General features: G+C 42.4%; 1 protein-coding gene across 1 annotated transcript; it reads left to right on the forward strand.

Annotated features, from left to right (window-relative positions):
• The first annotated feature begins 7672 nt into the window (after positions 1-7672).
• On the forward strand, positions 7673-182838 carry EXT1 (exostosin glycosyltransferase 1). Its single transcript, XM_005516946.3, has 11 exons — positions 7673-8797; positions 157219-157312; positions 160034-160141; positions 163806-163925; positions 169447-169579; positions 170919-171037; positions 171761-171856; positions 174789-174878; positions 178477-178637; positions 179636-179807; positions 182380-182838. Exons 1-11 carry the CDS (start codon positions 7851-7853, stop codon positions 182563-182565), a joined length of 2226 nt encoding a protein of 741 aa, XP_005517003.2. The 5' UTR covers positions 7673-7850; the 3' UTR covers positions 182566-182838.
• The last annotated feature ends 63427 nt before the right edge of the window (positions 182839-246265 follow it).

Raw genomic sequence — 246265 nt, forward strand, 5'->3', positions numbered from 1 at the left:
TTTGGGAAGTTGTCTGACCTGGTGCAAAGGGCATATGGAGCCACTGCTGCAACCTCTCAGGCTGGGTCAACTGTACTGGTAAGTGATGGGCACAGGACAGGTGACCAAAGGAGCAGTGCCTGGCCTGCTCATGTGACAGTAGCAGAGGAAGCTCAAGTCACCAGCCTCAATCTACCATGGCCGCTTGTGCAGGCTTTCCCTCTGCTCTCCTGAGGTCTGACAGCCAAACTGCCTGGAGCAGCCTTTCCTCACCCTGCTCTGGCATGATACTCCAGATCAGCGGTGACTCCTTGAAGGGGAGGGTTTGCTCACCTGGTTCCTGCTGTTAGGGCTGGGGGAGAAGATGTATTTCTGTGTGGCAGAGCTGGGGAAAGGATGGGCTTTGGCAAGAACCGGTGCCAAGCAGTAGGGTCTGGAAACCAGGCTCTCCCAGAACAGCATGTCTGATCATGGCATTAGTTGAATAGAAACAGCTCAAAGTAAACTTGTTTCTTCTTAAATGCTCACATAGAGTTTTGCAGCATGTTGACTTGGTTTGAAAAGCATTTTCATTAATTTATTACAACTTCTGCCTCTGGACAAAACTTAAAGAGTTTCCAGAGCTCATTTACTAAAGGGGTTGGAAAAGTTATTTCAAGTTAACAGCCTACATTACAGTAGCAGTTATTTGAACAGGTGGGGACTGGGGGAAGTAGGGACATTAGCCAAATCATGAATCATAAGCTAATCAGATTGCCACCCATGTTTGCACCAAAAGAAAAGCCATGCACGAAAATACACACATTACCAGCTACAGAACTGACTCAGCAAGAACCCAAACTTTTGTTGGGGTTTATTGGGGTAAATGGCTACACTTGACTTGGTAGGGGCAGGAGCTCTCTCTGGAAGTCACCAGGGAGCCTGGCCCCCCTCTGACAACTCTGAGGATGTGGGACTTGTTTTTACTGTTTGCTCCCCACTGTATTTATCCTCCATCCAAGCAAGGAGAAGTTTGGGGCCTTGCACTCTTTGTCTTTAACAAGGTCTTTTCTGCCTGCCCTGGGATTTGAGGCTCTTTCCACAGGTGAGCAGGAAAAGCATAGGACCCAACTTCAGATATCCCAGGAGGACATCTCAGGACATCCATAGCCTCTACCTCCTGCAGGGAAGCTCCTCTCTCTGGTGCAGTAGATGTTTTTGACTGTCCAGAAAGAAGTGCGTCACAGAGCTGTTCCTTGACCCATCCAAAACCCAGACAAAGAGCTGTGCAGAACCATGCCATGGCCCAGCTATGCTGGGAAGCAAGGATTGCACTGGCTCTTCACTGGGGTGGGGGCTTATCTCCTCCTGGAGCACAGTCACTGAGAAGTTCCTAGAGTGAAAAAAATATGGAGATTTAACTGGATTTAGAATAAAGTAAAATAAAACTACACTATTGAAACTCTGTTGATGTTAGTGAAATTCCTTGTGCCTTACACCATTGGGCAAAAATTCAGATCTAAGTGCTGAGGCTGCTGGCAGGTACTTTCCTGTTTGTTTGTGCAGTGGAGAAAAGTGCTTGTTTGCTGCTGATTGCAGACTATGGAATAAGAGCAATTTCTCATCCCACCTCCACAGAAGCTATTTAAATAGTTCTACACCCACTTTGAAAGATGCTCAGTTAGAAAGGAGTAAATCTGGAAGTTATTACTCCTCAAAGAAAGAAGCACCAATAAATAGGCTCTGCTAAGGCTGCCGGTGCTCTCGGGGATAGCAGCCGCCCAGGAGCTTTCCCTTCGCCAGCCTGCCTTTGCAGTGGAACAGTTATTATTAGGCAGCCTGCAGAGCAAACACACGCTGCGGGAGAGAGCCCTGCGGCTCGTGTCTGAGGAGCTCTTGGAGCCGACCCTTTGTCCCACTGAGGCTCGGGGCCAAAGCCCAGCTGGCTACATGCAGGCTCCTCGCAGGCTGCACGAGCCCCCACGTGCTCTCCATCCAGCACAGAAGCAGAGGGAGCAACCAGCAAAACTCAAGGATGAGCCAGGAGAAGCAGTAGGCAGAGTGCTAATTAAAAAAGCCCTTATGAAATACTGGGGACAGAATGGTGTCACGTGCGGTCATTTAATGCCTCCTTTTCCTCTCCTTGGGGATCGCTGGCCACAGACTCACAAAGTGAAAGTGTTTGCCAGCTCTTTCCCAAAATTGAAGGTGAAGGTTTAATCCACAGCACCTCTGCAGGGCTTCTGGCAGGCTGCTGCCCAACACCCAGCCGCTCTCCCCACTGCCCATCTCCCACTCTGCTAGACCTCCTGCCCGGCAGGACAATAAAGGGGGAGGCCCTTGTCCAGAGCAGTTGCTGACAAGTCTCTTCTTGGGGGATATGAAGGGAAAAGTTAAGCTCAGGTGGGGAACTGGGCCAGCTCTGTGCAGGGAGAGCCAGGTGGGACCCAGGAACCTTGCTGCTGGTCACCCCAGGTCACCTCCAATCCTGATCACACCTGAGAGCAGGCATTCAGGCAGTCCAGGAGCTTTTTTACCCCCACCACATTAGATGTACATGGATTTGTTTTCAGATTAGGTTGGACCCAAAGAGAGACTTTTATGAATTGATGCACTCAAAATAGCCACAGAGCAGTCCTCAAATGAATCTCATACAATGCTACTGTCAGAGCCAGCTGCTTGTATTCAGACCCTCAGCATTGCCATCCTGCTCCATAACCAGCACACCAGGGCCCCAGCCCTACAGCAAGTTTCAGGCGATGCCTTGTATGTCTCTGGCTTTCGCCCAGGAGAGCTCTGCTTTGAGCTAAGATCTTAATATTTATAAGCCTCTGGTTTTACTATATGTTTAATATCGTGGTAAATCAGGTGCCTACACTGCTATCCCTCCAACCTACCTGAAAATCTCACCTTCTTAACAAACAGCAGTTACATTTTTCCTTAAAAATAAACTAGTTTTAAAATCACTGATTTTTCTCACATTTAAACAGCCAATTATTTCTGAGGACATAAGAAACAGCTGTTGCAATGTTGAAGCTCAAACAGCTACATCTCTGCTATTTTAATGGGCAAGAGTCGATATTTTTATTCCCATGTGATATTACCAAGACATAAGCAACCATAGCACTAGTATTAGTTTGTGGAGCAAAGATCACTTCAATTTGCCCCAATGAGGAATAATTTTAATAGAAAATTAGCATTCCACAAACAACTCTTTGAAAACCTGTTGTTTTTTCCCTCTTTGTTTTATGATAAAGCACCACAGCCCTGGGTAAGCACAATTTGAAGACAGAGACAGTTTTCAATGCAGCCTTAACTCTTTCCAGACAGGAGAGTGGACTTCAAAAAGTGCTTTCCAAAGTTTACCTGGCATTGTCGACCACTGGATAAAGGGAGAGCACTGACTCTGCCTTGCAGCAGAAGTTGAACAAATTATCAAATAGGAGTCAGTTCCTCTCCCACAGCCTTCAGGTCAGGACTTCTGCTAAAAGCTTCGCTCTTCAGTCTATGTATGATCACCCAAACCAAACGGACATCTGCAGGTACTTGGCATCTGTGGAAACCAAAATACAGAGCCAAGCCTGGAGCTCCAGGCTGCTGGTTCTGCAAGGCTTTGTTTTACTTTTGGAAATCCTTGTTGTACTTAGCCAGGGAAAAGCATGCACGTGGCACAAAGAATGGTGATTTGAGCATTGAACAGAGTAACAATTTTTAACTGCACATGTGTCTGTCAACAAGGCCTTTGCAACGTCTTAGCTCCATTGTATTTTTATCCTTTTTCCCCTAGGATCATGACACGCTTGACAGTGGTGATAAATCAGCTCTCATGCTGTCCTATTAGCCAGGAAAATATTATCAATCCCATTTAGCTGGAAATGTGAGACCCACAGGTAGCCTAATAGAGTGATTACCCAGGTTGTTACCTATAACAAGCCAGTCTCAGCAGGACAGTCCCATTTCACCCCCTCAGAGAGGATGCTCTCCTGGAAATTGTAGGTGTGATTTTAGGTCTCCTACTTGGCAAACACTTTAAGTAGAGAGTTACCAGTTTTAAAAAAAACAGGGGATAGGGACAGGTGAGAGAGTGAGAGCATTTTTCTCTTATGCTTTGAGTGGATTTCAGTGCAAGAAGCACTATGTTAAGGTTTGAACTCTGTAGATGGAGAAACATCTAATGCCCAGTGAATCAGTTAAGGACATTACTCAACATCATCAAAACTAACATGCATCCAAGTGTGTGAAGCAGTAGGAAATTTTTCACATTAAAAAAGTGGAAGGTACCTCCAGATTTAAATGACAGCTGAGCCAGGAACCCTGAGGAATTAAATTTTGAAGGCATCTAAAGCTACAACTGGACACTGAGAGAGACCTAAAAATGAGGAGCCCACACTAATCTACCTATCTAAGAATTTGGCCCCAAGTGACTTGCCACAGGTTGGGCAGGTGTTAAGTTACAAAGTCAGAAATAGAAAACCAATTCCCTCTCCTGGCCTTTCATTTAAAGGCTGGACAGATTCCCAGACAACTGTCAGCTGCATGAAGATATAAAATTATTTGGAAGAGTGCAAAGGGTAATGAACCAGGGTCAAAAGCCATCTGCAAATTTGCAGACCCTTAGCAGTCAGCAGTGGCCAGAGCAAACCTGGGGTTGGTGACTTTTGTTCTTACCAGGTGGTTACCCTTTCACCACTGATTCTTCCTCATCTTCAGGCAGAATTTATATTATACACTGGTTTCTGCTCCATCATCTACCTGCCAGGTGGCAGATGCAGGCAGAGAAAGGTAGGCTTCCTTTTTTAGAGTGCTCAGCCTCCAGAGCCTGTGCAGGCTGTGGATAACTCTCCAGCCAAAGAGCTGAAGGCTGGCTGTGTGATTCCTGCCACACTGCCAACAGGGCCTGAGAAGCAGCAAGGAACTGGTCTGGGCACAGGCTGATTTTGCTCTGTGACATAGGAAAACTATAAACAGTGTGTGATGGCTGGTTTGAAAGGTCATCAAAAAGGCAACTGATCACCATAGCCACTCTCTCCGTGGTTACAGGCATACACACATCTCCTGGAATAGGTTTTGCCCGGCACAACAGGATCCAGATCTCTCTGGAGCAATCAGACAGTAACCCAGGAATCCTACAGATAAAACCTGCTAGCAGTGACCTATAAAGGTTTATTTCTCTGTGGAATAAAATGACAACCTCATTGCCTTTTTCCAGATGCAAATACTTCAAACCTGAAGTATTCACTGGTGCTGTGAAGTTGGCAACAGTGTGAGTACCTCATGTGCACGGCAGTTCAGCTGGAAACACGTCAACTTTCATTCCTATGCTTCCCTGTTGCAGGGAGCAGCACCATGGTACCACAGGCTCATCAGCACCACATCCTCAAAATCTATTTGCAACAGCTACCATCCTTGGCACAGGCAGCAAAGCTCACAGGCTTCCTTTTCTGTTTGAAACTGGTCCCCAGAGGCTTAATTTGCAGAGCAAATTTGCAGTAATGGGATTCCACCTTCCTGTGCCTGACAGAAGGTGCCTCTGCGAGCTGCCTTGGTTCACCTTTCAAGAAGCTGACCTCTTTTTTCCTGAACAGCATCTCAGTTCTGGAATGTGGGCTGTGACAAATGTTTCAGAGAAAGACTACAGGGCTAATGAATAAATTAATACTTAATTACACTTCCCCACTATTGGGGCATTGTCCAAAATTTCTGACCCCTGTACCTAAATCTACACCAGCCACAAATAATACTTTGTTCTCAGAATCTTTACATTTTCTTATTATTCCAAACTTCTTCCTGCACCAGTCCTCCTCACAGTCAAATTATTTTTGAAGGGAACTGTCTTCTCTTGGCTCCAACTACAGGATTGACATGCATTTTCTATCAGTAATACACCCTTCCATAGTAAACGCTCACCACATTTCCTGAAGAAACTATCTAACTTCACACACATTATGGTGCATTTCTCCACCTCAACTCAGCATCAGTGCAGGGAGAAGAGGAAAGGACACAACAGCAGCCTCAGCTCATTCCTGGGACATGCATGGAAGAGCACTGGGCTAGGGAAGCTTTTGGCTGATGTGAGGTTTCTGTCCCTCAGGTGGTGTAAGACCCCTCTGTATCTTGCAGGTGGAGAGGGGACAGCAACCCAGGAAGGCCAATCTATTACACTTTTAATGTAGGATAGGAGCTACAAAGAAAACACTTTGGGACAGGCTTCAGTATTAGGTAGTTACTTGACATCCAGGGTCTTGTGCAAGCGCCTCAAAGCCACCCCAGGTAATTGCTCTACTATAATTTGCTGAACTAGCAGGGCTGAAATAGATACATTCATTGTCACTGTAATCATCCCTTCCAGCACTTCCAGTGGTGCCAAAGCTAGATGGGGCCCCCATCTGTGTTCCTGCCATCCTGTCCAGCCTGGGCCCACCGTACAGGCCATCCTGCCTGGGTGATGAGGGCTCTCCCCAGAGCACAGGCTACTGGCGATAGAATTGAATGCCACGGAGCAGATGAGGTTAAGCTCAAATACGTAGCTGCAGGGATGGCTGGGCGCTTAGACAGCTCCCTACAGACCACTCATTTATCAGCATCGTTTTACTGTCTGGCAGCCCCGAGGAGCCGCCTCAGCGGTGCGGAGGGCCTGCTCCCAGGGGCGCGGACCACACCGCATCCCGGCCGGCGATGGCGCCGGCTGCAGCCCCAGCGCTGTCAGCGGAGCCACGTCCCCGCCTCTCCCCGCACCACGCAGAACGCTTGTTACCAGGCGCCTCGTAACTGGGTTTTTGGGTCTCAGCCCCGGTTTTGGGTCTGTTCCCTCGGGGCCGCTCCAGCATAGAGGCGCCGCACTCGGCAGGGGGCGGCAGCGGCGGCGCCGGCACCGCCAGCGGAGAGCCGGGTCACTCTTGGCCGAGGGCTGCACTGGCAGGGGGGGTGGAGCGGGCAAAGCAGCCCCCGAGGCGGGTCTCAGCGGACGCCACCCCCCGGCGCCTTCCCGAACGCGCCGCCCGGGAGCCCCAACACTGCCCCAACAGCAGCGGCCCCCGCCCGCCGGGTTATGAATGGGCGCGGCGGAAGCCCCGCCCCCCCGGACGTGACGCCCGCCAATGGGGGCGCGGGGTGAGCGGCGGGGTGAGGTCAGCGCGCGGGGCCGGGGCGGGGGCGGCGCGGGCCGGGTGCGGCGGGCGGGGGTCGCGGCCCCGGGCGGGCGGGGCGGGCGAGCGGGGCGCGGGGTTCGGAGGCCGCTGCTGCAGCGGCCCGGGGGAGGCGGGAAAGGAGGGAGGGGCGAGCAGGAGAGGGAGGAGGAGAAAGAGAGGGAGGAGGAGAAGAGGAGGGAGGAGGATCTTCGCCGCCGCGACTCCGTCCTGGGGGCCATTCAGCGGGAGCGAGGCGAGGAACGAGCGACGCCGGGGCCAGGCGTGGGGCGCCGGGCGATGCGGGGCTTCGTCAGGCTGCGGCGCGGCGGCCGCGGGCTGTGAGCCGGCGGGGCCGGGCCGGGCTGGGCTGGGCTGGGCTGGGCTGGGCTGGGCTGGCGGGGCGGAGAGGGGTGGGCGGGAGCGTGGCGGAGCCGAGCGCCGGCAGCGGCGGGAAGGCGGGAGCGGCGCTGCCCGGTGCCCGCCCCGCGCGGGGGGCCGGCCCTGAGTGCATGCGGGGCGCCCCGCCGGGCCCCCGCCGGGCCGCCGCCCGCCGCCCCTGAGACACCGGCGGCGAGAAAGTTGCGGCGGTCGCCCACATGCGCGGCCGCGGCCGGCGGCTTGGGGAACGGCGCCGAGCGGAGGTGGGCGAAGAGAGTTTGAAGCGCTCGCCGGCGGGAAGATGGCGGAGCGGAGCTGAGAGCGGCGCCCGGCGAGCTCGGGCTGCCCCCGCCTTCCTCCGCAGCCCCCCGGACCCCCGCCGGACACATGCAGGCCAAAAAACGCTACCTGACGCTGCTCTCTGCCGGCACCTGTCTTGCCCTGCTGCTCTACCTGGGAGGCGTGCGGCTGCGGGCGGCCCGGCACCCGCCGCCCGGTAGCCGGCATGGCCCGCGCCCCGGCGGCGCCGAGCGGCCCTGGCCCCGCTTCCCCGCCGCCCTGCGGCCCTTCGCGCCCGCCGAGCGCCCGGGCCCCGAGGGCGGCGGGCGCGTCTCCCCCCGTCAGCGGCGGGACGCCAGCGCTGGCCTCTACCGCGGGCGCCGCTGCCGCATGGAGTCCTGCTTCGACTTCGCCCAGTGCCGGAAAAACGGCTTCAAGGTCTACGTGTACCCGCAGCAGAAGGGGGAGAAGATCGCTGAGAGCTACCAAAACGTCCTGGCCGCTATCGAGGGCTCCCGGTTCTACACCTCGGACCCCGGGCAGGCCTGCCTCTTCGTCCTCAGCCTGGACACACTGGACCGAGACCAGCTCTCGCCCCAGTATGTGCACAACCTCCGCTCCAAGGTGCAGAGCCTCCACCTGTGGAACAACGGCAGAAACCACCTAATTTTTAATTTATACTCTGGTACCTGGCCCGACTACACTGAGGATGTGGGATTCGACATTGGCCAGGCTATGCTGGCCAAAGCCAGCATCAGTACTGAAAACTTCAGACCCAACTTTGACGTTTCTATCCCACTCTTTTCTAAGGATCATCCTAGGACAGGAGGGGAGAAGGGATTTTTGAGGTTTAACACCATCCCTCCTCTCAGGAAGTACATGTTGGTATTCAAGGGGAAAAGGTACCTGACGGGGATAGGGTCAGACACCAGGAATGCCTTATATCACGTCCATAACGGAGAGGATGTTGTCCTCCTGACAACCTGCAAGCATGGCAAAGACTGGCAAAAGCACAAGGATTCGCGCTGCGATCGAGACAACGCCGAATACGAAAAGTAAGTGAGCGGTGCCCCTTTCCCCGTGCTTGTATCCCCAGGGCATGCCGGCATGCCCTCCGCTGCAGGCGGCCCGGGCCGCCCGGCAGATGTGAGCAGATGTGTGCCAATGCGCTGGCAGTGGCCAGAGGGAAGCATTTATCACTCCTTTGGGCGAGTCGGTGACTTCTCCCGTCACCCGTGAGGCTTCCGGCTGGCTCCGTGCTGCCTTGGCCGGGGGAGCTGGGGGAGGCATTGAAGGGCGATGCAGTGTCCTGCTGCGGTGGCGTTGCTTGCCCAGGGACTGATGACCTGCATCCGCAGCCCGGTGGCTTTCCGAACGTTGCCAACGCAGAGGTGCTGTTGGAGGATGCGCTGACATTTGACACTGCTTTTTGTCCCCCCAGCACTTCTTAAACCAGACGCCCTGTGCTTTCCCTGCCCTGAGACTAAGTTTGAAGGAGTCCTCAGCTCTCTCCAGGTCGCTTGTGAGCCAGGCTTCCGAAGTGGGTTGGTTGCTGAGGGCGATGGCTGGGATGCGCTCTCCAAAAAGCACTGCCCGGTGTGTGACCTGTGTCTGTGTATTCACAGACAAGCTAGTAGCTTGCCTTGCCGTGTTTCTCCTCTCAGTCCAAACCAGCACAGTATCAGTAAAGAAAGAAGAAGTGTTGGCTGTGTTTGTGTCTTGTGTCTGAGTTTCTGATTTTTACGTGTGAGAGGATACACCAGTGATGCAAGCTCAGCGTATGCTTTCTGTATGCTTTCTGTGAACGCCTGGTTGCTTGCCTTTCCTCGACTTTTATTTTTATTTGTTGGTAATGTCAGTATGAAGCCAAATTTTCTCTCGCCGTACTACTGCCCTTGTCTTCCAGTCTGCTTTTCAGGTTTGTATATATAGCAGCCGGGAAAATCGCTTCTGGGAATTACCTCCAGGACTGCGATGCTGACTAAGCCATTTGCAGCTGATTAGTTCATTTAAATGCCGACCACCGCTATGTTTGCTGCAGAATAGGTGCCTATATGTGAAGTTTTTCATACGAGAGTATTTCCTGGGTAGCATGAATTACACATTGAATTAAAACAGACCAGCCGTAAAGCACTGGGTGATGTGCGGTGGAGGGAGCTGCACCCAGAGCTGCCAACTGCTGGAGGGTTTTGTGGTGCACAGAGGAATGTGGGTGGAAAAATACTTCTGGAAAGCATTTGGGAAGAAACTACGCTGGCATTAATACTGGTGAAAATTTCCGACTGGCTGGCTGTTTCTCCACTGAAACTATCCCCAGGGGTTGGGAAGAGAGCGGGAAGGTCGGCATTGCAAAGTCGGGAAGCCTGCATGAACTGATTGGGTGAACTCTTCTTACCTTTTGGTTACTGTAATTCTGCTGCAGGGAGGGAGGAAAGAGCAGTGCAAATACTCAGTGGACTTTTAATCACATTCATTTTCAGAAAACTGGTGGACGAGTGGTGAAATAATGCACACATGGAAGCAATACAGCATCAGTGCTGGGTGATATTATAGAGATAGTAGAGATATTAAGCTAAGCATTTGTCACCCAAGGGCCCCTTTGGCTTGTGACCTCCTTCAGGGAATATATGTTTTGGGAAAAAGGGGAGACCTGACAATTGCAGCCTTTCAGGGTGTATTGTTTTTTTGTTTCTAGATATGAGCAATTGGAGCTAATTTACAGATGGGAAATATATAACCCCGGTTATTTGGGGTATACTACAGTGTGTGTGCTGTTATGTTGTCATAAAACCAAACATACCTGCCTGTGGTTTCATGCGAGTCAAATTTTTTACAGCTATGCCATTGGATCTAATAAAAGATAGATCTCTGCCTCTGAGTTCTGCTCCCCCTAAAGTGTCTTTGCCACTTACTGTGGTGAGATTTGTACATAGCAACCCTCAGGGGGTACAATAGCATGAACCCAACTGGTATGCTATGCTATTCATACAAAAAACATACTTGCCGCTAGGATGTGGCCGTATCTGGAGTGAGGGGCTTCAACATTTGTTGCAATGCTGCTGTTAAAAGACAGGAACTGAAAACAGATGCTGACAAGAAAATAAGATTACTCCAAGAATTGAGGCAGGCTCAGTCTGTGGTCAGGCTGCTGAGGTGAAGAGGTTTGCTCTAGCGAACAACGAGGGCACCTGGCAGAGTGTGCTGCTGCCCCTTCTCACTTGTGCCTCGGTGCAGATGCACAGCAGAGTGTGCCATCTGCTGCTCTCCCAGCACCGCATCCTGCCAGAGCCTGCATCCTGCCTCCATGCCCGTAGGGACCATGCCTGCTCCTCTGCTCCCTTTATAAAATCTGCCAGGGTCACATCTCCGAGGCAGCACAACACAGCCGTCCAGTTGAAATGCTGCTGTGCTGATGTGTAACTCAGGTGTGTAAGCTATAGAAGGAGCTCCATTTTTCATGCCACGTGTAGCAGCATCCAGCCATCAATGAGGCTGTAGTGCTTGGAAAGAAGTATCTATACATCTGGGCCTTGAAAACTGCACACAGAGTGGCTCTTATGAGGTGTTTGGGGCTTGGATTTAACAATGCATCCTCAAGGTTTTAATCAAAAAGGAGGAGAAACATACTCTCCAAGATACATCTATTGGCATATCCATAAACAATTGGGAGTTGCATATTGTGCTTTTCTGTGCTGATTTTCCTATCCTCTGCTGTGATACTTACACCACTTCATGTGAAAGGCAGTAGTGTAGGTGTCCTGGCCATGGAGAGCTGGCCTTGAGATACCAGTGCTTGCTAGGGTGATAAATGAATGATTTGGTCTAGGTTAGAGGCCTTGCAAAGCCAGGTAAATGAGGTGACCAGATTTTAAAATGTGCTAGCCTTTTGTTAACAGGGTGGTGGTGTTATGGTGTGCTGGGCTCAGGGCTGCACAGATCACAAGTTACTTGTGATGGGGTTTCATCTAGGATGTAACATTTGGTGTTGGGTTCACGTGAGGTCCAACTGTCTGCTGGATGTGGTGTTTCCTCTCTAAGAGATTCAAAAAGCCGAGAAAGGTGACTTTCTGACCTCTGGAAAAATGTGTGGAGTGTCTTTGTTTGGGAAAAGGAGGGATGGGCATGTGTGTATTTGACTGTCTGTGTGAATTGTATTGAAAGATCCATCCGTATGTCACAGCTAATTAATATGCATCCTAGTTATGCATCTCAGCAGATAAAGCTGAGGCAAACTAAAATGAATTACATTATCATGATTAGATTGCTAGCAAACAGGATATAAAAGAAAAACAAAGAAAACCTGGTTTTCTTTAGGGTGCCCTTGGTTGCCAGAGTTGGCCTTTGTCACCCAGCACTAGGGCAGCTGGGCTTTCTGAATTCCTCCACAATAAGATTTCAGCCTCGAGCTTTCCATTTCACAAAGGGTTAAGAGAATAAAAGCTGCTGCTGCTGAAGTTTGAAGACAGCCTCTTAAATATTTAATGACAGTCTAAATATATACATATGTACAATGTGTTTTAAACAAAGGCAGAATTCATATACAGGCTTAACTGGTTCCAAATAATTACTTTTTGGAAGGTAATATAAATGACTCTGGATACCGAAAGAAATGGAGGAATATGATGTTCTAGTAAAGCCAGATGCAGAGAAGAGGTTTGCAACAAAATGAGGATCTTTCCAGGAAAGTAAAATAATATCTGTGGCATATCCCCTGACCTGCAGCAACCCTGCCCTTGGAAGATGGAGGTGACAGTATCAGAAAACATATGGTCTCACCAGAAGCTCATTCAAGGAGACTTTATCATCCACGCTTGATATCTGAAATGATGAGAATGAAGCAAAAGGGGTAAAAAAGAGAAAGTAGAATGGAGGAGGAAAAGTGAAAAAACCCCATATTTTTGGAGAAAAGTGAGTTATGGTGGAGGACAAATAGCATAATGAGGTGTTTTTTATAGACTAGGAGGTTTTTTCACTAGTCCGTGACCAAAAAGCCTGTGTGATCATGACGGAACTGAGAAAGGGAAGTAAAACATGCAGGACCTCATGAGAAGAGGTTGGAGGCAAGTGGTAGTGGAGGAGGAGCCTATGGAAGGAGCTAGCTGCTCGCAGATCTACCTGCGGCTGCTGGGTGCTGGCAGAAGAGGGAGAGAGCAGCAGCACCTTGCCTGCTTATACCAGTGAGACATCTCTGCAGGGCACACAGTAGCACTAGACAGGGTTGGATGTGTACCTCTGCAGGAGAATATATTCAGCTGAACGTTCTCATTGCTGCCTGGTAGCCAGTAGGTTTACCTGGTGTGCACTCTACTGGTGGAACATATGCCAGTCACAGCTGAACCTCCCACCTTTGAAAGTCATGAGTAAAGGTCACAGTCGTGCAATAGTCACAGAATGGGAAGAAGAGCAAGTTTTAATTTTGCTTCCTTCCCACTAGGAAAAAAAATATACATACTGAAAAAAAGAGGTAGAAGTACACACGAGGGCTGACTTTGCCACTCAGCAGACTGGCATGAGAATGTGAAGTATGGCTTAGGCTTGCCCGTCCAACATGTGATGATAATGTGAACAGTCCATACGCATGTATGTGCATGTTTCAAACAAAGATGAAATTCTTGCATTTTTAATATACTGAGCTTCCGTGTATTGTACTAAAATACAAATGAAAATGCCACACTTAATCACTCACTGGATTATTGTTTGAATAATCTAAAAGCCTTCACAAGTCAGCTCATTTGCAGCTATTTAGGACAGATCTGAAAAATCACTCAGGTTCAGGTTGGCTGTTGTTCAGGACATCTGAAATGAGATGGGAACCAGTCAATGCATCTTGTATATCACCAGGCTGTTTTGGGAGCTTGGATAAAACTCAAAAACTACTGAGAGCGCTTGGGCATTTTCCCAGAGTATCTTGGCTCCTACAGAGACCTGTCCCCACCAGACTACTTTTTAATATTGACTTCTGAGAAACTGGAAATTTGCCTGGTTTACAATACATTTATCCAAAATGCAGTAAGCAGGTAAATAGCAAAGCTTTAATGGGTGTCTGAGAATACAGGACTTGCTCTATTGTGTTCTTCCTCTTGCTCTCTGTATGTATTGCATAGAGTCCTTATTGTGCCTGTTGATCCTGATTTAATGCAAGTAGGGCCCTGAAGGGTCAGAGCTTCCAGAGGCTCCAGGCTGATGCCCTGGCAGGAGATGGGAGCAGGGGCAACAGGAGCATACCTAAGCTCCCAGCCAGCTGTGCAATCCTCAGCCTGGCCGTTTGCACCAGGCTCTTCCCTCTCAGTGGAGGTGTGGGAGCGGGTGGATCCATGTGCCATGAGTGTGTTCCCTGTGCGAGCAGCACTGGGCACTGCCGCAGGTGTGGCCGGGTGTGCAGGGTCAGGCACTGACAGGAGCCCACCCTGCCCATGGGCCTTAAACCAGGCACCCTCCTAACCTCAAGTAATTAAGTTTTCTTGTGGGGTGAGTTATTATTATAATTGGTTGCCTCAGGCCTTTCTGTGGCTTTCTATGAAGCTTCTCATACGAGGCTGTGTGGTGACAAAGCATTAGAGTAGATGGGTGATCTGGTCTGCAGCAGGTGTTTTCTGCACGCAGAATGTATATGAACACAGCTTTTGCAGCTAGAGGGGCTCTACTTTTATTTTTCCTGCCTAGGAAAATTGATCTAGGGTAGTTTATCAATAAGTACTCATCATTGAAGAGACACTTGATGATGAACAAAATTAAAAGAAAAAAAAAAATCTGAGTCATCATTTTAAGTAGAATTAATTTGGAAACAAGTAGTTTTCAGGGCTTGTTGAACCCAGATCAGAACTGAGCTAAGAGTAGTAAAAGTTCCAGCTACCTATTTTGGCAAGAGGAAGTCCTCTTGTGTCCCCAGCGAGGTGGGCTCAGGAAGAAGGTGCTGCAGAGCATCCCTTGGGGCTCTTGCCTTCTAACCCTCCCTGGCTGGGTGTTTCAAAGAGCTAAGTCTGACTTCTGCAGGACATTTTATAGTGGCCTAAAGTAGGCTTCACTGAAAGTGCTCCTAAGGAAGAGAGGTGGCTGATTTTGGGGTTCTCTTGCGGGTCGCATGCAGCTGACTGCTGCTCCCTGCTGCACTGAGGGTATTCTCAGCTGTGGGCCTGTTTAGGCCTGTTTAGTAGTGCATCTTGCTGGGAGAATGGGATTGAACAAGAGGAGTTCCAGCTTGAGACAAACCCAAGCAAAAAAGACTACTGGTCTGAGTGCTGGAGATAATCCTTTTGCCCCACATACAGTCCCGGAACAGCCTACTGGAAAGTAAACCAGCAGCCGCTCGCGGGAGAGGGAAGTAAATGAAACTGGTCGGCACGAAGCACTTATTTACTCAACAGATGTGAGTCAAGAGAATGTGCTGTAATCTGATGATTTCTGGAGTATTATCTGTGATTGTTTTGCTTTTCTCTCTGAAGGGTTTCTTTCAGAAAATCCACAGAGTTTTGTGGTCTTGGGTAAACAAACTGTTTTGCTAAACAGAGAAGAGTAATTGGTGGGTACGTGGACTGTCTGGCCTGTGAATGGAGTTAAATGCCGTGTTCCAAGCTGCTGAGGTGACTGACTCCTCATGGACTTGGCTATATCTAGACAATGATGCAAGATTTATACTCTTCTCTCATGTCATATGGATATTAGTTTAGCCTGTGGGAATGTGTGAGTATAACTTCAGGTTATATTTAAGGTTCTGCACCTTTCCACATTGCCAAGTATTTGGGATGTTTAGGTTTCAAAACCTTCTCATGGTTTACAGTGAGCAATAGATTTGTTCCTCTTCCTCTGTTCATCCAGCTTGCTTTTATGGAGGCTTTGTGTTGCTCTTTTTTCAATCCAGATTTCAGGAGGAAACAGGACATGTGTCATCACTGGTTTGTCCTTAATTTAGGAACTTCCTCAGTCAACTGCAGGGAGCATTGATGTAATTCTGATACAACTCATCCCCACATCTCTGGAGAAGGCAGGGAGGGAGGGAGCTCTGGCAGGAGGTGCCTGCAACAGCAGGTGTGCACAGGAGCCATTAAAGATTCCAGCCAGAGAATTTCTTCCACTTACATAACAAATTATAACAACTGACATCTGTGCATGGGAAGAAGCTATCCTGGTACTGTGCCCACAGGTACCACATAGCCTGTTTGAAGGCCAAGAGGCAGGAGATCAGCATACTTCTGTGGTGCAGGAGAAACTAGTTTAAGAAATTAATTCGAAATGAGGATGAAAGAGAGATTTGTTTCACAAGAGAAGGGGGAAGTAGTATTTTAAGAAATACAGGCCCTGTCTCTGCAAAATGTTGTGTCTTAACTGCTTTTCTGTGAAAAAACTGGTATAAGTGCTGCCAGTCTGATGGCTTTCCAGGTGCAGTCTAATTTCCTAAAATGTTGTAATTTCTTAGAATAAGAAAACATTATTGTAAGCCAGTCAGGAGAGTTAGGCCTGCTCAATAATAGGAGAAAGAGGAGACCATTTTCTTTAAACTTCTTGTGTTTCTGCACTTGTCTCTTCCACCAGCTCTTGCTGACAATTTAGCTTCTGTTTTTTGGGTGGTTTAGTGCTGTGTTCCTTGGCCAGGTGTCAAGTGGGTGTTCCCTGAAAGGTGGTAGAGATAGGAGGTTTGTGTCTGCTAAATCAGGCTCCCATTTCATACTCCAGTAGCACAGACTGCTCAACCTTCGTGCAGTCCCTGGGAGAAGTAAGGTGCTGGCAGGGCTGTTGCAGGAGCTCCTGCCTTCTTCTGCCTGGATGTGGTCTTTAGACTGCAGTCTGACAGCCAGGATTGCCGCTGGCAACCATGGTTACGTTTCCATATGCTTTTGAAATGGAAAGAAGTATTTGCTTTTCCTAAGCATTTTGGGGGTTCACTTTAGTGCTTTATAATGTTTAGAGCCTGTATAAAACTGAAATATTACTCATTTATGTTTTCTGTATCCCCTTCTCAGGAAGCATCAGTGAGCATAGGTCTAAAATGATTTTCCAATAAAAGGTGACAGTTGTCAGAAGCAGTATGAAACAGCTCTTCTCCGTGTGTCTGGCAAGGGCAAATATCCTCTAAAGCTTTTTTGGGGTTTGACTTGGCCTGGGTCAGGATTTGTTTGATATATGAACCTTTTAACTCTCCTTGCTTCACTCAGCCACTGCCAAAGACCATTGCTTTTCCAGGCACTGAAGTGCTGTCATTCTGATCACTCCTCCAAGGGCTCCTACAGTGCAGTTAGCAAATTCAGTAAAGCTTCTATAAGTTGACTTACTTCTCCATGGTGGTTTCTAGTCCAGAAATACATGAAAACAAAATTCCTGGGTTCCTTAGTGAATTTCCCGTTTATTCACTTTTTTCCCCTCTAATATCCTCTTTGTGTTTATGAATGAAACAGAATTAGGGCTAATTTAGTTGATTGGCTGCAAAACAAAAGTATTCAATTCTAAGAATGGGAAATGAGAAGGCCTTTCTGAAATGTTACTTCTTTGCATAATTGTAATAGATTATAATTATACATTTGGGTGTTTAGCAGTAGATTTGCTGTAAATACGGTCGTGGGAAATCTCGTCACTCACTTGTGTCGGTTTGAGTCCTGATGCGGTCCTATCGATGGCTGTACCAGCATCTCTAACATAATTTTCTCTTTGGGTAGGATGATGTGCCACAGAGAATGCAATCTCCAGTTCCCTTCCCAGCTCCTCCTACAAAATTACAGCTGGTCGATACGGCCATGTCAGACTGTTGACACAAATCAATAAGATCAATCATTCTTCAGCTCCTAAACAAAATTGAGAGCGCGATGCTGACGGCCTGCGTGTAGCAGTAAATTCCTAAAGGAAAATCACATACCTCAGTGTTTGCTGAGTGTATCCGTGGGAGATCCTGTCCCGTTAATAATTAGTTCTCTGAGGCTGTAAAAAGGAACATGGTATAAATAGTTGGCTAGAGCTGCAATGTGTGTTATGACCCCTGCAGCCTTCAGGCTGATGGAGAACATCACCTGACCAACAGCAGTGTGAGAGACAGGGGAGCGTGTTTGGGTAGGAATCCTGTTTTTCTTCATTCTCCTAGAAGATCTTGACTTCTGATACTGGTTTTTGCCTGGTGAATAACTGCAGACATTTCATCACAATACTGGAACTCCTGGTGTGGTCAGGTAGTTCAGTGTGTTACTACCAGAAAACACATCAGGATTGTAGTTTTTGTAGTAGTCAAGAATAAATTCAGAGGCTGCTTCTAAAAATAACAATATTTGTCTGAAGGACAAATTTTTGTTATGTCTGAGTTTATATCTCTGAAGGTTTGTTTTGGTGTGTCTACTCATAGACTCAATCAGCTGCTTCAGGAAGATAAACACATGAATGCTTAATCTTATGAGTTTTCCACCAACCATTGTGCTGGGTGCTACCAGATTTTTCTTTTAATTAAATGTAATTTATCTAATCCTAATAGAAAACATAATTATAGGATTTATTTTTTAATACTGTATTTTCAGAATTATTTAATGAAGAAGAGTAACACTTCCCCCTTAAGGGTGGTTTAAAAATCAGCAAACAAAATACAAAAAACTAAAGTACACTTTGCTAAAAGTAATAAATCTAAGACAAGGTGCAAAAAAAAAAAAAAACCCACAGCTGAAATGTTGGAGCTGCAATAAAGCTGAAAATTAATGATCAGTAGGTTGCTGCTGCAAAAGAGAGTGAATGCATTATGGATTTGAGGAGACGCCTATAGCTTATTAAATGCCAGCAAATTTTTGCATAAGCAGTAGAAAACCCTGATCAGAAATTGTAAAACAGTGTGAACTGCAGCTGGAAGATCCAGTGCCACAAAGGATGTGTGCACCATGTGTATGGCTGAAACATAAGAAAGTGCTTTGCAGGATCATAGTCTAAAGTTGCACGCTAAGCTCCTTTAGTTTCCGATCTGAGGGATTTAAATGTTTCAGTAAAGCATGACTGGTCGCAGGAAGGGATTTATCATACTTTATATAAGGAGGTGTGTATGACTGTTTAAAATAATTTAAAACAAATAACATCCCTTCACCCTTCCACACACCCTTACACTTTTTTTCCTCTAAACCCAAAAGCTAAGACTACTACTTGAATTGTAATGGAATAATATATCAAGTGAGTGATCACATCAGGCATGGACACTTACCAAATCACAGTGAGATAACTGTGAATAACTCTCTAGTTTCAACAATTTGCATGGCCATTAACAATTGATGGGTTTCCCTTAGAACCGCATTATCTATGGCAGCAGGATCTATTCCTGTGCACCTCTCCTGCATACTAAGTGCCAGACAAATTCTCAAAACTGAAGATAACAAAAAATCTGATAGTGGCAAGGTGAATGAAGCAGGTAGGAATTTCAGGGCGACATTTTTTGAAGATAGGAAAATATTTCAGGCAGTCATGCATTTTCATAACTGTTCTTCATCCCCTTTCTCTGCCTATTTCTTTTACTACAGTTCTGCAAGTTTTAATTCAAGCTGGTGTTAGATTTCTCTTCACTGCTTGGCATCACTTCAGGCTTGATGGTCAGTCTGGCCTGTGAATCAGTTAAAGTAAGATTTTAAAATACCTTTTGTTACAGTTTTGTGTTGGACAGTTGTCTTCAGAACAACATCTTTTATGTGTATTTGACAAAAAGATTAAAATGATGCTGAATTTAGCCATCCTAGATTGTTGGTTGGCTCTTTCATGGGAGTGATTTCAAGCAGGTGCCAAAGATGTGCTTTCCTTATTAGAATCATGCCACCATTTTAATAAGTGTGCAACACATCCCTTATTTCTAGTGCTTTCATCTCTGCCTGACAGCATGTCATTTCTTTCCAGATTCCTCTACGAAGCTGACTTTCCCAGCCCCAAATCTTTCTTTTTATTTCTCTTTCTCACCCACTTCCCTCTCCCCCTTTCTTCTCACGGCGCTGTTGTTGTGGCAAGATGAAAGCGGCTGAGTGAAGTGGTGGCAGGGAAGGCTCGGGTAATCAAAGCGCACAAGCGGCTTGGAGCTGTCTGAAGGCAGGTGGGTGACACATCAAAGTCAGGGGTACGTGTGCTTGCTGCTCTCACCTCTCCTTGTGAATGACCCCTCCTGCCATAAACAGAGTTCCTGGGGTTAATTTGTGAGTTCACACGCACACAAATGCAATTACTTTTCTATGGCCCTCCCAAAATTTACTTGCTGAGACCAGTAATAAAATCTTAGCTTTGTTCCTTGGAATATGGCATTTGCAGACGTGGTGTGTGAGGAGACAGGTACCTGAGCTGTTGTTTGCCTTCAGCCGAGGGTAGCCCATCACCTTATCATCACTTGAAAGTGTTGTTTCAGGGTTGCTGTAGCAGGATGAGGGCTGGAAGGTCTAAGCAGCATCCCATTGTCCCCAGCTGGGCCTTGCATGGTCAGAGACGCTGAGAAGGTGTTGTCAAGCCCCCCTTGGCTGGGGCAGGCAGCACCCCTCGTTCGGCCAAATGTGGGTGCTGCTTCTTGAGCTCTGCACCCAGTGTGAAGGCTTCAGGTCCCCAAATTCCCACTCACCCCCAAACTCCGTGCATATCTCTTGACGTGGAGCTAACTGGGGCTGGCTATTTTCTCAGCTGTTGCTTCTCCTCAGATCCTCCTTTTTCTTTGCTGTGGAACTCAGCAGCTGAGCACCACAAGGTCTGGGTCGACTCTTGCTCTGTGTTTCTGCAGGAGGACTTGGTCCTTGTCTTAATTGTTTGTGCTGAAGGTGTCAAATCATTGCACTCTACTCCTGCCATTTTTGACAGGACTCTTCCTCACTGCCTGCTGATGCCGGTTTCAGTTCCTGAGTACCAAAATAAGCAGGGCATTTGTCTCTTGATTTTCTGTATCACAACATTAGTGAATCACAGTGAAAACGGGTTTTCATCTTTTGTTTTATTAGCTATTTCTGATGGTTCTGTAATAATAACCCTTTTCTAGAAAGGTTTTTTTACTCTTTCATTTTTAATGAAAGTTCTTTATGACACAGGTCATAGTAAAATAATTTACAGTGAAATTGTGTGTGTTGTTAGGGTCTAAAACTGGTGATTTAAGAATTTAGAGATTCTGTGATCCCTGGGTACCCTGTTGGTGTAGTTACTGGTTATAGCAATAGTTCTTACTTTAACTTTGGTCTCAGGGTAACCATGTTTCACAATAATCAATGCACTGATTACTGTAATTGCAGCTTGTGGTACTATGGTCTTACAATTAACTGACTGCGCCAATAAAGTATGGAATTTAATGAATATTTGTGAGCAAACTTGATTAGGAAGTAGGTTGAGGATATGCACTGATAGAGGATAATAGAAGAGACCCGTCCTCAGCTTTGATAAATAGAACAGATGGAAATCTGAAAATGAGCAGCAAAGCATGGAAACCATCCCACTGCTGTTTACCTTGCATTTATTGCCACACCATGTCTTTAAAAATCTCTCCTTAAAAAAAAAAAGGAAGTTGACTCCCTACTGCAATGAGATGCTGTGTACACAATTTCAATCTTTTCTGCAGAACTTTAAAGTATTTTCAGACTTGATGTTGAAAACTGAGTTTACAACGTAGCACTGGTATCAACCTTGAGTAAAGAACTGTCTATTGTCACCCCATGACTGAATCATAATGCAGTTAAAGTGAAAAAGGAAACCACCATTCAAAATGAGAAATAGATTTCATAGTGGTCCCTCTGGGGAGGTGGAGGGCTGACATCTGGTAGTTGCTGGAAAGTTAGCTGTGTTTTACTGTCCTTGAGGAACTGTGTCCCATTTTTGCTTGTTATTGGTCATGCTTTGTGTGCCTCCCTCTGGTTGTGTCCACATATTTCAGATGCATGTCCTTCATTTCAGGTATAGAGGCCTGTCCTGCACCCTCTGTCAGGCCATTTGGGTGTGTTTTGTATGAGTCTGGCAAGTTAACAATCAAAGGGTACATCAGGTTTTGGATGGTTGCTTTAAGTTTGCCAGAAATCCCTTTACACCTCCTTACCTTCTCTCCTCTCTTTTTCCATCTTTATTCTATCTTTAAGAACTTGACTTTTATTTGCAGGTTTTCCTGGCTAAGTACATGGATGTCTCTTAAGCAAAAGTAGCATTAAGTCCTGCTTACCTTATCTTTCTCCCTCTCTTTTTTTTTTTTTTTTTTTTTCCCAGCTTTTGGTTATCTGAAAAGTTTGGCATTAATAGAAATGCATAAGGAAGCTCAGACAGCTCCTGCCCTGAGCGGTAGGCTGGTGAGTGGCTGCTCCTGCTGCAGGATCTTGGAGGGGAGGGGGTCTTCAAGCAGCTGCAGTTCATCCATTTGCTTCCTACCTGCTGGTTTCCAATAGTGTTAATTTTTATGCATTTATTGTATTTAATTAAAAGCAGGACTGCTTACAGCAGTGCTTGTGGAGATTCCGCCTCTCCCCCAAATGCAACAAATAGGCATCTGGTATTTGTTTTGTTTAACACAATCCTCATAAAATGAAAAGTAATAAAACATAATTATCTGTAAAGACTTGTTTTGTAAGCCTAGGAATGAGCTTGTTCCTGCCTTATTTTTGTCTAGTTGTAAGATGGTTTTAGTCCCTCTCCAGATTAACAGAGAATCAGTTATTACAGTATTTTAAACCCTGGTGTGTAGAGGTAGAAGGTTGTGTGAATGCATGCACAGGGTAGCAGTACTGGATCTCTAGAGGTGAGAATAGTCTTTCTCTTCCTTTTAGATGTTTTTCCCTTAAAAACAACAAGTTTTGTTTGAAAACTTTGGTAAAGAAAGAGGAAAGAAAATCGGTGGGCTATATGAACAATTCAGTATTTCTGAGCTGTAGGCCTTAAAGTTGGGTTTGAGCCCTTTCTGCATGCCAGTCATCCTTGGCAGTGTGAAGCACAAGTGTCATGGGTCCACACTCATGCTTGGATGTGTGTAGGATTCCTTGATTTGGCCCTCACTGCATTACTGAACAGACTTTAACTGCTATGCATCTTCATTTCTCAGAGCATTGCTGGCTTGATCCACCTCCAGCAGTTGTAAGGACTCCCAGCAGAGGATTTGGCAGAGCTAATTACACTAATTTCACCTTAGATTTGCTGCTTGTTATTTGTTTGTAGGCAACTGTGCCATTTTGCTTGCCTTTGGCTTGCTGTAACCCTGCAAAGCCCTGCCTGCCACATGCTAGTGGTAGATTTTTCTGGGAAAAAGTAAAACCAGATCATTTAAACCAATTAGATAGAAAAGTGAGACATGCAAGTGGCTTATGGCTGTCTAAAGATGAAGTGTGAAAACCAAATCCTTTTGGAAAACTCACAGTCCAAACTTCCTACTTTTTTTTTTTTTTTTAAATAGTAGTAAGCAAGAATCAACTTTTTTGTAATGAAAGCTGAAAGCTGTGGGGCTGCAGTGCACCTTCAAGTTCAGCATGCTTTGGAATATGTTTGCTTCAATCCTGTTCTTCTGGACACAATTAATAAAAGTAATAGAAGAGAACTTCGCTCAGCTTTTATGTGAATTGTAGCCTTCTTAAAACCAGATATGACTTAGGTATTGCTTTCTCTCTGCAAGACAAGCCTTGTTATTTTGAATCTTGATGAGTGGCTACTTTTGTTCTTTGAGTCTCAGAAACAATGGGGTTGGGAGCACATAACGAATTGCCAAGTGATAACACTTTGGAGAGAAGAATCTTCTTCAAGTGCCTCACTCCCTACATCTTTTGTTCTGCAGAGGCTGCCTTGGTGCAGCCCCAGGTGTAGAGACCCACTGCTGGGGGAAGGAGATGCTCCACCTACAAGTCCTGCTTTCTCAGCAGCAGCAGTGCCTGGGCACGGCCATGTGCTGAGCTGCTTCTGCCCTGTATTGAAGTAATTTCCTTGTAATACATTTTCCTTGAAATACGCTTGTTATTCATCATATATGGGGAATACTGGTGTAATCTGCTCATTGCTGACTTCACTTGTTTAACAGCACTGTTGTGGCTCTGAGTCCTCAGCCAGGGCACAGCCAGCAGCAGCAGGGGAGGTGTTAGGAGGCACCCGACTGCCTTATGTGATGTTGCTTTCTATGGCCAGAAGTCTTTGATCTATTCAAACAGAAGCTGAGAAGTGGGGGATGGATGCCACATTGCAGGCTGATGTGTAAATGCATCTTTTTGCACAAAGTCATTTAAAAGCTAAATGGGCCATGTATGTCAGAGACTGCAGAGTCCAGCTACAAGTCAAATGGCTGAGATGTTTGTCATTCCCACACAGTATATAATGTCCCATTTACTTTTTCATGCAAAGTCTGGAGTTCAACTGTTATATATTTTATCTGGGGTATTGCTTCATTTAGGTGTAAAGTAGGGAGATATCTCCCTGCAAAGTTTACTGGTCCTTAATTTATTAACATCTCCAGCATGTTCTGAGACCAGTGTTGCTTTGCATTCACAGCAATAGAATTGAATTTAAAAGTTTGGGTGGCTTCTGATTCAGACTTCTTACTTTCAGGAATAATTGGGTTTTGCTTTACCAGTGCAAACGAAGTAAAGCCCTCAGCTTCAGTCCTGCTATCAGTGTGGCATGGACTTACTATTTGTTCTCTTACTTACTGTGTGCAGAGTGATTGCTTTTGGCACATTTTCTTTTAAATGCAATGTAAAACGAAATCCTGTTATTTGCACACATCCTGTGACATGCATCTTCAAAGTATCTAGGCAACCTTTATGTAGATGACACTTTTAACTCAAAGTTTTCCATCGTTATGAGTGTGGTCCTCTGAAAAGAAGCAGGATGAAAAAGGGAGGGAAGAAAGGGCTTGAACTCACTGGGCAGCTTGAGTCACTTGTAAGACTCTTTGTAGGAAGTATGACACACGCTGAAGATCTCCGCTCCCTTACACTTAAAACATCAACTTCAAACTATTCTGTGTTTTTCCTTTGAGCTTGGGCAGGTAGGGAATCTCCTGGCTCTGCTGGAGCTGATAGCAGATCCATCAGGAAAGGGAGATTTCAGAGCTTCTGCAATCCTGCACCAAGCAGTGGACTTCCTTGTGTGGTTCTTGGCTCCAGGCTCAGGAGAATGAATGGTCCAGAATGTTTGCAGGTGTAACCCTGGGAGGTATGTGTGTTCTGACAGCTTTTGAGTTCAGCTGTGTTTCTCAGAAAAGAGCTAAATGGAAGACTTTAAAGACTTAAGGAGAAGCCACCATTGCAACCCCTGCAAGGAAGAAGTAAAGCTTACTTAAAGGAGATTTGTTTAATAAAAGCATGTCTGTGGGGTTAGGTGTGACTGTGACCAATCAGTGGTGCAGATGGAGCAGGCATCACTACTGCAGCAATATGATCTCCAGTTGGGAATTGGTCTCCAAAGCCAAGTTCACTGAGATATGCTGCACAAGGAATGTTGTGGCCTCAGACTTCATATCAGGATGGATGTAATCTCTTAGAACTGTTCTGGTTTAGCTAGATTGAGCAAGCATCCTTCAGGCAGGAAGCAGGGCTGGTGCAAGCATCACACTATGTGCTGTGGTTCCTTTGGCAGAAATGGGATTGGTGTCCTTGCGCTTGATACTTACTGAATTGGGGCTGTAGGTGATCAGCATGGTGCATGTTGGTATTAAGGAATGTGTCGGTGGTGTAGGTTAGTGTACACAACAAAGCAATCACAATTCCCCCCTCCCCATCAGCAAGCAGCATACACAAATCTCTCTTTGCCACCCTGGGCTGGTGCTGGGGAACATGATATGTTCCCTATCCAACTCTTAAGAGGATGAGTGTGTTTGGGGTGTTTGGAGGACTGCCAGAAGCCTGGGACTGTGTTTTGGGGAGATAAAAGGTTGTGTGTCTGTGATTTACATTTACTGGGAGGTGATTCCTTTGGGCTCTCATTGCATTCAGGGTGTCAGCCCAAAAAGAAACGAGTGACCTGATGGCATCTTCCCACATGTAGTTGAGTTGGTGCAGAGGAGGAGGCTGGAGGGAAGGGTGGAAGGGATGGGAGGCACTGTATGCTATTGTTGCCCCAGGTGCTGGGTTATGGGAGATGACAGTCCCAAGCAGCTCACTGAGATTTCCCTGGAAGCTGATGTAGAACAGAAAATGAAGCTCAGGTTTCTCAAGACTCCTGTTACCAGATCCCCTTCTGCATACTCATGTGGTCCACTCACCCCTGTGGTCTTTATCCATAGCTGAGCCTGAGTGTCTACCATTATTAGGACAGTGAACGTAGCTGTTTCTTAGGGAATACTAAAAGGCAAAAGTTGGAAATGGCCTGGACAAATACTTAAAGTGTGGGGAGGAAGCATCCAGATTTTTGTGTTTGAATGCTTAGGACAGTAAGTGAAAGCTTCCTGTTGCAAGGTAAGGAAACTAGGTTCATAGCCACAGGTTGGGTTTGAGGGGTTTTTAAAAAATTATTGTTATTATTTTTAAAGGCCAGCTGTTTATATAATCTTGACTAAATTTCTATGCTACAAAAGGCTAAAATCATTATCTAGGAGTTCATGATTAATGTCCAGTTTGCCTGTGTACCAGGGTACTGCTGATAAGTATCCCACGCAGTGATTTCTTTATTTGACCTTATGTCCATGGATTGGTCATGAAAGCTTAGATGGATATTGACTACTCTCATCTTGACTATTTTTAATTACAGGGCAGTAAGAGTCAAGCGGGATAGCATTTTGAGGGGTTGGTGTGGGAATAAAGTGACATGGTAAACTGAACCCTGGTAGCTCAGTCGGGACAGTGGCGAGTTGTTACTGTGTTATGGTGGGAGAAGCTGCCAAGGGAATACTACAGTACAGTTAAGTGGGACTGTTAGTGACATGACTGAGTGAATTCATTAGTGGCAGTGGTGTATTCTTGTATCTGCTTTTCCTTACAACTGCTGGGGGAAGATACTCTGGTGAAACAAGACTGGTGGGAAGAAGGGAGGAGGAAAACAGACTCCAAAGATCTGGTGCTGAAACACAGCTGTTTCCTGGATGGATTTTACTGAATACTGGAAGTTTGCTGTCAGAGTGGTGTACTCCTGATGAAATATCTTCATGTAGGTGCTGTCTCTGTGCATCTGCTTGTTGGGTAGGTTGGAAACACGTGGAGGAAAGGACAGACGTACTTCTGTCAGGTGGAGGCTTCTGTGCAAAAGGACTGAATTAAGGCAACATCTGCCTTTAGCAGAAGATATATTCTCAGTTACTGGTGTTTTCACAGGCAAACAGCAATAAACTTGTGGGGGTGTTTGAGATAGAAAAATGCATAGACAAAGGTGTCATCCAAAGGAAAGCCAAAGTGAAGAGCCTGGAGGCTGTCAACAGTGCAGTATGTTCTTCAGTATAGACAGAGCTGTTGTCTGACCTTTTTCTGTTTATCAGCATCTTTGTTAGCAATTAGTCTGCTGAGGGACCTTGCAATTTTTTAGATAGGGGAAGATAATAAAGATGACCCTAAAGTAGGAGTGGCTTAGAAGAAAAACAATGCACACTTAGCTTTAAACAGTAAGATATGTTCCTGTAGCAGAGAGTATACTCATGATCAAGGATGTGGAGGTTTATGCTTGCTTCCATAGAAAAACAGGGTCTCTGAGCTGTGTCAGGGTGTGAGATGACCTCCATCCTGCTGGGGTGGCCCAGTGCGAGGGCTGATGTGTAATGGGTGAGACATTTTCTGGGGATTGAGAGAAGCAGGGTGAGCATTAAGGAGCTCTCAAGGAGATAAATATTGTGTGTGAAAACACAAGGATGGAAGGAGGGGGAGAATTAAGAATTAGGAAAGCAGTGCTACATCTTTTATTATAACAGCTTTTTCTTCCCTCTCAGCTCTGTTTCCTCTCATGTTTGTTAGAAGTAGGGTTGCAGTGTTTGGGTACTGAGGAGGTGAGAAGGTTAGTCTCTCAATTTTTAATGTGATATAGTTGAAACAAATATGCCTGCTACAGAAATGCTCATCATGGCTTGAAACACTTCCATGTTGACCTGGAGAACTTCTGGTGTGAGGACATTTGTGTCTGGCATCTTGATTCACAAACAAAGCAAATCTGAGAGCTGTCAGTGCTGAATGGTGCACTGCGAGCATGTGATTTCAAAGCACAAATCTCATGCGAGCTTGCACCACTGCTCCAAATTTTGTTAGAAACCAAATCAAAACACCAAAGTGTGATCATCTGAGGTAAATCTGGTGCTGAGACAGCTGTACACTGAGGCATCCAACTCTGTTCAGGTGCCATCTCACCTGAAACTGGTGTGAAGCCAGTAAGGAGGCAGAAGGGGGACAGCCTTCAGGGAGACGCCATCTGCACCACAGGCTTCCTGGATGTTGCAGCCAGGCCCCTGGTTTAGAGTATGATTTTCTTTTAAACATGGTAAAAATGATGTGCAAGATGTATTTTTGAAACAGAGCATGTTTGTTTTGTATCCCTTTGGCAGAGAGTTTGTGTAATCACTGTAGCTAAATTGTCTTTTCTGTCTCACACCCATTATGCAAATTTTATATTACGTCCTTATGTGTTTTAGTTTTGATTTTTATTTTGTACAGAGAATCAGGCATGGTTGCATTGGGAAGCAGGTGTTGCAGTGGTATTTGAGACAATTTGCTGCTACATGGGAAAGGGTTTGGAGGAGTAGGCAGGAAGATGCAGAAGATTAGGCACTTGGTATCTGAGTGGTTAAGCAGCCACCTGAGCCTCAGCTTCTGGCGATGGAAACATCCAAAGGATGTCATTGTCTACGGTGTTAAAATGCAATGCTTGAAAGTGTGTCACAACATAAAGGTTTATTAACCATTGCATTTGGAGAACACTGGGAAATGTTAAAATGGCCCTGGGTGTGTGTTTGGATAATGGGAGCACAAACCAGATTATTTGTACAGGATTTTTCTCCCCCTGCTTTCGTGTTTGGGACCAATATGTGTGTCTGAAAAGTGGTTAATGAAATAAACTCTGTAGCCTGTTTGGATGCTGTATCTGACAAAAGCCAACTTTTTTCCTTCCTTATTACAAATGCTGCCTGTGGTTTTGCTCCATTTTTTTGTAATATCAGAAAAGCTGATCCAACATGCCTTGCACGTTTTTCGTGTTATATTATGCCCTGGAAGTTTTGACCTCTAGCTTTTCATAGCAGTTTGTAAATTATGTATGAAAATATTCTGTATTGTTACTGTATGAACTCCATGGAGATAGGGTGTCTTGAGTTGCTTGGTTTGGTACTGAGCTTGGAAATGTTTCCATGTGCATCCCCAAACTCACAGCAGTATGCTATTTTACACTCACTTGTATTGAAGATAACTTTTGTCTGTGCATGCAGAAAATCTGGAGTTGCTCTTAGCCAGTTTAAGATAATGTATCACTGGAAAGAATATCACCTGGTATTTATTGCTGCTCACTAGAGGATAATTTCAATGAGAGTTTATCATATTTATTCAGCAGCAGACTAATAAATTCAGATTTGTTTAAACAAAGACTTGAGGAAGAACCTGCTAAACGCTTACAGTTATATTCATGGCAGGCATAAGCTACTCCATTTCACTCAATGTACTTGTACCTGCTTATGTCACCAATTAATTTGGCTCTTAATAATCTTATTTTCAGCCCTTTTTTTTCTTCTGGGTCCTGCAGTTGTATTCATCCCTGATGTAAGTCTATTGTGGATAATGCCATCTCTGATGTTGTTTGTCTGTGGAGGGGTTTGATTTGTTGTTGTGGCAAAGTCTAGATAAAGAAAAATGCTGTCGCAGGAAGGAATGATCTAATATGCTGAACTCAAATCCAGGAAGGTCTTGAATATGAATTCTCCTGTGCTGCACTTGTGGCTTTGAACAGTTCACTCAATCTGTCTTTCCCCCCATATTTAAATACAATAAAATATGGTGGTTGTGTATGGAAAATGTCTGTGAGTACATCTGTAGTTTGGGATTTTTGCTAGGAGTCAGTCTAAAAATTATGAAACCAGGAGTGAAATGAGTGGTCAAACAATGCCTGGGAGCATACATGAATGGGTGAAAAGTACATTTTGACATAATACAAGCTTAAAGCTATATCTTAATCTTGTATAACTTGCTCTTTGGATGCCAAATGGGTATTATTAAAAACAAAAGCTTTCACCCAAACTGAAACTAATTGCATCAATGTTAAGTTTACAGAGCCATATCCTTTGTGGGAAGGGAAATAGTCTGAGTAGGTGGAGTATATTATGTCTGGTGGTGTCCAAATTTTTCTCTGCTGTGGGGTGTGTGTGATTTAAGTGCCTCTGCATGTTCAGAACTGATGTATGGATCATAGTTTTCATTTACACGCCTGCATACACACACATCTTAAATAGAACTCAATACACCATAACTTCCTCTGTTTTGCTGGCTGTCATCCCACCAACTTGCCCTTTCTTTGCTTTCAATCATCTTTACTATTAGTGCAAACTCTGAAATAAGGTGCACTATATATGTTAGCTGTGAACACAAAACAAACCCTCGGAGGTTAAAGAGTTGGTCTTACAGAGCACAAGTGCCACAGCTACTCAGACACATGAAACAACTCAGCACATGAAACATGCTCTGTTTTGCAGGCTTTATTCTTGACTCTGGTAAATCCATTTCAGACCTAGCCAGAGCAGTGGCAAGAGCAGCACAACCTGACCCAAGAGTCCTTGCAGTTCTTTTTGTGCTGGGTGGTTTAGCCAGTGCTTGTGCTCCACCAGAGATTTTTGGCATTCACAGAAGAAGGTGGTGTCTTAGAAAGTTCTGCCTCAATGAAAGTCTGGTGTTTGGACCTGCGGAATATGGAGGGTTTGTTAGGAAAATGGTGTCCTGTGTAAAATTAAGCAAAGGAATGCTATGGTTATTAACCTGAAATGGCCTACTAACAGTTGTTGGCTTTCTAGGAAATGTTTGCATGTGTTGGTGGTTTCTGTTCCATCACAAATGGATTTTTCTGTGTCCTGGGAGTGAATCACAGCTTTTTTTTCCACTTTGTTTTTAGTTAAAAAGTGAAAGAGAGAAAACCTTTTTATACTAGTGGTTGGAAAGCTGAGCAAACCATAGAAGATAAATAAACTGGTAAAAATTATTGAACCGAGCAATGGAAGTGACAGATTTTTGTGCCTTCAAATCCTTGACAAAAAAAAAAATGTATTAATATGACTGATATTCTGGTTTCTTAATGTGATCTACTCTAGCTCTGTAAATAATTTTATGTGGGCACTATGCTTTCTGAAATATAGAGTAAAACAAAGCAACTGGTGTATATATATTTGCCATTAGTAGTAGTGTTTGAAGTCCAGTGCTGATGCAAGTTTAAAATTACTTGCCACCAGGGAGTAAGAGAAATCTGGACAATATTTATGCTTTAAGGTCTTCCAATATACATTTATAACACCTGGGCATGTGTATCTGTACAGTTTCTGGGCTGCAAGTGGTTATGTGCCTGATGACCTTCTGCAGGAAGCACTTACCTGGCAGCCTCGAAAATACACTTGCAGTTAGTATTTGATGCACAGATGTTACAGGGTTTTAATTGCTTTTGTGTCTGGACTGGTGGCAGGGCTCTGAGATTATTTGCCAGGAATTAATGCTAGAAGGTAGATATCAGAACTGAAATGGTGGTGTGCTGGGGCTCACGGATGTGTAGATAGTAAAGGTGCGGCTCCTAACAGAAAGCTGCTGTTGGCTGCATCTGCCCTTCTCCTGGAAAGAAGAGGCGAGAGTCAGCATGTGGTGTTCAAAACTGGCACATTTTATTCCACCTGATGTGATCTTGCAGAACCTCTCTGTTAAAACAGCCTGAGGTGGTTTTAAATGGTGCTCTCCTGTGTTATCAACAGGGAGTGTACCACACCACCAAGTTGGAAATACCCACTGCCTCTGTCTGCACTGCTGGGGGACAGGTGGGTGTGTGATGGCAGAAGCTGGAATTTGGCTGGCACTGCTTCAGCTGCTGCTCTGCCCAGGAAACACCAGTGTTCCCCTGCATGGCCTGGAATGGGGTTGGAGGTCAACCTTCGTTGCTGTTTAGAGCAAAACAGTGATGGAAACTGCAAAATTCAGTTTGCAACTATCAGTTTGGGGTAACTGATTCATTTTGAGGATAAGGGTGAGGAAGAGAACTGGGTGCTTTGGCAAATTGTATTTATGCTGGTATGGCCTTAGAGTATCAGATACCTGGCACTCCTAAAAGCACAGGGATGTTGAGATTTGCATGTGGCTTTGTTACTAAGTGGAGTTAGCAAAAATAAATGGCCTGAATGGTGTTCCTGTAGTGTTTTTGTGTACTAGCCTTGTCAGTCTCACTGCTGGGTGGAGATTGCTGGACTAGGTGGGTTTTGGCCCTTACCACTTAGCATGGGATTGGGGAAGGTGACATTGAAATTGCAGAGCACTGTCCTTGGGCCTGGGAGCCTCCTCTCAGCTAGTGACTGAAATCTGGTGTCAGGATTGTAAGGGGAGATTTTAATGGCTCTGCAGCTGGGCAGCAGCTACCAGGAATACTGCTAATGAGTGTTTATGACCCTTCCTGGTGCCTTCAGTGGTTTTGGTGCAATAAATGGACACCTTTTTAGTGCTAGTTTGAAAAGGGACAAACTATTTTTATTCGATTGATCCTGATTTGCACCAAGTGTGCCGTGACCTCTGCCAGTCTCTGTGCACTAACAAACTTCTTAAAGGTTTTATGAACATTTTCCATTAGCTGCACTATAGCTGTTGCCATGAATATTTAATGTCAAGAGCTGTACTTTTTGTTACTTTTATTCATTTTTCCTTGCTCTGCTTTGACAAAAGTGGGTATTTGCCCTCACTGACCAGGTGGCGGCCGCATGCTCTGCACACCCCACTTGCACCTTCCTGTTCAGTTTTTATCTGCAGTTTCTCAAGACCCTAAACTTCTCCTCCTCCTGGCCCTCCTCTGTAGCCCTCGTGGAGTGGTGCCTTTTCCGACAGGATTTGCAATTGAACTTGATGAGCACAGTGGCTGTCCCATGCCTCGCCTGGGTGCTGGGGGATGAATTCCCCACGCTTTATGGGCTGCTGGGCCTTCTTTATCTGTGGCAGAAACAGAGGAATGCCTACAACACAGGGCACAAATTGATCTGCAGTGTCTGGGACACCCTCCGACTATTTCTTTACTGAAGGAACCACGTTCTTCTGACTTGTTGCCCAAGTCCTCTCTGGTGGTAATTTGTTCAATTAATACCTTTTCCCTTGACATCTTTCTGTGTCTGTGTTGGCTTCTGTTCCCCACTTCTTATGCACATCCACAGGCTATGTTTTGTTCTCAAGGAAGGCTGTCTTACATTTTCCAGGAGAAAGAATAATGCATGCCCAGAGTACCCAGCTGCATGGGGCAAAGGTAGAGGTGTTGCAACATTAGGGTAAGTTTTGCTAAGTGAGTGAGGTGTTTGCTTACCTACATTTGAACATTTCCTAAATGCTAAGATGGAGCAGCCCTTCAATTCCTGTAGGGTAGAGAGGTTTGTGTCCCCAGTTGGCCCAGTGGAGTTGCAGGATGAGTATTGGAATTGGTGTGTGGCAACTCCATGACAGAACTGGGGGCAGGACATGGGGCCCTTCTATGGCCATCTACAAATTTGGGGGTGAAGCTCTTGAGTTTGTATTATGTGAACTTCAGTCACTGTTGAATTGATATCCGTACGTGCATGTGCTGGTGCTGGTTAATGTGTAAATGGCATGTGTAAATGGCCATATCTATTGGAAAGCTCCAGCAAGCCCTTTGTGCAGAAGCAAGTTTCCACCCCTGCTGTGTTATGGTGGTGTGCTTTAGTAGCCTGTGTCACAGATTTGGGTTTCTGAGGCTTCAGAGACACTGACTTCAGGGTACACTGCTGTAACCATTGAGTGGTTCTGCAGTTACCTCAACCATGGTCCATGCTGGCGAGAGCAGGGGTGGAATGCTGCATGTGTTGTTTGTTCAAAGAAGCTTTGTGCTGGTTGAAGACATCTTCCTGCTGGGGATTGCATCAGTAGGTCTTTTTCTAATTGTTAATTTAGATGTAACTTGTTACAGCCAAGTTAAAACCACACATCCTGGATTAGTTTGTATGCCAGCTCTTAGTGTGAGGCTGGACTGAGGGTTTGAAAAATATTTGATGGTACAAGAAAAGCTTGGGAGCAAGAGGCTTTTCCTTCACCATCATCTTTTTGACTAGAGCAGCCACAATGCTTCATTCCCCAAAGCTTCCTGCAAACTGTTTGCTCTCTGTACTTCTGACATCGAGCTAAACCTGATCAATGGAGAGTTTGAAACCTCCTGCTTTGCAAATTAGTTCCTGAAGCTTATGGCTGCAGTCGTGACATTATGGATATTGTAACTGCAGGGGCCCCATGTGCCCAGCATCTCTTCTGGGTTTGCTTTTTCAGGATGTGAAAACTGAAGTGTTCAGTTCTGGAGGCAGGTGCTGAGGAGTACATGGGAATGGAGGACTGGGGCTTGAGAGGCCAAAACTCTTCTCATTGCAGCATCCCTGGAGTGATGCTGGATTGTGATGACAGTGAGATTGGGCTTTACAAAACCTACTTAAAATTTTGCAATTGCTCCACAGGTAGGTAATAGCTTTGAGGCAGCAAATGCATTTGTTCTGTCTTGCAGACCTACCACTCTACGAGCCACAGCTGCTCATCACAGCAGTCACAGCCATGTAGAAGTGAGGGAGAGGGGTTGCTTGGTGCCACTCTGCCTGGCCCCCTGTGCCTTTAGCTGAGGAGGGAGGGAGAGATGATGTCAACAAGACCTTTTCAGGTGGGAAAGGAAATGCTCCTGGTGTCCTGCAGGCATGGAGAAGTGCACAGAAGGCAGGAGTACTATCAGTGAATATTTAATGGCTTCAGTGGCTTCAGGTTTTACTTTCTAAGAATAGATAAGAAAAAGTTTCTTGGGTGAACAGTTGTGAAGAAGTGTAAAGCATTACTGGAAAGCAAGTGGTGGCTGTACTGAACTTGCTTTCTTTCCCATGCAAAAAAGGCTTTTGCATCCTTGCAGGTACTCCCCCATCACCTATAGTATGCTTCCATGTCAGATTAAACTGATGTAAGTAATATTACTTCTTTTGGATTTAGGGAGTGAGAACCTGTGCTTGATCTCTCTGCCTTTCTCTCTGCACTGAGAAAGGAACTGGGGCTGGGGTATAGTATTTTTGGAGGCAAGCCTACCTGCTGTCTTGTCAGCAAAGGACTGCTAACCTGCAGTGTCTGAATTGGACATGCATAACAAAAACATTACTAACCAGTTCCTCTCTTTTTATAAAAAATCACCTTGATAAGACATGCACTGGAAACATCCAGGCTTCCCCACTCTTCCATGTCCTGTCCCTGGGGGGAAAATGTCTCTGATTGGTTAAACTTGGATTTCCCTAAAGGAGAGTTTACAAGCAATTGGGACACTTCGATCATTGCTCTAGCCTTTTATTCAAGATAATATTAAGAGACATCATAACATCACAGTGTCAGAACAAACAAAGCACTATGTAATTTTATCCTGTATTAATGTGGAGTGTCGCAGATGGTGCTATCATTAGACAGCAATCTATAAAAATGGCCCACGAGACAAAGCTCTGGCACAATTATTTATTCTTCAATTATTTATTCAGCCCTTTAGGATGTGTAATACTGACAGACAGCACAGAATGTACTGCCTACCAATTTGCAGATCTTGACTGACTGAGTCCTCCGTCATCAATGGAATAAAACATGTATGGGGGCAGGGTGATGTTGCATGGCTTTGAATTTTATTTTTTGTTTGTTTTCCTGTTTATTACATGACTTTAAAGGTACCATTTTGAAGCAAACTCACCCACCCTGTTGTTCATCTCTTTATTTCAGTTAATTGCAAGGAAGATACAGTGTTCTGAACCTGAGGTTTTTAATCTCTTGTGTGCTTGAAGCCAGGGGTTGATTTCTCTGCAGACCTAACATCAGCTGGCCAGCCTTGCAGGGCAGACTAATTGGGTGGGTGCAGGCTTTCCTGCCAGCCCTGTCAATCCAGGGAGCTCTGCTTTCAGCAGTTGACAGCGCAGTGTGTTCTGCACAGACCCACTGGTTTCCAGTTGGATTAATGGGTGAAGATGCAGGTTTGTTTGGTTAAGACTCTCTGGCCCAAGACGTGGCCTGGTCCTGACAGCTATTACTATTGCAGTGGCATTTGCAGAGAGGAATTTAACCCATTGATGAACTTTTACTGTTGCTTTACCATCAAAATGATGTCACTTCCATCAAAAGGAACACATCTGCCTCTAAATGTTCCTCTGTAAGACAATCTGATAAGACAAGTATTTCTGTGGTTGCCCAGTGAACCAGAACTAGAAAGTGATCTGGTTTAAAGTGAAGGACTGATTTAGGTTTAGGCTCTAAGTGACAGTGAAATTGCTTAAGTGTCATTGTCCAAAATGGCTCATATTAATTAGAAAAATCCTAAGCAGCTATATTATATTAACAGTAACATCAATTCTGTAGGATTTTAAAATCCAAATAAAATTCAAATTTATCTGTCATTAGTGTCTTCTTTCTCTTTTTGGTGTGTTAATTAGGTTCATCTCTTTAACATCTGTATTATCAAAGACCCTGTCTTTGTACTAAAGCATACCTTAAACTATTGCACGAAGATGCCCTTCTCTATTGTTGGGGGTTTTTTTTAATAAAATAAATCTATAACGTTCCTTTGGAAAATGTCCCCTCCTTCACCACAGCACTTGTCTTCATATCCGTGATAAAAATGAACAATGGCCATTTTACTCAGAAACACTATTTCAGTTATTTATAGATTATATTAACTACGTGTCTTTAAAACTCTAAAATCCAACCCTGCTCTTTTATTTGATGTTGAGTCATTCTGGCAAGTCCTTTGTATTAAGCTGGTAAATTTTGGACTGGTGTAAGTAACCTCCTAATTTTTTAATTTAGTGCTAAATCTAAAACAAGTGCCTTGTAACCAACAAGATAAAGTCTCTAATTAGATTAGTTTGCAATTTCTTGGTGTCTGTTTAGAGGGCCAAGTTAGCTAGTTTTTTTCTTGATGAAATGGGATGTCTTGGTCATTTGCTTCATTTAAGTAATTTCTTAAATTTGACTTAAATATTATTCTGGATTTTAAAAGTAGATGGAGAAAGTGTATGTATTCTGTAGCTCAGCTCTGCAGGCAGCTGGAGCTGCCATTGCTTGGCAGAACATTTAAATTGTGTGAAAAGGAGTTGGGGGCTGCTGTGCTGTCAGTTGTTTAACCCCAGCAGCCTCCTCTGGCTTCTCACTTCTACCTGGGTCCCCTTCCCTTTTCCAGCCTACATGACTGAGGCTTTGCCTGCTTCAGCATTCCTGAGGCAGCAGGTCCTGATCCAGGCCATGCATGTGTGGGGCTGGTCCCATGTCCTGTGTGCGTGGGATATTTGTGTGTGCTGGGCCCCGGGACTCAGCTGGCTGTGCTGGGCACACTCTGGCTGTGCTGGGCACACTCTGGCTGTGCTGGGCACACTCTGGCTGTGCTGGGCACACTCTGGCTGTGCTGGGCACACTCTGGCTGTGCTGGGCACACTCTGGCTGTGCTGGGCACACTCTGGCTGTGCTGGGCACACTCTGGCTGTGCTGGGCACATTCTGGCTGTGGTGTGCACATGCTGGCTGTGCTGGGCACACTCTGGCTGTGCTGGGCACACGCTGGCTGTGGTGTGCACACTCTGGCTGTGCTGGGCACACGCTGGCTGTGCTGGGCACATGCCGGCTGTGGTGGTGGGGGACCTGCACAGGCAGTGTGGGAGGGGAGCAGACTGACACTCTTCCATGTGGAAGCCACAAGCCAGCAGCTTGTGTCCAGGTGTGCTCTCCTGCAGAAGTGGGCTTACCTGCTGGGATAGTTTAACAATTTCATCCATTTTCAACCATCCCCCATTTTGTAGCTCATAGTCACAGATGCAGAAATGGGAAAAACCTCACCTTCTTGCTTTTGGCTGTTTTTTCTCCTGTGGTATTTTCAGATTTGAGAAGCCCCTGGAGGGGCTGGGCAGGCAGTGGCCATTGCTGTGCCCACCTGCAGCCAGCCCAGGCCCACTTCTGCCATTGGAATGGAGAATATCCCCTTTCTGGGTGGTTACTTCCCAGTAAAGGCCTATAAAGCTTCCTATCCTCACTCTCCTGTTAAAAGAGCGACTAAATTAATTCAGTGAGGGTGACTAAAAGAGCCAAGAGCAGTTCCCCAAGCACAGTTTTTGGCTTCTCTGCCCCTTAGGAGAGCTATGCCATGGCTAATCCCCAGGGTCCTCCTCCCACCCACCTTCCCGGGTTTGGGAGGGGAGCCAAAGCCGGATCCTTGGGATGTGACACTACTCTGAAATACGAATTGCTACGGTTGCCCAGGTCTGTTTGTCAGCACTATTCAGTGCTGCTTAATCCCCTTTTGTGACCACTCTGGAAGGACAGCTGGGATTTTGCAAGTTGGTTCATGCTGTATTCACAGCCCTGGGGAGAAGGAAGGCGAAACCACAAATGGAAAGGTGTTGGGTGCAGGGATGTGTGTGCATATGTGCTTGGCCTTCATGAGGTGTTCATATAAAGTTAAGAAGAATATATCTGACTGATGCTAGAAACTTAAGTAAAGAAAACAAATTAGCAGCAAAGTCTGAAAAATCTATGCTGACACACAGGCTTTAACCCAGGCAGTTGTGCCAAAAGATCCAGAAAAGGCTTAATGGCAGGAGATAATGCTGCTGTGTCAGCACACATTTTCAGCCCTGGCTGTGAATTTCCTGGCTTTTGTGTACTTGAGTTAAACCCTGATGTTAGTAGCCCATCACCCCCTCCAAATAAGTATCCTCAAACAAAGAGAGAATCAAATCCCAGCAGTTTGCTACTTAGTGGGGGAGACTGGTGGGTAATAACATGTTCAAAGGCATGAACCTGATGAACACTGAGAGCGATGTTACAGTCCGTGAGTGACCTATTACACCTGCAGTAGTTTAGGTCAGTATGGACATTCCTGGCCAGAAATTCCCAGAAAAATATATTTAGTTCATGGATCAATAGCTAGAGATAACAAGTCCTTGGGAGGCAGAGGTGCAGACGCCAGTAATCTTTGCTCTGTTGCTGATAGTGAAATGTGTGTGCTAAAAAAAATAAATCTTTCTTAAGGAATCGTTTTATTATACTTTTAATGAATGCAGGCTGCAACCAAACACTTTCATGATGACTGTATAATCTAATTACTGTAGCAATTTATCTACGGCTTTTTTTATATTTTGCTGTTTAGTCATTGCATCCTGCAAGTTCCCAGGCAGAGGCATGTGCTGCAGTAATCCCTGTGTATGTCCTGGGTGCTGGAAATACCACATGAACTCCTGGAGCATGGTAACAGTAGCACCCAGAGCATTCTTCATCTAAGGAAACAGGATCCTTTAGATAGCACCAAAACAAGTGGATATATGTATCCATACTTTCAAATACTGGAAAGGATAACAAAGATACCTAGCAACATTTCAGTGACAGCAGCATTTGATTTTGAGTCTCTGCTGGAATCCATTAGGTACTGATCCCCAGGTGTCCTACTCCCTCAATCTCCTCTAACAAGAAACATTCAAGAGAAAGGAAAGGGAAATCTCTCTCTTAAACTTGAAGCTGTAACTGGTGTGTCAGTGAATGTATCTAATCCAGCGAAGCAGGGACAGGGTTTATCTTCTGCCTCAGCCAAGCCCTTCTCAGTGTCTCCAGTGAGGAAATGTACAAAAGTGTAATGTTCTTGGTAATCCATGCTACGTGTGGGCCTTGGAGTACTGCTGGGACAGTCGTGCATTGAGTGTTCGTGCTGTTGGCAGCGTGTCTGTGCTCAGCCATCCTGCCAGCCTCTTCTGAGCACTGGGACTGCTCTGTCTGCCCCAGGTGACTGTTAAGGTTTAGCATGGTTGGAAGCAGTACCATCAGATCTGCTCACCAGATAAACTGGAAACATGAAATGTTAGAGATGTTTAGGGCAAAGTGGGTTGTCTGGATTTGTGTGATCATTGCTAGAGAGAAATGTGCTCTCCAGGGTGCAATTCTTCCCCTCCTGATGTGGCATTAAGAATAGGTCAGATGACTCAGGCCCCTTCATCATGAGCTCTGCAGAGATGAGATGCCTAGTTCAGATTGTAGTTCCTTGAAGAGAATATGACTTGTACTTGGCTTAGATGAATATGGGTTTGGACTAGTGCTTAAAACAAGTCTTAGCAGAGGTGGTGCTTTCATGGAAGAAAAAAAGTTATTTCCACAACCTGTGGAAAAAGGTGCATACTGAGTTTGTCTGGAAAATTAACAGCTGCTTTTTCCTTCCCCCCCCCCCAGTTTTGGATGTTGTACTGTGGCAAAGTTCAGAGGTACTATTCTGCATTCTTTTGGCATTGGAAATTTCCACAGGCATATTTATCTTTGTCCTACCCTTGCATCAAGCATGCCTGTGGGCATGTACAACCACCCATTTGCCCTCTCCCTCGGAACTGTTGTGGTGCCCTTGCTACTAAATGCTTTTATGGCAGATGGTCTGTCGAGTTAAGAGTGGGGTCATCTATCTGTTTTAAGTCACGGGCTTTGTGAGTGTGTTTGATTTGCAGAGCTGATTTCGAAAAAGACCTGGTTACTCTGGTTGCGTTTACCATTATGAGTGATGCTTGCAGTCCACTGTGAGCAGTGCAGGGCCCATGAAATTACAGCTTACCTAGCTTCTGCCTTGGTTTAGTAGGGTTTGAATGGTGTGGTTAATATCTATACTATGGTGCTTGGAGACAGGAGGAGGAGATCTGTCCACAAGGCAATTCTTCTTTCAAATCACCTTTGTTCCCTGTATCCAGATTGCTGAACAGAACCTTTGGTCCTACTTCCCTCCTCCATCTTTAGTGAAGAATTTTGCCTTACACCATTGAACCCAACATGGGTTCAGGTAAAACCAGTTGTGCACCAGACCTAGTGAAGATAAAGCACCTGCCACACTTTGACACTGAAAATGCTTCTGATAAGCTCCTTTTCTATCAAAGATAGCTTTTTGTGTACACAGCTGACTTTGGAAGCTGGTGTTTTACAAGTGTCCTGTGCTCCTCATTCAGATGGGTAGTTTCAAGAGACTGACCCTGATGTTCAGAGTCTGGTGCAGCTGCTGCAAGGTTTTGGTCTGGAAGCATCCAGCTGCATTTCATCCAAGGAGTTGAAAAGTCCTTAAACAACCAGTGCTGTCAAGTGGTAAAAAAGAAATGGAGCATCTTCCTCACTTCTTTTTTTTTTTTGTGGAACTGATACAACCCCAAGCCTCTGTGAGTCAAATAATCACCTTCTACTTACTTTTCCCCAGTGGGCCTCCAACTTCTGCATCATATGGACAGTATAAATACTGCACATAGCTGGCATGTAAACATACAGATCATGTTTTCAATAAAAGCAGAATACACTAAATGAGAATGTGAAGTTTATTCCACATTACTCTGATATGCTGGTTTATGCTGGAAACATAATTTGGCCCATTTTTCCTTTGAGTTTTTAAAGAAGTGGAATGCCTACTGCTTTTACCTCTGTGGTACTTCAAATATTGCAAGTAAGTATAACAGCTAAAATAAGGGCTATGCTTTGTCTGTGGTTTGTTGGCATACAAGAGTTGTTTTTTACACAAAAGAAAGAAAAGTTGGGTAAAGTTCTATCTTCAAAGATTTCTCACAGAGTTGTGGTTTTCACTCTTAGCTTTGGTATTGCTGATTTTTCTACTCAGGGTGGTGGACATAAGTTTTTCTGATTGCTCCAAGCTATGGCTGGTAGCCTGCCTGTGAGCCAGCTCTGAGCTCTGCAGAGCAGGATTGCAGCATCTAAATATGCAAGTAAATAAAAAGGATTTTTAAAAAGGGACAGCAAAATAAAATGAAATTTTATAAAGGACATGGGAGGAGGCAGGAATGAGGATGCTCTTTTCTCAGTTTCTCCTTCTCCACAAGGTTCTTTTGGATTGTGAAACTTGATGGAAAGCATGATACAAAAATGTTGTAATGGTCCACAGTGCTGCACTTCTGCATTGCGCCACAGGTACTGGAATGCATCTCACTGACAGACATGGAGAAAATTGTAGCTTCTCATAACTCCATAGGCTGCTTCGAAAAAATGTACTATATAATGGTTATAATATCACAGAGCCTTAAGGGTGAGCTATGGTATATTGTTCAATAGCTGAATTCTGACATATACAAGTCTTCACTTTGGAGAGCAATGTTTTCAGGCCACACAGAGAAACATCCAATAAAGGTTTTAATCTGTGGGAAGCTGAATTTCCTCTGTGTTGTGTGAGACCTAGGTGCCACTTAAATCTCATGTATCTGTCAAAATACTTCATAGGTGAATTGAAGTAGCATCTTGGCTTCATGATGACCCCCCTGTTTTGGTGACGGTTACCTCCCTGGGAACATCACAAGGAGCAGAGGTGTCAAGTGTCTTTGTTTCACTTGGTCAGCCACTTTCCTTTCGGTAACCTCTTTTTTCCCAGGCCTCTATGCTAAATCAAGAAAAACAAATCCATCTTCAGCTGGCATCCTACAGGCTGGCCTCGTGCACCCCATGCAGAGCCTGCGCTATAGGAATCATAGAGTAGAAGTTGGAAGGGACCTCAAGGGTCATCTGGTCCAGCCTTTCTTGGCAAGTATGTGGTCTAAACAATATTCCCCGCACTCTCGCCAGCCAAATCCTAAACAAACCCAATGCTGGAGAATCTGCCACTTCCCCGGGGAGATTATTCCAATGACTGATTGTTCTCATTGCAAAAATTTTTTGTCTTGTTATCAGTTGAAATCTCCCCACAAGTAACTTACACCCATCCATTGCCCTTCATTTTCCTGTGTGACAGAAGCAGAGCGCCCTGGAGTGGGAAGGTCTCCTGTAGCTGGGGCAGCAAGGTGATGGATGTGGTGTTAGAGCAGTTGGTGTTGAACTGGGGTTTGCTCAGCAGAGGTGGCTTGGAGCCAGCAGCTCGCTGTGTGCACAGGGATGGGATGGCTCTCCGGGGCCCGGCGCCATACGTGGCCTGTGGATGTCACAGCCGCTCCAGGCATGTGTCTGCTCTAGCCTCTGTGTTGGGACAAAGGCTCTAGCTCCTTGTCTGCTTTAAAAGGGTCTGCAGGATGCATTGAAGCTTGTCATTGAGAGTTTAATTTTGGGGAAAACTAGGATATGAGAGAGTAGATGGCTGTGAACAGAGGCAATGGGAGGGGGAGCAGGCCAGCCTGTCTGCATGGCCCCGGTTGGGGTTTGAATGGGCTGAGTGGCGTGATGCTTGTGGGAGGATTAGAGCAATAAGGGCTTCAGTATCTCTGAAACAAGAAAAGAGTCTGGTGTATTGTGCTCACGTTCCTGAATAAAACTGTTTTACAGTAGTTCTGGTAGAAGGTTTTAGAGCCAAAGAGAAAACAGGAATGTTTTGATTCTCTTTATAAGGATAGTCTATTGCATTAATTCCTTTGTGTTACATTGAAGCGGATGTCCTGGCAAAATGTCACTTGAAAGGATTATTTTAGAGTTTAAATGCATTTTGCCAATCCCTTCTTTCTTTGCTTCACCTCCAAGAGGAGCAGAGAAGTGTATGCTAAAATAAATTTTGGCTTCCTAGCTATTCAGGGGCATAAGAGTAAAAATAATTTTGAAAGAACTTAAAGCTTACAGAATGGAAAACATTTGTTTCTGCAGTTCATTGCAACTGAAGAAATTTGTTATACTTACTTACTGCTTTTCAGTTTTGGTGCGAAGTGCACAGGTTTACAGCCTGAAAAAGGGTAGAAGCTCAACTTGCATGGCAATTCTTATTACATAGTCTTGTCCAGCTCTCAGTTCTCTCCTTGTTTACAGCCCTTGTGAAGTTGTTTTTATTGAGATTTGATGTATGTAAATTCTGCAAAACAGTGATGAATTGAAAGTGAGTAATAATTTTGCACTTGATTTTGAGTAGTACTCTTGACACAGTAAAATTAGACTTTTATTGCGTTCTAATTTTAATATATTTTAAAAAGAAAGAATTGACTGTTTCTCACTGAATTTTATAAATGAATTTGTAACTCTTAGTGGTTCCAAAAAGAAGTAAACTTGAATCATGCATGAGAGGATGTGATCTATGACTTCTGGCACAAAATAAGCAATGCTTCAAGATGTACTTTGCACAGATATTGCAGTGTGAACAAAACTTTGCCATAGGCCATTCCTAATTTCTCATCCGTTTGTTAACGTACTGTGTTCCTGTTGTGATTGCTTATGAAGAGGTAGAACAATCAAGAGTATTAGTATTTTCTGCTGTTTCTTAGCAGATAAGCTTGGTGGGGATTGAATACCACCTGTCCTGCTCTGTAAACCTAAAACTATATTTTGGGAGCAGGATATTCACAGGCAACTGGCTTTTCATTTTGTCTGGGTAGTGATCTTGCAAAGTTGATTGTTGGTTTTGCTATGGTCCTCTTTTGCAATATGTGGTAATTACAGACTGAGGCCTTGCTTGTATAACACATTCGGTTCTTAAAAATACTTTAAGCTTGTTTTTTCTTGATAGTCACGTCTGATACGTTTTGACCTTACAGTGGAGATGCATCAGGGGCCAGCAGCAGTTCTGATGAGAGAAGGGATAGCAGAAAACCCTTGCAGCAGTAGCAGTGATAGCACAGAGCTCTGACAGTGGTGATAGCAGAGAACTTTTGCAGCAGTGAAAGCACTGAACTCTTGCACTATTAAGATCACTGCATTGTTCAGAGGTGAAGCTTCTGTGCTACCAAAAAAGGTCTCCTGGCAGGTAAGCATAAGTATGCTGCTCTGAGTCAAACAAAATGCATACTCTCCTCTGTGTGGCCATGTTCATAAAAGGTTTTTTTTCCTTGTGGGAAACTGCCTGAGATTTTATGTCTGGTTCTGTCGTTCAGATAAGGTGTCTCGTGCAGCATGACCAGATCTTTCCATTGCCCAGATAGATAATTTTGTTACTGTAAGCCAGTTGACAGAATGGTTACTTTTGGTAATTTCTTTCCTGAAAAGTGCTTTCCTCTGATGCAGTACATCATCATTTTCTCCCCAAAATATGGACATCAGCACAAACATAAATGTACTCTTTACCAAAAGAGACATGAGAATACTGACTGATATCCAAGAGATAGCATGCAGTTCATTCACTTGAGAAGTTTAGGAAATAATCCCTCAGCAGGAGAAAAAAAGTAGTTTGGAAAGCCTGAAAACCACACTGACATGTTTCTTGTTCAGCAGCCACCTTGCCTAACCACAAGGCCAAGATTTCTCGGCTCCTCAGTCAGATTTGTGCAGGGTGGTGCTGGGATCCATAAATCATGGTTATTCAGTATCATGGTTGTTAAACTCCATTTGCTTTTCATTCTGTATTTATCAGAGATACCCACATAAAATGAAGTAAATAAGCAAACAAAAATTCTTTAATTTTAGGAGAGATTATTCTCAAAAAAAAAAAATAGAATTCAGAGGAAACTGCAAAGTACATGTTTGTTTTCAAGGAAAACAGTAATGAGAAAAAGTTAGTTCATTGTGGAAAAACCCCCACATAAAAGATCTTTTTTAGCAAGGACATGGAAACAGAGCTTATCTTCTTGGACAGCTTTGCCTAACAGAGATAAGGGCCCTGGATTGGAAGCGGGTTCAAATCCCAGCTGTGCTGGAGAATTTTTGTCAACTTAGACCTCTCAGTTTGTGCCCTTGTAATTTCTTTTTGGAAAGAGAAAACAGTACAGCTTGTCCTCTGAAAACTGTTGAGAGTAGAGATAAGGCCTTGGGTGGCTCCCTGGTGTGATGCAGGTGCAGGTCCCTGCCTGTGCAGGATCTTGGGGCTCAAGGGTTGGGTGTGACAAGTGGTCCTGCTCACTTGTATGTCCTTACTGAGATACTTTCACCCTCCCTTGGCAGACAAGGTGTTACCAATCAACAGCAGTGCTCTCAGAGACCTTACACAGTCTAAAATGCCTCCCTTTTCCCCCCCCACAGCTTCAGAGGAATTGAGTAACTACATTGATCACTTCAGTATGTTTAAGCCAAGGCCTAAATGCTGGTTAATTAAGCCTTGTAGCAGGCTTTTGGAGTGTCTAAGCATTATCCCAGCTTTGCAGGTGGTGAATGAAGCATGGGAAGGTTAACTTTTGTGCTTAGGATTATACAGCCCTGTGAACCATGCCAAACCAACTCTCTTTGTATGCCTTCCTCTGTCTGAGGGTGAGGATTAATGCATTTCATACTATCAAACCCAACCTATAAGGGCTAGGTCAGTGTTAGAAAAAGGAAGAACTGGAAGAGGTACAGAGATCTTACTTTTTGAATTGTGAGTCATCAAGATCACAGAAAATGAAGTCCTGTGTTGCTTGGTATTACAAGCCCTAGACTTGCTAACCCAGTGCTGAGCCAAACCTTAAGTAAAGGGTAGCAGTGATTGCTTGTTTCTCAGTTCTCAGGATAATGTTACAATCTTTGTTTCCACTTTTTGTGGTATGTGGAGTTTTCTGTAAGCTGTAGAATTGCTATGATATTGTTGACAGTGTCATGAGATGTAGTGGGGAACATGTTAGAAACAGGCAGGCACACACTGGTGGGCTGAACTTATTACCACTGTTGTAAACTGTGAGAGGATGAAAACAATTGAATGGTGGGAGTGTCTTAAATCTTTATAAAGCAGATTTAAATTCAGCATCTAATGAATTTTCACAAGGAGCGAGCCCAAATGGAACACCTCAAAAACCTTCAGTGAAAAAAAAATTTAGGACTGGGGAAAAACAGATTCTGTGTGTTTTCTGTAATGTAAAAATTAGCTGCAAATCCCAGTTCTGCTTCCCTACCCCCAATCTTCCAGGCCTACTTTAAATCTCAAAAAAAAAGCAGCGAACTGCAGTGAGTCTGTTGGGAAAAAAACTACAAACCCACACCACCAAACAATTGCTAGAAAAATAATTTTCTGTTCTAGGTATCTTTAAGGTAGTCATTAGGTCCAACAGTACTTGTAGCATCAGAAGCACCTGCCACAGGGTTATCCTTGACCTTACTGCCTCACATTCCCTTCATGCATCTCTGCTTAACGAGCTGGAAACCTTTAAAGGGTGTCCAGGTACCTCCTGGAATTTTAGCTGCTGATAAATCAAAGTCAGAGGCTTTGTGAAACTTCTATTTAAGTATGTTTTAATTTTCAAGTGGTGGTGCTAGATTGTTGATAGTTATTTTTTGTTCATACGTTTTTTTTAAAGTGTAAACATTATTTAATTGGTTTCTAAGTTAGAGAAGTAGTGGAAATCTGCTTCTGAAAAGAAGAAAGAAAATATTGTGGGTCAGTGAAAACTGGCAAAAATAATGTAGCTCCATTTAAGAGTCTGTTAATTTCCTTGGTTAACCAGCATGGTCCCAAACAAAACATGACCACAACCTGTGTGTTCATATTGGCCAAAGCTTTTGATATCACCATACTATGGGAAAAAAAATTTCATGTTGAGCGTTGTTCAGAAGTCAGTGGTTAAGTTATAGGCGACTCCAAAGTGCAGTTACTCCCTACATAAAAAAATGTACAGTAGAAAATAGCAGCTTAACCATGTGGAGAAATAAAGCCAGAAGAGAGAATATGTTTTCAGTAGCAATTTAGTGCATGATTGATCTTACTGATAGCAGTAGTGTAGTGTTCATAGCTGAGTAAGCCCACCAGCAGCAACTTGCTTGTAATGTGTGTGTGTTGGAAAAATGCAAAGAAAATAAAACAAATTTCAAGTAAAATTTAAATTTGTATTAGAATATCAACATGTTAGAGTTAATTCCCTTTCCAAAACTCCTCCTTTTATGTATTTATTTTGCCATTTCCTCGGACTCTCTTCTGTGTCTCTTTGTCTTGATATGTCTAATACATCTGGGTTTTTTTTAATTACCTGAAAGGCAAACCAATGTTGCCAGAGGCAGTTGACTTTGCCGGTGTGTTTATTTTCTTATTAAATTCCCTGCAATGCTTCCTACCCTCTCACCCCTCCATCTCTCTGATAAGACAGTTGATAAAGTCATGCAGCATTTTTGCTGGTGAGTGTCCCAGAGGAACTGTCCTCTGCCTGAGTTATACCCATGAGAAACCATTCAGAGGGCAAAGCATGGAGTGGCATGAAAGACTGGTTCCCCCCTCCGAGGACCTGGTGGCTCTGCAGCTGGGCCAGCTCTGAAGGGCAGCATTGATTTGAGATTGTGCACTTGTGTGATGTTGGCTACATGCTCAGGGCATGGTTTTGCTCTAGCCATACTTTGTGGTTGAGTTATGACTTGGTTGTTAGTGAACAAAAGCTTGTTTTTACTGATGATGTGAAGGGAAGCTTGTAAGCTGAATACTTCTACCGTGTGGAAATTTGCATATGAAAGTTGTGAAAACCGCCTGGCAGTGTGTGAGAAAGATGTCCCTTTTCGCCCCGACCACTCTTTAGCAGTTTTGCATGCGTGTCTGAGCAGCCAGGGTGATGGTAAGGATGTGTCCAGAAAGGCTCTGGCATGGGTGGGGAATCTGTATGTGTATCATTTCTTCTGCAGCTCTCCCTCCACTGTTCCCCTTTGTAATGAAGGTGCTCGGAATAATAGGCGCACTTCAGCATTGTAAAATTAGCATATTTATATTGGTTTATCCTTTTTCCAGTGCACAGCTTATTTTCCTGTCCAAAACAAAGCAGTGTCTCTTACCTTCCTTTCCATTCCTTGCAAAAAGTCAATTTGAAAACCGCTCTGGCAATAGCATGAAGGCCTGCATTGAGGCAGCAGTGATCCACTGTTGTGGCCAGCAGCAACCCTTTCCTTCAAGCTCCTTGTGCTGCTCTGGCAGTTCTGTGCTCCTCTTCTACTGACCTTCAGAAATAAGACCACTGAACTAAATTTCAGGTCCTATCTGCTGTCACCTGTGTTCACAAAGCTTAACATGGTCTGGCAGGTTGATGTCTGCAAAACCCGTCTTCCTAAGAATGGAAAGTGTTCACGTTTTAGGATGGAATATATTCTCGAGCCTGTTCCTTACTTGTAGGTCCAAAAATTAAAATGCTGGAATACTAATGACATCTTGGAATACAGAATAGACCCAGTGTTTTCTAGACCTGCGTAGCCTTAACTTAGAAACAGCCTTCTGAATTTGGTTGTATTTATATATTGTTTTTCTTCTAAACTTTAGTTTTGATCTGTTTTGTGCCAGGGCTGGGTTGTTGTTGTTTGTTGTTTTGGGTTTTTTGAATGACTGCAGTAGTTATGCCAGGATTTCTGGATTAATAATACTGCTTCAGTGTTTCTATAAGGGCCTAATATATTTCAGTTCCATTTGGGAGAATGCTGGTATCCAGCTTTTGAGCGTAAATTAAACCATCATTGTGGATCATAAATTGTTGTTGTAGTCTGTTTGCAAAGTGCCGTGAGATCTGCATGCTCTAAACTGATAAAAAAAAGGAGTGATTGTGTTCTGAGCAAATTCAGGCTGTCATAGCGCTGTTCTGTTGAGGACTGGATGTTGCATGTTGGATTTCGCATGCATGGTGTGTGAAGCTAACCTTGTTTCATAGGAACTCACTGGACAGCCATTTATTGGGAGGTGTAACCTTGTGGCCTGGGAACAGCAGGTTGTTTCAGCTTAGTTAGCTCAGTGGCAGCACTTCACCAAGACTCTCAGGTCGAAAGTCCATGGTTTGCACAATGGGCTTTAGACTGTTTTCAGTTCCTTTTGTGTTGTTTCCTCCCTTTTTTACACATTCATGACTGCCACATCATTTTTGTGCTGGGAAGAAGAAAGTGAGTTATTTCCTTTGGGAAGTATCTCTCTGCCTGTAAAGAAGCAGCTTTCAGGATTTGTTTCCTGCTGCTATACTTCTATCACTAGATCAGCTTCTGTTTTGCTTCTACAGTCTCTGCTTTCAGGTGTGCTAAACAGCGCAGTGAGCTATACAGACTATTATAGGACGTGCTCATCTATGCCTGTTCTGGTATATAAAGTAAGCTGAAAGCTGCAGCATCTGACTGATGGTCTGGGTGAGTAGTGATTGTATGCCACTGGTATGTCACAACAGTAAGGTGCTCTGGTGAACCTTACTTCCATCAGTAATTTCTTCCAGTAGCCGTTTCCAAGATATGCTGAGTGAGATCTGTATATAAAAGTGTATAACCTCTCTGAGATATATAAAGTACTTGCTGTTAAAGAGGAGTTTGTAGTGCTCTGAATTAGTCTTCTGAAACCTTAATACCTCATCCAGGATGGGTGACCAACCTCCAGTTCTACACAGTGGCTCCAGTGGCTTGTGTTGACCTCGTCAGGTTGATATCTACGTGGTTTACATCCATGCCACTGCGGACATGGGCAGATGGAATACACTGGGTTTTGAGGAAACCCATTGCTTTTTCTTGATGCAGGGAGTCTGTAGAGGTGACTTACAGTGCCTGGCTTTCAGATGTCTGAAGTTAGGTGTCAGGAGACCCACCCTAAATGTTTCACTCCAGTGCTGGATGAATGAAAGTCAAGAAATTAACACCTTTCTTTCTCATCAGATTATTTTAATGTATAAGCTCTGGCTATTGTGGCTGTAATTGTGCCTTATTTTGAGGCAATTTTAAGTACCTTCCTCTTGCTTAGGCTAGTTATGTCTGTGTGTGTTTACCCTGTTCAGTAGAGCTTTTCTTAGAGATGCACAGCTAGAATGTGTGGAGCTTCTCAGAAAACAAACAGGAGGAAATTTCTGAAATGGCTGTTGTGAAGGAAAAGGAGCATTTTCTGTGAAGAATGTAGCAAGAATTAACAGACATAAAGCAAATTACCATCTGAAATGTTGAGCTTTTGGGAAGTTTCAAAAGACCAAAGGAGATCATGGAAAACATATTCTGCTAATGTAGGACACAACTTAGTCCATGAAAGTTACTAATTTTTGGAAACTTCTTGTAATCATGTCAAACTCCTTACTAAACCATCTGGACTTGTTTCCATTCTTGGCTCAGTTAGTATGTGTACCTTCTTTTATTTGGCATGAATAGTTTGGGGGCTGAAACAAAAGACTCCAGAGAAGGCTAAGGAGACCTTCTCAAAGATCAATTTTATTAAGAGATCATGTGAGACAGAGTTTTACCCCACATCGGGATTTTGCAGAATCTCAAGAAGCTGATGTGGCAAGTAGTGAAGGAGGAGGGAGCGGTCATGCTGAATTGGGTGCAGGTGTAAGGAGATAGCTGAACTTTGCCCAGAGTCATTCAGTGAGTCAATGTGTATGTGCCTGCCTCCTAGCAGCACAAAATAACTTTAGAAACTCGATTATCTAATCAAGATAACAAGGTGTTTGAGGAAGGATCTTTCCCATCTGGATCATTTTATTGGATCAGCTAAATTGTATGACTTTGTTAGGCATAATCTGCCTCGATTGAAAGCTACAGCTTGTGGAAGAAGATGGAGAAGGTGGCCTGGGGGTGAGCCACACCAAATTGCAAAATTCAGATCTGGATCTTGTGCTCCCCTGAAATTACAGTAGTCTGAGCACATGTCTGATCAAGCTCTTTGGCTTATTTGGAAGTGTATATTTCTTTTTCCTCCAGTGTTGTTCACTTGTTCGAGATTCATCTCTATTTGAAATGGCTGGTCTTCCTCCTGCAGGTCAAACGTCAGGGTAAAAATATTGGAGGGGAGTTGTGTCTTGAGCTTAGATGAATCAAAGATGTGTATGTATGTGAGTGTATGTGGAGATTTCACATCACATGGTACAGGAGGAGGTTCCACTTGGGGATGAGACAGGCAGCAGGTATCAACATGCCCAAATATATGTTGACAAATGCATTTGGTGTGTCTGGCAGAATAGAGCTTGCTTCCTGAGATAGAGGGCAGCTCTCTGCTGCTGACTAAAGAGGTGTTTTCGAGCAAGTAATTCTTTGTCGTCTTTCCATCTGCTAATGTGGATGTGCTAAATTGGTGGAAGGAAGTAGGAGGGATGTGCAGGAGCCTACCTGCCAGTTGACAGTGTTTTGCCCACTTACTTTTCTCTTCAAAAAGGTGCCATCAGAACTGGTTTTCTTACAGATTCTAAAAAGTTATTTATGTACTCAGAAAGAGAAGAGTTATATTCCTAGTAACTGAGTCAAAATATGTTCTATGTAGAACGTTTTTCTAATAATAAACCTAGTGTGGTCCTAGGCACCAGTGGAAAGGCAGACAGACTTCCCAAGGAAGCTTTCCCTTGTTTCCTGTAGTTTGTGGTCTGGTAATTAGGTCAGTTGCTTTACTTGAGCTATAAAAAGATTTGTTGAAGTGTCTGCTTACAAAAGAAGACATGGTCATCTCCATGCAAAAAGATGGCAGTTCTGAACAAAAATATTGTTCTTTCTTGATCCCTAGTTTTATTTTTACCAGATGACGTGATGCCCACTAATTCTCTTTGTAGAAACTGGTGTTACTTTTAATAAATGCCAGAAATCTGGTGTAGAAAACTGGAAATTAAGATATTCACAAGTTTGCAACTGTTTGTGATTGGAATGTGTCTCTGTCAGAGAGAGTCTGGATATTTAATTAATGAGGATGATTCAAATTAAAATGCTTATTGTTTTGCTTTCCCTTTCATATGGGAAAATGCAGACCCTGTTCTGTAAAAGTTCCCCATGGCTACTTTAACATAAATATATGGTTTTTCTTTCTTCATAACTCTCCACTACTTAAAAATCACTGGATCACCAGTATCTGACTCTACCTGCAGTTAAGAATTTATCTGCATTATTCTGGAACTTCCTCTCTTTCCTCGAGGTTTAAACTGGCCATGGCTTTATCAGATTAGATGACAAAGAAAACTTAGACTCGTTACTTAGGTCTAAGTTGAGGACCAGGGGTATGATCTGGCTACATTCTCTCATTCATTTTTTTACCCCACAAATAGTGACGTATTCTTGCCGACAGGCAAATTTAATTCCTTGGCAGTCCACAAAGTTCTTCCTCCCACTGCCAGCTGTTCAAAAAGTAACCTGCTATTAATGTTCGTGCTATTAAAGATGTTCATGAAATATGGTCCTTCACTGTGTTCCTTATTTTCCAGGATTTCTAAGGACCAGTATTGTCTCATTTGGGATCCATTGCTTAAAATAGCCATTCCTTCCTGCTGCAAAAGAGAAGTACTGTGCCCAGTGGTTGGGGTTTATAGGGTTAGTACTTCTTGTCAGTGCAAATGTGTGGAAGTTCCTCTTGTGCATATCTTGCTATTCAGATCTATCTTTTATTCTCAAAAACACATAAAGAAATTTTCTTATGCTAATTAAAAGCATATTATGTGGTTTTAGACCAAGACAATTGATGCAAGGTTTTTAAAATCAAATATTTTAGAAATTATTTTAAGCTGTTTTAGGAAAAAAAATGGGCAAAAGGAAACTATTCTTTTTTTGTTTCATTTTTTTCCCCATCTCATGATTTTGACTATACATACTTTAGAGGCTTTTTAAAGAAAAAAATCTGGTTCTGTCTTGTTGCAAAAGATAAGTCTGTTGTAATCACTAAGCAGACATTTGTACAGTAAAGGTGTTAAACCATGAGATAATCGGTTTGGAGATGCTGGGAAGCAATTTGTCTTGTTCTACATCTTGTAGAAAGCAAACACAGTAGTAAAGGTTGTTTCATGCCTCTTAGTTTGTTTTTGTGGTCATTAATTTGACCTTAATTCTTTATTTTCTGTTGTTATCTTGAAGATGGATTTTGATGATTATCACATTTTGTAATATTGACAGTAGATTACAGGTAGACTGTTAAGTAGAAATGTATAATGATTTCTTTGCTTTTTGGCTCATCTGGTTGTCTGATTCCAGTGGTGCCAAATGTCGGAGTTTAGAGTTCTTGTCGCTCCGTTGCCTTTGGTGAATTTGAATTTATACTTAAACTGTGCCGTGTATATTGTTTCAATTTAATTTCTGGTACACACATTTTTTTAGGCCATCCATTTAAGTCTCTTCAGGCTTTCTGAGGGTTCAGCCCTGAGTGAAGTGACCGTGACAAAATCCATCCTCTGGGATTGGGGGTGGGAAGGAGTTGGACTCCTTTGCAATGAAAGGGAGTTCGGTGAGAGGTTCTGATTTCTCTCCAAAGAGTTCGTTACATTTCCTAGCAAAGGCCAGATACTTGTTACTAAAAACTGTTAATTGGATTGAATATGCTTGCAAACAATCGTGGGGGTAGTAACAAAGAGCTGTTGGGAGTGGATGGACAATGCCTTGTTCTGAGCTTCAGGATAAATGACAGTCCCGTGCTCATTATGAACTTGATGGAGTGTTTCTCTGTGGTTAAGGTTGCAACTACTTTCACATTGTATTTTGTTTCATCAGGTTATTTGTTTTGTTGTATGAGAAAACTAGGATTCAAAAAATGTCTTTTGTCAGTTAACTTCATTTTTAACAAAGCTTTTTTGTTTGTTTCCAATGCTAATTAAAGTCCATCAGTGGCTATATGATTTAATGGCCTTAATAGGAATCTATGAGCACGAACAAAACAAAGCGCTATAAATCACAGCATGTGCAGAGAAATGTAATTCCTTTCTGTGGAGAGGTAAAGAGCAAAATTACTGAGCTGTATTATATTGCATACCCTGCAGGTCATCTGAAGAACTGAGATTTCAGGGTTACTCACTTTTGTAGAATAATGTCACATAAACAGAGTAAAGTACAAATATCAGTGACTTCTTTGTTTCCTTTGTGTGGCCATAAGCAAGCGCTGCTGTTGTTGAAGAGTTTTAGCAGTTTACTGTGCTTCCACATACTCACAGGTACACGGACAGTAATTCAGCTTAGCATATTTGGTGGCAAGTACTGTTGTAAAATAATTGAAGATAAGTTGTTTTTCAAATATCCACTTCCCTGTGGTTCTGGTAACCAAGGTAATTTGTCCATGATATTATATGGATATACCTTATTCTGTTGGGATAATGTAATTTTATTTCATTTTTAAGTAGTTGGCAACTGTGCAGAAATTTTTGCATGAAGGTGTGGAGAACTGCTGTGCAATTGCTGGTTCGTGTGGAATATTGTTCTAGCATCTGTTTTTCAGTGTAGTATGTTTTAGTGCACGGATTATAAAATCAATCTTTTTATCCTTTTGCTAGAAAGATAAGTTTTAAATTCAAAAAAGAAATACAGCAAACACTGACAGACATATGCCAGTAAAGATAGCAGTTGAATAGATGTGATTTCCCATCCTTTCTCTCTTGACCTTGTTAGCTAGAAAATCTAGGATGTCATCTCAGACTAATTGTGCTGCTAGAGTGTATGCATTTTACTGAGCTGAGTGATATCTTTTGATATACATAGAGATTTAATTATCAATATACCCCTTGACAGCATTTCAAGAATGGTAGAGAAGAAAACAAGTGGGCTATATTTTAAGCTTTCATTCACATCTTCAAACTCTATAGGCTGTTGACAATGCATTATGTTATATAAAATTCCATGGTGGGATATTGAGAGCTACTGTCGAGACTCAGAATTAAAACAAAGAAGAAAATTGCCGAAGGAAGAAAATAAGCTGTGGATAGCAGGTTATTTCTTCTTGAAATAATGTGTCAAGAAATACGTATTTTATTGCTGCTCTTTGCATCCTTCTGCTACCTTATATCCAGAACTACCTACTGTATATTTTGTGTTACCCGTTCCCAAAGGGAAAGCAGTGGTGCAAAGATGAATTGCCGTAGCTGGTAAGCTGTGTTAGTCCATGTGCTGTTTCCTGCTCTGCGCTAGGATTTATGGAAAAGGAAGTCAGTTAGTTGCTCTAATGGGAACCATGCAGAGAGTCCCAGTGTGGGGTGGATGCAACCAAACCTCTGAAGAGCACAGCAGTTCTGGCTTTTGACTGGGATCAGCTCTGAAGAGCAGGAGGTTCACAGGAGGTGAACTGCGTTTCCTTTAATGAAAAAACAAACAGCACTTTAAGTAGATAGCAAGTCCTTAACTTGGGTTTGTATTTCTAGTAAGAAGTGAAATTTTATATTAATGACATTAATGGGGATACAATTTAACATCATAATCAACCCAGGACACCAATTTATATTTGGAATAGTTGGGACTGGGGGGCAAGAAACAAGCCTGAAAAACAACTGCAAAATAAAATAGGACATTTCTAGTTATACATGCAAAACTAGAAGGTAAGATTTGAAAACAAAAGAATTACATTTGCACGCACTGAAGTGCTCTTACCTTTTCATATGGTATAATGCCACATGTAGGTCCTTGAAACAAAATGCAATAAACCTTCTGCCTTGTTTCTTTTGTTTCAGTAATGTTGTAAACCACTTAGGATTAACATTTGTAATCTGGTGCTACTTCCTGGACCGAAGCGTCACTTTGTAAAGTGTTCCTGTGTGTTTGCTGTCATTCCTTGTTACTCACATGTAAGTGGCAGTCAGCATTGATGGCATGTGGCTTTGCCTTGCTCATGCTGCCTTGGTTGGATAGGAAGGTCCTCTGCCTCACTTGCAAATATTTGAGTTTTAGACCACAAAAGCATAACCCTTTTTACTTTTTTATTTTTTTCCACAGAAATGCTTTGATATGGTAATGATCAAAATATGGTGTGATTCCAAAAGAGGTATACAAACTTTCTTGTTCTTGGCATAAAAATATTGCTCTCTGGAAACACCTTCTGTGTCAAATGATGGATGTGTTCCTGTGATTTATGTAAGTGATTGTCAGGAGGTTTTGTGGCGCATCCAGTTTTAGCAGTCAAGTACTCTTTCCTTGTCACTTATGACATACTTGATGAATTTTCATGATTAGCTAACGTGCTTCATAATTGTCAAAACTTTGAAATGGTATTCCTTGGAAATATTGAGAAGGAGGAAGTCACCTCTACCTCCCACTTTTCTGTACAACCACACTTTTCAGTTCTCTTTTGTTTACCTTGTCCAGTAGGCTTTTGGAAACCTCTGTTAGCTTTGGGTAACTCTTTCTCACATTAATGCTTTGTTTGTCTGCTCTTCAGCAAACAGCAGCATTATTCTTAGCTTGGGCACAGGAATACCTCAGTACAGCATAATGTTAATTGTATTTAACAGGATGGTTTTGGTAGTAAGACACAGTGCTGCTGAGAATGTGACATTGATACTTTCCATCTCATCTTTTATCACTTGTGTTTTCTTTTGAAATACTGATAAAACTGTGGCGTTTTTTGCCCTACACATAACCTTTTCAGATGCCTTTGGTCTCTCTTTCAAGTCAGTGTGCACCACGTTGCCTTGCTGTCCCCATCGTTAGTTCAGACACTCCAGTGACCTGTCAAGTACATCCTTCCTGTCACCAGAGAGATGGAGTTGTTTATGGTGTCTTTTATAAATGTTTAAGTCTGTGATTCTGTGATTTCTGGCTTAGTGACAGGTGAGGCCCCTAATGGCCAACCTCTGTGCCACCAGGGAAGGACCCCACCATTACAGGCTGTGAGGCCAGCACTTCCCTGCTGCTCTCACTGCCCCTGTCACTTATCTGTCTAACATGGCTGGCAATAATTACAGTGCAGGGAACTGGGAAGTAAGGGAAAATGCAAAGGAGCCTTGTCATCCTACTTTGAGTCTCCTGTACTCTGAGGAAAGGCAGAGGGCACTGCAGGGTTTGGCTGGCCATTCCAGGGTCAGCTCTGGGCGATGGGCAAGTGGCCATGCCTGTGCTTGATGGGCAGCTGTGGTTTCACCCCTCTGGGCAGAGCTGGGTCCCTGCTCATACAGGCGGTGCGAAGAGCGCTCCTGGCTCTGCTCTGGGGACCGTGTGCCTGTTCTTTAAGCTGTCCTCTTACTCTCAGAGAGTGCAGGATTACTCCCTGAAAGTTAGAGGGATCAGGTGTACCTGCTGTGTCTGTGGGGCTGGCTAGGGTGCCCCTGATATCCCAACACTGGGTGTATGGAGTCAAGCTTAGTTGGCTGCTGTGCATGTACCTTGTACTGGACTGTCTCCCAGAGCTCCTGAGGGCAGGTGTTTAGAGATCCCTGTCTGATGTACAACATCTTTGAGGGGAGAGTATGTACACTGTACCCTGCAAGGCTCTGAGGGTGTATTTTATCAGTCGTTTTCCCTCCTACCTTCCATTTCAAACTTTTCTGTGAACTTCAATTTGCCTGAAGGAAACACAAGTCTACTATTCTTGAATCTCATTATTGACTCCTTGTTGCAGCAGGAATTTATCTCTGGAGGCAGGGGCTCTGGGTGCCCAGAAGAGGATCCCATGCTGCACCAGCAACACAGCATCCATCAGGAATGCTGTGGAAGTGGGGCCAAGTGACCTGGGCCCTGCTTTGTCCCAGGGACACGAAGAAGTTACCAATAGTAGCAATTGGTGCAGCATTGCTTGTTGCTAAACTAGTGTGATGGGGGTTTCATGTTATTTTTTTCTTTTCCTTGGTTAAGTTTTGAAATTGAATCCTTTGTCCTTGAAAAGTCCCCATGAAAATAAAATCTCTCTGAGAAGAGAAACTGGTGGATGTGCTTTCTGAATTGCTTACATAAATAACTAGGAAACTCATTTTCTTGTCTCTTCAATGTATTGCAGCCCAGTATATCTGATGGGGTGCAGTGTTCCAGGCTTGCCCCCTGGGTCATGCAGAGGGCCGGTGTGTAATTATGCCAGTCTATTCGTAGGAAAGTTGCGATGGTGAGACCTATTAAAAGCTTTAGTGAATGTAAGAAAATATTCTGCTGGGCTCTCTATTGCTTCTCTATTTCCACAATGTTTAGCCTGCCTCTGTCTTCTTCACCAAAACCCAGCTGATTTTCTCTCTGAAATCTGGCCTCATCACTCCTCATGAATCTTGTGGTGAAGCTGCTTGCTTCGTGGAAAAGAGGCATTCAAATGTTTTTAAAACTTTAAAAATGGAACATCAGAATGATATTTGAAAATAAGTGTTTGTAGTAGAAGCTCCCCAGCTGTTACTAGGTAATGGCTGTTCAAAAGTTTTGACATTTTTACTGTTGGTTTAAGTGGGGGTGAATCTATGCAAGAGTTTGCTCCTTCTGACAATCCAACTCATATGACATTATAGGAAGACATAATGTAAAAGCAAAGGGGAGTGGGGAGTATTTTAAAGCAAGTAGCAGTGAACAATAACTGAAAGCTTTCTAAAATTCCATGAACTGAACTTCAGTTTTGATGCATCTTACTGCAGATCCCATTTTAAAAGCTGTCATTTCAGCAAAGAAAGGAGCAAGGTCCCCTCTCTACATCTGTTCAGCATCAGTTTGAGAAGAACTTGGAATGAAAATGTAAAAATTAATATTGTAGAGATTTTCTGATTTTTCTATTTAGAAGATTGGCTACATTAACAAAGTATTCTGATGGCTGTGTAGCAGTCAGTAGATACCCAGTGACATGTACATCCATCCCTGCCCATGAGTCCTGCCAAGGCTGGGGGGTGAGGACAGGATGCCTGATACAGGAATCTCACCCTGGAGTTTGGGCAAATCACTTACTACAATGAGACTTCAGAGGGAGCTTTCTGATTGCCTCTGCATTCCTGGATAATTCCTGAAAAGGCTACCCCAGCAATTGATCACAGAGCTGCTATAAAGCAAATTCCTGGATGACACCAGGGTGTCAGGTTCCAGTTTGTGTTTCCTCTTTCTGCCCCTGCACAAAGGAGTCCAGGGCTGTGCCTGTGCAGGCATGCTGAGCTCCATCTGCAGCCAGTCCCTCCTGGCCAGGGGGAATGGGTGACCCTGGCTGTCATGTGGTTTGTTGCTAACACAGAGCTGACAGCAATATTGATGAGTGGTGGTTGTATTGTGCTGGAATAGCTGAGACTGGTAATATTTATGGCTGCATTAAACCTCACAGCCTGAATGCTCTCCATCCTGCATTTCTACCTGCTTTAGATGTATTTCCAACAGTGAATTTCCAGTGTGTTTGTGTGTGTGTATACCTGTATGTATGTGCACAGATTAATCTCCAAAGTGGTCATTTCCAGTGGAGTCTTAATCTCCAGTTTCCTTTGTAAGGAGCTGTCTGTCTGGAGAGTAGATTTGAGTCTTTATACCAGTGGGTCATATGCAGGGCAGTCAGCCAGCATGGATTTTCCTAGTTCTGCTGTGCAGGAGACCTAAATCTTTTTACCTGACTGGGTTTTCCTTCTCAGTGGTGACACATCTGTGATCCTGCCCTGCTCAAGCCCAGATTTCTCTCTTGAACAGACATTACCCAATTTGTCTGTATAGCTTATGCTTTTTTCTGCCAGTACCTTTCTGAGGCTTGGACCTTACAGCTACTCAAGGACTGAGCTGAGCTCAGCAGTTCTGCCTTTATTTATTGTCCCCACTCCAGCAAAGCAGTGTGGATGGTTTAATCTACAGTGGTTCCTCTACTTGGCTGCCCCTGTTCTTCTCACATTCCTTACTGAGTCTGATCTTGTATTACATGAATAGCAGCATATAATAAAATATCTAAGTGCTTTATGCTGGCAAACACTCTGTTACGGACTGTGACCATACAGGAAGTTGGAAGTTTCCCTGGATGTTTGTAATGGTGAAATTGCCCTGGAGCATGGTTTTTCCAGTTGTGACCATCACAGCAGCTGACAGAGCTCTCATGCAAAATTTCATGAAGATGATAATATTACGAAGAGTATGACTGTTGCAGAATATTCTTTTTCTCAATTACATGATACAAAGTGAGATAAAAGCTAAGTGAAGTCTCTGGCCAGTACAGGAAGAATGTTGCTCACAAAAGTCAGTGACCAGCTTTTAAAAGACCAGTCTTCATTGCTGGAAAATCTGGATAAGCAAAGCCACTTTTTACTCACAAAAGAAAGCAATTAGATTTTTGTAGTATAGATTAAATCAATTTGATTTTTCTAATGCTTACAAATTCAGCTTCCTAAACAACATTAATCAACATGGCATAGGAGAATCAGTCAATTTTTACAGTAACTAGAGCAGCTGTGCTCTGGGCTATGGCCCCAGCCTCTCCAGTTAAGGGATATTGTATGAGATATGATGTGAAGAAAGCTAAGAGCAGTGCTGTGCTCTTCTGGGTGAGAGTGTTTGGTTCTTTGTTGGGAGCTGAGATTGAAAGGGCGAGGTAACTTCTGAGAACACTTGTAAATAGTATTAGTTTTATTGATAACTATAGCTTCTCTTCCTTCACCTTCTGTTACCTCTTGAGTTATTTACCTGTGGGAAGGTGCAGAGGTCTGATGTGAAAGCTGTGATGCACACAACTCGGTGTCCATATTTTGAACAATTGTTGGGTTCAGAAAGGAGTACTTATCTCTCCATTTTATTGTTCAGCTATCTTGAAGGAATCTTTTGTATTTCTTTTCCACTAAAGATTTTTATTTTTCCTGGGTATGTTGATCCTGTCTCTTACCTTCAGAAGTTTTGAATTCCATCTTATCATGTGGTTTTCAACATCTCTGTCTTTCAACTCTCACTTGCAAATTCTTGGCAAACTGGATAGTGTCACCTGGATTCGGCCTGGGGGCCCTTGAATATGAAAGGATCCTTGCTGGGTCCCTTGCTGGGTCCCTTGCTGGGTGGTGTCAATGTCCATTAGGACTTCTCCAGGTGGAGCATCCAGGAAAGGAAAAGCAAATCAGCGTCCCCTTGTGAAGTCAAAGCACTTATATTAAAATGTGAATGGTTTCATCCAGGCGTAAAATGGCCTTTAGAAGTAGTGGCATGGAAGGAAGTGGTGGGATTTGGTTTCAACATAGCAGTGTCAGCTTGTGCCTTCTTGAAGTCTCTTAGATCTTGTTTTGCACAAAGACAGTTGAAATGTTGACAGTTGTTAACTTCCATAATTTTAATAAATGTCTATTTACATCACCAAGGTAGACATATGATCTGAAGAAGATGCACTAGAGAAAAATCTTCATAATGGTGAAAGAGATCTTGGGTCTCTCTCTGCTAATATATATTTGGTGGCTCAGTTCATAGTCACCAGGTACTGAAATGCTGAATTTCAGGCTGGGAGCCACAGGGATGGGCTGGTCCCCTGGGTGATGCAGGTGTTCTCTGCTGCTGCATCAACTGCACAGGGCTTGAGCTGGCTGGGGGATCTCGGACCCACCAGTGTGGTTGCTGAGGCTGGTACAGCAGAGCTGGATGACTTGGGCAGTGTGAGTCTGAATCCTGCCGCAAGTTAATGACTGTCCACTACAAGAAAGGTGCAAAAGGTGGTATCCAACGTGACAATTTACATTCAGGAAGTTCTCAGCAATTAAGCACTTTATTTTTTAATGAAAGTTGGCTTTTGCACAGTGAATGATTTATGACAGGGTTTTAAAATCTATTGCTTTGACTATGCCTAAACACTTTGAACACTCTAAATAAAAATCAGAAACCTTTGAAACAAACTTGTAAATATTCAGAATATAATGCTTTCTGAAGAATGTGTAATGTCGTTGTCACCAGTCAGCTACAGGAAGATATTTACACAATGTAGACATTGTTACTTAAACTCCTAGTAATACAATTATTCCATTAATTACCACATCCTGAAATAACCTCAAGCCCTTGAGATCTGAGGTAGTTAATGCCGGGGGAATATGTTGTATTTTAAACAAAGCAAGCTATTTTAAACAAGGATTAGTTACTTTTGTCTAATGCTTTGCAGTTGTATATTTGAAAAGAAGATTCACATTTTCTGTCTGCTCAGATAACAGTGAACTTTTCTTACTGGATTTTGGAACCATAGTGTTTCCCAACGAAACACAGATAAGGAAAAGCTCTCCCCTCCCCCCAAGTAATTTGAACTCCTCAGCCCATTTGTCACAGAGAGATATGTCACCCTAAAACAAATCTGGTATGCAGAAGAGCACTCAGCCACTGCTCTCTGGGGTAGAAAACCAGCGTTGGTCACCTCACTGGTGATAGCAAGTCATAAGGACTGTCCACACAAACCAGATTTACGTACATAAAACAGATTAAAACTGGGCTGGAGGATGTGTGCCCTGCAAAGGTGTGGTTTTGGGATGTTGAGGTAATTTATATTTGTTTTGAACAGATGGGGAAGGTGGGTAATTATTGGTGTAGAGGAGCGGGTGGATACTCTGTTACTGTAACTGCCAGTGAGTGTTTATTCTCAGCCTTCGGAAATACTTCCCAGGTGCTTTGTGCCAAGCAGGGGTCCATAGCTGGGGAGCCTGAGCAGCTTTTTCTGTTCACAGCATCAATACCCCTGCACTATTAGGTAGTGTGACATCCACAGATAGGATATCCATGTGGTTCCCCCTATAGTTTTAATTATCAGGCATTTAGGTCCTTAAATCCTTGTTCATGGCCCTGGGAAAGTTTGGGTGCATAGTTGCTGATGTGCTTTGGCCCCAGGATGGTTGTGTGATCCCCAGATGATTTTTGGAGCTGTTTGACTGTGTCTATACATGCTGCAGAATTGGGCCTTCTAGACTTGCCTTCTTCACTTTGGCTATGCAGAGGCCTGTGATTGGGTCAGAAACAGGCTGGAAACAATAGCCAGGTAATTTCCTTAGCTCCCCTTTGACCTGATTCCTCCGATTCTGTGGTGGTAATTTTTAAAATTTTTTAAGCCATGCCGCAGCAGTGAGGGTATAAATTATGTTATAGGGTTGATCAAAAGCTTGTGGCTGAGCTAATTTCAGACTTGCATTTAATTATACACTCTCTATATTGGGTAATGACAAAATGGTATCCTTCATGGGAATCCTTCCATTGTTTTGTCCTCTAGCCCAAATTAATTGTTGATGTTAAAGGAGGGGCAAGAATAAGACAGGGCTTATTTAATACAGGAGTCATCATCTTAAATATTCTTATTGTAGACTGTAATTTTCTTTTACCTTGAGCATTGTCTAAGTAAGTTTATATCAAGCATTGATCCTATTTTATTGAAATATTTGCATGGTTCATGCTTTTGATTTGTTAAATAGCGCATTTGTAGTCACACCCATTCAGGAAAACTGTGCCAGCCAGCCATAATTTTACTTGATATTACATTGTACATGATGGCTTTGAAAGCAAGCAGCTTGTAGGATTGTGTTCTGTTTCTTTTGAGCCTCTTCCAGAACTACAGTTTAAGTGTATTTCTGGTTCTACCTGAAATTTTGACTCTGGCATTTGTTTTCTAAAGACTTCTGGTGAAGAAAGGGTCCATGTGCTACCATACAACCTGAAACTAAATAATTAATATTAAAGGTCTGTTTCCCTGTAAATTTAGGTATCTTTGGGTATTTGGATACATTTTCTAAATCAATTCTGACAAGAGATTCAAAACTTCCTAGTAGGCTAGAAGTTTGCTTCAGTAGTTAAAATTTCTGTGTGAATAACTAAACTTTTTTTTTTTTTTATTTTACTTTTAAGGGGAAACAATCTGATAAGCAGAATACAAGCAAGTGCTCAGGTGGAAGACAGCTATTTTCTTGTGTTCTTGCATTCATGTTGGGAATTGAGAACAAAATCCAGATGCCTCCAATGTCAGGTATTAGAACATCTATGTGCAAAGTACTGTTCAAGGAGACAAACCAAATCAAAACTGGAAACTGTTGCATTGCCAATTAATTCTTCCTTTGATTCTTTGCTGTAGACTGAGACATTACTGAATTAAGATTTTGGAGATAAATATTTCTTTGGCAAGTCTAGCAAAATTAATTTTAAACTCACAGCAGACATATTCTTATTATACAAATTTCTCTTTATTCTTATTCCTTGCTGTGGTCTGTGCCTATCTTTTGAGCAGAGTGATTTTTGTTTTGAGGTTATTTTTATTTGCAGGTAGTGCAGCTACTGCAGCTGTGTAATACTCAGTTTTGCACTGAGCCAGAATCTGTTGTCAGTTAGGAAGCTCTTCACACTTGGTGGTGATAATTTCCTGTCTACCAGCACAAACTCTCTAAGTGCACAGTTGCCATATTTTCTGTGCAATTGGAAAGCTTTTCTAGAGTAAGTACATGTGGGCACAGGGTATGTTTTATCCTGGGCATGTCTGGAGCTGTGGACTTGCGAAACATACTTACTTCCTTTAGGTGTAGAGGACTAAACCATGACAGAAGCACGGTCCTATAGGAATGAACAGGTCTTTTCTCAAAGTGCTTTTTGTTTTAGTATTGAGATTTAAAGCCTTTTTTTGGTGAGAGGAATCTTTCCTGCCTCCTCCACATTGCTCTGGTCACTGCCTTTTTTTATTTTTTGTTTGCTTACCTTAGTAACTGTAATTACAAGATACTCTCCTGTCCTTAATGCAGTTTTTCCTTCTTTCTGTGAAATATTTCTGCCTCTTGTAATGAAACCCATTTTTGTTTGATTTTCTTTTTTTGTTTGTTTTTAAGATGAGATAGAAATTCTGATTTCAAGGCTCAGAGCATCTGCCTTTATAAGGGGTTGAGCACTGTATTGCGTGATTTTCCAGGGCCCAACATTTTATGTGTGAACAATTAAGTACTTCACGAATTTCTGCTTTTGGGATTCTGGCTACCTGTATTGCTTTCCCTGTTGTGTTGCAATACTCAGCACATAGTCATAATCCCTGATTCGAGAGGTAGTAATTATTGAGCAGATGCAGCATACTATGATAGTGAGGCTTTCAAGCGGCTTACTGATAGAGCAATTTAAAGAATGTTTACCAGCTATAGTAACATTACTTCTGGTTGCCTGTCTTAATTCATTTCAGATTAATCTGTCTTAGAGTCGGAAGGAAAATGAAATGAGTCAGTAACTTAAAGAGTTATGTAAAATCTGTATAGTGCTAAATAATTGTGCAGTTTTTTATGTACGCTTCCGAAATTGGAATGTCAATTTGACACAAATTTGCCAAGACAGAATGCTAGATCATCTTACCTCTTCCTCAAATAAAAGCCTTGAAACTTCTCTTTATGTACTGCTTGGGAGTTTACCAATCTTGCCTTCTTTCACAGGATGTCTTAGGCATACTTGTTTTTCTGTATGGCAGTTAACTAAATCTGTCCATGTTCGTGCGTGGGAGTGTGGGGCTGTGTTTCAGAGAATGATGGTCAGAGGTGTATGTAAGTATGCACACAAACAGTATGCCCCATTCCCAGCCACTCATGTTGAATAAATAAGCAGCTGAATCAGATAAGGATATGACAAACCAGAAACATCTAATTGTATCCAGAGCAAACAGACCAAAAGTGACTAAATATTTTGGCATAGGGCCCTACTGAGGAAACTAGATTAAGTGTTTCTGTTACATTATGTGGGAAGGAAGAGAGGGTCTGAATTCTCCCCTCCTCCAAAACTCTTTAGCCCAAAATATGATTCTCTTTGATGGTTTAGAGCTGTTGAAAAATTGCAAAAGGCAAGCTTGGGGCATGCCAGTGCCAGCAATTAAAACTCATGTGAAACGCATGGCTAAATCCTTTTGCTTATTGAGCTTTCTGTAGTTTGTGACTGTTAGGTAATAGTTTTTCCTATTTATTTTAGAAAAGGGCCAGTGGGAAAAGTCTGAGCTCCCCACCCTAAACAAAATAAGTTGTGATTTCATAATTTGTTTTGGCCTTATCTCTGTTGTTCTTTATTTCATTGCAGGCATTCAAATCTGCCCTGATTGTTGGTTCTGCCCTTTTACTGCATCCAACTCAAGCTTTGCCAACGTAGCTTAGAGTTTATTCCAATGTATATTTTCAGCTGCTCTGTGTCAGCTGCTCTGTATCAAGGTTCATCCAATTTCCTTAGTTGCTTAGTTCCTATTAAACTTCAAGCTCTGAAGGTTACTCTAGATAAGAACCTCCCTTTTTTGCATTTGAATTTTTTTTTTCTGCCTTCATAGTTAGTGTAAGGTGCTAGGAACAGTGAATACAAACTGAATTCAAGGACATGGCAGTCTTTTACATCCATTACAAACATTTTGTGTCCATCACCTCACTGCTCACCACGGACAAATGTTTGTGCCTGATTGTTGAATGCAAGACAAGTTACTTGATGAATTTGTTTAGGTTTCAGTGTGTGCAGTATTGTGTTGCACATAATTATGTCCTCCTTCTTATAACAGTAGTTTCTTGGATTCTTTTCTGGGAGAGTGTGCATTTGAAGTCTATATATCTATTAGTTTTCTTCATTTCCATTTAGATTCAGCTAAAAGGCAAGCTTCAGTGCAGTGTATATAACCTGGTGTGTTTTGGAGTATCATCAACAAAGACTGCATGACCACTTTTTCATTTTTCTATATATCAGTGACAGTTCATGAGAAAAATTCCTTTACCTTGAAGGCCAAATGTGTGACTTCATTCTGTGTGCCTTGGGACAACTTTCCTTGTGTGGTAACTGGATACACAGGCACTGTTTCGGTCTCGAGAGCTGAATTGTTTGGTAAATAAAGCTTATAATTGTTTTACTCCTTTTTCTTGTGTGTGGCTTACTTCCTTGACCTGGGTTTGTAAATGAGACGAATGGCACAAAACATGTTGTATCTCAATCTCTAGATAAGAGTCCTGCCTCCACAGAGCCAGAGTCCCAAGCTGCTTTGAGCCTGGCAGTGTAGCAAACAGATGTGGAATGCCAGCCATCAGGTTTAGGGGTACTCAGAGAGCTGCAGTGGGGAGAGGAAGGAGCTGTCTGATTTTCATATCTGTCTTGCGATAGAGGAGGTGAGAGAGCATGAAGAGGAAACCTGCTCCTTTGGGAATCCTGGCTCATTGCAAATGGCAATTTCAGCATGAACCTGCCTCAAGACCTGGCTCTGTCCTCTCCCTTGGTTTCTGACAAAACATGCTAAGTTCACACAGCTCCTTCTTACGTGACCTTGACCTCTGAAAGGATCTCTGCAGAATGAATGCTGATTTTTGCCAAAGCTGGATGTTTGCTTGCTTGCAAAAGTGTTGAATTACATGTGCCACCAGGAAAGGAGGAGATAGTTTTTTTTCTCATGTGCTTGTGAACACAAATGACATGTATTACGATAACAATACCTCACCCAGAAAGCAACACTTTAGTGTTTCTCTGTATATGCTAGGATGTGAGTTAAAGTGAAACAACAAAGATTGGGGGAGCATCCTGTTGGAGGAAAACACAGTGCTTTCTGCTTTTTCACAGAATTGAGATTTACATTTGAAAACATTTGGTTCATTAGCTTTTGTGTCTTGTTTTTGCCATTGAAAAAGTAGGTGAAATAGGATAGGTTTGCTGTGGAAAAGCAGAGCTACAGAAACTGAGTACAGCCAGCATTTGTTCCTGGCTTGTTAAGACAGACCATGCAGATGTCTAGTAAGAATGCCAAGACTCACTCTCGGCAAAGTTGAAGATTTTCAAACTTTTTTACAAACGCTCACACTGATTAGGTACTTTATGAGGGAATATTCACTTTAATGAAATACTGGTACTGTTTCCTGTATGACCTTGTAACTTCTGTAAAAGCCTTCTCAGTCTGAAGGCTTGGCCTGTCCTGAACCTGTGGAGCATGAGAGACCTAATGAGAATGGATACACATGGAATGTTTGAGGGTGGGAATGATCAGAGAAGCGTGGATAGGGACTATGGGTGTGAGATTGGAGCTGCTTAAAAATACAGTTTTTCGTGTTTCTTGGGGATTGGATCATGAAACCACCATTAGTGCTAATAGGAATTTGTATGGCTTAATCTTCATAAACAGCATTAACATGCACCACACAATACTTAATGTGTTAATGTACATGAAAACTGGCTTTCAGCTAGCATATTTGAATGAGGCAAGATGGGGTTTTGGAGGTCATTATTACCACACATTAAAGTAAAATTTATGTTGCACAACTCAAAACTCCCAAACAGATGGAGCTGGAATTGCTCCCAGCATCTGGCTAGAACGCCAGAGCTTCCTCAGGAAGGGGGAGAAGCAATGTAAGAATTCAAACCATCCCTCCACTCCTTTTAAGTAAACCCTAACCATGCAAAGTGAGGAAGCTGTGGCACATAAAGCTTTCTTTGCTACCCGACACATCCTATTTTGTCTTTCCTTGGGGGTTTAAAATGAACAGGATGGTCTCCAGGCCATTGCTGCCGGGGTGCGGGTTTGCAGGAAAGCCGGTGTGTGGTCTGCCCTTGTGGGAGGGGGAGACAAACCCTCCAGCCTTGCACTTGCTGTCTGCTGGCATCTCCTGCCTGCCAGAGGAGCAGTCCTGAAGTGTACAAAATGCAAGGCTTGAGGTCTTTATTGCATAGCAGGAAAGCAGTATCTTGGGCTGAGTAAAAGGTGGAGAGGCATGAGAAGAATGTAGTTGCAGGAAGATGGCTTTAAGGCAAGGCACTTGCACAGGTGTTCTCCAGGCTTTTTTCCCTGACTTGAAAGAGGTGCTGAGTACTATGGGATGTGTAAACTGCCACTAATCCGGGAAGCTGGGAGTTTCTGCCATGCTTGATATTGAAGGAGTCAGGCTGATTTTTCTTCCGGCAAAGCATGACAGGTCACCTTCCTGTGAAAACTCTTGCTTCTGTACTGTCTCCCTTTTCATATCCATATGTAGCTTTCATTTGATAACTGTGTGAAAATAAAAACACTGGGAAAATTAGGCCTGTGCCAGTTTTTAACTTTGAAGTGAGATTACCTTAGCTTTTGCCACATATTCTTTAAAATATTGCTCTTTGTGTCTTTTTAATGGCCTTATATTTCCATGCTTGCAGACAGGATCCTCATGAGGAAGGGCCAGAAACATTACCTATTAAACCAGGAATTCTTGTAGTCTGTAAACTACACCATAAATTTTAACCTGACCATTTAGATAGAAAAAGGCTTGCTACCCGTAATTAGCACTGTATTCGAAGACTCCGCTGCTTGCATATTGTTTAAAAAATGTAAGAGAAATGAATTTCATATGTGAGACTTTCTTTGTAAGCAAAGGGTAAACCAAAAGGAATTTCCTGGGATTGTTGCATGTTTTAGATCTGTAGAGCTTTTGGGGCGGTGGTGTATTTAAAATATTGTGAAAAGTGAACCTTAAGCACAGAAGTTGAGGTCATTAGGATTTCTTTGTACTGAGAAATGCTTGCATATGGACCAAAGCAAGGAGTTTATCTGGCTACCTGCCACTGCCTCCTACCTCACTCTCGATGGAATGCATTTTCTTCCAAACACAGCAGAATGGGAACTTGTAGCTTAAAAGAGCCTTGTGGTTTAGATGCCTTTACAATCACTATGCAGCCAGGGGAAAAAATGTTTGACTGAGATCCTGTTACGTAATTTGGGGCTCCTACATGCAGAAAATGTGAAACTGAATTTAAAAAATAATCTCCCAATGGCTGTGTTGTAGTTCAGTCAGGAATGGTACTCTATTCAAAAGAGTGAAGGCTATGGAAAAAGCTTCTGGGTTAACGCAGATTTTTAGATTTGTGATTTTTAGCTTTTGATAAAGTAATTCTCTCAGACAAGTAGAAGAGCCTGAACTAAGGCTACACTGCTCCTCACAACAAGATGCAGGACTTACTCTAACAACAGAAATGATGGCTCTTTTTGTTGCTCTTGTGCAGTTTTAATGGCATGGGAGGAACTGTGTGTACTAGTAGCTTTGGGCTTTTGTTAATTCTGATCTTTGGTGTACTATAAAATATACGTCCATGGGTTATAATTAGTGGAAGCCCCCCAATAATTAAACGACATCTGCTTTTCATCAGAATCGTGGCTTAGTTAACCCCAGGGCCATCGTCTTTCACTGGCTTTCCACAGCCTCCCAGGATGCTTGGACACGACTGTTTAAATTGCTTGCTGCAGCCTGTCATTGTGCAGGAAGATTAACGGAAATGGAGTCCTGGGTTGTCCGGTTTGGCAGTCAAGATGGGGAAAGTGCCATCTGCATAGCAGCTGCTGTTCCACTGGGTCTCGACTAATTTATCTCATATTGCATAATAGCCAACATTTTTTTTCCCTTTGTGCAATGTTTGACCTCCTGGGACCATCATTTTCCCCTGGCATGTGTTGGGTGGGTTTTTTCCCTACCTCTTCTATGACAAGCCTCATTTCAGGCCATGCTTTCAGGTCCTTTTGTAACATTCTGCCACCTCGATCTGGTTTTGCTCTACTTGGGTGAGTGTGGACCCTTGGGGAGATGAGGTTCATGCAGCTCCTGCCTGTGTGTGCAGTCCTTAGTGTCCTGCTCCTCTTTTCTCACCTCCATCCCCAGGAGCTTGTTAGACCTCAACCCACTCATGGATTAAGAGAGAAGACCTGCCTGAGGCTACTTTTGAGACACATACTAGGGAGGAAAATAGAAAGCTGCTGTTGAGGAATTTATCTTGAAAGTACAAGTGGTAAGTCTTGTTGCTTTCAGGCAATCTCACAAGTTTTTTAATTGAAACTCATACAAATTTCATGTAAGCCCCAGTGGTTTTGCTATTACCTGTTTTGTTCTCTAATCAAACAGAAAACCCCAAATCAGCTCATTTGGACATAATTACAGTGCAACATCTGTTTGAAAAGCAGACAGTGTTTGTGAATAGTTATGGTTATGAAATGGTTGCTCCGAAACAATAACCAAACACAAAATGAAACAAAACTCCCAGCTTCTACAGTTCTGCTCCATGAATTTACTGCATTTGGGCAAGAGGAGAAGGGAGTAAATACAGAAGAAGGGAATGCAGCTTGAAAGTAACCCATTTCTTCAGTTACAGTTTTTCTTATTATTGTTGTCTAGTTGTAAGTAGCTTTGAGGATTACATTCATATGGTCCACACCAGGTTCATTCATTCAAACTATTTCTAACCAGGTATTTATTTTACCTGGAAATGAAGTTTATCTTGCTGCTTTCTTGCAGAATGTGGCCATTTCACAAGGAGAATGTTTGATTGGAAATAAATTAAGATTGCTTTTGGTTTGGCTTTCTTTCTTCCAGGTGCAAATGTGGGTCTGTCTCACCCCCACTCCTTTGTTTTTTTCTTTCTTTGGGGGAAATTATTTAAATGACTCAAATTTTTATTGTACTATGACAGAATATCATGCATGGAGTACTAGAAGCAGAGGGCAGATAAAAGGTTAAATTTTTGTATTATTCTATATTTGTTAAAGAATTCTTACAATTTTTACCAGATTTGAAAACCTGCTCCAGCTCTAGAGCCCTCTGTCAGTCCTGATCTGTTGCATGAAAAAAAAGAGTATATAGATAGATTTTACTTATATTTCCAAGGGGGTTTTGCATTCATAGGTTATAGGTATTTGTAGCTGGCTTTGAGATGTAAAAATCCTACCTTTTTACTTTGGATCAGAAGAAAGATACGCATCCTGTCATTTTAAATGCACTAGGGAAATTACATTAAAGTAACATTTCCACACAGAAGAAAATAATCCATTAGGTTGTTGATGGATTCTTCAAATGTGCTGAATACTTCTAGATGCTGCTGCTGCTGACTTTAGTAGCACACCAGTGCTGTTTAGGTTTGGCAATTAAACCCTTCTTTTGTACCTTACCTTTAGCACTGGTTTTAATGCTTTTTGGCTCATTGTGTAATTTCAGTGAATTGCCCTGTTCTCCTGTGAGGCACACATGGAGACCAAAGGAAGATGGCCCCATGTTTGAGAGAGCTTGGGCAGATGAAGCTCCTTTGAGCAGTTGCTTTGGGTTTGGGGGTGCTCTTGCTGTGTGAGCCAGCACCAGGGTGCTCCAGGGAGCCTTTGGCAGGAGTGGGGCTTTAAGGGCCAGGGAATCCTCCTGGAAAGAGGGTGGGAGACGCGCACTGAAAACACTCTGTGATTTGATGTGAAGTTCCCATGCGATGCATCTCATTGGAGCAGGCTGACTGGGAACCTCCTTTTGTTAAGCTCTGGAATGAAGCACAGCACCAGGTTTGCCTGCTTTGTCTTTCCCCAGAGATTTTTGGACAGGGTTATGCTGTTCCAATCACCAAGTGCAAGAGCCTTATAGCTGTCTTCCCCAAGAGAGGTGGAAGAGGAGGTCAGGATGTTTTCATCATTAGACAGTCTATTCCTTTTGGCATGAAAAAACACGATTTGGAAAGATGATTTTGTGCTCTGTGTGCTGCTGGACAAGTGCGGGACAAAAACTGAGGCCAAGCCTCTCTTAGTCTTCCCTTGATCGCAACTGGTGGTGATCCCCATTGGGCTGCCTGGCCCCAGAGGCACAAGTGGATGAGCCATGGGGAATTCCTGTGCCCCTCTGGCAGCCCTAGGGTGGGATGCCCTGGTGTCTTCACACTTACTGCCTGCCTCTGCTTTCAGCTGCTGCCTGACACCAGGTGGAAATGACTGGAGGAAGCAGACAGGGCTCCTAGGATGCCAGCTGCAGTGTAGCAGGAGAAAAAAATGCTACGTCCAAAATGTCTTTCTCATCCCCCAGCTGATAGCAAAGCAATGGGGAGTGGGTAGGATTAAACCCCCAGTAAAAACCGAAAGTGCTCCCATCTGCAGCCTTCAGCTTAATTTTGGTATTTTAAATCAAACTTTTGCTCAGTGGTTTTGAGTCTAGACTTTTTGATAAGAAAGCAAGGGAATAAAAATATCTTTGTGTGCAGGTTGTGTTTGCAAAATGAAACACTTCCTCCCCCATGTTCTCTTAAACCAAACAGATCCCTCCCACAAGAAAACTGGTGAATCTCAGAGCTGATCCCAACCCTGTGAAAAGTGTCAGAGCAAAATAAAGACTCCCAAAGCAAGTGATAGTATGAAAAAGAGAGGGAACAAGAAAACCCTCAACTTCCATGAAGCTCAGTTTGTCTGGAGGGTGGTAGATGACAGCTTTCACTGCACACCCAGTATATTGTCCCTGCCCTGGAGATCATCACCTCCTCTTTCCGTTTGATCAGCAAGGAAAATGGAGACAATTTCTCAAAGTGAATATAAAATCTAATGCAATTGCTACTGCATGACTTTTTCACAAGGTTTTGTATTTGGAGGTCAGGGAAGGATCAGATCAAAGGAGAGAGGAAAAAATTAAGGATGCAAGAGGAGCAAATAGGAATGAGTCAGAAATTAAGTGTGATTGCTGGGAGTTTGGGATTTCCATATTAGCGACCAATGCCTCTGTTCTGCTGGGAGAACAAGTCAGTTTTGGACCTATCTCAAATGCTGGTTAGTCATGTTTTCCACCAGCAGAGGAAAATTTTCCCAGTCTGCTCCCCATGACTATATGCAACTGTGTGGATAGTTTTCCATCCTGGAAAACTTGAAATCAGAGTGGAGGGTGTGTGTATGGAGGGAGGAGTGGGGGAAGGTAGATGCTTCATTATCTTGTATGTAGCATTGGCATGTAGGAAGATGATGCTTCCTTCTGATAACAGAGCTAGAAGGAAATAGCATGTTTACAAAATGCTACACAAATACATAACAAATATTGTGGATTTGATATAATGTATATCAGAAGGCTTAAGTATGTTTTAGATGGGAAAACTATTGAACTTCATTATTTCTACTGGGCAGCTGTCAAAAAAACCCAGCCCAAACCCTTGTTGAATTTTCAAAGAATAATTCAGCTTTTGGAGTATTTCCATGGATGGGGAAAAGCCTGATTTGCAAGATGAAGCAATTTTCTTTGCCATGCTACTGGCACAGGCTTGCATTTAGTGTAGGTGCTTCTATTTTTTTTTTTTGCTTTATGTATCTTCTGTCACATAGCATATTTCTAGACAACCTCTCTCTCTGGGCTCTGCACAAAAACATTTAATTGAAAATGAATGTAGAAACATCTGATGTTCAATGGTGTTCAAATTTTGGATTCAGCTCGTCTGCTGAGCTCTGTGTTACGCCAGTGGAAAAATGCTGGCTGTGTTTCATCACATCTGACTGTTGACTAAGTTAGATGCATTTTAGCTGTTGCCAGATGTACAAGATACAGTAAAATGAACATTTCCTGTAGCAAATTAAGACTTTTTGGCTTTGTGACGATATTGGCAGAAGCTGCTTGTTTGCACTGGGGATTTGGCCAGATTGTGCTGGTCAATACAGACAATAAACTGAGTTAGCAGAGGAGATCTCCTGATCTAGCTGAATTTGTCTTATTCTTCTAATTAGCTAAGTTTGAGGACTGTAGCCTTCTATTGTCATTCCTGACTATTATACCAGTTCTAGATACACCCACCATTAAGCAAAGCCAAATACCTCACAGCGTTTCTTAGCCAGACTGAACCAGTGAAGACAAGCTTCTCTGGAAGGGGGGGCATCTTGGATGAAATGACTGAATGAGTGTGTTTCCTGGGCCAAATCCTGATCTGTCATGAACTGAGACACTGTGGAGTCATGAACACAGTGTATAACTCACCACATCATATGACTCAACACATCAAGGCCAGGTTGAATGGGGCACTGAACAACGTAGTCTAGTGGAAGATGTCCCTGCCCATGACAGAGGTTGGAGCCAGATGATCTTTAAGGTCCTTTCCAACTTAAACCTTTGAATGATTCAGTGTTTCTGAGACTTTGGCAAAGAGATAGCTCATCACAGGAAGGCTTGCTAGTTTGTAGATAGACTGCCCACAGATACTGACAGGAGATCCATGACTGTCTCTTACCCTTGAACTTCTTGAGGCTGAAGTACTTACTGGATTGTATTTTAGGATCATATATAATTCTTCATTGTGCTCATTGATTCCCAGGAGTGGGAAACTGTGCATATATCTGGACTGTAGGGTGATGTCCTGCAGCTGCTGCTGTTGTGCGTTAGCAGTTTTTGAGTCTCAACAGGGAGTTGGCGTTTGCCTTTCTGTGTCCCTGCAATTGCTTGCTGAAGGGGTGCTGCCTGTCCTAAGCAGCAGATGGGTGGCTGTGGTGGATACAAGAAATAAACCAGGAAAATTGCCATGTTAACATGAGGTCACTGATGGATAGAGTAAGCAAGGATCACAGGGAGAGCAGAAGAATTGGTTTAAGGCATTTCTGTCTCATGTCCTCTATCTGGCTTGGAATTTACTGCTTGAAAAGCTTTTAAGTGCTGTTAGGGCAGGCAAACTGGAGGGAAAAAAAAAAAAAAAAAGAAAAAAGAAAAAGAAGGCAGCTGTTTGTTTAAGAGCCCTGGTTATGGTTGAGTACCTGTATCAGAGAGGCCTTAGAAAAGCAATGATACTGTAAATACCTGACATTTGCCTTAAAGGGGAAGGTTATCAGCCTCTGAAAAAAACCCCAAACTACTCAAGGAGCCACCCAGCTACTTTTGCTGGACCAAAGGAAGTATTTTTTAGCTGGTGCAGCATCTAGGATATTTAAAAATATTGTCAACCTGGAAGTGGTTTAAAAAAACCCCACCCATTCAGTTGGATGCAGTAAGTTGACCTGAGTGGTGTCTGAGAGTGAATGAAGTAAGAAAGTGCTGAACTCCTGGCCTGGCCTGAGTGAGAGACGAGGTCACAGCAAGGCTGGGCTACTCTCGCCTGAATTTAGATATTGAAGAGAAAAACATCTATGTTAATACCTATGAATCTAGTACATTCAGTGTAGAAACAGTTAGGTCTTTGAGGGAACAGTTTAATCCATGGCACCTGTTTTGAGATGGAAGAGCCATGGAGCTATGCTGGACCTGAGACTTTTGAGGTTCACAGCAAGACAGGAGAGATGGTCCGTCTCTGCCAGCATCAGCCTTGTCATGTAATGGGAAAATTCCCAGAAGTTGAAATTCAGAGACTGGAGGTCTCCAGCTGTCTCTCCGCATGTCATGTCTGGCCTGGTTGCCATTGCAGAAAGACTCCTGTGCTGGAGCCACCCTAGCAACTACATGGGAAGGAGTTACCTGCTTTGCACCTATTGTCTTGTGGTAAGAAAAAAGGTCCACAAAGTAGGAGGTGCATGTGAGTTGTCAACAGCAACTCTGTAGGGAGCTGAAAGCTTGGAAAGGCTGCAGAGAAAATGCTGTGCTAATAATGTATGAGGTGTATAAGCTATGCCTCATTTAAAAAAGATGTATGGGTCCCCAAGGAGTTTAGTAAATGGGGCAAGGAAAGGTTTGGCCTAAGTGGTAGTATTGCTTTATCTGTCTCCTTCAAAAATTATAATGGGTTTAAAGAAGGTAGTCCCTGTGGGAATACCTTTAAATAAATAAATAAATAAACTTACAGTTATCTACTGTTACCAGATCCCTTGGCTATTGAAAGCAAATCTCACAATTTACATTAGTAAACTAACCCTGCTATTTTCACAAAAAAGAGGAAAAAAGAAAGTTGTATTGTGGAAGGCTGGTGGAGTGAGGATATCTCTCTATCACATTTGGTGACTTGGATTATTGCAGCGGGGAAGACACTTAGAAATTCATCCAACTGGGGGGGAATTCATTGATATCTCACCCAAAAGCCCCAAATTCTTAGGGCCAGTCTAGATCCCGTTTACTCCTGTAAATAATCCCATGCAAATCAATTGACTTTCATGGGTAGACTAAACAGGATTTGTCTGTAATTAGCTTGAAGTGGAACAGATTGTAGGCGTGCTTATCTTCTAATATGGAGGTGCAGCCAGCAGAGGTTGAGCACTGGGTGTTGCATCATCAGCAGAGCAAGGACAGCAGGGACTGGTGGATTTTGGGAAGCTTTGGCTGAATGGAGGACTTTGGTCTTTGTCATGATTATCTAGTAAATATTATGGAGACAAGCCAACTTCAAAATAAGTTTGCCAGATCAAAACAGTGCAAGGTAAAACACCCAAGTGAGATTGGAGCCCTTCTTTTTATTTTTGCCTGTCACAGCACAGAGTACACACAGCACAGAATTCAGAGATGAATGGTGCCTCAGTTGTTCTTAGTTATGTTGCATTTTACAGATTAAAGCCAGTGGTAGCTCTGACTCAAATTGTAAAGCATGTTTCATCTTTAATTTATTAGTTCTAATACATTATTATTTAATATGTATCTCCCAATTGGCTTTAAGTAGTTTCTTCTTAATACTTGAATCCCTCAAGTGATAGCAGTTTACTTACTGGTTTAAGCTTAATCTGTGTTTCTTATATTGTCAAGATGAGGACAACTTTAAATCGATCCTTCTTTCAAAGATTTTAGGTGGGGCTATTCTTCTGCCTGTTGGGTGTTAAGCAGTGATGGCCCCACACATGTATCATCACACCAACTGGGTTCTTTTAAATATGATGTTGTACATTTTAACATGCTGGATGATGCCTCCAGATGTGTTTGGAAGGATCTCTGCCTGGGGTGAAACTCGTTTGTGTCCTCAGGGTCTGAGAACATGTGAGCACCTTGCTGCCATAGCTCATGTGTGAATGAATGCAGCCTTGGGCCTTAAAGTTAGCCTGAATATGTTGTGAGTTGCATCTGAAGTACGTTTGGTTACGCTTCCTCAAAATGAAGGTTTCATTTTCCTTTGTAGCTTAGATTGGGTTTTTGGTCCATTAAGTATCTCTTAGTTCCTTGCTTGCTGTGGCAGGGATGATAGTTCATATGTACAGGAAGGAATTTGCCTCTCATCTGATATAGGTTGATGGTGTATTTTGGTCCTTTATACTGAAGGTAATAAAAAGCCTTAGTAACCTTTTCTTTTAATATTTGTAATGCTTCAATGATACCTCTTATGTGCTGGATACCAGCACCTACTCTGATAAAGCCAGTGTTTGCAAAAACTAAATCCTGTGTCTTGCGAGATACCATGGTCTCATCCATGTGATTCAAGCTTGCCTAAGCCAAGGTAAAATAGAAAAATAGGAGTGAGGTCAGTAGAACAGCATTAAATTTACTCATGCAAAACTAAAAGGAAAAGTTGGCTTTTACAAAGGTTAGTGTTTGCTTGCAAACACACAGGGAGTAGATGCATAATGATAGTGTTTTTATGGAGCTTTTTCCTTTTAGTTTGGTGAAAACTATCGGTTTAGTTTTAACTTAGGAATAAGAAAGCCTTAGACTTTCACTTAGCCTAAATGAAAGGAAGGAAAATAACACTGAATTTAGCAGGAGTTAAATTTGCTCAGGGATGAGTAAACCTGCCTTTTAATTTCTGATTTGTGAGCTGTTAAAGCTCGGGGTTTCAACAAACAAAAGTGGAATGGCAGTATTAGGAGGTTTATTTACACAGCGATATGCAGCGAGCTGTTAATTGAGTTGGTTGAAGAAAATAAAACTGGATATGTTTGATATATTGCTATAAATAAATAAAACAGAATCTGTTTCATAAGTAGAACACTGGTATTTGCATTTACTCTGTGTGTGTGTTTATCAGTAGGGGTCTGGCAGTTTGCAACCTGTGCAGGGTTCCTGTGAGGTAGGATGATAACCAGTGAGTAAGCTCTTGATAACCTGATAGCGAAAAAAAAATCTAATTGATTTAATATGATAGCAAGCATTTTGGGGAGGTTCCATCACTGAGGGAGGAAATGACCCAGCACTTAATATCCGGGTTTGACCTTGGTTTTTCAGTTTTAGTAATAATGAACACTTAATATTCGCAGCTAAGCCTGCAAACAACAAAAGAGAAATTACAGGCAGGTTTCAAATCCATGTGCAGAAATGAGCAAACCAGAAATTTTTCATGCCTTGTACTGAATAACATAAATATTTTATTTAGCTTTAAGAAATAACCTTTGAAGTGAAAAGTGACAGCTAGCTGAAAAATGCCCCTGAGTGTGGAACTGAAAGGCTTGTACTTGAAGTAGATTTTTAGGGATTTTTAAATTTTTTTTTCAAGTTTGGTCACTTTATACTTTCCAAATGCAAACCCTCCTGGTTATATTTGCAGCTCCCCAATCCCAGTGTATGTGTATCCTGTTGCACAGCGCTTGCCAACAGAGCAGCCTCTGGCTCTTTTTCACGTCTGGGAAGTTCCCAAGCAACAGGGTGGGCATTGCATTATGGTGCCCTTCCCTCCCAGAGCCCCAAAACACCCAGGAGCAGCTCTTGAGGCTTGGGGCTGGCCAATACCTCCTGCTCTGATTGTTCCCTGTGCCACTGGGCCTGACAAAGGCCATTTGAAGAGAAGATTGGTGCTACAAGGGAGCGCCTGGTGACTGTGGGGCCAGGTAAGGCAAAGGCAGGCCAAGCAGCTCCTCCCTGTGCTTGGGCACCCCTTGCCTGGCGCTGAGCCCAGCCCCAGGAGCTGGGGAGCCTGAACCCACGGGGCCCTCACATGTCCTTTGCCTGGCTCTTGTTTTTTACAGCTCCTTGATCACACAGATCCATCACCGAGGGCCGCTGGAGTCCACCATTCCAGGTGGAGATCTTGGCCACGTCGGGGGTGAGCAGCTGGCCATGCACCCCGGGACAGCCTGTGAGCATGTGTGTGTGTGTGTGCCTCTCATGAAAGGGAGGGAAGGGGAGCCCGTATTTCTCTCCCAGCCATCAGATGGGAAGAGCAGTCAGTGGGTAAGATTGGATGCTCTGGAGGATTGCTTTTAAGGTGGTCACCAGCTCCTGAGCAGAGCAGTTGCAGGCAGATGGTTTCCTGCACCGAGCATTGCCCTTTCGGAGGCAATGGCCTGGCCACGTCCTTGCTAGCTGCCTGCTTACATCCCAGCCACTTGAGTACAGGGGCCACCAGACAGATCACAGCCATGCTGAGCATCTCCTTTGTCTTAGCTATGGGAAATCCACACTTTCATTCCAATCTTTAATCAGTTTTCACTGCCACAAAAACTTCAGGGCTGTCATACTCATCAGCAGCTGGCTGACAGGCCTGCTGTAGCATTTGATCTGCAGCTCAAGAGAGGGTGCTTGTCCTGGTGCATGTTTTGTCCTATCTGTCAGGTCTCTATTAATTTTGTAACTGTTACTTCAGGGTTCAAAACGGCTTCTTTTTTTGGATTGTATCGAGATAGTTGTACTTTCATTAAGACAGCTGTAAAAGTGTAGCTAAGGCTAGCGCCGCATGGGCTTGCGGAAGAAGGTCTTTATTAACAATAGATGTGTTTCTGTTCACATGCTTGCTAAATCTGCTCATTTTGCCCAAATCTGAAACCGAAGAGCACATGAGAAAATCTGTACTTCCAGTGTTTCTTCATGCCATGTTTCTTGTAGCAGAGAGATAAGAACACTGGTTTGCTGTTGCAACTGGCAAGCAAAGTTGGCATGAGAGCAGAGGTGACAAGATCGAGGGGATGGGTTTTAGGAACTAGGGTCCTGGATCCGTAAGTGTCCATTGACAGGGGACCACATATTGCTGCACAACCAGGGCTTGGTATGTGGTGGTTCAGTCCATAACACAGTTTCACATCCAGGTCTACAAACCATTGGGACAGGGCTTAAAACTGGAATTTCTAAGCAACTCCAGCACTTATATATAACGTTTAGCAGATCGGGGGCTCTGTTATAATAAGAAACTAGCAGACAACTGCTCCTTCTGCTGTTGTGCTGCTCTCTGCATGAGGCTGCCCTCACAGCAGGACCATGTGTCTGTGCAGGCTATAATGAGACAGAGCTCTGGCTGGTTTTGTTTATGAGTGAAGGGCAGAGCTTTAAAAAAAAGAGTCCACTTGCTAGCTGTGAGTAAAGCTATGTGGTTTGACCAGAGAAGGAGATTAAGGTATAAATTCATCCTGCTTTTTTTGTTTTAAATTTTAATTAAAGAGGAAGGTCTGGCCTTTCTGTGCTAAGACAGCCTTTCAAATTAATTTAAAACACATTAGTGAGTTCTGCTGAAGTCTACAAGTAGGTGACTCTTCTGTTACCGCTGTTGCTCATTCCTCTCTGAAGAAGCAACAAAACTAAACTCTGCTACCTGATGTAGTTTTAAAACCTAGAGTTGAATAGGACATTTATTGGGCAAAGGGCAAAAAAAAAGTCTTGTTAAAACAACAAGATAAACAGTAATTTGAAATGTATGGGGGAGTTGTGTGAAGGGTTGGAGGAATAGGAAGGCAGCAGCTCAAGCAGGGTTTCCAGTGGTCACCCTGAAGTTATTCTGAAGAAGCAGAAGACCAGTAGTGCAATTCTGGCCTTGATTTACATCTCATTTTTAAACAGAAAATCTATCTGAAGGGAATATAGCAATTTCCATGCCATGGGAGTAGCTCCCAGATCTCTCTCTCTTCTGTGCAGCTGAATAAAGAGTCATTTTACAAAGACCTTTTCCCTAATAAATAGCAAAGCAATCTCATAAAGAAAGTAATGTGCTTTTTAGGCTCAGTAACCATATTGAATTAAATGTTATGCACAGTGTAATTACATTTGCCTGTCAGTTGTATTAATGTGAATTTCCTTGATTAATTTTTCAAGTTAGTTGGTATTAAATAGGTAGGAAGTTTAACATCCCCCTAGACCTCTTCTGTCAGCCTGGCTCAGCAAGTGCAGGGAGGGCAAAGCTCAGCACAATCATTGTTCAGTGTTACTTAATTAACTCGGCCTCTTTAATAAGCACCTGGAATCCTTATTTTTCCAGTCATCTGTAGTCATCTTATACAGTTGGGTACAGTGTGACTCTCTGAGCTGTGAGGGGCAGTCAGGTGTGGGGTGCAGCACTTGAGAGCAGCGTGAATGCCCAAAGCCATGAGTTTTTACAAGACGATGGTGGAGAGGTTTGTAAAATGATGAGCTGTAACTTTGACCATTCTGCCTCTGCCATGTTCAGAGTGGCACTGTGAGTGTGCAAGTTTAGTCATTTCCTTGAAATTGTGGGATTATGTGATTCCCAAGGATGTGGAGTAGCAGTTTGAGAGCAGGGGTGAATAACAGAAGCTTTATCAAGACAGGATAGTGCACTGCTTTACATACACATCCCAGCTGATTTCTGCCAGTTAGCATCCTGAATGTCAGCTCACTGCCTTTCCCAGAAGCTTTCAGTTATTGTGCTGCAAAAGCTCTGTTTACTTCTTGAGGCTTTGTATTTGGGACTCAGCCACATGGAGGGTATTCAGTCCTCAGACATACCTGACTCACTGGTTACTGTACCCAGTGATCTCACAACAAGCAGCACAAACTCTTGAAACCAGGTAGATGTTGATATGTAAGTCTGACCATCTCTGAATTAATAAAATGCTTGAAGCTGTTTTGGAGAGGAAGCTGGAGTCATTTGCACAGTGGGGGTCTGTGCATTACAGCTGTGCTGCTTTTTGCTTGCTGTCTGCAAACCTTCTATAAGGTTTCAGTTACTGATTCATCTCTCAAATGTGTGTTAACTGAGGGATCTTGGAGAGTCCTGGTGTAAGCATGAAGTAGGAATGAACTGAAACAAGCCCACGTACATGGGGACCCTTCTTGTGTAAGTTGGTCTGGATTATAGTGATCCAAATAAACAATCATTTGGATGTGTTCATTCTGCAGCACTCTATTACACAGCTCTTGGGAGATGAAAAAAGTCTGCTTTGTGTCTACTCAGAAGGAAGAAATGGGATCCAGTCTGTAGAAAAATGCTTCAAGACTGGTAGTCTGTTTCATGTTACAGGGTTTACCATATTTGATACACCAAATTTCTTGAATACTGGTGCCCTCCACAACTGATTAGCAGTTAACATCTGCAAAGCCATGGGATGCACTGTATTTTATTTCCAGTGCAAATAGCTCTTGCTCCTTAATCCCATTTTTTAAGTATTTCAAAGCAGCTTGGGGAAACATACAAAGCCAAGTACACATGATCAAGTAAGAAGAGGTTTGGGAATAACTAGAAGCACTGTATAGGAAGGTCCAACATACACACAGTTATTGCTTTAGGAGGACTTTCATTTACTGTTGGCCTACTGTTCCCCTATGGAGCATATACTGTAGCACACCATATGCTGCAGGCAAAGTTCAAAGTATCCTGCCAAGCTGCAAGACAGTACAGGCAGGAACAGATTCTCCATGCTTTGCTTTTTTTACTTTCTTTCTCCCCCTCTTCCAAGTAGTTGGCATATTTGTCAGTTTTTAGCTTATCTAAAAGAAAATAAAAAAAAGAACACCCCCCCCCCCCTCCTCCAGTAATTGGAAGATAAAAGATCACACACAGCCTTCTCTCTACTTTTAGAGCTAATGAGAGGAATACACTGTTTCAGTTGTCCGGCATTTTCAGGTCCTGCTCTAGCTGGACTGAATCCTTGCTGTGCTATACCTGGTTTGTTGGGAGCAAGTGTTTCTTTTTCTATGTGACCAGTGTCTTATCAAATAAGAGAAAGTGAGATCCTGGCTTGATTAAATAGTAGTGTGAAAGTTGCTGGCTTGTCAGTTCAGTGGAGCCATGGCTGTACCTGGAATTAAAGATTGCAGAAAATGAAGCAGATAGGGAAACCCAAATCATTGCACTTAGTTGTTGCAAGCCTCAGGGTACAAGAAATAAAAATGACCAGACTCCAAATTTCTTATGTGATTGGTTGAGAGCCTTGTCTTTCTACAGAAATGGGCCTTGTCTTTCTACAGAAGTAATTTCTTCTGTAGAATGGGAGTGTTAATAAGTGTTGCATGAGTACTATGTGAAGAAATTAATTCATTATTGCCTGAACCAAACTTTGACCAAACTTTTATTTTCTTAATTCAGTCAAGTTAGTACCTAACAGTGTGAGCAAAAAGGTTTAGTAACCATAGTGTTAAATATCAAGCTAAGGAAAACATGGGCCTAACCACTGATACATAGAAAGCCTGGATAATCAGGGGAGAAGTTGCATACTTAAAGCTATAGCAAATTTACCTTCATATTTCTAAATAGCCTGCATCTCTTCTCTTCTTTGGATCAGCTTCTGTCTCTTTGCTATAGGGCAGAAAAGAAATTGGCCCTGTTCTATTTTGAAGGGGAGGAAACAGTTTTGTGGTGAAATCCACTTGCTCTAGGGCTCTAATGAGTTGGAAATATTTTGAAATACTTGTGATTTAGATCATAATGAGTGATGCTAATGATTCAAGTTAAAACTTCTTTTAACACTTTAAGGAGTAGAGGTATTCAGGTATGTTGCTAGTAGTGGTAAGTCATGTTTGGCATTCATCACAGGTATTTTTGGTGTGCCCAGAGTGCCTAAATGCACCTCAGTGCATGGTAGAGAACAGGCTGGGATTGCTATAAGCAACTGAAACCTCTGGTACTGTCTCTGCTGTCAGACAGGAGTGGCACAGGGACATAGCAAAGCGCTGTGGAAGACCTCTTGGTGTTCTGGAGAGATTACCTGGATGGCACTTGATAACCTTCTACAGATCAGACTCAGACCATACCTCTTGTGTTCTCTTCATGTAAATAAATAAAGGCTGCTTCAGCAGGCCCACTGCTCAGGAAAACCTGAGTTATTCGGGCAGTAATGTGCCTTAGGAAAAGAGCTGCAGCAGTTTCTCGGGGAAAGTCTGATTCATCACTTGTCTGCATGCCTGGACAAGAAAAGGGTCATATTTCTGCTAGACACCGAAGCAAGGGGGGGAGGGTGTTTCTGACTTGATTTATCAACTAGGAGAGATGAATTAGAACCCTCAGGGGAGGGAAAACTTCACAGAAACTGAAATATTTTTACATTGCAGATGCTTGTGGCCTCCAGACTTTTTCTTGTATGGCATTTATGCAAGCACACATTCCAAAACAAAATTAAACAAACAGTCCCTTGAAGACTCCTAATTAGCCACTTTGCTCAATACTCAGTTAGAATAACCATGTAGGTAAAATATGACTGCAGTGCAGAGAATTTCATTTGAAGTGGCAGCCCATAAGTAGTGTTTAGGAACAAGTAATAGAGTTCATCAATGAATGCATTTTGCTTGGAGCAAATTCGGCACTGCAGACAATTGGCAGTAGGGCAGGGTGAGATGCTATAAAACTGATGGAGTCTTGTAATTTAAAACAGAGGCCTAGAGTTCAGGAGATTAGGAAAGACAGTGCCTATGCCAGAAACCTTAATGTGACCTCAGGCAAGTCACCTTACCTTTCTGTGCCTTATCTGAATTAGTATCTGTTTCCTATCTGTAAAATGAAGATAATGCTTCATATATGTCCTGGAACATGAGTGTTAATAAAATAAACAGAAACAATCAGATAGGATGTTCTCCAGAAAAACAAATGCTGAGTTGTATACGTTTGTACAGCCCTCATTTGCAAGTGTTTTTTCCTTAGGCCACTTGCAAAAACATACTCTATGGGGACTTACTTGGCTCACCCTCTTTGTGAGGAGGGTAGGTCTGAAGAAGACATTTGGATTCAAACCCTCCAAATACTTGAGGGACAGAGAGCAGCAGGTTTCTCTAGGCAGACTTAGGTCTAAAGTGGAATTTTGTGTATAGTTGTTAGCTTCACAGTGACTAAAGCTGCTTTGGAGCCTGACACAAGCTGAGATAGGAAGTGAGATTTTGTGGCTAGATGCTATTTCTACCAAAGCTTGTTAACTAAAAAAGCATTAAACAAATTCCACTACTTAGAAGTTACCATCTCTGCACGTGTGTGTTACTTTCAATTCCTCAAAACGGCACAACTCTCACATCTAGTAAATTATTAAACTGCGCTAGTAGATAGTTTTAGCCGACACACGCTTTTCGTAGTACAGAGAGAATTACCTAGAAGTTGTAACACTGTAGGCTTATCTTTTCCCCACCCCACGTCTTCAGCCCTTCCTATGGTCACATTAAAGTGTCTGCTCTATACTTGCTCACTTTGCTAACTGTTCGTAAAGGTGAAGGCCTTACTGAGGGATGCATCCACAGAAAGGCATTTTGTCAAGTGATAATCATACTTTTGAAATGTTATGTCCCAGGTGAGGTAAATGCAAAATTCAAGGGAAGATTAGAGGAATGCCTGAATATTTATGGGAAAAAAGCAGGCAACATTTAATGATAGGTGTTAAAGTCGTGGCTTTAGCTTTGTTGAAGTACTAATAGTATTAAAAGTAGTATAATATTAAAAGAGCTATCATTTAAAGAAGTGCTTTGTCGAAGGAACAAAAAAAAAAAAGGTATTGATTTATTAAAAAAAAACAACAAAGGTTTGAAAAACCTTTTTTTAAAACCCTGGGGAAATTTTATATCTGTCTCAGGTGATAACTTCTTTTATCTGGGGACAACATCTTTTAACTATATTCCCAGGCAGTTGTGAATTACAGGATGCTGAGAAAACCAAGATCTTGAAAATAAATGGCAGTCCAGCTTGTGACTTTGATAATGCATTTCTGTATGTGAACTGACCAGCTGAAATCAAATGCTGCAGAAGTAGCTGCAGAGCTGAAGCTGCAGAGACTGGAAATGGGAAGGGAGGCAGGACTGTGATGATGGCCGCATCAGCGCAGGCTGCATGAAGGAACACTTTAAGCTTTGTGTGTTGTTCACAGTGTAGGGACATTTGATAGATCATAAAATCCTTCGCTTAAATTTCGAAGCAGTGTTATGGTTCATGGAAGATCTCTTTGGGAAGTTATAGAAGATTTTGCTTTTCCAAGATTGTATGCACAGACTCTGGGAAAATGAGTCACTTAGTATTTTCCTGGGATTCAGACAACCAAAAATTTTAAAAAGGCAGTAATGAAGCTTGTGAAAGTGTAGCCCTTTATCCATTCTTTATGAGGAAAGAAGAGGTCACAATTAGTAACAGTTTGAAATAAAACTGTTTAAGTATTTTGTAGTTTTCCTACCTTTATTTGTAAAATTCGAATCTGGTGTTCTACCTGCAGGGACCTTCAAACAGGTCATTAAAAACCATCCAGCAATGAATCAATTTATTCTAAATTTAAATTTAAAATGGCATTTGTATAATTTTCCAAAAGGAATGAGACTTTTATAAAACTTACTTAAATTATTTTTATTTTTATTTTTCAAAATAAGTCAGGTGATATATCTTTACTTAGCTTCCTGATTAAATCTCTCCATACTGGAGAAAATTATCATTTCCTTCCCAACCTTTCCTTGTCTTTTGAAAATACCAATAGGTAATTTCAGCAACATAGATAAGGAATTCCATTATAACTGGGAAGCCAATTATCTGTCAAGATATTATTGCAATATTATTAGAAAACTGGATACTTAAGCAGCAGGTAATTTTTTTTGTATTTCCTGCATAACTATCATGCACTCTGTTTTGATTAGACCTTAATGATACATTTAAAACAAATACTCTCAGTCCTTGCAAATGAAAAACATTTTACTTCTTCAGTTGCTCTTGTGCAGCCATGGTAATTAATACGTCTTGTAATATTCAAACTATACCTGATTAAATCATGGTGCACCAAAGAGAGCTTTATAAATAATCTTCCCATGAATCCTGCTGAGAGATCTGGGGAAAAAAAAGGAAATGTGGTAAATGGCATTGTTGTGCCAAAAGGGGTCTACCAGCAGTGACATTGTACCTATAGATTCCCTTGCCCATAACCCAGCTCCTGCCCTGGCCCCACCCATGGTGAATGGGACCAACTTGATTTTCCATCATTTTTATGATGACAGCAGGCTTTGTGGTGCTGGACCCAGCAGAATGGCCAATTCCTGTCAAACAGCAACTCCCTCAGTTGTTTTACCCTTCACTTTCCTGGTGGTTTGTCCTGGTAGTGGACAGCCTCTCCAAAAGAGCAGTCCCAACATCCAAGCATGTGCAGCCTATTTCTCCCCAGAATGACTCTCACTGGTTGGTGATAGGCTTGGACTGTGGTAGAAGTGAGTTTTGTATTAGTCAGCATAAAGGATATGCCAAGGAGTATCTGCTTGGAATAAGGTACCTTGGTGAGTTGTCCCTTGAGGACCATTGCCAAGCTTGCATGGAAGTAGCCTTTGGGATTAAAAGACGTTAAATGCACTAGTTAATTAATAATATTGCCAATCCCTTACCTCAGTGATGTAATATGTGCAGGCCAGAAAAAGAAGGTTGTTTTGGTTTTGAATTGAGCATGTTCTAACTTCAGCAGCACCCTTTCTAAAGCCTGAGATTAAGGCCCCCTCATTAAGGAGGGGGGATGCATTTTTAGAGGAGTACTGCCAACCCAACAACAACAGAAAAAAAAGAACCCTTGTGTTACTTTATGTTAGCTTTCTTTTTCTCCATTCCCTTTACAGAAGTTCATTGTAACTACGTGAATTTAGACAAAAGAAATTGCTGTTTTCCAGATGTTTTATTTCAACTTTGTTAGGCAGCTTCACTCTTTCCCCTGTGTCATCAGCTTCCGCTTGTTGTTTGCATGGCTCTTGTCTATGGCTACAGGAAGCAGGTTTGTAAAAATAGGAAAGTTAAAACAGAAGAAATAAGAAGTAGGGTAGCTAATGGGTATGGGACACTAATCAGGTTTTAAGGTTTCCAGTGTCTCTGTTTTGTGCAAGAACCACCCTGTGTTGCTCTCCATATTGGTTCATGACTGGATGGTAAGTAGGCAGTAGCCTTGAACCACTGTCATTTGCAAAACTTCATTTTCTGTGTTTGAGCATGTCAGCAGCCTTTGAAGTTTATTAATAACAGATTATACACTTTTTAAGGGGTGTTTTCAAGTTCCTGGCTTAGATGAGGGAGTGGCCCATTTACCTCTGCAACCACCAGTATCAAACTTTTTAAACCAAATCACTTCAAGCTCCTTTTATAACATAGCTGCCAAAAACTGGCAGAAAATCCCTCCTGGGTGAAAGATTGTTCAGGAGAGTATCCATCGTGCTCCTTGGGATGGCTCTGTGGGTCTGTGTCAGGCTGCACATGAGCTGTTGTGCGCAGCTGTGGAACCCACCTGTTGTGTGCTTGCTGCAGAGCTGAAGCTCAGCCATGTGAAAAAACTTTTGGGCTGGAGATCTTGGGAGGTAGTGCCCTGATGTTTGGCATTGCTAGACTTCTTTCTTTACCTGCTTGTCTAGGGCACCAGAATGAAGTTGTTGTGCTTCTTGCGCATTTTTTGCCCTTTGAAAACTGGAAGGCATTTGGTAAGGACAAAGTGTTACGGTAGGTCACATGAGTTGTGCCAGAATATCTCCCAGTAGACAAAGAAAGGAAGATACTTGATTCAATTTAGCAGATTCAGTTTAGCTGTATTCTAAGAATTTCTTCTTTTGAATAAACCATGTAGGATCAGTACTTCTAAACACTTCTGTTTCATAAAAAACAGAGCAAAAAGGAGAAACTGAGTGAGAACAAGAGATGCTTTAATACTTCTGAAGTACTACAGAAGTACCAGTGAATCAGCCTCCATTTAGCTGTTCCCGGGTTGTACCTTCCCACTGCCAATGCCCATGTTAACATTTGCCACAGAGCATACAAATCTTGGATCTTTCCATGAGAAAATACTTGAGGCCTCAGACATTGGCAATTTTTTAATTATAGCCTGTGGCAATCCCAGCTTTACGGAAGGAATTTCATAGGGAACTGGCATTTCTGTCCATCAGTGTACTTCATTTACATTTTTAAAATATTTTGATTGTGGTTAAATAACTGGTAATCGAGTGCAGGTGGTAGATTTTGAGTATGATCTTCATTACTTTTGGCAGGAAAAGAGAAAGCTATCTTTATGAATAAATACTTATTCTTTCCAGAACTTAAATGCTGAGATTCCTTCTTTGTGGGAAAGAAGTTCCTTTTCTCAACCCCTGGTTCAGATCTATGACTTGCCCTTTCTGAGACACACATACTAAATACACTTTTAATCTCACAATATGCCCAGGTGTTCATTTTCTTCTTTTTTCTTTCAGCTTCAGAGCTGTAAGTAATTCTGGACTCATTCCATCCACCTGGTTGACTGCTTTTTTCTATTCTTGATTTCTATTTTTCTCCTTCTTTTTCCCCATCTCCCTCGTGTTTCATTTCCTCAGCTTTTCTGCCAGAACAGCTTTTTATTTCAGTCGCCTCCGGGAATGGAGTGGACATAATGAATTGGGTATTTTATACGGGCTCCATGAAGGAATCAGGTGTGGCAAGAACGGTTATTAGGTTATTAGCGCTGAAGCGAAGCTCCGAGCCCGTGCCAGCACAGGGCACAGGGCAGCTGCCTGGCAGCACCATCCAGCCACGGGGTGGGAATCTCTGACTTTGTGTGGTTGCTCCTGGTCCGTGAAGCAAACATGGGCCTGTCACACAACCTCCCTGCAGTATGGTTGGGGAATATTTGTGGGAGCAGAAATATAACTGCGGCAGAGATCTGTGCTCTTCCATCCTTACTAATCAAGATTTCTGATGAAACATTTATTTGTCAGGGTTGGATGTTTAGCTAAATATAGGAATAAATTTTTTGCAATGTGAAGATGAACATCAAGGATCTTGGCACAGGGTAATGTCACTGAAATGCAGATGCAATGAGCGTCTCTGGTCAAACTAGTATCCTCCCCGTGATCTAAGGAGGTGCTGGATGGGAGTGATTAATTTATGTTTGCTTGTTTATTTGTTTCTTCTGTCCCAGGTTATTGCTACCTGTATTGCTGTTCCATCCTCAGCTTCAAGCATGGAGAAGGATTCCCTAAGAATCCTAAACAGTGATACACATTTGCAAGATACGATCTAGTTTCTGGCACTGGGACAAGAAAAAGTCTTGCCCTGATCTCACTTAAGCTACTGTTGTAAAATTCTGTGACGTTTATCCTTGTTCCAGACTTGGACACTGATGTTCTTTCACTTAATACCCAACTGAATTGCATTTTGTTGCAACTGGAGGTATTATGGCCATTGACCAATGGTCATGGTAGTCTTCAGCTTCTTTTTTTATTTTAAATTATTTTCAGCTTAACTTTTTAAGCTTTTATTTCATAACCCTCTTTTATTTTTTACTTTGTAAAACTGATTCTATTATCCTTTAGTCATTGGTTAAATTTCTTAAATCTCTTCTGACTTTTGCTCCCCTATTCAGGGTCTGGGCTGTTTTAAATTTGTCTGCTGCTGTATCTGTGTTAATGCTTTGTCTGAGCCTGGACACAGGAATGTGACTGAGGTCTCACAAAGGCTGAATAAACAGAGCAATTACCTCCCATTTCTTATGTATGCCATTTCTCTTCCTAAAACCCAAGATTTTGGGTTTTTTGTAGCAGCATAACTTCATTGACTCATGTTTGTGTTGTGAATTGCCATGACCCTCAGATTCTCATTTCTGGTTCTGGTATTTGTGCATTAGTGTTTGTTTCCAAAGTGTATTATTTAGCTTGTTAATTAGCTCTTCTGAGTGTACTAATTTCTTTGGATTCAAGAGTTGCTCATATTTTCCCATGTGGAGAGTTTTCTTCCTCTTTATCCCTGCTCTTTCTTCTGTTGCTATGTGAAAGACAACACACACAGACAACAAAGAAACTGCCAGATATTCAGAAGAAACTGAGACGCCTAGAATATACAAAATAAACAGGGTATAAAAAAAAAAAAAAGGAGGAAAATATTTTTCTTTCTTAGCTGTGGTAATTTTAACTGCATTTTTGCGAGCAGTAGGGGAAACAGATATCTAACATGCAATTTTAATGAAATAAAGGGTAAATTGAGGGAGCAAATTCTAAAAAAAAAGAAAGCAAAAAATATGCCACAACAAAATGGAAGGAACTATTGTTTAGTATTTCTAGGGGTGATGTTATGATTTAGCTAGATAGAAATGGCCATAGCAGCTTTTGTAAAAATGATGGATAGTGGAATAATTCATGGTTTACTTTCATTTTTCAATTCAAATATGTTTGCACATGAATTACTGTTTGTCCTGGGTATATTAAAACATCATCTTACTGAATAAATAGATAGATCAATGCATTCAATGTTAATCAGGTCTTCAAATTTATTTTAGCTGAGAGTCATGAAGCTGAAGTCTTCTAAGCATATGCATTTCTCAGTAATTTTGACTTTTAATTCAGCCAGGAAATGGGGATTTAAAGTAGATTGCTAATACCATTTTGCTGGGAAGGGAAAAAATGGGGTGGAAGGAGCTTATTCCAGTAAAAACGTTTTGAAATTCACCAAATGGACAGTGAGCCCTCAGTTTGCATTGTCTGATACCACACTGTCAATGTCATTGGCCAATATAAGCTCTTCAAATGTCCTGTACTCTAAATAAAGACCTTTGACTGAGGAAATTTTAGAGAAGAACAGCTCAGACATTTGTGCCTAAGTAAATGCTTCACTTTTATCTCAAATTTGTAATAAGAACATTTATACTTCTTGTAACTGCTGCTCTCAAACCACTCAACTCTCCTCTCAAAATACAAGTCTCACATGGCCATCAGGCGAGGTAGAGCACTTGTGTTTTGGGAGTGTTCACCTTGCTGAGTCCCACCAGGAAGGATCCTGCTTTTCAGAGCAGAATGCACCTGGTGCCTCCTCCTGCCAGGGCAGACCTTGAGTTTGGCCTGTTACTTACCTGTGTCTTCATTCCTTTTTCTCTGTCTTCTGGGGCAGTGGGATAAGCCCAAGGATCAGGAATGTGTAAGAGGATACACAGCAACACACAACTGTTGGTGGATGGTGGAGTCCTTCATGCTATTTGCTGAAGGTGGTCTGTGGTACAAAAGTTGAGATTGTCTGGCCTCAGAACAGAGGGGATGAGGCAGGAGCCAGCTGTTGGGTACCTTAGTTCCTGTTATACTCCAACCAGTCTTTCCCTTTTCGTGCTGGTGTGAATCTTGCATTTTGATCCATGGCTACTATTGCCACTCTCCCTTTCGTTAATCTTTGTCCTTTCCTTCTGCACCAAGGAAGCAGTTCATGAGTACTCAGGGGTGAAACAGCAAGCACTGGGAAGAGAGGTCATCCAAAGTTTGGAGGGTTGCTAATTAGATTTTTTTCTTCATTAATTAGTCAAAGCTAATTAGTGTCTGTCTGCTGAGATTCTGATGCAAACACAAGAAGAGAGTAAGTAGTTAAGTTGGGAACTTTAAAACACCCATGTGTTACTGACAGCACCAACAGACATTAACCCCCTGTCCTCCTGTCCATTTCAGTTTATGGACTTTCCCATAGTGGGTAAGATTTACCCGTTGCCAGACAATGCTATTGAAATTATCTGAAGTCAAATAATGTGTCTAAATCACCAGCCAAGCCAGACAGGATAGCCATTCCTTCTGTTTACATCTTGGAGGCAACTTTGCATCTGGAGGAAGGAGTCTAAGGCTCACTGGGGGCTTGCTTTGAACATGTCCCCTCTCCCCCTGCCCTTTTGCCTCCTGGGCTGACCCAGCTGTAAAAATGTCTGATCCCCACCAGTCAGATATGATGCATAGTTCCTCTGGCTCTTCGTTGTGTTCTGGTGGCTGCCAGGCTCAGGGAAGCCTTTTGCTGGACTGCTGGTGCAGAAGAGAGGCATTGCACTCTCACTGCCAGTCCCCATGCTTATTTTGGGTGGACGTGGACAGAAAATCAATTGTTTTCCAGGCACTTCTGTTCCATAGAGCAAGGCTCTGGTGTTGTTTATCAGTGTAAAAGAAAATGAGGATTTATAGCATTACCTGTTAACTTTACCAGGGAAAAAGATTCCTGGAATTTAATATCACCCTGTTGAGATTTTTTTTTTCCTGTTTTTAATTATAAATTAGTATGCAATAGTCCAAAGTCACTTTGGCTGCTGTTGTACACTGCGATGCATGGGAAACGCTCCCTATGATAGCTGAAGTGATGAAAGCAGCATGTAGAAAATGCTTGGTAAGTGTTAAGTGAGGAGGAGAAGGGGAAGAGGGCAAAGGATTGAGCTTGTTCACAACCTGGAGGTCTTATGACACAGCAGATGTCCTCCTCTGTGTTTGATGCCTGGGCCCTTGGGAGAGTGCAGCTCAGCTTCAGTCTGTCATGCCGCTGCTGCCTTGTCTGGGGAAATGTGTGTGCTCCAAGTCCAGATGTGGTTTGTAGTTCACTGGTGAGGATCTAGCATCCTTCATGGGGAGCAATTGTAAATATTTCCATCCCCACACTGATTAACATCCAGGTACTCAATGAGAGACATACTATCCAAAGCATAAAATAACTGTGCTGCTCTGTGAACCAGCAGTACAGTGTGATCTGATGTACTAAATATTTGGGCCAGAAACTCCCAGTTCAGGATCCTTGTGCAGACCTCTGTGTGTGAACACTGTGACTTGACCGAAATCTCCAGAAATGATCTTCGTTTACCTTAGTGAAGCTGAGATCAGAGTCAGATGTCTGTCTGACCCCTTTGTTGAGCACACGGATATAACAACCCTCCCTTCTCTTCCAGGACTAATTATTGATGACAAAAAGCTTTTTTCTAACACAGAGAGCATTATATAATTACTATTGCTTTTAAATACTTCTTTCCTTCTTCTTACTCTTGGCTTGTGGATAGTTGCTGTCACAGAGGTTGTCAGGAAGGTGGCTGTCTACAGCTGTCAGCTAAGAGAGACCATTTTAATTACTTTCTCATTTCACATTCAAGTCACAGTTGTAGCCATGCTGAGGCTGGCTTCTCAGAACTTGGAGATAGCTTCTGCTGAGCCCAGTGGGGACCCCCATCCCTTTTCTTTGGAAGTCCTTCTTTGTTTCCCTCCCCACTAAGGCTACTAAGGAGCAGATATTACCCTTTTTGATATGCTTGATACGAAAACTAGCTTTGATTCAAGCTATTGAATTTCTTATCGAAATTTCTTATTGAATTATTGATATTCCTAAAACTTTCTATTGTACTTTTTAATGCCTGGCATTTATGGTATTGGAATTGTATTTATCTCTGTAAGGCTTTTTTGTTGGCGACATCCAATTTTTAATGGGTGGAAAATTCAGGAACGTTAACCTGAGCATCAGTCAGGAATATCAGCCTTTCAAGCCCTCTGCTGCTGTGATTTAATATGCATGACAATCTCTTAGAAACTTCCTTCGGGTTATTTAATGAATTCAATGGTGTAGTTTTATGTTGGACATTTACTGACTGGGAGGAGGATTGGACTGGAACTCAAATGTTTGCCCTGATGTGCCATGATGTGCCAAGCTTCAAATGTATTATGTATGGGAGCTAATAATTCAGGTATGACAGAGTCCAGGCGTCAGAAAAGGTGGTGGTGGAAAGCAGAGGCTCAGCCATTTCCACATTGTGCCTAGCTCTGTGCTGGCAGTGCTGCTGTGTCCTGTCTGCCTACAGCCACATCACTGGTTTACAACTTGGTGCCCTTGGCACTGGAGTTTCCCCACTTCTTGGGTTTTGCTTGCATATTGGGCTTGGACTAGAAGGGCAAGTGCTAATTACTAAGTCCAGTGTAAGTCTGGAGTGGTGTTCCCTTTGAAGTCAGCACTGTTTCCTCTACATTTGCATCTGTGCAACTGAGATCCAGATCTGGTACAAGGTGACAGGAGCTTTTTTTGCCTTTTTATTTTACTTTTTTTTGGTTGTTGTTGCTGAGGTGCTGCTACTTAGAGAACATGTGAGGTTTCTCTTATAAACACAGATGTTTCTCTGAACAGAAACTTCCACTATGGACTGAAGTTTTTAAAAGTCAAATATCTCTGAATCATTCTGAGTTTTTCTGTTTGCAAGGGATTTTTCTAAAATCATAAAAGAAATCCCCAGTCACCTCTCTAAGAGGCTTTTATATAGTTACTTTGTCATATGCTGCCAAGCTTCCTCAACCCTCCTCCCACTCCACTGCTACCTAGATCTTAAAAGAAGGTTGAGAGCTCCTGATATCCATTGAAATAGTTAGTGGTATAATTTTAAAGTAAGGGCTTTTCTTTACATGTGTGCTTTGCCTCTCTGTCCCAGTGAACTCTGAGCGCTCAGTCTGCCATGCTGGGTGGTGAGGTCTGATGGAGAGGCTGCTCTGCCCTGGCTGGCCTGGCTGCTTTCTGGCGCTGCGTTTAGTAAAGCTATTGCTAATAGCTGGTTAAATGGATAAGATCACTTGGACAGGCTAATCCCAATAGCCTTATCTTACTGAGAGCAGTTTGCAATTATAATGAAACGCATTCCAATGTAAATGCTTAAGCGTGTTACATGTTAAACCACTCAGATGCTTTGCCTTAAGTGGGAGTCCTCATGGGGCTAGAGTAGACATAGTGACTGCATCACTCGGCCCACTCCCTGAACATCCTCTGTGGGTAGAGCAGCCACTTAACCTGGAGAAGAAGCCAACAGCTTTGAAGATTATGTACCCTGATCAAGTGAGGTATATGGGCCCTGCCAGGAAGGATGGCGAGCTTGCTTCCCCTTGTGCCAGTATGGACTTTTTCTGTATCAAAGCACCACTGCTATAGTTTCACCCCAAGGAAGGAGTTACAGTGGTGGGGAAGGATGGCCTGATGGGTCTTGAGAGCAAATATGGAGCTACAGTGTTTTAAACAGGGACTGCTGCGGGCTCTGCATCCTCCTCGACCATCATCATCACTTGGTTGCCCAGGATGGTTCACAGCTTGGACAAAAAGGAGAATTAGTCCCTTTGACTGCATAAGTCTAGACAGGAGCAGAAGCATTATAGGCATGTTCTGTTTTGTTTCGGTTTGTTGGTGGTTTTGTTGCGTTTTTTTTTTTACTGAGGAGTATAAGATGAGGCTGTGTTCTTTGGTATAAAATTAGTGTTAGATTGCTCTGGCTAAGCAGAGCAGGACATGAATTCCTGCCTGCAGCTAACTGTGAGAGCCTGGGAGTCACTTTGTAAGGCTTGTGGTTTCACACTCCTGGAGCCCCATGTACCTTTCCATTTTTTAGATTGTGGGGTTTAGGTGTTTGTTGTTTTCATAGAACTTTTTGTGTGTTCCAGAGTTGTTTTCTGTTTGGGAATTTTTTACCCTTTATTTTTGGTCTTTGATTAATGATTGCATGCCAAACTGTATTACAGGAGACTTTAAAGCACTTCACATCCAGCCTTCCTGGAAAGTAGACACTTCTGGGCTGGAACGCCATAAACTAATAGGGCAGAAATAAGGCATTGTAGTCCAAAACTCAAATAAATGGGAGTGCTCACCATGCCATTATGGAAGGATGTCTTAAGCGTTTGTTTAGCTGAGACTTCTAGTATATATTGTCAAGCTTCAAAATCGACTAGAGCATAAACTCTTGAGAAGGTCATTACCAGAATACCTAGAGAATCCAACATTTTCAGCTGCACACTGCTGGTTTCTATTTCTCAAACTAAAGAGGAATCTCTGGGAGGTCCCTGGTAGTAGCTTGGCCTCTGTGGCCAGAGGACAATGGCACCTGTAGGCTTTGACCATCAGTTTGAACCACAGGCTGCAATACTTGCCTCAGACAGCAGCTCCCATGTGCTGTTTCAGCAGCTGTAATGAAGGGGAACAGAAGCCAAGCTGGAGGGAAGAAGGACCAGCAGCATCAGTTATAAGGCACAAAGTTTAACATCTGAAATTTCCTGTTTTCCTCCTCTCTTGCTTCTGTCCCCTCACCATGGGTCATGGGTGCATAAGTGGCCTTTGTGCTTATTATCCCTCTTAATCTTTCCCAGTGCAGATCTCTTTCCATGCAAGAAGTGCCTTCTTATTTGAAAAGCAAATAAGGACGAAATAATGGAGAGCCTTTTTTTAAATTATGAAAAGAAAGAAGCTGGGGCTTGTGTGAATGAAAGAAATCACAATGCAGCCTGCCTTGTGCTGTTTATACAACCTGGGTTTAGATCTAAACACTACTCGAGAAGTGTCAGTGACCATAAATGGGGAGGGCTAATGCACAGCTGGTTTTATGGGTAGGTTAAAGCAGAGATCACTGGAGCGAGACTCATAATCCTCGAAGAATTGAATGACTAGCAGCTGCTTAAGGCGTTATTCCTATTCATAATGTCTGTGCAAGTGCACTTGAAACTGGTTACTCTTTTTGGAGACACGAGGCAGAAAATGCATACAGTGAGTCAGGAAGAAAACCAGAGAGCTTATTCCTACTCTCTTGGTCTAAGTTCAAATCTGATTGCTCTAAAACCAAGCAAGTTTAATTCATGTCGGGCACCTGCCCCTCATAAAGCCAGATGGGGGGGGGGGGGGGGCCTCACTCAGTATCTGTCTTCTCAGAGGCTGGGTCAAATTCATAGGAGAAATGAATGAACACCCAGTCTTCTGGAGACTGAATACACATTTTTCTGAATATTTGGCAGTCCTCAAGTATTTTAATCGTCACCAGGTAGGAAGAGCTGTGCTCCAGAGGCATGGAGTCCCTGCAGGGCCAGCTTCAGGCGCAGGTCGCTCTGCTGCGGTGGCAGAGTGCACCACTGGCGGGGCCTCAGCTTGGGGCATGTGCCTTCCCATGGATATCTGGGATGTGGAATAGCACTCAGGAGAAGGTCCTGCCTGGCTGGGGAGGACATTAGCACAGGCATTGTGCAGAGATGTCCTGAGTTAGACAGCTCTGCCTGCTAGTGTTGTTGCAGCATTCCTGCTGTTCTCCCTGACACTGCAGAAAGGTTGATGTTTTCTTCTAAAGTGTCTTCTTTTAAATTGTGTGGGTTTGTTAAAGACTGTTAAATATGGAAAGGAGAAAAGCATATTTATGTGAACCCCGGGTTAAAAATAAAGGGGAATGGGGTATTTAAAGACTCATAAAAAGCATCAAAGAGTTTGAAATTGCAGTGGTTCTGTCAGTGTGGAAATGCAGGGGTTTGTGCATGTATGTAGATAATTTTCGTATGGATTTGTTCTTGTCTTTCTTATATAGTGTTCAGAGCATTCATATTGAAGAGAATCCTATAAATTACTTCAATCAATCTGTTTCTTTCCATGTAATAATAAAATCTCTGCATTAGCTTTCCATATGTCTATGTTTCTAACAGAGAAGTTGTGCTGAACGCAATTTAGCCAAATTAAAAAATAAGTTTTGCTTAAGAATGAGGAACTGATGGAGGGCTCAACTATTTTCTTGCTGGGGGTGATGTAAATCATTAGTAAGTTTACTGGAGTTGATTACATTATAGTGGTGCAAGGAAGCTCTGTAATGAGATGTGAGTCAGGCTCAGAAAGTCCCATGCAGAGATGCCAAATGGCAGCACGGGATCATCAGAAAATCCCACAGAGCAACTTGAAAGTTAATTATTAGGGACATTTTCTCTTCTGGAGCAAAGTCTGTTGTTTATTGAAGCAGGTTATGAACCTGCACAAATCCTACTATGATTATTTGGCCAAGATCACACCACACTGTGAAAAAAATGTGTTTTCTTTTTCCCATTTGTTAGTCTTATGTGATACCCTATTTTATGCCCTGTGTTTTCCATCTGGCAGCTTCCACTCTGTGTATCTTTTCAAATAAGGCTGAGGGTGGAAAAAGAAGGTTTTTCCCTGGAGATATGTAGGGCTAGCAGAAAGAGTCCTTTCTGCTGGCAGGTAGATGAGCAGTTAAACCTATAAGCATCTTCACTGAACATCCTCAGAGTATGTAGCATATTTGAGTTGCTGCACATGGGAGAAGGCTCCCTTGACTCACTTGGCTCACATCCTTATGTTAGTTCCTACCAAGAGGACCAGAAGAGACTGATACCATCTTATCTGACTTCAGCAATAGCTCAGCCATCAGCCAGGGAGGATTTCCCATTACAGAATGGAGGGATGTTTCAGTTGAACTTCATTGATGCTATTTCTAATCTCCTAAACTAATTAATAAGCAAAATTATACCCCAGAGAGACATTCTGGTATGCTCTTTATGAATTCACACTTCCTCATTAGTAAGAAATCATTGTGGTTAAAACTGATAGGAGGAAACTTGCAAGGACTGCAGGATGCTCGTGTGGTGGAGGTTGTAGGTATCCTTCATCTTATGTATGAGTAATGCCAGAAGAGTGGGAAGGACAAAGAAAAGATCATTACGGGCCAGTGCTATCCTAGAAAGGAAACGGAAGAATTCAGAGGAGAATCAGACATGACTGCTGTATTCAAGAGCCTTGTTTCAGGGCTTCCTACAGGAGACTGGGCATTCAGAGGTTGGTGAGTGCAGGAAGGATCACTGTCACCAGAATAAATACTTGTTGCTCTGCGGACGGAAGCTCTGGTTGCAAGAACATTTCCATGGAAATCTTTTGGAACAAGGAAATAAAATTTTTCTGTAAGGGAATAGTGAACAAGTCCAAGATATTTCACCAGCCAAGATATTTGGCGAGCCAAGGAAGTGGGGACATACACCCTGGAGGGAAGGGAGTACCATGGTGCTGAGACTCAAAGTACAGAGAAAAGCTGATGGGGAACATAATGCCTGGTAGACCAAACCCCCAAAAAGAGTGAAACAGAATTGGATATGGGATACTTCTGGCATGAGCTGCTCTCTCTGGTATGCACTGAAATATTACTCTGCCCTCTTTCTTCCTTTTCAACGTCAAAGAATGCATGCTTTTTCCTTCCCACAGCTTCTCTGGGGACTGGGAAGTTTGGGAGTTTTATTCTTGCTGTGATAACTAACATCCTTTGTGATCCAGAAGAAACCTCCCCGGGCCATATGAGCAGCTCCGCACATCCAGCCAGATGCAATACTGCACATGAGCTTCTGACCCAAGGGAAAGCAGAGTGGGGAGCCAAGTTCTTGGGAATGAGGAGTGGAAAGCTGAGTCACCAGACAAGCCAAACCCTGAGCTTTGCTTGGTGTGCTAAAAAATGGGGACAAAGCTGTTGCAAACACAATAATTGTACTCGGTGTGTCTCTAGTGTTGAAATCAGGCTGGAAAAGAGCTGTGAATTAATTTGGTATAAGGGAAGATTGGGTAAAATGGGATGTTGCAGGAGGTGAAAGCAGCCCTGCCCCAACATATGCAGCCTCCCTGGGCAAGCCCTGTCTGAACATTGGGAAGGATCTGGGGGGGACCCGGGGGCTGGGGTTGGGACAGGAGCTGAGCTGTTGCATGGATTGTCTGGTGCCAGGTTTACTGCTTCTGCTAGAAAGTAGTATAGCCTTTCAGAAAAATGAGACTGGAGGGAAGAGGAGCAGTTATTAAAACTATCATTAACACCTAAAAAAAATTCATAAACCTTTGCTCCAAAGAAAATAAAAAGAAATCTCTGTATCATGTGAGTGGAGTCACCAGGGAAGGCATTCACAGGCTTGGAACAACTAACGCCTGCATTGTGCTGGGTGCAGCGTCCTTGGATCTGTCTCTGGGAGAGACGAACATTTTTTAGAGGGATAAGAAGGTTGCTCTCTGACACACTGAATGTTTTTCAAGTAAAAAAAGTCACACAATTCCCATGAACTTGTAAACTAGCCGTTCATAGTTTTGGCATTACCTCTTTAAAAGCAATCTGAGCCATCTCTGGCTGTGGATACTGTAGTCATCACAGAGTGACTTCAGAAATGTGAGTCAGATCATGACACCGGCTTCCTGCTTGCTGAGTAATCAGTCTGACTTTTGGTATGCGCTGCTATGCTGGCACACCCGGCCCATTCCCACTTCGCCACGTGTTTTATCCGGGTTTTTTTATTTCGTTTCTTTCTTGTGTTTATTTATGGGTTGATTTGTTGACTTGAGCCAAGCACACCAAAGCATGTTGCATCCCAGGGTGGATTTTATAAATTTTTCTTTTGAAATTATTACTAGTGTTGGTGAGAGCCCCTCAGGGGAGGGGGCTGAGAAGCCTCTGCTTTATGCTTTGGTGCCAGGATATCTGCTTGCTCAGGCTTTACATGAGCAGGCAGCACTGAGAACCAAGGAGGAAAGCAGGGGGAAGTATGGCTCAGACTCCCTGAATGAGGGAGGTTTAGGGAGATTCTGTTTGAATTGACTCTCTGCCAGCTGAACGCAATACGTTATGGATCTGGGCTGAGACTGATGTTTTAATGGTTTGATTAGTTTAGGAAGAATACTTCTTTTGTGTGTCTTCGATTATGTTAAGTACTTTGTGAAGTTGTTATATCAGGATGAGCTTAGATTGCCTTTCTGTATACAGTACAGTCTGTGCTGTCTATCCAGGATCCTACCAGCAAGCTGCTGGAATCCTCTTAAGTAAGGAGCTGTTAAATTAATAAAGCTGTTAATCACATGGGGGGTAAAAAAAGAGATAAAGAGGAGGAGAAAAATCTTGTGTAGAAATGCCAAATGGTACCTCGAAGGTTTCCACATGGGATGGTCTTGAAGTGCTGGGTAGAGCAGTTCTTGTGTTAGAGAACTGTTTTTCATATGGTGATTTTTATACAGCCTTTTCCTTAGATATCCTCTGTGTCAGAGTTTGCTCCTAATCAAATGTAGCACTTAGATTGCACTGTGCTTCTTAAATGTTAATCCCAGCAGAACCCCTTTATACTCAATAAAACCCTGTTATTATCCTCTGCACACAGGCAAGAATTGCAGGCAGGGAAGTGAATTGTTAAAGCCCTTCTGTAGAGTTGCCATCAGTTCCAGTTCAAGACTGACAACCAGTGTTCAGATCATAGGACTTTGCTTTCACTCTAAATACAGTTTTAGGACTATGTAAAAGGTATTTTAGGTGTATTTAAGTATGACAGAATTGACTTTGGTGTTATTGAAGTCAGTGGGATTTAGGTGGCTTGCCATATATTCCAGTACTTTCAGAATTTTGCTCTGCATCCATTACTCATCAGAGTTGCATGAAAGAAAAGGCTCTGAAATGGAGTGTGATAAATAATTTACATAGAAAATAATTGAAATTTTACTTTTTGTGTATGATTAGCTATATGCAGCTGTTAATCAGTGCAAACAGTGACCTGGGTTTCATTGCTTTTCTTTACCAAACATGGCTGGAACACAGAGTGTAGCTGTGGTAGACATGGATGGATGTGTCTGATTGTTCACATGTTGAAATAAACAGGGTCCTTGTCAGACAGTTTGATGGCAACATGCTTTTAGTCTTTGCTGTGTTTTTTCAGGGAGGAAGTGATTGCTATGGCTCAGCCTTTTAGCACATGATGTCCTGCCTCAAGTGCATATTTTGACTGAGATCACAGAATCAGAATGGTTTGTGTTGGAAGGGACCTTTAAAGGTCATCTAGTTCCAGCTGCCCTGCAAATGTGCAGAGACATCTTCAACTAGATCAGGTTGCTCAGAGCCCTGTCCATTCTGACCCTGAACACTTCCCTGAGCTTGTTCATGTCTTGGTCTGGAAAGTTCTTGTACGTCGGATGTGCAGCATGACATACTGGTAAAATGAAAGCAATGAAATTTAAGGGAAAAAAAAAAAGCAGTTTATTTAAAAAAATGTGTCTTTATGTCTTTATATGGAGCGTTGGGAGCTGCAAGCAGAGCAGCAATGCTGACCCGTGTGTGGGGGCCAGGTCCATACAGAGATGTGAATGGTATGTGTCACCAGGAAACCTACAGGCAATCTTAAGCCATAATCAGTCAGTGTTTTTGCATTTCTCTTTGAAGTCAGGGGAACTGTGTTCCTCTAACATGACCTTTGTATCCTTCTTTGGATCTTATTGTATGGACTGGAGGCCAGCATGTCATTAACAAAGGGGCAGAAAAGCAGAGCTGTCTGGGCTTTTTTTTGTTGTTTTAAGACCCTTTCTGTTACAAACAAGCATGCCAGCACTTAGCCAGGACAGTCAGGGAGGGAAAGGGAAGCAGCAGTGCTGGCACACCACTGCTGCCCTCCAGCAGCTGTGCCTCAGCCACGGTGCTGGGTGTGCCTGGCTCTGCCGCCTTGCCCTGCCTAGTCTTGTGCCACCAAACTGCTCCTAAGTGCTGTAGATGAACATACAGATCCACTCATCTGGGCTGATGGGCTTCAGCTTTCCTCCTGTGAACAGCTAGCAAAGGCACCTCATACCAGTAGCTGATGTTTTTTGGCAGGAGGGGCAGGGTATTTGGCCTCGTCTCCACTGAATCCCAGCTCTTGGCCTTCTTTCAGAGAGAGAGGCACTCAGAGCAGATCCAGTTGACTGAGAAAATCTCTTTTTCAGATCATGAGCTGTGTCAGAGGGATAAGGCTTTCGAGGAATGGCACTCCCAAGCCTAACTTTAGCACTTTGGCTCAAACTGCTGTGCTGCATATGAGATGCAGCAGGATTAGAAAGGTCAGTCAGCAGAAGCACTTCCCTGGCAAACTCTGGGTTTGACAGTGACCCAGAGCTGCTGCCAGATGATGGCTCCAGGCCATTCAGGGCCGTCTTGCTCCATTGCCACCAATGGAGCTGGCAAATCTGATGGCAGCCTCTCAGTCTTGTACAGACAGCCATGGCCAGACACCACATGTGCTCTTACAGATGAGAGCTCCGTCAACATTAAGACCATGAAGCCACATGATGGAGGTTCTGGGTCTGAAAAATGTGTCCTGACATCCCTTGAGCACCGCTGACCAGTGCAGTCCCTCTGCACAGGTGCTGGGATGAGCAGCCCTACCCTGTGCTCCTCAGAATCCTCCTCCAGACCTTGCATTTTTAGCAGTAGGGCACTAAGAGCATCTCTTCTCTGTCTGATACTTGGCTTGCATTGTATCCAAGCCAAAAGTACTCCAAACAACCCACCTCCAGACCAAAAGACCTGTGTTACCTTCTGCAACTGAAGTCAGCCAGAAAGCCGTGGAGGGCCCTTAGAGTACTAATCTGTGAGAGACACTTTTGCATCTCTGGAAGAGCAAGTGATGTTGACCTCAGACCCAGGCAGAAACAATATCTTTAATCTCATGTTGTACTGGATTCTTAATCTCCCTTACATTGCTGTATCTCATTTGCACATATTTTCCTGTGTACGTAGAGATAGGGGCTTTTTTCAAGTATTAATCAGCCTGACTGATGGTAGAGATTTGTGCATCTGACAACATGACATCAGTTCAGTGCAAGCATGGTTGTTTGCAGGCCATTACAGAGCATCTCCTTGAAACAAGTGTTTCACAGGCAAGACTGGGATTTTTTGGTGGAAGTTTTCCAACTTGTATTTACTTGAAGAAAAATAAGAAGGACATAATTCTTTGGCATATTAATAACCTTATGTTGCCATCTCAAATATTGTTAGAAGTTTGTTGAGATCTTTAAGTCCAATTTGTATCTGATTGCCCAATACTATTAAGATTACTATTGAGATAAGTGGAAGTGTGTCTTGCTTTCTCTTCTTCCCTCTGTCCTTCCATCCCTCCCTTACCTGGTATGTTACCTAGAGAGAGAAACTTACAAGCAGCTGAAATAGTGCTAGATTGATCACAGTGCAGGACCAGTGATAAATGGCACCCTGTGCTTCTGTTGGGGAGATGCAGGATATGGAGCTTCAGTTCCATTTCTGCCAGCATATAGAAAATCCACCTTTGGTTACAGATCAAGGAAGGTAGAATTGGGATTTGTTTCTTGCTTGTGGAGATCTACCTCTTTTTTCACTCGTTTTTTTGGGGTTTTTTTTGACATCCAAAGTAGGAAAGCTGCTTGCTCCTGCCAGCAGGGATGGGCCAGGCTCCAGCAGGGCCAGCACGGGGCAGTGGTTGGGGCAGGACAGTGTGCTGGTGGTACAGAGCTGCCCCTGGTGTCCTGCTGGGTGTGGGGCTGGTGACTGGGACAGTGGGACAAGAACGTGTGCAGCTCTCATTTGCTTGTGAAGCATCCCCAGTTTAGCCAACAGCTCTGCAGCAGCTTGTCATCTGGGAGGCTCAGCAATGTTCTTACAACAACCTTTTTTGTTTTGTTTTTTCCTCCCAGCCCTTTCTCTATGAAAGCTATTGCATTCTGGCTACTGTCAATTTAGGAGTTTGTTAAACCATTCCAGACATGTTTGTAGAATATCTGTTCTGAGTGTAATCTACACTGTGCTCCCTGGACCCTTCCTCTCTGTCACAGAAAAATAAGCTTAATAGAGTTAAATGCAAAAATACCGTTTCCACTGAACTATGAGAATTGACTGCATAAGCCTCCTATGTAAACAGAAAACACCAATTTGTACAGCTCTACAGTTAAATACTGGAGATTAATTTTTTACAAATGTCTGTATTTAAATTTAATATATATGTTATGCCTTTTCCCTTTTTCCTCAGCCTTTCATTTGTAACAGGCATGCAGTCAGTTAGAATTACTTCTTTCCAAAAACAATGGGGTTTAATTTTTGAACCTCATGCTAGGCATGGAAGAGTTTGCTTCCCTAAACAGGATTTACCCAGTCACCCACCCCAGCTTCTTCAGACCAGTGTGCCCCAGGCTGCACAGAGCTGTGCCCTGTGCTGCCCTTGCAGTGCTGCCTGGGCCTTGCCAGCAGGGCTTGTCAGCAGCACCTCTGCCTCCCCACTCATTTTTGTAGGACTTCATCTCTTTACGTTACTTTGGGAATGACAGGTGGAAGAAGGAGAACGTCTGTCTCCTCCATCCCTCTTCACAGTGTCTCCTTGCATCCGTGTATGTTTTAAAAGCGCAATAAATATGTGTTCTGGCCCAGATTCTGTTGCTGGGCTCTCTGCGTGGGGGAGTTTCAATTGTTTGAAGTGCTGGCAGATCTGTCAGGCGATGTGGGTTGTCTGCTGACCGGGTCTCTGGGTGTGTCTTGCTGGAGACCAGGCGCTGGGAGGGGAGCAGTGCCCCCATCTATCTCATCAGTCTCTGCAGCAGCTGTGCTCCCGCCCTGCATTCACGTGCAGCCTCTCCATTGCCCGCTTCTGCGTTTGCTTGTATAGCACATTGCTTCCAGAATGAAATTACTCTTTCTCATGGGGAAAATAAGTCTCCTTGGATTTATAGGAAAATTAGTCTCAAGGTGTTTAAGGAGGACTTACAGGGAAGTAGCCTTGTGGATGACATTGGAGACAACTATGAACACCAGTACCTCAGGTTTTTTAGTTTTCTTTTGTGTGCCACTCATTTATTTAACTTTTTCCTTTAATTAAAGTAACAGTAAGAAATAAGCCATAAAAAAAATAATGCAGCATCATACTTCATTAATAGTCTCAATAATGTTTCTACCACTGTATCTTTTAACCTGTATTTATTTTTTAAAGAATATTAAAGTGGATGCATCTTCAGTTATTTTCTGTTATCATGTTTGCTGTTACCTTTCTGCTCTTTTTTATATATTTGAATGGCTCCCTTGAAATGACATGATTGGCACACATAGATATTTATGTGCCTAACCATCTGCAGATCAAGTAATCAGTGGGAATTAATGCTGAAATTCATGTTGATGTAGTTCAGGAAAAAGAAGGCGGAATAGGAATAACCCTTTCAGAAAAGCCATGAAATGTAAAAAAGGCCCCTGTTGCAGCATCTGAATGACAGAGCTGTACAAAAGAGAAATGACAGTGACATCGAACCCATCAGTAAGCACTTCACAGCTTTCCTTTGGCATTACAAACCCTTTGAGCTCCATTCTTCTGGTTGATGTGATTTCGGCTGGACCCCATGATTTTACAGCCTTGTAATTCTCTTCCCTGTACATTCTCTGTATACATCAGTGCTGTCTGACCCTTCTGCCTGGCCTGCTGAAGACAAACACCCAACCAAACTCAAGTCATTGCCCATGTCCTGTCTGTGTAGCACTTAATCTTGGGAATGACCCCCTCTTAATTTTTCTTGTTGCTTGTATTGCTGTACCTGAGGACAATTGGGCCTGTCCATAGAGGCAGCAATGCTTTATCTGTGTGAATTAAAAATCTGAGTAAAAGGTAGTGTCTCAACAGCTCTCATTATTTATCTATCTTTATGTTTTCCTTGTAGAACAAATAAAAGTGCATTGGGCAGTATGTGATGTGGAGCAGCTGGGGAGCCTGGCTTGGCTTTTTCCAGCTGGTATCCAGAGTGGATTCAAAGCTTCGTGTCCTCTCCATAATGTTCACAGATAAGCCTAGGAGTGGGGATGGAGGCAGCAGCTACATCAGTGAGTACTGAGTCCCCAGCTAAGTTCTCTGGCTGAGCTGAGTGCAGGTGTCTGCAGATTTTGTGCCTGGTGTAGTGGAAGGCCACCCAGGGAGGTGCCAGTGCTGATTGTGTCTGAGTATATGCAGCTTTGGTTAGCTACCAGTTACTCCCTGGCTGATCATCTCCAAGTGCAAGTGTACAACTGAGCACAGCAACTTTGTGCACCATCTACTTTTAAGGCAATAGGGTCACAAATAGGGGCATGCAATTTTTACTAGGTCATGAGAGGTGGTTATTGTACTGTTGCTGAGTTATAACATCTTCATACAAGATGCTTGTGGCAGTGGAGATTCAATTTAGGGGTGACTGATTTACAAGATTGCACCAGTGATATATGCATCAATGTGTGCACAGACTACTCAAAATGGATGCATGGGGAGTACTTCCCTGGGCATAAATGTATTATATATTATAAATATGTAATGCTTATGTAGACCAGTTTATGCATTCCAGTATTATGTGGAAGGAGCAGGGGACTAGAGACATACCTGCCTCCACTCAAACATGGAGCGTAGTTCTCGAGGTGCCACTATCTCAAGGATCAGAAGAGACTTTTTAAGTGCATTCATTAGACATAAATCTCACATGTGTGTGCAAAGATATATATGTAAATGAGTACTGGAAGACTGAGTTTTGTATTCCATGTATGTAAATGCCTGCTTATACACTTGCAAATATACTGTTGGATATAAGTTGTAAATGTAGCAAAACCATATGGCTTAGAAAATAACTTCAGTTCTGTGCTGTGAAATGGAAGAGAAATGCAGTGTAATCTGCAGCGCTGCAGTCACTACTTTTACCTCTGGGATTTTGACACATCCATTAACAAGGAGACCTTGGTGGTGCAGTTGTTTTCAATCACTGTCAGTCTCGTGGAAAACTCAGGTGAAAAAAATGCACAAATGACTGGTGATATTGTTTAAGCGATAGTGCTGAAACTCATTCATTTAATTGGAGTTATATATATGATCGTATAAATAAAATATAAGTGTATATGTGTACATAGTAGTCTCATATGTATGATTAAATGTTTGTATAGTACCTTCCATTCCAAAACATTAGGTTGTGTAACAGCATAAAGGACCTTAAAATTAGGGGGAAAATTTAACTTGCATGCAAATGTGTTTTATTTCTTGCTTATTAGTGAAATGACACAATTGCTAAGAAACAGACTACCCACCCAACAGCATGTAGAAAGGCATTGTTTAACTTAGAAAACCAAAGTGGAGTGTAATGCAGTATCCAGCTTAACTGATGACTTGAAGGCTGGGTAAGTATTATACCCAAAGTGGGGCTGGAGGTGACTGGGGGTCAGTAATTTGGTTTTAGATGGAAAAGAATTTTATTGGGAACCTGTGGGTACGTAATGGTATATGCATAAGGAAAACTCAATAAGAGATATGCAAAAATAATAAAAGAGATTGAAAAAGTAAGATAGAGATGAGTCTCAGCAGCAAAATCCAGATGTGGATTTTGTAGCAGATACTTTTTTAATGAAAAATTTTGGGAAATATTTTTCCTTTCTCCTTCCAGCTGGCTCTTACTTGGGCCCCTCTCTAATATAAGCCACATAAGAGAAATGCCAGTCATAATCTAATATTGCACTTGGTGAATATGAAATATTAAGAAACAATGAGGAAATGAGAAAGAGACTGTAGGAGAACCAGTCTTCAGACCTGGCCTCTTTTTCACGGGTTTATCCATTCTGGGAAAGAGGATATACAGTATTTTCAGTAATGTTTTCCACAGTTATTCATTTGGAGCTTTGTTTTTATCTTGGTTCTCAGGTCTCTGATATTTTTCTTTCTTCTTATTTGTGATGTGAGTCTGATATCTACCATCATCACCAATAACCTGAAAACAAATTACTTTCATAAACTGGGTAAGTTAAACCTCTGATTGTCCATAGCCTCCACTGCCATTAATGGCCTTTTTGTTCATGCCCCCAGACGCCAGTCTTAAAAAAATCCTTGTGCCTAGACATGACTCAGAGGATAGATGTTCAAGCATGAATGACAAATTGGTTTATCGCAAATATATGAAAAAGAAATGAGGTGCGACGATGTCAGTTAGATCGGCTTCTGAAAAGCCAGCGTGACCTTGTGCAATGTGTGTGCCGAGTTGCTAAATTTAACTGGGTACAGTCTTGTTAAGAAAGTGCTAATGCTCCTTTTCCAGGAGGAAAATGGGCCTTTTTGGTTCCCTAGGCACCTGACCTCTTTCGGTGCAAATATTGAATAGCTTGCACATCCCGACCTGCTTCTATTTACAACCCTTCCAGCTGAGCCCAAGGAAATGCTACTGGGAGCAGGGGAGGGAGGAGACCAAAGCACAGACCAAGTAGAAGGACCCACATCTTCTCTTCACTGCTTTATACAGCAGGTCTCATAGAAGTATAGGAAAGGTTTTTGACACAGAGTGTTTCACCTGCAGAGCCTTAAAGGCTGCCCTGTAACCTTGTTGGAAATGGGATCTGTGCCAAGGCCAAACAGGAGACAGGAGAGAGCTCATGGCTTTGCTTTTCACAGCTTCTTTTTGGCATTGTAGCTGTTGGAGTGCCCAGCAGAGCAGGAATATGCCATCCCTGGCACACAACTTTATTTCCAGAGTTGAGACAACACCTGTAGCTTCAGGTGTTTTCCTGGCTGTTCACTGTCAGGGTGGCCAAATGTCCTCCCCATCAGTTGTGCAGCAGTACTGACCTGGCTACTCCCAACTGCATCCTCTTGACCACCTCAGTGGTAAAATGGGCAGCCAGCCAGGCAGCTTGGAACTGCAAGGCTGTCTGGCTCAAGGACTTTTCCTATTTCCCTGGTGTACAATGTGGCCTCACTCAGGCTTTCTCTAGAAACTCAACTGCCCCACATATTTCTGGAGGCACGTCACCTTTGCTCTGTCAGCTGGGGCCATGCAAGCTGTTGACAGCAGTGGAACGATTACTTCATGCTTCTTGCAGTCTGTACTCCCGTCTCTGCTTTCCAGGCTGGGCAGCATTTAAGGTTTTCTTTCTGTTGGTTTTGGTTTGAGGTTTTTTGTGGGTTATTTTCTTTTGGAGGTTTTTTTTTGGCTTTTTTTGATTTTTTACAGGAGTTGTTATCCTGGCTTACACTGCATTTATGATTCACTGTAATCATCAGGTCCTTTTCTGAAAGGCTGTAATCTAATTAGTCACTCCCCACCCCACGTGAGGTGTATTAATAAAAATGGGAAAGGTTCATTTCAGAAAATCCTTTGTCAACTATGCAGGTGGAATGGCAAAGCATAAACCTTGCGGAGTATAGAGTTATAAATTCCAAAGAGTTTTAAAAAAAAAGAAACCAAAAAAAGGGATACCCTTGTTTCCATTTTATGGATATGGAAACTAACTCATGGAGAAGGCACTTGGCAGGTTTTTCATCACCTAAAAGGGATCTGGATGGGCAGAGCTGGAAAGGAGCCTCGTGATCTGTAGCTCCTGCCCTGTCCTGTGCCTACCCTGCCAGCAGGAAATCAGTGCTGTGCTCTGCTTATCTCTTACCTGACGCACTTCTTCACATTATTTCCTTGTTAATTCTTGTATTTCAAGCACTGTGTTGTGGTGGGATGGGGATTCTCATCACTACATGCACCAGAAAGATAAATGCTATGTCCCAGTATTTGTGTGAGCTGGCCCACCAGCATTTTTGCTTTGGAGAGTCAGCTCTTTCAAAAAGTCCCTGTTGCAATAGCTCACAGAGGGTACAAATCAGCAAAATAGGAAGATAGGTGGTTTGCAGCTAGTTTACTGGCTTAGAAGTGTTTGGACCTTGAACCACTCACACTGCTTTGCATACAAAATATCTTGTATCAAATTATCTCTCTGCATTTATGTCCTCTTTTTCTATGCCTCCAAGGTCTGACAGTAACAATTACTCTGCTTTCATAAACCTGCTGGACAGCAGTGCAGATGCTTGGTCACATCTTCTATTTATTTGACTTGTTTAGGCTTGCAGTGATAATTGTTTTTTCTCTGAAGCATATGATATAACCCATGAGGCCTATGTGAGGTTGCCATGAGCCATGCAATGCAGCAGTCACTGGCAAATGCTGATTACCTTTGTGCTCAGATGATTTGAGAGGATGTTGCATGAAGGTGTAAATAGATAATTTTCTTTTAGCTTCTGTTAGCAATGCAACCAAAGGGATTCCCCCTCATTTAGCATTATTTAAATTCAATTTGCAGCAGCCTTGTCAGCCAAGAAATACCCTGGTGAGCTTCTGGTCAAGAGTGGCTTTCTAAGTACCACCAGAAAAGCAGCCAGCCCTCCCAGGGAAAACGAGTCCTCTTTCTTGTTCATGTTTGTTGCTAGTAGCAGGCTTTAGCATTTAGACTGCCTGGTCACAGTTCAAAGGAATAAAAAAAAAGGTAAAATAATTTGTCTGCTTTCTTTAACACTTACTTACAGAAAATCAAAATTAATAGTTCTCTTTGAACTGAGAGGGATTCTTTTCACTTTGCCATTTCCTTCTCCTTTTTCTTCATGTTAAATCAAAATTCCTGGGTCCTGCAATGAAGAAAAGTGGCAGCCTTGTTGGTTAAACTTAGAAGTTTTGAGAATGAAGTGGAAGTCTCTCAAGGAGATTTCTGTTTTCTTTCCAAGAACAGTTACAGTTGTTCCTAAACGGATTATCGTCTTCAGCAGGACAGCCCTGCTGAGTGTGAGAGGGTATTTTCCTTTTTTATGGAGGTTTAAGTGACTTTTTAAATAGACAACTTAGCAGCAAAGTACTTCTTTAATTAAATAGGGAGAAAGATTGGAAACAAGAGTTTATGTGGATGGTTACGGTGGCACTGTGGGGTTTATTTTGACAGATTAGACAAAATTCTTCTTTTAGTCTTCCTTGTTTTGTTGCTGGATCGGTGGTCTTTGCCTGGGAGGGGGCTGCTGGCTGAGCAGAATGGCCATGGATGTCACATACTTCTCTTCCAAAAGGTCTGCTGCCATTTGAGCTAGTCCCACACTGTGGGATGAATCTGTACTCATCTCATTCCCTGTGCCTCTGTGCTAGGTGGGTGTTACAGGGACAGAGCTTCAGCAAAGGGATGACCCAAGCTGGGCAAGTGGGAGGCTTTTAACTTCAAGTGCACAGTTGGGTTATGGTGATCCTTCTGCCCAGTTTTGCTCTGTGTCAAGATCCAGCTGGAGAAAACTCAGTGTTTTGACTAATTGCTGTTGCTTAGTTCCAGTACTTCCCCTTAAGGTATTTTAATTAAATTAGTTCTAGTTCCATCTTAGCATAAATGCAGACTTCACACCAACTCCCATAATTTTGGCTTAGTTTGTAGAGCCAGCACGCTGCCACGTTGGAAATTTTAGGCTTGCACAGGATGACTGCTGCTTTGAAAATGAGATAAATATCTTTTTACTGCCTCATAAACAGATAAAAATGCAGAAGGACCAAGGTCCTGCATTTTTGCAGATTCAAGTCTGAGAGGGAGCTAGTTTGGGGAGGGAAAGCCAAAGTGTTTTTGCAGGGATGAAGGGAGAGGTGTGGCTGGAGAGCCCCTCTTGGGCCAGGAACTGTGGCTGCACTTTGGAATCATAGCCAGACTGTGCCGTGCAGTGGGGATATGTCCTCCCCTTCCCTTCCTGTCTCGTCTCAGCTCAGTGGTGGCAGAGCAAATCTGGTAGGAGAGAGTGGATTATGATTCATCTAGAGGGCAAATAAAAAAGTGCCTTATTTGTAAAAACAAATGCATACACAAGGCTAATTCTTCATGTGTTTGTTAGAAAACAGTTCACTTCAGGTATCTTTCAGTTTTCCTACTCAGCTTTCAGCTTTAAACCAGGTCTTTCTCATTTTACTCACTCGTGTATGGATGCCATTTCCTCCAAGCCGGTTGCTAGTTGAGGGCAGGCATCCTCCAGATGTGACTGCCCAAGCAGCCAGTGGGTCAGGGACTGATGCAGGTGACTTGGGTGGCCTCCCTGAGCTTGGGGTAGCCAACAGGACTGCCATGACCTGCAAATGCACTCAGCATTCACCACCACCTTTGACAAGGGAAGCACTCATGGTGCAGGAATGACCAGTCCCATTACCACTCCAGTGCCAAGGAAATGAAGCTTTTGCATTAGAAGACTGGTAAATCACAGGGAGGGATGACAGCATTGTTAGCATGGGCAAAGTTACTGTAATTTAGGTATAAATAACTCCTTTGTGTCAAGAATATACAGCTACCTTAAAATGCCTTCTCACATTCTGTAGAGATGCCTGTGATTTACACACCATAGTTCACAGTGTTTTCCAAATTACACATAGACATTTTCAGGGATTTTTTTGGTGTTCATGCTTGCAGGTCAGCCCTTAGCTGGTAACCCACTTCTCCAGGAGGTCCTGGAAGGCATGGGGCAGGTTGGCTCCTTCCTCCTCTGCTTTCATGGCTGGGCTGGGACAGTGGAGCTAGTGTGTCCTTTGCCAGTATGGCTTTGCTCAGCAAGTTCACACAGTATCTCAGGGCCACCAGCCACAAACTACCCCAGGAGCAGAGGTACTAGGCAAAGCACACGCTGCCTCCTGCAGTGATAGGCCATGTCATTGATTTCCATCGATTCTCAGAGCTTTCTTTGGGATGGATTTTTGCTTACAATAAAGCTTAGCTTTACAAATGGGGGAAGTTTCACCGCTTCCCTTTGGTCAGGGTGTTTGCTTGCTGAGGAGCAGTATGGTCGCCAGTTTTAATTCAGCACCTATGTGAACTTGTTTAGATTTGTCTGCCTCCTGGTGGCTAATGCCAAGTGTCTGAAGGCACTGTTTCCTGTTCAACTGTGTGGGAGAACGTGGTTTTTTAATAAAAGGTTTAAAAGGGCTTGGCATTACTGGGCCTACAAATCATCAGAGCATTTCAGCAGCCTTAATTGTGTTCCAACACAATGGTGTTTTCAGCTCATTATTGGCACATTCAAAAGCATCTGTATTTTTTATGTTAGCAATGTAGTGCTGTGTTACCGCTTACTGACTGTAGTCTTTAACGAGGTAAAATGCTCCATCTAGTCTTTGGGGTAAAGTTTGAGCTCCTCCTGATCCCCTGGACAGGAAACCCACAACCCTGCTGCCCCAGGTGGGTGGACCTGCAGTGTTGATGTTTCTTCCAGGTACTTTGCAGAGATGCAAGTCTCAGACTTTTTGGGTAGACCTGGCATGAAGTGGGCTGGATCACAGGCTCCTCTCTGCACTTCTAGTTCTCTTTCCTTGCCACGCAGATTTTGTTCTGGCACCCTACATAAGGACCACCAGAATTAGACTTGAAAAGCCATAGCATGAGTGTGCATTACAGTAGCTCCTGGTGTGGCTGATGATTCTACCTTTGTTATAGAAATTTCCATTCCACAGAAGAGCCAAGTAGGAAAACAGCTTTCAAGTCCTGGGGCTTTCAGCTGTGGAACAGTTTAATGGAAGTGCTACACTCCTCCAGAAGTTCAATGCATCTTGCAAACAGCAGTCAAGTTGCATCATAGCCCCAGTAAAGTGCGGGCAGGCTCCTCCGCCACTTACAATGACAGGAAGAAGAGAGGTGGTTCAGGTACTGTATGTGGACACTGAAGGTGTAGAGAGAGAGGACTCCAGACTTACTGTACATACACACACACACACACACACACACGTGCACACAAATAACTCTGAAAGAGCTGAGGCAGCAGCTTCAGCTTGTCTGATGCCTTTGTTTGGTGGACAAAAGGCATGTTTTTCATTTCCATTAAGCTTAATATGATTGAACTAACAAGAATTGAAATGCCCCTTTCATCACTGCTGAGACGTGCTCCTGTCTGTGGCTGCTGTCATAATGTTGGAGTGTGTTGAGGACCACTGGCAGCATGTCCTTCACTGCACCATTCGAGCATGAGCTTGAGGGTGTGCCCTGCCATACCTGACAGAGGAGGTGTGAGAATTTGATAATAGTTGTACCATGCAAGCAATATTTGAGCTGTTTTTTCAGTTGGGCTCTGTCCAACTCAGAGCACAGCAGGAACAAGTGGAAAAAAACCAATTGATGATGAGCTGCAGGAGGCTGGGCTGGAGGAGAAGCACCCTACCAGTCTTCTTGGGGAAAAAACAAATGGGGTTATAGACATTGAACAGTTTTGGAAACTTCACCCTTGGGTTATTTTATGGAGGGGAAACCCAGGCCTTGAAGCTCCAGTGGTAGAGCGCAGCCTTTTGATGGGCACAGCTTGAGCACCATCTTCAAATGAGGAGCTGCTAGAGAGAGGGGACTTCAGGGTATGGGTCTAAGTATTTTGTGATGTCTTTTCATGTCAAAGTAGTAGTATTACCTTCTGTTGATATATCTACAAAACCAGTCTTTCTGCAGTCTTCTTTTCCAATAGGTGTCTTTTTCCTTAAATACAGAGCTTGATAAAAATAATGATTCATCTGCTATTCTTATGCCTGAAATCAGTTGTTCACTGAATAGTTTAATGTCCGAACCTTTAAAATAGAAGGAATGACTTAGACACTTTATGGGTTTTTTTTCTAACTTTAGCCTGAGAGACAGCAAGCAGGGGATTCAACTTGAAGAGAAAAACACATGTGCACCAAGGGAATTGTGGGTTTGGGGTTTCTTTCCAAGCTCTGCTTGGCTTTTGCGGGCTCCAGCCCCATGCTCCCCTGGCCGAGCTTCCTGCTGCAGGAGGACTGCAGGGCTTGGAGAGAGTGAAGGTTGTGGTGTCCTTCAGAAAATCCAGCTTTCTAAAGGTTTGAAATAAAGATTTTGCAACTGAGCTGCAGAGTTTTTAAGGGGAATTCTTTGGGGATGGAAACAAACAGTTCATCATAGCATTTCATAGGATTTAGCAAAAGGCAGTGCTTCAGCAAGGGACAGTGTGGGTATTTGGGTTTTTTTAATAATGGCATGGGGGATTTCTTTTTTCCTTTTGTCTCATGGTGAGTTAGAGTGTGTACAACTGACATCTGAATGAAACGGATTCCTTTTAGAAACTGAAACTGATGTTAAACTGTGATTTGACCCACTGAAGCACTACAAATTTTAAATAAGTCTCCCAGTCCCACAGGAAATTCAGAGCAGATCCAGGACCAGGACCCATGTCTGTCGCTGTGGGAGCAGACTTCCCCAGAGACTGATTATGGCGTGAAATCCCTGGTGGTTATTCCTCACCATCTATCTGGGAGAAGCTTCAACTGAAGTGAGCCTTTCTGCAGGGAGTCTGAATATTTTGGTTGATCACTTTTTTTCCCACGGTCCATTCCCCCCCTCCATTTGAATTTTTTTTTAATTCCTTGAATTTCCAGTGAGCTAAAAATATGCAGTGTGCGTGTATTAGATGTTTCCATAGGTCTCAGAATTCCTTCTCTGGAAAAAATGGAGCAAATTCCAAAATGTGGTGCCAAGAGGATCATTTGCAAGGGAATGAATTTGCAGTCAGCTGTAGCATTGCCATGGTAAACAGGCGTGCTTGTAGGGGTTTAAAATCCTCAAAGGGTCTTGCAGAGCTCTGGAGATAGAGAGTAAAAATGAGTTTAAGATTGCAAGCTCACTGCCACATTGGGGGAAGTCTGCTGCAGCAAGACATTGTTTAAGAGCTCTGTTTTCAGCATGATTCTGAAAATGTGCTCTTGGAAGCAGAGATTTGTGCCTAAATGGAAATCCAGACATACAAAACACTTCATTTATTCATGTAAATGTCTGTATAAAAATGCAAATGTAGTACCTATGGCTATTGCCTCCATATTGGGCTACAGTATAGCATATAAAAGGCATACTGATGAGTTTTCAGTGAATTTCTGAAAATACTTGAACAGTTATGGGATCTGATGTATGAAGTTACCTTTTAAAGTCATTTAAAGAATTAGATACTGGGTTTTGCATCCCAATGGCTCAGCTTTCCCACAACTTTGAAAGTACTTCTGATTTGAAAGAAATCTGAATCTAGAAATCAGCTTTATTTCTAATTTTGCTGATGGTTAACTTCATTTTGGGGTGTATTTCTTAGATAGTTCCAACCTCAGCTTATGCATTTATTTACTTTATTTAGGGGTTTGTAATTTTTTTGAAAAGCATGCTTTGATCTTAAGGCAGATGCAGTGCAGCTGTATCCAAAACACAGTAATTGAAAAGAATGACTGAGGATTGAAACAGCCTGTACCTGGCAAAAACAGCAGTAGATAATAACACTGGGCTTGCTGAAGAGTCCACTTAAAATTGGTGATTAATTTCAGTTTTTAAACTGTCCTTAATTTGATATGATGTATTGAAATGTTGCAAGTATCATTTGATAGTCTCCTGTTAAGATTTGCAAATAAGAATGTTTTGGCTGACACTTAAATAAAATACCAGCTGATTTGGAAAGATGTGGATAGTGTTGGTGAGTTGTGTGTAACCTGTGCCAGCATTAATGCTCTGCTGCCAGTCTTTATCTGTTTTTATGAGGAAGAGTTAAAATACCGTGATGCCTGTGCTGCCATTCTCCCAGCGCTGCTTTTGACAAGAACAAGGAGCTTTATCTGTGGGTAAGGCCAGACACTGTCTGAGCTGTCTTCCCAGGAGAGCAAGAAACAAAAAATCAGAAGAAATGAAAAAAAAGGAAACTCTGGCATGTGAATGTGCAAGTGGGGACAGACACACACCTCCCCTCAACTCATCCTGGGGAAAGCAGCATTCCTTATCTGCAGCGTATCACAGGGAAAGGATACACAGCACTGTGCATGCAGGCACTGTATATTCTTTTATTAGTCACATCTGGACATGTTCAGCTGATTTCCCAGGATGTGGGGATGACCTAGAGGGATTTAAGTTTCCATGCTGGGAGTCTATTTTGCAATAAAGAAAAAAATAATGAAGTTTGGTCACTCCTGGTGCTATATATTTCAAAGTGCACCTGCCCCACAAGGTTCATTGCCACTGTGTTGGCTCTTTCTAATCTTCAGATTGAGACCCTGAGCTCTGGTGGATCAAACATAATATGATTATATTTAAATGTATGAATCTGCAATACCCATTCTCACTCTCTATTCTCTTTGCTTGTTTTCCTAGTTTTCCCTGCCTGCCTTCCCTGGTGCTGCCTCCCTCCCCACCTATTCAAAAAAAAGCCAGCCTGGCTGAAATGGATGGGGTTTGTTGCTTCAGGCTCAGATTTCAGGAGCCTTGTCAGGCAACAAAGCAAGCAGTGCGCTGGGATTGCCTTTATGCAGCCTGAGAAACTACTGTTGATCCAATTTGCCATGTCCTGGTTGAGGAAGCTTTCCTGGAGCAGGAGTGATCAGCTATCTCCACGAGAGCCTTGTCACAGGGTACCTTTTGCATCCCTTGGCTCTCTGCTTAGCTAAGCCAAACTGCCTGGAGATGCCTAATGAGGGACAAGCCAGGATGCTTTGTGCTGTAATTAATAAAAAGTTAACCTCTGGTTTCTGGCTGTTTCCAGCACTCCTAGAAGCCCTTGCTTGCAGGGAGACAGCTATTATTTTCTCTCCTATTCTTTTAGATGGGCACAAATAAGAGACAAGGGAATCATCCTTTGCCAAGAGCTTTTGCAGAGTTTTTGGACAGCATCATACATCCATGTATATAGGTTTTTAAGTAATTCTGGGACTGAGTGTTCAAATAATAAGCTGTGCTTAACTTTTGAGCTGCCTGGATCCCACTGCAGCCCTTCAGCAGCAGTATTTAGGACTTTCTGCCCTGTTTTATGAAACACCATCAACTGCTTCCAGTCTTTCAATAGTTAAAGACTACCTTAATCTATAATATTGGTTTGGGGATGGATTTTCTTCTCCCTACTTTTGCTCTTTTGCAGTCATCATAGTGAGCTTGCAAGAAGGAAATTGTGCAAAATATGTATTTTTTGTTTTTCTAAGGTCAGGGAGAAAGGAAGATAAATATGTTATGACTTGCTGGCTTTGAGGGGACAAACTTTCTAGACCTGTGTGTTCTCACCAGAATAAGTGAATTCCTTGTTGACTGGGAGTGGGCAGAAGTTTGGGTTCCACCAGCTAGTTCCTGCCTTGTTGCTGACTTTCCTTGACCTTGGAGGAGTTACTAAACCTGCCAACTTTATTTTCTCTAACTATAAATCAACCATTATTTCTGTAACAGAAGAGGAATTTTTGTTTTGAATTAGTGGCAGAGGTTTAGGCTGACTTCTCAGCTCCATATGATGTTGGAGACTGTAGAGCAGTTAAATTGGTTTGGCTTAATCTTCGTATGTCTTCTGCTCCACAGTTACGGGTACTATAGTTATGAGGGTTGGTGGAGTGTTAATTCTTCCTACAATGGCTAACAGTATTTTCAGGCTTGTGCAGGATGCAGAGAACTTTAATTTTTTTATATTTTATGCAGTGGCAAGATGGTATTAATGCAGGATAGACTATACTCTTGAGGGGGTCATGTATGCAAGCAGTTTTTGAGAGGTGAGCAGGTCTGCGGTAGTCAGTGTTTGGCACCAAATCTTGGTATGGTTTTGAATCACTTTCACAGTGTGTAATTGCAAGCCTGGAGGAAGGATACAGTACTGACCCCACAGGTGCTGTGCTTTTACTGATTTGTTTCAAATGTGCACAATAGATGAGCAACTTTTGTGGTAATACAACTTCCTGAATTTCCTTTAATTTTGGCCACTGATAAAGGTTTTATTTGATGAACAGTAGAATAAACCTGAGGTGGTCAGCCTTGTTTTTTTGTGGCATGCTTGGCTCTTCAAAGCAAGAAAAGGAAGGGTAGAATAGAGTTCAAATTTATCATCTTGAGAAGTCAGACTACCATGTAAAGAAACAGATATTATCATTCTTTGCACAGAGTACCGCTGCCAGATTTCTGCAAGACAATGCATTAAATACCTGATATTGACAGAATGATGTAGTCAGTCTTAAATACCTTCTACCTGTGTTAGTGGCTAAAGTGTAGAAGTACTCAGGAAAGTGCTGTTGCAGGTTCAGATGCATCCTGTCTGAAAGGTGATGCTGCAGTGATATGGTCCCAGGGCTGGAAAAGCTGTCCTGGTGGTTCTTTTCCAACACATCATGCTTCCAGCCCTGGGCCACTATCACCAGGCACAGTAGGTTTCATCTTCTCCTTTAGGAATACCCTGCTTTATTTTTCCATTGAGTTGAAGGGTTACTGTCCAACAACTAATACTGGCGGTCAGTGTTGGTTCCTTACTGAAAATGGAGACAGTCATGCAGGCTGGAAAGAGCAGGATGCTGTTTGCAAGTAGGAAGGTCTATGGGAATGATCAAATTTTATTATGAGTCAAGAGGGGGCTCTTCTTGTTCTTTCGTTTCTTTGATTCTTTTCTGCCTTGAGAGAAAAGGGAAAAAATAACACCTTTTGTAGATTATTCATCAAGGTAAATAAAATTTGGCCAAGGAAGAATATTTGGGGAATAATTTTTTTAGAGCTAAGGGGAGGTACCTGATGAGAATGGTTTGCTATATTCTTCAGCATATATAAATACACACACACACACGCGCGCGCGCGCGCGCAAGGAAGGGAAGGAAGGGAGGGAGGGAGGGAGGGAAATACGCCAGCTTTTTGTTTGCTATTTTGTTTATTTGCTTGTTTTTTACTTTTGGCTTTAGCACTGAAATGATGTATTTCTTAAAATAACACGAGGCTATCTTTATTGCATTAAGAAATCAGAGGAAAAGAATTAAGCCATCTCAGTGAACTAAATTGTTGGTGATCTAGCACACCAATTTTTTACAGCTTTTGAAAAAATTTCTAGTGAAAAAGTATGACAATTGAAAATGAAGCAGCACCTTGTTTGCTAGGCCTCTGCAAATGTAATAGTAATCTCCAAAAATTACCTATTTATAGTCTAAATGTTTAATGAGTTGCTGCCTATAAGTGGCAGAAATTAATCAAAATGAGAATGCTTTTAAGCCACATCTTCTAGCTTCTTTTCAATAATAAATAATTATTGACATTTCTAGGAAGCATATGGAGTCCCGGAACAGCAGCACTACAATAAGCTCTTTCAGTCTTTCTTTCAACTTGAGCTTGGGGTTCCTCCTCTCAAAAGAAGCAAAATCTTGAGTCTGTTGATGGCAACAGCAATGCTCCCTGCAATTGAAAATTAGCTGTTTCCACCATTTAGTCATTTCTGGTTTGAGGCACAGTATTTGAGGTCTCTGTTGAGAATTGCCAGCAAGGGAAACAATAACTGAGGTTATAATTTTTGTGGTGCAGAAATATTAGCTCTCTGGCAACTGGACTTAAAATACCAGACTCATTTCTCATAGGACACTGGAAAAGGTTCAGTGCAGAATATAACTCAGACAAATTGCTGATATTTCAGAGCACAGACCAGGAAGGATTCATTTATCTAGTAGCTCTCTTCGTGTAGTCAGAAATATTGAGTGGCAACAATACATTTGGCAAATGACATTGCTAATATCGTCTGCAAAATCTGAATTCACTCCTAAACTTGAGAGTGTTTTTTTCTCATTGATGAATGCTGTTGTAGGTATAATTTTCCCCTGTATCCAAAATGAGAACCTAACCCGCATCTCAGATGTGTGTGCTGAAGGAGAGAGGAAGAGAGTTTATTGATGCCTTAAGTCCTTTAGGGCTGTTGGTTTATCAGGCTTGGCAGGATTTGGTTCTAGTTCAAAGTGCAAATTCTTGAAACAGAGATGGCCTTACTGAAATTGTTTTATTTTTTGGTCTTTCATAGTAAGAGAAAGCTGTGGTTCGTATAACTTGGGAACCCTTTTTTCTTCAATCTCAGGAATTTCTTGCATGTGTGTCCCCAGAGTATAATATGCATGCATTTTTAATGTAGAGGTGCAAACTCACATAATATGAAATGTATTTTTGCTGTGTTGACATCTGCATAAAAACAGTAAAGATACTTGGTTCTTGCTAATATACAAGTATATATACGTGCATATAAAGGTCTTGAGTCTGAGGTGTATGTTAAGTGCGTAGTTCAGTCTGTGAAACTCTCATTTAAGTTCTTTTATAAACTAATTTTGATATTGTTTTTAGTCTCAAAGACATCAACACATTTCTTTAAAAACTGTAAATCAGTCCCTTTGTGGATTTCCCAGCTCTGTCAGGTTCAGGAGTGGAAAAGCCTATTTCAGAAAGTGCTTTTTGCAGCATTTCTAAATGTGAATGCGGCTTCTGCAGTTGTTCTTCATAAAAAGCACTTTTCAACAATTTCAGAAAATGTAAATTTAATCTTGATAAGTGCTTTCCCTGAATGCAACCTTTCCTCTGTAGTGTGAGAGTGTATATTACATCAGCATAAATGTGTTCAGATAGCTCTATATACAGGCAAGTGACCTCTCATTCAAAAGATGTTTTAGGATCATTTCAAAGACCCTATTATCCAGCAGGAAGTTTAGTGTAGATTAGGGAAAATGTAATACAATTTTAGGTTTTCTGTGTTTTTCCCCCCTGTGTAACAAAGTGAATCAGGACTTTGCCTAGAAATCATTTCCCACACTGTCTTCTGAGTTGATCATTGTCATTATTTTAGGTCTAGAAATCGCTATTCATTAATTTTTTCTGCCCTGTAATACAGAGAGAGTTAGTAGGTAATGCAGAGCTTTCTATTGTAAATAAATAGCATAGGTGAAATGGAAAAACTGGAGTCTTTATTTTTTGCGTGTTGTTGTTTCTTTTCCATTTACAAATAAAATTTTAAGTTTTCCAACAGCGTTTTTGGAAACCTTCACATCCTACCTTGTCAGAAGAGTCATGGGGAATAATGCAGCAAGATTGTTTAAAAGGAAACAATAATTTTTTTAGGGATCTTGTTGTATACAAGTAGTATAAGCGTGAATGAATTATCTGACTTGTAAATCCTAAGATGTTAGTGGGGTGTTGGGGCTTGAAAACAATTCCCAACTTACATTTTTCTCCAGGTATTCAGCATCCCATCAACATTCTGGTTTCCACAGATACAGTTGAAAAGGAAGATTTCTCAGAGTCCTGTGCTGCTTTAATGAGGGTATCGTGTGTCAGTCACAGTGGAGCCGTTACCCTCTGGACAGCCAAAGCACAGCTGGGTTTGAAGGTTCCTGCACAGCCTTGCTTCATTGTCAACACCATGCGGACCCCAGGAGCGGAATCCAGGCACCACAAGCAGACAAAATGTATCTAAGGCATCTGCCCAGGCCTGGCATATGTAGTTGGGGATGCAGTGAATGTCTGCACCCTTACAGAGCGGCCGCCGGAGAAGATCTTGGGAAGCCTGAAAAGTTAGCAGACATCTGCTTTTGGGCATAGCTTGAGCTGCTTGGGAGAGCAGGAGAGGGATTAATACCAGTTAAAGCTTATTAGAAATTTTTTTTGGCAAATTTCAATGAGTATTAGATGACATCTTTGTGGTGTGTAGGTATTGTGTGTGGGTTATGGCAGTAGGAAACTTTTTGCTGGGTTTTATTCTCAAGATGCATCTTACACCTTGATTTTCCCATCATTGTGGTTTAGCCCCAGGCAGCCACTTGCTCACTCCCCCACCAGAGGGATTGGGGACTGAATTGGAAGAGTAAAAACTAGAAAATTTGTGGGTTGAGATAAAGACAATTTAATAGGGAAAGAAGAAACCACACATGCAAACAAAGGAAAACAAGGAATTAATCCACTGCTTCTCGTGGGCTGGCAGGTCTTCAGCCATCTCCAGGAGAGCAGGGCCCCGTCATGCATAATGGTGACTTGGCAAGACAAATGCCATCACTCCAAATGTCTGCCTTCTTCCCCCAGCTTTATATCCTGAGTATGATGTCATGTAGTCTGGAATATGGCTTTAATTAGTTTGGATCACCTGTCCTGGCTGTGTCTCCTCCCAACCACCCAGGCACCCCCAACTTTCCTGCCAGGACGGCAGTACAAAAAGCGGAAAAGGCCTTTGCTCTGTGTAAGCCCTACACAGCAATAAGAAAAGCATCTCTGTATTACCAATTTCTGTGTTCAGCATGAATCCAAAACACACCCCATACCAGCCACTGTGAAGAAAATTACCTCTACCCCAGCCAAAATCCGCATACCCATATGTTAGTTGAAAGGGCTTTCTCAGGTCCCTTGTGCTAGTCTAGAGCAGTGTTTTTGGACTGGTTTAGGGCCCCTAAATCTCTTACTTGCATCTTATTAGTCTACTTGTTTACATTCCTGTCCAAGCCTTGAAAAATATTTTGCCTCTTTGTTTTCAAGTATTCTTAATGACTGTTCGGCCTGTTCAGGCAGTGCCTGTGCCTCAGTGGAAGGCACCCTTAGCTTCTAATCTTGTGAGTCTCAAATAAGCTCAATTTCAAAGTTTGTGGAAACCAAGCTTTTTAATCTGATGATTGAATGGGAGTGTAAAGCTAAGAACTTGGCAGCAGAGAGAAAAACGAGAGGATTCATCTTCTTTAGCTTAACACTTCAGAGGTTTCAGCATTTGCCCATTGCCTTGAATTGTGCTATGATTCATGCATGTGGATGTGCAGAGGAGTTCCTGGGCAAAGCATGTGTGGGCATATAGATGCGCTCTGGTGAATACCGTGGTTGATGGTGATTTGGTTGAACTGCAGGTTTCTATAGACAAGAACAAGAGGGTGAGCTATGGCAAACGCGAGCCTGATTAGCATTTCCAGCATGAAACCCTTTGGTCAGCAGGAAAGAGGAAAAGCAAAGCAGTTTGACACATGAGAACATTTCCTATTGCCTAGGCTGGTCCCTGAGACTTTGAAATGCCCCTCTTTGTCGAGGAAGCATGCAAATGTTCTCATTATTTTCTACAATTTGCATTATTAAACAAAAGTTATTACCCAGGCTCAAACTTTCTCAGAGCACTGAGTCAAAGATACTGTTTAGCTTGCTGACACTGCATGCTCAAATAGACCTAATGGTGTTCTGTGCAGAAGTATTTTATCTTTAAGGACCCTTAATTGCTTCAACATGCCATGCTATAAACAGACTGAATCACAGATAAACAGCAGTCCTTTCCAGCTTTGTTGTTAGGTAGGGTTAAAGGCTCTGGCTCAAATTAAGAGTTTAATCCTTATTCTTAAATAAGGGGAACTATGTCCTTAAAAAGTAAAAAAACACCTTTAGTAGTTTCTAATCCAGATTTTTAGCCCTGGGTGTTTCCAGAGCCATCTCATCTCTGATTCTGGAGTCCTATTTCTGGCTGGTTTTTTCTGTCGTCTGTGTTTGTCTCTCTCCCTGTTGATCATGGATTGACATTGCTTCTTTGATGCTTGCCAGGTTTTTTTCCCTTTTTCTGAAGGTCCACCCCTTTACAGACACTGTGTCTTTCTTTGATAGTCTGGAGGTGCCCTGATGGAGCAAGGCCCTCCTCTCCTCCAATGATGCTGCAAAACATGCTTTTCCTGAAGGATCTGGAGCAAGATGGATGCTTTCCACAGAGAAATAATGCCCTTGGTCACAGCAGGAGCGCTATGGCTGCTGAGGGCAAGGAGTAATGGGGATCTGTGTGATTGATTCCCAAAACTGGCACCGTGCCTCAGATTTTAAAAACAAATCCTGTGAAATGAGTGGAGAATTTTCCATTGTGTTTTTCCTACCCGGGCTGATGGTGGTCAGAGTGACGTGGGTTCAGGGTGAAATGCAGCGTTAGCAGTGGCTGACAGGCTGTGGAGAGCCCTGCTGCAGAGAGCATGGCAGTGCTGCCCTGCTGCTCCTTTTTATTCCCCATAAGGAAGAGACAAAATGAGTTGTTGATGTCTGAGAAAGGCAAAGGGCAGGGGAAAAAGCAATAAAGTGCTTGTCTGGCACGCAGGCTGGAGCAGCAGGGAGGGAAGCCGTGGGAGATAGAGGGCTGGCACCAATTCCAGCCTTCCGTCCTGCACCAAGCTGTGTTGAAGAGCATGTTTGGCTGCAAAAGTACAGATACTTCTCTATCCTGGAGGTCAGTTTGCTTATTCATTTCTCGTCACTGGCTTTCCATTTACACCAGGAAGCAGCTTAACTCTTTGAAAGACTTCATAGGAGTGAGGAGTTGCTTTGGTGCCCATGTGGCCATATCACATCTGCTTATCTTACCCCATGCTTTTTCTCAAAGCATTTTGAGTGCTGGTGAGGATGTTTCCCATGGTCCAGCTCTCCTGCATGTATACATACACGTAGTGGGAGGTGTCTGTCTGAGGTTTGATGACTACAGGATGGGTTGGAGTGCTGTGATAACAAAAAAGCAATTTCTTTAATCCAGATTGGCCTCTGCTCTGCTTGAAAAAGAACTTGTCTGCTCTTAGTCCCTCAAATAGTCTTCTGTAAACAGCACTGAGGGTGGATGCTCCTAATCTGTCCCAGGCATCAATGCAGCATGTCCTAGCTCACCAGAACCATTTTCACATGGCAGATCTACTTGATTAAATGGATGAGAGGTTGGCTCCCCAGTAGTAACCCTTGTGCAGAATGGGATAGCTGCTAGTGCTGTGGTCACAGAATCGAGTGAAAGTGGCCTCTGTGGAGTAAAAGGGTATTTTCCCTTGAAAAATTTCCCTTGAAAATCCCCAGATTGAGACAAAGCTTGGCTGCACAAACTCAAGATCCCTCACTTAGCTCCTCAGCCAGAGGGGGTGCTTCTTTCTGTAGCTTCACAGGCTTGCTTGGCAATGGGCAGCAGGGGATGCTGGTGGCTCTATGGAATAAGGGCATTGCCTGGACACTTGTCACCCTGGAAGACCAGGATGGCATCACATTTTATACAGTCCTGGAGTCCCGATGAGTATTTAAATAAGTTGAACTGGAGGAGATGTTTGTGATTAGGCTGCTTCATCTTCTTGACTTCGAATATTTTCTCCTTAAGGGTGTTCAAACAATGGAGTTGAGCCTTCAGATTCATAGCTGCCACTTTATTACCCTATTAGTCAATTATAGCTGCTGAGGAGCAGGACTAAGTGACAGTATGGCAGATTACAGCAATTTATTTGCAGTTCTCTTAGTTTGGTACCACATATCATCAGGCTGTTTCAATTTAATGATAGGGTTTTTGCATGTGTTTTAGTGCAGTTAAAGTTGTAATCAAAATGTTTAGGAAAACCCCCACTGACCTGCATAAATACTCCCATCTTCAGCACTGCTTTCATGCCCTGTTGTAATCTTTGTTAGCAGAGCTGACTCACTAATTAGGAGGAACAACCTGCCTTAGAAATAATAGATTTTTCTTTTCTCTTTTTTACCACTTTACAAAGCTTTTAGGAATAGAAGTTGGTGGTGACCTTTATTTGGCTCTGCTTTTGAGATGTTCTATCACCGCCTACCCGATTGAAATAAAAATTAAAAACATGTAAAAACAGGTACATGTTAGCTTGTTTTGCATAAGCCCAGCATGGTATATTCCATGTGGGGGAAAACAGTCACCCACTGGACTTCAAGCATCAGGCACTGGTGATGTTGTTCTTGAAGAGGTGTCTGCAGGCAAACAATGCAGCCTCAGGCGTGGTCTCAACTCCCATTGCATTTGGTCTTCAGAGACCACCATTGGAGAGGAATGGAGAAACTATCCAAATTTTGTCCCTTCATGTTTCATGGGTTTGTAGCTGTGGAGATTACAACCATGAGATCCAAAAGCAGACTTGGGTATCCTCCAAAGCTGTATCCATGACCTTTCAGTGGAGGTTGTGTCAGGCTTACAAGCTGACTGCTGGTGACCATCTGCTCTCTTGAGAGACTCAGCCTGAGGACAGGGATGTGTTGCTGCTGCTGGCCTGAGGTACAGCCATTGAGTGGAGCATACGAAAGCTTCCTGGCCAGAATACATAAACACCTGACTTCTGAAAAATTCAAGATTTTTTTTTTTTCAAGGATTTGGAGTCTTAACTGGGATATTCAGTCATTTCATCCTGCAGTGAAATAAAGGTGTAATCATCAAACCTGTGAGCATATTCAGCCAGCATGCTCAGAGCCATGTGGGGGAGATGGGTGAGTTTGCAGCTGCCAGCCACTGTGTGCTTTGATGCAAAGCAGTAACCTAAATTAAATAGGGATATGCAGAATGAAATTTAAGGGTAAAGTGTTTTGTGACATGTGGGGAAGTCCTACAAATAACTGCTAATCACTAAGTACATAAAGCATGTTGCTTATACAGAGCAGAATGGATGGCCAGGAGACAAACAGCTCTGGGGAAAATACATGAAGAATGTGTTTCTATTTAATGCCCTGAAACACTGGAGGATGATGAGAAGGACTGGATGGAGGTTGTAGCCACAAGGGGAGAGACCTTTCTCCTCTTTTGCCCTCAAGAGAAGCTGTCAGGCTTCACTTTTGTTTTTCTCCTCTGCAGCTCAGCTTTTCGGTTGAGGTGGGGCAGGGTTTTTTACTTGCATTTCCATTCACCTGCATGGATTCAGTTACTGTGCATGAGCTGCCTGGATCTTGCTTCAGCCCTTCACCAGCAGCACTTTGGGTTTTCTGCTGTTTTACCAAACCACCATCAAAGCCTCCCAAAGGGTGATCTTCACCAACCTTCTCCCACCTACCTCTGCCCTGCACTGGAGCTTTCCCAGGGGGGAAACCAGCCAAGACCCTATGACTCCCGTTTTCACAGGAGCCCCACTCGGTCTGCAGTCATTGGCACATTGTGGCCATTGGCACAGGAACTGCAATGGCACTGCCTTCCCTGGGACTTCTGTGAGGCTGGGATAATCCTGCCTTTGCCTTGGAGGGACCAGTATTCTCGGAGCAGAGAAATGGAATCAGATTGGTGTACAGAAGTTGTTAATTAGTGAGTAATGTTATGTAAAGATGAGCTAGGCTTCCAGAAGTACACCAGTCATGTATGAGTTAGGGAATGGTTTACAGATGACTGGTGTTATTTTGTGCAAGGACAGGGACAATTAAATGGATTTTCTTTGAGTTGTTAACCAGGAGGTATAATACCATTTATTACATCCATATTGGGAATATGTCACATAAAAACATAATTGATGGAAGTATTATCTTATTTAATTGGGAAATCGAAAAAGCCACTTCCCCTTTATTTACAGTTTATTAGTAAAAGTATCTCCTGTTTGGTCTGGGATGGTTTGTACATAAGTCACAGGCTATGTGCATTAGATTCAGTATATAATTCTTTCAAAAGGCTCCTCAGTCTTTTAAGAGAGAAAGCTGAGAAAAATGGCTCCTCATTTTAGAAATGACAACTTCTGTTGAACGTGCTGTTGAAGCCTCACAGTATTTTACAAAGCCACAGTACTACCAACAGCTAGGATAACTGAAAGATCCAGAGGAAAAGTAGCAAAAATAGTGTTTTCTATCTTATTTAGTAGGCAAATTCCCTAAATCTTTTGTTGATTCTCTTCATGAGGAGTTTCACCTTGACTCTGACAGTGTCTTGCATAGTCAGGATAATTATTTTTCCAGTAGTGTTTGGCAGTAAGTGTCTCTCTGGTGATTTTGAGGATGTTCTTCCAGTAACAAGAAACTTATTTTTAAAGGGAAAATATGATTATGAAATAATAAAAATATGTGAAGAGTCTGAGACAGAGATAAAATTCAAATGGAAGAAAACAGGAAATGAAAGAAGAATTGGCCCCATTTGAATTTTAAGCTCTTGCTTAAACTTCATTTTTAAATCAAGATGCTACCAGAAATCCAAACTTTTTCAAACAGCTAAAATATTAAAACCAAAAATAACAAGTATTTGATTTTGCATCAAAAAAAATGAAATATTTTACTAAAAATACTGATTTCAGTGAGTGGGCAGTGTCTGCTGAGAAGAAATGAATTAGGGAAGGATTTGAGTTTTTGTCACAATCAACTTTAAAGAAGATGCTGTCCTCAGTTCAGAGCACTTTTTCTTTCAACTGTGAAACCCATTTTAGTGAATGTAAGTCACATTTCCTTCTCATCATCCCAGGGACATTCATCTTGGTAACCATATCCAGAGCACAGCAGGAGAAAGTGGGTGGACTTGCCAGGAGTGGGCAGAAAGGGTGGGACAAGGTGCTTGGGGCGCTCTGGTGTCCTTCTGCTGCCCCAAGGTGTTCACCCAAAGTGAACCTGGGCCCATGGTCAGTTTTGGGTCTTTATTCAGTGTCTGAGAGGTGTTGCCTTGGGGGCAGGGGAGAGAAGTTGTAAAACAGTTGGTTTTATTATCTCAGTGTGAAAACAGATTTTAAAGAAACTTCCAAGCAGAAGCTCACTGTCTGAAACATATGGACGTTTTTCAAGTAGAGTAATTTATTAACCTCTATTCAAGTACACAGAAGGCTACTGAGACACTGTTTTCGAGTTTGATACAAAATGAGAGAAAAGCATATTTGTGGAAGAAAAATTACTCCTTTGGAGTCTCTGCTCCACATTGCACATTTTCGCCCTCCCAAGCTGAGTAGTTCAGATATCACCAAGGCAGAAGTTATGAGAAGGAAGGCGGTTTAAGCAGCGAGCCAAAACTTGTCCACATGAAACCAGGAGAACATTCCTGAGCTGCAGCTCATCACATCAAACTGGTCAAAACCTTTTGGCTGACTTGTGGCCCAGAACATGTCATTACACCTCTCTTGCGTTTTGGTCTCCACTACCTGCACTGGAACTGAGGAACCAAATCCTCCTCTGTCTTCCTGATATTTTGGATGAGCATTGGTGGTTTAGCTGTTTTACTGGGGAAAGTTGCTGTGCAATTCAGGTTGTTGGCCAAGGGGGTGCCAAACCAAGTAGATACTCATCCAGCTCCTAACAGGGCTTAGCCAATGAGTACAGCTCCCATTTACACAACCTTATCTCTCTCTTGCTTTCTGTTTCCTAGTCGCCGCCTTGGAATACGTTTGTTTTCTGGCAGCGTTTTAAAATCTGTAGCGTTATGAATGGTAATGGGCAGTGACTTAAGCGCAGAAAGTTCAAAAGCAGAGTTCATCAGCACGGTAGAATAAAGCCCAGGTCTCTGAACACACAGCCAACCCTGCCAAATAACCTTTCAAAAATTGGCTGATTTAAAAACCAGCTTGGGCCAGGATTTGCTCTGGTCCATCAGACATTCATTACTTCTGGTCTTGAATTGCATCATGTCCTTATCTTTATTGGGAAAATGGCTCAAATCATTGGGAGCTGCTTGAAATGACTGGCGACATGACAGAGCCTCTTATTTACTCCTAGAATAACCATAAACATTGCATGAATGCAGTGACATGCCCTGTGCCTGCTGCTGGTTATTGCCTGGAGCCAGGAGCCAGACACTTGGCTGTGCACTTGCGAGGCAGCTCCAAGATCACACTGGGACTGGTCTTGCAGAGAGAGCTGCTGGTGTGCAGCAGTGACTGCATCTTCTGTGTTAATATGGGAGCTCTGGAGCCTAAATAATTAGCAGCACTCAGTCTGAAATTGGACAAGATGTAAAGTCCTAACCAGATGATGTCAGATATGTATTATTTAGAACTCTTTATTATAAGAGATGACATTAAATTGTTTCTTTATGAGAGGGGAGAGCAGTGTGTAATCTCCAGAGACACCCTTATGTGCCATGGTCTTGTCCAGTGCTGTCCAGGCCAAAGGGCTACAGGAGATACACGGACCTCCTCTCAGCCAGGTGGACATCTGTCCAAAAGTTCTCCCTAGAACAGATCAAGGGGACAATTTTCACTGCTGTCTGGCCCACTTACTTCCCTAGTCATGCCAAATGGCCATGGTGAGGGACACAAGACCCCTGCTCATGCAGAGCTGTCCCGTACCACTGCTCATGGCTGTCAGGTACCATCAGACTAGTTCAGAGTGCCTGCCTGAAACAGGACATGTCATCTGGCTTTTCTGGCACCCTTGGTGTCCAATTTACTTGTCTGCCAAAGACAAAATAAATAAAAAGTTTCCTTGTTACTTGCAGTGGACCATGTCAGCATTAATTAAATTGCTACTTCAGTTCATTTCTCAGGGTGTGTTTGTTCACACCCTTTCTCTCCCTCACCTCTTTGTGTGGTAAAATACCAAAATTAGGGGTTTGAGGCAGATGGGATGCTGAGGTGAGTGACAGCAACTGGCCAAGAGGCAGCTTGGGGCTGTGCTGCAAATGCTCATGATGACTTCCTTTCCCTGAAGATCTAGAGTGATCCAACCCCTTTCTAGTGCTCTCAGTGGCCATAAACCAGAAATGAACAAACACTCCAGGCCAGATATTTATTTCAATGGGAATTAAATGCATGTATAGCTTTCAACCTTGTTTTTGCTTCCCCATTAGGGAGATGTAATTGGACACATTGGCTTTGCTAAGTGTTGCAAGTGGTTTTCAGGATTAGGCCTTCAAATCTCATTGTGTCAATCAAGCAGACAAATACAAAATTATGTTCTCTCATCCTCTGGCCAGTTGTGTGGAAATGAGTTACTCATACCTAGATTTGCACAGTGTTGGGAGGCATCACATCTCAGTAGTTATTGTGGGACCTTGTCACCCCTCAGCCGGGATAAAGAGATGCTGCATGATTCAGCTCTGCTGCCTGCTGCTCAGCACCAAGCCAAGGAAGGAGGGAGAGGCCCCAGATGACATTTCCATCTCTAGAATTTTTCTCCTTATTGTCATTTCTTTTTAGTTGGTGCCAAGCAAAAAAGCAGTAAGTTATTGTTCAAGCAGTCTTCTTTTGGCTCTCCAACAGCATGAAATGCCACGTCTCCTAAGAACCATCCAGTTGCAAGCAAAGTGCAGTTGGCCAGGCACTGAAGAGCATATCTCTGAGGTCAAGGGGGCTATTTTCTGCCCTTTGGTGTATAGAAATGTGCAGGAGGTGAATCTGAAGGGTTAAAGATGTGTTCTTGGGGGATTTAGGATGAGACTTACCCTCCATGTGAAAACATACATCGGATTACGCAGAAGCTGCTTCTGCAAAAATAATTTCCTCCCAAAGATGCATTCAGGTGATACAAATGGCTGGACACAGGGGGAGTCCCAGAGCCTGTGAGGAAACAAAACCTCAGAGTTTTGGGCATCTGCCTGAAAACTGAATCCAGGGTGCCGAGGTTCTACTGGAATATTACCTTGCAGTCTGCTCAAAAGCAATTTAAAAACAAAATAAAATCAAGTATTTGCTAGCAAGGGTCTGATGCAAGAAAACCATATACTAGCTTCACAGGAGGAGTAGCTCTGTCATCATCCCTTTCTCCACTTAAGTCTCTCCACTCTTTGTGGCTTTGTTGTTCCCTTCTCCTCATCCTCTGCTCTCCCCTCCTTGCAGTGCCATAGGGATGTGAGCATCCTCTCTGTGTGCTGGGGTATCCCTGACCCTACTCTGGTTTGAAAGTATGATGCCTTAGCCAATAAAATGGAGTCAAAAGGATCAGTCCTGAGATGTTCACATTTACTGTGTGTGAATGAAGCTGATAAGCAGTACTTTGGATAGTTTATTATCCCAACATATGTAAAATTATTATGAAAGTAATCATAAGGCTCAAAGGAGCTGTGACTAACGATAGGCACCCTGACTGCTGAAGTGACTGAGTTAAGCATGTCCCTCGTTACCCCTGCACTGGCTTTAGCCAAAGTCTTTTTATTTCCAGGGACAGCTATCTTCACCCATTCCCTCTTCTGTCATCATTATCCTGGATCCAGCCCCTTTTACTGTAAAAACCTGCCACTGAGAAATTGAATAAAGACTTTTTCTGATCTCTTTAATATAAAATACCTAAAAATAGACCATGGGAACAGTTTTACACTTGAAGAGCAAAATCATGCAATGATATTTTAATGCAGATTTGGGTCCAAATTATTTTTTCTCACTAACAGCCATAGTTTTGCTACAGTATGAACAATAAGTCCGTAACACAGAAGGTTGATCTATTTAGAACTTGGTGTTTTCCTTCCTCTGCTTAGGGCTTTACTGAGAGAGCAGAGAATCAAACTATTAAATGTCATCTCAAAAGTCCCAGTGTCAAAGCCCCCATTAATTCTGCACTCTTTGTTACACCAGGAAATGCCAGCTGGTTCAGCTGCATGGCCCCAGGTTAGCACAATGAATCAAAAGATCTAAGCTGGGCAAAAGTCAAGTGTCCTTAACTGAGAAAATACAAGAGAAGTGCTATAATTAAAATACTGTGGTTTGGGTTGTTACATCAGGATCATGTGATCAGATTATTTCAGAGTTAGCTAAAGTGCACAGAAATGTAGACTGTGTTGTCAAAGGATCTTGTGTAACAGTGCAGTGCACCCACTGTGCCAACAAGGGCTCTTCAGCTGTGAACAGATCTAAGACCAGTTGTCGAAAGGGGTGAGTTGGATCTGCGTGTGTTTGTGGGTATGAGCCTATGTATGTCAGTCATATGTATGTATGTATGTCAATTCTCCCTACCTACAAATTGGTACAAGAGAGCTAATCCATCCTAACACCGCTGTGCTGTTAGCTTACTGGTAGGGCAAACAGGGTGGACAGCAGGGTATTCTTAAAATTCCACATGGCAAAGCATGCAAAAGCCATTCCAGGACATATACAGAAGGATTTCTGTGTGTCTGCAGTTCTGCCTGTGTTGTAGAAATACCCAAAGCATCGGGCTGCGTGTTTGGTGGGGAAAACATGTGGTAACCATCGTGCTTCTTTTCTTCTGTGACTCCCGAGAAGCAGAGACGTGAGCTGGCAGGGGCTGGTGATTGACGCACTGTGGTGGTGCAGATTAACACACTGTGCTAGATCTTTGGTGTCAAGTGCTTTTGTAGCCTCAGATCTTCTTTCCAGAACGCTGTCTTGAGAGCCACACAGGACTTCTGCAATGCCTACAGTGAGAGGACAAGAGGAAATGGCCTTAAACTGAGACACAGGAGGTTCAGATGACATATTAGAAAAAAAATTTTTAGGGTTGTTAGGCATTGCAGTAGGTTACTCAAGGAAGTCACGGAGTCACCATCCCGGGAGGTGTTTAAGACACATCTGGATTTGATGGTGGATGATGTGGTTTAGTGTTTTAGGGGTTCCAGTGGTATTGCTGGGTTGATGGTTGGACTGGATGATCTTCAACATCTCTTCCAACTGTAATGATTTTATGATTCTATGTTAGGCTCTAGAAGGAGAAGGGTATGGAGGCAAGGGCTTGGGAAATGTCTCTGCTCTCTCAGCTTGGTAAAGACCTTGTCTAGAGAGATTTGAGAAGTTTTCTGTGAGGATTTGTGTCCTCTCCTCCAGTGGGAAGTCCCACGTGATGGACACATCTACCCCTCTGTTCAACATGATGATGTTTACCTGCTGCTTCAGTGAAGATGATGTAGAAGTCAAGACATACGTTGAGAGTTCCTCAATACCAGAGGTGTCTGGAGCGCCAAGACCCCCTTCCTGCTTTCTTTATGAATAAGTAAAAACTTGTGCTCTTTTGACCCTATACAGGATGTCTGAATTCCGTAAAAAAACCATAGGCAGCCCCAGACAATTCAATTATAGACTGTCACTTGGCTTTAAATCACAGATGTGTGCTTACAGTCAATGCCCTTTGGTGTTGTGACAATTTCAGACTTCTGGCCACCTTATTTTCCTCTCTGAACAGCTGAAATGAAAATATTGAGTGAGTCTCAAATAAGCTAAAGCTTGTCAGGAAGATCTGAGAGTGCATACTGCTATTTCAGAGGCAATCCAAAAGCTGTATGCATATAATACGTATTATCAGTTATTAGGCCCTGCTTCAGCAAGGAAAAAATTGTCATCTGCTTTGTAACAAAAATGTAGAAGCAATTGTGCTCTGCTCGTGAAATTCTCTGTATTTGGACAGTAATATTTTGCAGTGGTTGAAATTAAGGCAAATGATACTGACCACACTTGACTAGCTTGTTGCAAGTATTTTAGGTTTCTCAAAGAATCACCAGCAGAGGTATTGGCAGGGTTAGTATAAAAGTGAAAATGTTACAAAATTCATGGATAAGGTTCACTGTACTATTTACTAGATGGTTAAGGCACGCAGAAAAAAAAATTACTAAAATCAGTATCTAAAACTAAATCAAACTAAAATCGCCTTCATGGAGACTGGGGATGGAAAAAGGGTAGCGATAGGAAAGGGTAAGGACAATGATGTGTTGATGCACAAGGTTTGGAGTGGACCCCCTTGCCAAACTTAGCCCCAGACTTGACCCATGGTTTAGGCCTAAAGGTTTTAGCAGCACTTAAATTTCATAACACTTAATGGAAAGTCAAATTTAAACATTTAAAGATAGATTCCATAGAATTTACTATAAGCACTACAGTAACTCACTGTTAGGCCTAACTAACTTATAAATTTAACATGCCTAAGAATCTAGATACCTAAGTTAGCGACATTGATAGTATATTTGCTATAGCATATTTCCATTCACATGCACACAAGTACTAAAGGAGTATGTACAAAGTATATACCTGTGAAAAATTCCCCCCAAGTTCAGTGAAGTACTCACATCGAATTCCTTTGTATCTTCTTAACAGGCGAAGTGTTGAGCCTTGAGGAGTGGGGGTATCAGCCCAGACTTCATATTTGGCTTTTGGCAGTGGTCCTCCAAGTAGAGCAGTCTTGAGAGTTCACTAACTCTGAGAGGAGTCCCACTCAGAGGGAGGTGCTTGTCACAGCCCCTGTGGTCCAGGAGAGCTCAAAGGGTCTTACTTAGGGCTGCTGTTTACATGGTCACAAAATAAATTTGCTTTAGTCACAGTAATTTTCTGGAGTGGCCACAATTTGGGTCACTAACTTTCTTAGAAAGTTTGATAGCAAAAATGTTGTTCCACTTGGACTTTTACTCAGGCAGGAAAAATAAGTTTCCATGGCTGTTTATAAAAAGCTAGGAGCTTGTTAGAGAGTGCTTGCTCCTGGGAGCAGACAGTGTTTCTGATAAGGTCAAGAGGAGCTCAGCTCAGGTGCTGTTCATCAAGGCCAAAGCCTAGAAAGCATTTCTGAGATCACAGGAGTGGGAGGGAGGATGCACCATCACATAGCTTAAGGTGGAACTAAAATAGGATCTGGTGCTGACCAACCTTTCTGAAGTTTCACAAACTTTGCATGCTTGGTCAGTGGTGGATGAGTCTGTAGATTATTAATAACTAATCAGAGAAATGTCTGATTGCAGTTTTGACACGGTACATTACAGCCAAGTATGTAAATATGTACAGCTCATAGGACAAGAAAGCTTCAAAGTGGGGCAAAGGAGGCAGTCTCCTGTTATTCAGGGGTTCAAAGGTCTTCAACCTGAGGAGGGCCTTACAGTCCCTAAGGGTGATTGTAAAAGAGTTCCCCCAAAGTTTAGCTTCCCCCACACCTCCAGTCCAAGGAGAGCCACAGACTTAATTTAAGCATCCCTCATCATTTTATGTGAAATATAATGTAGCCATGATACTCACATTATTTATTGCTCATCCTTTCTCTGATCCCCCAGAGGTTCTTGGCCTGAATTTTATTTAGAGACAATTAGTTCCACGTCTTAATTATAAACTAAGGACTGGCGAAAAAAATACTTTAATGCTTTAAATCCATCTTCTTTTTTATTGGCTGTTGTTATTGTACAGCTAAAAACAAATGGGAATGCCAAGTGTCTCTGCTTTGTACTTCTTGTTGTTCTGTGTTTCACATCCGACTGGCTCTGCTCTCATCCTCAAACTTACACACTTGCTTTCTTTTTGGGAAACTGTTTCTGCTCATTCTCATTAGCCATACTTGGACCCAGACCAGATTCTATTGTGGAAGCATTCATGGCTGCCTGAGAAGTGCCATTCATAACCTACCACTAAGCTCAAATGATCCTTTTCTCTTCCTTCATCCCATTGCTTTCATATTTTTCTTGCCCTTCTGACAGTTGCTATACATCTTGCTATACATCTAGTCGCCTGCAGAGTCAGTCACTTTGCAGGTTGTCCTCTCTTCCAGGTCACTGCATGCTCAAAGTAAACACTTTAAAAATTAAGTATAAGGAAGTGGGGGCAGATAGGGCACTTCTGCCTCCTTATGTACTTGCCTTATAAACATTGCTCCTAAAAATAAATGGAGAAAAATGTAAAAAGAGTAGTTCTAAAATTGATAGTGTGCCCCGAGAGAGGGTGTTGTTCTTCTCCAGCTTTACTGGTCTTCTCATCTAATTCACCCACCCCCAGAAAAGCTGTCTGCACTTACTCTTTTTCTTGAATTCAGAAGAATGCAGCCAGCAGTCTCAATTCACGCTGAGACCATCCCACTCAGCTGTCAAGCTCCATGCCATGTCCCCTGCAGCCCCCAGCCCCTTTCCCAGGGTCTGAGTGCTGCCACTGATGGATTCCCGATGCTGTGGTGCCTGCAGCTATGAGCAGTGCTTGATTTATGGAGACTGCCGAGAGCACATAGCCCTGGTGGCATGAAAACAGGCTTGGGTGCATCTTTACAGCCCAGGGTTTGCAGTGCCGAGGGATCTGCCTGCTGTTCTAGCTCAGACACTGATCTGTTGTGTGATGGGGGAAGTTCCGGATTTTTTGATGAATTACAGATACAGTTAGAGTCCCTTTCTGTAGAGTAGAAGTCTCTGAGGTACATCTGGAAGAACTGTAGCTCGCTCTTACTTGACTATGGTGCAACTGGAATGTAATGAACTATAATAAAAATACCAAGTTGCTTGTCAAGCAAAAAAGCCAGCTGTTTGGTATTAATGTTTTCAAGGAATAATTTTGTGCCCGGTGTATACTGACAAAGTATTTTTGTTTGTGCTAACACTGTATAATAAAATTCTTGGAGAGTTAATAAATAGGGAAGGGGGTTTGTGGTGGTTGTTGTTGTTGGGTGGTTATTATTGAGCACAGCAGTACATCCCCTGCACTTTTGAGAAGGTCGAGTGGAGCTGTGACTGATGCCATGCAACAGTGAATGACACAATCTCTCCAGTAGCTGGCTGAATTGAAACCAGCTGTTGGAACTTGTACCCAGACAGCTCTTGAGTTTGGAAGGGGAGAAAAAAGAAAAAGCAGTTCAATGCAACAATCAAGAACAAGGCATCAGCCTTTTCCTCTAGACTCACTTTGCTCAAGTGCTGTCAATTAGAATTTGAGATTTCTCGGCCAAGGTGCATCTTGCGGAGGGAGGCGGGAGGAGCGTGGCTGATCAGGGGCATGGATATAATTGGCAGTAACAAATAAGTTGTGGCATTGTTTGGGCTGAGAGAAGAGTTTTACCAGTGCTGATGGTGTATCATTTGTGTATTTAAATTCTGTTGCAAGTTAAACAGACATGGAAACCTCTCAGGACATTCATGTTTCCACACTAGGTGTAGTGGTTATGTAGCAAATGTATTAACCATAGGTTTGCACCAAACATGCAAAAACAAATTAGAAATAGGGAAATACAAACACATTTTCTCATTAGGGGATATAAGTATGTGCTGACTATAGTACAAATATAATTTTTATTCCATTTGTGTAACCTTTGGTATTTTAATGAAGTCCTGTTCCTGTGTACGGCGTATGGTTCACTGTCAGATAATATAACACTAAGAAAATCTGTCTTGAATAAATTAGAATATATTTGCAAATTAATTGGTTAATTAGATTTTAGACATCTCTTGAGGACAGGAGAGAAACAGATGTGTGCAAAAGCCACACAGATAGTTTGGGGATGAGTGTTTTTTGTAGGGTTTTATCACTCAGTTTTGTGAAAAACAGCCTTTCACAAGTGCCAAAGATTAAAAAACTCTTGGCTTTAAATGCAGAACATTAAACTCCAATTTCCATGTTGCTGGTGATTTTTTTGGGGCACAGGCAGAGCCATTTGGACCTGTTTGCTGAATGACTGCACTCAGAATATGCAAGGTACCTCTCGAGCTGCTTTTTTTTTGTAGGAGTATCCATGAAGCCGTCTGGAAATCCTCTGAACTAAACACTGGCAGATCAGCAGAGAAATGCCAGCTGGCATCGTGGTGAAGTCAGACAACTCATAAGAAGAAGCAGGTCTAAGATGGAGCCCAGGATTTAGAAGAACAGTCACCAAAGAAGGAAAATTGACAGGGCAGGTTTTTTTCTCAGCTACATCGGTGTAAATCCAGAGCAACTCCACTGAGATTCACACCAGAGTAACTGAGAGCAGAATCTGGCCAACATCATCCACCTGACCTCAGCAGAGGGCTCGGATGGAGAATAATTCCCTTACCTTCCTCTTACAAGCCTTTTGCACCTGATTTTTAAAGAGGCACAAGTTCAGTTTTACTCAGTTTGGGGACATAATACAATCATATGGTAACCACAGATTTATTTTTACCAATTGGTAAAAGTAGAGATCCTGCTTTAAAAAATACACACTTGTGTATTCATTGTTGACTTAGACCCCTTCAAAACCATGTTCTGAGTAAATCTTTGGAAACTGAGGAAATTCAAGTGTTAAGGGCTCGAGTTGGTCCAGAAGCTGAGTAGGAGAGGATTTTCAGCTTAAAAGCAATTCAGCAACTTCCTGCAATCTGAGCTGATCCTAAGAGTAGCAGAGGTGGGTAGCTGGTGCTACTTCCATCCACTTTTCAGCTCTGCCAAAACAGTGCTGCAGTCTAAGCCCAAACCAGAGGACATTGATCAGTCCCTCTTGGAAGACATCTGGTGATTACATTACTCTGTTTTTGCGGTTTTATCTCCAGGATCCTGTTTTGGGTGTGTTCAGAACCATTTGGCAAAAACCTCATCGTTAAAAGCAATATTTGCAGTGTACAGTAAGACAAACAAGAGGCCATTTGCGTGTGTCATCGATCATTTTACAAACAGTCCTCGGGCTACGCACAGAACTCGCCCGGTGTTGGCTGTTCGGGGTCACAATACAGACGTCAGAGGCAGAAGTGCTTTTCCTGCTGGTGTAACCTCTGTGAGGCACCAAGACCCTGGTGCTGCTGGCAAGGAACCTTCAAGTCATGTTCTTTCTTTGACCTTGGTGTGTTTTTCTAAGCAGCAGACAGAGCAAAGTAAAAGCCTTGTTGCTGTTGATGTGTGAAAACTACAGCCACATTTTTCAAACTCCAGAGGCTGAAGCTCCAGGGCTGAGGTTGCAGGGGATGTCCACAGCTGCATTGTGGCTCTGCACAGGAGGCCATGGGGCTGCTGGCACAGGCACCGTGTGTCCTTGGCCTGGGCTTGCTGTCGGCAGCCACATGCCTTCAGGAAGAGAGCATGGCTTTTAACAGGGTTGTTGTAGGCTGGGATGTGTAAAAACCTGGCTGTGGTGACCTCAGTGCACTAATTTATGAGAGTATCTGGGCTGGCCCCTGAGGGCAGCGTGACTGCAGTGTGCAAGTAAGAACCTCGTGTGGCTGGATCCTGCCAGCAAGGCTGCTGTCCTATCCTTGGGAGACCCGGCCACTGCCATGTCCCAGGCAGCCCGTGGGGATGTCTCTGCTGGGAGCTTGGCCTTTCAGTCCTGCTTAACCCCAGAGCCAAGCTCTCCTTTTGCAGTCAAGGAGGCTCGTGTTCCTACACGGCATCTGGCTGTCTCCTGAGCCTGCTCTCTTCTTTCCTCTCCTGTGCAGCAGGGCTACCAAGACAGGATGAGACAGGTACCCGCTTTTAGTGGGATCTGGTTTGTATCACTGGGAAAGCAGCACCACACCACCATCCATGCCTGGGGTGCTGTGGAACAGTGTATCTTCTAGCCCAGGCAGAGCTGCCCTTCCCTCCATGTGTAACATGTAGTTATGTTCCTGCAAATAGGTAAGAGTGTAGATGCATTAACACCTGAGGCTAAGAGACTGCTGGTCTGCAGCTGTAATGAATAGAAACAACTACAGAAGATGCCCATGGACATTTCCCTGCAGCATTCATCTGAATGCAGTGTGCTGGTTCCTTGGGCAAAATGAATTTGCACATTTGTCAGGAGCCTGGGGGTTGAGGAGAGACCTAAAAATTACCAACTACGATAAAATTCACAGAATAATGGGTTAATATCATCTGCCATAACCTCTCTATGGGGCTTTTGTCAAAACTCTGATTCAAGCAGTGTTTTCTGAGGCTTTTGACATTTGTGGCAGCACTGGGACAGACAGTAAGGTCATGTGTCACTTTAAAGGCTTAATTTTTTCCAGATTCCTCACAAAACTGGAGCTGAAAGCTCTCTCATGAATTTCTTGAGGAATCTGCTGAGGCAGCAATTATGTTATCCTTCAAAACTCCATGGAAAAGGTCACCACAGAACCATGCCAAACCTGTCAGGCTGAAGGAGAAGGGGCTGAGAGTCTGCTTTATGAGCTGAGAGCTGGGAGACACCTGTGAAACCACAACCAGCTCAAGATGCCATGGTGTGGGCAAAACACAAACTGCACATCTTGCATGGTCATGTTTCTGCTAGAGATGTATTTATGCAGCAGAGCAAGAAAGCCCAAAGCAGAGGAAGGTATAAAACAAAAAACCCCTGTACTTAAGAGGTGTGACTATAGTGCTCAGACCTTTCTCCCCTCTGAACACAAACTAACCTGGGGGATGATAAAACAAGCAAGGAGCTGCCTTCAAATTTATTTCTCTTTCTCCATTTCTGCAAACCTCCCACATCAGAACATTAATTTGTGATGAGAAACTAGTTTTAAACAGGACATCTCAATGCAAGAGATAATAAACACTGATGTTCCCAACTAAATTACAAAGATCTTGGTAGGTTTTGTGTAAGAACTGGCTGCATTACTAGACAGAGATCATAAACCTTTGAAAGGCAGAGGGAGGAGAAAAGAAAATATTCCACATAGGGAGAATGTGATTGTGTTAAGGACTTTGCTAATCCCTAGGCTTCCAGTTTTATCCATTCATGCTTCCAGCATCTGCAGATAAACTCAGGAAGGCTTCAGTAATCCATTAAAACAAGATCATTTTAAAATTTCCATCTAGGCATAATAATTTTTTGGTTTGGGGTTTTCCCCCTTCTTCTCCACTAAATTATGAATGCCTCTCTTAAGTTTGCCAAAATGATAATCAACCTTGATACTTTATTTGGGATGATCATCCTTGTGGAAAAGTTCAGTGGAGAATTTTGTAGGAATAGAACCAGTTGAGATCCATAGAAATACAATATTGGTCTCAGTTTAAAAAAAAAAAAAAAAAAAGATATGTTTGCAATTCTCTGTCCATCAGATTAATAATTCTTGAGTAAGCTGAATGTGTTGGTCTGAAGTAGAAAAATCCTGAAGGTTATTTGTTATGAGGTGTAGATTGTTGTTACTCAGTCTTACAGAATTTGTTGTACCTTCAGTAAAGTGATCTAAGTAGTGCCTGGGCTGCTTATCAGAAGACACCCCCAGGCATTTCAGTCCTAATGTAATTGGATGAAGTTTACATGATGGAATATTGCAGGTAGAGGCTTTGTGCTCAGGACTGTGAAAAAGCACCAGATAGCAGTAGCTTTTACAGAAAATGGAAGGCCAGATGGACCAGGAGATTACTCTGTCTGATCTCCTGCGCAGCCCATTCTGTGTCACCCACTTTACCCCGTGCTGCATCCAGTAAAGCGGGATGAGTTACCGTGTGTCCTCCGGTAAGCACTTCCTTCCGATTTCAAGAGATCACTTAGTGGGGGAGCCACCATCTCTCCTGGCAGTTTGGTTCAGTGCTTAAAATACCTTCAGTGCCAGGCATTACTACAGATTTCTATTGATGTTTGTTTCACTTTTAGCTTCCACCTCTTGATTCTTGTTATGCCCTTTTTCAGCAGGTTGAAGAACTCTTGCTTCCTTTTATTTTTCTCCCTGTAGAGCCACTTATATGCTGTAATCAAGCCACTTCTTCCTCTTCTCACTGATAAGCTGAACAAGCTGAGGTCTTTCAGTCTCTCTCAGAAGGGTATTTACTACAGTCCTTTAAATAACTTCTCTGTCCCTTTTCTCTGTCTTCAATTATTCACCATCTTTATAAGATGTGGAGATGTTAGCACAGAGTAGTTTCTGGTGTCTGCCTCACTGACTCCAGGTACAAAGGGACAATTTCTTCTCTGTGTGTACATGGTTGATGTGTCTAAGGATTCATTTGCTCGTCTGTAACAGCCTTGTGCTGCTTGTCCACAGTGACCCTCTAATCCTATACAGAATTGCTCCTTTCTAAGGTAAAAAGTCTTGTTTCAGATGCCAAACATTATATTTTGGTTTATGGCATCATACAGTCTCTCAAATAGTATGTAAAAGATGTCTGTGCTGCATGAGGATGCTCCAGAACCCTGCTCCAGGTCTGTACCTTTTTAGTCTCCAACATTGGCAAAAATTGCTGACACATCTAACACATGATTTGAGGCACTGCTGTAGGAAAAGGCCTGTATCACAGCCCATCTGGAGTCTGAGAAGGGCAGGGGGAGAACAGCTGCCTGGAAGTTTGTAGGGAGAGCTCAAGGTCTTGCTTATGCCGCTTGGGGACACAACACACAAAACCCAGACTCATCTGAAAACTGTGCAGCCTGTTCTCCCACTAGCACAGGGGGCTGTAATTACAGTTTTTGAGAGGTAGGAAGTTGAAGTTACCGTGATAGAGAAGCCTCTTTTACAGATTTCTTTTCACCTGCTCTGTGCTTATCACTGGAATTTCAAAAATAATACTAAGTATTTTAAAACTAATATGCTATATGCTATAACTAATGCTAATTCCAGCATTAGCACACCTGTATAAAAAAGCAGTGCAGTTGCATGTTGTACTGCATCATTGCATGGCTTCTCTTACAGTCAACACTTTTCCCATCCATCTGTTGGCTGTTAGCATTTGGCTGAAGAGCTGTTGTTCCTCTGACTAATCTCATCACTGCTGGCATCCTCTCATAAACCCTTTTGTCTGGACAGTCATGTTTTTCTTGGCAATCTGCAAAGCACACCAGATCATAGGTCCCTCTGAGCACTTGCATGCTGATGCCTTTCCCTTTCCATTTGTCCTTGCACCTTCACGGCTGGAGGAGATATTAAAGACAGGGCAGGAAGCAGGGAGAGAGCAAAGGGCTTTTTTGGCAGGTAGTGTCATTCTGGCCCTGCACACTTCCCTGTGGGACTGGAGGAGGTGTCTGGCAGTGTTCCAGGAATGGGGCTGGTAGAACTGCTCCCTGGTGTGTGTAGGTGTGCTTCAGCTACTGGCCCCAGAGCAGAGTTGTAAATACACTTAGGAGTTCCCTGCTCTCCTACAGCTCATGTGAAGTGTTTCAGTGTTTGGCAGATCATAGGAGAAGGTGCCAACATATGCCTAACCTGGTCTGTGCTTCTCATTGGGGTTCTGGCTACAAAACCTACCAGCTTTAGATTTCCTTGCTGAGGTATAAAATTTCTCATGGTTAAAACTTTATTTGGAGTGGAGATTCCTTTCTGCAAAGGAGGGAGTCCTTTCAAGTATGCACAAACTAGTAAGTAATTCTGAGACAACTGAATTTGTTGGTTTCTTTAAAGAAACATAATTACTTTAAAATGACAAACTGTTCCTTTTGTTGATAAATGTTTTATATCTTTGCTGCTATGCCTGAATAGTTTGTGTAAATAATTTATTAGCTTGCAAACAGACATAGCATGTTCAGGCAAACACTGCCCAGCGGGGCAGGAATGCTAAAAAGGGGAAACAGGGTTGTGAGCAGTGCTGAGCACCGAGAGCAGGACTGGGCATCAGTAGGGACAGAGAAACACCATCTGCAGCTCATAGGTTCAAACCCAGTGTAGTTCAGGTGCCTGACACTGTGGTGAGGCACTGGAGGTACAGATGTGAGCAGTCAGGCAATCACCATCAGCAGGTATGTCCGTGGGATGCTTAGGAGCAAAGTGACGGTGGTGCTCAGAGCTGTGAAATGGTCTGGTTTAGATAGTGTTTGGCATTTAACATTTTCAGACTGATTTTCTTGCTTTTCATGCTTAAGAAGAGCTCTCCTTCAGTTTACTGTGGTTGGTTATTCTTCTAACTTTGTTCTCAAAATGGGCCTTGTTTTCTGAAAAAGTAACTTTGCAGAAATCATATGTGAAGTTCTTTGATTGTGTCAGGGCAGGGTCAGGCAGGAGAAGAAGCCTAAGCATGTGCATCAGTGGTTTCCAGATGAAAGTCCTTTGTAAATAGTGTGAAGTGTGTGCATATAAGTATGCATGGATGCAAATGTGCTTCTGGGGCTTTTTAGACAGCAATTTTGCCTAAAAGTCCTGTATATCACAGTGGGGACTTACAGAACCATAGGAAGGTTTAGTTGGATCTTAAAATATCATGTAGTCCAATCTCCTGCTGTGGACAGGCCATCTTTCAATAGATCAGATTGCTCAAAACCCCAGCCAATCTGAACTTGAACACTTGCAGTGACGGGACGTCCTGAGCTTTCCTGGTCAATCTATTCCAGTGTCTTAGCACCCTCAATATGACAAATTTCTTCCTTGTATCCAATCTAAACTTAGCTTCCTTCAGTTTGAAACAATTATCCCATGTACCTTTGAAAGAGGATAAAACTCTTTCCAACCTTACTGACTGTAGTATAGACACCCTGCTCTGGTTCATCATCAACTGAAGACCACTGGAGCTGCCTCAACAACACTGTGGAAGATAAGAAACACCTAATAGAAGCCATCTGCAGTTCTAAACTGATGCTTAATGGCATGAAAATCACTCTGGCTGAGGAGGAGAGTGGTTCCAAAGGGCACTTGGTGATGCAGAAGTGAACAGAACCAGTGTGCTAGTTATAGATGCCTTTTTTGCTGAGAAAAACAAATAAGAGAAAACTTGGATTTTACTGTAGTCAGCAGAAGTGAGCAAGCACAGAGAAGGAGCAGATCTGCAGTGACAGATTCCATTTTACCTGGCTACTCAGTGAAGCACAGTCCTAGCTCTCAAACAACACATGGCATGGCCTTGATTTAGCTTTATCTTAGCAAAACTGTGAATGGCTATAGGAGGCATCACCAAAAAACCATTTATAACTGGATATTTCCTGCTACATTCTCTTTTCTCTCTCTCAGAAAATAAAAATTATTTTAATACTGACTGTTGACTGCAATAATGAAAAAAAAAAAATGCAGTTTCCTGTCCTTTGAGAGTTCACACTCCTGCTCTGCTTTATTGCAGAAGTTAGTCCTCAGTAAATCCAAAATATCAGTACCTGCTGTCAGACAGTGGAAACCACCCTGGACTGTTAGCAGCGCTGGGATTTTACCCTAAAATTCAGAGCTACAAAACCAAAATACACAGATTTAGGGTTGTTCCCCACCCCCCCACCCCCCCTTCCCCACTTTGTGTCCTAATCCTGCTTTTTTTGAGGTAGCTTTGTCTCATTTACAGAAAGGAGAAAGAAAATACTTGGTCGTCCTGAGATGAAGGCAAGTAGAAGAATTAATAATCAGCCAAAATAACAAAGTATCTAGATGTGTTACGGTGTACTGCTCCTGGGGACTAAGCTGCAGCTGACTCTATATGAGTAAAAAAAATCACTTCTCTGTTTCATTCAAAGTTGTTCCTTGGATTTGCTGAACTAATTTCTCCTCCAAGCATGGTCACATTTTAGGTCAGCATGCCTAGACAACATGGGGCTCTGCCAGCAGTCCTGTGTAAAGTCCCTCTTTGTTTTTTTGGAAACAAATCCAGTCATTCATAGAAATGAACTCCTGCATAATTAGAGCCATTGCACATCATCTTTGCTTTCCATTTTTAGATGTTGCGTCTGGAGAGCTATAACTTTTAAAGATGCCAACAAGCCACTTAGGAGCTTGATAGCCGTAATGGGAAAATCTATGGAGCTGAGTAGAAAATGATAAGCTTCATAAGGACTATTCTAAATTGTTTGGTGAAGAGCTCAGCTAGAGATTCAAAGCAAGAATAGAAACTATAACCCCTTCTAATTCCATCTTCAGGGGGTTGTACTTTCTCTACTGTCCTGCTGAAGCCCCAGTCCTACAGGCAGCTTAATGGAGAGGATGGTATTCTTTACAGTGGAGTCCTCTGGTCTCTGTTGGGTCCAGTTACTGGACTGTTGAATAAATAGGTGCAAAACACCGATTTTATCCATATTTTACCCTCTGGGTCCTGTAATCAAGCTTTTTTCTTTCTAGGTTATTTAAAACATTCAAAAACTGCACATGCTGCAGTGTGAAAGTTGGGAAAACTGATCCTCTTCAGCATTTTTTAACCTCAAGTTTTTAATAAAGAGCTATTTAAAAATAATTAAGAAAGATTTGGAGGCCTTTTATATTTTTGACAGGTAGGTAGCAGTCATCAGCTTCAGAGCCAACAGGTGTGTTGACAGGTGAAAGATCTCACAATAAGTCTTTTATATCTGTGCATGCTGAGGCTTTCAGGTATGTCCTGTAATCTCAAAATTAGAGTGGGTGGCAGATGAACTAAAATTTGTTTCTTTGTTCAGAAAATGCAGTATAGATTTTTCTTTGTTTGAGTCTTTAATCCAAACTGATGCTTTAATAACTGAAATTTCAGTAGTGGTTTGTTTTTTTGGTTTGTTGGGGTTTATTTGTTTTGTTTTTTTTTTTTAAGTTAGGTGATAAATCAATAAGAAAATTGTCATTGCAGTAGGAAATTATCCCAAAGATGTTCACTGCTGGATTGTCGCAGCATGTGAGTTTGGTTAATGGGAGTAGATGGAGCTATTTAGGACAAGTGTTTGACACTGCTTCACTGCTAGGAAAGAGCTAAAGTCCAAACAAAGTCACTGTGTGAAGGACAGACTAGAACATCGCAAATTTTAAAAATAAGTATCATAGAATTACCGAATTATTTGTGTTGGAAGGTATATTTTATGATATAAAATAACTAACTGGATGGTCCAGCCTCTCTGCCGTAGGCAGGGATACCTTCCTCTAGACCAGGTTGCTCTGAGCCCCGTCCAACCTGGCCTTGAACACTTCCAGGGATGGGACATCCACAACATCTCTGGACAATCTGTTCTAGTGCCTCATCACCCTCCCACCTTCCTTATGTCCAGTGTAAATCCAATCACTTTTAATTTAAAAGCATTACTCTTGTCACTACAGGATGTGGTAAAATGTCTTCTTTCTGCCTTTCATATAAGCCCCTTTATATATTGAAAAGCCGCAGTAAGGACTCACTGGAGCCTTCTCCAGGCTGAACAGCCCAAACTCTCAGCCTTTCCTCTTAGGAGAGGTGCTCCAGCCCTCTGATTGTCTCCGTGGCCTCCTCTGGACCTGCTCCGACAAGTCAATGTCTTTCTTATGTTGGGGATCCCAGAGCTGGACACTGTGCTCCAGGTGGGGTCTCACCAGGGTGGAGCAGAGGGGGAGAACCATCTCCATAACCTGCTGGTCGCACTTTTTTGATGCAGCCCAGTATATTTAGTAGTTCCCTGTTGAAACACCAAAGCAGACCATTAAGAGTTACTATCAAGATACTACTCTGAACTTACTCCTGCATTTTTCTTTGTAGAATACTGAGGAGCAAAGCTGAGTAGATAAAGCCCAAGTTCAGGCTGCATGGTGGTTTCATCGGTGAAGTGGAGGTGCTGCTTTGTTCTGCCAGCAGGCTGGGGTTCTTTCTATAAAAATATTCTAAAAGGAGTTTATGATCTCCAGAAAATGGCAAGGTAGAGGTACCATAGTGATGCAAAGTGCTGATATAATTTATTATTAGAAGAACCCTGTTAGAAACCGGCTGTCTGAGCCACTGGATCTTCTTAATAGGCTTAGTCTTACCTTTATGTTGTAAGGGTCCAGGGCCTTGGTGGTCAGTAAGTATCAGCTGGGTGCTTTTCAGACAAAGAGCATTCATACATGCTTTTGTCACTTCAAAAGGCATGGCAGGGGAGGTGAGGCCAGGTAAAATTGTACCATGTGGCTCTGTGTGTGCATGTTCTGGGTGTGCATCCGCGCGTGCAAGCATCAGTATCGCCACTTTTCCACCGACCTGGAGGGTGTTTGCAATATATGGGGCTGCATTTACATTCTTCACAAGATACAGGCAAGCACTGCATTTGCTCCTCCATGGATTTTTCTTGTTCAGGCATGATGTGAGTTTTCCTGGTGCCAGCACAGTGAGGTGCAGCTGTGAAACAGGCGCTCTTAGAGAACTTCAAAGCCTAGGAGTGAGTGGTTTTAGAAGAAGTACTATACGGTGCCATTTGCAGGTTTCTGGTAACTGGAGTGTTAAACTGCCCAGAGAGGCACATCTGCGAGGTTTGCCTCTGACATGCCGCTTACAAACCCACTCTGGTACACTTGCTAAATAAGCAGTTATCTTTAAATATCAAATTATGTTGCTGAGACCACATTTGCTACTGTGTAACACTACTTGTTCTGGGTGGTCTAGCCACTACGCTGGGAGCCAGTTAGATAGCATTTTGCAATCCAAGTGTTGTGCATGCCTTGCATGCATCATATAGATTTACAGGACATTATGTGCAAATATTTAGACAGAAATCCTTAGAGCATTTTTATTTGTTGGAATGCACATTGACTGTAACGGCTTGTTTATCCAAATGTTTTTCCGCATAATATTGAAGTGAACTGAATCCAACAGTGATGTCATTGAAGATTTTAAAGACACTTTCAGTTTTAATGGTTACTGTCCATCTTAACTGTAAAATAAAGTTTCTTTAGCAATGCCTTAAAGTGAAAAGTGTACTTCCCTGTTTTTCATTGTTAATCCAACGTTCTGAACTAAAGGAATATGCTGGCATGAAATGGAGAAAACAGTTGTGCTTCACTGTTAGTTGCTGCATGCTTACAGAGTTTCATTTCCATTGCATGGCCTAGTAGAATTATTCGGAATTTTCAGACTGGGCTCATGCTCATGCCCGTGCTCGGCTGTTACCAGTGTTCTGAAGTTGCTGTTCGCGTCTGCCGCTGTAGTTAGACAGTAGCATCTCTTGGAGTCCAGCAGCCAGGGCAGTGTGGTGGCAGCAGACTGAAAGAAATACTCCAATGGCTGCCTTTCAGCACTTGGCAAGAAAATCCTTTTTATGTTAGTTTCAAGGTCGTCAGATATCATTATAGCCAAGTATTAAAAATTTCAAAGAAAGAAGGCAGTGTGTTTGATTTATAGAATAATTATCTAGCTTTCGCTCTAACTTGGCTTTGGCAATGGTTTTGCAAGCACTCGAAAATTAAATCCATTTTTTATGGCACTACAAGGTATTATCTCACAGCAAATGATAATTAAACACCTGTGAAATCAATTAGCCTTTTAAACAGGGAAAAAAAAAGTTTTCCAATTATGTTTTTGCACCTCCAAACTTTCTGATTCCACAACCAGCACTTGCAGAGCAGGAGATGAATTGCCAGTAGCCAGTTAACCAGCGTTCAGATCACCCCAAAGCACTGCGCAGCCGTAAATCCAGAAGCAAGCAGTTCGCAGTGACAGCACCCTTCCTAGCAGGATGCGTGAGCCTTCCCAGCTCAGTCTTGGGCAGCTATCTATCTGACACACAGCCGAGCTGTCAGCTCTTCTACAAAGGCAGTTACTCACTTGGTGTTTTCAATGCCAAGTTTTACTTGACAGTTTATATAAAAGCCAACATACCTTAGTGGGAACCAAGCAACGAGACGCTCCGTGTGACTGAGTGGGGTTTCTTCTCAGGCTCTCCAGCCAGTAGTTCAGAGCCATCTGTATTAAGAATCCACACATGGAAAAATGGCCAGTTGGTTAATAGCTGAAAGTATACTGGAATATACTGGAATATACTAGAAAACTGGGAAACACTTCTCCATTTACCCTTTTGTTACAGGTTTTACTGTCTGTCTTTGTTGTAGTACTTCATATGATACAGAAACTTCTGGAAGATGAAGGTGCATTCATGGGCTTGTAGATTCAGAGAGGGAGTTCTGGACATAGTTGGTTAAGTGCCATCACAATTTTTTGGCTCAGGAAGTAAAAAAGCAGCTCTAGTCACATCTGACATCTACAGTGGAATGTGCTGATAATCCCTGCCAAAGATGAGCTCCAGCATCTTCCAAAAGATGGATTGTGTGTGGCACTGTTAAAATATGTACTGCTGGGTTAAACCCATTGCATTTGATTTGAGTTAAACCTGTTGTATTTGGCTTGGGTTCTGCTCCTGCGTTTCCATCTGAATTTTAATAGCCTTAACATGCAGCTGGATTTCAGTGAATGCTGCATCACCAGAGAGGAAGAAGTAAGATCAAGATGCTGTGGTTAGCATTCCCGAGGTCCCTCTAGCTGCTGGAGAAGCCACCAGTCATTTGTGTCTCAGGTTTTACATCTGTGAAATGGGAATGGTGATTGTATCCTGTACAAAAACATGTTGTCTACAGGACAGGTGACATATAGCAAGATAAAGTGTTATGATAATCACTGCATCTAGATATACCTGCTGGTCTAAACCATCTTTTTATATTTTAGACCTCTCTTCAATCAGTGGTGATGAAGATGTGGCTTTCAAAAAAATAGTTTGTACTAAAATTGTAGTGAAAATGTTTCCCAGGCTAGTTTATAATCTCTGCAGTGTCCTGACATGGGGAAATGCTTAAGCTGTAGGAAGGAATGTATGGCATGGCTGATTAGTCTCTGCAGAGCTTCTGCAGCCTGACAGGGCTCCTTGGGATAATGGAGAACCAGGAATCCCAAACAGCCTTCTAATCCATGTGCTGATTGACATGGTTGGCACACCAGAAAAAAAAAGAAAGAAAAAAGACAGGATGGGGGGAGACAGACGCTGTGTGTTGGATCAAGGAGTTAAAATGGTGGGAGCATTTGGCCAGGCAGTGTTTCTCCTTTGGATAATTGCCCACACAACATTGCAGTGTTTATACCTGTGTGATCGATGGGGCCAAACATATTTCCTCAACTACGGGTGGTGGCAGGGCGGGAATAATTCAATTAAGTTGTGTATAAATTAGAATTGATTGCAAATAAAGCTATTCTTTTATGCTGCCTAAAAAGGTACTAGCTGTGAACAAGGTATACTTAATCATTACAAAAAGAAGCCTGAAAGGCAATAAAACATGCCTCTAATACTTACAGAGGGATGCCAGCTTTGGATTAAATCTGTAGCTATTTTAGTTTTGAAGACCCAACTGTCATTTTTAAGGCATATGCATTTTGGATTTTAACATATTTGAGTGCTGCAGCTGAGACCCAGGCCAAGCCGACCCTAAAATTGGCAGTAAAATGTTACCTCTGTGCAAGTGTGCAGAATGAAGGAATCAGGAATGTATGAGCAATAAGCATGTGCCCCCACTCCCCGCCAGTCTTCTAATGTGGAAACCTGGAGCTTTCTGGAAATAAATACCTTCTGAGGAAAGCAGAGGACTCCTCTAAAAGCTTTTCTACAGTAAATGCTAGGGAAGATAACTGCCAGAAGGAGAGGAAAGTGCCAGAAGTAATGCAACACTGAAGCAGCACAATTAAGGAGGAAGTGCCCAGCCAGCCCCTCCTCAGTGCTCTGCAGTGCTTGTCTTTGCTCTGAGCCTGAAAAACCTCCACAGCTGGGTAAAAAAAAAGAGGGTCTCAGTAGGCAGGTAAAGGAGAGCTGTCCACATATGCTGGCAGCTCCACGTTTGCAGAAACCACAGCAGTGCTAGCTGGAAGACCGTAACAAATGTTCCTGCCATCTTCAGATGTTACCAGCTAATGCTAATAAGTAGTTCTGGAAACAGACATAACCCCCATTACTGGGGAGAACAATAAGAGGAAACCCTAGAAGAACCTCTTCTAAACACTTGACTGTTTTCTCTATAGCTTATGATGCCTCCTCCAGTTGTGAGTGGGGGTTCTCATACTTGATTGTCTCCCTGAGGTTTTTTTGAGATTAGTCAGTTGAGATAGTGAGGAAATAAAGCCTGTTGTTGAGGCAGTACTGTTTGCATTAAATGCCAGATTGGTACTTAACGTACAGCATCGGTATTCTTGCTGAGAGGGTGTTCCTGGAAGTCTGTGCCAGCTCTGATTTCTCTCCTGGACATGGGAAGAAGAAATTTCAAGTCCAGCAAATACTTAACTCAGATACTTACCTTTAATCATAGAGATTGTTTCACTCACTTCGCTGAAAGTATTTTAAGTCTGAGTTAAGGGAAGTGTAGAAATGGTTTCAGGTGTACTGCTGTATACTTTCTACTATGTGGAAAAAAATGTACATAAACATTTTGCACTCCCTGACAGAACACTGGCAAAAATCAAATGCTGTGTGCATGGTTCTGTCTGGGCTGAATGGGAAGGAGCCTGAAAGTGAAAGTTGCCATGAGCCTTCTGTCCTCACCATGGGCTGTGGGCTGGAGTTTCATTTGCCAAGTGATATTGTGGCCAAGGTCTCCTCCAAATGCTGCATGACAGTCTGGAGAAAAAGAAATTAAATGGTCTCTGCTGCAAGTTTCATTCTGAAATACTGTTTGGTACATGTACGTTATTTCCTCTTTAAGTGATCCTTCCAATTACAAAGCTATGCTTGCAGCCTCACAGAAATGTTTGTGTATTTGGGGCTGGTTACATGTGTTGCACAAAAAGTGTTCCCAAATTTGTATTTAAACATACTGGTCCATCTTCTGTCTTCCAGGGAAGGCAGAGTGCTTCCATTGCTTGGCATGCTACCCATGAACTCATAGGAATAAAAATAGCACGTCATGTTTGCAGTTTTCAAATAGATGCTTGATCCCAGAGTGGTCTCTGAGGGGTTTAAAGTAGCCATCACTGTGCTCGAAGATCCCATTGAGCATTTTGGTTGAAATGGCAGGGAAATTTGTTCAGTAGAATCTCTGGTGCGGTTCATTCACTTCAACAGCTCTTGGTGGATATTACTTTACTCTGGATCTGTTCCTTCTGTATTTGTGGGTCCTCCCTGCAGCTCGTAGACATTTTGTGCCCATACATCAAGGTTGGGCTTTCTGTGTACATATTATGTAGATAAATTGCTTGATGACCATGAACTGTTTCATTACAGACCTCTGCAATCAATCACGTTAAGTTTTAAAGGCTCAAAAATGGGAGCAAGATGCTAACTGGTTTTGGGGTGGAAAATGGTCAACAAAATCCTCTTCCTTTTTATCCCTTTATAAATCTATCCTAATACCAGCAAATTAGATATGAAAGAAAAGGTGCCCAGTACAGGATGTCACTGGGATATGGAAGACTCACTTGCAGTGGCCTTGCTCTCTGCTTTCCTTTGTGTTATGGTATTGCCATCAATGTTTTGTGGATAATATTGCATTCCAGGGTATTAACAGGACTTTACATTTTTAGCTAGTTAATGATGGGGAACTTCTGACTGGTATATTCTAGCCCTACGGGGTATTCTATTTTTGGTATTTATTAACATTTGCTGTCCTACAATACACAGTAAAAGCAATGAGCCTCAGACCTCTCAATATATAAAAAAGGAGTGCTTAAAAATGGCAACTTTTTTAATTTTTTTTTTTTTTGGTATTCCAGTCCTTATATTTTCCCCTGTATGCTGTGTCAGTGCTGACTGGTGAGCTGGGACATGGCTGCCAATCTCTATCCCACACAGAGAAAAATAAATAGCTACCACTCAGATGGCATATGTATATATGTATTTTAACCAAAGTTGAGATAGGATTCAAAAGAAAAAAGGGGCTTTGAAGTCTGTTTTGTAGTTTTAATTAATGCAATGAGGGGTTTTATTTTACTCTCAGTGGAGATAATCTTAATCCATTCACAGTGACCTTTTCTTGTGCAAATTAGCTATGCACGCTTGTTTAAGCAAATGGGCCTTTGCAAGATGTCTCTTCCTAAAGACAGAGCTTATAATTGAAAATTGGCTTACCCCCATCTGTCTGGCTAGTGTGAGAATACAAACATAGATCCTGACTTCTTTGTATATAAAATATAATATATATATATATACATAGACACACATACAAAAAAAAAATTTGCTCTGCCTATGTGCAGAGTCCAGGACACTGGAGAATGGATGGTGTTCAGTGGGCTTGTCAGAAGTACAATTTGCTAATAACAGCCGGGAAACTGGTAGGATTTGATGTGTGATTTTGGTGAATGATTTTGTGGTGATTGATGTAATTGTGAAAAAAAAAAACCCAGAAATGTCTATCAGCACTTTCATTCAGAGGAGCATGGATCATTGCAGCTGTATGATTAATTGCCAAAATCTGGTTGTTTATTTCTCTCTCAACACTTAACAATAACCACCAAGTGAGTCATTGTAGCCCCCCATCCCTTTTTAGTGCCTGCTTGATAAGGAAATATTTTTTTGGCAGTTTGTATATTTTTTTTGCTTTGTACAAACCTCTGGTGAACACAGTTATGCATGGCTTTGACTAAATCTGAACAGAAATCAGGGTCACAGAAATATTACAACAATGCAGTGGGTATCAAAATATTTAATGTGAGTTTGTTCTTGGAAGTCATGCACTGTTTATACAGAACCAGCTCATTATTGCAAAGGCAAAATTACTTTCTTCCTTATCACTCTCATTACCACTCTCTCCAGCCCTCTCCCGTGGTGGTTGCTCCTGAGGATGAACCAAAAGGGGCCAGAGAGGAGGCTGACACACATGCATAGAGGGAGATAGTTAACCTGGTGCTGAACGGTCTTGGTTGGGGATGATTTTATCCAGATGTGTCTCAACAGCTGTTTGCATTTTCACGCCCAGTTACTCTAGGACTCACTCTAGGACTAATTGAATTTTCTCTTTTCTCCCCTGTTCTTGTTAGGTATGATTACCGTGAAATGCTGCACAATGCCACTTTCTGTCTGGTTCCCCGTGGCCGCAGGCTTGGCTCTTTCAGGTTTTTGGAAGCTTTGCAGGTAAGAGCTGCAGTTTAAAGCAGTGAACTACGCTGGCTGCAATTCAGTGTGCAATAGCAGGGAGGTGGGGAGGAGGGAAATGTGTTTCATTTCCCTAGTGGACAGTAATCCACTTTGCGAAAGCCTCTATTCATACTTCTGGAGCAATTGGCAGCTTCTTCCCAGGAGGGGCTGAGGCACTGAACTCATCTGAAGGTTGGATTGCTTTATCTCCAGGAAAAGGGTTTCCCTGGATGTGGTGAGGCTAAGAGATTGGTTTAGAACAGTATTTTGCCAAGCTGTGAGCCTTCCCCTGGGTGGCGCTGGCCTTTACACATAGGCCCTAGGGCAGTAAAAATAGCCTTTTGTTTTTGCTCAGCCAAAACAGACCTGCTTATGCATTGCCAGTTTTGCTGAACATACAGAAGGTGGCCTGAAGGTGGTAAAGCTCCAGATGGAAGCTTCACATGAAGGTGGATATAAGCTGATCTCAAGGGGTTTGTGTGCTGTCTGGGACAGCACCTGAACATCCTTCACCTTTTGAAAAAAATGTTTTGTTTAGTGGTCCCCTTTTTACTATGGGCCAGCAGCACATGGCAATACAAAAGGGCCCCAGAGTCCAGGTGGCCAGGCAGCTCAGTGGTCAAGCCTGACACCTGCCTACTCCACCTTCTGCCTGTCTGGTGGGATGTTTTTTGGTTTTTTTGCAAATCAGCTTAATCCTGGGGCCCTGGATCTTCAGTCATGCATAGAGAGCATTTTGGGAGGTGCTGCAACTCCCCTGTAGGTCTGGCATCTGGATTTCCATGGGGGCTGGAGTGGAGAGAAGGAACTACTTGGTTTCAGTAAAATGGCAAGTGAACACACCTTACAGGGTCCTGCCTCCAGTTGTTTTGCCATTTGGAAAGTGTCACAGCATTGACAGTAAAGCTGTTAATGAATGGCATCCCATCCCTTTTCATCGTCAACCATAAAATGTCCCAGCCACTGTTAGAGAGTATTGTTCACTGCAGTGCTGAGCAGGATTCAGATACCTAAGTGTAGGTATATTATGTCATTTTAGAAGCCCCAGGGTACCCAAAAACCCTTCTGGCTTTCTGCTGCTTCTGCAGAAGGACTCCAGTAGGTCCTGTGTCATGTTTGCCTGCCTTTGATGGGTTTTTTTGGATACCCTACATGCTCTGGACACATAGGTGTAACCACTGAACCCCACTCCTGCAATCAAATTTGAGATCCAAGTTCTGGACTGTCACTTACCTCTTTCTCCTACTAAAGAGAAGATTAATAGCCCAAAAAGTGCTGTTCTGTTTCCAGTCTCTTCAGAGGAAGAAGTGGGACTGGCTTGTATGAGATGACAAGTCACTTCAGATCCTCCTGAAGAGCACTCCTCAGCTCTTCTCTTGTCTGGGCCCCAAGTCATGTAGCTTCTGTTAGATACATCATCTCAGGAGGAGAAAGCAGGGAGTGTGCCACACTACACAGAACTTGTGGGCTCCAGGTCAATGATAAAATGTAGACAACTGAGGACTTCGCTATCAGGATAGCAGCCGTATTCACCAATAATAATGTATTCCCAGTTTTTTTCTGGATCCATTTAATGTTGAAAGTCCTAATCCACATTAGTGGAATGTTTTAAACATCAAAACACATTGCTAAGTGTTTCCTGGTTGGCTTTCTTTATGCACTGAAGTAATTCCTTACAGAAGATCACAGTTTACACATAATAATCAGTGCTGTAATGTAAACTTGACCAGTCTAAGATGCTGTGCATGATACATCTTCTCAAGGAAGGTACAGCAGTCTGAAAGATTCCCCTTTATCCCATCTTTTGGGAGGCCTGAACCCTAATCTGGTCCAAATTTGGAGCACTTAATCTTGGTTTGATCCAAAAGGAATTGAACCAGAGCACAAGCTTGATAAAAAATCCTCTGGTACATTTTTTCATAGTTATTTCATACATAGTACATTTTTTCAGGTTATTTCATACATCAGAAGGTTTTTGCTTTAGATCTTATGTTGTGATTGAGCTGACCAGATCATAGTGGTGATCATTTGTTTATGGAGATACTGACCTATTTGCTAAGTATTCACAGACTGTGCAGAAAAACCTGTAAAACTCATAAAAGTTTAATTAGTTTAGACAGATAATACTGGTAAGAAATAGATACTAAATGTGTATGCTTTTTGTTTCTTTTAGGACATACAACAGTTCTTATTTTTGTAGACAGGTGATGACATACAAGTTGTATTTGTGCACTTGCCTCTGTTTGGAAAGTTGATACCGAACAGGATATAGAATTTACTCCTTTATGGGAAAGGTGCTCAGGAGTTAAATACAGTCTGTATTTTCCGTAAGATTGTCAGCAACATACTATAAAAATTAGGGAAGTTGCTCCCTGCTAAGCGTTCACAAAGCAGCAAGGAAGGCCATCATTTTGTATTAAATTCCCCAGTGTTCCATCTGTTGCATTGAACAGCTCTGCCCTTATCTGGCAGAGTAAGCACCAGATTGCAAGTGCCACTGTCTGTGCAAACCCCACCTTTCAGTGCATATGAATAAGCCCAAAATGGAAAACTACAAACACGTGGGCTGCTCTCCTGTGGCTTCTGGCTTCTGGTGTTCTTCGCCACGTTGCCTCTCCTGAGCTTGTGCAGGGAGCGGGGTCGTGGTACCGGTGGAGAGCTGGAGCTGCCCTGGTGGTGGGGCAGCTGCTGATGGTGGCCGTGCCTCTGTGCCCACAGGCTGCCTGCGTCCCGGTCATGCTCAGCAACGGATGGGAGTTGCCGTTCTCGGAAGTGATTGATTGGAACCAAGCTGCCATCATAGGCGATGAGAGATTGTTATTACAGGTAAGGAAGAGACCGCGGCCTTCAGCAGATCAGTCGGTTATTGCTGCCACCATCTAAATGGACAGGGAAGATGAATCCAAAAGGTCAGGGCTGTAAAAGATTTTTTTATCATGAAGGGATTGTCTGTGTCAGACTGGCTGTGAACTCATTTAATATGACATCATTCATTATTTGACCTGAAGGTCATTGCAGCCACCAGGCCACATTCTTAAGTGCAGGAGACTTATTTTTGCAAAGAGCATGAAATCTCTTCTGGTGCGGAGCACTTGGATGCCAATCTGAGGTAGACCTGACCAGGTACTGTGACGAAAGGGAAAACATTTGAGGGTGGCTTCTGCTCCGGTCCTTGAAAAATAGTTTATTCTCAGGGCTATCCTCAGGAAAGCAGGTATTTCTTAGGCAGGAGTTATCATCTAACAATTTGGTAGGAAGCAGAATCTGTCCCTTTTCTGATATGTGAACCATGTAGCATTGCTTTCTGAAGCAAGTATTCTTGTCACTTACTGTTAATCCTGAGGTTTTAGAGCAAAAGTGGGCTGAGAAGTTACACATTCCCTGCTACTTTCACTGTCTACTTTGGTTTTAAATGCACTATTGTTGTTTTGGGTTTTTTCAGCTACATTAGTGGGTTTTGCAGTCCAAATATATTCTGTAAATTCTGTAAAGCAGTTCATGTTAGGAGAAGTTCTTGAAAAATGTTTTTTTCCAAAGTTTTTCGAAAGCCATTGCCCAGCATAAGGCTGAGATCCACAAGATCTGGAATAAACACAAAGTAGCCACTAAGATATTTTTTAAATGTTTTTTGGGTTTTTTTGGTTTTTTTTTTTTTTAGTCTTGAAGTCCACAGAAAGAAGCCCGCAAAGGTATAGGTGTGGCAGCACCTCAAAATAAAGTATCTTTGCAATGTCATTGCATGGCTGTTAACTTGTCTAAAGAAGTAAATATTTGTGAAGAGATGGCCTAAGCAAGCCTTGCAATGTGCTGTGTATTCTACTTAATGCTGTACAAGCTGCAGATATAAAAGGGCCATTTGATTTTTGCTTCTGTGGACAGCACATTTTTTCCTGAGAAAAATTATGTCTTTCTTTAAATAATAATAATTTGCTGATCTTCATGTTTTCCAGTAACGTGCCATTTGTTCACTTCATACAGCTGCTTCCATACTGAACAGCTACTGCACTGTTATTAAGAGTGTTTTTAAAGAGCTGGCAGAGGGCCTGAATGTCTGCTCTGGGAAATGTTTTTGTTGTGTTACAGTTTTTCATTTCCTGTTTGAGAGCAACTCGGATGTTTTTATTTGCATATTCTCCTTATCATAGCACTGGGAGAGCTTAATCCAGCCTTTCTGCATTTATTTGTGCAGGATGGTTTTTCCCTCCCCCCTACTCATTGCTGAAATGACCTTTTATTAAAGTTCTAATAATTCCAATGTAATCATGCCAGATTAGTATTAATACATCATTTTCCCCACCTGTCTTTTTAGACAAGTAGATTAATAGGCAAATGCATTTAAAATAGAAGCTCTGATTTTTCTTTCCAGCTGTTGTAATGGAGCCCCCATCAAGGCTCATTTTAACCTTGACACTGTGTTTACTGGCATTCACGAGCATGGTATGGGGTGTAAAACCACTTTAACACCAACTTTGTGCAGTAACCTTCATAGTCAGAGCAGCATTTCCGTTTCAAAAGTTGTAGTGGGAATTGAGTATTGATTTTATGGGTTGCTTACACACATATGCACACACACCACACAAGGTTACACATATTGCAATTAAATGTTTATTGAGAAAATGCTGTATCCCAACTATGAAGTGACCTAAATCTTGTTTTTGCTACTGATAATGTTTCTGGGTGTGATTAATACACATCTGTGCAGCCAGTACAGGTAATGTTTCTTATCCTTCTACTTATTGGAACACATAATGAATAGTGATGTGATCTCTTAGAAAGACGTGCTAATACATGTTTTCAGGTTCTGTCTTCCATACTACTTTTGCAGGGAGTATTTTACCTAAAGACCTATGTTCTACTTAAAAGGCCTATAGGAAAGGGAGATAGAGTAGCATCTTGGACAGTCTGACCATTTTCTTCTGCTCCACCTTGCTGCAGTGCTAACTTTCTCATAAGCCCAAAGTCTGTATTATATTAGCAGTATCTCTAAGATGATGGTCTAAGAGTTGAAGGGCTGAGAGAGCAAAGATTGGCCCATCTGACACTGCACCCGTGGAGCCATGGGCAAAGTGTCCAGACCTGGTTGAAAAATCTGCAAGTAAATAATTTGCTGGTTTTTGTGAAAATGTTTTACATGTAAATTCTTAAAGCCGCAACTTTTCTTAGGGAAAAAGCTTTCACGAGAAATCAATTGATTTGGGGACACATGAAAGCAAATAATGATCGCCACCTCTTCTCAGAATATTGTAGGAGTGAGCAGAATGTGTTTTGGTCAGGAAAAGGTTGAATGAGGTGGGATACAAACTTCAGAATAAGCTGGAATGCACAAGGACCAAATACACAGCCCAGGTATTTGCTTTTAAATCTAATGACTCAGGCAGAAGATTTATGAGAAACCAGTATCTGAGAACAAGTTGGCCTAATTTAGTGATTGGACTCGATGAGCTTGGAGGTCTTTTCCAATTTAAACAATTCTGTGATTGCAGTTAGAAATCACAAAAATATAGGTGTAGCAACACAACTGTTCATTTCTAGAAAAGGATAAGCAGAAAGCAGCAACATACCTTAAATGCCTTTCTAGTGCTGTGACTAGCCCTCATCACTGAAGCAAATTTCAGTTAAATCCCCTCGATAATGTCACTTTGCATTGTCCAAGTTGTACTGGAGGCCTTGATCAATGCCCTAAGTTTAAAAATGCCATGTACACACCTTAGTTTCAAGAAGGATGTAGGGATGGTGAAAGATGGAGACATGAAGCCCTTCTGATCTAGTGAGCAGTTACATTTTTTAATGGAAAAGTGCTGCAGCAGGACAATTTAGGGTTTATTTATAAGTCAACTTACACAACACAATGCATAGATTTAATGGAAAGAGGGCAAAAATAAACATTGTTTTCCCTTATTTCCTTGAATAACAGATGTTGTGGAAGATGTTATTCTTTCCACCTAAGGTAATTAGTAAAATGGGATTTGATCCACAGGCTCCCAAAAATTGGAGTCTTACTTAAGGTGTTGCTGTGTTTTCCTTAGGGCATTTAGTGTTGTCATGCTGTGAAAATGTAATTCCAGATCCTGTTAATATACTTGGAATGTGGGGATTATTGTTGAACTCTCAACCCCTGCAGGTACTAGGTTGTTCAAATACTAGTCCATGAAGAGTTTTGTGGGATGAAAAGAATGAGGGTTGCATGGAGGAGCTCCTTCCTATGGCACACCACAAGGCTACAGGGGGGTAGCTTCCTTACTATAAAACAGTCAAAAACTAAAAGAAAGCAAATTAAAAAAAACCAATATATTCAGTATCAGAGGTTATAAAGGGTTGTGTCTCATTTGTTTTACATCAAGGCTTTAAATGTTGACACACATCTCTGTTGGATGGGAATGCTGAAGCTACACAACCAGCTAATGGAGGAGAGGGCTTGTCAGCAGCATATTAATTTGATGAGATTGTGTTGTTTCTAAAGCTTCTGACTATATTACATCTTGTATTACAGATTCCTTCTACAATCAGGTCTATCCATCAGGATAAAATCCTAGCACTTAGACAGCAGACACAGTTCTTGTGGGAGGCTTATTTTTCTTCAGTTGAGAAGATTGTATTGACTACACTAGAGGTGAGTAAAAATTGTCTGGGACCTTGCCAAGCAGCGAGATTTCCATACCTGTCCAACTGCTCCTGTCCTCAGCTGGCGTCAGACCTTGGTTTTCATGACATGCAATTGGTCACTGGGAAAAAAGCTCAGTGTCTTGATGAGTTTTCTCCCCTAAGGAAATACTTCCTTCATTATCAGAATCCACATTAGAAAACTGACATGATGAAAAATGGGAGCTACCCAACACATGGAGAAGTTGTCATGTGTGATCTTGACTTTGCAAGGCCTTATGGCTTATGAATCACTATCCTTGTCATTGGTAGTAAATGTATTTCTTAAGAAATCCTTCTGGAATTCTTTTGGAAAAAAATGCTACTGTAGAGCTCCTCCTTGACCATTGCTTCACATTCTGATGCCTTGTGATGGGGCTATTGATCTGGCTCAAGGAAAAGGGGGAACTTGTAAATGCTATGCCTTATCTTCACACACAGGAGAAGGGAAAAGCCTGATCATTCTTATAAATTATTAATAGATAATCATTATTAGACTGTTATTAAAAGGGGAGACAGATGATCTCAAATGTGGAGAGAATCCTTTCTGAATTCAGAGACACAGGAAAGATGAAAGGCTCTTCAGAAGTAGGGCCCAGGCTGCAATTTCAAAAGCAGGTTGCTTTTTTCTTTTACAATTTTTCACATAAATTTTTGACACATTTGTACCACTGAAAGGGGCTCATTTGTAGGTGCAAATGCATTTGTCTTATGCTAATGCTTCTGCAAGTGCACCTGTCTTTGTGCACAGTTGTAATGTGCAGTTGTTAATGCTCCACGTTTCCTGCTCTGCCTGCTTCCCCCTGAAAACTCTAAATGAGTGCCCATGGTTGATCAACCTCCAGCTGCTGCAAGGCAGTCCCTTAGGTTTTTCCATGCCAGTGAAGAAAACCAGCCAGGGAACATTTGCAGAGCCCATGGCATAGCTGTCCTCACAATGCTCCCATTGCCCTCAGAAGAGCATGTCTTCATCTGTGCTGCCTGGAGCTTACTCCCAAGGCCTTCATCCTCCACCTTGGGAGCCGCTCTTCATCCTAAAACTCCTTATAAGCACTGATGAGGTAGTGATCATTACCACTGCCTGCGCTAGGATCAACCTCACAAAGGTGGAAGACTATGTGCCATTGCTCAGTTTGATTAACCCTTACAGAAGTGCTCCCAGGGAACATCAGGTGCCTCAAGCATTATCTGCCTTCTCTGCATGTGCTCTGTTATTGTTAGGGGTTGCTAAAAGGTCAGGGGCACATGGCTCTTCCCTCTCCTGCCTGTGCTGGGGCTGGACTCCCACACCAGGGCACATAACCTGCAGCTCCCACAGCCTTGGTGTCCATCACATCAAGCTCCAGTGCTCACACATGTGTCTCTAGTGCTGCTTTGGGACACATTGACCCATGCAGTTTCAGGAGCCCAAGGGTCAGCAAAACCTCTAAAGCTGAAGCAAATGGGTAACCAGCAAGCTAGAGTTTCTGCTCAGAGCAGAAAAAACAAAGTGAAGACAAAAGTCTTCCCAGAAGATTTAGTTTAATGAAATCAATTAATGTAAGCCTGGTGTTAAGTTACAGTCTGTGTTTTTTCATTTGTTTTGGAGGCTGATTTTGGTTTGAAATTTTTTTGTTGTTTTTTAATTCAGGACTCTCAATTTTTTGAGATAGCTAAGAGGATTCTTTTCACTCATTTCACATTTCAACTTGCCTAAGTCTCAAGTTAACTTTCCTTAGGAAAGGATTAAAAAAGTTGAGAGTGACTTTTGTTGTCTGAAACCTGCAAGCAGTATATCCTCCTCTTAAAACCTAATGTCTGAAAGTAAATTCCTAGCAGGATTTTTTTTTTTTTTTGTGGATGTGATCCATCTTCTGTTGTAATACTGTTGTGTCAGAGTGCTCTGATGACTCTAGATATCATCAAAATAATCACTTGCCCACTAACTGCAGTGGCAGTGTATGTCCCTGTCTGAGGATATCAGCACAGCAAAAGTCTTCACCAAATCAGATGTCTGCAAGGACATCACAGCCCTTTATTCTGCACACCTCTGGAAACCTTAAATCACATTTTAATTTCCTTGATCATTTTACAGCATTGGGTGGCTGTTGTAGTTTAACGTCAGCCATCAGCCAAGCCCCAAGCAGCTGCTCACTCACTCTCCCACCAGTGGGGTCAGGGAGAGAACTGGAAAGGTAAAAGCCAGAAAACTCATGGGTTTAGATAAGTACAGTTTAATAGGGAAAGCAAAAGCTGCATAAAAAAGTCAAGCAAAACAAGGAATTAATTCACAGCTTCTCACTGGCATACAGGTGTTCGGCCATCTCCAGGAGAGCAGGGTCCCATCACATGTAACAGTGGCTTGAGAAAACAAACACCATCACTCCAAATGTCTTCCTCTTCCTTCTTCTTCCCCTGCCCTTTATATCCTGAGCATGATGTCATATGGTCTGGAATTTCCCTTAGGCCAGTTTGGGTCACCTGTCCTGGCTGCATCTCCTCCCAGGCACCCCCAATTTCCTCCTCACCATGGCCATATGAACGACAGAAAAGGCCTTGCCTCTGTGCAAGCCCTGCTCAGTAATTACAAAAACATCTGTAGAGTGTCAACCCTGTGTTTAGCACAAATCCAAACCACAGCCCTGTAACAGCCACTGTGAAGAAAATGAACTTTACCCCCCCAGCACAGTGGCCTAAGCCAAACAGCTCGTAGTCCAGAATAAGAGTTGGAATCATTTGGCCAGCAGCCCTCTGTGGCAGGCACAGAGGAGCTGCCCAGTGCCTCGCCAGGGAGTGGCTTAGGCAGTGATGCTCACGAGTGCCTGCAGCAGGCTGGTGAGTGAGAGCCCTGGCAGTGTAGCAGGGGGCTGCTGCAGGCACCATCACATATCTGCTCCGACCTTCTGCAGCTTCGTCTTCTCCTGAAGCAAACCTAAAACATCCCTGCATGGCATGCCCAGTCCTCCACTCAGGAAGAGGAGGGGAGAGGGACAGCACGAAGTACAGACAAGAAGTGCTGGATGCTTGGCTAGGGCCTGTTGAAAAGCATCAATGATTAAGGCAATATGTGAACTTTTTGAAATGTGAGGATGATGGAGACAAAAATATTGGACTATTAATGCATTCCAAAAAGAAAAAGGAGATCTTGCCAGAGATCCTAACTGCTTTCTTCTCTTATTAAACTTCCTGTCATGCCTCATCATTGGAGAGACAAGGTAGATGCTGTCTCTGCAAAATGTGCAACACCGTACACTCTGCATTTTAATTCCTTGGTGTCCTCCATGTTGTCTTTTTTTACACTTTTTAGTTCTCTTTCTGCCAAGTTTTCCCGCTCTATCCTGACGGAGAGCTAGGTTTCTTATGTAGGCCCAGGAGAGTGATAAATTAGTGATCCATTTTTTGACTACTACTGGTGAGCTACCTCACCAGCTCCCCAGGAGGATGCAGAAGCACGCCAGTGAGGTTTGCGTGGCTGATGTGCTCCCAAGGCAGCCTGTGCTGCAGTGGCACTGGGGATAGAAAGAGGGATGTCCTCAGTGCTGAGGCACGTTGAACACAAGCCGTGTGTTTCCCCTACAGCCTTGTTGGCTACCAGTGCCCCAGAAAACTCCATCGCCTGTGTAAACCTCCTGGCCCTGTAAATTTACAGACTGCTACTTATCCAATTGTGCCCCAGTTCTGAGAAAGCAAGGGGGAGGAGCTGTAGTATTTATGCTTTGTGGTAAACACTCAAAAATAAATACTTTCCAGGTTTTCTCTTGTTTAGTGGCATAACTTGCAGCTGGGTAAACAGCAGTCATTGTCTGTGTTTTTTCCTGTCCCCACTGCCATGTGGGAGATCTGACAACTGATACATATAACTTTTCAACTAGAAAGATTCAGATACATTCTTGTCAGCGATGGCATTACAGTCGTAAGTCTGTTATTAAAAAAAAAAAAGTTAACTTACTCATGTGAGTGAATTACTGCATATTAGCTATGGTAATTGGCTGTAGGCAAAATTCAGAAAAGCATGCATTTAACATCTGCCCCAGTTTAGCAGTACATGTATTGCCACCAGCAGTGGATTGTCTAACACAATGTAACTGGTGTTTTAATCCTTTCTTGTCATGGCAATCAAAAATTCCAGGAAAACTGCTGCTTATGGCAATACTTATTCATGTATTGACCAAATGTCCCTGAACTGAGCATCTTACAGAGATTTTAGCTTGTTTAGACTGCAGCAGCTACTTTTTTTCTTCTTGTGGTGGGTCTTCTTTGCTTGTTTTTTGGTTTTCCTACACTTCAGTCCAGCTTCAGAGACATGAAATTAGGAAGTTTCACCCATATGCATCTATGTTAAGGCCAGAGACACTGGGCTAGAACAACCAACATGTTCTTGGCACTCAAGCTCTGTGCAGTGCATAAACTGCCAGTGACATGAAAACCTTCTTGGAATTATCAAAAGATGAGCTGCAGAAGAAGGCAAGGCATTCCTGCTCAGCCAAATTGGGAGAAAATTCATCCTTCACCACCCACTGGCCCTTGGCAGCATTCCATCTCCAGACCTGCTAACTTCTATTGCTCCAAGGGAAGGCAAATATGTAAAAATGTGTGGCTCAAGAGTATATTGCACTTAGAAAGTTGCACCTTCTTTGGAGGCTGAATTTGTCCCGTTAGAGATTGCCACCACTGAATCTTGTTATGCCTTTGCTGGAAGTTTAAAGAATTTCCCATCAGTGTAAGAACCACTCTGGTTCCTGCAATATGGCATCCAATGTGAAGCAACTGTAATTTCATAAATGCATACTAATTGTGCAGCCTGGTAACTTTTTTTTTTTTCTTATAGTACTCTAGATGATGACGTAGACGACCTAGCAATCTGTTCTGACCTTAAAAATCTAGGAATCTCTGGTTTTGGCTCCCTACAGAGTCAGACAGCAGTTGAAAAATGATCATCTGTTTCATCCAACAAGGAACAGAACTGAGACACAGAATCAGTGATGTAGCTGAATGCTAATATCCCTTTATAATTAGGAAAAAATTAATAATTAGTGCAGCCTGATTTGCTGAAAGTCTTTTTGGTTTTGAATACTCTCATTATCTCCTAATATTACCTAGCTTTTTAATGCCATCTTCAAATAATTATCTTCTGTGAGTTCTGGATAGTAAAGCTGACAGTGAACTAATCAGGCTTACAACTGCTAAGATACTCAAATAGACAAAATATTTGACTTGAAATATGAAATGTAATAAATTGTATGGTCCCCATGTCCAGAGAGACTAATGAGGTACTCTGAAACCTATGGCACAAAGCCTTAGCGCTGAAGTGGTGTCAGAGTGTGCAGGTTCTGAGTCCTTTTAAGAGAGATCAAGGAGGAGTGTCTACTCATTTGTGTGCCTCAGCTTTTTGCAAAATGGGTGATGATTCCAGTCAGCTGGAGTCCCTGAAGCTTCTACTAGTGACTGTGGTAGTCACTTAAAAATCTATTTAAAAAGTCTATTTAAAAATAATTTCTTCTCTTGTTTTCTAGATTATTCAGGACAGAATATTTAAGCACATATCACGTAACAGCTTAATATGGAACAAACATCCTGGAGGGTTATTTGTACTGCCACAATATTCCTCATATCTGGGAGATTTTCCTTACTACTATGCTAATCTTGGTGAGTGAATCCTTGCTATAATGTAGTAGCATCTGGAATTTCTAGTGGAATTTTGAAGTTTCGTCTTTGAGTAGCATGTGCCAAGTGACTTACCATTCATTTCTAGTTAATGATGCCTTTAATTTATCCTGTCTCAATCTTTACTGCCCACTGTAGACTGTAACATCTCTGACTCATAAACATGCATCATGTGCCTCTTGCTTGCAAAGATTGTTTTAAAAAGAAAATCCATGTTCCTTCATACTTTTTATTTGCTGGTAATTAATACCTGAGTTGCTGACCCATTCATGGCCTGAGGGGACGTAAGAGGAATAGCTTTTTCCTTTCTTTGTTTTGTTTGTGCTTGGCAAATTGGAAAAGTGGTAATTTACCCATGACACTTTTTATTGGAGTGCACACTTTGTATGGATTTACCCTGCATAGTATGTGTCTTCATATGGATCCCGCTAGAAGGACTGAATAGGGCTTAGGTTCATGGCTTTTTCCTGAAGCAGAGCTTGAACAATGAGTTCTGCAGGCAAATGTGCCTCCAGGCAGGGATCCTGCTTACCAGACTGCTGCTACTTTTGGCTCAGCCTCTGCCATCCCACTTGTGTGGATCTGTACTGCTCACCTGCTAAAAATTGACAGTTACTGTGTTAAAAAAGAGAGAAGGTTTTTGTGGTAATTCTGATGAAAAACTACTATGACCCCACACTGATGAATTTAGATGAAATTGAGAGCAGTAACGAAGGGTAGGTGCCAGTAGGATGTGTTATTCCAGGCAAAAAAAAGGAAATCACAGCAAGACAAAAATTTAAAAATGGAAGGCAAGGATGCAAGCAGAATTATCAGCTCAGGATGTAATTGAAGATGCATGTGGATAGGAATCAACCCAGAAAGAGCAAAAATCTGACAGAGGCTGTAATGGAACTGAGGAAAATGAATAAGCTTCTGGAATTTCTACAGATAATCTGTAAAAAGCATCAAGCATCCAGAGCTAGGCAGCAAAACAGCCTGTGTCAAGAAAGACATTTGGCTGAACAAACTAGATGTCAATATTGTGGGACAAACTGGATGAAAGAAAGAGATTACAGGACATCTGTGGAAACAGTGAGTAAGAAAAGGAAATAATTGTCTTGGAGTCCAGCATTTCAGAGTGGAAGTTAAAGGCACAGAGTGGGAGTTAAAGGGAAGAGTGATCTCTGAAGCATCTGGTATCTGAGAGGAAGGGAGATGACCTAAAAAAACCTGGCAAGGTTTGCATTAAGTGCAGATTGCTTTTTCCATCCCCAAAGTCCTTTAATCTGTAGTAACTGGGGCGATTTTCTCTTACTGAACACGTCTCTCTTCACTTCAGGTCTGAAGCCTCTTTCCACATTCACTGCCGTTATCCACGCAGTAACTCCCCTGGTTTCCCAATCTCAGCCTGTGCTGAAACTCCTGGTTGCTGTAGCCAAGTCCCAGTACTGTGCACAGGTAAGCAGCACTGTTTGGCTGTCAGTCACAGCAGAGACAAACCACTCTTCCAGGAATGCAGAGCCTAGTGACTCAGCCCTGTTTCAACCCCGTTTCAATTCTGATGTTTCTTCTCTCTGAGATTTCTACTGTCTATGACCTACATGCATGGGAAATAAAAATTCTGAGTATAATGGGAGTGGAATAGAGATAGTAATTAAACCCATTGTTACATGAGACAGGTGAAATAATGAGTGCACTTTAAAGATCGGCATTGTGTGTGCTGCAAACTGCACAAGGATGTCTATGGCTCAAAAGCCATTACATGATCTTCCTTCCTCCCACTGTGACTTCTAATCTCATCAGTGCCAAGATTTTGGCTTCTCTAAAAAAAAAAACCTGGGGAGTTCAGTAGGAGCATCCTCTTGTAGTGGAGTGTCACAAGCAGTTTTGCCTTTAATGAGAGTGACAGTAAACCAGTCACATCTGTATCATGTGTCTGAAATAGAGACTTCCCAAGTTTCTATCCAACCTGTATTTGCCTGAGAGGATATATATTGCAAGTAGGCAGCTTGGGTGAAATCAATGTAGAAAGCATTATTTTTATGCAGATTTGTTTTTCATTGGTCTTGATTTTGGAATTCCTAATTTGAATTTAATATGTCTGTTTGGAAATCTGAGACTTTAGAATACGGACAGAATTTCCACAAAGGTGTTTGATCATTGTCCAATATTCTCTTTCAGATTATTGTTTTATGGAATTGTGATAAACCCCTCCCAGCCAAACACCGCTGGCCTGCCACTTCTGTGCCTGTCATAGTCATTGAAGGAGAAAGCAAGGTAGGTGGAGAGAAGCACAGTAAAAGGTTGCCTGGGTTCTCTGGCAGGATGGGAATTTATTTTTCCAGCAGCTTTGGTGAAAGCTTTGTAGTTCCCAACAAAATGACAGCTCCCTTCTATTCCTTGGCCTTTTGTACCAGCTTAGTTGCAGATTTGTGTTTCATGCATGGGCCCTGTGCACTCAGAAATCATCAGCATGGCAATTAATGGCTTGAATCTGAGATTCACAGGTGGAACCCAGTTTTGAAATGTGAGCCTGCCAGTAGATAGTGCTGACCCATCGCTGGAGATTTCACTACATGAAAGTAGTGATGCAGCTGCACTCACTGAGTCTGAGAAGTCACATGCAAGACTTGGGGGTCAGCTGTGGATTCAAAAGCAGAGTTAAAAATGAGAACTTGCCTTTGAAAATTCTTTTATGGTCATCAAAAAAAAAAGAAGGGACATGGGACACTCACGTGGGAGCAAAATTGCCATGCCATATCTTGCTGTGCAATACATTTTTGTTTGTACTTTCACAAAGTCAAAATAGATGCCATTAGATGAGAAAGGATATTTTTTAAATTCATACTGAAGTAGATGATTCCTTTTCAAATGCAGACCTGAGAGAAGCAAGACTTTTTGCTTCTAGAATCTGAAACAGATTTGAGCTGGACCTCTCTGCAGTCTGTGTCAGCTGGCTCCAGAGCTCTGTGTTGGCAAAGGGAATTTTAGTTGCTTTGCTTGTACAATACTATTTTGAATTTGTAATCTTCTCTTTGGTCTTTTCTCCTTGTCACCTTAACAAGGGACAGAGAGCCCTGCAAGGTTGGCAGCTAAAGGCTCTGGCCTTAGCAAGCCGTGTAAACAGTATCAGGAGAATTGCTGCAGGACCAAAAAAGGTAGAGATTTCTGACCCTTTTGAGCATTCTGGGTGTTTTTAGTTTCTTTTTGTAAAACTAGCAGAGGTGAGATAGAGGAGAAATCTCTGACCACTTTTATAGTGTTTGTAGAAATTGGCCCCAGGCACTGTTTAGATTACAAATGAGTCTCCTGAGTACACAAAGGTGTGTTTATAGTGGACAGTCTCTTCCCTCTAATATCCCAACCTATGCCAAATGGCTTTCTTGTGTGGAAAGCTGTTTTTTTGGACCAAGCTTGCAAAGCCAGAGCAGCACAGTTCAAAGGTTGCACAAAGGAACTGCTTTTCATCTCCAAACTTGGCCAAGGCCTTCTGGCATGCACCAATACTCCATGCTGCTGATCACAGTGGTCTGCCTTTACCAAACCTTTACTCTTCCCTTGAAATCAAATATTATAACACACATTTTACAAAATGGTACTTCAGTTATAAAAAAAAAAATACATGGCAAGTTCTGACTGTTGTACTATTTGAAAATTTTGCACAGTCTGTAAAAGATTAGGGATGAGAACATGGGTCTCCTGCTGGCTGCGTGCTCTGCTTCATCTGAGTGTAAGCAAAGCAAAAACCCCCAGCCCCAGGCAGATCACCTCTCCATCAGAACCCTGCCTCCCCAGACCAAGGCCATCATAGTGATGAGGGGGTACTCTCCAGACAGATGCTGTGAACATTCTGATTATGTAGATAGATCTTTCTCTGAATCAAGGCAGATTCCTAAGACTTGTTCCCAACAGGTTGCAGGGGATGTAGACCTGACCATGTCAATTAGGAGAGTTGTGTAAAACTTCATGTCCCTGTTTCCATACAGTGGATTCCTCCTACTGGGCTTGACTTCTGAAGTATTTTCTTGGCATAGTAAACTGGTAAATAAGTCTAGTAACTAACCAGGCTATTTTTCATAGCAAATGAGGGAAACAAACTGTGTTGTGTCCTTGATATTCTTCATCAGTTCTCAAAAGGTGCTTTACAGTCTGATAAAGAAAACATATGGATTTTCATTTCTTGCTGTTATCTTTTTGATCCAGCTTTTCCATCTATTTCCTATTACTCTGAGGACTCTCCTGCTATATCTTTAAAAAGCTTATTCTGTATATAGGTTTTTTTATATATAGAATAGTTTGAGTTGGAAGGGACCTTAAAGACTATCTAGTGCTGACCCCCCTTCCATGGACCAAGAAACCTCCCATCAAGTAGATGAGGGTGCTCAGAGCCCTGTGCAGCCTGGCCTTGAACACTCCCAGGGATGGAGCATCCACAGTTTCTCTGGGCAATGTTACAGTGCCTCACCATCCTCACAGTGAAGAAGTTTTTCCTAATTCCTAATCTAAACCTACTCTCTGTCAGTTTAAATCTGTTCCCCCTTTTCCTGTCACTGCATGCTCTTATAAAATGTCTTTCTCCATCTTTCTTTCAGGCTCCTTTCAGGTACTGGAAGGCCATTTAAGAATGTGACTTTTTAAAATGCTACCATGTCTGTATAATTCTTCACGCAGATAAAGCTCAATTTGGGTTCTTTAGCATATTCTCCTTTTCTGATGGAGAATGTTGCACCATCCTGGTAGCATTACATCCTTCACACACATCCTGGGCTGCTTGGTTTCCCAGCTGTGTAAGCTTAGGAAGGCTGAAAAGTCCTTCTCAGCATTCATTACCTTTGATCCTCACACCCTGTAGGAGAGCAAAGGGACAGTCATAGCCACCAGGGAAGATGTCCTGCACAAAGAAGCTGTGGTTACTTCTAATTATCAGTACAGACCAGTGCTGTTTGTCACTAAAGGAAAGTAGCCTGCTGGAAAGAGGGAGGTCTGTTCAGAAATTACTCTCAGATAGAAGGTGTAGGCTGACTGCTGGGGTGACAAAAATGACACTCCTTCACTTTTGAGCTGAAGGGTCCTTTCCATCAGACAGAAATATGTCGTGTACCTCAGACAAGAGGAAATAAGAGTGAGGAATAAAATTAAGTATTTGCCTTGGAAATGAGCCCTTCAAGTGATTTTTATTTCCTCCCCTTCCTGCCTTGGATACCCACAGGTTATGAGCAGTCGCTTCCTACCCTACGACAACATAGTGACAGATGCAGTGCTAAGCCTGGATGAAGACACCGTGCTATCAACCACTGAGGTAAGGGTCTGTGTCATCTTGGGAGTCTGCTTGGCTCCTGGGCTCAGCCTGAGCACAGCAGATATGCTCTTCACTTGGCTTCGCCAGTGAGCAAATGTTACAAGATTTCCTGCTACACTCCTCAGATTTAACGTGTTGCGCTTGTTTCAGCAACCCTGCCACTGCCTGCCATCAGAGGAGCTTTTCGCCCTGGTTAATTGGCTCATCATTAGCATATGGTTCTTCCGTTCTTTATTATTTTAGTAACATAGCTGCAGGCAGGTGTAGGCTGCCAAGAGCAGTCAGCTTTAATATTCTGCTCTCACTTTCCTGATTGGGGCAGCTTCCCCCCCACGTTATCAGGAGGGTGTAGGTGGAGAAGGAAGGCTTGTCAGCAGAGGGGGACTGCTATCACTCCAAAAGACAGCACTGCCACCCTAGTGCAGGATTTCACTGAGGAATGCTCTTTCCCCATTGTGTCAGCCCATAAAATTGAAGATCTTTGCTAGTTTAGGTACTCGGGTGTCTGTGCCAAGAGCAAGATAGCACTAAGAAAAGAAAAATACTGTAGAAAACCAATTTTTACAACTGGGATGAGTATTGATTTCTAGAACCTCTTCCTGAGAACCACAAGGGAAACCGATGACAGTTTATATAGAGTGCAATATTTGGGAAATACATTATTAATGATGGCCAGGGAATAGCTTGAGAAACTCGATTTTCTTTTGTTTTCCCTTTTTTTTCCTCCATGTTCATGGTCATTCTGCTCTCCCTACTTCACCTTCATAAAAATGCATTTCTGTCAGTGATGGGGATCTTTCACTGATGCTGCCACTACTTATATGTCAGTGAAGAAATGTGTAACATTAGTCTTCAGTCACTGCTATATACCCTAAGATGTCACTGAATTTGTTCTAAATGGATGAGATTGCAACTGCTCTTCTCCCTTGTACAGATGTTGTGCTGTGGTTAGACTGCTCAAGAAACAGCCTTTGTAGCCCTCTTTCGCTTCTAAAATGAAATAAATAGTTGACATTGAGCCTGTTTGATACCAATGCTACACCTTGGTAGTTTCTGCTAGATGAGGAAGAATATGGGTACTGCAAAAGCACTTCTGTGCAAAGCCCTGCACAGCCCAAAGAAACCCCAAAGCAATAAAAGGCATTTCTCCTTGGGCTGTACTTTATAAGCAGGTTGTTGCTCAGAATGAAGGGTCCCACCTCAGCTGCCCTGGGGATCATGTTAATACCTCTAAGGGACTTCATTGCACCAACGGGGTATTTACAGCAATCCAGCCTGTGGATTCCATGAGGATTTAAGGTTCTAAGTGGTATTTAGTCATTCTCCAAACTTCAGAGTAATACAGGCTTCTGGAACACATATGAAATAAATAGTGTTTCTCATTCAACTTGGCCATGTTTTACCCTAAACATTTTGAAGCACAAATACTTGTTGTTGTGTGAGACAACCTGTACTTTTCTTTGTGGCTTTGTTGCTTTGTTTTGTTTTCTTTGTTGCTCCTGTGAGCAACTTGCAGCTGATCCTGTGTACTTGCACAGTGGGTATTTGCTTTACGAGCCCCCTGGTCCCTGTGCTGCAGAGAGAACCAGCTGGCCAGCTCCTGCTAGAACCCACCTTGCAGCTCCAGCATCTCTGCCAGGGGATTCATTTCCTTCACTTCCCCCACAGTACAGCTTGCACAAATGTGATGTGACATTTTGAAACTTAGCTGCTCATGGAGGGTTGTGGTGGCACAGCTACAAGGCCCAGAAAAGGCAATTTAGAAACATGGTCAAAGACAATCACATTCCCATTGAGTACTACTCCCCAGTGTAGTAAAGGTTTTCCATTCTCAACAGAATGGTGTGCAACTGTTCTGTGAGAAGAGCTGTTCCACACCCACCACAGAGGGGTGTGTGCATGGGAAGTCATTAGAAATCAGTGTGGGTCATGATCCAGAGGTTTAATAGACTGCCAGCTTGGTTGGATTTTTCTAGTGATCAGCTGAGAGTGGTAGTGCTGCTGGAAATTACTTAGGATGAGACTTGAGGGACTTTTTTAATAAAGGGAGTTTTAGGTGGTGCTTTAGTGCATCTCCTTAGTGCAAGGGCAGATAGTTGAAATCACAAGAGAGGGCACTGGGTGCAGCAATTTTATTATTTATTTAAGTTTGAGATCCTCAGACTTCTCTAAAGAAAACAGATGTCACGTTTTATGGGAAAGGCCTTTATAGGGGAAAAAACCCTTCAGTTCTTTCATGTTGTATTGATTTGGATGAGATCAGAACTATCACAACGGTAACTGGTTTGTGCACATTGTCTTTCTGGTTAGCCTCAGATTCCTTGAAACAACTTAAAAGAAAATAACCAGGCTCTAACTTTGTATTTCAACCCATGTGCAACTCTTCTGTTTCATAAAAACACTTGTAAATGTGTGAAGTCTGACAGTAATCAACACAAAATGTGACTGTTCTCAGAGCAGCTATTCTTTATCTAACCTCTACACCCTTAACTTTGACTGCATTCTTGGAAGGCTTTTCAAACATTTTTGAGCAAAGTTTTAGGTCCCTCTGGTACTGAGGGGATCCTAATGTGCAGTGCAGAAACAAAGTCCTCTTTTTTTGGGTTTGACTAGGACAATTAGAATTGTGTATAACTCTAATAAAAGTTTCAGCCTAGCTTGAGCTCCAAAAGCCAAGTTGAAGGGGAAGGACTGCCAACCATTGATAAAATCTTTCCCATATGTATTTTTAGCAAACTCTTCTCAAATGTAATGCTTTTGCAAACCACCCCAATCATCCCTTTCCTAGTATCACTAGATTTTGTTCAGTAGGATCATGGGGTAGCAGTTGAGTCCTGTCACTTCTCAATTCTCAGAGATTTGAGTTATTAAAATAGTTACAGCAAGACAATAAAATAAAAAAATGCCATTGGCAGTATTTGACATGCTCTTGTCAATCATACAATATAAAGCATTTTCCTTAAAGTTCAGGTTCCTTATGCCATTTAACTAAATGGGAATTTTATCTTCCTCTTTATTAAGCTATATGGTGAACCTTTTTGGTCATATTGGCAGTCTTGAAAGTATGACTGACATGGTCTTCAGAAGGCTCAAAACAGTTGGAAAATATAAAAGGACTCCACACTGACTGTTTTGTTCTCACTGAGCTACCTTTACCATTTAAAGTGTTGATTTTCCTGATTGTCCAAACTCTGTGTTAACAGTGATAAAATGGTAGGTGCAGTGCATAAAGATGTGCAGAAATTTCAGTTTACCACATGGCTATTACTCCTTGGTGTTGCACCGAGGTATAAATACATGCACCTACACCCTTTCTTTCTGTAACTTGAAAAGGTTTGATATGTAAAGGGCAAGCTTGAAAATGTTAATGTAATGCTGTGATGCTCTAGACTCCCTTTAACAGGAACCATTAAAATGTGCATAATTATAGGGCAAAATGTCAAGCAGTCAGTTTAATTTACTTATGAATACACAGAATTACTGTTTTGCAACAGTTCCAAGATTTTGAATTGCGAATTAGTGGCAAGGCAGTATTTTGTTTTGTTGACATTTGTTGAAACAGTTTCGGTATTCATTTGGCCTGTACCTTTGTCCACAGGTGGATTTTGCCTTTACAGTTTGGCAGAGCTTTCCAGAGAGGATTGTAGGGTATCCTGCACGCAGTCACTTCTGGGACAACACTAAGGAAAGGTGGGGGTATACCTCCAAATGGACTAATGACTATTCCATGGTATTGACAGGAGCTGCTATTTACCACAAGTAAGAATCCAGAGCATCTGCTATCCTTCTTCTGTATGAAATAAAATAGTAAAGAGGGAGTGGGGGTGGGGTGCGAAGAACGTTCTTCCGGGGAGGGGAAAAAAATGGAAAGATAGTAAGTGGGTCTCCTTTTTATGGGGTAATAATTTAAGTTCTTGGTTTAGCTCTGGGGATCTGGTAATCATTATTGCACTTGTTGGGTCTCTTTGAAGTCACTTGTGTTTTGAGGCAGTTGGACTGCTCTTTTTAACATCAGGAATTACACACTTCAAAGAGCTCCTGAATTCATTAAGCTGCTTGGCTGAATGGCCTGTAGCATAGCAGAAAGGAGGTTACTTCCAGACCAGCTCTGGGCATGTGTTGGCTGACAGCTGCAGACTGCAAAGTCTTGTGGCTACTTCTAGAAATGTAGTACAGTGGGCATGTGGCGGCTCAGCATATTGCAGCATGTTGGAGAAAACCTATCTTGTTAGAACTTCAGCAGACCAAAGTCCTCTCTACATTTAAAGAAAAAGAAAATTCTGGAGTCTCTAATCCACACCCCCACAAAGGAGAAGACAGGCCACAGGGGACGATACAGACCCAAAGGAGAGTAATTTCAACATTAAGAATGGTAGTAGGGCAGTTTTAATAAGAGTTCTTTCCAACTGAACATTTTGGAAAGAAAATATGGAGGATAAATTCATCAGTGTTCTGTTATTGCATTGTAGCACTGTGGGGCGCTCCTTCCTACTTGTCCATTATCTTGATACTTAGGCCCACTTTGTTTCTTTCAACCTGGTTGCAAAAAAAGCATATGTTCTCTTTCTCCTTTAGCATTGTTTACTGTCTTGATGAGAAACTGATTTGGTTTTCCTTCTTGTTGGAGGGCGAGACCAAAGAAAGGAAGTGCTATACTGGGAGTTGAGTACAAAACTTGGGTCTCAATTGAGATAGAAATGTCCTGGATACCTGAAAGCCCAGTGACTTGTATTAATAGCACTGATGTTGGTTTGCAGATATTATCACTACCTGTACACTCATTACCTGCCTGCCAGCCTAAAGAACATGGTGGACCAACTGGCCAATTGTGAGGACATTCTAATGAATTTTTTGGTGTCAGCTGTGACAAAATTGCCTCCAATCAAAGTAACACAGAAAAAACAGTATAAGGAGACCATGATGGGACAGGTATGTAAACACAGCATGTTTTAGCAGTTGGGAGGTATTGATAATGTAACAGGTTGACTTCTAGGTTAGGCATAAAGAGTGATACAATTCTGTCAAATATTTTTTCAGTTTTTAGTTTAGCAGAACTGTAAACAGACTTTAGGTATGCTTATAATGAAGAAAAAGGAAAAACAGTAACACACATCTACTGTGGATGCTGCTTCCCTTCTCAGTTTTCTGACATGGTGTTATTCATGGCGACCCCAAACTCTTGGAACTCGTGATTGTGGTGATTGAATTTCAGTTAAACTCTAATTTTCTAATTAAGTATTCTAGACCCAAGACCTAGTCATGGAATGCTAGAAGCATAAGTAAATTCTAGAAAGATTTTCTACTTTTTATTATAATCAATTAATATAATGTACCAGGCTGTCCCTGTGCTATTTTAAATTATATACTGTGATTCAAGCACTGCCACTGAACTGTCACAACAGAGATAATTTGTGATATGCAAGTGTTTTTTCCCCACAGGGAACATTTTCTCCCACAGTCATGCCATCACTCACTAGCAGCCATGAAATGCTTGCTTTAGGTCTTCTTCCACCTACTGGATAAGCCTTTTGTTATTGCAGAAGTACCTCTAGTAACAGGGACCCGTGGTAGTGTGGGGATACTTGTCCTACCCTGTGTGGGAGAACAATGAGGAGAATAGCAAGTCCTGCAAAACCAGCAGGTCCTGAACAGCCTCCCATCTGTGCTGCCATGGTGTCTGTGATCTCAATGCAAACAGTACCATGATTACTAGGGGGCAGGTGAAAGAAGGGCCCTCGATTCTCCCCTCACATTTTCTCCTGGTAGCGTGACTTGGATCTTTGACTGGGGAGTTGCCATGCCAGTTTGTAAACTCTATTATCTCTGTGCCACTGTGCTTGCACCTGAGGTATCGGTAGCATTGGTAGCATTCAGCAGTTCTGATTCCTTTGGGTGCCCAGGAGACCTCCTGTGAACAAGAAGGTGCCATCCAGAAAGTACCCATTGCTTCCAGTTTCAGCTTCACCTCTCCACAGGCTGTGCTTTGGCATTTGGCAAAGCCTGAGCATTCATTTTTCATCTTACACCATGGGTGACTCGAGTCAGCCAGGAACTATAACTCTCTCCTAAAGACAAGTTGTTCCTGCAGCTTTGGGAAATGTAATGGACCATGTTCATAATTTCTTGAAAGACAAATAAAAAATTAACATAACCTCAGTATTGTGACAGAGATGAATAGTCATATGGAAATTCAGTGTTAATGGCCAAAATATCTGCTATAATCCTCCAGCAACAAGCTTTTACTCGTTCTTCAGTGGCTCTGTATAATCAGGAGGCTGTAATCAATGCACATTATAACCTACCACTTGAGCTAAACTGGACAGGCTTGGACCAAGATCAAGTCTGGTACCACAGTCATTTGGCAAGTCCCTGACTTTATCCGTTTCTTAATGTTTTAATTTACATCCTTTGACTATGAATTTATATTTGTTTCTAAAGTATAGTAGAAACATAAGTGCTATGGAGAGTTGCATGGGAAGTGGCACAAAAAACCCTACGTTCTCAACATTCATACTTCATCTTAAATATATTTTTTAATAGTTTTTTTTATAAACATAATAGTTTTATTACGTTTATAAATGTTGTCTAGGTACAGACAAAGAATAATAGCAGCTTTAAAGCTGCTAGGGCCTTTTTTTCCCAGTGCTGCTGAGTTTTAATGGACTTCCACAGGGATTACAGCTGCCCTGAACTTAGTAAAATCATGCCAGAATATTTTGTATGTATGCAAAGACCATGGTGTTTTCCTTGGGTCAGAGTTTAATACGATGTAGTGTGGGACTCCAGTTCATTTTTTGTGTCTGTGGGACAGTGCTGTCTGAAGGACTGGACTCATCCAGTGGGATTGCTGGAAGCACCTTGCCTTTCACTGCAGGGCACCTACATGCATGAGTAATGCCAAGCACATAGGACATCTGCTCAGTTACAAGCTGGTTGAAATTACTTGTATATAAATTTTTGCAGATCTGAACTGCAAAAGTTCAGGTTTGACCCTGAAAAATTGTTTTCCTCCTATGGTGGAAGACCATGGGCAGCAACTGGCCTGGGCTTGGGCATGCACCTCTGCTGGAAAGCAGTAGTCTTCTTTTTTTTGCTGGTGGTTTTTAAGAACTTGTTGTATCTCTGAAATAGCTGGAGGGTTTGAAGAAGAAAAGAGTGAGGGATAGGGTGAAATAGAGTGCTGACAAGATTTGGGAGGGCTGCCTCTGGGTGTTGTGTTCCATGGGCTGGCTCATGGTTGAACTCATCTTTCCACACTGCCCTGTCCTCTGCTGTGTTTGGGAGGTCAGGGATTTCCAGCTCAGCACCACTGGATCTGCTATGGGCAGGGTGTTCTTCCCCCTCTTTGAGCTCCCCAAACAGGATCCAGCTGCCGCAGAGCCACGCGCCCCTGAGCCCTGGTGCGGCTGGGCACCAGGGTGTTCACCTGGCCCAGCTCCTGCCATTCCCTCCATCCTGTGTGCCAAGGCCAACTCTGATCTCTGCTCTCCTCTCCTCACAGACATCCCGGGCCTCGCGCTGGGCCGACCCCGACCACTTTGCCCAGCGGCAGAGCTGCATGAACACTTTTGCCAGCTGGTTTGGCTATATGCCGCTGATCCACTCGCAGATGAGGCTCGACCCTGTCCTCTTTAAAGACCAGGTCTCCATCCTGAGGAAGAAGTACCGAGACATTGAACGACTCTGAGGACGCTGCTGAGGGGGCCGAGCTGCCCTCGCCCGTGTGGGAGCCAGACTGTGCCACCGACAGCGAGCGCCCGACCCCGCCAGCCGCGCCCTGGTGCTGGGGCCCGCGGCTCCGACTGCGCCGAACCGCCGGCAGGCTGCTGTCGCTGAGACTAGGTCGTGTACAGTTTCATTATGGAACATTAAATAATTATTTTTGAAATGATTGCTATGCAGGTTTAAACTTTTTTAATGATCAAAAAAAAAAAACCCTATTAAAAACAGAGTTCTTTCTTTAATCAAAATTGTGTTGGTTGTGAATATTTCAGAGCTGCCATTTCTTTCTTTTATGCATTTGATTGTCAATGCAATTTTCATTCCTTTTTCCCTCCACAGTTAAACGCTGGAATCTCACTGGGAGAAAATGCAGCAGGTTCAGAAACAAACTGAGCACAAACAGGGCAGAAATGAAGTATTAATATTCTACTACTGACTTTTCTTTCCTGTTTTCCTGAAGCCAGTAGCAGCCCCTATGGCTAAACTCCTTTGGACAGCTGGAAAGGTGGAGAGCTGCCAAGGAGCCAGATGAGAGGGTAGATCCTTCTGGTTGGAGACCTCTGTTTTAAAGGCAGTGAGCCTTGCCTTGAAGGGAGAGAGGAGCGTGACATGGAGCACAGGGACACATGCACAGCAGGGCTGCAGGGCCGTGTGTTGTGCTCAGAGAGAGGCACATCCCGAGTGTCCCTGCCCATGGATGGCAGAGCACCCCGGGGCAGTCGGCACAGCCAGTGTGGTGGTCCTGTGGGACACCCAGAGCCTGTGCAAGTCCCTGCGGTGGGCAGTGGTGCCTCTTGGCAGCTAAACATCCAGAAGTAGCTTCATTCTGAGGGTAAAAGGAGTGTTGATGGAAAGCAAGAAATCTTGTTGGTGCTTGCAATGCAAGAAGTTGGCTTGTAACTGGCTTATTTGAATCAAAGCATGGGCTTCTCTTTTTTCCTTTTTTTTTGTTTTGGAAGTGTAAATACATAGAGAAATGCCCTCTTGGAGGTCTGACACCTGAAGTAAAGCATATGGTCAGACACTGGGTCCTGGCAGCAGTGGTGTTCCCAGGCATGCTTGGGGCAGGGTAATTCACACAAAAAACCTGCTTCTGAAAGACGAGTGCTGCTCATGCTCCAAAATGGTTCAAACATTTCAAATATAAGTATTTTTGAATTGAAATTTTCCAGATGGTTATTTCTTTGTAATCCTTCGCTTATTTATGGGTTTCTTTACATTGAAGAATGAAAACAGAAGCAGTGATTTGGTCAGGAAGCTGCCATTCCAGTTTGCTAAGAAATCAAGCACTTTAAAAATGTTTCCAACTCTTACATTTTGGGGTTCTCTGTAATTATCCCCATCCCAAGAGGAGCTCTGTTAAGTCACAGCAAGAGGGTTTAGAGCCGATTCCCAGAAGACCAGCAAGCCTTTCTATACCTCACTTCTTCCTAAGCAGGCAATCTGGTAGCAGGGATGAAGACTAGTGACTTCAGTCACTACCAGTCCCGTCTAGTAGGGATGAAGAGTAATTGGACCAGAATGAGCACCTGTTTTATTCAGGCTCAGGCACCAATTTAATATGCAGCTTTAAGCAACTCGCATAACCAGGGCATGCCTCGGTTTCCTCTTTGTAATAGTTTCTGGTTGTAGAGAGAATGCTGTGAAGTTTAAATAATTTCTCTTGCTGGTAAGATCATTGTCCCTAAATGGAAGGTTGCTGTAAAAGTGAAAAGTACATGTTAGTAAATGTTGAATGCAATCTGACATGTAAAGGATTGCAGAGAATGCTTTGCTTTGCATATGTATTGCAATATTTGAACAGAGCACATAGAGTTAGGACAGGACCATCTGATTCCTGACATTTTGTTTTAGAATTACAGAATGGTTTGGGCTTGAAGGGATCTTGAAAAATCATCTAGTTCCAACCCCCTGCCATGGGCAGGGACATCTTCCACTAGACCAGGTTACTCAGAGCCCCATCCAGCCTGGCCTTGGATACCTCCAGCATGTTCTGGGCAACCTGTTCCAGTGCCTCACCATCCTCACAGTGAAGACTTTTTTCCTAATATCTGATCTAAATCTACCTTCTTTCAGTTTAAAACCATTACCCCTATCACTACATACCCTTGTAATTCTGAACCAAATCTTTAAAGGAATCTGCCAAAACATGTGAGACTGCAGCTAGTGACTTAAGCTGCTGAAAGGAAGAGGTGCCACTTTACCCTCAATTCTTGTTGCTCTCCCAGTCCCTGGCCATGCAGTCTCACCTGACTTCTACCATGGTGGTGGCCACCAGATGCTTCTGTGAACCCATTCAGCTCTCTGAACTCATGGAAAACTGTCCAGTGATTTATTGGGTTTTTCTAATAGCATTTTAGAGAATTAAATCAGCATGAGGACAGAAATGTAAAGAGGCAGCATTAGATAGGAAAGACAGGGAGGGAAGGGGAGCAGGATATATTTCGGTCTGTTCAGGTGAGCTGCTAATTCAGCTGCCCACATCTCATAAGAATCTGAACCTCACTTCCCTGTGCTCTCAGGTCTGTGTTTGGTGATCTGCATGGGAAGGTGAAATCCAGTGATTTGATTTTCCAGAGTGAATGGCTCAGTGGCTCCCATGACAGTTTTCCTCTTGGAGGTCAGGTAGCTCGTTCAAGGACTGGAATAGACCTTCTCCTTGGACTTGCTTTTTGGAGAATGTGCCAAACACTGGGTGGAGGTTTTCAGGGCTCATATTTTTCTCATGTGCCATGTGCAGGTGAGTGAGCACCCACGTCTACAAGAGCATCTGCACCTCTGGGAAGCAGTCACTGGTCTGTAGCCAGGAAGAGGGACGCATACTAAAACAAAATTACAATTCTGCTTGGGTTTTAGTAAATGCCATTTGGGAGCATGTGGGTTGGAGTTTCAGTTAGAAAGGGAGTAACTATTTTTGGAGTGCAGCAAGTCAGGCCAAACTTTTAAGCTGTTTGACATTCTGTTATCGTCACTTTTTGGGGTGGCTGAAATAGACTGTGCCAAAGCTCACTCTCAGTGTGATTCGAGCCCCCTTGTGTTTACTGATTGCTAATTAAACAAGTAACAATGGAAGGCTTAGCTCCAGAAGGGATGTGGATAGGTAGGAGCATTTCTCTTTGCTGTGCGTTACCGGGGTGAAGTCGCCTTGCTGGGAAAGAATGTCCCTCATGGCCAGTCTTGAGAGCGGCCGTCAGTCTCTGTGTCCATGGCCCCAGGATCCAGGGGAAGAGCTGGACACAGACCCAGCTCAGAGACTCTGTGTGTTATGCTCACTGTGGCCATCACTGGCCGGTGCTCCTAAGGACAGCAGGCAAAGCCTCCCACATCTACATATGTTGGACAGAGCTGTGTTGTTTCCTTAGTGAGGGAATGAAATCACTCTTTTGTCATGTCCTAGGTGCAAGTTAATGGTTCTTTATTCTTTTTCTTTCTCCTCTCCCAATTCAGATGGTGCTGAAACAAGGTTCATTCCTTGTTGCTCCTTTTGTAGGTTTTTTTTATTATTATTTTTCATTAACAGCAGGCTATGTTAGCCTTTACTTTACAGGTACTTGAATGCCTGATGACTTGACTGAGTGTTACGCATGTGGCCTTTTGTAAAGGTTACGGACCTTAATTTAATCAGGGGTGAGATGGGTGGATGAATGTGAATAGATCCATGCCATTAAAACAGAATAGAAGTAGGGATTAGAGTTTGGGAGAACTGATGAATTTTTAATTGAATTTATTAAAGGAAAAAAAAAAATAAAGAAACCCTTCCCAGTTATAATTTGAATGAGATCTATTGCTGGAGAAAGGTTTCATGAGAAAAATGCAACACAGAAATAGGGGCAAACATCCAAGATAGAAAGTGCCTGGCACTCCTTGCAGTCCCTTGGGCCTGCACAAGATTTTATTCGCCCTCTTTCTATTTTGTGAGAATCTCTAATTATTACCGTACCTTTTTCTAGATGTGAATGTTAAAGATTTGTAATAATTTCATAGTGAACACACTGGTGTGCTAATGCTTGGCTATTGAGCGCTTTGATCTTTTCCATTGGAAAACATCATGGATTTGATCAATTTCAGGTTGCAATTTTTCTTTTAGAGCCAATTTTGGCAAAGAAATTAATCTTCCACCAATGAGCGCCTTTTAAAATAGCTCATTTACCAAAATACGTTGTTTGGAGAATGAAGTCATCATTTGAAGCAATGAAAGAAAGAGCTAGATGTAGACTCAGATTTTTTTAAAAATCTTTACATTCTCAGTATAAAATGTTGTGTCCTCCTCTTTTGCACTCCCCTACTGAAACTAAAATAATACTCAATTTGCCATAATGTCTATTATCAATTGACAACAATTTGTTAATTCCTTCACTTAAACACACTTAAACATCCTCTTACAGTAGAGGGTGGTTTGGTTGTCTGCTCTTTTTTTTTCCCTTTTTTTTTTTTTTTTTTTTTTTTTTTTATTAATTCCTGGGCGGGCTCTGATGTCTGTTCTGCAAACGTGGCCTTCAAGGGCATCAGCCTGACAGAGCCATTTCCCTGGGTGTTAGCAGGATTTCATGGGATGGACCTGTGGTCTTCCAAGAAGGGACCTGCCCCATGCAGGGTCTTAGCTGGTGTCTGCTGGAAATAAAACTGCATCTTCCAAAATTTTGTACATCTCACCCTTGTTTAAAACTAAGTCAAGCTGGCCTTTATACCACTATTTTAACCGTCTTCACGCCCATTTTTTAAGTTGGAATTAAATTAGAGGGAGTTAAATTAGGCAAGGGTTAAACTGGGGGCGGGGAGGGATATAGAACTCATCAGATGCTTTGAGATGCTCCCTCCCACTCTTTCACAATGTTTTTAGTGATTATTTCACAGTGGGTTAGTGATGATTCAATGGGCCTTGTGACCTTGTACATAATTCTGTATATTTATTTTGAGAGAAAATATGTATAGTGTTTGGATTATGAGAATGGAAGCCTGAAATGGGAATTCTTAGGTCGGCAAAATGTAAAGCAAAAAAGCAAACAAAAATACAATCTTATTTTGTATAAAATGTACATTTTTGAGAAAAATTTTCTAATGCATTACCAATGTTTTCATAGTGCTGCCACATCTTTTTTAAAGTGTTTCTCCCTCTTTGTTTGACTATTGATAACATGGTGCAATTAAACCTAAAGCAAATGTGTGAGTGAGAGAAAAAGAGAGAATGAGAAATTTAAAAGCCATATAATTTGGTTTACTTCATTAATCTGTATACCATCATAGGTTTACCATCTAAGATAGGTTGGTTTTATAGATAGTATCACCAAAGACTTTTTTTCTTCAGATTTATTTTGAAAAGTTGTTAATAAAGGACGTACATTTCTGTTGCAGTGTGTTCTTATTTTTAAGGTAGAATAACAAATCTTGCTTTGGTTCTTGAGAATGCAAATTTGGGAGCACAGTCGCCGTGTGTGTCAAGTCTGAGGTAGTTAAATGAAAGGCTCTTTATCTGCTTTCTCCTCAGCCTGAACTGAGCATTCATTGGCTCTGTGTATATCCTGCGTCTCTGTTGCATTGACAAATGTGGTGTAGCATGTGTACACAGTCCTGATCCAGCAGCAGTGACAGGTGTTTGCTGTCTTACCTGAGGGCAGAACTTTTGGTCTGTGTCACCTGTGTAAAGCAGGACAGTATCCCTGCACTGTGACACAGTCATTGGTAGGAATGATGACTTTTAGAAGGAGTCACTGTAAGGTGTACATGCAAAAATAATCACTCCACCAGCTTGGAGGCCTTTGAAGACTGATCCCTGCAGGCTGAGGATGTATTGATTTAATTACATATATATATATGTGTGTGTGTGTGTGTGTGTGTGTACCCCCTTAATTATTGTTAGGGGGTATCAGAAGCCTGTCACAATCACAGGGGTTTGCATTCAGCCCTCCTGACTCTGTATGTGCACAAAATATCCTCTCTGTTGTCAGAGCTTGGCCTTGCTGTCTCCCTGCAGAGCTGATGAACAGAACAGAGAACTGCTGGGGATTATTCTCTTCACCTGTTCCAGACAGGGCTTTAGCATGAGATAAGTTGTGCCTCACGTGTGCTGGTTTCTCTCTGCTGATGGTACAAGTACACCCACTGCAGGAACTGCAGCACAGATGCCAACATCTGGATGAATCCCACACTGGATAGCGCCTGGTAACGCTAGTGGGCCTGTACATTTGAGGGCTTAGTCACTGGTTTGTTCCCATCAGAGATGTTCAGGCTGACCCCATCCCTTCTGGGGCTCAGACTGCCAGGGCATGAAGAGGTCCTTGTACTGTCAACCCATCTGATCTGCCAGTCATGGAGGACTGATGTATCTGGGGGAAAGGTTGAAAGATGTGAGTCTGCTCTTACGGTTTTCAGTGCCACTACAGATTCCTTCAAAACAGCGTCCCAGCAGTAACTGGTGTTTAATAACTGGCTATGGGCTTCTCCCTGCCAGAAAATGAACACAAAATGTTTCCCTGAAAATGATCTGACAACACTCCTTCAGCACTTGAATTCTGTGTCTGTAGACTACGTCTGTAGAAGCCACCAGAAGACTGTTGTCTCCATTGGCATTTAGCATGGACTGACTGGTGTAGAGCTGTAGTCTGAAACATGAGTTTCATGCTATATTTACCTTGGAAGTGGGGATTTAAATGCAGGGGTGGAGTGTGTCACGTCTGCATTGCCCCTTCCAGCTTTATTTCATCTGAAAAGGGTCCAGTCTGTGTGCTCAGTGTGGCCCTGTGATGTGAACCAAATGAGATAAAGGAAAAAACTGGGATAGTCGCCTCAGAAGTGCAATGTTGACCTCAACCAAACGCCTGCTGTTGCAGTGCGCCCCTCGGTAGCCTGCAGAGGCAGTGGAGATCAAATCCAAAACCAATCAGGTGAGTAGGATCCTTGGAGACTTGTGCCTGCTTCATCTCTGCTGTATGGAAAAGAGCTCCATAAAGGAAGAAAAGCCTCCACTGGAGATCTCTGTGTTGATGTGTTAGGTGAAGGAATCCCACGCTGGTGTCAGCTTTGCCTGCTATCCTGCCACACTGAAAATGAAAATATTAGCTGGAATACACAAAAGCCAGGTCTGTGAAGTCCCTGGGACCTTGCTTCCTTACATGAAGTGAGGATCTACCCCAAAATATTTAGAACATAATCAATTCAACTTTGAATGCACTCTTGAGAGCTTTTTTTGAACAACCTGACTGAAGTCCATTGTTCTGTCACTTGAATGGAGGTAGATAAGAGGGTTGGCACTGATCAACACCTTATTTTATTTTTGTTTTTAAATGATTAGCAGAGAGAAAAGAAACAAGTGTCTGCTTTCCCTTTCTAAAGCTGTTAGCTAATCGTATCCACAATGTTATCAGAGAGAAACAGATTTTACTCAAGATTTTGAGCAGTGTGAGGTGACATTTTAGTCACTGCATGATGTGGTTTATTCCACACTTCATTTCCCTGCATGACTTCCAGGGCTGTGTGCAGGTTTTATGAGCTGCCAGCTCCAGGTACTGCTAGTCCTGGGAAGCTGAATTTGCACATCACCTGCATTTCTATTGCACATTAAGGCTGGAGGGGCGCTCCATGCTGCAGTGGCTGCTCTGTGCAGCTTGAGATTTTACCTGTCTCCTTTCTGTAATTAACTATTGTCTTGCTGGTGGTGATGAAGCAAATTAAGGAACAGCTACATGTCCTTCCAGAAAATGTAAGTTAAAGCCATTTCTGAGATTTCACAAGAAGAACGTAGTGTTAACACAAACTGCTGAGGTAAGGACTGCAAAAAAAAAAATAAAAAAATGACATTTTCTCTAAGTTGTGGCAGAAATGAGAATTTTGAGCCTGTAAAATATTTTCCCTCAAGTTTGCCCCTTCCCCTCTACACAGAATCAGCTCCCATTCACAATCACAAAACAACCACAAATCAGTTGCTGGCAACTGAGAGATGCATTTTGAGGTTTCTTTGTTTATAAAATGGATCCACAGTCAGTTCCTCCTTGTTTTAAGCATCCTGAGGTCTGTGGCAGCCCCAGGGAGGATTTCGTTTGGTAGCCCTTAGATCACTGATAAGGTCCTACATTTTTAGGAAGAATTTAGGATCTGTTAGGACATCTTCATAGAATCATAGGAAGGTTTGGTTTGGAAGAGACATTAAAGATCATCCAGTTCATTCAGACCTCCTTGACTTGGAAAGATACCTGCAGTAACTCTAGTCATACGTTTCAAAATGTTCAGCTTTTAGTTCCACCATGGTCTGCCATGTGGATATTAGGCTGGGTCTTTTTCTGAGAATCTGCCATATTTTAGTCTCATCACCTAAACTTCTGAGGAGCTGTACAGTGCAGTAGGTAAGGTGTGCACGACTGTCATATCCACACTATTGCTACCACGGATGGAGCATCAGGGAGCTGGGAAGACTGTGAAAATGGACAAGTTAAGAGAACCTGAAACTGAAAACCAAGAATTTAAAACAGAGTAATGGAGATCAATATATCAGGAAAAAAGACAGATCTTCCTCTTGCTTTGATTGGTGTAAATCCCTCTTGTTTGTGTTGAAGACAATTGATTGTTTTCAACCCAAGGAAGGGCAGAATTAGACTTTCAAAGCATGAAGTTAAAATACCTTTTTATCCAGTGATGTCTTGATACTGCTAGATAACAAAGCACGTTTACAACAGCACCGTGCGAAAGGCTGCCAGGAAAATACAGTCCTCTGCTTTCCCTGAAACAGGCAGTTAGAGTACTATGTTAATGCCAGCCAGTGACTACATTAAGATTATTTTTAATATCCAAGAAATCCTCAAGAGAAGCTAAAAACCCATTTGTCACATTATAATTTTTAAAGAAAATGTATACCAGTTCATTGCAATTCCATTTCCCTCACAGCCTTAATAGAATTGTTGCTAGTAGGACTAAAACTGAGTCTAGCTCAGGAAGATCTAAAAATTGGGAATTGTTTATGATACCAAGCAATAATGTTATTTTCAAAATCCCTGGATTATTTAAATGCAATCCCTTTAAGTGTTCAAATCTGTCTAGTTCGCTCGAAAGGCAAATAAGTGAAATGTATATTTTTGTCTCCCTCTCTTAGAGCAGGGCCCAATTCTGCTTTCAGCAACACTGGGGTGAATCCAGAATTACTTCAGTGTTCCTCATGCCTTCCCTGAGCCCCAAGCTGGGAGACTGGTGACCTTCCTTAGCTGTGAGGCACTGGGGTGAGCATGGCTTGGGCCTGACAATTCCCCTCAAAGTGGCTTTGCTGTGCTATTGTGCAAGTCCAAAAGTGAGACATGATCACAGGTGGGGGTGGAGCTTGGCCTCCCTGAATTCCATTTTATGACCCTAGTAACAGAATTCAAGTCTGATACATTTAGAGGGGTAATGTCAGTAGTAACTGAAGTAGTGAGGAAGAAGTTCTTCATGTAATGAGATCAAGGACTGGTTGATGTGATTCTTGGTCTTTGTGTAGGACTCTTGCTCCACTTCCCAACTCTTGTAATGATTTAGTCTGAGGTAAAAAAAACATTTAACCTCTCTGCACCTCACTGTTCCTAGATAGCAAATGGATATTCATAAATACCCTCATTTTGCAATGAAGAATGAGAACTTTAGGGGTTCATAGCTAGTGCTTTCTGGTCTTCAGGTGAAAGATTCAGTCTAAGAATAAATTTTTATTACATCATGCAGAAGCCCTGGAACTGGTACGAACAAGGGGGAGCACCGAGTGTGGCTGCTTCTAACCCTTTTTGTTGCATGTGTAGTTGTAGTTTCCTCTCATTTATTCTATTTAACCTCTAATTGAAGAGAAGGTTTGGAAAAACATAATGATTTATGGTAACACACAGCAATAACAATATCACAGTCACAGCCACTTACAAAAATGGTTGAAAAGTCATTAATCCTGAGTAAGAAAGGGGCAGACTTTTGAGGTCCAGTCTTGTAAGGCATGGGTACCCCAGCCTGTTGAGTCCCAGCTCATTACAGTTATGGATATACACTGTCTGCAACTACAGCTGTTCTGGTGGTTATCCACGTCCTTGAGTTGCACATGCCCATGTGGTAGCAAGGGAAAAAAGGCAAATCAATGCCAGGACAAGAAAAAGAGTCCAAAGCAAAAGATGCTGTGCCAACAGCTAGCATCTTTCTAGAACTGTGTTGTCTTTTTTATATCTCTGCAGCTCTGACATTATATATCCCCCTGGGTGTCAGGTAAATGAAGAAATCTGAGCCTTCACACAGCCCTTGGATTTGAACTTTCTGAGGACAGCCTGCCTAGTTTGTGTGTTTGGACTGATGCCATGTGAATGAGTGAAGTCCTGCTGTATTTTGCAGCTGGCACATGTCACCACTTATTAAATTTTCCAAGATTGCACCAATCCAAGTTTTCTTGGATTTTTGGTTAAAACAACAAAAAAAAGGCATCTGTGCTGTTTAAGTCAAACCAAACTAAGGAAATCATAAGAATTTATTCATGAGCCCTGACTGCTCATCCTGACAAAGCAAAGTCTGTGGTAATGTGGAATCAGTACCAAACTGACCTCTGGAAGGTGCTGCTGAATCCAGTGTTCCAGCAGGAAAGAGTTGTACACGTGCATGTGTGCGTGCAGAAATGATGGAAAAAATACAGAGGTGCCTGGACAATTTGTTTTGCATCCTGAGATTTTCCAGCAATGGTTTCTAGTGCTTTTCATGTCTTATGCATCAAATGTGATCAGCCACATGGTGAAGTAAATGCATTGGGTCACTAAAGTGCATTAAGTGGCATTTACTGCATCAATTTAATCCTGTCCCTAGTCAAACTTAAAATAACTGTCTCTCTCCCTTACTGCTGCTTTCCCTTTTCCCTTTACTGCTGAGCAGGCAATAGCATCTATTTTCTTGCCCGACAGAGTAACTAACTCAGCCTAGCTGATAGCCAGAGCCTGCTGCCATCCATCCTGCCTTGAGCAATGCAGTGGATCAGAGCCTGTAGATACTCCAGGCTGGCAACCTGCATGGGCTCAGCATGGCTGAAAAGCCAAAGGCTTCTTTCACTGCCAGAGCATGGCAGCTTTGGTACTAGAGAAATTCAAACCTGCCCACAATGATTTTTTTCTGTTGTAAACTATGCTTTTTCTGTGGAAGCTTTCCATTAGGAAGCAGGAGTTGTGCGGGACAAAAGATGCAAGTGTGTTAGCATGGTTGGGATTGAGTCTGGAGAATGGATGTCTCTATCAGAAGAGTTTCTTCTGCAGGAATTTGTTTATGTCATTTGCTCTATGTCCCCATTTCCCCCTGTACCAATGTGTAAGTGCCAGAGCAGATTGGAGGTCACTGCTCACGTTAATTTTCCATGTAGAAAAAAGCTTTTTCTTTCTTTTTTTCCTTCTCAAGTGCTTGCACAACCTCCTTTTTTACTAAAGAGTGCTGACTCTTTGCTTTTTCACTTTAAATTTCCAAAACACTGGGTTAAATGTAATCTGTCTTGCACTCCTTTGCAATTATCCCTTTTAATCTGGTTACAAGGTTATGCTACTTCAAATTTAAATCACATCATATTAAGGGTTTTTCAAACCTTGTGTGAAAAATGAACTTTTCACATGTAACTCCAGAATCATCTTGAATCTAAAAGAATCTCTTTGGGTCTGTGATATAAAGTTAGTGAAAGAATACTCAGAAGTAAGGCAGCACATTTCAACCCACAGCATAATTAATTTCAATGCTCCAGCATGTGCTGGGCAGCGAAGAAGGTGCTGCTGGATAAGATCTTTGCAGCACTGCTGCTCCTGGAACCCTTAGTACTCTCCTCTGTGCTCCAAAGCAGCCAGCTTCAAAGGGGTCCCCATAAAATATACTATGGTGCAATTTTACACACAGAGTACATCATTGTTTTTAACTGATTTTATTGTTTTTCTATTCAGGACCCACAGCTCCTGTCTTTGCCATCTGAAGTGTCCTCATAAAATGAGGCTGATGTGGGCCCAGGAATAGGGCCAGTTCTACTGGTAAGTTCCAGATGCTTTGTGCCAATTTACTGACAAAGCAGCTGTAAACCCAGTTTTGCTGGGTTTATATTTCCTCTGCTGCATCAGAGTGGCTCTCGGCATCTGGGGCACAGCAGAAAATGAGGACCTTGATGTTTAATATCTACTGTGTGTCCTCTGTCAGGGGTGTGTGTCTTGGAGATGTGTAGCACATCTTTCATCTCTGGCTGCTGTAATTGTATATTCAGTGAAGGCATCTGGAAGCGTCCCTCTGGGGCACCACTACCCTGTAGCTTTGCTACTGACAGGAGTGCAGGCCTGAGGTGTTCCTCACTAGGTGTCTAGTATATTTAAAAATAATTAAGGGAAAGCAAAAGACAACCTAATAATGCTCAAGGTACCAATAAAAACATAAAGCTGCCAGTGGACCAGCTGAAGAGTGAGGAACACCCAAGAGCTGGCTGAGTCGTCAGTGAGCTGGGTCATGAGATGAGCCAGGTCCGTGGCCTTGGCGTGGGGCCTTGCGGGGCACTGGAACTCTCATAGGGCTGTTGTGTACTTTGGATAGCCAGATCTGCTTCCCAGCTACTTCAGAGGGGCTTTCTGTGCAGACAGAGGAGGAGGAAAGGGTAGAGACAAAGGCACTTCACCTTCCAGGGAAGCTGTGAGGTGAGAGCTAAGGAAAAGGAGAATTTCAAGCTTTGCCTTCCCATTACCACACTCACCACTCCATTGCAGAGCCTATTTCTTTGTCTGCTTCTTCCTCTTCATTCTTTTATTTATTTATTTAATTTTTTTACAGATTCACATTTTATGACTAATTAACAATTAATTTGGCCAGAGAACAAGTGAACAGAAAGATGTGGTAGAACATATGGAGGAACACACTATGCTTGGTCCCTGCAGATCTGAACTGAGAAGCAAGGTCCAGGATTAATCAGTTTATGAGCAGAATAGGCTGGAAATAAACTTTGGAAGAGAAAGAGGAGATAAATGGGAACCAAGTTCCATGTAATTTCTCCCTGTAAATTGCAGACAAGGTGAAGAAAAGCCCTAAGGAATTATTAAAAAGATATGAGAGCAATCAGGGAAAGTGGCAAATGTTTCCAAACTGAAAAAGACAGGGAAGACAAATTGGGACAGATTTTTTTGTAAAGAGCAAAAGCATCAAAATTATATTTCACAGAATCATAGAGTCAAGTAGGTTGGAAGCGACCTTTGAGATCAAGTCCAACCTATGACCTAACATGACCTTGTCAACCAGACCATGGAGCTAAGTGCCACATCTAGGCTTTTCTTAAACACCTCCAGGTACAGTGACTCTACCACGTCCCTGGGCAGCCCATTCCAATGCCAAATCACCTTTTCTGTGAAGAAATTCTTCCTAATATACAATTAAACCTCCCCTGGCACAGCTTAAGACTCTATATAGCCGTGAGAGAACAGTGGGTGTTCTGTCCTGGGAGATTTCAGGGACTAGAGGGAGACAAACCCCAACCTGCTGGTGGAGGTGAGAGGGGTATGAGAAGGAAGTGAGCTGGAGCAGAAGGTCACTTGCTATTTGTTTGGTTTCTTTAGCAAGAACTCACTGGAGAAAAAAGTACGGGACAAGCTGAGGATTTGAAGAGTGGGAGAAAAAAAGTCTGCCTGAATCTGGGTTCAGTCACATCAGAAACTGGCTGTTTAGCAAAGACAGCAGATAAGAGCTGTCTCAGAGGCATAGATATTTGACTTTCCACTATCAATATTCTGTAATGATGCTAATAAAGGCATCAAGTCCAGCTGCTGGACTAAGGCATGTTGGCCCCAGACTCATGACTTCAGTGTTTGGTCCAAAGAAAGAGAATAGAGGGTACAGAGGAGAGCAGGGAGAGCTTGCACATACCCTGGACTGAAAATGGGGAAAGGCCAGGAAATTACTCCAGATATGGCACTAGAACAGCACAGGGTGTGTTCTCCAGGCCTGAGGCTGAATGTCACAGCTTGGCTTGCATCCACCTTTTTTTTTATTTTTTCCTTCCCTCTCTTTCCACCCTCAAACCCAATATGCATGTGGTCAGATGCTGGTAGGGACAGTTCCTAATCTGTGCCATCCCTAAAATGGTGTGTGGGTGATGTCTGGGGGGCAGGGAGCTGGCCAGATCTACACCAGGCAGTAGCACAGTAGGCAGGAGCACAGGCAGCTGGGTGCTCTGACCCTGCAGAAACATTGCCAGGATGTTCATGGACTCAGACAGGGGATCTAGAATACAAAGCCAATGCTTGGCGATGCCTGAGGAGCTCGAACAACCAGAAAAACCAGCAGAGCAGAGTACATGTTGTACAAATGGCTTAGTGCAGTTTTTTTATTTGGTAAATCCTGATTTTACTTTTTATGTGTGTTGGTGGCATTGGCCAAGGTCAAGAGATATCTCCATGCCAGCAGGAGAAGGGGTTCTCCCTGAGGTGCTGTGGCTGCTGGGTCCTTGCTCTTCCTTTTCCTTCCACTCATGGCTGCCACCTCCTTGGCTGGGAATGTTCTGGAGGTCAGGCTGCTCTCACTGCCCCTGACTTGGGCTAGACTGGATCACAGCCATGATCTCCTGACAAGGGAATAGCTCCCTGCCGTTCTCACTGCCACTTACTGGGCTATTCAGAAGCGTGATTTTTTTCCCCAGGGCTCAACTCCCATTTATGCACCTGCAGATAAGGGTCAAATTTCCTGAAGTGCTCATCAGGCAGCTGCCTCCCCTGGGGCACTTAATCATAGATTATAGAAAAAAAAAAAGTAAGTATGCTGAACTGTTCAGAAAGATCCAGCCCTTTGTAAGCCCACAGGAGCAATGACTGTTCTGTATTTTACATCCTTAGTGTTGGGCCCATGTCCTGATAATTTCTATAAAATTAACTCCTTAGTTTCCCCCTTGGAAGAACAGATAACAATTTTCTTTGTGCTTTCTTTGGAAGCTGAAGATGCTCATGGAAGATGCAGGCTTCAGATTCCCTCCCTATCTTGGTGCACGAAGAAGCTGTTTGCTCAATTGACACTACAGGCAAAAATTGAATTCCTGTTTTGGTCTGTGTTAACAGATGGGTATTGGATGAAGAAGTGTTAATTTTTAAACATATATGAAGAAGACAGAAGTTCACCTAGAAAAAACCCATTTATGTTTTAAAGGCAGGCTGATATTTTCTTTCGGGCTGTTGGCTATCAGGGTGAGAACGCATTAGTTCTAATAACTAGGTTGCTGCTCAGCCACAAAATGATGAGTCTTTCTGTCTTAGAAAGCAAAATTCAATGACAAAAGCAAGGACTAAATGGCCTAAAGCAGTTGTGTCCCATCTTTCAACCAAGAGATCACACAACTTAAAGACACTTGAGCTCTGCACTCCTTCCTAAAGCAGGGTTGGATGAGTCTATGTTGCATCAGCAAAAACATCATTGCCCTTGATCACACGATGGAAGAGGTTGTTGCAGCCTTCTGACAGCTAGACAGGGAGTTGGCTCTGGTCAAAATGGACCATGCAGTCTGACTGTACCTGGCTAAGGTGGTAACTTTGCACTGGACTGTCAGGACTTTTCTCCTTCTGGGCACAGCTTGAGAGGATGTGGGAGAGGGATATGATGCAGCAGGGCCACATTCCCTTCTTTGGTCTATTGCTGAGATGTTACAAGAATTTGGCCAGATCACTTCCCAATTTCTGGCATCAGTTTCTCTGCCAATAAAACAGGAATGATGCCATCAGCTCCAAGATGGAGGTCAGAAAGCACTAATGAAGAGATGTCTGCAATTACATTCACATTTAGAAGGAAAATGGGCTCTTGTTCCCTTGGACTTAATGTAATAAATAAATAAATGGAGCAGTCCTGGCTTTATTGCCAATTCTATCTGATTAGATGGAACTTAATTTCTGACATTTTTTCTGCTGGTGGCTATATTATAAAGAACCCACAGAACCAGCTTGACCTCTGGGTTCCTCATAATTTTCCTGGGTATGAAGTTACTCTCTTACAGAATTAGTTTCCTCAGCATGCCTTTGTGGGGCTGGTGCTTTAAATCAGGCAGACACAAGCAGCTGTAGCCCTGCCATGGTCATTTTACAGCTGGCTGCTGTTTGTCGCCTCTCCCTCTTTCCCAGCTGCCAAGTACTGTTTTACCTTTCTTATTGCTGTGGAGATGACATTATCTTACACTGGAGAATTTCCCTGCCATAGAGTTGCTCTGGATAATGTTTGTGTACAGATGATGTTTATGAAAGCCAGGGGGCAATTTACTTACTGCAGTGGGCACCATTGCAACGTGTAAAATCATTGTACACAAATACCATTGACTAAATGGCTCCCTTCCTTCTCATAATTCATTAGCAGAACAGGTTATCCGCGGATGGGAGGGAATCTCCATCACTTGGAGACTAAATCTGCCTGACTTCCCAAGGAGTGTGCTCTTGCCGAATTGCACGGCACTGGGTGGATGGGGTCATTGCCAGGGAGCACTGGTGGGCTCCCTTATGCAGGTGGGTAGATGAGACAACCGTGGTGAGCTCACTGGCCTTAAAGCCTGAAAATCTACTGCTGCAATGCTGGCTGTTCCAACACAGAAATCAAAAGATTGATGGATAAAATATGTCCCTCTTTCTGTCTGAAATCCCTCCAAAGGCCAGGCCTGTGATATGGATTGGGCACACCAGTCTGCTCTAGAAATGGTAGATCCAGCTCACATGGAAAATATAATTACTTTCCCTGCCTGGACCCCTTCACTTATTGCTGTCTGTGGAAATTTGAGTAAATACTGTCTGGATCAATGGCAGTCAGTGGAAAAGGGCTTTCTCCATCCAAGAAGAAGGAAAGAGAGTGTTGAGCCAAAGTCCTTCCTCTGGATGCACTGCTCTCCCAAATTCAGCTGGTGCTCATGGCCTGAGGAAAGGTTGAAATGCTTTACCATGAAACCTCTGCTTTGAAGTACTTTCCCAAGCCCGTTTTCCATATTCATCACAGGGCTTCTTCATCCCACCAGACAGTTCTGACCACCTGTAACCACCCCTTATTTCCTTGGTGGATGATGATCATGCTTGGAAAGCTGATGTTAGCATCAGGATGGAAGTTTGCACAAGCCTGGTGCTGCATCCAGGGTGGCAAGAAGATTCTTAGACTGCAGGACTTTGTGGTGTGGCTCTGAAGATCAGGACTAGAAGTCAACACTACCACTCAGCTTTTAAACACACAAATATACTGAAATTATTATGAGAGGTGTCCCCTTTTAGTTGATCTTGCACTTTAGTTGGGACTATAAAAGTGCCTGCTTGTGATAAGAAGTTGCTTTTGTTATTGATCATCTATTGATCTGTGCAAAGAGTAGGTTTACACCGTTTTCTTAATGTTGTGCAAAGAACAATAAAAATATTTATGGTTGGGAATACTTGTTTTATGCTCTCCATAATGTCAGTAGTCACCCACTCTCCTTTGGTGCTGCCTTGACAGTGAATTCATCAGGGCAGGTGAATTTCTGGTTAGCACTTACCATAGCAAAACTCTGACCTCCTGACTCCCAGCAGTGGATAACCTCCTTATCTCAGGTGTAAAATCTCTTTACCCCTAAACAGTGATAAAGAGGGTGTGTAAGAACTGAGGTAAACAGATTCCTCATCTCTGGAAACATTCAGGTCAGGCTCTGGAAAACTTGGTCTAAAGGAAGGTGTCCCTGCCCATGGCAAGAGGCATGGATGATCTAGATGATCTTTAAAGGTCCCTTCCAACCCAAACTGTTCTGTCCTTATGATGATTCTATGACAGTGATTTCTGGCTGGTAGTGCAGGTGGTGCAGGTGATCAGCAGCTATGGCCCCACTCCAAGCCTGCCTCAGCCTGGTGCCTGGCGTTGGTAGAAGCTGGTTTCTTGTCCCATGACTCCTGGCAGCCTTCCCTGCTGGTGGGTGTAAAGGACGCTTGTGCTCACTCTGTGAGATGAACTTATGCAGCCCAAGCCTTCAGAGAGGTGACCAGAGAACCATTCCATGTGCCCCAGCTCTCCCCAAGCTCTCTGAAATGTCCCTGTGTTCACTAGTTTCAAAACTACAGCCAGTAGCAGAGAGTGTTCCCCACAGTAGCAGAAAAGTTCTGTGCTGTAGCTGATAAAGTATCTGAAAAATCAGCCCCCTTGGACCCCATGAAGCTCCTGGGATGTGAGGAGCAATACAACTCCTGCATAAGTTAGGAATTTACCTGTGCCTGGGCACAACTGGGAACTGGGAATGTATCTATAAGAGCAGCTCCACCACATTTTTGTGTCTGTCGGTACTTCCCTGTGTGGGGTTATGCAGATCGTTAATAACTGTGTCATTGCTTTCCTGTGCAGCCAATATAAATTAGCATAATCCATTTTCACTTAACATAGCCCTCAGAAGACAAAGATTTCAGCAGTCATGTTTGTTATCCTCCCTTAGGCAAAATGCTAAAATCAAGCTTGAAATTGAAAAATTGAAAAATCACCTCCTGAAGCTTTACATGGTGGTTACAACACAAGAATTGGTTGTAAGCGTGGATTATGGGTCAAGTCCTTGTGCAGTGCAGGAGGATCTTCTGGTTTGTGGTAGCTATCCCAGTTCATTTAACTCATGTGGTTAGATCAGGCAAATGCTAGTTTTTCTCTAGAGGGATAGGAGCAAATAACCTCAGGAACCAGCCTCAAGTTGAGCCAGGAGAAGTTTAGAGTGGGTATTAGGAAAAATTTCTTCACCAGAACGGTTGTCAAGCATTGGAATTGACTGCTCGAGGAAGTGGTGGAGCCACGATCCATGGAGGTATTTAAAGGGTGTGTAGATGTGTCAGCTAGGGACACAGTTTAGTGTTGGCCACGGCAGTGCTGGGTTAATGGTTGGACTTGATAACCTTAAAGATCTCTTCCAAACTAAATAATTCTATGATTCTATACATAGCAATTTCTGTCTAGTTCACACACTCTTTATTTCAGCTGCTTCCTTTTGCTGCTCAAAATCATCCATGGGAATGTGCACTTACTTAAAAGACCTGTGGATGAGATACCAGCCCCTTCTTAACTATTAATGAAGGCATGTCCTAAACGGCATTGGACCAAATCTGTGTAGCTCTTATGAGGACCGATTCTATCTTACAAATTAGACCATCTGCTTGCATGATACCAGTTTTTTTAGGTCCTTGACTGCCTACATCTGCAGTCCTAACTTGCAGGCCCCTTTGTCTGTCCAGCAGTAATTTTCCCTCTCTGCTGTTCTGTGCCAACAAGCTATGAAGAAAATACAAAGTTTTTGGCAGTAACCCTAGGGTTAGAGGAAAATGCCCTGATAACAAATATTCCTGTTAGCTCCAGTAACCTTGCAATTAATATTAGTCTCGCCCATTTGTAGCGCAGACTGTGTCTCCACAGCACAGAACAACAAAGACTTGTGGTGTAATCCTCCTTTCAGTACCTGTCCTGCAGCATGTTTAGTTATCCCTTTTGTATATCTGGGAGAAAGAATATGCAAGAAAGAGATCAGAGAGGCCACAGGTCTTGCTTAAGAACTCAGTGGTCTGTAGCAGGTCTGTGTGAGTTCCCATTTCCCTTTGTCTTTCCCTTTTATTGTGTCCCTAGGTGAAGTTGCTTTCCATAAGAAAATATGTGGGTTTGAATGGCTGTGTCTGGTCTCCCCCATGACCTACCTCAAACTTGTTTCTTATGGATCTTGGCATCCACAAGCACTTCCCAAACTGTGTCCCACCAAGCCTTTAATGCCTTTCATTCTCTAAGGATTATCCTTTTATCAACAAAGGTAACCTGCGTACCCCACTGCAATCAGATAGGGGAATCCAGCTGACTCAGAGATCACTTTGTCAGGTGATAAAATGAGAATGACGATGATGAAGATCTCATGCAGCAAGACTGGGGACTTCCCAAGAAATGTCTTCTGTTATGAGATGTGTCACAGGATTTCTTCTGTCTAGGACTCTCATTTGCTTGAGATAGTTTGGAGAACAAGGCTGCAGAGTGCTACAGAAAGAGCCTTTGTTCCTTTGTTCTCAATCTGTGTAAGGGAGCTCAGGAAGATGAACTGTTCTGACCCTTGGTCAGGAACTGAACACATGTTGCTGAGATTATTTTGTAATATTGATTGTGTGCTTGGCAGTACTAAATCTTATGTTTGCACATAAACTTTCTCACTCTTGTTTTTGTGTCTTCATCCAAACCCCTCACTCTGCTCTAAGACTACCAACTGTTTCCATCTAACTCAGTGGGATCCAAACAGTAATGGACTCTGATAATGCTTTATAAGCCAAAGCTTTATTGAGGCAGTAAGAAAGATGAGCAGCAAGGTGCCCATAAAGTGACTTACCCCATCACTGACAGCAAACACAAGGTTACAGCGACACTGATGCCGTGGCTTCTGTGCCCTGCCAGGAACATCTGGTGTCCCGATGTCTGGCAGCAACAGCTGATGCTGCACATGCCTTTTGGAAGAGGTGAGAGTTGTGCTGTCCCTTGGCTCCCCTGGAGCAGTGGGAGGAGCACAGCACACCTGTTTGTGGTGTGTTTTTGTCCCTAATAGTGTGTTCCGTTTCCCCCCTGCTTTGTTGGTTTAGTCTAAGTTATACCCTCCCCCTTTAGCTGTCCATCTTCCCTAAGGACTATCCCTTGTTATAGAATGTTCTCTGTTCCTCCCCTTTCTGAGTTGTCAATCCCACCTTATCCCAGCCCCCTGCCCTGGAAATCCCCTGGAAATCCTCTAATACTGGAAGCCCCATTGGTTTGTTTGCTCTGTTCCCCGCCCCTTGTGTTCCCCATTGGTCCATATGCTGTAAACCCCGCCTTATACTCCTCCCCATTCCATTCCTTATTGGTCTATTATTTGTACTCGCCCCTTGATCCTCCCCCATATATAAGTTGCTTGAGTAGTGTGTCTTTTGTTTTTTGTCCCTGACCCTTCTGGAGAGTGAGCCCTTTTGGGGAAACCACACAAAAGACGTCTCCCTTGTCCTTGCTCCTGCCCTCGATGCTTGACAGCCTGTGCCGTAGAGCTTAAGCCCTACAGCTGTATCCCAGACTGTGCTGATTTCTGGGAACAGCCCACTCCTGGCCCGGTGCCGGGAGCTGGCTGGGGAAAATCCAGCACCGCACCACACTCCTTACATTAACAGTGTTCTGGCCACACTGCTGCTGCCAAGCTGGGGTCAGGGTGCTGGCAGTCTGTCTGTCCCACCACCAGCACTGGTCGGAGGCAGGGCTTCAGCAGAATGCCTTTGTACCAATATTGGCCATGGGGCAGGGTGTCAGTAGTCAGAGTGTCATCGGCCACTGCCTGGTGACTACAAAGACGTTTCAAAGTGGCCTATTACTGTATCTGGCACAGATACCTCTTTGAATCCATCATTCTCAGCTCATCTGGAATAATCATCAGCACTGATAATATCAACAGTTACAGCTCATCTCTACTCCAGCCCATTGCCTTCCCTTCCATCCCCTGTCTGTGCAAACAGAGGAAGAAGGGTCAAATGCTCTTCACTCTTGTGACCTGGCTGTCATTTACATTTACCCACTGCTTTACACTGCAGCATCTCAAAGCAGTTTGTGTCACAATAGTAAGCAGGTTTTTTCCTCCACTGTCCAAATGAGGAGGCCCTTTCTGATCTTGCAGGAAGACAAAACCACCATCAGATTTGAGTGGTCCAGTTGGCATCTGTGACATCCATCCTGCAACACGCCACAGATGGAGGTGGGACTCCATTTCCATGTCTCCTCTGAAACCTCATCCAGCCCTTTCCCTGGTGGTGCACCACAGTCCAATGCACTCCCATATTTTTCGTCACTCAGCATTTGGGCTATGTGTGGAATATGCCTTAAGGCAGCAAGTCGAGCATGGTTTGTTAAGCATGATGTGTTTTTGACATCTCCTGTGTCGTGCCATGTGGCAGGAAACCTTTTCTCACAGTTGTAAATATCCTCCCCATAAACAATGTATGTGCTTAGTCAGGGCCTCATTTTACTTCAGCTACTCCTTTGTCATGAGCAATATTATTTTAATATTTACAGTGTTTTTGTGGTGCTAGCATTCATATCCCCTCAGAAGAAGAGCTGTCCTTATCAATGTACTGTACTAGTATTCCTATCTGGAATCCTTCAAAAATATTGACTTTTCAGAATAAAGTGGAAGAATTCCAGAATTGCATGAATCAATGATGTAGGCATATTTACTGAAATTCCCTTGGGCAAGGGTTGACACATCTAAAGATTCACTTAAAAAAATTCTGGCACATTATGATCTTATTGAATAAAAATTACTCTATCCAGGAAAACAGTACAATCCTGTTAAGTATTTTCAGATCCTATGGGACAAAGGTGTTCTACAAAAGCGAGATGGTGTTTATTAGAACTGAGCTGGATTAAGATCATGGAGCGTGAATAGCTCACTAAATAGTTCATATGTTAAAAAGAGACAGAAAAATAGCAACTACTGTTAATGCTCTACAATATCAACATCAACCAGTGACAGGAAATACTTGTGCTGGCTTGGTATTACACGGAGAATAACCAGTCCTTCAGTAGAGAGCAACTCGCTAAAGGCATGTGCAGCACACATGGCAAACATTAGGAATTATGCTTTGAAGGTGCAGGGCTGCAGCTTGCAGCTGCTTTAGTCCTTCCATCATTTCAAAGAATCCTTTGCTCGTAGGTCAGCAGTGCTCAGCACATGCAAGGTGCCCGTTTTAGTGTTCTGTAAATACCTGGAAAGTGTCCTATTTGTAGGCCTCTGGACCCATTTGATGTGGGAGTTTGGAGGCATATGGGAAATCCTGGAGACACCCCAAGGAGGTGATGTAGCATGATGAGGAAAAAGGAGGAAAGCACTGACAAGAGTGGGGAGCATCAGGACTATTCAGTGCCTTGCCCGTGGCTGAAGGAAGATCCTCCAAGGAAGTGGCTGGTGCTGACAGAGGGAAACAGTTCTGCTCTGTCCATGCTAAAGAACCATCCTTGCATTGTAGGGGACTGCAGAAGTCCCAGTGACATGTTAGTGCCTGTGAAGGTTTTAGTGAAGAGGTCAGAGAACATTTTTGTTCTCTTTTACATCCTGCTTGCACGCAGGTTGGTTCTGGATCCGGCTGCTGGTTCCCAAGGGTGAGGAAGGAGATGCCTGGATTCACACCATCGCCTGCCCTAAGCACAGAAGTGTGCCCACAGTGATGGGAGGGCATTTGCCTGACAGGGCAGCAGGTGTAGTTTGAACAGCTATTTTTCTGTCATCTCCACCCTATGTACAATTTACTTTATGAGCTTACAGCCAGATCATGTGGATGAATTAACATATATGAATAAACACAAAGACATTTACTTCTTAAAAACAATGCAGTTCTTTCCTCACTTGAGGAAGACCTCAATGTCTCTTGGTATTATTCTTGGCTTGTGCAGGTCTCTCTGAGCTAATATTCAGTCTCTGCTTTCTTTTCATCCTTTAAAACCTTCATAGGGCAATGTACTGAATTCCTGACTCAAAAGCAATATCCACTATGCAAATTATTGGCAGAAAGAGATCATTTTGTATCCAAGGTCAGCACACATTTACACTGAATTCATTATACAGCAATTGGCTTGGAAAAGCTTTTGAATACTAAGATTGTTTATACAATTTTTATTTCTTTATCTTATGTGGAGTTGGACTTATACCTAGAAAGATATTTTGATGTTTTAATGGAAATCTCTAGTCATTTTGCACAGAGAATTGGAAAGAAATAAGAGTGCTGAAAAGGACTCTCTGTCCCTTGCTATTGCCCTCTCTGAATCTACAAACAAACCAAGAGCAGTTGGCTGCACGTACAGCCCCGGTTTTTGCAGATGTACAACAGGCAGGTGTAAAGGAAAGCCCATGACTTTAAATCAGACCCTCTCCACTAATGGCTGCCAGTCACATGCCCTGGCCACTGTGATTCACTGTGTCAGGCAGGATCTGTCATGGCAAATAATATGGGTGATGCTGGTTGACATGTTGTGTCATCTGAGGAATCTGGAAAATTTTAATGTGATAAAATTCCTTCTTTTTTTATCAGTCTATCTTTTAAGGAGATCTTCCTGATAGTCATGCCTCCTGAGAAGTTTCTTTCTGGTTTTTTTTATCCTTTTTAGGGAAAAATTTCCATCTTACCAAAATGAGAAATTTCAATAGCATCCCACTGAAAACTGAACAAAACCCCAAACATTCCTAAAAGCCATTCAGTTTGAAAGTATTTGGCAATTTGTGCCAGAAAACTCTTCCACTGGAAATATTGTTTACTGGTTGTGCATGTAACTTAGCTGAGCAAAAAGTTTATTCTGTCTGAGGAATTAGAAATCAGACTATGTAAGAAAAATGACTTCCTGGTCACACTTTTACGCAATCATTTCATGGAGTTTGGCTGCCCCATAACAGTCTATCTTTAGCAGAATCATTATGAGCTATTGGATACTGAATTAACAAAATGCCAGCTGTATTCTGAGGGTAGAAGGGTGTAAATCAATAGTAGCTGGAAATAAATTGTGTTGTCCAATAGCTAGATGACGAAAATCAGAGCTCACGTGTTTGTACGCTCCACTCAACCTGAGCTACTGATTCCCATTGTGACCTTGGGCAATCTTTTGACCTCCTTGCATTTTGTAGTTTTACTGCATAATTGAGAAGCAGCAAGGCTTTGCCAAGCCCAGATTTATGTGTCAAAATCTTGTATATTTGGGGAATTGATTTTAATAAATATTTCCTACTTCTACAGTGGTGCTAAGCAAACAATTCTTTAGAGTGCCATCCAGTTTCTAAAATGGGAGTGGAGTGTAAAAGAAGGAAGGTACCAAGAACCAATATTAGAGAAGATGAGCATGTAAATAACATAAGCTACCATACTAAAAGAGTATTCCTTACCTAGAAGGATGCCTCTTTGAATGGGTGCAGCCATGCAGAGTTGCTTTAACTGCATCTGGTCTGGAATCTGCTTAATAAGTCAGTCATTTATTGCCAATATATTTTATATGAATCCCTGAGGAATAAAATACAATAATACAGGTCCAGATGTGAGCAAAAGGGGCTTGACTTGCTTGTCCTGCCTGCACAGGCATCCTCAGAGCAACAGCTTAGCTTCTAGATGCTTCAGAGAAGTAACAACTCCTTTTGATATCCTCTTTCCAGGATGTTTCATATAGTATGTTATAACTGAAAAACTGCTGGAAAAGAGTGAATGCAAACCAGAACATTTTCCACTGGAAAACAACAAGGCAGAGAGGGGGAAAGAAACTGAAACAAGATATTCTTTGTCCTGGCTACAATCCACAGACATTATAAAAAAAAGAGCGCCAGGAAAACCTAGGCTATGTGGGTCTAAGAGTTATGTTTATGCTTAAATATTGTATTTCTAGTTTCTAAAAAATCATTGGACAATAACAGTGTTACATGGTTAATGGTTTATTCATTAATTTTTTAGCTTCTTGTTAACCAAGAAGTGTGTTACAGCTCATCTGAAGCAGATGTTTAGGGAAGGGCTAGGACAGCACATGATATTTTCAATATTCAGATAAGATAGATACTGTCAGTCCATAGCATCTAAAGGAGCTCAGTTATCCAAAACTTATTTTGAAAAACCAACAGGGGACTTGAGTGCTCTTTCTGTGATTTACTCACTTCTCTGAATGTGGAAGATATTAACCATGACAATAGTTATGTGATTTTTGTTAAAGTTGAATAATTTGGCAAAAAATATCAGGTGCTCTTGTGCTGTGGTGCAGAGCAAGCAATACAAGCCTTCTTTTTCCACTTTTTTTTTCTTTTTTCTTCTGTAAAACTGGGCACTGGTGTTCATGGTATGGGTCCTGCTGGGTGTCTCTGGCAAAAAAAACCCGCTGAAATACCGATGCTGTTTGGGGGCCTCAGGTGTATTGCATGGGACCCAAAGGAGACTGACTGCTGATGTGCAAGCAGTATGGAAGGGGGACCTGGCTGATGAGCTCCAGAGACTGAACTGTGGGCCTGCAGTGGCTTTGCACTGCTGGCTCAGGGAGACAGCAGCTCTGGTGGAAGCTGCTAAAACAGTGCAGGAAGTCCCAAATGTCCTTTGTGCCTTTAGTGCTGCTGACTGCCCCACATCCCACCTGGCCAGTCTGCACACTGCTCTCCCCAGGTGGCTGGAGCCTCTTGCAGGATCACTTTGTTTTGAGAGGGAAATGTGAATTTGAGGACTCCTCTCATTGGCATTGCTATAGGTTTTTCACTTTTTTGACTGAGGCAGAAAGATAGTCACTCAGTCTCCCAATATTTTAGAGTAATAACATCTATAAAAGGTCTGTCAAATGAAAAAGTAAGACTTCCAAGGAGTCAAAGAGCAAGTTTTCCCCTACAATTTAACGTTATGGGAGATCACAGGCAGTGATGTGAAGGAAAAGTGGAAAAAAAAAGACCAAACCCTCATATTTAAATGGTCCCAGTAGCAGTGAGGATGGTGCCTTCAGACAGCAGAGGAGGATGCTAGAGCTCTGCAGAAGGAAGCTTCTCTGACTTAATGTCTTATGACAACCAAGAGCCATTCAACATCAGCAACACAAGTAAGGAACCTCTAGTTTCTCCACAGCTCAAACTGACTTGCAGGTGGCTGCAGACCATGATTATTCAAATACTTCTTGATCCTGTAACACTTGGCAGTGGTGTCTGTTCAGGATATCTGTATATAGAAAAAATGATTTAGAAATATTTCATGTTTATTATGGTCCAGATTCACTCTTGTCCCCAAAAGTGCCATGAGAACATTGAATAAAAGGAACTTACTACCTTGAGAATAATGCAGATTTAATAGTTGGATGATGCTTCCAGGTTAAATTAATCTAGTCACCTGTATTACTTTGAGAAGTGATAAGAGGAGGGAGCACTGAGATGGGAACTATGACAACATTGAAGGCAGGGAATAGGCTATAAACATGGAAGCAGAGGGCTGTGTAAGGAGAATATGGTTTCTAGTTCAATTTTCTGAAATATATGTGTTTCTACCATCTGACACCTTACCACCATTTTGTACAAATGGGAATTTGACTGTAGGAAAAGGGTCATGTGTGTCTTTCCTCAGCTCTTGTCCCAGACAGTGACTTGCATGGCTGTGACTAATTTGACACTTCCTCTTTGTTATAATAGAATCTCCTTAAATTATTTTATGTTATTTTTAATATTTGAAATTAGATTTCAAAATTGCCTTTTTTTTGAAGTGATAGAGAAAAGAAAAATCCTATTTCAGTTTTTACCCACTTAATTCTTTTTACTTTTGACAGAGGAAAGGTAGATATAAATAAGCAACGCTGAGTGTTTGCCTAAGAGGAACAGTTTTGATTATATTTTTTTCCTTGTTCACCTCATTGAAAGAGAGAAGGTCATTTCTATTTTACACAAAATCAAATTCAGGCAGGAACTTCTTTCTTTAGGAAATAATGCTCACTTTTCTTCCCAACTTCTTTGTGCCTACCCACTCTTTATTTCACTCTTTCAAAGGAGAAAATTTACTAAACAAAAATTAGGGGTATTTTTGGATCCAGTTCTAGTTTTCACGCAGTCAAAGGATTTCCTTTTGATTTTTTTTTCCAATTAATTAAAGGTACAAAATAGATCCACATTCAATATCTGATTTATTTTTCCTCTCAAAAGTCTGCCCATGATTAATTTTTCTCTAATTCTATGCAATCTTTTCAGGCTGAAATTCCTTACTTTTAAAAAAATGTGTTCCTGCACATGTACATTTACTTTGTGAGACTAAAATATAATCTGTGATACTAATGGTAAGATTTTATAGTGGACCCCGGTGTGTGCTTTGAGAGATTGGCAGTGAATACTTGACCTCTGAGGTAGGATGTGTAGGCAAAAGGTGAGTGAGAATTGCCTCACAGAAGTTAAGCTCTCAGTATATTACAGTGACAGTTCCCCTTCAGCTTTCCCTCTTGCATTTTGTACCCTTCTTGGGGTTACAAACCAACAGCTAAGCAGTGCCAATTTTACTTGTTCTTTCTTGGTCAGTTCTGTTTCTTCTACATCTTTATTGAAATTAGGGATTTTTTTTTATTTTTCAGCTCTTTTTATTCTTTGTAGTTCACCTCTAACTGGAAATTTTCAAAACACATTAATGGTGTTTCCCATAGTGGAATTTTCAGTGACTTTTCTGCAGTGTAACCTTTTGGTAGAGCACTGCAAAGCTGAGTTTGATTTTCCATGTACCAATGTTCCACTTGATGACTGCATGGGTGGTCTTTAACTCCTCTCTTCTTATTTTCTTCATCTGTGCAATGAGATTAGTGATTGCTTTTCACCTTTAATAGTGGAATGTGAACCACTCCAGTAGGATTCAGCATCAGTACTTTGCCTATGCCTTCATTTATCTGAAGTTTAGTTACTTTCACATAAATTTCTTAAAGCTTCCATAACTCAGTCTTTGCATTAGTTTTACTGATTGTTATCTCAATAGTATTCTTGTATTCTTTTCCTCCACACTGTTACTATTGCTGTGAAACTACAAACACGACATGGCCATGATAGATCAGATGTTCAGCTCTCCTGCTCTGAGCCTGCCAGCATTGCTCTCCATACATTTCACCCAGGACTTCTCCCATTCAGCACAAACATACAGAAAATACAAAGAAATAGTTTGTAGCCTACACAATAAATGGCTCAAGGAATAAAAACCAGACAAAACCAGAGATGTGAAAAATGGGCACAGAAAGTTGAACCCTGGCTGCAGCACTGGAGGTCCAGTCCTGCTCTTACTGAAACAGTGACTATGATTCCCCTGGAGCTAGCCATTGATAAACCAATATATATAGATTTTTTGCTCTGTGTGTGGATGTCAACCCACAAACGAACCGAGGCATCTACTCACACTGCTTCCCTTTCAGCAGACAGAGTAGGCCTATCTTTTCCCTTTGCTTTCTTGTTCTTCTCTCTTTTCTCTCTGGTCTTCTCTAGGCAGAAATTCTTCATCAGTTGTGAAAGACTTCAGCCCTCATCCAGACTTCATTTCAGCCCTTTGCTCTTTACTCGATTTGTGAACAGAGAACCAAATTTATCTCCCCTTGTTATTATTTAATTCTGCAATTAGATTGCATTGGTTTGCAAGGCACTTGAGGTTGTAGATTTCAGAAGAGGTGACATACAAAATAAATGTGTATTGACTTGGCAAGGCTGAGGATGTCTCATTGATTCCAGTGTTCTCTGTATTATTCTCTGTCTGTTCCATGCTCAATATCCCCTACCTTTTCATTCCTTTTTTTTTTCTTTAATTGCTGCTGCATGTTTAATACATGTCTTCATTGAGCTGTCCACAATAATGCCTGTATCTTTTTCCTTGTTGGTAGCAACTAATTCAGAGCCCATAAATGTTTACAAGTAGTTTTAAACTGTTTCCCACAAACCACATGCCTAGGCTGGGTTTCAACTAGTTTGCTACTGCCCAATTACCTAGTTTGGTTTAGTTCATTTGAAGCTCCTTATAATCTTGTGTCTTAGCTAGGCTGAGCTATTTTTGTTTCATCAGCATGTTTTATTCCTTCCCTTTTCCTTTCTGCAGGTTAATGAATGTGTATTTTTATTACACTTTTGTGATGAGTTGCAGTGAGATATATGGCTGTTTCTTTGCAAGGGAAATGAGACAGCTGTCTATTGAGAATGACATCTATGGACAATACTATTTGTTGATCCTCTGGGAATGGGTTTATTGACTTTTTTTATGGCACTTTAAATTGCAATTATTTACAAGCATAAGAACACATGTTTTTTCTTGATCTGCATTTATCTGAAGATCAAAGAGCCTCTTATTATTGTGAATATAGTCTGATAAAGTCCCTGCATTACTGGAATAAAAGTTTTCTCACCATTTTATGGATAGAAATAAAAATCACTCAGGAAAAAAGATTACAAAAGATAATAGGAAGGAGATCTACCCATCCCAGTCTCTTAGGTGTGGGACTGAAAAGCAATAATACCTTTATGATGCTTTTCCAGCCTTCAGCAACTTGGGTTTCTCAGGGATTTTCACAGGTACAGTCAGTATTTGTTGTCTCTCCATGGCAAGTACTTCTCTCAGGATAAAGAAAACTCTGATAAAAAATAGTGGATATTTTCTGAGTGCTTCCTGCTCTGGTGGTTGCTTCTTATGGTGAGGTTCTGTGGGTAGTTTCTGCAGCAAAAGGAAAATTTTTTTCAGGTCCAGTCTTGGACCACAGGTCTCTCCTGGAGAGAACATGATATGAGCATATCTGTGTATCTTCAATACAGCCATCATCATCATCATGTCCTTGGCTTCAGGACAGCTGTCTCTGCATGGTAGACACTCCCATGGCTGTATTGCTGGTTGTCCACATTTTTACATCAGACAGGGAGGAAATAACATAGCTTTAACCACTGGGGAGAATTTTCCCTGAGGTTTCTCCAAATCTGCCCAGCAAGCCAAGGACAGCACTGGTAGAAGTAGCTTTCCTGCCTTTAGTTGTAGGCTCTGCCCTTGCTCCTTTTTTCCTCACTTGCTGGTTAATCTCTGTTCCTAATCTTGCCTTTAATTGGCATTGCTGCTACTTCCAGAGGCTCTCAGTGGGTTTAATCTTTATCATGTCTAAGTTTTTCCATGATCTAACAGGGCCTTCCATTGCTCCCTTCTCAGCTGGCTTGCTGTTGACCCCTACAGATAATAGGATTGAAGGATAATTGATGATGAAAGGAATCTTAGGAGGTTTCTGGTCCAAACTCAGCTCAAAGAAAGGCCAGATCTGAGATCAAGTTGCTCAGGGCTTTATCTAGTTTAGTCTCGAAAACATCCTAGGAGGGAGACTGCACAAGTTGTCTGGGTAGCCTGCTCCAATATCTGACTGTCCTTTTGGGGAAAAAGTTTTCCTGATACTCCAGTTAACCTTTTGTGTTCAAACTTCTATGTGGTGTCTCTCATCTCCCCAGCATCACTGTGAAGACCTTGGTCATCTTCTTGATGGCCTCCTTGCTGGTGCTGGCAGGCTGCTAAAATGTCCACCTGAAGCCACCTCTTCTCCAGGCTGAACAAATCTAGTGCTTCAGCTCCTATCATTTTTTCTTCTCCATTTTCCCCATGTATTTCTTGTACTGAGGAACTCAAAAGAATACGGTGTCTAGATATGGCCCAGTAGGAGCTGAGTGGGAGGACAGTCCCTCCCCACAAGCCTCTGGCTGTGCTCCCACCAGCACAGCCCAGGTTGCCATTGGCCACCTTTTCTGCCAGGGCACATTCCTGATGCATAGGCAGTGCTCTGTCTGCCAGGAGTCCTCGGAGTCCTCCCAGCAAAGCCTGTCAGCCCCAGCCTGCCTTGGATAGAGCACAACCCATTAATCACTCTCCTCTGAGCATAACCCTTCAACCAATTTTTATGCATGCATTTGGTTGCTCACCCTTCCAGACCACAGTGCCCTCAGGTACAAATGTTGGAGACACTGCCAGAAGCCCTGCTAAAGCTGACATAAGTGTTATCCACTGATTATCCCTTGTACACAGACCCAGTTATTTGATCGTATAAAACAACAGGTTCGATCAGAAATGATTTATGTTCAGTAAATCCAAGATGACTTGGTTACAAGGGGTTCCTTGCTGTGCTTTTCCCAATGAATGGGATGGGACCTGTTGAGCCCCAGAATCCCAGAAATGTTTTCAGAATCTATTTGCTTTATCATTTTTGATGTGTTGACTTTGAGTTCACTTTTGAGTTTCATTTTTCTCATTCAGGAATGTGCATTTCTCTCTTTAACAACATTTCATCCTCCTTCCTCATGAACAGTGAGGGAAGTTAATTTAATTTTTCTGTGTACCTCTTTTGGTATGTGGTCTTGTATTTCTGGGAGACACAAATGATTCCTTTATTGACCTCATCTTCTTTATATATTTGAAAAAAGTTTTGTTATTTACCTTGAGCTCTTATGTAGCCTTCATTTCACCCTTTCATTAGCTTTCCCAGTTTGTCTGGTGTAGATTTTTTTTTGTTACGGCCCCTTGTTACCCCATGTTACATGATTTCTCTGTCTTTCTTAGTACAGTACCTGCTGGGTTTAATTATTTATATTATTATCTTTGATTACTTTTTGTTCAGTCTGAATTCCTGCAGTTCATCTAGCAAGAACACAAAAACATCCAACTTTATTTTTTGTACTACTTTTTTCTTTTCTGAGTTATGTTCTAGTATTGCTGTTCTCTACAATGCTGATTACTGGCAGTCCCATACCCATATGAGGAAACCTGCAAATACATGAGATTACATTTTATTTTTAATCCTGCTTCTCCCTTCTGTTTGGGCAACACAGGAGCAATGAAGCAATGCAGGGCATGTGGGGCCCAGTGAGAACCTTGTCACAGTGCAACACTGCAATCTATTTTACATTCATATGACATGTCAGTTAGCAAAAGTCATGGCTGGGGTACTGTCTGTCCAATGCCTTCCTGCCAGGAAAGCCCTCTGCAGAGGAAAGCATCATTTCATCCCCTCCACAAGCATCTGAGAAAGACAGGAGTAAATACTATATCCAGGTATTGGGAGACCCAAATAGTAGATTTAATGCTCTGTCTCCTTTGGGGCTTGCACAGTGTCCTTGAATCCATGGGATTCATCCCATAACAAAACCTTAGTTAACAGGCAATAAAGTACCCAAATGTACTTGCCAGAATGGAGCAGCTGGCAAAGCAAAGGCCTGGTGTCACTGCCTGACTGTAGATGTCCAGAAGGGCTGGTGGGCATTTTTGAAAGGGTGGAAGCAGTCTTGTTTCTTTGAGTTGTATATGGGATTTACAAGCATATGGTACAACATTCTTCATAGGAAAGAATCAGAGACAGATTTGCCCTTGGGATTGTTTGTTGCTTGATGTTTTTTAAAGAAATCTCTGGTATGTTTTTCACTTCCTTAGATCTTACACTTGGGTTATTTAGGATCTCAGTTCTGTGTGATGTTTATTTCATTCAAGACTTTGTTCTTAGAAGTTCTGGTTACAGTGTAGAAGGTTGCTCCTTTGCTTCAGCACAGAACATTTCCTTATTTGAGTATTTCAAAACATATGATAAATCCCCCTGCAATTAATAATGGAGTATTTTACTGAATACCTCTGAATTAATAGGTCTTTTTTTAGGGAAAAAAAAAAAAAAGATAACATCAGGATAATTAGGTAAAGAGTCTTAAAAAGAAATAACTAGTCATAAACTAAAGACACAACTGTAGACAGTTCTTTCTCCTGCTTTAATCAGAAACCCATCCTGCTCTTGGATCTCTAGTTTCATTCTTGTTCTCTTTCAAGAAAGGTCCTTTTGTGCCCCCTCAGTTTAATTTTTGCCAGGGAAGAAGAGTGATTAAAAACAATACAGAACAATTATAAGTATTCACAACTGTTAGTCTGTTCTTCTTCTTTAAACTTTTTGCAAATAGGTGCATGCTTCAGTATTTACAATATGTACATACAATATTTACGAGATACAGTTTCCTAGAAGCAGGCCGATGACATTAACCTCAGCTCCATAATCCTGTATTCAATTACTTGGCATGATTCCTAGATCTGTCAAGTGTCAGTTGCTCCTTCTTCACTGCTTGGAAGAGTTTATTGCTTTAAGAATTGCAATTGGTGCCTTTACTCACATGGTCCATCCTAACTAGGGAAGAAAGTGAGGGTTCAAGGAACTGCTTGAGGACCTCATTGAAATCTCATAACAAAATAGGAGATGGCACCTCACCAGACCAGCATCCTCTGATCTAGCCATCTAATTTGTGTTTATGGATTGCTCATACATGCCTTTCTCATTTCATAAAGGAAGGCATTAATAATTCCTGGCAGGGAACAAGTATTTCCCTCTCCAGCTCTTTTACCACCCCTGAAGATCACAGAATAAAGCCACAACTGAAGGACATTGTCTGACATTCAAGCAGTGGAGATTTTTGTCTGTGGCTCTACAGCAGTCAAAGGGCAACTGTGAGAAGATGCTCAAGCCTGGCACCTCTCATGCCTGTCCCCGATGGGACTCTGGCTGCCTCACTGTGCACTGCTTGCGGTGCAATCTGGGTGGCCAAAGGAGGTGACAAAACAGCCTTGTAGGTGCCGGTGTCCCGGGGCTGGGGACGTGCTGGTGATCCTGCTGGATCCAGCAGAGTGTGGGGTGCACGGGCCACCCAAGCTGGGGCCCTCTCCAGTAGCATGGGGCAGGACAGACGGCCCCTTCCTCACCCCAGCTGCAGGCAGTTCTGCTTCCAACCTCATGCTCATGTCAGATATGTGACTAGCTCAAGTCCTGCCTCTAAGCAGGGGTACTGGCTTAGGCTGGAATGGAGTTTCTGCTTCTGCATTGAACAATGCAAATGGATGTTGGTGGATTTCAGGGCAGAAGTTACCCTGTCTCCCCCAGCCTACACTGGGCACAGGCATCCCCTGCACATACATTCATGATCATACACAGACCAAAACTCCAAACTCACCCTTTTCTTACCACTATAAATTCTGCCCCATCAGCCCTTTGTCCAAAGCCTTGGGGTAACCAGCTGTGCCCTGTTGCTGCATTGTGTCTACCAAAAATGTAATTTCATCCTATATTCCTTTACCTTATAACCCTGAATTAATTTATGAAGAATCATTGTGGTTGCCAACTCAGTAAATATTGCTTTAATTTCTGAAGCAGAAAAGAAAGAGTGAATAGTGAGCTTGAAATGATTCACTGAAATTTCCAATGTGAAGTAGAAATCCCAATTTGCCCATGTGGAAAGAAAAATAAAATGTTTTGTTGTTCATGGATTTCAAATAAAGATACTTCTCACCACAATAATCGGAAAATTACTAGACAACTCTTCCGAGTTTGTTCGGCGACCTTTCTAGCCTGCCAAAAGTTAGTGAAGACATTTAAAAAAAAAAAAAAAAAAATTACCAAATATTATAAGTTTAGAATTGGTATGAAAGTAAAAAGATAGCATCAGGATTAATTCCTTGGCATGAGAAAAGAATTAAAATTAATTCAGTCCTTACAAAGTGATGCATGCACTTAGGCTGACATGACAGGGCAATACAGACTCTCACCAGTCACACGTTTTGTGTCTTGAGATGTTTTATATATATACATTGTGGCTACATCACTTCTTTTCCCTTGGTCTATGCTCTATTAATGAAATCATATATATAATTTTGGCTTATATAAAAATATTTTGTTGTAACAGAAACACAAACCTGCTGTGTTGCCTGTGGTTCCCTCTGTGAAATTTTAGATCATTAGTTTCAGTGTTTTAGAGCTTCAGGCACTGCTTTGCAGCGATGGTCTAGCAAGCTGTGTTGCCCACTGCAATTAAAACATGTAAGGCTGCTTTAAAAATGTAGTATTTGTGAGAAATGAAGCAGACATTCAAATCTGTTGGAAAAAATTTCTAACCTAGCTACAGTATCTTCTCATCTGCTCTCTGCTTTCATTATTGATTGTAATGGAGAAGATGTATTCCATGGAAATTACTTGCACTGGATGACTATAATTTTGTAAGGGAAGGTCACAGAATAAATGAAAATTAGTTTTATATGATTTTGCTTTGTAATTTGAGACAGATCTTCAACTGGTATAAAATGGCAAGTTTTGCTGAGATCAAGAGTGGTAAAGAAATTTACTTCGGCTTAGCAGCTCTGGAGTACAGAACTCAATCAGAAATGTAATTCTTCTAAGTAAATTTCTGAGTGAAATCTGAAATTTTCTGTGAATCAGATTTATTCAGCTATCTTTAAAAATAATTTTTTTTCAAGGTCAGTTAGGTTTCAGAGAAGAAATCCCTTTTTTACTGAAGTTGATTAGGAAAAAGACATCTCGCTGTTTTCACTGGAGCAAATGCAAAATTAGTGCCTTCGGATCCTGCTAGCAAAAATAAAGGGAATGGAGGGGGAAAACCAGGCAGTGGCTACACTACAGTTCTCAAGACAGAAAATTACTGTGCTGCACTCAGTATTTGCTCTTGCATAACATGGAGGTGTCCTGATCTCATCCACACACTACACTTCATGCCAGAATTTAAAGGGGAGTTTAATAGTCCCAAAAGTCAGGGGCTTACACTGTGGCAGTACATCATGAAAGCAAAGGAAAGAGCACAGCTGCTGAGGTATGGTGTTTTTAAGAGAAGAACAGATAAGTAGTCAAGAAGTTATGAAGGAATACTGCATCCAAGTGTGACTGCTGCATGCTTGGAGATGAGAATGAAAGGCAAAAAGCAATGGAGAGGAATTAATCAGTCAAGTCTGTCTTCATTCAGCACCAGTGCATGAAGCCATTGCAAGGCCATGTGAGTGCTCATACAAAATACTGTTACACAAGCTCCTTGAGATGGGATGCATTTTAATATTTTAGAAGAGTTTATGCACTTTGGAAAAAATATTTTTTTTTTTTGCTAATATGTGCTAAATTGCTTTTCGGTGTACTGATCTCTAGAATTGTACAGTAATTTTTCTAATGTGGCCTTGCAGATGGACTTGACCATAAATCTATGCATGGGATGTGCAAGGATGTCATATAAACCTTTCAGCCTGGGAAGTTATGGTTATTCTGCTAAGGGGAACTGCAGCTGCTGGTATCTGTGAGTCAAATAAGCCTCTGCCTTATTATCATACTGCTATTTAAAAATGTGGAACAAACATCTGTCTTCAAATAATAATAGAAAAGTTGATTGTTCTATGTCTTGAGGGCATGAGTTTCTGAGGTCAGTAGGGACGAGAAAAAGACTATTGAAATAAAGTGAAAACGTTGGAGGTTTGTGGGTATCTCTGAAAAATAATTGAGCTTCAGTTTAATTTCAGTGGGGTTTGGGGATCTGGAAAATATTCTTGATCTACCAGACATTTGCAGAGTTAGTGCTCTTTAAAAAAAAGAAATGTTTTCATATGATTTCTAATTATATTCTTTTGTAATGAATGGAGACAATTTCAAATGGTTTGTGTCAGGAGATAGACAGAAATGTTGAAAAATCAGATGGGAACAATGTGCGCTGATGACTTTCCTTGAGTCTCTGTAGGATGATTATTACTGCCTTTTACCAGACATAGAGAGGAAAGTGTATCAGTGAATTGGTAAAAGGTCATTCTACATTTCTTTCTCATTTCTGTAAGAATACAAAGGTTAATCTTTATTTAAGTCCTTTCTCTCTGAAGCAGATCCATTAGCAACTCAAGGATCAAGCTATCATGATAGACACCTTCAGAGCAGTCACAGAGTGACTTTTCTTCCCCTCCATCCATGGCCTGTAGAGAGCTGGTGGCATCCAGCACTGGCTCTTCTCCCACACATAAAGCCTTGTAGAGCCCAGGGCTAGTCCACATGGTCATTCCTATGCAGAGTCAATTTCCCATCTTTCCTTCCATCACCTTGTATGACAAGTCTTACTGATACTGAGGTATTAATGTTTAACCTGGCTCTGTGCTGAAGCACAGGAGGCCATCAGATACATATGACAGCTGTTCTAGCCTCCTGCTCTAAGCAGGGCTATCTTACTCCAGATTTCTCAGAGCTTTGTCCAGGCTGGCTTTGAATACTTCCAAAGATGGAGGCAGCACTGTCTCTCCTGGGCCCCTGACCCCTAAGTTAAATCTTCCTTTCCTGTGCTAGTTTGAAGATTCCCTTGCTGGAACCTGTGACCTTTGCCTTATCCTTTTGCTGTGACCCTGAGCAGAGGGGTACTGGGACCATCCTGGGGCTGCAGTCCACCAGGGCTGGCATGAGCACAGGAGGCAGTACACTGCACCAGCTCTGACGGTACACCTGGAAGTGTCCCATCCTTCTCATTTTAAAGGAAGATGTCAGAAGCCCTCCATTGATGAGAGCTACTGCTTTAGGCATCCTCCTCCTGCTACTCATTACAGATTGGTTCAAACAATGAGGCAAGACTTCAAAGTAAGCATAAGAAAGACTACTACTGTAAGAATCAAAATGTGGTGGTTTCAGTTAAACCAGGCAGAAACACCAGTTAAGTGTAGTGGTTTTGATTTGCCAATCTGAGTTTCTCGGCCAATGCACCAATTAATGTAGTGGATCTAATGCTGGCCAAATACCAGTGCTCCCACTCAAATTATTTACTCATTTTTCTGCTGCAAGATAACAATTAAGAGGAGAGCAAATCAGGCTCAAAACTTTAAAGGGTATAAAGAAAATTTATTAACAGAATTAAAAAAAAACCAACAAGAAATCAGAATGAACCTTCATGTGACAGCTACAGCTGATCTGTAAGCTGCACAGATAAAATTTGCCATAACAGACCTAAAGTTGACCAGCCTAGATTGTTGGAGAATAGAAGTAGACAAGTCCCTGGCTACAAGATAGGCTAGATTTGAGTTCACACCAGGGACCCCAGTCAATCCCAGTCAATCCTGAATGCAGACATATAAGTGGCCAGTGAGCTGGACGTGTTAAGACTTTGACCAATCAGGTGTGTAAGAGCACGAATTTTGCAGCCCCTATTAAAGAGGGTAACCACCAATAAACCTTGGCTGTCATCACATGAACCCAGTGTGTTCAGTCATATGTCTGTCTCCAAAACTGCAACACCTTCAGAACACTTCTCCTTCCCCCACCTCCTCTTTTCTTTCCCACTGACAACGTAAAGAAACAAAACCTGGGACTTTCAGACAGTTTACCACCTCTAGAATAGTCTTACTATTTCTTTCAGTTCTCTTAGGGAGAGGAGTCTCTCTTGCCATGCCATGGAGACTTCTCCACAAGAAACAGTTCTCTTGTGGCTTCAGTGTCACAGAGAATCAGCCACCCGGGAAAGGAAAATCTGTTTGCAGTGTGAAAGTCCCTCCCATGCCTTGCAGCTTTCCCACGGCTACCACCATGTGTCATTCCAGCTAATTGGGGTAAAATTTTAAGGATGAGCTGTTCTAGTACAGAAACAAAAGTTCTCTTCTTTTATCTCTGGGAACAGAGGTTTTCTTCTTTCATCTCTGGGGCAAGGTTTCTCATCTCTCTCATCTATTACCCCCAGTGCATTCCATGAATTACAGGGAAAAAACGAAGTCTGAGACATATAAATTATACCTTCACCACAGCTTTACAAGAGAATTTCAGCCCAAAACTAAGGCATCTCCTGAATCTCCTCTTGTCTAGAATTTGACTCCTTCTTCACTGACCTCAGCGTCCCATGTTGTTTTCTTTACTTGTCTTCACCCTTTTCCTTCTTCAGGACAGAATTGGTGTTTGTAAGTTCATTTGTTCTCACATTTTATCAATTGAAACAGTTTTTTACAGTTCTGCAGTGCTGAAAGGTTGATCTCATCCAGGCTCTGCACTGGGGAAATCTCTCACTGTGCCTCGCTATGGTCTCCACTAACACTGTGTGAGTCGTGCTGTGCCGGTGCCACCCCGTGCCTTCTCTTCATGCAGGACACCAAAAAAAAAGAGAAGCTCCCGCTGCTGCTTTTGTCCTTCTGCCTGCAGCACGGCTGGATTAAAGCAGCTGAGCAAACAAAGTTCATTGTGAGCCGTGCCGAGATAGCCACGGCCGTGTGGCGCTGCCCTGGCCACGTCGATTCCAGCCGAGCAGTCCCAGCCATGTGGCCGCTCCCAACCTCGGTTGTTCCCGTTGGCTTGGCCCAGCAGTGCTGCTGGAAAAAAGGACCAGCAGGCTCTGCCAGGAAGGGGCCTGGCCCTGCTGGGAAGGGGTCCCAGCTGCCCCATGGGGACAGGGTCCAGCATGCTTCCCATGCACCACTGCAGAGCCCGGCCTGGCCCAGTTGCCTGTTCAAAGGCTGGAAGCAAGAGAGCTTTTTCCAGGCTTTGCTCGTGTTTAAATGTGTTTTCCACAGAGGTGTGTTCACCTCTTTTAAGTGGTTTAGCTTGTCAATATTCAATATTCAATGTTGTTGAATATTGTTGTTAATATTCAAACTAGCCAGCTGATTGGCTTTGTCAGGTCCAAAGGAAGCTGCAAAGGTCCTTACAGGGAACCACTTCCACAGCTCTTGGACTCTCTCCCCAGCTAAAACCAAACTATGTTAAACCACTACACAGAACTGTAGCAATTTTCACTTACACCACCTTAGCAAAGCAATATTCACATTCAGTTTTTTCTCACATTCTTACCATCAGCAGTGCCCTGCAGCATTAAGGTTCACAGGATAGGTCCACTTGTCAGGAAATAATTTTCTCATGTATGTGAATTGGTTCAGTGTTTAATTTCATTGCTATTCCCTTCTTACCATCTCCATTCTTTCCTCCACCTTGTGCCTTGAGACAGGAAAGGCCAAATGACCCTTCTGCCTTCTTTAAGGTCTTCACAGCCCAGAATGCAGCTATCCCTATCTCCAGCTGCCCTGAATCAGGGGCTCAGCAGCAGCTCTACAACCATCTCTGATAGCACTGCTGCACAAATGGGATCTTCCAAGAGAGCAGAATCAACATCTGGAGGCTAGAAACTATGTCAGCCATCCTCAGCTATCTGGTTCCTATTCCTGAACTGGGACTTTCAGGTAAATAACTCAAATCATTGCAATTTCTTCTCCTAGGAGAATGTTACCAAGACTTTTATTGTTTTTATTGACCTGTCTTGCTTTCCTGTAGCCCTGCAGCTCTGCAATATTCTCTCTGAAATAAGGGGACTCGTAATTCACAGTGTTTATTTGACAACTTTTGTGTGGTCAGGGAAAGAAAACAATGCTGGGGAGGCACATTTTCCCTGTTCCACTTGCTGTGATCCCAGTATGTTTTGTCTCTTCTGCCCAAGCTAATGGGGTCATGCAGTAGGCACAGACTGAAAATGTCCTGTGGTTATAATGTTCAGCTCTTCAGAATGTTTACTGAGCCTGACTCACAAACAAGTTTTAACAATCAAGCCAGGGTGAATATTTTGTCAATGCAATATTTTTAGAATAATAAATAGACCAGTAATTTATTTAAAAGATGCTCTTATTTCATAAATATTTCCATAAAAACTTGAGGAAGTTTAATTATATGACAATCTTTCACCCCATTGTGGAGGAGCAGAATGAAAACTAGCTTCATGTTCCTTGCTCAGCAGCTCTGTGGTTTCTGATCATACCTCTAATTGTTCAGAAGCTCTGCTTTAAATGATTGGTAAATGATTCAGGAATCATATTTATGTGGAGAAATTGTTCCACTGATCTTCACAAAAAGCCATGATGGGAAAATTATCATTCTTTTTATTAAGGACAGTTCTTAAATCTATTGCATTTCTTCCTTTTACCAAATGTGCATCTTCTCTAATACAGCTTTGGGTCATTTTAAATTTTTCTCTATAGAAAACCATGCTAATTACAGCTTGATTAGATAAGTAGTTAGTGAACCTGCAAGCTGCTTGCATAGGCTAGCAAAGTTGTTAGAAAAGGTTTCAGCAACTGAAGCTCACGGGAATATACAGCTTAAACTGCTCAGAATGAGAGCAGGCATCCAATCAATATTTAAGCCTATTTCACAACCTTTTCTCCCTGTGATTTTAACTTGCTGCTCAGCTAACCAAAAGCCTGCGATATGACACTTTCTATTTTAGTATGTCTTTATCTTGCAAAGATTGAGAGGGGAATTCTTAATACTGAAAATCATTAGAAGTAGTTCCCCTCACAATTTCTTTGTTAGACTACAAACAGAATTATAGATGGATTCAGGAATATGGAGTCTGAATACTTCATATTGACAAGAGGTCAGACTCCACTCTAAGGTATACCAATGCAAATCAGAAGATTTTTTTTTTCCTCAAAATTCAGTGTAGTTACTTCAGGTTTAGCTGGTTTAAGATTATTTTCAGGAAGGAAGTTCTTACAAAGTAAGAAATGGTACATATATAGATTGCTATTCTTATCAATTTGCACTTCTGTTTTTTGCTGAAAAAACTTTTCTGATTAATTTTAGGGATTCAGAGAGACATTTGTTAGCTCCATAAAGGGAAAGTGTAAAATACAGTGAAGACTCCCTATAATTTTCTTTAATCTCAAACCGAGTTACTACCAGCATGACCCTGAAAGTAGTATTACTTCCTGAATACACAGCCTTGATGAACAATAAATTTGTCTTTCATGACAGGTTTATTGTTTTGTTGAGGAATTGCTTGAGAGGCATTTCATTGTATATAGTGAAGGTGTAATTGGGCTACAGCAGCGCATTCCTTTAATATGTTAGGCAATAATTTCATGTCACCTTTTTGTACACAGGGATTTCATTCTGTTAAACTGATTGATTACTTTATCAGGACTTACTTGCTGGCATTTGAATAAAGCAGTGTCTTGCTGAAGGGAGAAGTATAAAACTTCAGTCCTTTGCCAAGAGGGCAGGATCTGTGTGAGAGAAGATGATAGCAAAGCAGTGTGTGCTGCATGGCGAGGTCTGCTGGGCATTCAGAGCAAGAAGTTGTCTGGTCTCTCTTTCCATCCAAGACAGACACAATTAAACCCACCATTTGCCCTCCCTGTCAGACATTTATGTAAATTGTTCTTAACAATCCTGGTCATCTCTTGTGGCCTGAATCTGCAGATAAACAAACCTCTGTCTTACACCTCTTTCCACCGCCATTGGGGAAGCGCAAATAGGAAAAAATAGACTTTTGAAAATTGCTCCCCATTATGATTGAGCAGTGCCTCAGCATACATGAAAAAGAAATTGTCCCTAAGTTCTGAAAAATATTTATCACTGGTTTCTCAAAAGCATCTGCCACTGTTCTGACAATCATCTAAATTGGATTGTGCTGAGGAAAAGCTGACATTCTCCTTTCTCCAGTGAGGTTTTCTATTGAAATTTGATAAATAAAATCAGTCAAAACCCCTTTAAATTTCCTCTTAGAATGTTTCCCTAGACAGAAGCCAAAGTGAGGAATATTAGGCTAAATTCTCTCTTGACATAAATCCATTGAACCTGAATTAATCTACCTCTTGGAACAACCTGATTGTGGCATGAGGTGAAGTATCCTTTTAGCACAGCGCCCAGGACATAACTAAGTTACATCAGCAGAGAATTTGTTTTGCTATTGCTACAGCCAGATAACTCTGATTTTAGTATCACATTAATAAATGTTCCTTGCAATGCTTCATGATGAGATTTCAGCAATAAAACTTATTTGTGTTTCTTTAAAATTTTAATTTACAAAATTGATCCAGGCAGAAAACAAGAAGATTTTCTTTCAGAACCAACAAGGATGTTTCTGTGAAGTTTTGAAGAAAATCTATTAAGCTATGTTTGAATCTCACTTCATGAAACATTTAGGCTGACTTGCTGTTTTGATATTTGTTATAATGGCTTTTGTGTCTTGCTGAAAAACTTGTTGCACTGTTGCTCTCAGTCAGAATTTCCAGAAAGCTACAATGTTTTGGAAAGCATAGTGCTAGTTATGTGTGAAGATGCAGTCATAAATGAAAACACTGCAGTAATTATAATCTGCTTGAATATTTTTGCCTAATGTTATTTTGAGGAGCTCAAAGCACGGTCTGCAATAGTGAGGGTTCCCAGCTATTATCAAATCTAAGTTCCCCTGGATGAAGCAAGACAGACTCTGCCTCTGTATTGTCCATCCATCTCTGTATTTGTCTGTGTTAGGTCTTCCTTTTGAGGTGCAGTTTTCATGCACATTAGTCACCCTGAGCAGCCTGCACAAAGTTGATCCTGACCTGCACCGTGCCATCTTATGCCAGCAGGCTTCACTGCTAATCTACCATGAAGGATGCTTCATTTGCCGCCAGGTGGGTTGCACAGAGGGGCTGTGTTGTCCCACTTTTCTTGCTGCTGTCCAGAAAATTGCAATCATGCTTTAAAATGGACAAGTGGAAAAAGGCAGTCTCGCATGCCGTGCACACATTCTGCCTCATTTAGCACCTACATACAAAAAAGAAAAAAAAAAGTTAATAGAGCTGCCAAACCAATTACATTAGATTAAATTAGATTAGTGAGCCAAAAAATTAAGACATCATGGTAGACAGGTCTAGGAATGCTGTGGCAAAAGGGAGTATGGGATACCCAGCTCTAGAAAAAAATTAATTTACTCAGTAAGCTGCCACTGTAATAAAAATATTTTAAAAATGTCAAATGGAACTAAAACATTTTAGACTTATGGTGCGTTAGCCAAAATTTTAAACATTTGCCTTGAGCTCCATAAATGTAAAACTGATGGAATGTGTTTTGTAGGCAATACAGATTATCTTTATCTGCAATAAACTGCACATGTTCATTGTAATGCAGGTCAGTTATAAATGCAATACAGACCACATATCTCTAATCTCATCTAATGATGACATCTATGCTTTTCTCTTACTTTGAAAAGTGTTGGTAATTTTTATGTTGGGGTATTATTTCTGTTGACTGAAAATATGAATATTGAACGTAAGTAATCAACACCCAAACAGCTAGCCCAACACCCAAACCAATCAATACTTTGATTAATTAGGGTACTGGACTGGGTGTCAGAGGGAGCATTCACTACACTTACTATCAATAATCATGGAAAATCACTGCTGTTCTCTAGGTTTAGGTCCTGCCCCAGATTGCAGAGATAAAGCAAAAGAAACCTCCTCTGTCAATCCCTGTCTGGTTTATACAGATGAACTGGGAGTTGTAGGGTTCTTGGACACTTCTGACAATGATTGTAGAAAACATGCACGCAGTGGGTGTTCTCAAATGAGATAGCCAGCCCTCCCAGAATGTGCAGTACCTCCAGGGGTTTCAGAAATACCCTCCAATTGTCTGAATAGAAAACAATGAGAGAGAAACTAAGTTCCCTGTTGTTACGAGTAAATCTGTGAAGAAAAGAATCAACCTTTTTTGTAGTACAAGAGTTACAGTCTTTCTAAAATGTATTATTTAAAAAGCACCAACCCAATAAATTTTCTGGACTTTGAAAGTAGATGTCTTGATTGACCATTAAAGATGACTTTAATTGACCATGAACATTTCTCAGCAAAGCAACTGGGAATTTTACAAATTGTATGCTTGAGATGATATTTTGGTCAGGCATGGATTTCTGCATCCTATTATTGAAACCTTCAGCCAGGCACACAGGTCTATTAGGTGGAAAAGAACAGAGGCTGGTAAGTCAAAGGGGAAAAATTGTGACTGCTGTTATACCAGTTAGAAAGGGAGGGAATTGGCTGCAGAGAGGGGAGAGGGTTTGAGTTCACCTGTGGTTAAATAGTGGTTGTAATATAGCAAAGTAATCTGTGGGTGCTGTAGTAATATTTGAGAAAGGCCATTGAGGAATGCATGGTAATAGTTGATTGTCCAGGTCAGAAATACTCTAAGTCTTGTTTTAAAGTCAGGCAGCATCAAAAAACTGGTGACACTGTGTGGCAGTGATGGACTTTGTAAATTTAACCCTTTGTAAAGGTTGTGGCTGAATACAATGCTTCCTCAACCTCATTGCCCAGGGACAAGAAGTAGAAATCTTGTCACACTGGCATAGCTGTGCTGGGGGTAGAAGCTCTGAGCAGGCACAGCACAGCCCCAGATGGAGCTGCTGGGGGGTCTTTGGGACACCTTGTGCCTGTTCCAGTACAGCTGTCCTCCTCCTCTTCTTCCTCCTCCTTCTCTTTTTCTCTGCTCTCCTCTAGAGTTTAAATGCAGATGCTTTTCTCTATTGCCAGGACTGTCAGAGGAAAGTTTTGGATTTTGTTTCCAGTTTCCCTTTATCTTCTGGGCTTGCTAGGAAAGATCAAAGGAGGAGCTTTTCCTTCCCATTTATCTCACACCGTAACTCTCAATACCATAAGGGGAATCTGCCTGCTCCAAAGAGCATATGCAGGTACACTGTTCTGGCACACACAAGAGCTTCATGAGAGATGGCTTGATTCAACACGACTTCCAAACCAGAGGAGAACGCAGCACGCTCCTGACAAGTTAAACATGGCTGGCAGCCGTGCTGCTAGGCCGTGCTCTCCAGCTGCACTCCCAGGCCTGTCGTGGCCAGGGACCCACGGGCTCGCTGGCCAGCAGGGATGGCTGCCCTGGCAGCCAGCCGGCCTCTCCCGCAGCCCCTGCGGCTGCCAGCGCCGGCCGAGCCACAGCTGGGCCTCTCCCTGGGGTGCTCGGAGAGACGCCTTCCTCCAGATGCCCACGCAGGGGATGGGAGGGCTGGGGCGGGAGGCGAAGGCCAAGCCCAGCAAGTTCCTGGCTGCTGGACTCGTGGCTTGTTCCAGCTGACAGAACCATGCCCAAAGCAATCACTCACCTGCCTGAAGCAGAGGAGCCCCATATGTAACGGGATGGTTTGGCCGCTGGTTGTTCAGCAGGTTTCTGTCTCACACTAAGAGGTGTTCAACAGTATCAAAACTGACATTTTTCTACATTTGTATGTAGTTCAGACAAGGACAACTCAGAAAGTAAGTGCAAAAGCAAGCTGACAGTTACTGGCTCAGGTTACCTTCAAGAGAGCTGGAGGGAAAGGATAGGGATATGGGTGGTGGAGGGAAATAGGAATCTCCAGAGCCAGTTTGTCAGATTAAACTCTAGTCTTCCTCTCTAAGTATCCCCAGGAGCTGAGCCTGGGCTTGCTTCTTCAGGTGAGCTCTGTGAGTCATGACAACTCTGGACACATAGGACACGTCTGGTGGCACATTGAGAGGGGGTGGCCAGTTGAGGAAAGTCACTAGCAGTGGCCACATGCAATACTAAAGAACAGCTCATATACTCTTACGAACTTTTTCTTCAGTCTTTTCTCCCCTATTTTTCCTTCTCATGTAATTTTTGAGGCACTTGGAAATGCAGACATGGACAATGCCCATACAAGGCGCAAGAACTTTGTGCAGGAAGAGGCTACTACCCAGAGGAACTTAGTAGCTCTGCTTAATAATTTTAAATTAAAATTTTTACCATGATATTAAATTGCCAGTTTGGATTTCTTTAATCACCAGTTTGTATCCTGAGATTCAAAGCAGGTGCAAAGAAGGTTAAATATTGCTTGCTGATAAGGGCATGGCACAAGACTAGTGGCACAAAAGGGCAATAAACTCCTGAGTTTATGTGCCAGTTGAACCTCCTGCACACATAGATATTTATTTAGCTCTTGAGCATAAATCTCTCTAGTGAATTTCAGAATCTCCCTGACATGGGAATACTGAGCCTAAGGCATATTGCCATCTTAATATGGAGCTTCTGCAAGAAGTATTTCTGCTTGAATTGGACTTGTTACTTCAGATGATCATAGTTTCTTTCCCAAAGAGCATAACTGCACTAGAGAAACCCATATAATTTAGAAAAGAGACCACTAGAAGCCAGTTCTGTGAAAGGAATGAATTTTATATGATGATACTAAATTTGGGTGTGACAGATATACTGAAGGAAAAGTGCTTTAAAATAACACATGTGCCTCAGAAGTTGTGGCTATCTGCCCATCCTTTCCTGCTTGCACTAACTTACCCAGATGTATGTGTGCCTCCTTGCTTGGAAAATACTTTCTAACTCCCCTGCCTTTACGACCAGCTGGCCCAAGTCCAAAGTCTTGGCAGTATCACATTTCTGTCTGCATGCCTCAGTGTTCACAGCAAAAGTAATCATGGCAGCTAGTGTCAGGTAAATACCTTGGTGTCTGGATGGATGGATGGATGGATGGAAGAACACTGCTGGAGATCAGTTTCTCCGTGTTAACACTAAAATCCATTAGAAGGTGGGGTCAAATCATCCTTACCTCTTACTATGAGACTATGCCAATGGACATTATGTCTTATACAGAGGAGGCAGGGGCTGATTTTAACCCTTTTCTGGTCAAGATGTGTGCAGAGCAGCGTGTATGTGATCCTGGGTAATGGGGCAGATGGCACTTACTATACCCTGCTGTCCAACAAACACATTTTTCCATTAAATATGGAAGAGCAGCATCTTTTTTGTGAACATGGACCTTGTTTTAATGGTGTTTTTATTGCTTCACAACTGTGATGCAACTATATCTCTGGTGGTTCCTTGGCCTTACCCTTGAGATGTTTCAGAAGTTGAAGCAAGACCATGATGCAGAGCACCACTTGCTGTGGCAGTTGTTACACTTGAAGCACAGACAAAACACACACTGCTTGCCCAGGAGCTTGTAGACTGAACTCAAAAGCTGAGATGACAGTACCAGAGAGATGGCTTTTCTTCTTGAAACACAGTTGCCATTTTTTTATAATACTTAACCAGAAACATAGGGGTTTAGGGTTTTTCACTTATTTACTGCCATAAGCAGCTCCCAGACCAAGAGTAAATTTATAAATTGATTTCTCTAATCAAACATGAGGAAATCTGTGGCCCTCACTAGGCTCTGGGGCTGTTGTGGATGCATACCATTTTTATTTATTTCTGTTCAGATTTTAAATTGTGCAGTGGTAGAGTGGCAGCTCTGGCTCATTATGGAATAGCACATCTTCAAACAGGTTCACCTTCCACCTTATCAGAATTCCTTGATCCTATTTCTTCTTTAAAAATAGAGAACATTTTTGGAGGGTAACAAACCAGGAAATATATGGTTTGCTGCAATTTTTAATGCAAAGCAAGTGTGTGATGGCTAAACAGCTAGATTAGGTCAAAATGTGGAAACTGAAATAAACAAAATAAATGTACCAGGATCAGAAAGAGATGAGGTGTATCAGTGATCACTTCGAAAATATTGGTTGTATGTCCATGAAGGTAACGGTGTCTCTGTTTTCACAACAGAAAAGTCAAAATGAAAGAGCCTGCCTGTATGTACAGAGATGGTGCTGGATTTCTGCACCAAAGACTAAAAAAAAAAAATTTCAAATCTGCTTATTTGTTATTATAGAAATTACACTATGGCAAGAAAAACTAGGATAGGAAGGGTACTGCTGTAGTAAAAAAGTCCAGTTAATAAAGAACACAGTATACCTGTAAAACAGATACTTCTCTTCATAAGAGAAATGCATATTAGAGAAACCCCCTCTTCAGAAGGTGTGGGGATTTTGCGACACTCTGACTATGTAATAAAAATAATTTATCAAGATGCAGCACAGCATCATATTTATATAATAGTACATCACTGTATTTCTTCCTTGGATCTTTGGATCTTTGGATCTTTTGACACATCAGCTTTTATATGCATAAGTTTATTGCTTTTTTTGTTATGTCAGTGGTCATGAATTCCTAACTCCTTTGAACTAGATTTTTTAAAAGAGTGAGTGGAAAAAGTGTTCTCAGTAAACATCTGTTAAGATCGTGAGACACAAGAAAGGAAACTTTTCTGTCACAGTAGCCTTCTTTGTTCAGCGTAATCTAACTAGTCATCTCCTATACTTGGAGTTATCTTGTCAGCTAGGCATTGCTTCTCTTCTGCTGAGCAAAATCAGACTGACTTTCATGTTACTAATTCCCTGAAGAAACCAGAACTGTTACACTTCTGAACCATTTCTCCAAGTATTACCATCTTATATCACATTCTGTGTCAGATTGGGGATTTCCATTTCTTATCTGGCTCCACAGTGTACAGCCCCTGCACCCCATTTGTACCTTCTTCCACATGATGTGGACAACATAAAGATTTTCTCTCCATGCATAACATATAAAACAAAGGCTTTTTTTTCCTCAGTGACCTGACCCCAGCTCCCAACCAGCATTTGCCTGGAGGAAAGCCAGCTGTGTCTGAAATCACTGGGAGGAGAACAGTGCTATCAGAAGACTGCCAAATAATGCAAGAGGGATGAAAGAGATGCTCTGAGATAATATTTCAAGCCAGCCCAAGTTTTCTGCTACATTTTCGTTTGGATCAGCCTGCAAACCAGGCAAGGTTCAATCAGATTTCAGGATGTAGAACCATATTTCTGAGGCTTTTTCCCTCTCTACCTTATTATACTTCTTGACTAGAACTTAATGTCAGCATTGAATGCTCTGCAGGTTGCTTCAGAAGTGAGGCAGATTGCTCACAGTCTCCTTTCTGGTAAAACTGTTAATGCTCTTCATAAGCAAACCGTGGCAGTGTGTGAACCATTAACCTTAATCCATTTGACATTCTCCCTTCCATGTTTTAATTATATTAAATTCTTGGCTTTTCTCTTTTTATCCTGGGTTTTTCTCAGTGGACCTCAGCTTTACTTCACCTTCTCCTGTATGCACTTGGTAATGTGTGCAAAGTACCTTTCTTGTGGTCATAAGGTTTGGCTTGTATGAAGGGAAATATAGGAACATAAGCATATTTCTATATTCTTATTTTCATCTCATTTATTTACCAGAGATTTTCTGAACCCTTTACATGAAATCCCAATAAGTCAGGTAAAAAAAGGGAAAAGAGTCTAACTGATGCTGAAGGCTGTCTAGCAGAAAAGGCCTTTTCACAGTTGGCAGCTTGACATTGATTCTCCCTTGGTTTCTGGAACTTGCTCCTCACAGCATGGCTTCATCTGATGGATGCTGTAGTCCCAGGTAGAGCCATGTATATTGTATATTGGTGTATATTGTATATTTTTCACATAAGTGCTGGGCTCAATATAAAACAAATCTGGTTTAGACTGTAGAAAAGTAGCTCACAGGAGTTTTGAAAAGAAAAGATCAGCAGCTCCATGAAGTTGATGGTCTTTGTCAGCAGGCAGTGATTTACAGTTACCAGGGCAGCTCTCTTCTGTCACTGCAGAGGAAAAAGTTCCATCCATACCAGTGTGGTTCTAGTTCTCAGAGGTCAAAAACCAAAGCAGTTCAATCCAATTTCCACATTCTGTGGCTGTAACAGAGTGCAGTTGGTTGTGCCATTGCAGGTGGTTTTGGTACCTCTTACTCTGTGACTGACCCTGTGAAAGTGATGGGTCCTTGGAAACTCAGAGACCCATATGGCAATTTCATGTGGTTGTCCTGGGTGCTCAAAAGATAGTATATGGTTTTGTGCCATAATTATCTCTTTCATAGAAGCCAAATCAGACCATGCCTGTATTCCCACAACACATTTTTTCCTGCCCTTTCTGTAACTATCGGGTGTCACTAAAGGACATGAAATGATTCACACTACTACCTTCAGTGTTAGAACAAAAACCTGTGACTTTATTTTCTGACTCCAGTATTTATAGATTCTTGACAATGACCAGGGATTGGATATTTAAGTTACCACTTTCCCAAGCACACTGGTCATGCAAAATGTCCATCAAAAAACGTTTCTCAGAAGGAATGTGTAAACAATTTATGTTTACAGGACTCTCATGGGAAAGTAACTATGAAAACATTATCAGAAGGTTTAATTTTCAGGGTGACAATGGGGTGTCTACTGTCTGTCATTACTGAAAAGTCCAGGCACCTCTCAGTCCATTACATAATGTCACTGATGTAGGGAAGCAGAGTGAATGCCGTTTAATGAGGAGGGACTGAAGTCCAGCATGAAGAAAATTGAAAAAAGAGAGACTCAAACTCATTTCCAACCAAATGTCCAACTTTGTTTCTTACTCTGATGATGGTCTTTTGTTGGTGATTAATGAAAGATGCTGAAATGATCAATAGCAGGATAAAATGACAAATGGTCAGACCAAAGGCTTATGCAGTTTGGTACTCTTGTGTGTGTATGGAAGAGTGAAAATATTTGTATAATGAAGGCTAAGAACAAGATAAACATCTGTGATATTGGGTGCAGTTTTCAATAATTTTCAGTTCAGAGGCCTTCTCTGCCAGAAATGATTGTTACTTCCTCCCCATTAACATGCTGAGGTTTTTTTTCTGTGAAACCATGCAACAAAATTTCCTGCACAAACTTCTTTGGCAAAGAACAATCCCTTATTGGCTGATCCCCTTTACTCACCTCTTTGGCAGCTCCTTCAAAGGCCTATCACAGATTTCTAAGGCAGGATTTATACTAATAATAGCTGCACTGACTTTCAAAAATATATCATATATATGCAGGCATCCTCTGTTCCTATTTTTACTACAATTCCTAATTTCTATGTTAGTTGTGTCAATTTTAGACATCAATATCTTCCTTGATCTCCTGTACAGAAAGGGATATTGCAATTTTTCAGTTCCAAAGTGGTTTTAAGGGAGAAGTTAAGGTTTCACAGAAGGCTATTCAAGAAATTCAGATTTTTAATTTGCATAAGTTCATCTTGATAATATTTGAATGCCTGGCACTGATGCCTTAAGTGATTGTGATTAGTATCTATCATGTGATGGTTACTCTTCACCCCTGCATTAGAGTGAACTGTGTTCCTTGGAAAGGTTTATTTTGCTACAACTTTGTCAGTTTTGGTTTTGTTTAGCTTTGTTTTCTTGGAAAAATGCATGTGTTATTCTATATTTATTTTAGAGAAGGCAAGGTTAGAGAGACAAAATAAATATTCCGTATTTATTTTAGAGAGACACAGTTAGGTCGAGGGAGCTCATTCCCTCACAGGTTGACCAGTTCTGCTTCCACAGATAAGCTTTGCCCTAGTTTTAGAGAGGTTCAGTTGCAGCAGAAGAGCAAACTTAGCGAGTGCAGGTTTTTTTGAGGGCTTTAAGCAGTATTTAAGATACTTTGGACTCAATATGAGAATTATTTGAAGGACTGATCCCATTGTGAACTCCATTTTTGTTGTGTTTGAAAAGACAACCTGAGATCTGAAGGAAAAGTCTGATTTCTCATGGTCACCTCTACTATATGAAGTGCTGTGTGAATCTCTGGTGTACAACATACACCAGATACATCACACTAGTGATAAAGGAGTAAACAGCTGCAGTCAGTCACAGATAGGCATGAAACACATTCCAAACAACTGCAGAATCCATGTGGAAGTCTTCATGCAACAAATTAGCATTGACCGGGAATGACTAGTCCACCAGCAAAGACCAAGAGGACCATGCCAGGGGGGTAGGTTTGGGCTCCAGACTTTAGTCCTGTGACACACCAGGTTCTCTCCTCACATGGGCTCTGCCTGTGGTTTCAAGTTCACAGAACATGGGTAGGCTGAGAAGTTAATGCTGAGAAGAAGTTCAGCAGAGGGAGCTTTCTCATTAATATTAATCTGTGTTCTGGTATGTCATGGGGTGCCTGAACAACTGCATTCCTGGTGTTAAGGAACTGACTTTATGTTCATGCTAGCACTCTTTGGGATGCCCTGAGCCACCACCAAAAAGGCTATTTCAAACTAGTGTGAAGTTTTTTTTGTATTGAAGAGGTGCTTTCTAGCCCTGCTGGTTCAGGTGCCTCTGCTGTAGTAATTTTAAATGCTCTCAGGCTGAAGCTGAGCGACAGAAACCAATAAAAACCAACAAAGTACTCACTAGGAATTTGGTATGAAGGAGGGCATCTCAGCTTGCTGGTGCACTCATAGATTTTTTCAGGCATGCATCCAATATTAAACTCAGACTCTTAATTTCCTTTAAGCTATGATTTCATGTGTCTCAGTTTATTCATAGGTACTCAAAAAGTTTAGAAGTCTCATACAGTCCAGAAACTTCCTAATGGCCCAGACAGCTCCATAATGTGAATAAGAGCTGGTAAAGTAATAGCAACCATAACAGCTGCAGATTACTTCCTAGAGATTTATGCCCTCCCTTCAGAGCACAAAGACAGGCAGAGGTGGCTGGGTCACCCCTTTTGCATCAGGGGTGCAGACCCTTTGCAACCTACGGAGCTCCTCCAAGGTGTAGCTCTTTTCTCCCACCTGAGCCAGTTATAAGGGGGCTGTAATACGAGGTGTAAGAGATAAACCAGGTTTTAGTTCCTTTCAGTCACTGGAACAGTGCAGCCACTGGTGTGCTACTGACAGCATTCCCCCAGGCTCCTTGGCCTGGTTACAGCTTGGCTAGCTACAATCTGCCTACTTTCTGTCTCCCAGGAGCTCCTGTTGGCAGCATTATTCTTTTTCCACTTCTTGTCCTAATTTAGTTGGGTTATCTCGCTGTGCACTGTTAAATGCTACCACAATCCATATCAGAGGTGGCTATGTGTCAGGTTTGGGTGAAGCAATCTCTCATTAGGGGTGCCTTGTCTTCCAGGCTTTGCTCCTGTGAATAATCCAGAGGTGTGTAATTAGGCTTTCAGAGGTCCAGTGGTCCACTGGGTAATGCACTCAGAAGAATAACATCACTCAAATGGCCTAGAGTTTTATGCACATCTACACAAAATCCTTGCAGGAAATGTGCAGTCTTTGTTTAAATTTGCTGTTTAAACCAATTAGAGAATAAACATAACATCGTGGGGGAAAAGTGAGAAAACTGAAGGGATTTATCTTGCTTGCTCTGAAACCATTAAATCCTTGAAGCTTTGAATATTCCTGTATACTGAATAATGATATCCACAGCCTTTCAGCTCAATTTGGGTTAAGTGGAAGTGAGAATTAAAAATGCAGCCCACTGGGCTTGTGTGTAAATGAATTAAAACCAGTAGAGCAAAGATTACACTGTTTTTAGGAGTTTTGCAGATATACAATTTATAAAGATACTGATAAAGAATTTGGGGAAAATATTTTTTAAATAAAGGCAAAATACTTGTACGTCTCTTTTACTAGTAGACATCCACTTTTCTTCCCTCCTCATGTCTCTGGGCTAAGCAGCTCATTAGTGTTCCACGGTGAGAGGTGCCCATCTGAAGGCAAGACAGAGAAGGTGAATTATCCTGGGGCTACCTTTTGCTCTGCTCTGACTGGGGAGTGGAGCAGGCTTTTATTCATCAATTGACAGGATGGAGTGCAGGCACCCTGTCTAAGTAAATAATGGGAAAGGCATCTAAATTTCCTGCATGTGATGTAAAATATAACCTTGATCTTTCATTCTTGAGCAACAAGGCACAGCAGTTCTGAGTTTCATCCAACAGGAACTTTTTACAATACATATGCACATATTTAAAAATTGCACAACTTCTAGGTAAGTTATACATGCTTCTGTTTTCAGATACAGTCAATATCTACACTGGCAAGAGATTTTAAAATTTTGATACATGGCTGTGATGGCTGCCTTTGTAGAGAGAAATGCCTCCTTAAACACTGCACTGTCAAAGTAATATCCACAAATCGTTCAGCGCCCATCACTGGCAGATAGTAAATATTTTATACCTTACTGAAAAATAATATTTCTTCTTCTCAAGTATTGCTCATGTGTTCCCTTTGGGCAACTCTCAGAATATTCTTTTGGGATTAATAAAAACTAATAGTTCCCTTTATGCTTTTAGAGCTTTCATCACATGGGCTCCCCAAAGCACTTCCACGGCAGCAGTCCTAGTCACTTACTTTGAAAAACAAATATGCATTAAGGGGAGCATAGGGAAAGTAAATCTTCTTTCCTCTGTTCCAGCATGAAGATGTCACCTATGCTGTGTGCAGGACTGCCAGTAGCACGGATGGTCTCTCTGCAGGGGTCGCATGGAGGAACAGCCCTGCACCAGAAAGATGTTTCAAAACACTGTACAAAGAAAATGAATGGTGTGCCTGGGGTAGGCTGCTAGGCTCAGAGGAAAGGCTATGAATAAAGGTATCATATATCCTTCTGTTTTTAATCCACACTATTGTTATTTACCACAAACTGATCTATCTTTTTATTGCTTCATTTGCAGCTGGATTGAAATTATTTGGTTTATTGATAATTTTTGCTTCAGGAACAGATGTGCCTTACATTGTTTCAGATAAGACTGACACCAAGCAGGATTGTTGGAGGAGCATTCTGGCTAGCCCATAGGCACTTCTGCCTTCTCTACTTTCAGGTTGCAGGTTGTTGATGATGCTGGACTAAGCTTCATTTGCCATTGTTATGATTTTTAGAAGGAGCAGTGTGTCATTATGTCTCTGGAAGCTGGATGTTATAAAGGGAAGAATAGAAATAATAATAATAATAATAATAATAATAATAATAATAATAATAATAATAATAATAATAATAATAGTAATAATACTTCCAGAACACTCTGACAACAGTCTCATATTCTTCCCTTGAGGTATTCCTCCAAACAAAATTTCCAGTATGTATTCTTCCCTTTCAAATGTCTAATGGAGTGTTGAGCCAGCAAGACTGCTGGGAAGTTCGAGTTTCTGCCTGCACAATGGCAGCAGTATCTGTGCTGTCAAAATTAACTCTCCATTTTTTCCTGCTCATGCTGAAAAAGAACTTTCTAACATTTGAAAAATATACTGTGTGCTCAGAGATCTTACGTTTCTTTGCTGGTTTAGCTCAGGCAAAGCTGATTAAAAAATTCAATTCTAGTGTCATTGAAATAACTAGTGATACCTCAAACACTAGTATCATGAAGGTCTATTTTAAATACATGATTTCATGGTGTGTGGAAGGATAAGCGCAGAAGATCACTGCTTGGCTAATGAGGTGATGGGCACTGCATAAAACCTGGAAAGAAGAAGCATCAGCCCAGCTCTGTAGATATCTCCAGACTAGATTGACACAATACCTGCTGATACTGGCACTTGTCCAGTAAATCCACCTTTGGCACTTACCCAAGAAATTTCATCGTGGTTTGTGGGGTTTTGCAGCTGAAAGGGAGAACAGGATCTTGCCCATTTTTATTACACACCTAATTTCTGTTGAATGGTGGGTTCTGTGATTTATTTTTCAGCCAATGCACAAAACTGCATCAAAACATCAAATAAGTGAATTGGTAGTTTTTGACCTGAGCTGCTAGACAAAGAAGGTTTATACAGATCTGTAATATCCATTTTGACCTCTCTGCCTTTGATGGTAATAGCATATGTTCAGCATGAGCTCAGTTTTTAATATATAAATCATCCCCTTGGGGATCTGTTCTAAAGAAACTTGGGCTTCTCAATGATGGAAAGAAATGTTTTTCTCTTTAAGGGAGAGAGGGAAGCAGGTAAGAAGGAGTAGTCTGCTCCTTGGATATGGAAGGCACATGTAACTACAAGATGCCATTTATCATTATTTGATATATAGCAAAATACAGTAATTTCACTTAGCAGCAGGTTTTAAGAAGATTAAACATGCTAGGAAAATTGTTTTAGAATAACAGTGTAACAGGATATTGTAAATTATTTTGCAGTAGGCTGTCATGCTATGTCACCATAATTCTTCAATATTTAATTAAAACCCACAGCAAATTAATATTCAGGTCCTGTCAAGAAAACTAATTAGATACAGGGACCAGCTGCTGGAGAAGTTGGGATGTCAGCTTCAGATGGTAATGTGAATGGTTCACACTGTCTTGTGGGTACATGTTTAAAACACCCATCATAGTATCACAGGATTACAGAAACATGAATAGAATAGTTTGGGTTGGGAGGGACATGAAAATCATCTAATTGCAATCCCCTTGCCATGAGCAGAAACACCTTCCACTAGACCAGGTTACTCAAAGCTCCATCCAGCTTGGTTTGTACATTTACAGGGATGGGGCATCCAAAAATTCTCTGGGGAACCTGTGCTAGTACCTCATAGTGAAGATCACCATGGACAAGACTGGTTTTGTTTATTACAAAGCCTTAGCATTTTAGCAAGAAAGATTTATCTTTAATGATAAAATATGATCTAAACATGATAAAATATGAACTAAATCATTCTTAGTTTAGAGACTAGAGGTTTTTTTTAAAGCAATTCTCAGATGATGCTCTGTTATAGAAAGTTCTGCTCTGTAAAACGTGACGGCCACTACTGTCCATGGTTTTAGGCCACTCTGCTTCTACATATCCAGTAGACCTTCAGTTTCTTCCCCTGCCTCTGAGATTAAGCTCTCTCAAGGTAAGGATGGATACTTCAAATCATTGGTCCCCTTTTTAGCATTGTAATCCTTGCACTGGTCTGAGCCACCACTCAAATCAGGCAGCATAATTATGGTGAACTGTAGTACCCATTGGAATGGGGCCAGCCACACTGACCAGGTTTCATGCTAAATAATGGAAGCCCTGACATCACAATGAATCACACTCCACTTCAAGGTGATATTTTATAGCTCTGCAGTCTCAGAGCTGTGTATGTTTTTTTTAAAAATAAGTTTTAAATTACTAGGGCTTTCTACAGCTCATTTGTAAACTCACAAGTACAGGGTATTGCAAGGCATCTGCATTTCAGTGTTTATCAGAACCTAGAGCACTGTTTGCAAATTGCTCAGGAATAGGAAAAAAGAAACTGTGAAAACTGGCATAAATGGGATTTATAAATATTGTGTTAGTATGGGCTATGTAATTCTCCTACTCTTGCAGTCCTATACAATATCCACAAAGATCCTCTCTTTTCTAGTAAATTGTTATGATTTTTTTTCCATCATTGATTTATTTTGAAGTGCTGAACTCCAACACTTTTGTTGCTAGCTAGCAATTAAGATGAAAACACTGTCCTTTCTGAGAATGGCATTTATTCAGGTAATATGGAGACCTGACACAGTTTTGCTCTTTTACTTGGCAGTTGTTTGCAAAACAATAGAAAGGAACTCTATTTCATTGCCTTAAAAATAAAGAAAGAGAAAAAAAAAGAACAAAGAAAGAAAAAAAGGCAGTAAAAATTTAGCTTACAACAAGATGAGAAATGGGGTTTGCAGGGAGCCAATGTCATGCTGTGTGGAAGCTAATATAGCAAATTCAGAGTAAATGCAAATGTATTGTGTCAGGCAAATTAGAGATGGTTGAATTAATCTTGAATAAATGACCAACATTGTGCTGCTTCTGACTGGGTTCTTCACTTGATGCTGATTTCTGGTTATGCTTTTTTTGCTATTTAAGCAGATTCTTTTGTGGGTTAATCCTGTGAATACCTGAACTGTTTGCAGACATCAAGAATTCTCTTAACACAGTGATGAAATGACAGTTCCAAATGGGTCAGTGCTGAACCCCAGCAGGAGTCCTTGCCCTGGGACTTGCTCCCAGCTCCTCTGAGACTGTCAAGGACCTCAGCCTAGGCCTTGATGGCCTGGATCCAGCCCCGGGGACCTCTGCATGCTCTGCTGAGCCTCATGCTCGTGCTCAGTTGCGAGGTGCTGGTCTCATGGCCCTTTCCCAATGGCTGGGAGACACAAACACCCATGCAATGGAAGAGTTCCAGGTGGGCAGAAACCACATGATTTGCCTGGCTGAGAGCTCTTTATCATCCTCATCTAGAGAGTGATGCTGGGTGAGCTGCAGCATCAAGTGGGTAACACTCATTCCTGTTTATATCCTTTTTTCTGTCTTGGTAGTGCTTGGGCAGGGTCTCTCTGCAGGCCAGTGGCACAAATGCCCTGGAGGCAGGGAGAACAGCTGTCCTTGTACCCTGTGATGCACAGTGTCCATCCATGAGATGGACAATAAGTGTCCTCTGAACTTTTATCCCATAGTGAATTCATCAGAGGAAGACCAACATCTTTTTAGGCTTTGGTACCACATCAGGTAGCAAACACCTCCTCTTGTAAAGCTTGTTCTGCCACAGAGAACAGTGTTGCTCTGCACTGTGTTAGTGTATGTCTTCCACTTGCAATTCCTGCTAATTTAATGAATTATTTAGCCGTGCCATGCTCACAGGCTCATGCCAAAATGGTAATGGAATTCTGCATTGGCTACGGGTATATCCAGATGTTCACAATTTTTCTCCTTCTTTCTACACAGATTTTATGTAAATTGCAGGAAGAGCAGCACTGCCATCACCACCTTCTCCATTAATGAATCCTGTAACAGGCTCCATGCCTGTACAACTCAGTCCACAAGGGACGATCTGTTGGGTGTGATCCCTACTCTTTGTGAGTTAAGGATGCTCAGTGGTGGGAAGGTAAGGGCCAGTGGGGTCTTTTCTTCACTCGCCTGCTCCTTCTGGTGTAAGTCACATGTACCCACCATCAGCAGGTCTACACTGAAGTGTTGTCAGGAGAGAACCAGGCTCAACAAACTCAGGAAGAATTAGATATGCAAAAAGTTAAAGGGTGATCAGAAGGTGATGACAGAAGCACAGTAGGAAATCCAGAGCTGTAGGGTGTGCAGTTTTGCAGAAACTTTTTTCCTTTTTTTTCCTAGGTATTGCTTTTCCAGTGTTGGTGTAATTTTACTGAGTACATACCTACAGAGAGAAGACTTGGCCTCACTCTCTCTGTTTTCCACTATTCAGTCTCCTCTTCAGAGGATTTACTTGTGATTTACACTTGCAGAAGTGAGAAGAGATTCAAGCTGTGCTCATGCAATTATACCAAACTGGGGAGAGAGGCCAGCAGAACTGAATTTGGTGGATTTTGGGGCTGGGGCTATTTTTGCACAGCTGTTCTCCCTGCTCAGCCATTCAAACCACTCCACAGTGAGACAAAGCGGATGCAGCCATTCTGAAGTCCAAGCAGTTTCAGTTCAGGGCTGCTTTTCAACTCATAATAACATCCATGCTGCAAAAGTATTTAAATATGAGCTTTATTTTTATCAACTCCATTGCAGTAGTTAAGCTTCAGTATGTGCTTAAATGTTTTTCTGAAGTGGGTCCTCAGTTTGATAGCATTTTATACATGACATCAAAGTTAATAAGCATCAGGCCCACTACTCAAGAGTGTGAGAGTTACCCATTTACAGGTATCTAGAAATTTCATTTATAATTCAAGTCTTTCTTGGGAGGGATAATTGTCTGATTTTGTACCGCTGCATGGGAGAAAGCAAAAGTCAGTTTTGTGTTTCTGTGCACTGTGCTTTTTGGGTTTATGTCATTTTGCTTTATAAATTGCTTCATGTTTTGGGAACATTGAAATCTACCTGATTAAAAAATGCTTCCTATAAAGCAAAGTCTTGTACCTTGCCACAGCTGTGGGATTTTGTGGAAGTGTTATGCTTGTTCCAGACTCCATCTGTGGTCTTGCTCACCCCAAGTGCCCAATAATTGCATGCTAACTTCACACTCTGACAGAGGGATGGTGATGGATGGTCTCTGGCCAGAGTGATTCCTGCTCTCTGGTCACTTGAGTTGCCTTGCCAATGAGGCTGCATTTCTGTTTACTCAGTTAATGAGGATCAGCATTACAAAATGCATGGCAGGGATTCAGTATACATTACCAGTTAATAGACATAATTGAGTGGAAGGAAAACTAGTTTCTGATGTCACAAAATGTCTCTTGTGATAAAGCATTTGGAATATAATGGTTAACATTTCATTTAGCGCTGACAAAGATTTGTGTACTGGTTAATACATATTGTTTGTGAAATCATAATGACATAATAATTGCTAGCAGATACATTCCAATCATATTGGGTGAAGACTTCCTCTCCATTTTTCTTATCTTTCCAGTCTTACTAATTCTCCAAACATGCCATCAGACATCTGGTGCCAGGATTTGAGTATCTGTTTTTCTGTCTCCACATCTAGACTCCTGAAAAGATCGCCAAATCTTTCTTGTTTTGTTTTGTGGTTTGTTTTCTTTTTCACAGAAATCTAAACACTGAGATCAGTGGGAGTTGAAGACAGACTAATATTTCAAATTGGGCAACTTAACTATGCTATAGCACATATGTTTGTAGTAGATCAATAGACAAGTGCCAGGAAAGGACACTCAGAGCATGTAGGATAATTTTTAGGTTTGGTCAGACCACTAAAACTTCGGGTTGTGCACAGTACAGATTTTTTGGCATTTAGTGACACTCCTATTTGGCGCCATTAAGAATCTTGGCTCTGAGCTGGGAAAACAGCTAGCAAACTAACACTGTTAACCTGGTTGTTGACCATCCAAATTCTGATTTGACAAGTATTCATCAATATGTATTTTATTTTTGGAAAAAAAAAATACTCAACTGAGACAGTGTTTTACCTTTTTTTTTCCAGTAAGTCTTCATATCAGTTTCAACTAAAAAGATATGTTTAACTCACAGATATATTTGCTTTTCCAGCAGGAAAAACCTTGAGAATAAAAAGAAAACAGGAATACATTGGGGGACATAAACAGTAGTTTTATTTCTATATAGAAATAAATAACATCTAAAAATCTTTTTGCCTCCTACTTTAATAGACTAAAATCCTAAAAGCTTCTTGTATGTGCTGGCTGACTGAAAATAAAGAGCATTTATCACATTATCATTCATACAAAAACTGCCTGCACAGCCTGTGTAGTCCCCAAGCTGCTGCAGGCAGGAAGGATATTTCATGTCAGTACCAGTATATGTGGCTGAGTTCTTCCCTTGCTTTTTCTCAGGAATAGGATATTAGACAACACAGGCTTTCAGGCTGATGTGTTATGACCAACTTTGATTTCTTATGGTTGAAAATGCAAGTTGCTAGTCAAAATACTGGCAATTATTTTATTACTGGTGGTGGTTTTATAAATATTAATCAGAATAAATAAGAAAGAAAATACCAAAAAATAGAGGAGTGAAATTGGAGGCTTTGCAAGCTGCATGGGCTGTACTTTGCCTCGTGCTGTGCAGTGGCAGGTTAGTGCTCTCCATGGACTTGTCTTAGAAGCCAAGCACGTGTTGCTGAAAGCACCTCTGTGAGTCTCCAGGCTGCTGGTGTACGTTAATTTGGCTAAGGAAGGACTACGGGGGCCTGTGGATGCAAAGAAAAAGGTGATTTGTAGAAAAGTAATCAGGAAGTAGTTTTCTGGTGAGGAAGGATCCAGGGTATGGGGTTAGGAAGCTCTTTGTGCAGCCCATGCCAAGAGACCGTGTGAGCTGGACTTTCAGATGTCATATCTGATTTCTTGAGGTATGGCTGGAAGATGTGGGGAGTTCTTGAGGTGATGCTGGTGGGGCTTTGCCTCAGATGGACCCACAACCGTTCCCACTATCATACTGAGAAGGCTGACTTCTCCAAAAAGCACTTGGGTGGAAAGGTGATTGGGGACAGGAACAATTTACAGGAGTAAGAGATACACCACACTATGCTCTTTGTACTGGTACTGTATCCTGCTTCAGGGCAAGGTGGCACCATCACAAACCAGAGCAACACACAGGTGCATCCAGCACATTAGCAATAGGTCTCAGACCATAGATGTCAGTCAGGTAGAAATAACCTGCGAAGCATCTGAAGGGAGATGTCAGGATGATACAGATAGCATCCAGTGTGGCTATCTGTAAGTTGTCCAGCCTTTGCTGACACTACCTGCTTATGAAGAACTTGCAGAGATGTAAGAGATGAAAAGGCCACCATGAAAAGCTAACTATGTAAAACTTATATTGTTCTAAAGACTTCCTCCTCACCTGACACAGGAAAACTATCCTGTAACACCAGCCCATGCCGTCACGGTCAGGCCTGCCATACCTTGGGGAACATTAACCTAAATATACTTCTTGAAATAAGTGAGAGTGGCTCAAGGGAAATCTCTATCTCAGACAAATTTCCAGACAGGGTTAATGCCTTTATTTTTTTTTGTTCCTAGATGGAAGTTTTGTCAAACATGGAGATTATTAATGGTTCAAGGATGAGGAAGGTGATCAGGGTGCAAAGGTGAAAAGTGAAAAGAATGAACTAGGGTAAAAACCTCAAGAAGTAGGAAGGCAACTACTGGTTGTGAGATCCAGCCCATGCTGTGACTCATTATTATTACTTGCAACAGCAAATGTTGATGAAGTGCTGCAGAGTGCCAGTAATTAGTAGGCATGGCTCTCCAACTGCTGCAGCATGTGGTCAATGAGTTCCTGCCTCCAAGAGATGTTCTGCACTGTAAGAAGAGAGATTTATGTTGCTGATAAACATAAAGAGAGACTGAAATACAGCCTATATGCCACATTAGGAATGAGATTTCTCCTACACCTACGCATCTGCAGAAATTATCTCAGGCTGGAGAGCTGGTGGAAGGTGAGGCTCAACATCTAGGGTGCAAGTCAGAATATAAATCTTTCTGTTTTCTTCTCTTCAGACTCCCACCAATCTGTTCAGCAGTATCTGGGAAAATCAAACCCACGCAACATGGAATGCTGTTGGGTGACTTAGTGACAATCAGTTATGCATATCCAACAGCGTTGGCATTATGGCTGATGCCTTCCACAGTTTCCATGTCTGTGTTATATAAAATT

The sequence above is a fragment of the Pseudopodoces humilis genome, chromosome 1 (genome assembly GCF_049639895.1).
Source record: "Pseudopodoces humilis isolate 2021_Gansu_Grassland_sample_001 chromosome 1, ASM4963989v1, whole genome shotgun sequence".
Classification (NCBI taxonomy): Eukaryota; Metazoa; Chordata; class Aves; order Passeriformes; family Paridae; genus Pseudopodoces; species Pseudopodoces humilis.

Excerpts from the sequence above, each read along its gene's own strand:
- EXT1 (XM_005516946.3), top strand. The coding sequence starts at position 7,851 with ATGCAGGCCAAAAAACGCTACCTGACGCTGCTCTCTGCCGGCACCTGT. Across the intron at positions 171,038-171,760 it reads AGTCCCAGTACTGTGCACAG|ATTATTGTTTTATGGAATTG; the intron begins GTAAGCAGCACT and ends ATTCTCTTTCAG. Across the intron at positions 179,808-182,379 it reads AGGAGACCATGATGGGACAG|ACATCCCGGGCCTCGCGCTG; the intron begins GTATGTAAACAC and ends CTCTCCTCACAG.